Raw genomic sequence first — 288,358 nt, 5'->3', positions numbered from 1 at the left:
CAGAACTAAACAATGAGAACTTCAATCCGAAATAACATTATCTTTACTGTTCTAAACCTAAAACACACAGAAATTTAAGAAACTTGACAAATCATGCATTAACTAATGTAAATAAATAAAATAAACCATAAAACAGTAAATAAAAATTATTTTTATGCTGTAGAACGTAAAACAAACATGAATAAACCATGAAAATAAATTAAAAATAGGGAATCAATGGCTGGAATTTGATATCACCTTTAAAACATAGATTTAACCCATTAAAAAGGGTAAATCATATATTTTATTGGTTAATAATGCAAAGAATCATGTTAAAATCAATTCTAATGGATTAAAATCTCTGTAAATCATCCAAAACAGGGTTAGATCACCTTCTTGGATTGTTCTTGCTGATTCTTGATGGTTCTTGAGGTTGAATCCATGGTTTAATCCATGAAGGGGATGACACCAATGGCTAAAATTGATTTAAAACATGAAAAAGTATTAAATAAAACTAAAAAATATTAAAAATATTACCTTGGTGCTTGCAGCTGCAATGGAGGAAGGTGGAGGTGCTGGAGAGGAGAGAGAGGCCACGAAAATTTGAGAGAAAAGAACCCTCCTTTTGGCCCCCCTTAGGTCCCTTTTTATAGTTTTTCAAAAAGTCACTTAATTAGGGTTAATTAAGAGGTTTTTCATTTTTTAGGACTCTTTCTAATAAATCCACTAAAGGCAACGATTTTTTGTGGTTTTCTAACCTAGGTGGGACTCTAATTAATCCTTAATTAGCCCCTAACTAAACCTAGAAAACCCCCAAATGTGATGCCACTTGGCATCTTTCACATTTGGGTTTTTAAAACACCTTTAAAAACATTTAAAAACACTAGTTTTAAAAACTAATTTTCAAAATGGTTTTGACTCTTCTAAACCTCTAACACTAACCAAGACATCAACTAACCCTAGTCTAGCCCTGACTTACTCGAATATGGCGCCACCCCGAGTGGGCCCTACTTGAGTTTTTCAAAAAGTGATTTTAAAACTTGAAATTGAAGGAGTTTTCAAAAGATTTTCAAAAGTAAACTTAAAATTAGGATTTTTGAAATGGCATAAGGTCCTAACTGAGTTAGAATTCCTCTGGATATGGTGCCAACTGAGTGGGCCCACATCGAATTTTGAACATTTTTGAAATAAACACTGAAAATGGCTTTGAAAAGGGGTTAAAATCAGTATTTGAAATTCAAGATCTTTGAAAATAGGGTCTCAAGCGAACTGGAACTCCGGGTTAGAGTCCTAAACTCTTAGGACTCTGAGATTTTAGATTTTAAAAGCCAAATGAAAGAATTTTCAAAAGATTTTATCAAGAAATGATGAAATAAGTCAGAAAACACAGTCAGGGTTAGACTCCTAACTCGACCGAACTCTAAAATAGAGTCCTGAACTAACTGGACTCTGTAAAATGACCTAAATTTTGAAAGCAAACGAAAAAGATTGAAAATGGAAGTAAAACTGACTTAAAAACCAGACTTCTGACCGGATTAGGACTCTGAGACAGAGTCCTGATCGGACTGAAACTTTCAAAAATTTGAGAAATTTGATGAATAGAGGCATTCAAAAGCGACACCATCTAAATGGGTCTCATCTGTGAATTGAAATCGATTAAAGTTTGAATTTGAAAGGAATCCAGATTGTTTTCTGAGAAAATATTTCGAAATACAAAGTCCTGGGGTTGGAAAATGACAGAGTATTGAATAAAAACCCAGGTTTTGAAATTGATTCTGAAATAAAGCTTTAAAATTCAAATCTGGATTGAATGTTTTGAAATAGGAGTGCTGGATCTCGAAAATGAGATGCAATGACATGCAATGCTATGCAATGACATGCAATGCTATGCAGAATGCATGCAATGACATGCAATGATCTGTAATGACTTATGAAATGGACAAACACTGGATGAAGGTAAAAATTTGGGGTGTTTACAGTTTTGCAAAAGGATGGAATTGGGGTCCCTAAAGTTCGAAAAGGGATTTGATTTTGGATGCCTCATTGCTGAAACTAAATAACTTTTGAAATTGCCTTTTGCTGGAATTGGTGGCTTAACCTCAAGCCAAAATTGGACTGTCTATGGTGGGACAGTGGGGACACAGGGAAGTGTGCAAATCTGAGAGCCCGTGCGCTCAGACTATACCAAAGAAGGGAAGGAATCTTGAAAACTTCCGTTATCAAGTCCTAAAAGGGATGGTGTCAGGATGCGCCAAAGATGAACCTCAAGCTCTCGCTTTATGCCAGGATAGCAAGAAAATATTGTCAAAATGTTGAAAATTATTATTGATTCAAAATAATTGAAAGTGATGCATATTGTTTTGAAAATATCTCCTCTTTTCTACCTGAAGTATTACCTCTGACTGGGCTTAACTCCGTAGAATCAAGATTCAAATTCATATTGCTTGCAATTGGATTTCTTCCAAGGAAGCTATCAATTTCCTTGATATGAACAGAAAAGAAAGTATTCTTGATATTGCGAAAATCAATAGTGAAAGAATATTGATAATAGAATTTCATAAAATTAAAGAAGATTCTTGATAGATTCAGCAGTCTGATATTCTGGGATTCTTTTCTCACGATGATCTTTCTGTCTGTACTTTTTTTTTCGACAGAATTGGGTCTTTTGGCTTTTTGGGGAATTCATTACATCATCCTTCATTTTGGAGATGTCCTAGCTTTTTCTCTCTTTTTAGAAGGGTACATCACAAACTCCTTCATCTTAGAGATGTTTTGATCCTTCTTTGCCTCAGAGATTATATTGACGGTTATTGGCTCATGGGCGGAAAATCTCTTGATGATAGCAGAAATTAAATATCCTTTAGGGTTTGTCGGTAGGCTCATCACACTCGCGTTCATCTCGACGGTGATCTGAACTTTCCCTGGAAGGATCCGTCACAAACTCCGTCATCTTGGAGATGATTCAAATCTTCTTTGGCCCCGGGAGTCGACTCGCTTAATTCGCCTTCATCTTGACGACAATTGAGAGATCCCTTTTGCAGATATTTAATTGCAGCTTAGGTGATTGAGGAGATATGGAGATTGAGTGGATTTTTCTGTGTCACCCAGGATATTTTGACTGCTTTATTTTTCAAGAATGATCTTTAAAAATGTGTCATTGACTGCGATCAATATCAATCACTTATGGCTTTGCAACAACATTAAGTATTCTTTGCTGGTCATATCGCGGATTTATCCTTCATCCTTTTGGTTGGCCGATAGAAAGGTTTTGAACTTTGAATCCTTTTTCGCGAAAGCTTTGTCCTTTCGGAAGTAATACTGGAGGTATTTTGAAGTAACAAATTTTTTTTTGTGTAATAAGATTTTTGAAATCAATAAATATTCGACGACAAATTGGCAAAATTTTCTTGAAATTCCTTGCGAAAGCGAGCATTTGAGGCACAACGCAACACATCTATGACAGGAATTCTCTTCTCTTTTCCCCAAATGAGACAATTTAGAAATTGGAATTAGAAATTACTCCTCTCTTCCCTGAAGAGGAGGTGCTTGCAAAACAAACTTTCGAAGAGAAATTAAACTTTCGTCAAAACTTCCTAACATTAGGCTTCTCTTATAGAAAGGGGGCCGGTATTGGTGAGATCGGTGAATTGGTCATGAAGAAGCGAGTTCATCACACTCTCCATGAAAAGAGGGTCTTTCACAATGAAATGGCCTAGTCTGAAATTATGGTCACAAGGAAAGCAAACTTTCGTCGAAGCTCTCCCTGAACTAAGGGTTCCTTGTATGAAATTGGAATTTTGTTTTGCAAATGGTTGACAAAGACACGAGTCCCTTCAAACTCTCCCTGAAAAGGGGCTAAGTGAACAAATTGGATAACATGCGAAAAGAACGAGCTCCCTCGAACTCTCCCTATACAAAGGGTCTCTCGCAAGAGAAATTTATTGGAATTGGTATTGGATGACCAAAAGGTCAAAATTTAGAAGTTGGAATTTTAAATTTTTGAAATTTGAATTTTGATATTTGAAATTAGAAATTGGAAGTTTGGAATTTGGAATTTTTGAAATTCGGAAATTGGGAATTGATTGACCTAAAGGTCGAAATTGGAAATTTGAAATTTGGATTCTGAAATTTGGTATTTGAAATTGGAAGTTGGACATTTGGAAATTGGAAATTTGAAAGTTTGAAATTTGAAATTTGAAATTCAAAATTGGAAATTGATTGACCTAAAGGTCGATATTGGAAATTTGGAATTTGAAGTTTGAAATTTGAAATTGGAAATTGGATGATCTGGAGGTCAAAATTGTGAATTGGTTTACTGGGAACGACATGGGTTCTGTAGGGATTCAACCTAAGAACGACATTGCTTCAGTTGAGAATGACATTGATTCATTGGGAACGACATTAGTTTCGCAGGGGTTTGACCTACGAACTATCAATTCCATAGGGATTTAACCTAAGGATCATAGTTTAAGAAAGAATGGTTCCAACTTGTGAGCTTTGAATGGACCAAGTGCTAAACTGGGTTTTTGAGGGAAGATTTGAATCAGAATTCAACTCTTCGAGGAAAAACTAGATTAATTGGATTTTAAAAGAAAATTTGAGTCGGAACTCAGATCTTCTAGACCAACTCGCACGATAGTTTGAGTAGAAGTTCAAACTTTTAAAGGAAAGCTAGGCGGATTGGATTTGGAAGAAAATTCAAGTCGGAACTCTAATTTTCTAGACCAACTCTAAAGGAAAAGAAAACTCGGGTCGGAACCCGAATCTTCGAAGGAAAACTAAATCCATTATGGAAGGAAAAGAAATTCGAGTCGAAACTCGAATCCTGAAGGAAAGGAGATCAACTAGAAGGAAAGAATATTCGAGTCGGAACTCAAATCCCGAAAGAAAACTAAGCCGGTTAGAAGGAAAGGAAATTCGAGTCGGAACTCGAATCCCGGAGGAAAACTAGATCAACTGAAAGGAAAGAAGATTCGAGTCGGAACTCAAATCTCGGAGGAAGACTAGGTTAACTGGAAGGAAAGAAGATTCGAGTCGGAACTCGAATCACGAAGAAAGACTAGGTTAACTAGAAGGAAAGAAGATTCGAATCAGAACTCGAATCACGAAGGAAAACTAAATCAATGTGGACACTGAATTTTAAAGTGTACCAGTGCAAACACCGGATTTTAAGGATGTACCAATACAAGCATTATGTTTTGAAAAATTACCAGTATGAATACTGGGTTTTGGAAGATTACCAGTACGAGCACTGGATTTTGGAAGATTACCAGTATGAGCACTGGATTTTGGAAGATTACCAGTACAAGCACTGGATTTTGGAAGATTACCAGTACGAGCACTGGATTTTAAAAAGATTGCCAGTACGAGCACTAGATTTTGAAGAAAAATTTACCAGCACGAACACTGGATTTTGGAAAATTACCAGCATAAACACTGGGTTTTGGAGAATTACCAGCACGAACACTGGATTTTGGAAAATTACCAGCATGAACACTGGGTTTTGGAGAATTACCAGCACGAAATCTGGTTTTTGAAAAATTACCAGCATGAACACTGGGTTTTGGAGAATTACCAGCACGAACACTGGTTTTTGAAAAATTACCAGCACGAACACTGGGTTTTGGAGAATTACCAGCACGAACACTGGTTTTTAAAAAATTATCAGCACGAACACTGGATTTTGAAAAATTATCAATTGATTCTGATAGAAGATTTTTGGTCTTCACCCTCACGATGACTTGGACAACTGTCGGGGCCTCAGGGTTTATCCCTTACCCTGAATGGGTAGTTCGATGCAAATGCAAATTGATGCAGATGAATGCAGGTGAATGCGAATGAATGCATGCAAATGAAAATGAATGTAAATGGGTGCACATGCATGCAAAATGAGAGATTTGTTTGATCCTGCCTGCATACAGAAAGTTTTGAAGCCAATTTTCAAAATAATGCCCCAGTATAACTGGGGAGTGAGAGTTTGGGTGAAAGGATAAGTAGTTGATATTTGAAGAATGCTTTCTGACTTTTGATTGATTCAGAGACTCTGAAGAGGATCATTCCTCCTGAAAAAACATTTTGCAGAGAAGGAGAATAAAAGTGGCACCGAGCTTGCGGGAAAAATAGACAACTTTATTGATATATTGAAGGAAAGATATTTCGTGTGAATTAAACCTTTCTTTAACAGTTTGACTAACACACATGGCAATTGAACTCAAAATCAATCCAAATTTGGCATGGATGATTTTATTGACCCTAAAAATAGAATAGAATAATAAAATTAATTTTTTGGCATTATTTCAATATGGAAATTAATAAAAAAAACCTAAAAATGCATGATCTTGCCTACAAGCTTGTACCTAATCTAATGACAGCCTAATTTTGGGTACTAACTTACCATAGAAATTCACCACATTTCACAAGGTGATAGTAGACCGTTAAGCAATAATTTTTGCCTTTTACGAATTTAGGATTCAACCTATGATTGGAGAATTATAACTCTCGCAATATTGATCGTATTCTAGCAAATCAAAAACTAGTGCAAAACAACAGGCTTTTGTCTAAAATTATGGGAAAAATACTAAATGGTGACCAAAATTCATGAAAATTTAGAGGGAAATTGCTGACAAACATAAAATCATGTCCTTTTTTTACAGTTTTGTCATTGGACCACGGTTGTAGAGGACACACTAGATTATCAGACACCTAAATCAAATGATTTTGTATTAATAGGGAATCAGTAGGTAAAATTTTAAAATCTAGGAAAAATAAAAATCTAAATCATAAAATCCTGAAATTCTGAGAAATGACAAAGAACGTCATGAGGACGAATTCCTGTTTTGACAGACTGAACATCCAACTTACAAGTCGGAGATCCACGACCGGTTTAAGTTGATACAGGGCTCTAACAACCTGTAATAGGCTTGATACAATGGTCTGTAAAACCAGATTTTTGAAAGATAGAAATTTTTATCAGAAAAATCCCATAAAATCCAATAAAATACTAGATCTCGCCATGAATCTACTATATTTTACATATTGAGAATTGGATCTCCCATGAGGGAGATCTCAGATTAACAATCTTGCCTCTACGGGATCTAGCGTTTTCACCGGATTGAAAACTTGATCCAGTTTTCCATTGTTGAAATAGAGCTCCAGACCTCAAATCAATACAAGTTTTTGGCAGGAGATCATAGACAAACAAACATGATCATTATAAAATTTTCAAGATTTATAGACGAAAATATTTACATGAAATGATAACTGGATTGTACGTGTGAAATAAAACCTATGAATAATAGACAATCCTTAATGAAACTAATGAAATACCTATAAAACAATAAGGTGAACTAAATGTAATGCCTAGAATATGCAACTTGCATGAGAACAACAATAAAATAAAAGAAAATCAGGGGGGTGAGGTATTCATTTGATATAGCTATTGAAATAAGGGATTCAATCCATCGTCTAGATGAATCCTCTCATTTACGCATGCTTCATCATGAAAAGTAAGAAATAAAATCTATTATTTCCTATCATCTAATACCATAAAGAGGGCTTTACACCACGGTAAGCTTCAATTTTTGACAGTCTTTACATCATTTTCATGAAGGCCACGTTTAAGGGCTTTATTTCAATGGACGGCAAGGATGATATCATGCAAAATAATAAGATAAATGGGGGTTTCTTACCTTGGGATCCTCCCTTGCAGCAGATGGGATGACAGCAACAATGGAGAAGGTGGAGGTTGCTGAAGCTGCTACGGTTTGCTGTGGAGATGGATATCACCAAAGAAGGTAGCTATTGTAGTGGCTGGAGATGGGTTGCGGCAATGGAGAAGGAGCACCTTGATGTTGTTGGGCGTCTGCTGAAGGGATGCTAGGTGGAGCTTGCTACCAAGGTTGAAGGTGGACTGCAATGAAGGTTGGGCATCACCAAGGAGGGAGATGCAACATGATGGAGTCAAAGGGAAAGAGAGGGAGAGAGTTGGAGGGAAGAGAGAGAGAGTCAAAAGAAATAAGAGAGATGGCCCCCCCTCCCCAGCTGTATGGAGCTTGGGTTTTAGTAAGTGGGAAAAGAAGAACGGGGAAAGAAAGAAGGAAAGGAGGGAAAGAAGAAGAAAGAAAGAAAAGAGGGATAGAAGAAAAGGAAAGAGGAAAAAGAGGAGAAAAGGAAGAAAAGAAGAGGAGGGGGTGGCGACAAGGAGGAGGGAAGAAGGGAGAAGGAAGAAAGGAAAGAAAAAGGGAAAGAAGAATGGGAAGAAGGAAAGAAAGGAGAAAGAGAAAAGGAAAGGAAAAAGGGAGGGAAAAGAAGAAGAAAAGAAAGAAGGAGAAGGAAAGAAGAGGAGAAGTGGAGAGAGAGAGGGGGTCGACCCCCTTATGGGGTCCACTCCCTTCTCTAGGCTAATAAATAAATAAAAAAGAATAAATAAATAAAAATAAAATTTCTTTAAAAAGCAAATTTTTGTTCTTTTTGAAAATTTTGAGTGGGGCGCCACCTTGGCATGGGCCCACACACTATTTTAAAAATAAAAAAGTAAATAAATATAAAAAAAAAAGAATATGTGGCGCCACCTTGGGGTGGGACCCACACGTTTTTTTCAGGAAAGCTTTTGCATTTTGGAATAAAATTCAGAATTTAGAGTCCCATCCCCCTTTGCAGAGTGAGTCTAGCTTAAGAATTTGAAAATTGAGTTTGAAAAAAATTCAGATTGTTTTCTCAGGAAAATATTTTGAAATTTAGAGTCCTGGGGGTAAAAATGTTAATTTTAAAAACCCAGGGTTTGAAAGTGATTTTGAAAAGCTTTAAAATTTGAATCTGGATTGGAATTTTCAAAATTGGAGTTCTGGATCTTGAAAATGAGATGAAATATAATGAAATGATATGAAATGATGGAAAATGATAAGAAATGATGAGAAATGATATGGAATGTCATGTGAAATGCAAACCCTGGATGAAGGATTTTAGGTGTTGGACCCTGATTGTCGATTGTACTAGTTTAAAAAGTGATAAATTTGATAAAAATGAACAAAATGGCTCAATAAATGGTTTTTTGTCCCTACATGGCCATGAGTGACACTAAAAACTGGGGTTTTAATTGGAATGGACTAGGTTTTAGAGTTTCAGAACTCAAATGAACTGTCAAGACACTGGCTTATCTAAACTCCTAAACTAAATGACCAAGAAATGATCACTGGAGTGAAGTGAGTTACGAACAAGAATCGGGTTTGAGCTGGAACAAAGATCAGTAATATTGAGATGAACTAAAACTGAAGCTCAAATACTAGCTCAACTGACTGGACTTAGCACAATTTCAGCTAAAATGAGCTGAAATGGGCTAAAACGAACTCCTAGATAATGGGAAATGGATTTAAATTGAAACTGCAGCACTTGAACTCCTGGTGAGCTCAAGCAAGACTTAGAGGAATAGGATTGACTTGGAATGACTGACTTGGAGACAATTGGCTTGGATTCGAGTTGGAAATGATCTCATTTCTGAGGAAATGAACCCATTTTGGCAGGAATAATCAGAAATGAACATGATCTGCTCATCATGAGCTCAGATGAGCTAGAAATGACTGATATTCTAACTGTTCTGAGCTTAGGAATGAGCTTGGTCGACTCTGACTGATAAGAGTCTAGGATGACTTAGGGTTAAAATGGTAATTTTCCTGGTGAAAGGGGTAAAATGGTACCTAAACTAAGACAAACTTGGGGTCAGACTCGTATACTGACCTACCAGGGTTGGCATCTGCAAGAGGGGGGGTGTTTGAGAATGGATGAGGAAAATTTGGGGTGTTTATAGATGCCCCTCTTTGCTACTAAGTCGGTTTAGGCCCGAGCTTAGTGGCAAAGAAAAACACACCAAATTTAGGCTATATAAAAAAATGGCTCAGTTAGAAGAATCCGACTGGGTATGAAGAAATTAGCCCTGATGAAAATGGCAAGTATGAAATGGAGAATAATGAAGAAAGATTCACTCCATAGAAGTGAAGTTCAGGTTTTGCCCTTAACCTGGATGGGACGAAAAATACCTCATGTAGAAACGAGGTCGCAATGAAGGCGATGAACATGGTTTTCCCTAAAAGCTTTGGAAAAGGGAGTGATTTGGGTGTCTCATGACTGAGACTGAATAGCTTTTAAAAAATGGCTTTTTGCGAATGGTTCAGGTTTAACCCTTATCCTAATTGGGAAATGAAATACTTCATCAGAATGGGGCTCAGGTTTAACCCTTAACCTGATCGGAAAATAAAAATGATGGAATTCTCGAAAGAAGAAACCTTGATGAAACCTTCAAATTTTGTACAATAAATCCGATAGGGGTTTTGCAAAAGGATGAAAATGTAGGTCCCTAAAGCTTGGAAATGGGATTGATCTTGGGCGCCTCACTGCTGAGACTAAATAGCTTCTGAAATTGATGACCTTTTGTGAGAAAATGATTGGTGGTTCGACCTCGAACCAAAATTGAACTGTCTATGGCGGGACAATGGAGAACACAGAAAATTGCGCAAATCTGAGAATCCAGGCGCTCAGATTATAAAAAAGAAGGGAATGGATCTTGAAAACTCTCATTATCAAGTCCTAATAAGGGATGACAATGATGTCAGGATGTATCAAAGCGGACACCAAGCTCTCACTTCATGCCAGAATAACTAGAAAATGTTGTCAAAATATTGAAAATTGGTTGTTGATTCAAAATAATTGAAAATGATGCACATTGGTGCAAAAATATTTCTCTCTTCTACCTAAAATATTACCTCCAATTAGGCTTAACTCCGTAGAATCAAGATTCAAATTCAAATTGCTTGCAATTGGCTTTCTTTCAAGGAAGCTATCAATTTCCTTGACATGAACAGGAAAGAAATGATTAACATGGTGAAAGCAATTGGTGAAAGGATATTGATAAAAGAATTTCACAAAATTAAAAAAAGATTCTTGGTAGATTTGGCAGTTTGATATCCTGGGGTTTTTCCATGATGATCTTTTTGCACTCTTTTTTAGGCAGAATTTGAGCTCTCTTGGGGTTTTGCGAGAATTTCATTGCATCAGCCTTCAACTTGGAGATGCTCTTATTTTCTCTAGAAGGACACGTCATAAACTCCTTCAACTTGGAGATGATCCGAGTCTTCATTCGTCCCAAGGATTATATTGATAAACTAATCTCTTTCGATTGAAATCTCTTTTGATGATAGCATTGATCAAATATCTTTTAGGGATTGGCAGGAGGTTCATCGCATCAGCTTTCAACTTGGCAATGATTTGAACTTTTCCTGAAAGGATACGTCACATACTTCTTCAACTTAGAGATGTTCTGAATCTTCTTTGCCCCTGGGGGTCTGACTTGTCCACCGTCTTCAATTTGACGATATTTGAAAGATCCCTTTTGCAGATATATATTTGCAGCTTGATACTTATTGAAGAGATGTTGAAATTGAGTAGTTTTCTTTATTGCCTAGGATATTTTCACTTTCTTATTACCACAAGAATGGTCTTTAAAAATGTGTTATTGACTGCAATCAATATTAATCACTTATGGCTTTGCGACAACATTAAATTTTCTTTGCTGGCCATATCGAGGATTTATTCTTCATCCTTTTGGGTTGGCCCAGGAAAAGATTTTGAATTTTAAATCTCTCTTCGCAAAAGCTTTGCTCTTTTGGAAGGAATGCTGAAGGTATTCTGAGGCAAAGATTTGTGCAATAAAGATTTTGAAATCAACAAGTATTTGATGACAAATTGACAAAATATTTTTGAAATCCTTGGTGAATGAAATTGCTTGAGGTCTAATTGACATATCTGTGGCTAAATTGAACCCTAAAAAGACTCAGTATTTGATAAAAGATTAACTCGAAAGTTGAGTTTTGAAAAAAAAAGTCTGAGTCAGAACTTGGATCTCCGAAGGAAAACTGAAAAGTTCGAGTCGGAACTCGAATCGGTTCAACTAAGAACATCATTGGTTCACTTAAGAACAACATAGGTTCACTTAAGAACAATCATAGGTTTGTTTAAGTAGAACATAGGTTCACTTGGAACAACATTGGTTCAATAGGGGTTCAACCTAAGAACAACATTGATTCAATTAAGAACAGCATTGGTTTACTAGGAACAATCATAGTTTGTTTAAGAACAACATAGGTTCACGTGGAACAACATTGGTTCAATAGGGGTTCAACCTAAGAACAACATTGGTTCAATTAAGAACAACATCGGTTCACTAAGAACAAAATTGGTTCAATAGGGATTCAGCCTAAGAACACTATCAATTCAATTAAGAACAACATCGATTCACTAGGAACAACATTGGTTCAGTAGGCGTTCAACCTAAGAACAATATTGGTTCAATTAAGAACAACATCAGTTCACTGGGAACAACATTAGTTCAATTGAGATTCAGCTTAAGAACAATATCGGTTCACCAGGAACAACATTGGTTCAATAAGGATTCAGCCTAAGAACAACATCAGTTCAATTAAGAACATTGGTTCACTAGGAACAACATTGGTTCAATAGGGATTCAGCCAAAGAACAACATTGGTTCACTGGGAACAACATTGGTTCAATAGGGGTTCAACCTAAGAACAACAATTTTGAAAAAAAGAGATCAGTACAAGGACTGACCTCGAGAACTAGGCTTGATCTAAGATTTTTGAGAAATAACCAGTGCAAGGACTGGGTTTTGCAAATGAACTTGATCTTTGATTGAAAATTTTGAGGAGTGACCAGTGCGAGGACTGTGTTTTGCAAATGATTCAACTTGCAGGCTGAATTTAGAAAATAAAAATTCTTGATGCAGATTTTGAATTTCAATAGACTATCATAATTAACTGTATGTGGCATGCTTTCAGGATTATCCCCTTATCCTGAATGGGGCATTGATAACCTGGAGGTTGAAATTGGATGACCCCTGGATCGAAATTGGCTGACCCGAAGGTCGAAATTGAGAAATTGAGTGACCCGAAGGTCAAAATTAGAAATTGAATGACCCAAAGATTGAAATTGAAAGATTGAATGACCCGAAGGTCGAAAATTAAAATTGAATGACCCGAAGATCGAAATGGAAAGATTGAATGACCCGAAGGTTGAAATTGAAAATTGAATGACTCGAAGGTCAAAATTGAGAAATTGAATGACCCAAAGGTCGAAATTGGAAATTGAATGACTCGAAGGTCAAAATTGAGAAATTGAATGGCCCAAAGGTCAAAATTGGAAATTGAATGACCCGAAGGTTGAAATTGGTATTGGGTGACCTAAAGGTCAAAATTGAAAATTGGGTGACCCGAAGGTCAAAATTGAAAATTGGGTGACCCGAAGGTCAAAGTTGGTATAGAGCTTGAATTTTGATGAAAGGTCAGCACAAAGACTGAACTTAAGAGATCGACTATCGCGACCAATGGGCAATATACTAACACAAATGCTAGATTTTGAAAGAGTACTAGTACAAGCCCCAAATTTTGAAAATGTATCAATATAGACATTGGATTTAGCAAATGTACCAGTTTGAGCACTAAATTTTGGAAACGTACCAGTATGAACACTGGTTTTTTGGAAATGAACCAATGTAAAAGCTGGATTTTGAAAATATACCAGTACGAGCACTGGATTTTGAAAACCGACCAGCACAAGCACTGGATTTTGAAAATGAAACAGTGTAAGAACTATTTTTTTTTAAATAAACCAGTACGAGCACTGGATTTTGAAAAACAAATCAGCATGAGCACTGGATTTTGAAAATAAAACAGTGTAAGAATTGGATTTTTTTTAAAATGAACCAGTACGAGCACTGGATTTTGAAAAACAGACCAGCACGGACACTGGATTTTGAAAATGAACCAGTGTAAGAACTGGTTTTTGAAAATGAACCAGCACGAGCACTGGGTTTTAGAAAATGAACCAGTACGAGCACTGGATTTTGAAAAGGAACCAATGTAAGAACTAGTTTTTGAAAATGAATCAATGTAAGAACTGATTTTTGAAAAATAAACCAGTACGAGCACTGAATTTTAAAAATGTACCAGTACAAGTACTGGATTTTACTTGAGACTCAAATTTCAGAAGGAGACCTATGTTCTAAAGATATTTGGGAATTGTGACAGGAATGATTGTTGGGGTCTCAGGATTAACTCTTATCCTGAATGGGTTTATCAATGCAAATTGATGTAGATCCATGCAAATGAATGCAGATGAATATGAATGTAAAATATATGCAAATGAATGTGAAATTAAGGTTGATGGCTGCATATGCATGCAAAGTGAGAGATTTGTTTGATCCTGCCTACATACAGGATGTTTTGAAAACAATTTAAAAAAAAAATGCCCCACTGTAATGGGGGAAGAAGATTTTGAACAAAAGGATAAATGATTGATGTTTGAACAATGCTCCCTGAAGGTGACAAAGCAACTGACTTTTGATTGATTCAGGAGGGACTCTGAAGAGGGTCATTCCTCATGAAAGGACATTTTGTAGAAAAGGAAAATAAAAGGTGGCATCAAGCTTATGAGGAAAATTGACAATTTTATTTATGCATTGAAGAAAAAATGACAAATCAAGGAAAGATAAACAGGATCACATCATCCCTTTAAAATATTAAAAGTGAGATGAGAAATGGAAAAGCGCTGGCGTTGTCAGCTTCTTGGGAAAACTCTATCAAGACAGCTGACTGGTGTTTTCTTCATCTTCAACAAGGAGATTTTTGTCGATGCAATCTTGGATGATGTTCTTCAAGACAAAACAATGCTCGGTGTCATGCTCTACTGCTCGATGAAATTTGCAGAACTGCACTTTGAATCTGCCCATGATTGCTGGGGGATCAGTGGCTTTAGGCAAATGGATCATATCTCTTGAGAGCATGTACTCTAGAACACTCTCGAGTGTCTGGTCCGGAGAGGTGAACTTTCGATCAGTACTCCAATCCTTGTGCTTTAGTTTTTCTTGATCTTTCTCTTTATGTTGAGGACTAGATTGAAGGGGCTTATCATTATTGAAGAACTTTCCTTTTTGGCCTTTGAATCCCTTTGAATCGTTATCATGATTTTTTTATTACCTTTGTTATCATTTGCAGAAAGAGTGAAATGAGCCTTCTTCTTGGCATCTTGGCTGCTTCTTCCAATGGTAATGCCCTCATAGACCCTATTTTTCATCCCCATCTCGATCCATTCGACTCGTTCTATTAATTCGATAAAGGATCATGCTGGGGGAGGTAGAGATCAGGCCCCTTAGAGGTTGGGAGAAATTGTTTAGGATCACTGACAATGCTTCCCTTTCTGATATCGGATCTCTCATTCGATTACAAGTGGATCTTCATCTGTGAATGAAGTCTTTGGCCTTTTCATCCTCTTTCTGCTTTAAATTGTAGAGATGATTGAGCATTGGTAGTGCTTCAGAATTAAAAAAGAATCGTTTGATGAACAGGTTGACCACCTTATCGAATTCTCGTAGCTCGATTTAATTGATATGCTTGGAGTACCACTTGGCGGTGGTGCCTTCTAGGCTGCGAGGAAAACATCTAAACAAAGCATGATTGTCTCTCTTGAATCGATTACATTCCGCAAAGAACATAGCCAGGTGAGCCTTGGGATCGCCAGTCCCATCAAATTTGACAAATTTATGGGAGAGATCCTCTAGGTTGTCATACCCTTCCAAACCATCATAGAAATCCTCACTCGTGAAGACCTTCTTGCCTTTATCATGAACCTGCAGATCTTTGACTATCTTGACCATTTCTTTCAGTTGTGACTAAACGGGGTCATCCACAGATTGGCCTTTTAGCTTATTGGCTGACCCCTGCTCCTGAGTCAACTTCTGAAAAGCTTGTTGAGCCTCACACTCTTCATCGGTGTTGCCCCCTTGACTCGGCTTCTTCTGAAATATCCTTATGCTGAACTCGTTTCTTTAAAAAATTTGCATGCTTTTTCATAGTATGGCCCCTAGTCTTCTTCTTGCTTGGAATCTTGCGGGAACTGGCCCCTGCTTGCTCTACCACCATCTTACTCATCATCTTCTGAAACATGGCATACATCTAGGGATCGACATCATCATTGGCTTGTTGACTCTGGTTCTTGGTAGATCGTGGCGAATCCATTTCTTGCTCGCTGCTACTGCTAGGGTATTGAGGCGACGTTGTTTTCTTTCCGGATCTAGTCTGAATCATTCCACAACACCAAAATTCTTTGTAGACCAAAGGGATGATCAGAATGATTCTTGAAGGCAATGACTTTGAGAATAGAAGGAAAACAATGGATGAAGATTTGAAGATAGGTTGACAATTTGAAGGATATCCCTTTACCAGGGATTGGGTCATTGCTGGGATCACGACAATTGCGTTGTTATTTTATGAGAAGAAATAAACAACTGAGATATGCCTTGTTACCTAGGCGAGGTTGTCAACCATGAAGAAAAAGACATTTTTAAAGGAAAGGGATGTCTCTTAACGTAAATAATCTATAAAAAGATTTGGAATGAAAAGAGGGCAAAAAGGAAGATGGATATACAGTTTCTACCGCAATAATCAAGGAATGTATGAGGAAAAATAAGGTAAAGAATTTTGCAAATAGATAAAAGGATTGAAAATCTAGGGAAACAACAATTACGCCTTCATCCCAAAACAATTGGGGTTGGCAATATAAACCAAAAAAAAAAAACAATTTGGGTCTTCCACATGAATCCTTCTCCTCCAATCATTTTTATTCAATGCCATGTCCTCGGTGAGGTTCAAAGCATTCATATTCTTTTGCTATCATCTCCATCCAAGTCTTCTTAGGCCTACCCCGACCTCTTTTAACTAATATATTTTCCCATTTCTCCATCCTTCTAACTGGAGCATCATTAGGCCTTCGCCGAATATGTCCAAACCACCGTAAATGATTCTCTCTCATCTTATTTTCAATGGATGCAACGCCTACCTTCTTATGTATCTCCTTATTTTGAATCTTATCTTTTATTGTATTTCCACACATCCCTCTAAGCATACGCATCTCAGCTACACTCATTTTTTGAATATGATGTCTCTTGGCAGCTCAACATTCTGTACCATATAGTAAAGTGGGCCTAATTGTCATCCTATAAAACTTTTCTTTCAACCGCAATGGCATTCTACGGTCGCACAACACTCCAGTTGCACTTTTGCATTTCATCCACCCAACCTTTTTCCTATGATTTACAAATCCAGGGAAAATAGGAGAAAAATATATGATTTTTTATAAAAGAATTGCAGGCATGATCAAAATAAGGCCAGAAATTTGAGGTTCAGAGAAAAGCTAGGAAAAGGGAAGTCACCTGGACCTTTTTGAGGAAAAATAGGAGGTTTTTTAAAATCATTCAAGGTTTTGATAAAACTGTTAAAAAAATAGATGAGATTTGAAAAATAATGTAAAAGGTGAATAAAAGGGAAATGAGAAATAAAAGAGAAGGCATTCAATCACATCCTGCACAAACAATTATGCATATACAGCATTCCCTAAGAAGTTGACTCTAAATGCATTTTTGAAATAGTTGTAGGACCCTAATCCTGACTCTAGGCTTAGATCAGTTGTGTCCAATCATGCTATGTCGATATACATAGCATAAAAATTTATCTTTGTTTCTAAGCTTGTGTTTTTTCAACATCCTTGAGCGTCTGTCGATATACTTTGGACTATGACCCTTGGTACGTGGCAGGGGGCGTCAGCCCAAATAAGTGGCCCAGTTGTGAGGCTTTATCCCGAACTATGGTTCTAGAAGAAAGCCCAGCAATGTGAAGACCGAGTAAAAAATAGGTGGGGTTGTTTTTTAAATATAAGCACATGCAATCAAATCAGAAGGCTCTAAAACCTAAAGAAGTAGAATTTTGAAAACTTTTAAGAAGCAAACAATGTTTACACACAAATCCTATATTGAGGAGAGTTGTATGAGACCTAAGTCTAAATGAGCATGGATAATTTCTCCTCAATTTGGTCATACCTAGTCTATATGCAATCCATGACAGCTGGGTCCGAGTCTAGGCTCCTAGGTTCACATGATATCAAAAAGTAAAAGCTGACATTTTGTAGAACACGATTTTGATAATTGAGCTAAGTCAAGCCACATGATTGATCAGACGAAGACAGGTCCCATCATGGTCGCCAAACCTATTTTTATCACACAAATTTTCCCTCCCTTTACTTGAGAGAGAAACGATTCTGCGAGTCAAACTCGACCAAAGTTTTGAAAATGGCTTTGGACAATTACTCACCTCCGTTTTTGAAATTTGTGGGAAAATTTTGTAGAATGGGACTCACCAGTCAGTATGAGGTTCAACCGTTCGTGGCGCCTTTACCAGGGGTAAATGAACCAAGGATCAATGTGTGCTTAGCTAGGCTCAAATATCTAAATCGTGTTCTACTTCCTAAATGCACAGAGAATCAGGCATGTGCTATGAAGTTTTTAAAGAATGCACATTTGAAAAGATGATGTTTGCTTTTAATGTTTTGGAGAATACTTGAAAAAAATGATGATTCTAGGAAAAATGTGAATTGCATTGAGAAAGCATTTTTGAAGAAAAGAAAGGTCAATTTTTGAAGAAATCATGAGGTTTTGAAAAATTAATTTCTGATAAAATCCCAATGACTTTGAGAAAATTGATTTCTTGAAGCTTTGAACCTTAAAATTGAGGATGTTAGAACATTGAAAAATCATGATTTGAATTGGAAAAATATTTGAAACATCATTGAAAACTCAGAGTTTTGAGAAAATCAATTTCTAAGAAAGACTTGGAAAATTTTGAGAAAATCGATTTCTCTGAAATGAAATTGGAAAGTAAATCAGAAAAAAGGGTGTGTGGCCCTATGAAATGCTTTCATGATGCAAATTAGCCAATATGAATGAATGAATATAACTTCAAAGAATATTTTCTGAGGAATTTGAGAAAATCATTTGAGAAATACAGTGGATTTCAAAATAGCCTAAGAGTGTAGGTTGAATGTGGCTTATACGAAGATGACAAATCTGGGTCTCATTCGTATTCTGACTATGGCCATAAATATGAATTCCACCAAGTTTGTCAACTCTCTAAAAGCTTGTGCATGTGTCATTCGTGTCAACCATAGTGTATTTCGAAAATGTGCAGGAATTGTCATTCATGAGATACAGAAAATTTATGAAAGCAAACTATATGCAATGTACCCTATTTTATGCAGAAATGTAACTCTTATTTGAATATTACATCTGATATTAAATCAATGAAATAAAATAAAATCTTTCTTTTGAATATCCCTACAAAACTAGAAAATGAGTTAGCACAAATATGTAGGTTTTTCCATATTTATCCAACAATATCGAGAAATTATTGGATTTTATCCAGATATAAACCCTGATATAAATATAAGAAATAAATGATTCTAATGCATGAAAAATCGAAATTGAGGTGAAAATGATCAAAATGCTTCTGATGGCAAGACTATGGCCTTGAAATCAGGGTTTTCAGAAAGAATTTTTGTAAAAATGAGAGTTTTGAAATTCAAATGAATGTAAATGAAGATAAAATTAAACACAATATGATATGATATGATTATATGCATGCTAAAACCCTAAAATTACAAAAATATCACTAAAACATCGAATTTCGCTTATATTTTGCGTGAATTAAATCTTTCTTTTGACATTTTGACTAACACACATGACAATTGAACTCAAAATCAAACCAAATTTGGCATGAACTATTGTATTGACCCTAAAAATGGAATAGAAAAATAAAATAATTTTTTTTGGCATTATTTCAATATAGAAATTAATAAAAAACCCCTAAAAATGCATGATCTTGCCTACAAGCTTGTACCTACTCTAATGACAGCCTGATTTTGGGTACTAACCTACCATAGAAATTCACCAAATTTCACAAGGTGATAGTAGACAGTTAGGAAATGATCTTTTCTTTTTATAGATTTAGGATTTGACCTATGGTCGGAGAATTATAACTCCAACAATATTGATCGGATTTTGGCAAATCAAAAACCAGTGGGAAACAATAGGCTTTTATCTAAAATTATGAGAAAAATACTAAATTGTGACCAAAATTCATGAAAATTTAGAAGGAAATTTATGACAAACATAGGATCATGTCCTCTTTTTACAGTTTTGTCATTGGACCTACGGTTGCAGAGGACACACTATATTATCAGACACCTAAATCTAATGAATTTGTATTAACAGGAAATTAGCAGCTAAACTTTTAAAATCTAGAAAAAAAATATAAATCCTAAAATTCTGAAATTCTGAGAAATGACAGAGAACATCATGTGGACCAATTCATCTTTTAATAGACTGAACATCCAGCTTACAGGTCGGAGAGCCATGATCGATTTAAGTCGATCTAGGGCTCTAACAACATGTAACAGGCTTGATACAATGGTCTATAGAACCAGATTTTTAAAAGATAGAAATTTGTATCAGAAAAATCCCATAAAATCCAGTACAATACTAGACCTATCCATGAATCTATTGTATTTTACAAATTGTGAATCGGATCTCCCATGAGGGAGATCTCAGATTAACAATCCTGCCTTTGGGGGATCCAGCGTTTTCACAGAGTTGAAAACTTGATCTAGTTTTCCAGTTTTGAGATAAGTCTGCAAACGTCAAATCAATCCAAGTTTTTGGCAGGAGATCACAGACAAACAAACATGATCATTATAAAAATTTTAGGATTTATAGACAAAAATATTTACATGAAATGATAACTGGATTGTACGTGTGAAATAAAACCTATGAATACTAGACAATCCTTAATGAAACTAATGAAATACCTATAAAAAAATAAGGTGAACTAAATGTAATGCCTAGAATATGCAACATGTGTGGCGCCCCAAACCCAAACTTTGGAAAACTTGGAATTTCAAGGAAAAAAAATTGAAAGGGTTTAAGTGGAAAATCAGCGGAAAGCAGGTGTGGGAAAAACAACAAAGCCGCAAGTCTGAGCAGCCACCACAGATAACTGCAACAAGTGGAAACAGTGTAACCAACGGTGTGTTCAAAAAGTGTAGTTGTGAAGTAAAAAGGGGAAACACCCCAACAGTTTTAAAGTGTTTATAAAATGCAAGTACAAAAAGTACAAAATAGGGAATATGTCCCAACAACAACCAGAAATCCAAAAACCACCAGGTACAGGAACTGCAGGTCAAGTGTGTGTGAGTCCTCAGAGCCTCCACCGTGTATCACCACATCCGCACTACACCTGTTCGTCACCTACATCCCCATAAAACGGGGTCAGTCCTCTTGCGAGGTGGTGAAGAAACAACCACAAGCAGATATATATGTATCATGTACATATGATAAGCAGGAAAGCTAACAAGTGTAAGTGCATGTGTTGGGTAAGAGTAAAGTGACAAGTACTAGTCAACAAGCTATAGCAATAGAGAAAGCAAGTAGCTAAAGCAACTAACTGAGCAACAAGTAACAAAAGAAGCAACAGTAACTGTAAAGCAAGTGTTCAAAGTAGTAACAACTATAACAAGTGTTGAGCAGCAAAGTAACCAAGTAACAGCTGAAGCAAGTAAAGCAACTGGAGTAAAGTCCACAACACAAGTGAAGTAGTAACTATAGTAAGTCAGCTGATTGGTTAGTCTTTAAGTTCTTCTGATTACTCCTTCGGGTATGCGAAGGAAACCCCGCATTCTATAAGACATGCACTCGGCGTCTGTTATTAATTGTCTAGGGTGGTAACCGGAGAAGCTACAGACCGAGTCAACCTCATGCGAGCAGCACACGGCTAGGAGAAAACACTCGCATAGGCAAGGATTGCAATCCATACTACTGCAGTAGTGAGGTCCTAGAAAGGCAACCTCGACCTCCCTGACTCTGAGTGACTGGAGGCCAAAGGACGCTACAGCTCCTGTCAAACACGTGTCGTAGTAACGACAAGTCACTCAAGGTTGTACCATTCACCCTCTCTCAAGGTGAACCATTTTGTGAATGGGGTGAAGCAGGTTTATCTTTCTTAAGGCTCATGTTCTATCATACCTCACAACGAGGAATCTGCCTTGTGGTCCCTGCAGGGTACGCAAAATGAGGACTTGGCCTACCCATCCACGTGCTCAGCCTCACACGGCCAACGGAGCACACTGCTCGTGAAAGCAGCCAAAACACCATATTATTTATTTTCTGTTTAGGGTATATCACACAAGAGGCCACTCCACACAAGGGCCACTGCCTGAAGACTCCAACTGAGCCCACAATGAATCATTTCAACATTCATACCCTATGGTGTTCAATTTCTATCTTTTCATCTCATAAGGTAAGTGCACCTAATGCGCTTACCAATGCCTCAAGCAATGTACCTATTCAGGGTACGTGTTACTCACAACCGTGTCAGGATGTGCCAAGTGCTGTAAAAGTAACACAAGTTCTATCTTTTGCACAAATATAAACACAGAGGCATTGCAAGATATTAAACTGCACTATATTTCATACTTCAAGGTTATGATTGCATTTATCAACATTTTCATACTCAAGGGTTTGAAATCGAATTTAACCAATTATCCTAGCTAATGGGAATAACATTGGTTTCCCCAAGGTGGATCGTTGCTCTTGCAGGAAAGATGCAATTGCGACCCAAAAGACCATTACACGTGGTTCAACACACTTAGGTGTGTGAAGCGAATCTTGGATATTCCGTCTTATGGGAATAACATTAGCTATTTCCACGGTATGGGGTGTCGCACTTGCGGACCCGAAGCAAGAATATTTCAACTACAATTGTAATTCAACGAAGTTTCCAGATATGTGGATTTGCAATGGTGTTCGTCTGTATTCTTTAGCTAGGCCATTGCACGTAAATCAAAGCATAAGGATCTTCCTTACGCAACATGACACACTTACGTGTCGAAGGTGATACTGAAATAATCCATCTAATGGGGATTACATTGGCATTGCCACGGTTCGGGGTGCCACACTCGCGGACCCGAAACAACCATTTGCCAGAACGAACTAAGGACAAAACTATGGGATTCATGCCTAGTTCAGAGTGTGGAATCATCTAGGGAAATATCTGGATGTGACACAAGAGTGTCGCAAGTCCATTCGGTCATACCAAATCGATCATTATGTGTGTTTCGATGTACATATATATATATATATATATATATATATATATATATATATATATATATATATATATATATATATATATATATATATTCACATGTTTCAATTACACTCAATAAGACATGTCCTTATATACATATGTAAATGCACAAGTATGCATATGTATATACATTAGTACCAAAATACATATATACATACACCCATAGACACACACACACACACACACACACACACACACACATATATATATATATATATATATATCGAACTCTTCGAAACCCAAGGCATATATACTTATGTCAAAACCCTAGCCGAAATGCACGGAGGGTGAGGGGCAAGGCAAAGGCTAACTTGGACCTACTACTATTCTATTCTAAGTCGGTGCAGACTGGTTTGATAAGGTAGAGTATTAACAACCACAATAATGGCAAAACGGGGCTGCAAGCGTGCCAAAACGGAGAACCGCACACTTGCTGCCAACAGGCTCTAATAAAATTGATGGTCTGGTCCTACGGACCAGACTATCGTGCACACTAATGAGATCTGGTCCGACACATGGTTCAGACCAAACTATCTCAAGGGTTTGGTTGGGCCGGTTCCAGCCCCTAACAAGGGTAAACTGGTAGGTCTAAGGAAAGGGATGCCAAATTGTAGGTCAATGTAAGACCCGCAATTTTTCAGATAACTCTGAATAAATTCCTGAGGCATTTTTCCAGTGAAAAAAAGTGTTTTTACCGTAAAGCGAATCGAACTGATTCCTGCGATCCAAATATACTTAGGATATTTGTATCTTCACGAATATATGCTCAAACGCTCTGGAGATCATAACTTCCTCCCCGCTCGAAATCAAGAGATTCCTGCGAGCCAACTTTCTTAGTTGCATCAATACGAAGATAATGGCCTACTCAGAATTTTTCGGAAAAAAATGTCGAAAACTCAACTTTTTTGTGGGACCCACGAAAATGTTGGTGGGACCCACAGAAATATTCTTCAGAAAATATCCGGTGGGACCCACAAAAATATCTCATGGAAATATCTCAGATGGATAAGATCAAACAGTCAGATGGATAAAATCAAACACTGAGATGGATAAGATTAAAGGGAATTTCTGAAAAAGCTATGGACTAAAATGGAAATTCTGAAACTTGGGGCTCAAGTTTCAGAATCTATAAATAGAGGAGCCCCCCTCCTTTGAAAAATCGTCTAGCCCTCTCTCTCTCCTCTTTTTCCAAACCTCCCCTACCTAGCCTAGCCCACCTGAGCCCACCTGACCTGGTCTGAGCCTGCCTGACTTAGCCTGAGCCTGCCTGACCTGGTCCTAACCCACCTGACCTAGGTCTCAACCCACCTGACCTAGCTCAAACCCAGTTGACTTGACTTGAACCTAGTTGGGTTGGAAGTCAAAGTCAAAGTCCCTTTTGGTCCAACTTTTGGTTTGGATTTCTGAACCCAGACTTAGCCTACTTGGGTTGAGTTCGAACCTGCTGAACCCAGTTGACTTGGATCGAACCCAGTTTGGTTCAAACCACTTAGGTTGAGTAGCTTGACCTACTCTACCTTTTTCTCAACTAAGTCAGCTTCATCTGACTTAGTCTGACCTCTCAAAGGAAGGCTCAAAGCCAAAGAAGCAACCCGGAGCCGTTTCTTCCACGATTTGAAGTAAGTTCGCTTCATTAAACCATCTCTCTCAAGTATTTGATTGTTTGTATATAGCATATACTTTCTGAAGTAGTATCTTGCTTTAGTTCTTGGTTGAGCCCTCTAGGACGCTTCGGTGTTTACGCGCTCGCCTTGTAACTATCGTCGGATATATATGTTCGAATACGCAGTATGATCATGCATATAATTCAGGGTTTATTAACATTTAAATATGCATGATTTTATAAAATAATGTTTCAAAAACCCAATATTATGTTAGTTTTTGAGTAAAAGTGCTAAAATGATTTAAAATTAGAAAATGAATAAAAAGTAGTTTTATTTTACATTCTTATGCCTATTTTAGTTTTTTTAGTGGTTTTAGTCTTTATTAAAAAGAAAAAATAAAAAAAATTAGAGAAAAATAGTTTTATTCATTTTAAGTATTGTTTTTAGAAAAGAAGAAAAATATAGTAGATTAGTTTTTGAAGTTCTTTTATAAATAGTTGGGTTTTTGAAAAGTTTCATAGTTTTCTTTACTTTTGAAAAGAATAAAAATAAAAATAATAAATAAATAAAAAAATAAGAATACAAACCGGGTGGAACCGGTTTCTATTTCTAAAAAGTAGCAAGTGAAAACCAAACCGGCTGGAACCGGTTTGGAAGTTTTTGAAATAAAACAATGGTTGTTTCAAACCGGTTCCAACCGGTTTGAACCCTTTTAAAAAGAGGCCTAAAGCAGATCGGAGGGGGCTCCAGTTTTGTGCGCCAAAAATTTTCTTTTCCCCCTCTGTTTTTCATCTCTTCCTTCCATTTTTCCTAATTGTCGGATTCCCTCATCTCACGCTACTTCTTCTTCTTCTTCTTCTTCTTCTTCTTCTTTTTCCAGCAGCCGATCATCATAATCCGGTGACAAGGAAATCTCCAATCGATGGCCGCGCCTGAAGTGGAAGCCACCTCTTCCTTCCTTTTCCGGTAAGTTGTTCTTCTTCTGCAGGTTCTTGAACTTCTTCTGCAGGTTCTTGAATGAATTCTGTTTGTAATGCTGTGTAGTAAAAACTGAAAAGAAAAAAAAACAACAAAATAAAACCGAGAAAAAAAATAGATCGAATTAGCTATTAGGCATTTATTTTTCTGTTTCCTGTATTAAGCATCTGCAATTCTGTTCAACCGATTCTATCATTCTGCGTTTGTTTCAGAAAAACAAAAAGAAAAAAAAGACTCGATCATTGTTATTTTCCTGTTTTGATTGTTATTTCTTGATTTTTCTTTAGTTTTCTGTGTGTGTCTGATTTCTTGATTCATTAGTTTTCTTTCACTTCGTAATTCTGATTTTCTGTGTGTCATTCATAATTCTTTAGTTTTAGGTGTGTAATGTGTAATTCTGAATATTTTGATATTTGATTTTCTGATTTTTCTGTTTCACTTCGATTCATTAGTTGTTTTGAGTTGAATTTTTGTTTTTTTTTTCCTGTTTTCATCTTTAGCATAGATCTGATTTTTGATTTTTAATCTCTTGTTTACTTTTATTTTTTAGTTTTTTTCTTCTGTTTTCATTTACGAGTTTTACTGTTTTCAGTTCAGTAATGTTTTGTTTGCTTTCATTTCAAGTATGAATTTTGGTTTCGGTTCTATGTCTTTTACTTACCTGTTAATTGCTTTTATGTTTTGCTTAATTCAATTTGATTTTTAGTTACCTGTGTGTTGATTTTAATTTTCTTGTTTTTAACATTCATTTCATGTTTGTCATTTCCTATTTTTAATACATTCATATAGCTTAGTTTTCATATTCAATTTCTTGTTCTTTTTACATTCTGATGTTCTGCATTTTTTTACATTCTGATGTTCTGAAAGTTACCTAAATTGTAGTTAATTAGTTAGATCTAATTAGAAATCATATTTCGGATCTAGAAGTGTTATCATTTCATATTTTTAGCATCTAGCTAGTTTAGTATAGTCTATTTCTATCTCTGGTACTGCTCGTGTTCATTTTATTTGTGCAGGATCGCACAGGATTGGAGCAGAAGCGATTGCATGACATGGGAAGTGCAAGAATAGAAGATGTTTTTCTCTTATTTTAGAATTTAGGAATTTAATTGGGTTTGTAAATATTGCACTTTACGCCCTCTGCGAAGGGTATTCATTTGTTGTAATAGTTAGTTGTTTTACTCTTCTTGAACATTTTACATTTCAAATAATTCAGCAATAAAGATTAGTTTAGAATTGTGTGTTTGAATACAAAATATTCCCGTTCCCTGAGTTCGACCCAGTCTCATCCACTAGTGAGAACCGGTTTTTATTATTTGATGTCTGGTTTTCACATGTTTTACATTTAAAAATCTTTTCAAAATTACAACGATTTAAAAGAAGACATCAAATTTTTGGCGCCGTTGCCGGGGAACGGCGTAATATTAGTATTCACTTTATTGCCTAGTGTTTGCTTTGCATTTAGGTTTAGAACCACGTATGTGCATATCTTAGAGACGAGCTTACTTTTCTGCACAGCCCACCTATTAGGATCCCCTTAGAGGTGACTGTGTACGATTGGTACCGTACACATAGATTTTATATTTCTCATGCATAATCTCTGTTATGTGTAACTGCGTGGTGTTTGTTTAGTTTTTGTTGTTTTTAGTTTACTCGCTTTGTGGTTTGCGTGGTTTGGCCGCTTAGTGCGTTAGTTAGGTAGAAAACCCAAAGTTAGGACGGGAGCGACACCGGTCTAGTAAGAGGTGTATGCAAGGGCGACGCTCACTTGACCCTGAGCTGGTAGAGCCGATTGAGGACCCCGAGTCCTTTATTAGGAGAGCCCAAAGATCTGCAACCATGGCTGAGAATCAGCAGATTACTTGTCCCCTTAGGGAGTACTTCATGCCTAACACCTATACTCCCGCCTCCTGCATCACAAGACCTGATGTAGGAGCAAATCAGTTTGAGATTAAGGCCAGTGTAATCCAAATGCTACCCTCATTTTATGGCCTTAGCAATGAAGACCCATATCGTCATCTCGACGAATTCTTAGAGATTTGTTCTACAGTGAGAATAAACAACTTTGGAGATGATGCTATGAGGTTGACCTTGTTTCCCTTCTCTCTGAAAGATAAAGCCAAACACTGGCTGAAGGCATTAGATACAGTTAGAATTACCACGTGGGAACATATGCAAAGAAAATTTTTAAAAAAATATTTCCCAATCGGTAAGATGAATCAGTATCGAAAAGCCATCACCAGTTTTACGCAAATAGAGGGGGAACTGTTTCATGAGACTTGGGAGAGGATGAAGGATCTTCTCCGCAAGTGTCCCCACCACCAGGTGCCTCGATGGCAACTGGTGCAATATTTCTATGACGGTCTTACTGAGAAGAATCGTCAAATGGTTGATGCCGCATGTGGGGGCACTTTCATGCTCAAGAGTGAGGATGAAGCGTGGTTGCTCTTTGAGACATTAAGCGAGAGTTCGATGCACCACGCGACAGCTTCACGGTCTGATAGAGTTACACCTGTACAGGATAGTGCTAAGAAGGCAGGTATTTTCGAAATAGGGATGAACCTTGAGTTGAGCAACAAGGTAGACCAACTGTCCCAGAAATTAGATCAATTGTTGTTGGGTCCCTCTCCTGCCATGCAGGTGTGTGCGTTGTGTGCGAGTCCTGCACACCATGTTCTCCAGTGTCCAGCTGCGCCACAGTATCCTGAGTTTGTCCAAGAGCAAGCTCAGATGGCTCAAAACTTCGCTAGGCCCGCACCCAATCCATTTGCCAATACTTACAACCCGGGCTGGCGAAACCATCCAAATTTCTCATGGCGTAACTCACAAGCCCAACCTCCTAACCCTTCCCAGAATCAATCCAGGCAAGGTGGTTATACACCTGGATTTCACAGATCCAATGATCCTTCAGCCCAACCTACGTATAATCAAATCCATTTTCTGGAGCCTTCACATAGTCAGTCCTTCGAGGACAAAATGCTACAAGCAATTTCAGATATTAAGGCAAATTTGAGCTCACATACCCAGTCAATTTCAAAGTTAGAAACTCAAATGGGGAAGCTCGCTGAAGCACTTAGCAGGAGAAGTGAGGGAGCATTGCCTAGTCAGCCTATAGTTAACCCTAGGGGTAAAGAACCTCTGCAGAGTTTGCATATGACAGATACACATCAAGAGCAAGCTCAGGCAGTAGTAACCCTTAGAAGTGGGAAGCAGTACCATTCGAGGGAGGCTGCAGAAGAAAGAGAGAAGATAAGTAAGAAGCAACTTGTCCCTAATGTTGTACCTCAGGAAAGCGAGAAGGTTCTTCCATTTGAGCCTTCCACAACCCATATTCCTAAAGCCCCCTTTCCTGAGGCGTTAGAGAAACCGAGAGCATTAGGTAAGTCGGGAGTAAACATGCAAGAGATGCTTGAGATATTCAAGCACGTCCATATAAACCTTCCCTTACTAGATGCCATCCAGCAAGTCCCTGCATATGCAAAGTTCCTCAAAGAGCTTTTTACGCAGAAAAGGAAGTTGCGGTCCCATGCGCAGAAGAAAATATATTTGACGGAGCAGATCAGTGCAGTATTGCAACACCAGACTCCACCCAAACTTAAGGACCCAGGGACCCCTATCATCTCATGTGTCATAGGAAACATTATTGTTGAGCGTGCTTTGCTTGACCTTGGGGCAAGTGTTAACATTTTGTCGGGTTTCTTCTATGACAAATTTGGATTGAAAGAGATGAAATCCACACCTATGACGCTTCAATTAGCGGATAGATCGATTAAGGTCCCAAGAGGGATACTTGAAGATGTTTTAGTCAAGGTGGAGGATTGTTATTACCCTGTCGACTTCGTGATACTAGATATGGAGAGAGTTGATAGCATCAGACAGACTCCTATTATTCTTGGTCGCCCTTTCCTAGCTACCGCCAATGCGTGCATCAATTGCCGCACTGGTGAGATGGATGTTTCATTTGGAAATAGGAAAATGAGGATGAACATTTTTTGTGCATCAATGGAGTCTGATACTGAAGAAGCTTCTTTTGAGGTTGATATCATTCAGGATATTATAGAAGCTGAACATGATTGGTTGTTGAGTGATCCACCTCAAGAGAAGGTTGATGAATCATTCAAAGAGGATCACCTTGATATGATAGAGAGTGAGGCAGATAATGTCAGTGGGATTTGGCATCCTGAACCACTTTCAGAATTAGCTGAGAAGCCCGCAAAGCCATCAATAGAGAGTCCCCCAGAGTTGGAGTTGAAGCCTTTACCAGCTTCACTCAAGTATGTCTTTTTAGGAAAAGAGCAGACTCTCCCAGTTATTATTTCTGCAAACCTGACAGATTCACAGGAGCATCAGTTGTTACAGGTTTTGCATGAGCACAAGGAAGCTATTGGATGGTCTGTGGCGGATTTAAAGGGGATTGACCCCTCCTTTTGTATGCATCGGATCATTATGGATGAGGGAGCTAAACCCTCGAGAGAATCACAAAGGAGATTAAATCCTCACATGAAAGAAGTAGTGAAGAAGGAAGTAGTTAAATTGTTAGATGCTGGGATTATTTATCCCATCTCCGATAGTCAGTGGGTGAGTCCTACCCAGGTTGTTCCCAAAAAGTCTGGGCTCACTGTGGAGAAGAATGAGAAAGGAGAGAGCATTCCCATGAGGATTACTACGGGATGGCGAGTATGTATTGACTATAGGAAGTTGAACAGTGCAACTAGGAAAGATCATTTCCCGTTACCGTTCATCGACCAAATTTTAGAAAGACTTGCAGGCCAACAATATTATTGCTTTTTAGATGGATATTCTGGATATAACCAGGTGGCAGTTCATCCCGAGGATCAGGATAAGATGACATTTACCTGTCCCTATGGTACATTTGCGTATAGGAGGATGCCGTTTGGGCTTTGTAATGCCCCAGCTACATTTCAGAGATGTATGATGGTGATTTTCTCTGACATGATGGATGATGTCCTTGAGATTTTCATGGACGATTTCTCGGTTTATGGCTCTTCTTTTGATGATTGTCTCCAAAAATTATCTCGTGTACTTCAGCGTTGTAGGGAGACAAATCTAGTGCTTAGTTGGGAAAAGAGTCATTTCATGGTACAGCAGGGGATTGTTCTTGGACATATTGTGTCCGAGAAAGGTATTGAGGTCGATAAGGCCAAAGTGGAGACCATTGTCAAATTAGCTCCACCGACCTCTGTGAGGCAAGTGCGTTCATTTTTAGGGCATGCAGGTTTCTATAGACGGTTCATTAAGGATTTTAGTCAGATTTCTAGACCGTTGTGTAACCTGTTGTCGAAAGACTAGTCATTTGTATTTGATGATGCCTGTCTGAAGGCATTCTTAGCCCTAAAGGGAGCACTGACCACTGCTCCTATTCTCAGATCTCCTGAGTGGTCAGTGCCTTTTGAGATTATGTGTGACGCTTCAGATTATGCGGTTGGAGCAATTTTCGGACAGAAGATTGAGAAACGATCTCATGTTATTCATTATGCTAGTAGGACTCTTTCTGACACACAAATGCATTATACTACCACTGAGAAGGAGTTACTAGCTGTTGTATTTGCACTTGAAAAGTTTCAATCATATCTGTTAGGCTCCAAAGTTATCATTTACTCAGATCATGCCGCATTGAGATATTTGATGAGTAAAAAGGATGCTAAACTGTGTCTCATTCGTTGGATTCTTCTGTTACAAGAATTTGATATTGAGATTCGAGATAAGAGTGGATGTAAGAATCTTGTAGCAGATCATCTGTCTAGACTGACTATAGATTCATCTATTGATCAAGGACAGATTGTTGATTCTTTTCCTGATGATCAGTTATTTCATGTCAAGCGTTTACCCTGGTTCGCAGATATCGTAAATTTTCTGGTTACTAGAGAGTATCCTGCGCACTGGAACCGGAATGAAAAAGATAGATTTTTTGCGCAAGTGAAACATTATTTTTGGGAGGAACCAGAATTATTTAGATCATGCCCGGACCAGATGATTCGGAGATGTGTGCCCGAAGAAGAGTATCATTCCATTTTATCATTTTGTCATTCTTTAGCTTGTGGAGGTCATTTTTCTAGTCGGAAGACCGCTGCAAAGGTCCTTAAGTCTGGATTTTGGTGGCCCACACTTCATAGAGATGCTCACGAATTCTGTAGGAAGTGTTTGCGATGTCAGCAAACAGGTCGCATTACCAAGCGCGACATGATGCCTCTTTTACCTATTCTGATTGTGGAAATTTTTGATGTTTGGGGCATTGATTTCATGGGTCCTTTTTCGCCATCATTTGGATTTACATATATTTTAGTGGCGGTTGATTATGTTTCAAAATGGGTCGAGGTTGTGGCCACCCGGACCAATGATCATAAAGAGGTGCTTCGGTTTATCAAGCACAACATTTTTAGTCGGTTCGGAGTTCCTAGAGCGATCATCAGTGATGGTGGTACGCACTTTCGTAATGTGCAGGTAGCTTCCTTACTTAGGAAATATTCTGTGCATCATCGGATTGCTACACCTTACCACCCACAAACCAGTGGCCAAGTTGAGGTATCTAACAGGGAGATAAAGAGGATTCTTGAAAAGACAGTCAGACCAAACCGCAAGGATTGGTCTCAGCGCCTTGATGATGCCTTGTGGGCTTATAGGACTGCTTTCAAGACCCCGATTGGTATGTCACCATTTCGATTAGTTTTCGGGAAACCTTACCATCTTCCTGTTGAGTTAGAACATAGAGCATATTGGGCTATAAAAAAATTCAATTTCAACATGACCCAAGCTGGAGTCGAGAGAAAATTACAGTTGAGTGAGCTAGAGGAATTGCGTAATGAGGCCTATGAGAGTGGAAAGATTTACAAAGCTCGAACTAAGCATTTTCATGATCGATATATTGTTAGGAAACAGTTCGAGCCTAGGCAAAAGGTATGGCTTTATCATTCACGTCTTCATCTTTTTCCAGGTAAGTTGAAGTCAAGATGAAATGGTCCATTTGTTGTACATAGGGTGTTTCCATATGGAGCGATAGATCTTTTTGACCCTCGTACGGGTGCTATTTTTAAAGTAAATGGGCAACGGCTGAAGCCTTATATCTCAGATACTGTGTCAGGTCAAGACATTGAGGATGTTGATCTTTTAGAAGTTTAGGACTCACACATGTTTGTATATATTTTAAAATTTTGTAAATATTCATAGAAAAACAATTTTTTTTAAGAGTACTTTCATATAATTCATGTGCATAATTCATAAACCATGATCAGGGTAGACATATTTTCACATTTTTTATTTCATTGAGTTTACTTTCTTTCCCTCATTGATTTTATCTCATGTGCATTCACTTAGTTTCACATAAGCATGGGGGAATGCCACTGGGACAGTGTAATTCAAGCATGGGGGAGGGTGTAGTAGCTCACCAGAATATTTTTTGTCTACGTTCTTGCACATGTTTACACATATCTCATGAAAAGTAGATTTTTAAAGAAAGAGTTGAACTTATATGAATGTTATTTCAAATCTGATGTTTTTAGAGGATTTTTAAGCCCCATGAATTTTTTTTCTGACATAGATCTAAAAATTATGGTTGTTTATGTGGATTTCGAGGAAATGATGATAGATACATGTTAGAGTTTATTTTGAATCATAAATATGAATATGTACAGTTCTATTTTTGAAAAACTAAGCAAATGAACAAAAGCATAAAAATGAGCTCAAAAGAAAAAAATATATCATGTGTTAGGTTGTTTGGATAATTCCACAATCCTTAGTAGATGGAAATTAGATGTAAGTTGAAACTTTTAATTCCATTTCGAAAAGGAGAGTGGAAAACTTTGTGATCCTAAGTAACTGAGAACAGATACAAGTTGAAATGTTTGACTCTCATGTTATAAAGGTGAATGAAGGAAGTCACTTTTATGTCTTAGTTGATATCTTTATTGAAAAAGTATAGAAGATATTGACATTGCACAAGCCATAAAAGCAGACCACACGCAAGCTATATGTGAAAAAATAAGTGCGCAAAAAGAAAAAGCGTGAAAAAAAAAAAAGAGCTTAAAAAGAAAGAAAAGTTCAATGCTTAAAAGTGTAATTGAGAAAACCTGTGCAGAAAACATATGAGTGAGGATAAGTAAATAATAATATGTTTTTATTGGATTTTCTAAGAATAAAACATAAATAATTGTGATATTTAGAAAAGTGAAAGAAATTCTTTTTCTGTGGTGGTATATAAAAGACTCTAATTATATTTCGATTGTGAAATAATAGGAAATATTTGTGAAAACAAAGTCTTTAATTACCTACTGCTTATGAGGATGTGTAATATTATGCATACATGACAGAGATGTTTGTGTGTAGCATCACTGCAAACCCTCACGAGACCTTACTCGTCCACTGGGGTAACCCAGGGGTTGAAAGGGCTTGTTGCATGAGCTAAATGCAACCGTGATTCCTACGAAAGTGAGTTAGGTGATAGTTTGATTTCTTGCATTTTTCTAGTTTGCTGGAGGACTAGCAAAACATAAGCATGGGGGTATTTGATCATGCATATAATTCAGGATTTATTAACATTTAAATATGCATGATTTTATAAAATAATGTTTCAAAAACCCAATATTATGTTAGTTTTTGAGTAAAAGTGCTAAAATGATTTAAAATTAGAAAATGAATAAAAAATAGTTTTATTTTACATTCTTATGCCTATTTTAGTTTTTTTAGTGGTTTTAGTCTTTATTAAAAAGAAAAAATAAAAAAAAATTAGAGAAAAATAGTTTTATTCATTTTAAGTATTGTTTTTAGAAAAGAAGAAAAATATAGTAGATTAGTTTTTGAAGTTCTTTTATAAATAGTTGGGTTTTTGAAAAGTTTCACAGTTTTCTTTATTTTTGAAAAGAATAAAAATAAAAATAATAAATAAATAAATAAATAAATAAGAATACAAACCGGTGGAACCGGTTTGTATTTCTAAAAAGTAGCAAGTGAAAACCAAACCGGCTGGAACCAGTTTGGAAGTTTTTGAAATAAAACAATGGTTGTTTCAAACCGGTTCCAACCGGTTTGAACCCTTTTAAAAAGAGGCGTAAAGCAGATCGGAGGGGGCTCCAGTTTTGTGCGCCAAAAAATTTCTTTTCCCCCTCTGTTTTTCATCTCTTCCTTCCGTTTTTCCTAATTGCCGGATTCCCTCATCTCACGCTACTTCTTCTTCTTCTTCTTCTTCTTTTTCCAGCAGCCGATCATCATCATCCGGTGGCAAGGAAATCTCCAATCGATGACGGCGCCTGAAGTGGAAGCCACCTCTTCCTTCCTTTTACGGTAAGTCGTTCTTCTTCTTCTTCTTCTTCTTCTTCTGCAGGTTCTTGAACTTCTTCTGCAGGTTCTTGAATGAATTCTGTTTGTAATGCTGTGTAGTAAAAACTGAAAAGAAAAAAAAACAACAAAATAAAACCGAGAAAAAAAATAGATCGAATTAGCTATTAGGCATTTATTTTTCTGTTTCCTGTATTAAGCATCTGCAATTCTGTTCAACCGATTCTATCATTCTGCGTTTGTTTCAGAAAAACAAAAAGAAAAAAAAGACTCGATCATTGTTAATTTCCTGTTTTGATTGTTATTTCTTGATTTTTCTTTAGTTTTCTGTGTGTGTCTGATTTCTTGATTCATTAGTTTTCTTTCACTTCGTAATTCTGATTTTCTGTGTGTCATTCATAATTCTTTAGTTTTAGGTGTGTAATGTGTAATTCTGAATATTTTGATATTTGATTTTCTGATTTTTCTGTTTCACTTCGATTCATTAGTTGTTTTGAGTTGAATTTTTGTTTTTTGTTTTTTTTTTCCTGTTTTCATCTTTAGCATAGATCTGATTTTTGATTTTTAATCTCTTGTTTACTTTTATTTTTTAGTTTTTTTCTTCTGTTTTCATTTACGAGTTTTACTGTTTTCAGTTCAGTAATGTTTTGTTTGCTTTCATTTCAAGTATGAATTTTGGTTTCGGTTCTATGTCTTTTACTTACCTGTTAATTGCTTTTATGTTTTGCTTAATTCAATTTGATTTTTAGTTACCTGTGTGTTGATCTTAATTTTCTTGTTTTTAACATTCATTTCATGTTTGTCATTTCCTATTTTTAATACATTCATATAGCTTAGTTTTCATATTCAATTTCTTGTTCTTTTTACATTCTGATGTTCTGCAATTTTTTACATTCTGATGTTCTGAAAGTTACCTAAACTGTAGTTAATTAGTTAGATCTAATTAGAAATCATATTTCGGATCTAGAAGTGTTATCATTTCATATTTTTAGCATCTAGCTAGTTTAGTATAGTCTATTTCTATCTCTGGTACTGCTCGTGTTCATTTTATTTGTGCAGGATCGCACAGGATTGGAGCAGAAGCGATTGCATGACATGGGAAGTGCAAGAATAGAAGATGTTTTTCTCTTATTTTAGAATTTAGGAATTTAATTGGGTTTGTAAATATTGCACTTTACGCCCTCTGCGAAGGGTATTCATTTGTTGTAATAGTTAGTTGTTTTACTCTTCTTGAACATTTTACATTTCAAATAATTCAGCAATAAAGATTAGTTTAGACTTGTGTGTTTGAATACAAAATATTCTCGTTCCCTGAGTTCGACCCGGTCTCATCCACTAGTGAGAACCGGTTTTTATTATTTGATGTCTGGTTTTCACATGTTTTACATTTAAAAATCTTTTCAAAATTACAACGATTTAAAAGAAGACATCACAGTATATGCGTTCTTCAAAATAGTATCTCACCCTAGTTCTTGGTTGAGCCCTCTAGGACATTTCGGTGTTCACGCGTTCGCCTCGTAACTATCGTTGGATACAGATCTAGGTGTATATCTGCTGATTCTGCCGACGCGTCTTATATCGCACAGGCTATGTAATTTACCTTTGCCGTCGCGTCGTATGATGCCAAGGCTCCCTGCTTTCTGTACTTCCGATTAAAGCACTTCCGATTATGCATTTACTTATGCCGTCGCGTCGAACGATGCCAAGGCTCCTACTTTCTGCAATGTATTTACTTACGCCGTCGCGTCGAACGATGCCAAGGCTCCTGTTTTGTTATATATGTAGAATATTTCGTTCAGTTACACACCCTGAACAATAGTATATGCATTTCCTTTACGCCGCCGCTGTATAAAGCACAGGCTTCTGCTTATATTACATATATGGCACGTAAGTGAGCGTTCAGATGGAGATCAACTCCAAAATTGCCATGCGATTCCCTTACCGCTCCTCGTACAAGATTCTGCTTGACGAATGAAGCCCCTATTGGAAAGGCTTCGCCTTTTGGCAAAATGCTCTTTACGTAAAGACTAAATCAATTACATATGGCCTGGCTATGGCCCAAGGTTCCTGCAACCTTGATGGATGCAAAGTATGCACAACGGTGCGCATCCATTTCCCGAGTTAAGCGTAGCGATTTCCCACCAAAGAGGGGAGATGCCGCTAAAATGGATAAAAGAAAACGCACGCTTTCTCCATTAAAGAGAGGAAGTGTTGCTGAAATTCCTGAAGGAGCTTAGAATGGCTCAGAAAGAACGTAGCAGAAGTGCTACCCAGTTATGGAACGCCTTCTACGATGTAGAAAGGTTTGTCGCACCACTGCCGGTAGAGCAGAGAAGGTGTTGACAGAATGGTTGGCAGAAGAGCTGTCAGAACCAGTTAAGTGGCACAATGATGTCCTTTGTTGGAACGATGTCAGAAGGACTCGTCTCCCTGGCACCTGCAAGGGCACCATACTTGTAAGAGCCGTTGCGCCAAAGTAGTGGTAGTGCCTTGACAAGGTCCTGAACTCGTTGCGTAAAAATACGCCGAGTAGCCGATCCGTAGAGATCGAGTCATGTGCATGCTCATTGAGAATTATCAGACAACCAGACTCGTAAGGGCCGTTGAGCCGGAGTGTGTTGTTTTCACCGAAAGAGGTGAAGTGCTCGTCAAGGCCGAAGTGCCGAGAGCAGAGTTAAGCATGCATATGAATAAAACCTTTGTTCAAAGGTGAAAACCGTGTGGTTGATTGGGGTCGGGTACATACTTCTCAAAGGTTGCCCTATAGGCATGCAATGTTCGTCAAGTAATTGTAAGACCGGCAGGCCCCTTTCAGAATTTCTCACCGAGGAAGACGATGATGGCGCAGCCTTGAGTGACATATATTTCACCCGAACCTGATAGAGTTCATTGATGGCCTTCGTCACTCAGAGGTATGGAGGTCGTGGTTATCCTTAAATATCTAAGGATTGAACCCAACTACTGCAGTAGCAGAATGCATTCGGATACCTAGTAAGGATCTCTTCTGGTATGCTGTACCGTCCTACTAGGGGGATGGGGTCAACAGGCCTCTGTGGTATCTAAAATACATAGAATAATCAACCCCCAGATCGTCGCGTTGTCGCCCAGATATGAGTCCCCTAAGCCCAGGGGGAGGTGCAATTATCGAAACAAAGCATTAGCTTAGGTACAGCGTTACTTTGAATGTATAAGTGGATGACGTTGTTGAGTCAGTCCTGCATAACCTTTGTGAAGGTGTCATGGTCGGTATACTACTGTACCGATTGAGAAAGAACCCCATTGATATCCGTACGACTAAGTGAAGCTCGGAGAGCTGTCCTTAGATTCGTCGGATACGGATGTGCCAAGCATAAAGGCTTGAGCTAGACATCCATTCGTGACTTTGAGGAAGTCAAGGCTAAGTCGTAGAGACTTAAGCGGTTATTTTAACTCACAGCCCTGAAAAGGCTGATGCGAAGTCATGAAGACTTGCGTGGATATTCAACTCATAGCCATGATGAGGCTTTTGCGATATACGCTAAGTCATGGAGGCTTGAGCGTCGTATTACGAACTGCGACCCTGAGTGGTCTATGCATTTACTTGAGTTGAATAGATAGGTGTTTGCCTACTTACCAGACCATCAGTGGTTCTGACCCCGTTTAATGGGGATTTCAGGTGTTGAACCTGCGTGGCGATATGCGGAGCAAGGCGGCATCGAGTTCCAGGGTTTCTCTAGACAGAGTTGTACTGCTTCCTTTTTATTGAACCTTCACTGCTTTTCTAAGCAGTAGTGTTGTAATAAACATGTGCTTTCGATAAAATGGAACACTTTAGTGGTCAATGAGTTGCTTGGCCACATACCTGCAACGTGCTCGGAGTTTTCTAAAACCGACGACTCATTATCGTCTTATTCCGCTGCTAAAAGCTTTTCTAAGTTCTACTGAAAAAAAAAAAAAAAATCATGAAAATTTTAACTTAGCTTTGTTTTGGAAATCCGGGGCGTTACAGAATTGGTATCAAAGCATGTGTCTGAGAAACCTGGTTCAAGATCCGTCGTGTTTGCGGTATCGCACTGTAAGTATAAATCTTATACTTTCTCTAATTTGGGTGTATTTGCATGAATAGATAAATGGCTCCTAAGGCGAGGAGAACCATGTCGAGCGAGGAGTCCCATACACAGGGCTTCCTGTTGGAGACGCTCAACAGGCTTGTGTCTGCCATTCGTGAATCAAGGCAAGCACCCTCCCCGCCTCGCAATGAGCACTTTGGAGGAATAACTTATGAAAAGTTCCTCAAACTAGACCCACCAGTCTTTGTTGGCAGAGCCGATCCAGAGCTCGCAGAAAGCTGGATCGAGGAAACAGAGCGTGCATTCCTAGTATTGAGAGTACCAGAGGATAGAAAGACTAACTTTGGCACATACAGGCTGAAGGATAATGCATGAAAGTGGTGGGATACCACTAGGATTATCCATTTCTCACATCACGAAGTCATCCCTTGGAATGATTTTCGGAGAGCATTTTTGGATAACTACTTCCCGTTGCACTCCAGAAATAAGAAAAAGATGGAGTTTCTGGAACTAGAGCAGGGTGGTCTGAGTCTTATCGACTATACCACTAAATTTCAAAACCTTGAACGATATTGCTCCACGTTATTCGATACTGAGCAAGAAAGGGCCGATAAATATATAAATGGATTGCAAGGAGGGTTGCGATCTCGTGTGATAACAAGTATGCCCTCGACTTTTCAAGCTGTTGTGGCAGCATCTTCAAAGATTAGCGAGGATTGGGCGTGATCTAAGGTGATTATAGCAAAGAGGCCCATAGTTGATGGTCGGAACAATAAGAGTACGTTTCCCGATGGCCAGGAATCACGACCAGCTTTTTATAAGAGGGATTTTCGGGAGAACAACTTTACTCCACCGACCGAGCAGCCATTACAGATGGTAGAAGCTAATCAGCCCTACCAACAACCTAATTTTCGATGCCCGAGGTGTAGCTCAGATCATCCCGGAGGGGTTTGTCCTCGCGATACGGGAGGTTGCCTGTATTGCGGCAAACCAGGGCATCGTGTGAGAGAATGTCGCAAGAAGGCCTCAGATCTTCAACAGAGAAATATGGAATCTGGAGGACCCTCTCAACAAATACAACAACAACAACTGCCACTACCCAGGATAGAGCAAAAACCTGTGGCAGGTCGTGTCTATGCGATGACAGCCGAACAACTCATGAATGATGACCATATCAAGGAATCTGGATACCTTGATAGATAGAGTTGTAATGGGTAAAGAGCGATTAAAAGACAAGATCCAATGAATGCTTGAGACAAGTGGCTTATGACCTTGTGTACGGTCATCTGGATCAATATGTATCCTTGCTCTCTAAAGTAATGTTGGATTTGTTAAATTAAATGTTTAAGTGCTTATGCCCAAAATTTATGGCTATAGACCCCATGATTAAGAAATTAAGTTTGCGTAATTAGAACGTTAAAAGTTACTTAATAAAATAAACCATCGAGGAATTGTTCCCAAGAAGAGAGTCCTGTGAGGTTTTACATATTCAAGATCAGATCGTCTAGCCAGAGCGAGCCTGTGAGGGTATACAGCTCCGTGCGAGTGTATATGTTCCAAAACCAGTAGCTTGGCTAGTATGATTCTGTGAGGGTGTACTGATCCAATATCAGGTAAGTCTGACGAGGGCGAACCTGTGAGGAGGTACGTTTCCAATACCAGGTAGTCTGACAGGGGACTTATTCCAATATGGTTAATCTCTAGAAGAATGATCTGTGTGTATGGAATAGTTACACAAGATGGTTATGTTGATAGCCGGTTGGAAGAACATTGATTCAATAAAACTATCGTGGTTGTAGCATAATTTAAACTCAGATATGAGAAGCATACCTCATCGATCATGAATTATGATATGAGGTTATGATTGAAATAAATACCATGTTGAACTAAGTGAATAAAATTATGAATCTAACATATGGGAGAAATATCCTGACTTACGTACTTAGTACTCTTAACTGAATTTCGCGGGCGAAATTCCTTTAAGGGGGTAATGATGTAAGACCCGCAATTTTTCAAATAACTCTAAATAAATTCCTGAGGCATTTTTCCAGTGAAAAATAGCGTTTTTACCGTAAAGCGAATCGAACTGCTTCCTGCGATCCAAATATACTTAGGATATTCGTATCTTCATGAATATATGCTCAAACGCTCTGGAGATCATAACTTCCTCCCCGCTCGAAATCAAGAGATTCCTACGAGCCAACTTTCTTAGTTGCATCAATACGAAGATAATGGCCTACTCAGAATTTTTCGGAAAAAAATGCCGAAAACTCAACTTTTTTGTGGGACCCACGAAAATGTTGGTGGGACCCACATAAATATTCTTAGAAAATATCCGGTGGGACCCACAAAAATATCTCATGGAAATATCTCAGATGGATAAGATCAAATAGTCAGATAGATAAGATCAAACAGTCAGATTGATAAGATCAAAGAGAATTTCTGAAAAAGCTATGGACTAAAATGGAAATTCTGAAACTTGGGGCTCAAGTTTCAGAATCTATAAATAGAGGAGCCCCCCTCCTTTGAAAAATCGTCTAGCCCTCTCTCTCTCTCCTCCTTTTCCAAACCTCCCCTACCTAGCCTAGCCCACCTGAGCCCACCTGACCTGGTCTGAGCCTGCCTGACTTAGCCTGAGCCTGCCTGACCTGGTCCTAACCCACCTGACCTAGCTCAAACCCAGTTGACTTGACTTGAACCTAGTTGGGTTGGAAGTCAAAGTCAAATGCCCTTTTGGTCCAACTTTTGGTTTGGATTTCTGAACCCAGACTTAGCCTACTTGGGTTGAGTTCGAACCTGCTGAACCCAGTTGACTTGGATCGAACCCAGTTTGGTTCAAACCACTTAGGTTGAGTAGCTTGACCTACTCTACCTTTTTCTCAACTAAGTCAGCTTCATCTGACTTAGTCTGACCTCTCGAAGGAAGGCTCAAAGCCGAAGAAGCAACCCGGAGCCATTTCTTCCACGATTTGAAGTAAGTTCGCTTCATTAAACCATCTCTCTCAAGTTATTGATTGTTTGTATATAGCATATACTTTCTGAAGTAGTATCTTGCTTTAGTTCTTGGTTGAGCCCTCTAGGACGCTTCGGTGTTCACGCGCTCGCCTCGTAACTATTGTCGGATATATATGTTCGAATACGCAGTATATGCGTTCTTCAAAATAGTATCTCACCCTAGTTCTTGGTTGAGCCCTCTAGGACATTTCGGTGTTCATGCGTTCGCCTCGTAACTATCGTTGGATATAGATCTAGGTGTATATCTGCTGATTCTGCCGACGCGTCTTATATCGCACAGGCTATGTAATTTACCTTTGCCGTCGCATCGTATGATGCCAAGGCTCCCTGCTTTATGTACTTCCGATTAAAGCACTTCTGATTATGCATTTACTTACGCCGTCGCGTCGAACGATGCCAAGGCTCCTACTTTCTGCAATGTATTTACTTACGCCGTCGCGTGGAACGATGCCAAGGCTCCTGTTTTGTTATATATGTAGAATATTTCGTTCAGTTACACACCCTGAACAATAGTATATGCATTTCCTTTACGCCGCCGCTGTATAAAGCACAGGCTTCTGCTTATATTACATATATGGCGCGTAAGTGAGCGTTCAGATGGAGATCAACTCCAAAATCGCCCATGCGATTCCCTTACCGCTCCTCGTACAAGATTCTGCTTGACGAATGAAGCCCCTATTGGAAAGGCTTCGCCTTTTGGCAAAATGCTCTTTACGTAAAGACTAAATCAATTACGTATGGCCTGGCTATGGCCCAAGGTTCCTGCAACCTTGATGGATGCAAAGTATGCACAACGGTGCGCATCCATTTCCCGAGTTAAGCGTAGCGATTTCCCACCAAAGAGGGAAGATGCCGCTAAAATGGATAAAAGAAAACGCATGCTTTCTCCGTTAAAGAGAGGAAGTGCTGCTGAAATTCCTGAAGGAGCTAAGAATGGATCAGAAAGAACGTAGCAGAAGTGCTACCCAGTTATGGAACACCTTCTACGATGTAGAAAGGTTTGTCGCACCACTGCCGGTAGAGAAGAGAAGGTGTTGACAGAATGGTTGGCAGAAGAGCTGTCAGAACCAGTTAAGTGGCACAATGATGTCCTTTGTTGGAACGATGTCAGAAGGACTCGTCTCTCTGGCACCTGCAAGGGCACCATACTTGTAAGAGCCGTTGCGCCAAAGTAGAGGTAGCGCCTTGACAAGGTTCTGAACTCGTTGCGTAAAAATACGCCGAGTAGCCGATCCGTAGAGATTGAGTCATGTGCATGCTCATTGAGAATTATCAGACAACCAGACTCGTAAGGGCCGCTGAGCCGAAGTGTGTTGTTTTCACCGAAAGAGGTGAAGTGCTCGTCAAGGCCGAAGTGCCGAGAGTAGAGTTAAGCATGCATATAAATAAAACCTTTGTTCCATGGTGAAAACCGTGTGGTTGATTGGGGTCGGGTACATACTTCTCAAAGGCTGCCTTATAGGCATGCAATGTTCGTCAAGTAATTGTAAGACCGGCAGGCCCCTTTCAGAATTTCTCACCGAGGAAGACGGTGATGGCGCAGCCTTGAGTGACATATATTTCACCCGAACCTGATAGAGTTCATTGATGGCCTTCGTCACTCAGAGGTATGGAGGTCGTGGTTATCCTTAAATATCTAAGGATTGAACCCAACTACTGCAGTAGCAGAATGCATTCGGATACCTAGTAAGGATCTCTTCCGGTATGCTGTACCGTCCTACTAAGGGGATGGGGTCAACAGGCCTCCGGGGTATCTAAAATACATAGAATAATCAACCCCCAGATCGTCGCGTTGTCGCCCAGATATGAGTCCCCTAAGCCCAGGGGGAGGTGCAATTATCGAAACAAAGCATTAGCTTAGGTACAGCGTTACTTTGAATGTATAAGTGGATGACGTTGTTGAGTCAGTCCTGCATAACCTTTGTGAAGGTGTCATGGTCGGTATACTACTGTACCGATTGAGAAAGAACCCCATTGATATCCGTACGACTAAGTGAAGCTCGGAGAGCTGTCCTTAGATTCGTCGGATACGGATGTGCCAAGCATAAAGGCTTGAGCTAGACATCCATTCGTGACTTTGAGGAAGTCAAGGCTAAGTCGTAGAGACTTAAGCGGTTATTTTAACTCACAGCCCTGAAAAGGCTTATGCGAAGTCATGAAGACTTGCGTGGATGTTCAACTCATAGCCCTGATGAGGCTTTTGCGATATACGCTAAGTCATGGAGGCTTGAGCGTCGTATTACGAACTGCGACCCTGAGTGGTCTATGCATTTACTTGAGTTGAATAGATAGGTGTTTGCCTACTTACCAGACTATCAGTGGTTTTGACCCCGTTTAATGGGGATTTCAGGTGTTGAACCTGCGTGGCGATATGCGGAGCAAGGCGGCATCGAGTTCCAGGGTTTCTCTAGACAGAGTTGTACTGCTTCCTTTTTATTGAACCTTGTAAACACCCCAAATTTTCACTCACCTCCCCAACATTTCCACCAAGCATCAACATACAGCCTCTGAAATCGCTGGAGGGCAAAATGGTCATTTTCTGAGCCCGGACCTTGCAAAAGTCTAAATTTCATCTGAAACTCTCAAAATTTCTCTAATTTTAACTCAGATGTTCAAAAATTTATTCCTGACAGGAGACAGACAGCTCCAAGTCTTGGTTCAAGATTCTATTGCATAAGACTTGACATTGCATATCATTACATGAGCATTTCAAATCACTGCACTGCACAGCATGTCATTTCGAGGTCCAGAACTCTTGATTTTAAAATTTTCAATCCAGATTAGAATTTTAACTCTTTTCAAAATTGATTTCAAAACCCTGGGTCTTCAAAATTATCAATTCTTCCCATTTCACCCCCAGGACTCTGAATTTCAAAATATTTTCTCAGGAAAACGATCTGGATAGTTTTTAATGTGGATTTCAGTCACTTCACCTCAGATTTTGCCCTTTTTGACAATTTCAAATATCTTTCTTTTACAAAATCGCCCTACAAGGGTCAACTCTTTCCAAAATTCCTGTTTTACCAATTAGTCCAGATTTTATGAAAATTCCAAAAAGAAGTTGTGGTTTTATCCTTATTTCAATAAAGAAGCAATGTGGGACCCACACTGAGGTGGTGTCACACAAGCTTTTCTTTTGAAAATTTGAATTTTGAAAAACCCAAAAATATAGGAGCCTTGTCCCCTGGATTGGTGCCACTTGTCCTTTCTCTCTCCTCTCATCCACATGCCAAGTGTCAGTGTGGGGCTACTTTCAGACGCCGCCACATGTCATCCCAATTATCTGCCATGTGTCACCCTATCCATCCTGCGCCATGTGTCATTCCCAAGATTACCAGGAGATGCCAAGTGTCATAGGTTGTCCTGTCTAGAAAAAGTGGAGTTTGTCTCCTCTGAGGTGGCGCCACTTGAAGTGTGTCTCCTGCAGGGGACATGTGTCAACCCCTCCTTCCTTCTAGAAAAGTAGCCTGACACATGTCCTCTTCCTACTTTTCTCAGAAAAGTAGGAGACATGTGTCACTCCTAAATTCCTACAGAAAAAGTAGGCTTGTCTCCTCTGAGGTGGCGCCATCTGGAGTGTCTCCTGCAGAGGACACATGGCAAGCTTCCATTTCCTCAGAAAAGCAAATGCCATGTGTCGTTTTCTGCTTTCTTCAGAAAAGCTAGAATTCAAATATTCAAAAATCCCCATAGGTGGCGAAAATCAAAGAACTCCTACCTTTTTCATCCTGTCTGAGATGGCGCCACATGGCTTGGCCCACCTTCTCTCCCCTCTGCCACGTGTCATTCTCTGCTTCTTTCAGAAAAAGTAGAGGACACATGTCTTCTCCCTACCTCTTTCAGAAAAGTAGGAGACACATGTCACTCCTGGCCTTCTTCAGAAAAAGCAAACCATTTAAAATTCAAACAAGGCACTAGGTGGCGAAAATCCGGAGCTCTGATTTTTCCAGATGGCCTATGAGGGCGCCACATGTCCACCCTCCATTCCTCCAGGGCCAACCTCCATTTGAATTTCAAACTCCCCCCTGAGGTGGCGCCATTTGAGAAAGCCTCTCCAGACAGCTGACACTTGTCCACCACATGTCCAGACCTCCCTGCACCAGAAAAAGTAGAAAAAAACCCCCCATGAGGTGGCGCATTTTGCTTCCTCCCTTCATGTTCTCCTGCCACATGGCATCGTAGGAGCCACTCTGAGGAAATGCCACATGTCAGCCCCTCCTTTCCTGCAGAAAAACAAAATTTCAAACATTTGAACTCCCAGAGGTGGCGCCACATGGCATGCCCCTACTGTTCCAACTTTACACCTCAGAACACCTTTTGAGGTGGCACCATTCCAGGACTCCACTTGGCTCCATTTTCATTTTTTTATTTTATTTTTAATAAAGGTAGCCCACCATGAGGTGGCGCCACCTGAGGACTCCCTACAAAAGGTGAGTTTGAATTTCAAATTCCAAGAGAGCACCCTCTGAGGTGGCGCCTTCTGGGAGCTCCCTGCAGAGAGAATCAAGCAAACTTTTGAAAAATTCCAAATTCCCCCTGCTGAGGTGTCTCACCCACAAAATTTCCATTTTTTATTTTTCTCAAAAAATCAAAATAGCCTTTTGAGGTGGCGCCATCTGAGGGCTCCCTGCAGAAGACAAATTCGAATTTCAAACCCCTCAGATGGCACCCCCTGAGATGGCGCCACATGGAGGGCTCAGATCGATCCTGTTTGAATTTCAAAAATTTTTCAGAAAATTTATAAAAACAAGGGTTCACGCCCAGCCTGAGGGGGATCATTTTTTTTTAGCTCTTGTGAACTTGGAAAATCCGACCTAGCCTTCCTAAAATCCGATTTTGAACTTTGGAAATCGTGCCCCTTTTGGCTCATTGAAGAAGGTGGAGTAGAGCTCGTGCTGTGGCCAATTCAATTCCAACAGAGGTCGATTTTTGTGAACCATCTGAAGCCCGGAGCGAAGAACGAAGGAAGCTCGTGATAGCTGCTTCTTTCAAGAAATCCTACGCTGCGTAACGAAACAAGGTGCACTTCTTTTCTATTGATTTGATTCTATAATTCGAATCGGGAGTCGTTTGAAGAAAGAGCTCATCCGAGGGATGGATTGAGCTATTCTCATAAAACGACATATATCAAATGTTTCATTATGCTTCCTTGATGATTTTAATATACATGTAGTTAGCTAGATTTAATTTGCATTTTATTTCATTCATTTAGCATATTTCATGAATTAATTAGGATTAATTTAGCCTTTATTTCAATTCTGCTTATTTTCAGTAGGTCTCTGTTTTTGTCAGTCAGTCCACACGTAATTTCATGCATTTGTTTTTTATTAAAAATCCCAAAAAAATCACGGAATTTGCCCTTAGGTGTCCCTAAAATTTTGCCAAAAATTCGGAGCCATTTGAATTTGTTTACTGCGGTAAATATTCAAAATGGCAAGTCGGGTTTTGTTACCCGAGATACGTTTTGAAAATCCTTTGCCGACTTGTAAAATCGAGATATCCCTCATGAGAGATCCGATTTTCGATCCGAAAAATGTTCTGAAATCGGGAGAATGTCTAGTTTTTAATATGATTTTGAAGATTTTTCTGATTTTTTTTATGTCTGACAAAAATCCGAGAGTTCGGGACACGTGTCAGAGCCTAATTTGGGCCTCTGGGATCTTGGATCGACTTAGGGCTATGGTTTCTCTTTGTGTGTTGCTCCAAATCTGAAAGTGGTGTCCGAGATGTCCTCTGTTTGAATCTGAAAGCCTGTAATTTTTAGAACAGTGTTGACCCCTGCTTAGGATTTTTCTTGTCAGTCCCCTGTTTTGCTACATTTGTCTGTTCTGTTAGTTTAGGCAGGAATAGTTATATTTTTATCTGTGTTTACGTTGATCAAATGCCGAAGTCATAAACATGAAAATTGTTCATGTAGGTGTCGTGCATATCTCTGATTAATTTCATAAATTTCCATGGCTGTTTTGTGTTTTTTTGGCATTTTACATCAGATTAGGGTGATTTTTACCTCTGTCAGAACTAAATCTCTGTTATTGAACTCACCATGGCTCAAATCCCGAGACTATAAAAACCAAAAATGTTACATTTCGGGTCTTTTAGCAGTCTGCAAAATATCAGAAGTTTCCATGGTGTAAATCTTGCATTATCATATTAGGCATTGCATTTGGTTCGGATCCATAGGCAAAATCCACCATTTTAAGACTTTCTTTGAGTTTTGGCATTTAAATCATATCATTTCATGATTTTTAGCATTCTAGGCTGTTTATCAGAGTAGGTAGATGCTTCATACCGAATTTGGTGCAATTTGGAATCCATTTGAGGTTCGGATCATTCATAATACCAAAACAGGGTCCCGCAGGACCCAGATCCAAGCGAAAAACAAGCGAAATTCGTTATTTTGGATAAATTGCAAAATGCCAAACTCTGATTTTACAGTCCCAATGCGTTTAGCAGCATGTCATCATGTCCCTTACTGCATCTCATCATCATTTGAGTCAATTCGAATTTCGAAATCTCAATTTTACCAAGTTTTCCTTCAAAAAACCCTGATTTTAAAGGTATAACTTTAATTTTAGGGGTATTTTGGTCATTTTGACCCCAATTCCGAATTTCAAACTGTTTTCCACTGAATTCCCTGCATTTACATCATTTCAAATATCAAGGAAGCATGATCATAGGGTTTATATCCAATTAAATCCAATAATTTCATAATATTATTGGAAAACCTTGGAAAAACCCACATATTTGAGCTAACTTTATTTCAAGCTTGGCAGGGACATTCAAAAGAAGGAGTTGAAGTCTGCAATTTTCTTTTATTTCATTTATTTAGTGATGTAATAATGTAAATTTTGGAATAAGAGATTTAATTTCCTGCTTAGACTAGGATGCATATCATATAGTTTGAATTTATGCAATATCCTGTTTCTATGATTCATACATCTTATTTCAAAAGCACTATGGATGTTCACGAATGGCACGTGCACCAACTCTTAGGGAGTTGACGGACTCGGTGGGATCCATATTTACGGCCCTAGTCGGAATATGGACGAGACCCAGATCCATCATCTTTCTATTAGTCACATTGAGCCTACACTCTTAGGCTATCTTAAAATGCACATCATATTTCCAAAGTTTTCAAAATCCTGTGCATCAAATCAACTAAGTTCTGAACATATTCATGGCCACAGTCAGAATATGTGAAGGATTTATTTGGACTTAATGCACATTTTCCAACCAATTCCTCAGAAAATCTTTTCAAAGTGCATTCATTTACTCATGTCATTTGCATCATGAAATCATTGATTTTCTCAAGATTTTCTCAAGAAAACTTCATTCTCAAGAAATCGATTTCTCAAGAAATCGATTTCTCAAGAAACTCTAAGGATTTTTCAAAATCGGTTTTCCAAAGACAAGTTTTTCCACAGTTTTCCCTGGAAAATGATATTTTCTTAAGAGATTCAAAAGAGTTTTCCAATCTTTCTCCAAGATCAAAATCGATTTCCAAGTATTTCAAGGGTAAAAATTCCTAGGATTTCAATTTCCCAAGTTTTGAATTTCCTTCCCCAATGAGTTTTCCTATAAATTTTCCATTATTTCTCTAAGAAAACTCTCAAAGTCCAAGTTTTCCTAAGAAGTATTTCCCTTTTCAAAAGGTTCATCTTTTCTCAAGAATCACTTCCATTTTCCCAGGATTTTCAACCATTCATGATTTTCCCACAAGTTCATGAAATTTTCCGTGATTTCAAAAACCCTTTTTTATCTGAGTTTCCTGAGAAATTGACCTTTTTCCTGAGAGATTCTTTCCAACTCCAAATGTTTTTCTAAGCATACATCATGTTTTCCAACTGGCATTTTCCAAAATCTCATAGCACATGCCTGAATTCTCTGTGCATTTAGGATAGAACACAACTTTGATAATTTCGCTAAGTCAAGCATAGTTTTGGTCCTTGGTTCGATTACCCCTGTTAAAGGCGGCAGGAACGGTCGAACCTCGTACCGACAGGTCGAGCCCCATCCCATGGATTTTCCCGCAATTTTCAAAAACGGAGGCGAGTATTTCAAAACAATTTCCAAAATCCGGTCAAAGTTTGAAGCACGAAAGCGTTTCTCCTCTTTCTCTCTTCCGCAAGGAAGGGAAGACGGGGGAAAATTTTCGCGACGATAACAGGTTTGGCGACCGTGATGGGACCTGTCCTTGTCTGACCTAAATTATGCTTGACTTAGTTCAATTATTGAAATTATGTTCACAAAATGTCAGCTCTTTTACTTTTTGCTATCATGTGAACCTAGGAGCCTAGATTCTGACCCAGCTGACATTGAATGCATATAGCTTAGGCATGGTTTGGTAGGACCATATTGAGGAGAAATTTTCATGCTCATATAGACTTAGGTCTAAATACAACTCTCCTCAATTTAGGATCTGAATGCAAACAATGTATGCTTCTTCAAAGATTTTCAAAAGTCCATCTCTCTAGGACTTAGAGCCCTCTATTTCTTGCATGTGATCATTTTTCAAAACCTCCATTACCTATCATTACCCGGTCTTCACGTTGCTGGGCTCTCTTCCAGAACCATAGTTCGGGACGGAGCCCCACAACTGGGCCAACTATTTGGGTTAACACCCCCCTACCACGTACCGCGGGCCACAGTCCGAAGTATATCGGTAGGCCCTCAAGGATGTTGGAAAACCTTACCTTAGAACCGGAGTTGAAATTCTATGCCACGTACCTCGGATTTCGATTCGGGTATATCGGCATAACTGGATTGGACAAAGATGATCTGAACCTAGAATTAGGATTAGGGTCCTACAGTTGTTTTCAAATTGATGCATCTAGAGTCAGCCTTTTAGGGAGTGCTGAATGTGCATAAATGTTTGTGCAGGATGAGATTGTATGTATGATTTCCTCAATTCTTTATGTTTCCCAATGTTTTTCAACTCATTAGGTCTTTTTCCAAATATCCTTATTTTCCACGAGATCTTTTCTCAAACCCTGGATGATTTTCTCAAATATCCCATTTCTTTCAAAACTCCAGGTGATTTTACATTCTACCTTTCTACTGGATCTCGAATTTCTAGCTGCATTTTTATCCTGCCTGCAAAATTTTTCAAAATTTCTTACATTTTCCTAAGTCTCATTCTGAGTCTTTCTCTGTTTTCAGTTCGATGGCATCCAGTCAAGTCGATCCTATCTTTCCTGAAGGTCACATCTCCTTCGAGGTGCGACAAGGTCGTCCTGAACATCGAACCCTTAACACCAGAACTTTCATTCCCCGATGGTACTATTCCTGGCTAAAGAGCTTTTCCCGAATGTTCCCGGACCATTTGAGCGAGTGCGGATTGGAGCTGGCATCAGCAGTCGGAAAGCAGACCATCAATGGCAACCTGATCCATGCAATGGCAGAGCGATGGAATCCTCGAACGTGTACCTTCTGGTTCCCGTGGGGAGAGATGACTGTTTTAATGGATGAATTTTCAGAAATCATGGGGTTGCCAGAACCAGCTGGTCGACCAAGCGACCCATTAGAGCATCAATTCCTTATCAATGTCAAGGGTTTGGACCCCCGAGACTCCTTAGCTCGTATGACAGGCCGCCGATCTTGGCCCCTGATCCAGTTAGAAGGAAATGAATATGTTGACCTACTTGAGTTGTACCGCCAGTACGGGACCTTCGTCGAAGTCAGCTCGCTTTCAAGAACAGCCAAAGAAAGGATTCAGAATGCAATGGTTTTATGCACTGTAGGACTGTCCCTTTTCCCAGATGGACAGAACTACATGGACATCAGGATAATCCAACTTATGAGAAGATGGGGAAGTCGGCAAACCAATCGCCTCTCTATAGCCATGGCAGCGCTCGCCTTCCTTTATCGAGGTCTGACTCGATTCTCACTGGGAGAGTCCATTTTAGTTGAAGGATGCATCTACGCACTTCAGTTCTGGTTTTTCCAGCATGTTCCAGCCCGAGCAAGCTCTTTCAGATACAATGGTCAAGAACTCCTTCCAGTGGCGCAGTACCGATCTATGATCAACAACATTCAAGAGGATGACGTAGTCTGAGACTATTTTGATCGGCAAATATCTCCTCCCAGATATACCTACGTTTATGGCAAGCGGTTCAAGTTGCTGGGACCATTCTTCTGCACTTACTACCAACCAGAGAGATGTGTTCGGCAGTTCTCCCAGAGGCAGCAGTATGTCGAAGCCCGACTGTTATCAGGAGTTATGGCAGAGTTCGATCTCACCTCCGCACAATGGTCTGGGGCATATCATTCTGCCCGCTACGGCTGGGATTTCTTTGTCTCTCTTAAAATCTTTCCAGGTCCTAGAGTGTCTGTCGACTATCGTGAATGGTGGCAAATTGTTTGTCCCCCCCCCCTCTTTGTCAGGATCAATAAAATCTTATTTTTCTCATTTTAATAAAATTCTCTTTCCTTCCATTGTGGTTTGACGACCTCGTCTAGGTAACAAGGCATATTTTCGTTGTTTATTTCTTTTGCAGAAGGAATGACAACACAATTGTCGTGATTCCCACGATGACTCAGTCCCTAGTAATGGGACATCTTTTCCAAATTGTCTATCATATTTTCAGCAAATATTTCTTCCAAGAGCTCAATTCCTTCATAATCTAATCAGGTCTTTGCCCTGCAGAGAGCATCCATACCATTTGATGGTTGAGACAAGATCAGGCAAAAGAACCACAGCATCCCAGTACTCGTCAGCCTCGGAAGAAGAGATGAGTTCCCCTCGATCTGAGAAGAGTCGAAAAGAAGACGATGGCATAGACCCTCAAATGTATGCCATGTTCAGAAAAATGATGAATAAGATGATGGATGAGCAGCCCGGGACCAGCTCAGAAAGGAATCCATTCAGAGAAAGGTTCCATGGTCGCAGGAGTAAGAAGGCTCCCAAGAAGCAGATCCAGCCAGAAGAGATTTCAGATGAATCAGATTCCACTGAAAACACAGATGAAGAATATGAGGTGCCTCCGGCATTTCAGAAGCGTGGCCAAAGTAAAAGTCGCAGGTCACAAAGCAGAGATAAAGAAGAGCCTTTGCAAGCGCAGTTTAAAGAAATGGCTCGAGTTGTCAAAGATCTGCAAGCCCGCGACAAGGGCAAGAAAGTCTTCACCAGTGAGGACTTCTATGACGGCTTAGAAAGGGATGATGATCTGGAGAATCTCCCCCGTAAATTCATCAAATTCGATGGTTCTGGCGACCCAAAAGCTCATCTCGCCACTTTCTTTGCTAAATGCTCGAGGTTCAGAAGGGATAACCAAGCATTGTTTCTATGCTTCCCCCGCAGCTTGGAAGGAGTTGCAGCTAAGTGGTATGCTGAGCATATCAACCCCATCGAGCTCAAGGAGTTCGATAAAGTTGTAAATCTCTTTATTGAACGTTTCTTGTTCAACACAGAAGCGCTGCCTACACTGAGTCATCTCTGCAATTTAAGGCAGAATGAGAATGAAAAAGCACGGGACTTCATTCACAGATGGAGATCAGCCTGTAATAAGATGAGAGATCCTATCTCGGAAAGGCATGCATTGTCCTTAATCCTCAACAATTTCTCGCAGCCGTTAAGAGGATTAATCTCCACAGCGCCGTCCAGGACCTTCATCGAGTTGACTGAACTAGCTGAATGGCTCGAGCTAAGTGTGGAAAATGGAGTCTATGAAGGCTTCACCTTTTCCAAGAACAACTCCCAAGGTGAGCAGAAGAAGAAAGCTCACTTCACTTATTCTGCCAGCAACAGCAACAAAGGCCGTAATCAGCACAAAGGGCAGAAGAAAGATTACTGCTACAGCTCAGGTAGTTCGAACCACAAAGATCAGAAAGCAAAGCCTGCTCCTCAGTTCAGCAAGCCTCCTCAGCAGGATCAAGGACCGAAGCTGCGCGAGAAAGCCAAACATGAAGGATGGAGTTACGACAGAAAGTTTACTCCTCTTGACCAATCACTCGAGGATGTGCTCGAGTACATGCTATCGAAAGAGATGGTCAAATTGCCCAGATTGGCCGATCCCCCTGTGCCCATGGGGAAATGAAAAGATCAGTTCTGCAAGTTCCACAGGACAGTGGGGCACAACACCGAGAACTGCTTTTTTCTCAAAAATATCATACAAGATCTCATTGAAAAGAATCTATTGGTAGAAGGAGAAGAAGAAGAGAAAATGGACATTCTCAACCACCCCTTCCCTTCGCACACCACAGCAGTAGTGTCTGCACAACCCCTTCCTACCGCATGAACATATCAAGCCATGTTCTGCGCAAGATCTCCAAGTTCAGCATCAGGTGACGGTGCTACGACAAGCAGCTCCAGATTCCAAGAAGATGGACTTAATTTCAGCATTCGGTAAAATGAAAGTTGCAGAAGCACCTATGAAGTCAGTTCCCAAATCAAAGGGAACTCCTGACTTCTTCAAGCAAATCGTTAGACCAAGGCCAGAGAATTCAAGTTAGAAGCCTCTGACTGCTTTATCCAATGTCTCCATCCTTGACTTGGCCAAGAATTCTAACAAGCACCGACAAGTACTGGATGATCTGCTCAGGAAAATCAAAGTTAAGCCCAGTACCACTCCAGAAGACATGGCACAGATCGTGAACTCCGCCATGACCAATGCACCAATCACCTTCTCAGATGAGGACCTTCCAAAGCCTCATTCCTTTCATAATAATGCCTTGTATATTGTCGTTCGAGTCAGAGGAATGACGGTACCGCATGTGCTGGTCGATGGAGGCAGTAGCCTCAACATATGTCCTGAAATGACCGCAAAGGCATTAGGGATCAAAGATGAAGAATATATTCCAGATCCCATCACTATCTATGGGTTTGACAATCATGGTCAAACGGCCAAGGGCAAGATATTCCTGGAAGTGTTTATCAACTATTCAGTGCATTCAGTGCTTTTCCATGTGGTTAATGTACCACCAACCTACAACTTGCTGCTCGGTAGGACGTGGATTCACAATGCTAATGCAGTGCCTTCTACCCTCCATCAATGTGTGAAGTGGTCCAAAGGTGGAATGATTACCACAATACTGGGAGAAGACCCAGAAGAAAGGCTCCCGCAGCCCATGATTCCTCGGCCATCATTCAATGCAGATATTCCCAGCATCATGGAAAGTGAAGAGATCAATCTCGGGGAGAATCGAGAAATACTTCAGGCACCATCAGAGCCATCTTTGCACACAGTAGTCACGACACGATGGAAAGGTCCTCAATTTTTCAAGGTTGGAGGTCGAATCGACTACAACACCATTAAGGATCATCCCTTGTTTCCTCAATTCATGAAGTCAAGAAAGGGATTTGATTTACTCCTGAAGCATGGCTATCAACCCTTCAAGGGACTCGGCAGAAACGAAGATGGCCGCATCGAGCCAATGATTCAGAAACATCGTCCCCACAGAGCAGGACTAGGGTTTGTCGGTGGAATATCATCAAAGAAGACTGTTTTTGTCAAAGGGGCACAATGAAGACCATTTGTTATTTCCTCTCTATTCTTTTCCAAATAAATATCTCATTTTACCAATGTCATTGATCAATTCAATCAATAAAATTTCAAGTTTCTTTGTCTATCCGGATGCCATCTACTCCCTTTTTGTATGTCTCATCATTTTATAATTCAATGCCATTTTATGTATGGTTCTCTTCAAATGATTGCTTGTCTTACTATAGGCCGATTTGTCTGAACCAGATTTCTTCTCCAAAATTTCAGAATGACTTCTCGGACAATGAAGAAGCTCGTTCTCAATCCCAAGGCCTTTCAGAAGTCGACAGCAATTCACAGAATCAAAGCAAGCACCGGAAATGACAAGAGTGCAAAGCAGTCTGATGATTGTGCTGAATACGATCAGTCCCTTCAGGAATTACCGGAGTTCGCCGCAGTTCAGAAGCAGGACGAACCATCTCCTCTAGTACAAGATCCAACTGAAGGTGTCAATATCGGTTCAGAGGAAGATCCAAAAATTCTCCAGATCGGAACCAGTCTGAGTCCAGAAGAAAAGAAAAGGCTTATAGATTTTCTCAAGCGGCATGAAGAAGTGTTCGCATGGACGTATGAAGACATGCCGGGCTTAGACCCCAAATTGGTCGAGCACCGTCTTGTCTTAAAGCCGGATGCTAAGCCAGTCAAGCAGAAGCTGAGAAAAATGGATCCCAGAATAGAACAGCAAGTCAAGGAAGGACTTGAAGATCTGCTCAAAGCAGGATTTATCCGAGCTATTGACTACCCGGATTGGTTAGCCAATATCGTCGTCGTCCCAAAGAAAAGCGGCAAAGTGAGGATCTGCATAGACTTCAGAGACCTCAACAAGGCAACTCCGAAGGATGACTATCCACTTCCAAGCATCGATCTTCTAGTCGATAGCACGGCAAGACATGCCATGTTCTCTTTCATGGACGGATATTCCGGCTACAATCAGATTAAGTTGGCCGCCCGCGACCAATCAAAAACTTCTTTTACTACGCCTTGGGGCACTTTCTGCTACACAGTTATGCCTTTTGGGCTCAAGAATGCTGGAGCAACATATCAACGAGCAATGGCTGTTATCTTTCACGATCAAATGCGCAAAATCATGGATGCGTATGTTGATGATATTCTCGTGAAATCTAAAGAGGAGGAAGATCACCTCGAAGCACTTGATCAAGTCTTTAAAAGACTTATTCTTTACAAGTTAAGGCTTAACCCGCAAAAGTGTGTTTTTGGAGTCGAATCAGGCAAACTGTTGGGTTTTCTGGTCAGTAAAAAGGGAATTGAAGTCGACCCGGCCAAAGCAAAGGCTATCATTGATATGCCTCCCCCAAAGAATCTCAAAGAATTACGTAGCCTTCAAGGACGTATGCAGTCAATCCGGCGATTCATTTCCAATTTGGCAATGAGATGTGAACCCTTCAACCACTTGCTCAGAAAAGGAGTTAAGTTCGAATGGGGACCAGAGTGCCAGCAATCGTTCGATCGAATCAAGAAGTATCTTCTTAATCCTCCCATCCTGAAGCCGCCAGAATTGGGAAAACCTCTTTTATTATACATCTCAGTTAATCAAGTCGCATGTGGCGGATTCTTGGCACAATACAAAGAAGGCAGCCTGATAGAGCATGCTATCTATTATGTGAGCAAGACTTTCATAGATTATGAAAAGAGATACTCTCAAATAGAGAAGACCTGCCTAGCTCTAGTATGGATGTGTCAGAAGCTAAGACACTACCTGCTAGCATCAGAAGTCAAAATTTTGTCTAAACTCAATCCCCTCAAGTATATCTTAGAGCAACCTTTTCTCAGCGGACGAGTCGCAAAATGGCAAGTCTTACTGATGCAGTATGACTTAGAATATGTCTCGCAGCAATCAATCAAAGGCCAAGCAATTGCAGATCAATTGGCGGATTTTCCTCTGGCCGAAGAAGTGAAAGCCGAAGATGACTTCCCTGATGAGCAAATTTGTAATACCCAGCAATCTCCAGTCTGGAATTTATTTTTTGATGGTTCTAAGAATATGGCGGGAATAGGCATTGGAATCCTATTAATCACTCCTGAGAAGGAGATGATTCCATTTTCTCTCAAGTTAGACTTTCAATGTACTCACAATATGGCTGAATATGAAGCCCTGATTCAAGGTCTAAGGATTCTATTAGACTTTAATGTCAAGAGAGTACATGCCTACGGTGACTCATTACTTGTTGTCAATCAAGTTCGAGCCGAATGGCAAGTCAAAGATCAGAAGTTATTTCCCTATCAGAAAATTATTTCAGCTCTCGTCAGCAAGTTCGAAGAATTTCAGTTATTTCACATCAAGAGAGATTTTAATCAAGTGGCCGATAGCCTAGCCAGTTTAGGCTCCATTATGGCATTCAAGAATGGAGAATCTTGTCGCTCTTTTGAAATTGGCAGACTTGACCAACCTGCTTTCATTCCAGCGGAACAGGTAAACCAGGCTGAGCAAAAGAAGAAGCCTTGGTATTACAATATCAAAACTTTCATAGAAACTGGCGAGTTTCCTCCAGAACTCTCAAAGAAAGAGCAGCGAGCAGTCCAGCGTATGTCTACTCGATACTTCATTTTGGCCAATGTCCTCTATCGTCGTGGATTCAGTTTAGAGTATTCCAGATGTTTAGATGAAGACGAAGCCAAAGAAGTCGTGCGAGAAGCACATGAAGGCATTTGTGGCGGCCACGTTGGCTACCAAACCCTTGTCAAGCAAATCATAAGAGCAGGGTACTACTGGAAGACTATGCAACAAGACTGTTATCATTATGTGAAAAAGTGTGTACAATGTCAAATACACGCACCTTCTATCCATGCGCCAACAACATATTTACAATCTGTTGTTTCTCCATGGCCATTCTCCATGTGGGCCTTCGATGTCGTAGGTCCCATCACTCCTTCAGCTTCAAATGGCCACAAATACTTCCTTGCCGCAACAGAATATTTCACCAAGTGGGTAGAAGCCATCAGTCTCTGCACAGTAGAAGGCCGACACGTGGTCTCTTTTATTCACAAGAACATTCTTTGACGTTTCGGCATCCCGCATGACATTGTGTCAGACAACGACAGTCATTTCAAGAATGAAAAGATGAAGACATTCTGCTCAAAATTCAAGATCTATCACCATTTTTCCGCTCCATATTATCCTCAAGGGAATGGTCAGGCAGAGGCCACCAACAAGATTTTAATTCGTATCTTAGAGCGAACTGTGGAAACAGGCCGTGACTGGCATAAAAAGATCCATGATGCACTATGGGCCTATCGGACCACCATTCGTACACCAACGAATGCTACTCCATCAGAACTGGTCTATGGAACAGAAGTAGTATTGCCGCTACATGTTCAGAAGCCCGCTTTGAAATTTGCTTCACTTCTGCAATTACCTCTTGATCAATACCAGCAACAACGACTAGTGCAGCTAGACTTACTCGACGAGAGAAGGCTAAAAGCGGCAGAGCATGCTCAATCCTATCGCCAGAGAGTAGCCAGGCAATATGCGAAGTCTATCATCGAAAGAAGATTCAAAGTCAATGATTTAGTACTTCGATCCACAGCTTACCTCAAGCATCGTCCCGGCGGCAAATGGTCGCCAAATTGGGAAGGTCCCTACGTTGTCAAAGAAGCATTACCCCGCAACTCATATCGGCTCATCAATGCTGATGGGGTAGAATTGCCAGATCCTATTAATGCTCGACACTTGAAAAAGTTTTATACTTGAAACATTTATCCTTCTTTTGTAATCCTTCCTGTTTCCTTCAAATAATGATCCAACTTTCTTTCCCAGTTACACTGGGGCATTTTAAAATTTTGTTCTACATGCAGGCAGGATAAACAAATTCCTCATTTTATGCACTTGTGCATTCATATGCATCAACTCATATTCATTTGCATTCAATTGCATTAATAACAATCTGGTCGGTATTGGGATTTCAACAAATAGTCCCATCACAATTCCTAATGATCCAAAGATCATCGCCAATACTGAACCAAAACCCAGCACTCAAACTGGTATTATTTCAAAATCCAGTATTCAAGCTGGTACATTTTCAACTTTTTGGAAACCGAGTTCCGACTCGGGTTTTTATTCAAATCATTTTCCTTTGTTGATCCGGATTCCGACTCGTGATCTCTCTACTTTACTCGAGCCTTGACTCGAACAAATCATTTTCCTTTGATTCGAGCCTTGACTCGAACAAATCATTTTCCTTTGTTGATCCGGGTTCCGAATCGAGATCTCTTCGAGCTTGTCATTCTCTTTTGTTGATCCGGGTTCCGACTCGTGATCTCATTACCTTACTCGAACCCTGAATCGAGTTCTTCATTTTCTTTTGTTGATCCGGGTTCCGACTCGAGATCTCTTTATCTTATCCAAGCTCTAATTCGAGTCCTTCATTTTCCTTTGTTGATCCGGGTTCCGACTCGTGATCTCATTATCTTATTTGAGCTCTGATTCGAGCCTTCCATTTTCCTCTGTTGATTCGGGTTCCGACTCGTGATCTCTATATTTTATTCGAGCTCTGACTCGAACTCATCATTCTCTTTTATTGATCCAAGTCATTTCAATCATCAGGGTCTGTCAATTGCTCAAATTTGATATTTTTCTCTCCAAATTCACATTTAAATCTTCAAATCAGGCAATTCTCCAATTTCGACCTCTGAGTCATCCAATTTCCAATTCTCAATTTCAATTTCCAATTTCCAATTTTCGACCTTCGGGTCAATCAATTTCCAAATTTCGACCTTTAGGTCAACCAATTCTCAATTTCGACCCTTTTGGTCAAATCAATTCTCAATTTCGACCGCCAGGTCATCCAAATTTGTGACCTTCGGGTCATTCAATTTTCAGCAACCAATTTTCCAATTTCCAATTTTCGACCTTCGGGTCAATCAATTCTCAATTTCGACCCTTTTGGTCAAATCAATTCTCAATTTCGACCGCCAGGTCATCCAAATTTGTGACCTTCGGGTCATTCAATTTTCAGCAACCAATTTTCCAATTTCCAATTTCGACCTTCGGGTCAATCAATCTCAATGTCCAATTTCAATCATTTTCTCTTGCGAAAGACCCTTTTTAGGGAGAGTTCGAGGGAGCTCGTTCTTTTCGCATGCTATCCAATTCGTTCACTTAGCCCCTTTTCAGGGAGAGTTTGAAGGGACTCACGTCTTTGTGAACCGTTTGCAAAACAATTTCCAATTTCACACAAGAAACCCTTTTTAAGGGAGAGGCTCGACGGAGACTCGCTTTTCTTGTGACCCCCCAATTTCATACTAGGCCATCTTCGTCATGAAAGACCCTCTTTGCAGGGAGAGTGTGATGGACTCGTTCCTTTCATGGCCCAATTTTCAGACCTCACTATTATCGGCCCCTTTTCCATAAGAGAAGCCTAACATTAGGGAGCTTTGACGAAAGCTCAATTTCTCTTCGAAAGTTCGTTTTGCAAACACCTCCTCTTTAGGGAAGAGAGGAGTATTTCCCATTTTCCATTCAGGTAAGGGCTAAGCCTGAGTCTCTCTTTTGGGGAAAAAGAGAGGAGAATTTTCGTCACGGATGTGTTGAGCCGGATTTCAAATACTCACTTTCACCAAGGATTTCAAGAAAATTTTGTCAAATTTGTCAATCAATTGTTGATTTCAGAATCTTTTATTGCACTAATCTCTATCTCAATTTACCTTCAGCATCACTTCCAAAAGAGTGAAGCTTTTGCGAAAAGGGATTCAAACTCAAATTCTTTCTATTGGCCAACCAAAAGGATGAAGGATAAATCCTCGATATGGCCAGAAAAGAAGATTCAATGTTATTGAAAAGCCGTAGATGATCGATATTGATCGCAGTCGATGGCACATCTTTAAAGGCTATTCTTGCAAAGATGAGGCAGTGGAAATATCCTGAGTGCTAGAAAAGAGAGAATTCACCCAAACCCTGTCTCTTCAAAATCACCTAAGCTGCAATTGAGTATCCGCAAAAGGGATCTCTCACCTGTCGTCAAGATGAAGGCGAATTAGGCAAGTAGACCCCCGGGGCCAAAGAAGATTCGAAACATCTCCAAGATGACGGAGTTTGTGACGGGTCCTTCCAGGGAACGTCCAAAGCACTGTCGAGATGAAGGCAGATGCGATGGACCTCTCGACAATCCCTAAAAGATATTTAATTTCAGCTATCGCCCAAAGATCTCCAAACCCATCATCCAAGAAGGATAGAAACATCTCCAAGTTGAAGGAGTTTGTGACGTACCCTTTTCCCAAAAGAGAGAAAGAGAGGAAAAAGAAAGAGAGAAAAAGTCAGAACATCTCCAAAATGAAGGAGAATGTAGCAAAAACCCAGAGAGCCAAAAGAGTGCAGAAAGACTATCATGAGAGAAGCTCTCAGGATATCAAACTGCCAAATCTATCAAGAATCCTCTTTAATCTTGTGAAATTCTATTATCAATATTCTTTCATCAATTGCTTTCATAATATCAAATTTTCTTTCCTACTCATATCAAGGAAATTGATAGCTTCCTTGAAGAAGGTCAATCGCAAACAATTTGGGTTTCCAATTTCGATTCTACGAAGTGAACCTTGTTTGGAGGTAATGCTTTGGGTAGAAAAGAAAGAATATCTTTGCAGCCATGTGCAACATTTTCAAAAACTTGGAATCAAAAACAAAATTCTCAATATTTTGACAATATTTTCTAGCTATCCTGACGTGAAGAGCTTGATATCCGTCTTTGATACATCCTGACACCAATTTTAAATCCCTCTTAAGGACTTGATTCCTTCCCTTCTTTGAGAGCATGAACTCTCAGAATTGCACACTTCCCTGTGTCCCCACTGTCCCACCATAGACAGTCCCATTTCGGTTCGAGGTCGAACCACCAATCATTTTCTCGCAAAAGGCAATTTCAAAAGCTGATTTTAGTCTCGGCAATGAGACGCCCAAAAACCAATCCCTTTTTAAGCTTTAGGGACCCCATTCTCCTTCCTTTTGCGAAAAACCCTATCGGATTTATTGTACAAGATCCGAAGGTTCCATCATGGTCTCTTCCTTCGAGGATTCCATTTCATTTTTTTCGCCCGATCAGGATAAGGGTACAAACCTGAGCCTCAATCAAAGAGGTATTTCATTTTCCATCACCCGATCAGGTCAAGGGTACAAACCTGAGCCTCAATCAAAGAGGTATTTCATTTTCCACCCGATCAGGTCAAGGGTACAAACCTGAGCCTCATTCAAAGAGGTACTTCATTTTTCCGCCCGATCAGGATAAGGGTACAAACCTGAGCCTCAATCAAAGAGGTATTTCATTTTTCCGCCCAATCAGGTCAAGGGTACAAACCTGAGCCTCAATCAAAGAGGTATTTCATTTTTCTACCCGATCAGGATAAGGGTACAAACCTGAGCCTCGACCAAGGAGGTATTTCATTTTCCGCCCGATCAGGATAAGGGTACAAACCTGAGCCTCAATCAAAGAGGTATTTCATCTTCCGCCCAATCAGGTTAAGGGTACAAACCTGAGTCTCATTTCGATGAGATATTCCATTCCCCAATCAGGTCAAGGGTCAAAACCTGAGCTTCGTTCCATGCGAGGTATTTTTGTCCCATCCAGGTCAAGGGCATAAACCTGAACTTCGCTCTCATAGAGCAAATCTTTCCTCTTTATTCTTCGCTTCATATCTACCATCTTCCTCGGGCTAATTTCTTTACACCCAGTCAGATCCTTCTAACTGGGGCATTTTTTTCGTATAGCCCAAATTTGGTGTGTTTTCTTTGCCACTAAGCTCGGCCATGAGCCGGCTTAGTAGCAAAGAGGGGCATCTGTAAACACCCCAAATTTTCACTCACCTCCCCAACATTTCCACCAAGCATCAACATCCAGCCTCTGAAATTGCTGGAGGGCAAAATGGTCATTTTCTGAGCCCGGACCTTGCAAAAGTTTAAATTTCATCTGAAACTCTCAAAATTTCTCTAATTTTAACTCAGATGTTCAAAAATTTATTCCTGAGAGGAGACAGACAGCTCCAAGTCTTGGTTCAAGATTCTATTGCATAAGACATGACATTGCATATCATTACATGAGCATTTCAAATCACTGCACTGCACAGCATGTCATTTCGAGGTCCAGAACTCTTGATTTTAAAATTTTCAATCCAGATTAGAATTTCAACTCTTTTCAAAATTGATTTCAAAACCCTGGGTCTTCAAAATTATCAATTCTTCCCATTTCACCCCCAGGACTGAATTTCAAAATATTTTCTCAGGAAAACGATCTGGATAGTTTTTAATGTGGATTTCAGTCACTTCACCTCAGATTTTGCCCTTTTTGACAATTTCAAATATCTTTCTTTTACAAAATCGCCCTACAAGGGTCAACTCTTTCCAAAATTCCTGTTTTACCAATTAGTCCAGATTTTATGAAAATTCCAAAAAGAAGTTGTGGTTTTATCCTTATTTCAATAAAGAAGCAATCTGGGACCCACACTGAGGTGGTGTCACACAAGCTTTTCTTTTAAAAATTTGAATTTTGAAAAACCCAAAAATATAGGAGCCTTGTCCCCTGGATTGGTGCCACTTGTCCTTTCTCTCTCCTCTCATCCACATGCCAAGTGTCAGTGTGGGGCTACTTTCAGACGCCGCCACATGTCATCCCAATTATCTGCCATGTGTCACCCTATCCATCCTGCGCCATGTGTCATTCCCAAGATTACCAGGAGATGCCAAGTGTCATAGGTTGTCCTGTCTAGAAAAAGTGGAGTTTGTCTCCTCTGAGGTGGCGCCACTTGAAGTGTGTCTCCTGCAGGGGACATGTGTCAACCCCTCCTTCCTTCTAGAAAAGTAGCCTGACACATGTCCTCTTCCTACTTTTCTCAGAAAAGTAGGAGACATGTGTCACTCCTAAATTCCTACAGAAAAAGTAGGCTTGTCTCCTCTGAGGTGGCGCCATCTGGAGTGTCTCCTGCAGAGGACACATGGCAAGCTTCCATTTCCTCAGAAAAGCAAATGCCATGTGTCGTTTTCTGCTTTCTTCAGAAAAGCTAGAATTCAAATATTCAAAAATCCCCATAGGTGGCGAAAATCAAAGAACTCCTACCTTTTTCATCCTGTCTGAGATGGCGCCACATGGCTTGGCCCACCTTCTCTCCCCTCTGCCACGTGTCATTCTCTGCTTCTTTCAGAAAAAGTAGAGGACACATGTCTTCTCCCTACCTCTTTCAGAAAAGTAGGAGACACATGTCACTCCTGGCCTTCTTCAGAAAAAGCAAACCATTTAAAATTCAAACAAGGCACTAGGTGGCGAAAATCCGGAGCTCTGATTTTTCCAGATGGCCTATGAGGGCGCCACATGTCCACCCTCCATTCCTCCAGGGCCAACCTCCATTTGAATTTCAAACTCCCCCCTGAGGTGGCGCCATTTGAGAAAGCCTCTCCAGACAGCTGACACTTGTCCGCCACATGTCCAGACCTCCCTGCACCAGAAAAAGTAGAAAAAACCCCCCCATGAGGTGGCGCATTTTGCTTCCTCCCTTCATGTTCTCCTGCCACATGGCATCGTAGGAGCCACTCTGAGGAAATGCCACATGTCAGCCCCTCCTTTCCTGCAGAAAAACAAAATTTCAAACATTTGAACTCCCCAGAGGTGGCGCCACATGGCATGCCCCTACTGTTCCAACTTTACACCTCAGAACACCTTTTGAGGTGGCACCATTCCAGGACTCCACTTGGCTCCATTTTCATTTTTTTATTTTATTTTTAATAAAGGTAGCCCACCATGAGGTGGCGCCACCTGAGGACTCCCTACAAAAGGTGAGTTTGAATTTCAAATTCCAAGAGAGCACCCTCTGAGGTGGCGCCTTCTGGGAGCTCCCTGCAAAGAGAATCAAGCAAACTTTTGAAAAATTCCAAATTCCCCCTGCTGAGGTGTCTCACCCAGAAAATTTCCATTTTTTATTTTTCTCAAAAAATCAAAATAGCCTTTTGAGGTGGCGCCATCTGAGGGCTCCCTGCAGAAGACAAATTCGAATTTCAAACCCCTCAGATGGCACCCCCTGAGATGGCGCCACATGGAGGGCTCAGATCGATCCTGTTTGAATTTCAAAAATTTTTCAGAAAATTTATAAAAACAAGGGTTCACGCCCAGCCTGAGGGGGATCATTTTTTTTTAGCTCTTTTGAACTTGGAAAATCCGACCTAGCCTTCCTAAAATCCGATTTTGAACTTTGGAAATCGTGCCCCTTTTGGCTCATTGAAGAAGGTGGAGTAGAGCTCGTGCTGTGGCCAATTCAATTCCAACAGAGGTCGATTTTTGTGAACCATCTGAAGCCCGGAGCGAAGAACGAAGGAAGCTCGTGATAGCTGCTTCTTTCAAGAAATCCTACGCTGTGTAACGAAACAAGGTGCACTTCTTTTCTATTGATTTGATTCTATAATTCGAATCGGGAGTCGTTTGAAGAAAAAGCTCATCCGAGGGATGGATTGAGCTATTCTCATAAAATGACATATATCAAATGTTTCATTATGCTTCCTTGATGATTTTAATATACATGTAGTTAGCTAGATTTAATTTGCATTTTATTTCATTCATTTAGCATATTTCATGAATTAATTAGGATTAATTTAGCCTTTATTTCAATTCTGCTTATTTTCAGTAGGTCTCTGTTTTTGTCAGTCAGTCCACACATAATTTCATGCATTTGTTTTTTATTAAAAATCCCAAAAAAATCACGGAATTTGCCCTTAGGTGTCCCTAAAATTTTGCCAAAAATTCGGAGCCATTTGAATTTTTTTACTGCGGTAAATATTCAAAATGGCAAGTCGGGTTTTGTTACCCGAGATACGTTTTGAAAATCATTTGCCGACTTGTAAAATCGAGATATCCCTCATGGGAGATTCGATTTTCGATCCGAAAGATGTTCTGAAATCGGGAGAATGTCTAGTTTTTAATATGATTTTTGAAGATTTTTCTGATTTTGTTTATGTCTGACAAAAATCCGAGAGTTCGGGACACGTGTCAGAGCCTAATTTGGGCCTCTGGGATCTTGGATCGACTTAGGGCTATGGTTTCTCTTTGTGTGTTGCTCCAAATCCGAAGCTGTAAAACGTGAAAGTGGTTTTCGAGATGTCCTCTGTTTGAATCTGAAAGCCTGTAATTTTTAGAACAGTGTTGATCCCTGCTTAGGATTTTTCTTGTCAGCCCCCTGTTTTGCTACATTTGTCTGTTCTGTTAGTTTAGGCAGGAATAGTTATATTTTTATCTGTGTTTAAGTTGATCAAATGTCGAAGTCATAAACATGAAAATTGTTCATGTAGGTGTCGTGCATATCTCTGATTAATTTCATAAATTTTCATGGCTGTTTTGTGTTTTTTTGGCATTTTACATCAGATTAGGGTGATTTTTACCTCTGTCAGAACTAAATCTCTTTTATTGAACTCACCATGGCTCAAATCCCGAGGCTATAAAAACCAAAAATGTTACATTTCGGGTCTTTTAGCAGTCTGCAAAATATCAGAAGTTTCCATGGTGTAAATCTTGCATTATCATATTAGGCATTGCATTTGGTTCGGATCCATAGGCAAAATCCACCATTTTAGGACTTTCTTTGAATTTTGGCATTTAAATCATATCATTTCATGATTTTTAGCATTCTAGGCTGTTTATCAGAGTAGGTAGATGCTTCATACCGAATTTGGTGCAATTTGGAATCCATTTGAGGTTCGGATCATTCATAATACCAAAACAGGGTCCCGCAGGACCCAGATCCAAGCGAAAAACAAGCGAAATTCGTTATTTTGGATAAATTGCAAAATGCCAAACTCTGATTTTACAGTCCCAATGCGTTTAGCAGCATGTCATCATGTCCCTTACTGCATCTCATCATCATTTGAGTCAATTCGAATTTCGAAATCTCAATTTTACCAAGTTTTCCTTCAAAAAACCTTGATTTTAAAGGTATAACTTTAATTTTAGGGGTATTTTGGTCATTTTGACCCCAATTCCGAATTTCAAACTGTTTTCCACTGAATTCCCTGCATTTACATCATTTCAAATATCAAGGAAGCATGATCATAGGGTTTATATCCAATTAAATCCAATAATTTCATAATATTATTGGAAAACCTTGGAAAAACCCACATATTTGAGCTAACTTTATTTCAAGCTTGGCAGGGACATTCAAAAGAAGGAGTTGAAGTCTGCAATTTTCTTTTATTTAATTTATTTAGTGATGTAATAATGTAAATTTTGGAATAAGAGATTTAATTTCCTGCTTAGACTAGGATGCATATCATATAGTTTGAATTTATGCAATATCATGTTTCTATGATTCATACATCTTATTTCAAAAGCACTATGGATGTTCACGAATGGCACGTGCACCAACTCTTAGGGAGTTGACGGACTCGGTGGGATCCATATTTACGGCCCTAGTCGGAATATGGACGAGACCCAGATCCATCATCTTTCTATTAGTCACATTGAGCCTACACTCTTAGGCTATCTTAAAATGCACATCATATTTCCAAAGTTTTCAAAATCCTGTGCATCAAATCAACTAAGTTCTGAACATATTCATGGCCACAGTCAGAATATGTGAAGGATTTATTTGGACTTAATGCACATTTTCCAACCAATTCCTCAGAAAATCTTTTCAAAGTGCATTCATTTACTCATGTCATTTGCATCATGAAATCATTGATTTTCTCAAGATTTTCTCAAGATTTTCTCAAGAAAACTTCATTCTCAAGAAATCGATTTCTCAAGAAACTCTAAGGATTTTTCAAAATTGGTTTTCCAAAGACAAGTTTTTCCACAGTTTTCCCTAGAAAATGATATTTTCTTAAGAGATTCAAAAGAGTTTTCCAATCTTTCTCCAAGATCAAAATCGATTTCCAAGTATTTCAAGGGTAAAAATTCCTAGGATTTCAATTTCCCAAGTTTTGAATTTCCTTCCCCAATGAGTTTTCCTATAAATTTTCCATTATTTCCCTAAGAAAACTCTCAAAGTCCAAGTTTTCCTAAGAAGTATTTCCCTTTTCAAAAGGTTCATCTTTTCTCAAGAATCACTTCCATTTTCCCAGGATTTTCAACCATTCATGATTTTCCCACAAGTTCATGAAATTTCCCGTGATTTCAAAAACCCTTTTTTATCTGAGTTTCCTGAGAAATTGACCTTTTTTCTGAGAGATTCTTTCCAACTCCAAATGTTTTTCTAAGCATACATCATGTTTTCCAACTGGCATTTTTCAAAATCTCATAGCACATGCCTGAATTCTCTATGCATTTAGGATAGAACACAACTTTGATAATTTCGCTAAGTCAAGCATAGTTTTGGTCCTTGGTTCGATTACCCCTGTTAAAGGCGGCAGGAACGGTCGAACCTCGTACCGACAGGTCGAGCCTCATCCCATGGATTTTCCCGCAATTTTCAAAAACGGAGGCGAGTATTTCAAAACAATTTCCAAAATCCGGTCAAAGTTTGAAGCGCGAAAGCGTTTCTCCTCTTTCTCTCTTCCGCAAGGAAGGGAAGACGGGGGAAAATTTTCGCGACGATAACAAACCTTCACTGCTTTTCTAAGCAGTATTGTTGTAATAAACATGTGCTTTCGATAAAATGGAACACTTTGGTGGTCAATGAGTTGCTTGGCCACATACCTGCAACGTGCTCGGAGTTTTCTAAAACCGACGACTCATTATCGTCTTATTTCGCTGCTAAAAGCTTTTCTAAGTTCTGCTGCAAAAAAAAAAAAAGAAATTCATGAAAATTTTAACTTAGCTTTGTTTTGGAAATCCGGGGCGTTACAGTCAAAGTGTCTGGTCTCTTGGACCAGACAGCAGCTAGACCATGCCAAGGTCTGAGCCTTTCAGTTCAGACCTGGCCCTACAAGGCTCAACCGAAAGGGAAAAGGCCCAGGGTGTCCAGCAACCCATGGCCGGCACCCAGCTCCAACATGGTGGAGCCGCGACTAGCACTAGGTGCTAGCTGGGCTGCCAATGGGTTCAGGTCTGAACCACGGTTCAGACCTGCACCCACAAGCAAAAAAAAAAACTAAGGGTGCACAACACCTATGCAGTGTGCACCCAGCTCCAGCCAAGGGGAACGACTGGACTAGTTCACGTCGCACAACAGGTCCGGACCAGGCTATGGTGGTGGTCTGAACCCCCAGTTCAGACCGGCACCTAGCCCAACCGAACTCCACCCAAAAAAGAAATAAAATGCCTTTAAATAAGTAAACCAAAAACATAATGCATACAACGTAGGCTGGGCTCACGGGCCAACCGAAAAGCGCCAGCCCCTTACTCGGTTCAGCGTGAATGGCTGATGGGTCTGGTCCATGGGACCAGACCGTGCCAACACCAGAAGCGAAGGCATAAGCCTAAACTTGCACCCAAACAGAAGGAAAGAGTTGGGCGCCTGCCATGGGCTGGCCCCAACTCACAAACATGACCCGGTTGGACATGCGCCAACCAAGAAATCACACAAAAACCAAAAAGGAAAATGAAACGGAACAACATAGTGATAAGTAAAAAATATTCTTTTCTTTTCTTTTTTTGAAAGTCACGACTCTCCTACAACAATGGGGCTGGGTCACGCTGTGACCCAACCGTCGCTTATGGCTGGAGCACCAGTCCCCTCGATTTGGGATTGGGCTGAGCCCATAGCGCCTAAGAAGAAATCTCTAGGGTGTGGGGAAATGGCTGCAATGCACGGGTGCGCCTGCATGCAAACCTAGCAAGCTACGAAGAAGCTGGGTGCGGGCTAGATGTGCCCAGCTCGGTCCTGCTCACCCAACCTCGACAGCAATGTCCACGAATAAGCCAAACTGAGAGAAGAAGGAAAGAAAAGCATTCATTACAGCATACAAAATAGAAATTACATGCTTTGGCAAAGAAAGACTTAAAACGCATTTAGAGGAAACCTAGATGATATATAATCCAAACATGCAGCCATGAAAAGAATTAAAAATCAAGATTAATAAATAAAAAGAGTTGCCTTCAAGAAACTAATCCACCTTTGGGCTTGCATGCAAAGATGCCAAGCACCGTAGGTTTCATGTTATACCGAACCGTGAATGGATAAGGTGAATCTTCACCTTAGCTAGCTGGAGATGAAGTAGGTGCTGCAGCTATACGCACCAAGCTTGGAGCTCCCACCGATGGAAGATGAAGGCAAGTGAGAGGGAAAGAGAGGGAGTTAGAGAGAGAGAAAATGAGAGAAAAATGAAGAGGGAAAAATCGCCCAAAACCAAAGGAGGGCCCATTTTTTTGTAAGGGTTTTATAGGTGTTGCTTTAGGGATGGACGGTTGGGATTTAATCCCTCCAAGATGAAGGGTTGGGGAGCTCCACGCCCCCCAACAACCAATGCATGTCAAGCCTTCCAAAAGGCTTTGCAAAATTTTCAAAAACGCCATCATTTAAAAGCCATTAAAAGTTTGAAATTTACAAGGGGGCGCCCTTGGCTGCCACCCATCGTGCCCAATGGATTCAAGGTATTCAAAAATTTTTGTAAGTATTACAAACCTGCCATGGGACGCCAGCCCCATGGCTCCCTTTTGAAAATGGCGCCCCTCATGATGGAGCCTAGGCTTCATCATGAGGGTGTTGGAATGATGCATGGCCAATGAAGGCCGAACTTAAAATCCATGCAAGATTTGTTTCAAAAATGCCATCCATCTGGTCAGCCCTTGACCAACTAGTCAACCATGGCCATGGACGTCCACTATAGGGGTCGTCCATGGGTCTTGGATCCACTAGGTGCCCTGGATTCAAAAACCAAAACCCGTCAATTATGTATATCATAAGAAAAATGCTTATTTAATGAAATAAAATAATAATTTAATTCCAACAAATTATTTAGTTCTCCTTATAACCCTAATTAACATAGAATGGTTGATGCCTCTTGAAGAAATCATCTTTTGTTCGTTAAAATTAAGTGTTCTAAGATTCAGGCTCAAAATTAGGTCAAAACTCGTAATTCACATGCACTGACGAGGTTTTTTCGTCGTTCGGATCTCAAATTTGGGGTGTATCACTACAGCCCTATTTCAAACTTACCCTAAAAGTTTTAGAGGTTGATTCATTCTAGATTTCCCGAAATTGCTCTATTTACATAAAATTACGCGATTTAACCCAGTCTCAAAATAAGCAAATCATCATAAGTTGCCAAAACATAAGAATTTATCGGTTTCTATATAATTACACATTATACATCAAAATTAGAAATTGTGGATCTTACAACATGCATGAGAACAACACTAAAATAAAAGAAAATCATGGGGGTGAGGTATTCATTTGATATAGCTATTGAAATGAGGGTTCAATCCATCATCTGGATGAATCCTCTAATCTACGCATGTTTTATCATGAAAAGTAAGAAATAAAATCTATTATTTCCTATCATCTAATACCATAAAGAGGGCCTTACACCACCGTAAGCTTCAATTTTTGACAGTCTTTACATCATTTTCATGAAGGCCATGTTTAAGGGCTTTATTTCAATGGACGGCAAGGATGATATCATGCAAAATAATAAGATAAATGGGGGTTTCTTACCTTGGGATCCTCCCTTGCAGCGGATGGGTTGATGGCAATAATGGAGAAGGTGGAGGTTGTTGAAGTTGCTACGGTTTTCTATGGAGATGGCTTTCACCAAAGAAGGTAGTTGTTGTAGTGGCTGGGGATGGGTTGCGGCAATGGAGAAGGAGCACCTTGATGTTGTTGGGTGTCGGCTAAAGGGATGCTAGGTGGAGCTTGCTACCAAGGTTGAAGGTGGACTGCAATGAAGGTTGGGCGTCACCAAGGAGGGAGAGGCAACCTCCTGGAGTCAAAGGGAGAGAGAGGGAGAGAGTTGGAGGGAAGAGAGAGAGAGAGAGAGTAAAAAAATGATAGAGATCCCTCCCCCCCCAACCGTATGGAGCTTGGGTTTTATTAAGAGGGAAAAAAGAAAGGAGAAAGAAAGAAGGAAAGAAGAAGAAGGAAAGAGAAAAACGAGGAGAAAAGGAAGAAAAGAAGAGGGGGGTGGCGACAAGGAGGAGGGAAGAAGGGAGAAGGAAAGAAAAAGGGAAAGAAGAAAGGGAAGAAGGAAAGAAAGGAGAAAGAGAAAAGGAAAGGAAAAAGGGAGGGAAAAGTAGAAGAAAGGAAAGAAAGAGGAGAAGAAAGAAAAAGAAGGAAAGAAGAGAAGTGGAGAGAGAGAGGGGGTCGACCCCCTTGTGGGGTCCCCTCCCTTCTCTAGGTTAATAAATAAATAAAAAAAGAATAAATAAATAAAAAGAAAATTTCTTTAAAAAGCGATTTTTTGTTCCTTTTGAAATTTTTGAGTGGGGCGCCACCTTGGCATGGGCCCATACACTATTTTGAAAATAATAAAGTAAATAAATATAAAAAAGAATGTGTGGCACCACCTTGGGGTGGGACCCACACAGTTTTTTCAGGAAAGCTTTTGCATTTTGGAATAAAATTCAGAATTTGGAGTTCCATCCCTCTTTGCAGAGTGAGTCTAGCTTAAGAATTTGAAAATTGAGTTTGAAAGAAATCTAGATTGTTTTCTCAGAAAAATATTTTGAAATTTAAATTCCTGGGGGTAAAAATGTCAATTTTGAAAACACATGGTTTGAAATTGATTTTGAAAAGCTTTAAAATTCGAATCTGGATTGGAATTTTCAAAATTGGAGTTCTGGATCTCGAAAATGAGATGAAATGTAATGAAATGATGGAAAATGATAAGAAATGATGAGAAATAATATGGAATGTCATGTGAAATACAAACCCTGAATGAAGGATTTTAGGTGCTGGACCCTGATTGTCGATTGTACTAGTTTAAAAAGTGATAAATTTGATAAAAATGAACAAAATGGCTTAAGAAATAGTTTTTTGTTCCTACAGGGCCAGAAGTGACACTGAAAATTGGGGTTTCAACTGGAATGAACTGGGCTCTAGAGTTTAAGAACTCAAATGAACTGTCAAGACACTGACTCAACTAAACTCCTAAACTAAATGATCGAGAAATGATATCATTTCTTAGAGAAATGGTGAGAAATGATGACTGGAGTGAAGTGAGTTACGAACAAGAACTGGGTTTGAGCTGAAATAAAGATCAATAATAATGAGATGAACTAAAATTGAAGCTCAAACACTAGCTCAACTGACTGGACTTAGCACAATTTCAGCTAAAAAGAGCTCAAATGGGCTAAAATGAACTCCTAGACAATGGGAAATGGATTTAAATTGAAACTGCAGCACTTGAACTCCTGGTGAGCTCAAGCAAGACTTAGAGGAATAGGATTGACTAGGAATGACTGACTCAGAGACAATTGGCTGGGATTCGAGTTGGAAATGAGCTCATTTCTGAGGAAATGAACCCATTTTGGCAGGAATGATAAAAAATGAACATGATTTGCTCATCATGAGCTCAGATGAGCTAGAAATGACTGACATTCTAATTGTTCTAAGCTTAGGAATGAGCTTGGTCGACTCTGACTGATAGAGGTCTAGGATGACCTAGGGGTAAAATGGTATTTTTCTTGGTAAAAGGGGTTAAATGGCACCTAAACTAAGACAACCTTGGGGTCGGACTCCTATACTGACCTACCAAGGTTGGCATCTGCAAGAGAGGGGGTGTCTGAGAATGGAAGAGGAAAATTTGGGGTGTTTACAAATATGCAAAAATATTTTCTGGAGAATTTTTTGAAAATCTTTGATAAAAAAGATTTTTGTGCCTTATAGAACTTAGATGAAATAAATTCACCACATATTCCTGACTATGGCCACGAATACATATTAAATATATCTCATTTGATTCTAAAAGGAGAAAATAATTGAAAAAACTTTCAAAATATGCAATGATTTCTGAAAATGCCTGAGTGTAGGTTATTTGTGGCTTAAAAGAATATGATAAATCTGGATATTGTTTGTATTCTGACTATGGCCACAAATATGAACTCAATCGATTTTATTAACTCCTTAGAAGTGGGTGCACGTGTCATTCGTGTAGACCATTGTGAAATTGAAATATGCATGAATCATCATTCATCACACAAATCATATTATTAAAAATAAACTATATATAATGCAACCCTAATCTAAGCGGAAAATTAAACTTTTATTCCAAATTTACAATTACAATTTACATCAAAAGGGAAAAGGAAATAAAAGAAAATACCCTCTTAAATATCTCTGCAAAATTAGCAAACTTGTTAGTGGAGATATGTTGGCTTTTCGGGATTTATCCAGCAATATCTGGAAATTGCTGGATTTATCCAGATATAAGCCTGTTTCCATGTTTTCCTGAAATAAACATAATAAAAAATGATGCAAAATTAAATAAATAATAAAAATAAATAACATTGAAATTCAGAATTTTGGGAAAATAACAAAAATGTCCCTAAAAACAAGACTATGGCCTTGAAATCAGGGTTTTCAAAAAAGTTTTTTGTAAAACTTTTAATTATAGATCAAACAGATTAAAATCAACACCAAATAGGTTGGGGAGAACCCTATCATGATTATGAACATGATCAAACTCTAAAAATATAAATTTTGTTATGAAAAGTTCAAAATATTAGAAGAAAATCAAATTTTGCCCGTGTTTCAGTTTAATCGGGACTCTGCGGGCATCCTGTTTTCATGATTTAACTAAATAATGCATCAAATGAATTCCAAAATTCAAAAAATCAACATGGACACTTATAATAACCCTAAAAATAGAATATAATCAAAAATTTTATTTTTTGGATTATTTTGAATATGAAAATTAAATAAATACATGAAAAATACACGATTTTACCTATGATCACGAACCTGTCACAGTGTCAGACCTGAATCGGGTATCAAATCACTATAGAAATATTTAAAAATTTATAGAGAAAAATTAGACAGATGAACAAAAATATTTTTTTTTGCAGATCAGAAAAATCAGCTTTGGTTACAGAGATATTATTCCAGCAATATAGGCTTAATTTTGGCAAACGCGTAACGGTTAAAAAACAGACAGTTCTAATTTCGGTTCAATTAAATATAGCAAATAGAGTTAAAAAATCACACTAATAAAACTAGACATGTTGTTAAATTCATATTTTTTTATGGATTGTTAATCGAATCTCTGGTTAGGAAAATACGATTCACACAAGTTGGCCTAGAGTACGAATAATGCATAAAGGCCTGACAGAAATAGATTCTGATTTATGACAAAGAACAAATAGCAAACCTCCATATAAAAATCTTAAAATTTCATAGAATATAGTGTACATCCAAATGAACACACTGTTGTTTACAGATCATCGATCGAATCTTCGATGAGAGAGATATTGCATCGACAAGCCGTCCCCAATTCTATGTAGTGTTTTCACGGTACAAGAATTAGAGTTCGATTTATGATTTTTTAGCAGGGTTATAGAACTCAAAATAATCCAATTTTTTTATGAAAAGTCACTAATACATGCATGGTTTATCCCTAAAAAAATCAAACTTTATTGACAAAAATCACACACATGAAATAATGTTGTTCCCGCGTGCCCGGAATCAAGAACGTATATTATCTAAAAAGCACATGAATAAAACTAATTTAAGCATGTAAAAACCATTAAAAAATGCAAATAATGTAACCAATCATGATTTGATGCTTGAACACATAAAATAAATATTAACATGATAAAATAAACAAAAAATATCAGAAAAAACATGGTTGAAATTTGATTTAGTCATTAAAAGAGAGATTTGATCCATTGAACAATCAAATCTCAATCTTTTTCAAGTGTTTAACATAATAAATGAAAAATAAATATTATTAATGGATCAAAAATGTGTAAGGGACCATAAAACATCAGCTAATCATCATCTTGAGGCCCTCACATGATGTTTTTGAAATAAAAACAAGGGAAAAGCATACTAGAAGAGGCGACAATGGTGATTTTAATGAAAAATAAATAAAAATTAAAAAAATGGAAGAAGACCTTACCTTGGAGCTTGAAGGAGAGAGAGATACAAATTTGAGAGAGAGATAGGGTGAGAGAACATGTGGAGGTTGACCCCTATGGCCTCTATTTATAGGCATTAATTAGGGTGGGGTTTTGAGAATTTGGTTTTCTCAAAACTCTTCCTAATTAGCTTAATTAAGGGGAGACGATTTTGGTGGAGTTTTAGCCTAACCAAACTCTAAACAACTAACCCTAATTAAGACTCCTAATTAGCTTTAAGAAATATCGAATGTGGCACCCCCCTTGTGAGCCCACATTTGATTTTTAAAAGTTCTAATTATAAGTTTTAAAAACAAGGTTTTAAAAAGTGAAAATAAAGGTTAGATTTTAAAATTAATTTTGATCTTTTTGAAATTATAATTCAATTAGGACACTAACCAAACTTGAACTAACCTAAAAACATTTTCAAATATGGCGCCACTTGTTGTAGGCCCCCACTTGTTTTTCAGAAAATGATTTAAAAACCTGAAAATAAAGGGGTTAAAAACAAAATTTTCAAAGAAGGTTGTTATCATCGCAAAATTTTACTTTTGAAAGTCAAACTGACCTTTGAAAAAGATTTTGAACATAACTCGCCTCCGTTTTAAAATGCAGGATAATTCCGAAGAATGGGACTCACCTGTCGGTACGAGGTTCAACCGTTCCTGGCGCCTTCACCAAGGGTAATCGAACCAAGGATCAAAAGTGTGCTTAGCTTTGCTCAACTTGTCTAAATCGTGTTCTATTTCCTAAATGCACAAAGAATCAGGCATGTGCTATGAATTTCTGAAAATGCAGATTTGAAAATATGATGTTTGCTTCAAAGATTTAAAATAATTGGAAAATTCTTGGAAAAGATGTCACTTGAAAAATTGGGAATCATGGTGAAAGTATTTCTGAGGAAAATGAAAATTGATTTCTGAAGAATCTAGAGGTTTTGTGAAAATCGATTTCTAAGGAATTTCAAATAACTTTGGAAAAACTTGATTTTTCTGAATTTAAACTTTGAAATTGAACATATAACTTAGAAAATCATGATTTGAACTTGATAAATACTTGAAATACCATTTGAAAGCTCAGAGTTTTGAGAAAATCAATTTCTGAGAAAGACTTGAGAAATTTTGAGAAAATTGATTTCTCTCGATTGGAATTGGAATTTGCAAATTAAATGAAATGAATGGATATGGATTTGAAAGCTATTTCTTTGAGAAATTGAGAAAATCTTTTTGTATTTTGAGAAATATGGTGAATTTTGAAGTTAGCATAAGAGTGTAGGTTGAATGTGGCTAATACGAAGATCACAATTCTGGGCCTCATTCGTATTTTGACTATAGCTGTAAATACAAATTCCACCGAGTTTTTCAACTTCCTAAGAGCTTGTGCACGTGCCATCGTGTAGACCATGGTGAATTTATAAAAAATATGCATGAATGATGCATTCATCAGATATTAAAATTTGCAGAATTAAACTATATGCAATGCAAATCATAATCTAAGCAGAAATTGAAATTCTTATTCCAAAGTTTACATTTAATTTACATCACTAATTGAATTTAAATACAGGAAAATAAAGTCTTCAATATCCCTGCAAAACTAGAAAACTTGTTAGTGAAGATATGTTGGCTTTTCTAGATTTATCCAGTAATATCTAAAAATTATTGGATTTTGCTAGATATAAGCTTTTTTCAATGATTCCCTTAAATAAACATAATGAAATAAGAAATAAAATTGAAGAAATATGAAAATGGTATTTGAAAATTCAAAATTGGAGGTCAAAATGAGCGAAATAATCCTGATAGAAAAACTATGGCCTTGAAATAAGGGTTTTCAGAAAGATAATTTGTAAAATACAACTTTTGAAATTCAAATGAAAATAAATCAAACATAAGATGATATGACGTGATCAAAAATAAAAAAATCTAGGTTAGGAATTTCGAAATTGAGGTCAAATGACCAAAATGCCCCTGATAGCAAGACTATGGCCTTGAAATAAGGGTTTTCAAAAAATATTTTGGTAAAAACTTTGGGTTTAGGATTTAAATGAAGTCAAATAAATACAAAATTGATTATGAAGCATCCTAATATTATTATAACCATGAAAAAACCCTAAAAACATGAACTTATGCAAGAAAATCAAGAAATATCATGAAAATCATGATTTTGGCAGTGTTTCGGGATCCTGCGGGCACCCTGTTTTGCAATTTAATTCATTCAAGCATCAAATGGATTCTAAAATTGATAAAAATCGGCACCTACACTTGTTATCACCCTAAAATCATATTGTAATCATAAAAATATATTTTTGACATTATTCCAATTCAAAAATTGCATTAAAACCCTAAAATATGCTATTTTTACCCACGGTCACATACCAGTTTCAGTGTTAGAACCAAATCAGGGGTCAATTTACCATATAAATTTTTGAAATTTTAAAGAGACAAATTAGACATAAAAACACAAAATCTTCTTTTTACATATTGGAAAAATCATATCCGGTTAGGGAGATATCATTCCGACAATCTGGACTTAAATTTAACAAATATAAAATTAATTAAAACAGGTACTTCCAGTTGAAAATACAGAAACAAAAAGCAGACTTTATCAAAAATTTATAAAATTTTAGAAGTGGATAGTAGACAAAAAAATAATGACTTTTCTTTTTTACAGATCATGAATCGAATTTATGGTTAAAGATCTATGATCAGTACATGTCAGATTAGGGTTTTAATAAATCATAACAAGTTTTAAAACATGGATCCGAATTTCTGACAGAGGAAAAATACCAACAGAAACAAAAAATTATGAAAATTTTACAGTAAATATCCTATATTAACATAAAGCCACTGCACTTTATGGATCTTGAATCGGATATTGGATGAAAGAAATAACGCATCTGCAAGTTATGCTTGAATTTAAACAATGATTTTAATCAACAGAAATCCCAATTTGACTTTATATTTTATTAACAGAGTTTCCGAATCACAAAACATCTGATTTTTTTAAAGAAACTTAATAACATATTCTTGTATCACATATAAAAAAATTAGTAATTTTCAACAAATATTTCAATATGAACTAACATGCTTTCTACAGATTTGAAATTCAAATATACAAAAATCTAAAAAACACTAAAAAAATATGATTTAACCATGAAAAACCATAAAAAAATTATCTAAACAGCAAAACAAAATTGATTATGATGATGAAACACATGTAATAAACATTAATATGCTAAAAAAACAAATAACACATAGGGAATCCATGGCTGGAATTATTTTTACCTTTGAAAACATGGATTTAATCCATTTAACGGATAAATCTCATGTTTCTTTGGTTAAGAACATGAAAAACAATAATGTAAATTATTATAATGGATTAGAATCTCAAAATACAGCACTAAAATAGGTTAGATCATCTTCTTGGATCAAACTTGAGGTTCTTGGATGGATTCCATGGTTAAATCCATGAAAGAGATGATGCCAATGGTTAAATCCATGTTTAAAACATGGAAAAATATTAAATAAAGTAAAAAAATTATGAAAAACCTTACCTTGAGGTTGCAGCTGCAATGAAGGAGGAAAGACTGGAGAGGAGAGAGAGGCCACGAAATTGGGAGAGAAAAAGAGCCTTCTTTTGACCTCTTAAAGTCCCCCTTTTATAGGTTTTCAAAAAGTCACTTAATTAGGGTTAATTAAGAGGTTTTTCTTTTTTTCAAGACTCTTTCTAATAAATCCACTAAGGGCAACGATTTTCCTAGAGTTTTCTTACCTAAATGAACTCTAACTAAACCCTAATTAACACCTAATTAAATACTAGAAAGTCCAAATGTTGCACCACCTAGTATGGGCCCACATTTGGTTTTTAAAACTTGAATTTAAAACCTTTAAAAACCAATGGTTTAAATCTTAAATAAAATGGATTTTCAAAATTGCTTTTGACTCTTCTAAACCCCTAACTTAATTAGGACATTGACTAACTCTAGTCTAACCTTGACTTCTTCAAATGTGGCGCCACCCCGAGTGGGCCCCACTTGAATTTTCAAAAACGATTTTAAAACTTGAAAATGAGAGGTTTTTCAAAAGAGATTCAAAAGTAGACTTTGAGATTAAAAGTTTTGAAATGGTACAAAGTCTTGACTGAGTCAGAACTCATCTGGATATGGCACCAACTGAGGGGGGGGGGGCATTGAAGTTTTGAAAATTTTGAAATAAATACTAAAAATGGCTTTAAAAAAAGGGTTAAAATCAATAGTTGAAATTCAAAGTTTTGAAAATAGAGTTCTAAGCGAACTGGAACTCTGGGCTAGAGTCCTAAAATTTTAGGACTCTGAGATTTTATATTTTAAAAGCCAATTGAAGGAGTTTTTAAAAGATTTTATTAGAACTGGTAAAAAAATAAGACAGAAAACACAGTCAGGGTTAGAGTCGTAACTCAACCGAAACTTCGAAATAGAGTCCTGAATTAACTAGACTCTGCGAAATGACCTAATTTTTGAAAAACAAATGGAAATAAATGAAAATGGAAGTAAAAACAGACTTCAAAACAGACTTCTGACTGGATTAGGACTCTGGAACAGAGTCCTGAAAGGACTAAAACTCTAGATTTTTTTTGTATTTTCTGAAAAATAGATAAAAGAACTTGTAAAAATAGTGAAAATAATGACAAATATTGAAATCAAAATAGAGTCTTGATCCAACTAGGACTCTGAAGACAGAGTCCTGATTGAACTAGGACTCTCAAAATTTTGGATTTTCTGAGAAAACAAATAAGAGAATTTTGAAAAACAAGTAAAAACAAGATAGAATTGAAGTTCGGTTCAGAGTCATGATCTGATTAGGACTCTAAAGAAGAGTTTTAATTTGACTAGGACTGTGAAACTTTTTGGTTTTTTGAGAAACAAATGATGAGATTTAAACAAAGCTTTTGAAAACCAGTGAAAATGAAGTGAGAAAACAAACTTTACATAGAGTCCTGATTCGATCAGAAATCTGGGATAGAGTCCTGATTCGATCAGGACTCTGGGATAAAACCTCAGAATTTAGAAATTTCATGATAAAGGTATAACAATTTTGATTCCTAAAAGGATAAATAAAAGGATTTTTGAAAGATTCTCTCAAAATTGGAATCAAGGTCAGTGTTCTGATCCAACTGGAACTCTTCAAACAGAGTCCTGGTTCAACCAAAACTCTGAGTTTTTTACTTCTCTTTGAAAGATTTGATTAAAAACAGGTAAGAATAACGATGAAAGATAAATTCCTGATTCGATTAGGACTCTGAGAAAGAGTCCTAATTCGACTGGGACTCTATAATTTTGGCCAAAAACAAAGGATTTTGATAGGTTTTCTCAAAAATAGGTGAAAAGGGTAGTAAAAAATAGAGTTCTGATCCGACTAGAACTCTGGAAAAAGAGTCTTGATCCAACTAGGATTCTGGAAAAAGAGTCCTGATTGGACTGGGATTCTGAAACTTTGGCCAAAAATGATGAGAATGAGCAAGAATATGACCACAACTGGTTTAAAATGAAAATAGAGTTTTAAAAAGATTCAAAAAGATAAAAATACAGAGTCCTGATTTGATTAGGACTCTAAAATTTTTGAGATTTTTGATAAATAAATGAATCCAGAAGTGACACCACCTAAATGGGTCTCATCTGAGAATTAAAATCAATTGAAATTGAGTTTAAAATGAATCCAAATTGTTTTCTGAGGAAAACATTTCAAAATATAAGGTTCTCGGAGTTGGCAAATGACAGAATGTTGATTAAAAACCCAGGTTTTAAAATTGATTTTGAAAGAAAAGTTTTAAAACTCGAATCTGAATTAAATATTTTGAAAACAGGAGTGCTGGATCTCGAAAATGAGATGTAATGATATGCAATGCTATGCAATGCAATGAAATGGTATGATGAATGCATGCAATGACACATGAAATATATAAACACTGGATGAGGGTAAAATTTTGGGGTGTTTACAGATGCCCCTCTTTGCTACTAAGCCGGTTGATGGCCGAGCTTAGTGGCAAAGAAGAACACACCAAATTTGAACTATAAAATACCCCAGTTAGGAGAACCTGACCGGTATGAAAGAATAGGCTTAGATGATGGAAAATGGTAGATAAGGGATGGAGAATAAAGAAGAAGATTCACCTCACTGAAATGAGGCTCAGGCTTGGCCCTTAATCTGGATGGGACGATACCTCGTGGAAAAATGAGGTTCAGGCTTAACCCTTAACCTGAAAGGGGATGATACCTCATGGAAAAATGAGGTTCAGGCTTAACCCTTAACCTGAAAGGGGACGATACCTCGTGAAAAAACGAGGCTCAGGCTTAACCCTTAACCTAAAAGGGGACGATACCTCATGGAAAAACGAGGTTCAGGCTTCACCCTTAACCTGAAAGGGGATGATACCTCATGGAAAAATGAGGTTCAGGCTTAACCCTTAACCTGAAAGGGGACGATACCTCATAGAAAAACAAGGTTCAGGCTTAACCCTTAACCTGAAAGGGGACGATAAACGAAATCCTAAAATAAAGAAACCATGATGGGACCTTCGAATTTTGCACAATAAATTCGAGAGTGGTTTGTAAAAGGAATAAAGGGGGTTCCCTAAAGCTTTGAAAAGGGATTAATCTTGGACGTCTCATTACTGGGACTAGATGGCTTTTAAAACAGATGACCTTTTGCAGAAAGATTTCAGGTTTAACCCTTAACCTGAATGGAAATGTCTATGGTGGGACAGTGGGGAGCACAGGGAAGTGTGCGAATCTGAGAGCCCAGACGCTCAGATCAAAACAAGAAGGGAAGGATCTTGAACAACTCCCGTCATCCAATCCTAAAAGGGATAACAACAACGCCTGGATACATCAAAATAGACATCAAGCTCTCACTTTATGTCAGGATAACTTGAAAAGATTGCCAATAAGATAAAAATTGTAGTTGATTGAAAAATGATTGAAATATAAGTATATTTATATAAAAAAAATTCCCTCTTTTCTACCTGAAGTATTACCTCCAACTGGACTTAACTTCGTAGAATCAAGATTCGAATTCAAATTGCTTGCAATTGACTTTCTTTCAAGGAGGCTATAAATTTCCTTGATATGAACAGAAAAGAGAGTATTCTTGATATTGTGAAAGCAATTGGTGAAAAGATATTGATAGAAGAATTTCACAAAATTTAAAGAAGATTATTGGTAGATTCGGCAGTTTGATATCCTGGGATTCTCTTCTTAGAATGGTATTTCTGCCTGTACTCTTTTTTTTTGAAAGAATTGAGGCTTTTTGGGTTTCTCGAGAATTTATTACATCATCCTTCATTTTGGAGATGTTATGGCTTTTCTCTCTCTCTCTCTCTTTCTCTCTCTCTCTCTCTCTTTTGGAAGGGTACATCACAAACCTCTTCATCTTGGAGATGTTCCGATCCTTCTTTGTCTCAGGGATTATGTTGACAATATTGGCTCATTGGCTGGTGGTCTCTTAATGATAGCTAAAATTAAATATCTTTTAGGGTTTGTCGGGAGGCTCATCGCAGTCGTCTTCATCTTGACGGTGCTATGAACTTTCTCTGGAAGTATCCGTCACAAACTCCTTTATCTCAGAGATGATCCAAATCTTCTTTGGCCTCGGGGGTCTAACTCGCATAATTCGTCTTCATCTTGACGACAATTGAGATATCCTTTTTGTAGATATTTAATTGCAGCTTGGGTGATTGAGGAGAGATGGAAATTGAGTGGATTTTTCTGTATCACCCAAGATATTTTGACTGCCTTGTCTTTACAAGAATGATCTTTAAAAATGTGCCATAGCTTCGATCAATATCAATCACTTATGGCTTTGCGACAACATTGAATTTTCTTCGCTGGCCATATCGAGGAATTATTCTTCGTCCCTTTGGTTGGTCAATAGAAAGAATGTGGATTTTGAATCCTTCTTCACAAAAGCTTCACTCTTTTGGAAGTAATACTGAAGGTAACTTGAGATTATTTTTTTGTGTAATAAAAGATTTTTGGAATCAACAACTATTTTTCATGATAAATTGGTAAAATATTCTTGGAATCCTTGGTGAAAGAAATCACTTGAGATCTAAATGACACATCCGTGGCTAGATTCTCCTCTCCTTTTCCCAAAGGAGAGACTCAGGCTTGACCCTTACCTGAACGGGTAATAAAAAGATACTTCTCTCTTCCCTGAAGAGGAGGTGTTTGCAAAACAAACTTTCGAAGAGAAATAAAGTTTTCGTCAAAACTCCCTATTTTTAGGCTTCTCTTATGGAAAGGGGGCCGCTAACAAAGGTTGAAAGGATATCATAGAGGAGCGAGTCCATCACACTCTCCCTGGAAAAAGGGTCCTCGATGACGGGGGTGGCCTAACAAAAGACATTTTAGGGTTACAAGGAGAACGAGCTTCTCTCGAAACTCTCCCTGGAAAAAGGGTTCCTTGTATGACAATAAAGATTGTTTTGCAAATTGTTCGTGAAGCACGAGTACCTTCAAACTCTCCCTAGAAAAAGGGGTTCAACGAACAAACAATAAAGACATGCAAAAAGAATAAGCTCCCTCGAACTCTCCCTGAAAAAAGGGTCTCTCATAAGAGAAATGATTGATAATTGATTTTGAGCTAGTTGGTGGATGAATTCGACACAAAGGTTGAATCTTGAAAGACTATAATTGCTGGATACGACTCAAAGGTCTGACATATATGATTGACTTTGATAGAATCTGTTAACCCACAGGTTTTGCTTGCTAAAAATTGATGACCGGAGGTCTGACTAACAAACTAAATGACCCGAAGGTATGCTTGATAGACTGGAGTGACCCAAGGGTCTAACAAAGATTGTTTGGTTCACAGATCTGAAGATTAACATTGAGTCGGAACCCCAATGTGAGATTTGTGCTGCAACCAGTATGAAGACCGAACTTTGACAAAGTACCAGTACGAGCACTAGAATTCAAGAGATCACCAGTATGAGCACTGGATTTTAGAAGATTACCAGTACGAGCACTGGATTTTGAAAGATTATCAGTACGAGTACTGGATTTTGAAAGATTACCAGTACGAGCACTGAATTTTTAAAAGATTACCAATACAAGCATAGGATTTTAAAAGATTACCAGTACGAACACTGGATTTTGAAAGATCGCCCACTACGAATATTGAGTTTTAAAAGGATACCAGTATGAGCACCGAATTTTAAAAGAGTACCAGTACAAGCACCAGATTTTAAAAGGTTACCAGTACGAGCACTGGATTTTAAAAGATTACCAATACGAGCACTGGATTTTAAAAGATTACCAATATGAGCACTGGATTTTTGAAAGATTATCAATAAATACAAGATCTAGTAAAGCAACCAAGGCGAGGTTGGATTTCATAAAAGGACCAATTTGAAAATTGGATTTAATAGGACTAGTGTAAAACTAGGTTCGGTCAGAAGCTTTGAATCGGAATTCAAATTTTTAAGGAAAGACTAGATGAATTGGATTTTGAAAGAGAATTCGGGTCGGAACTCGGATCTTCTAGACCAATTGCTAAATTTACAGGAAAGTTTGAGTAGAAGTTCAAACTTTTAAGGGAAAGCTAAGTAAATTGGATTTGGAAGAAAATTCAAGTTGGAACTCTTATTTTTTCTATACCAATTCTGAATTGGATTTGGAAGAAAATTCGAGTCAGAACTCTGATTTTTCTAGACCAATTCTGAATTGGATTTGGAAGAAAATTCGAGTCGGAACTCGAATCATCTAGACCAATTCTAGAATTTGGAGGAAAGAAAATTAGATGAATTGAATTTGAAAGAAAATTTGAGTCAGAACTCAAATTTTCTAGACCAATTCTGAATTGGATTTGGAAGAAAATTCGAGTCGGAACTCGGATCTTCTAGACCAATTCATGACATTTGAAGGAAAGCAAATTAGATGAATTGGATTTGGAAGAAAATTTGAGTCATAACTCGGATATTCTAGACCATTTCTGAATTAGATTTGGAAGAAAATTTGAGTCGGAACTCAGATCTTCTAGACCAATTCAAGACATTTGAAGAAAAGAAAATTAGACCAATATAATTTGGGTTTGGAAACATTGACTAGGAAGAAAACAAAATCAGATTTAAGAGTTTTAACCAATAAAATAGGATTTAGAAATATACCAGCACGAGCACCGGATTTTGGAAGAGTACCAGTACGAGTACTGGATTTTAAAAAGTACCAGCACAAACACTAGGTTTTAAAAAAGTCTGACCAGTGAATACCGAATTTAGAGACCAGTAAGAAATGGATTCAGAGAGTTCGTCCAGTAAAAACCGGATTTAGGAAGTTCGACCAGTAAAAACCGGATTTAAGAAGTTCGACCAGTAAAAACCGGATTTAGGAAGTTCGACCAGTGAAAATTGGATACAAGAAGTTCGACCAGTAAAACCGGATTTAGAAAGTTCGACCAGTGAAAACTGGATTCAGGAAGTTCGACTAGTAAAAACCGAATTTAGCAAGTTCGACCGGTGAAAACTTGATTCAAGAAGTAGGCTTCACCCGAAGGTTGACCGATAAAAATGGTTTTGATAAAAGACTCAACCCGAAGGTCGAATTTGAAAAAGATTGGTGTTAGAAAGCGCTTGATGATTGTGATGTGAGATTTTCAATCTTCACCCTCACGATGACCTAGACAAATGTCACGGGTCTCAGGATTTATCCCTTATCCTGAATGGGTATTGGATTGATAGAAATTGATGTATGCAAATGCAAATGCAAATGAATGCATGCAAATGAATGCAAAATGAAGTAAATGGGTGCATATGTATGCAAAATGTGAGATTTGTTTGATCTTGCCTGCATACAGAAAGTTTTGAAGACAATTTTCAAAGTAATGCCCCAGTGTAATAGGGGAAAAATATTTTGAACAAAAGGATAAATGATTGATGTTCAAAGAACGTTCTCTGAAGGTGATAAGGCAACTGACTTTTGATTGATTCAGGAGAGACTCTGAAGAGGTCATTCCTCATGAAACAACATTTTACAAAGAAGGAGAATAAAAGGTGGCATCGAGCTTGCGGGGAAAATAGACAACTTTATTGATGTATTGAAGGAAAAGTAACAAATCAAGGAAAGACAAACGGGATTGCATCATCCCATAAAAACAAGACAGGAAATTGGAAAAGCACTAGTGTTATCAATTTGAGGAAAAGCATGGTCAGGATGGTTGGTCCTCATTTTCATCTTCAGCAGGAAGATTCTTGTTGATGCAGTCCTAAACGATGTTCTTGAAGCCAAAACAGTGCTCGGTGTCATGATCCATTGTCCGATGGAATTTGCATAACTGATCTTTAAACCTTCCCATGGTCACAGAAGGATCCACCATCTTGGGAAGTTTGACAATCCCTTTGGTCACCATATATTCCAGAATTTGCTCGAGCGGTTGTTCTAGGGGAGTAAAATTGCGGTCATATCTCCAACTGTCATGCTTCGGTCTTCCTTGGAGCTTTAATTCTAATTGGACGCTTGAGAGAGAGTTGTCATTTCGCTTGTCCATTTTATCCTTTCGACTTGCGAGGTCATTTCTCTCTGGGTTTGCTGAGCCTCCAGTATGATTTTTTTTACCTCCTCTTTTGTTGTGGCCATTGTTATTTCTAGTGGGATTGGTAGAAAATGTGGAGTGAGCCTTCAGAGATCTTACTGTATCTTTTGCGAGCATGTATTTCAAAAAACTCTCAAGTATTTAATCCAACGGGGCCATCTTGCGGTCCTGATTCTGATCATCACGTTGTATCTCTTGCCGAGTGCTTGATTTCTGCTAAGACTTGGCAAAGACAGTTGACTGGTTTTCTTTCTCACCCTCAACAAAGAAATTCATGTCGATATAGTCTTGGACAATATTTTTAAAGACAAAACAATATTCAATATCATGCCACATTGTTTGGTGGAATTTACAAAATCGGTCTTTTCATTTGCCATTTGTGATAGGAGGATTAACAATTTTTGAGAGTTTAATCATTTCTTTGACCACCATGTATTTGAGGATCTTTTCGAGGGGTTGATCTAGAGGAGTAAATTCGCGATTGCAACTCCAACCGTCATGCTTTTTCTTCTCTTTCTGTTGACTCAAATTTTCACTCCGCTTCAAAGACTTTTCTTTCTTACTTGTATGATCTCCCTTGTTATCTTTGCAATCGCTGCGGTTGGCATCGACGAAGAAGGTGGAATTTGTCTTCTTTTCTGAATCTTGATTATTCCTGACGGAAGTGATGCCATCATAGAAGTCTTTGCTCCTGAAGACCTTCTTGCCCTTGTCATGGGCTTGCAAATCTTTAATCATCTTGGCCATTTCCTTCAGCTGTATTTGGACTGGATCATCCATTGTTTGATTTTTCAATTTATAGGTTGTCCCTTGTCTATGAGGGGATCTTTGAAATGCTTGCTGGACTTCATACTCTCCATCAGTGTCACCTACCGATTCTGATTCATCAGATATATCCTCATGTTGGATATGTTTCTTGGATATCATCAGTTGTTTTTTCAGTGTTTGGCCCTTAGTCTTCTTCTTGCTAGATATCTTACCAAAATTGGCCTCTGCTTGCTCTGTCATCATCTTACTCATCATCTTTTGAAACATGACATACATCTGGGAATCAACATCATCATTGCCCTGCTGATTTTTGTTTCTGATAGATCTTGAAGAGGCCATTTCCTGTTGTGAGGCTGACGAGTAACTGATACACTGAACAAGTGTAATTTTTTTGTCGGACCTTTTCTGAACCATATAAGGGTGCAAATACTCTCTGCAAGGCAAAACTGAGGATTAGCTGCTGAAAATAGTTTTGAATAGGAAATATTTGTTGGATATTTCGATTGATAATTAGAAGGATATCCCATTACTAGGGACTGAGTCGTCGCTGGAGTCATGACAGTTACGCTACTATTCTTTGTAAAATAAACAACTGAAAATATGCCTTGTTACCTAGGTGAGGTCTTCAAACCAAGATGAAAATTAAAGGAATTGTATTGAAGGAAAAATATGATTTTATTAATAATAAACTTGACAAAGAGGAGGGGGACAAACAATTTTCCACCACTCCTGATAATCAAAGGACACTCGAGGACCAGGAAAATAGTGAGAGTAACAAAAGAATCCTAGCCATGTCTGGCAGAATGGTATGCTCTGGACCACTAATCTGATGTGAGATCGAACTCTGGCAAGATCCCTGATAGTAGACGAATTTCTATGCGCTTTTGTCTCTGAGAGAACTGTCTGACACAATGCTCTGGATGATAGTATGCGCAAAAGAACGGGCCAAGTAGCCTGAACCGCTTGCCATATGCATAGGTATATCTGGGAGGTGATTCCTGACGATCAAAGTAGTCCCACACGACTTCTTCCTCCTGAAGGTTGTCGATCAAGAACAGGTATCGTGCAATTGGAGGAAGCTTTTCACCATTGTATCTGAATGAACCGGCTCTGGCTGGCACATGCCGGAGGAACCAAGACTGCAGAGCATAGGTACATCCTTCGACTAGAATTGATTCTCTGAGTGTGAAACAAGTCAACCCTTGGTATAGAAAAGCGAGTGCGGCCATGGCTATGGAGAGGCGGCTCGTTTGTCGACTTCCCCACCTTCGTAAGAGCTAAACTATCCTGATATTCATATAATTTCATCCATCTAGAAAGAAGGTCAATCCCACCGTGCATAGGACCATCGCATGCTGGACTCTCTCTCTCGAGCTTTTCGAGATAGGAAACTGACTTCCACAAATGCTTCATACTGTCTGTAGATTTCGAGCAGATTTACATATTCATTTCAATTATCCTCGATCAATGGCCAAGACTTGCGTCCTGTCATGCGAGCTAAAGCGTCTCGGAGATTCAGACTCTTGACATTGATTAATAATTGTTTCTCCAATGGATCTCCTGGATGACCGGCTGGCTCGGGTAATCCTATAATTTCTGAGAATTCATTCATCAACAAAGTCACTTCCTCCCATGAGAACCAGAAGGTACTAGTACTCGAGTTTCACCGCTCTGCCAGTGCGTGGATCAAATTGTCATTGACAGTCTGTTTTCCCACTGCAGATATCAGTTTTAACCCACAATCGCTCAAATGGTCCGAAAACATACGAGAAAAGTTCTTGAGCCATGAATAGTACCATCGGAGAATGAAGGATTTGGTGTTGAGAGTTCGATGTTCTGGAAGACCTTGTCACACCTCATAGGAGATGTGACCCTCAGGGAAGACCGAATCAAGTTGGTCGGATGCCATCAGACTGGAAACCATGAAAAATTGGAATAAGACTTAGGAAAATACAAGGATTTTGAAAAAGATGCAGGCAGGATAAAATGAAGCAGAAAATTCGAGATCCAGAAGGAAGGATGAAAAATCACCTGGACTTTTGAGAAAAATAGAAGAGAATTTGAAAAATCGTCCAGGGTTTAAATAAAACATGAATTTTAGACAGTATATGGAAACAAATGGAAAAATTAGAGATTTTTGAAAATCGTCCAGTATTTTAGAAAAGTTGTGAAAAATGTAATAAAAGAAACCAGCATTCAATCACATCTTGTACAAATAAGTATGCACATACAACATCCTCTAAAAGCTGACTCTAGATGCACAAGTTTTGAAATAGCTGTAGGACCTTAATCTTAACTCTAAGGCTCTGATCATATGTGTCCAATCATGTTATGCCTATATAGTCGAGCCAAGGCCCGATGTACGTGGCATAAAATCAATTTCTCGGGTTCTAGGTTTAAGTTTTCCAACATCCTTGAGCGTCTGCCGATATACGTTGGACTATGGCCCTTGGTACGTGGCAAGGGGCATTAAACCAAATAGGTGGCCCAGTTGTGAGGCTTTGTCCCGAACTATGGTTCTGAAAGAAAGCCCAGCAACGTGAAGATCGAGTAAAGATAGGTGGGGTGGTTTTTGAAAACATGATTACATGCAAGCAAACAGATAGCTCTAAGTCCTGAAGAGATAAAATTTTGAAATATTTGAAGAAGCAAGCATTGTTTTCATACAATTCCTAGATTGAGGAGTGTTGTATTAGACCTAAGTCTATGTGAGCATGAATAATTCTCCTCAATATGGTCCTATCAAACCATGCCTAGTCTACATGCACTTCATGTCAGCTAGGTTCAAGTCTAGGCTACTAGGTTCACATCATAACAAAAAGTAAAAGCTGACATTCCATGAAACACGATTTTGACAATTTGAACTAAGTAAAGCACATAATTGATCAGGCTAAGACAGGTCCCATCACGGTCACCAAACCTGTTATCATCGCAAATTTTTACTTTTGAAAGTCAAACTGACCTTTGAAAAAGATTTTGAAAAGAACTCGCCTCCGTTTTAAAATGCAAGGTAATTTTGAAGAATGGGACTCACCTGTCGGTACGAGGTTCAACTGTTTCTGGCGCCTTTACCAGGGGTAATCAAACCAAGGATCAAAAGTGTGCTTAGCTTTGCTCAACTTGTCTAAATCGTGTTATATTTCATAAATGCATAAAGAATCAGGCATGTGCTATGAATTTCTGAAAATGCAGATTTGAAAATATGTTGTTTGCTTCAAAGATTTGAATTAATTGGAAAATTCTTGGAAAAGATGTCACTTGGAAATTTGTGAATCATGGTGAAAGTATTTATGAGGAAAATGAAAATCAATTTCTGAAGAATCTAGAGGTTTTGTGAAAAATGATTTCTAAGGAATTTCAAATAACTTTGGAAAAACTTAATTTTTCTGAATTTAAACTTTGAAATTGAATATATAACTTAGAAAATCATGATTTAAACTTGATAATACTTGAAATACCATTTGAAAGCTTAGAGTTTTAAGAAAATCAATTTCTGAGAAAGACTTGAGAAATTTTGAGAAAATTGATTTCTCTGGATTGGAACTGGAATTTGCAAATTGAATGAAATGAATGGATATGGATTTGAAAGATATTTCTTTGAGAAATTGAAAAAATCTTTTTGTATTTTGAGAAAAACGGTGCATTTTGAAGTTAGCCTAAGAGTGTAGGCTGAATGTGGCTAATACGAAGATCACAAATCTGGGTCTTATTCCTATTCTGACTATGGCCATAAATACGAATTTCACCGAGTTTGTCAACTCCCTAAGAGCTTGTGCACGTGCCATTCATGTAGACCATGGTGGATTTGTAAAAAATATGCATGAATGATGCATTCATCAAATATTAAAATTTGCAGAATTAAACTATATGCAATGCAAATCCTAATCTAAGCAGAAATTCAAATTCTTATTCCAAAGTTTACATTTAATTTACATCACTAATTGAATTTAAATACAGGAAAATAAAGTCTTCAATATCCCTGCAAAACTAGAAAACTTATTAGTGAAGATATGTTGGCTTTTCTAGATTTATCCAGTAATATCTAGAAATTACTGAATTTTGCTAGATATAAGCCTTTTTCAATAATTCACTTAGATAAGCATAATGAAATAAGAAATAAAATTGAAGAAATATGAAAATGGGATTTGAAAATTTGAAATTGGGGGTCAAAATGACCAAAATACTCCTAATAGCAAGACTATGGCCTTGAAATCAGGGTTTTCAGAAAGATATTTTGTAAAATACAACTTTTGACATTCAAATAAAAATAAATCAAACATAAGATGATATGACGTGATCAAAAATAAGAAAATCTAGGTTAGGGATTTCGAAATTGAGGTCAAATGACCAAAAATCCCCTGATAGCAAGACTATGGCCTTAAAGTCAGGGTTTTCAGAAAATATTTTGGTAAAAACTTTGGGTTTAGGATTTAAATGAAGTCAAATAAATACAAAATTGATTATGAAGCATCCTAATATGATTATAACCATGAAAAAACCCTAAAAACATGAACTTATGCAAGAAAATAAAGAAATATCATGAAAATCATGATTTTGGCAGTGTTTCGGGATCCTGCGGGCACCCTGTTTTGCAATTTAATCCATTCAAGCATCAAATGGATTCCAAAATTGATAAAAATCGGCACCTACACTTGTTATCACCCTAAAATCATAAAAATATATTTTGACATTATTCTAATTCAAAAATTGCATTAAAACCCTAAAATATGCTATTTTTACCCACGGTCACATACCAGTTTCAATGTTAGAACCGAATCAGAGGTCAATTTACCATATAAATTTCTGAAATTTTAAAAAGACAAATTAGACATAAAAACACAGAATCTCTCTTTTACATATTGGAAAAATCATATCCGGTTAGGGAGATATCATTCCGGCAATCTGGACTTAAATTTAACAAATATAAAATTAATTAAAACAGGTACTTCCAGTTGAAAATACAGAAGCAAGTAGCAAAATTTATCAAAAAAAATTGAAATTTCATAAGTGGACAGTAGACAGAAAAATAATGACTTTTCTTTTTTACAGATCATAAATTGGATCTACGGTTGAAGATCTATGATCAGTACAAGTAAGATTAGGGTTTTAATAAATCATAACGAGATTAGGGTTTTAATAAATTAAAATATACAGAAATATAAAAAACACTAAAAAAATATGATTTAACTATGAAAAACCATAAAAAATTTATCTAAACAGCAAAACAAAATTGATTATGATGATGAAACACATGTAATAAACATTAATATGCTAAAAAAAAAATAACACATAGGGAATCCATGGCTGGAATTATTTTTACCTTTGAAAACATGGATTTAATCCATTTAACGGATAAATCTCGTGTTTCTTTGGTTAAGAACATGAAAAACAATAATGTAAATTATTCTAATGGATTAGAATCTCAAAATACAACACTAAACAAGGTTAGATCATCTTCTTGGATCAAACTTGAGGTTCTTGGATGGATCCCATGGTTAAATCCATGAAAGAGATGATGCCAATGGTTAAATCCATGTTAAAAACATGGAAAAATATTAAATAAAGTAAAACAATTATGAAAAACCTTACCTTGAGGTTGCAGCTGCAATGAAGGAGGAAGGAAGGGCTGGAGAGGAGAGAGAGGCCACGAAATTGGGAGAGAAAAAGAGTCTTCTTTTGACCTCTTGAAGTCCCCCTTTTATAGGTTTTCAAAAAGTCACTTAATTAGGGTTAATTAAGAGGTTTTTCTTTTTTTCAAGACTCTTTCTAATAAATCCACTAAGAGAAACAATTTTTCTAGAGTTTTCTAACCTAAATGAACTCTAACTAAACCTTAATTAACACTTAATTAAACCCTAGAAAGTCCAAATGTGGCACCACCTAGTATAGGCTCACATTTGGTTTTTAAAACTTGAATTTAAAACCTTTAAAAACCAATGGTTTAAAACTTAAATAAAATGGATTTTCAAAATTGCTTTTGAATCTTCTAAACCCCTAACCTAATTAGGACATTGACTAACCCTAGTCTAACCTTGACTTCTTCAAATGTGGCGCCACCCCGAGTGGGCCCCACTTGAATTTTCAAAAACGATTTTAAAACTTGAAAATGAGAGGTTTTTCAAAATAGATTTAAAAGTAGACTTTGAGATTAAAAGTTTTGAAATGGTACAGAGTCTTGACTAAGTTAGAACTCATCTGGATATGGCGCCAACTAAGGGGGGGGGCCATCGAAGTTTTGAAAATTTTGAAATAAATACTAAAAATGGCTTTAAAAAAAAGGTTAAAATCAATAGTTGAAATTCAAAGTTTTGAAAATAGAGTTCTAAGCGAACTGGAACTCTGGGCTAGAGTCCTGAAATTTTAGGACTCTGAGATTTTAGATTTTAAAACCCAATTGAAGGAGTTTTTGAAAGATTTTATTAGAACTGGTAAAAAAATAAGTCAGAAAACACAGTCAGGGTTAGAGTCCTAACTCAACTGAAACTTCGAAATAGAGTCCTGAATTAACTAGACTCTGCAAAATGGCCTAATTTTTGAAAAACAAATGGAAATAAATGAAAATAGAAGTAAAAATAGACTTTAAAACAGACTCCTGACTGGACTCTTATAAAAATTCCTGATCGAATTATGGACTCTATCTAAAGTTGAACTCTATTTAAAACAGATTGTAAAAATAGACTTTAAAACAGACTCAGAATTTTGAAATTCCATGATAAAGGTATAACAATTTTGATTCCTGAAAGGATAAATAAAAGGATTTTTGAAAGATTCTCTCAAAATTGAAATTAGAATCAGAGTCCTGATCCAACTAGAACTCTTTAAACAGAGTCCTGGTTCAACCAAAACTCTGAGTTTTTTACTTCTCTTTGAAAGATTTTGAAAGATTTGATTAAAAACAGGTAAGAATAACGATGAAAGATAGAGTCCTGATTTGATTAGGACTCTGAGAAAGAGTCCTAATTCGATTGGGACTCTATAATTTTGGCAAAAAACAAAGGATTTTGATAGGTTTTCTCAAAAAAAGGTGAAAAGGGTAGTAAAAAATAGAGTTCTGATCCGACTAGGACTATGGAAAAAGAGTCCTGATCCAACTAGGATTCTGGAAAAAGAGTCCTGATTGGACTGAGATTCTAAAATTTTGGCAAAAAATGACGAGAATGAGCAAGGATATGAGCACAACTGGTTTAAAATCAAAATAGAGTTTTAAAAAAATTCAAAAAGATGAGAATACAGAGTTCTGATCCGATTAGGACTCTAAATTTTTTGAGATTTTTGATAAATAAATGAATCCAAAAGTGACACCACCTAAATGGACCTCATCTGATAATTGAAATTGAGTTTAAAATGAATCCAGATTGTTTTTTGAAGAAAACATTTCAAAATATAAGGTCCTGGGGGTTGGCAAATGACAGAATGTTGATTAAAAACCCAGGTTTTAAAAGTGATTTTGAAAGAAAAGTTTTAAAACTCGAATCTGGATTAAATATTTTGAAAACAGGAGTGTTGGATCTCGAAAATGAGATATAATGACATGCAATGCTATGCAATGAAATGAAATGGTATGCCAAATGCATGCAATGATATGCAATGACACATGAAATATATAAACACTAGATGAGGGTAAAAATTTGGGGTGTTTACAAAGGTTTAAAACAAAAGGTAAAAAACAAAATTCTAAATCAACTAGAGTCCTAGATGAATTGAAAATCTCTCGAACGTGGGGTCAAGTATGCGGGCCCCGCTTTATAGTTTTTGAACAAGTTAAAATAAAGATGAAAAGGAGTTTTTAAAACAAATGAGAATGAAAGCAAAAAACAAATTCAAGAAAATTAGAGTCCTAAACCAACTGAACCTCCTGACTAGAGTCCTAAAATTTTGAAACTCTTAAATTTTGGTTTTTGAAAGACAAACGAAGAGATTTTGAAAGATCTTCTTAGAGACTAGCAAAAATGAACAAAACAACGAAATCAAGGTTAGAGTCCTAAAGTTTTGAAACTCTAAAATAGAGTCCTAAATCACTTGGAACTCTGAGAATTGGATATGTTTTCGCAAAACAAGTCAAATAAGAGTAAAGAAATGAAATCAGAGTAGAGTTCTGAACTGACTGAAACTCTGGGACAGAGTCCTAAAATTTTGAAATTCTATAAAAGGTCCTAAAATCTTGAAATTTGATTTTTAAAAGATAAATGAAGAAGTTTTGAAAGATTTTCTCAAAAATGAAGTGAGGGTTAGAGTCCTAATCCAACTGAAACTCTAAAAAAGAGTCCTGATTCGACTGAAACTCTAGATTTTGACTTCTCTCATAAGGTTTTGAAAGATTTTCTTGAAAATGGGTAAAAATAGAGATGACAGGTAGAGTCCTAATCTGACTGAAACTCCGAGGTAAAGTCCTAGAATTTTAAAACTCTAAGATTATGGCCTTTTTGAAAGTCAAATGAGAAGGCTTTTGAAAATGAGTGAAAAAACAGGAATAAAGGATGAAATCAGGATAGAGTCTTAATCTATCTAAAACTCTGGGATAGAGTCCTAGTCCGACTGAGACTCTAAGATTTTGGCCCAAAATGAAAGAAATGGACAAGGGGTAAGGCTACTTTTGGTTTAAAATCAAAATAGAATTTTGAAAATGGTTAAAAAGGTAAAAAGACAGAGTCCTGGTTCAACTAAAACTCTGAAATTTGAAATTTTTGAATAAAGGAAGTGATCCAGAAGCGACACCACCTAGATGGGTCTCATCTGAGAGTTGAGATCAGTTAAAAATTGAGTTTAAAATGAATCTAGATCGCTTTTCTAAGAAAATTATTTTGAAATAAAGAAATATAAGATTTTGGGGGTTGACAAATGGCAAATATCGATTCAAAACCCAGATTTTTGAAATTGTTTTCGAAAGAAAGGTTTTAAAACTCGAATTTGGATTGAAGATTTTGAAAAACCAGAATACTGGATCTCTAGAGTGAGATGAAATGTCATGAAGTGATAGAAAATGACACAAAATGATAGGAAATGACAAGAAAGGGTATGAAATGATATGCCATGACATGTAAAATACAAACCCTGGGTGAAAGATTAGAAATCTCAGACCCCTGGCAGAGACAAGAAATTGAGAATTCCCATCCGAGGAGAAAAATTGATAACTGGAATGGAGATTGAATTTTGAAATATTTGGATTTGGGGCAAAATTCGGGCTCTGAATAGCCCTGGCTCAGGTGTCGACCAACTGGTTTCCTGAAGGATTTAGAGAATGGGCCCCAGTGGCAAGAGGCAGATGTTTTGTGAATGAGGTAAAAATTTGGGGTGTTTACACCATGCCAGTATTAGAATGGTCCCATATGAAGCTCTATATGGTAGACTATACAGATCCCTGGTGTGCTGGGATGAGGTTGGAGTGCAAGCAGTGGAGTCTCCGGAGGCTATCAAGTACTACTCAGACCAGGTGCGGTTGATTTGATAGTATTTGATTACAGTACAGAGCAGGCAAAAGCGCTACCTCGATCAACAATCTAGGAAGCTTAGTTTTGTCATGGGTGATCACGTGTTTATCCGAATATTGCCTACGAAGAGTGTGTTTAGGTTTGTGAAGAAAGGAAAAGTTGAGCCTGTAATACGTTGGACCTTTTGAGATCCTCGAGCATGTTGATGAATCAACTTACTATGTGGCGCTTCTTCCTCAGTTTTCTCAGATCCATAACGTCTTTCATGTCTCGATGTTAAGGAAGTATGTGCCTGATCCTTCATGCATGATTCACTATGAGGCGGTCAAGGTACAACTTTACTAGGCGACGGAAGAGAGACCGATGGAGATTGTGGATGGTCAGAAGTGGACACTTCGTAGCAGGATGATCTCGTTTGTGAAGGTGCGTTGGCAACATCTTAGAGTGGACGAGTGCACTTGGGAGTCTGAGGCTGATATGAGTGATCACTACCCATATTTATTTGGTACGTTTTAATTTCGTGGATGAAATTCTTTTAAGAGAGTAGGGATGTAATATCGTGTGTTTTTCCATGATTTTTAAAATAAAAAAAATATAAATTTTAAATTATATATTATGTCTAAATTAATAAAATTATAAGAAAATATATTAAAACATAGGTGATGTCAACAGGGTTTGGGCAAGTCCCAGTGCTCACTGACATAAGCTATCTGAGTTAGTTATAATTTGAGAAATTTTTCGTTTTTAACCTTTAAATTCAAGCAAAACTCGAGCAAAATTCAAGTTAAATTCAAAAGAAATTTGGAAGCAAAAATCAGGTATGACCACCGTTAGATCTGCCTCAGAATGTAAATCGCGTTGGTGACCTATTTTTCCAAAATTGGATTACGGTTGGCCCAAAAAATGCATTTTTAAAAAATGATTGACCTCTCTTTTTTATATTTTTCTGGATTGGATCGGACTGGATCTGCTCTGTTTGATCCAAGTTAGTATGAATTTGGACCCAGTCTAGGATCCATATTGACTAGGACCTAGTCTAGGTTAGATCCATATGGTTTGGATCTTGGATCCAGATATGGATCTGAAATCCATCCATGGCTATTTTAAAACTTTAAAATCAACTTTTAAATTAAAGATAGGATGAGGTAGAGTTCTACCTTGGGTAGAACTTTACCCCAAAAAGAGTCTTCCAGAGGGGGTGTCACCCTCTAGAATATTCTTTAGAATATTAATTAAAATAAATAATAAAAGAATAAATTAAAAAAAGAAAAGATCTAGAAGATAGAGTAGAGTTCTATAAGAAGTAGAACTCTACCCATAGGGGACGTCACCTCCATTCTCGACTCATTCAATTAACATAAAAAGAAAGACTTAGAACCTCTCTCTAGAAATCGAGTTCTAGAGAGAGAAAGAGGTAGAAAGTGTGTGGTAGTGTGAGACAGAAAAAAGTGAGAAAACAAGAAAAAGGAAAATCCTGTAGAGAGAGAGAAAGAAAAAAAAGAAAGAAAAGAAAAGTATTTTTTTCAAAGCATCCATCGATTTCTCAATCCTTTTTACACTACGAATCAAGGTATAGGTTTCTCTCTAATTTCTCGTGGGAAGGAATTTGTATAATTTGATTAGGCATAGGTTTAGAGGAGAAAATATGAATCTAAAGGTGATATATATATAAAGAAATATATTATCGATTATATATGTATAATATTCTTTTATGATTAACGATTTTCCCTTGTGTATCCAAACCTGAAAATTTGCATGTCGATACATATATGTTGATTTTCTTGGCCCTACATCTAAAGATATGTATATAGTTCTAGGCCTGTCAATTTAATATTCATGCATCCGATTATGTAATGGTTGTTTTCAGATTTGTCGATTTCTAAAGACTCATAAATCTGAAATTATATTCTTGATTTTTCTTATGTTCTTGCATATCCGAATATATATATATATATATATTCAGGTTTGTCGACCTTTTTGTTCTTTGCATATTAAACGTGTTTGGTTTGATTCAGGTTGTCAGGTTTCATATGTATATAGCTGAATATATTTTACTGTATCAAACTTAACAAGTTTGGCTCATGCATTTGAATCTTTTGATTCAGATTTGTTGCATTATGTATATAACCATGCATCTTAATCTTTTTTATTTAGATTTGTTGAGTTATGCACATAACCATGCATTTAAATAATATTTCTTTGATTCAGATTGGCCAAGTAGCATAACCGTTCATCTGAAAATATATTCTTTCAGATTTGTTGATTTTCATATATGTGCATCTTAAAATATATTCTTGATTAAGATTTATTGATTTGCATATACATGCATCTGAAGATATATTCTTGATTCAGATTTGCCGAGTTTCATATACCTGCATCTGAATACATTTTTTTATTTAGATTTGCCGAGTTGCATATATATTCATCTGAATATCTATTTCTTTGATTCAGATCTACCGAGTACATGTTTATTTTTTTTTTGTTCAGATCTGCTAAGTACATGTACATGTAGTTTTGGTTCAGATCTTCCAAGTTACATGTGTAATTGTTTTGGTTCAGATATGTCAGGTTCCATGCTTATGCATCAAAACATATTATTGTGATTCAGATCTGTCCAGTTACATGCTCATGCATCGAAATGCATTGTTTTGATTCATATTAGTCTAATTACAAGCTCATGCATCTGCATATAATTATATGTTTCAGTTTTATTGAATTTATACTCATGTATATATGCCGCCAGCATGTGACACAGGATGTTATATGCATATTTTTGGGTTTGGTTGACCCTTGTACATGATTTTAATCATGTATATGGATCAGACAACATATTGTACATGTTGGCAAAGGTCTAGCTGACCCATATACATGAGTATGATCATGTACATGAATCAGCTGTGGTGTTGTTCAAGTGTGTACAGGTCTGGCTGACCCATATACATGATTGAGAACATGTACATGGATTAGCCAGTATGCTGCATACATGTGTGTTTTGGTATGGCCGACCCATGTACATGTTCGTGAATATATACACAGATCAGCCAGCAGGGCTGGTACATGTTGGATTGTGGTCTGGCCGACCCATGTACATAATTATGATCATGTACATAGATCAGCCACATGTTGATAATATATAATTTTCAGCTTGACCGACCCATGTACATTATCATAATCATGTACATGGATCAACCCCAACTATTGGCTTGATTATCGGATCAGCTGTGTATGGTTTTGCGATAGCAGATGATTGTGATTAGATCATGCATTTTCTGAATTAATACATAAACTTGATCTTGATTTGTGCATATCATACATGTGAATGTGAAATTTATTTGTTGTTTGCATGAGTGTGATCATATGCATGTTTGGTTGTTATGTATGGAATTGATCATGAAGTGTGTGTTCTACAAGCATTGTATTCACATATATATGTGCTTGGCTTAATGTACTTTCATTTTTTGTGTTTTGAATGTGCATTGTGAACATATTTGAAAACAATGTGTGTGTTGCATGTTCACTAAAATTTTACAAGTAGCATAAATTATTTTTGAGATGTGTTGGTGGTCAGATGCGAACCACTTTTGGCTGTGTAGGCCAGGAGCATGTGTTGTTGCAACTGTTGTTGATTTTATTTTTGCATTACAAATTTTTTTTATGGAAATTATTAGTTTTTCAAATTTAATTACATTGTTAAATTGTGAGGGTTAGTACTCGAAATTTGTTGGTTTTGCATGTTGATTTGCAAAATGGTTATTGTGTAAAGAACTTAAAAAATTATTTGAAATAGTAAAAGAGACTAAACAGTGTAATTAATTTTTTCCTTGATGTCCCTTCTACAGTGTGAGAATCTTGGATTGTGATTATGGAGGACCATGAGGATACTAAAACTCTATATGTGATTGTGCCTCTTCACCTGGTATGGTGGTTCACCTTCCGAACACAGTTTTAGGGAGATTCAACAACTTTACCTGATGATGGTGTTGTTGGCTCAACTGTAGTTTTGGTATACCAAGAAAGTGGCATCAGTGGATGTTGATTTCCCTGATGTCCTACATTAGATGTTGATTTCTAATATTCTAATGTATGGTGTTGATTCTTGATATCAGTCGAGGAACAAATGTGGAACACAGTAATAAAATACAAATTATGTATTAAGCTACAACTGATAACCTAATTTAAACTTCAAGAATTTGTTCTCATTTTAAGTATCTGCGGGTTTAAGGAAAAGTGAAAATTAAACTTGTGTGCATTTAATAGGGACATGTATGCAAAACAACTCTGATAAATAATTTAATAAGTTATTAATGCATGTGCATTGAATTATGCATATTTTACTGTTCAATATTAGTTCATGCATTTATGCATATTTGGCTTTGCATAATATTTGTGGTTCTACATGATATTTGGTTAAATATTTTAATAGTAAAGTAGTTGTGGTAAGTTGTTGCTTATGATATTTCTCTAAAATTTATGCATGAATTTATTTATGCTATTTCCTTTACTTTTTGAATTTTTATAGGAATTTGTACGAGAACTTCGGTTCTTACCTATTTTCTTAAAATTGTTTTACAGGCACGGATGCTCAGTGATGTCTCAAAATGACTAGCTGGAGGGTCAGTTGGGGTCGTTACGACAATAGATTTCTAATTAGTGTAATCAGCCATACGATAGTGTACTTTAGCCATTTCAGACACTATCATTGAATGCCTACAACAACCATACTAATGTACTTTAGCCCTTACAATGCTTGTGCACAGTGAACCTACTAAAGGACGAGCAAACAATCATAAATTATCTACAACAAAAACAAATATATATATATATATATATATATATATATATATATATATATATTTCTATAAAAAAATGTAAACATAGTAAACCCTAAACGGTAAATTCAGTGGCTAGGAAGTCGATGACAACACAAGAAAACATAAAAAAAAACATTCATAACATCAACTGAATAAAAATATGCATGGAGATATGAAATAATCACGAGTTGGATCTATTTGCACCCCTGATTGTAGTTTACCATATTAAATAGAGATATGCATGGGGATACACTTGTATATATTGTATGAAACTCACCTTTCGAACCTTTAGATGAGAAAGTCGATCACAAGGATGATACCACAACCTCCTCGGGATGTAGAACCAAATTACTAGAGAATCACTGCAAGGGTTCTACAGGAAAGTTCTTTGCAGACACAAACAAAAAGAAAAAACCTTCAAATAAAAAATGAGTATATATATGATTCAAGAACTCTGCAAATATTAAAAAAATCATATATAATAATAAATTTATAAATATTTAAGTATCACATTTGTGATTTTGTTGTTTCCCTTTAAGTTGAGTTTCACACATATATTTATGAGAATTCGTGAAGTATATGGAAAAAATAGGATATTTGTGATTGGAGTTTCACAAATATATTTATGCAAAATATTGACATATATGCAAAAATATAAGATATTTGCGATTTTGGTGGTTTCATATTTACTGAAAAATTATGCGAGTTTGTAAGGTCTGCATAAAAAAATGTACAATTTTGGATTTAAGTATGTGTTTGCACTAGTTGACGGATGATATGATTTTTGACGGATATGATTCTATTGCAATAAGACAGCAATTCGCAGTTGTTCAGGGTAAAGGGGTCCTAATAATGTTTGGATATTTGTGAGTTTGGACATCGGGAGAATATAAAAAATTGTAAGGTTATTAAGGAATCATGTCAAATTATCTATAGAGTCGGTAATTTTCCGAAAATCAAATGAATCCTAAATTTTCAAAAACACAAAAAGAGAATTAAAGTTAGTAGAATAAGCAAAAAAGATGATTTTTTCTTTTGAGGTTGCGCTGATATAAACTAAACTATACATCACGATAAAAGCATGACATGTTCAATTAAACGTTTAAAACTATGAGTATTGTGATTTTTTTCCATATTTTAACTTTTACCAAGATTATTTCTTTTTTTTCTCCAATGTGTATATATATAGTGATATTTTGACTTTTGGTAGACTTAGAGGGGTATATTGGGTTAAGATTTGGATATTGCATAATTGATTACAGAGTCCAATTCGGATTTGGAGGAAAATAGCTGATAGTAAATTTAGATTTTTTTTTTTCTTTTATAAAGAAGCTGATCAAATGTTTTTATATTTTTGTTTTTATTATCGGTGTCAAAACCTCATGTTCCCCTTGCCCACCAGGAGTACACTCAGCTTTGTCCTCGCGGCAAGGGATGTGCAACCAGGGTTTCGAACTCATGTCGTTCTTTCAGCCTTGTGACATTCACAAATCGCCCCTACAATATAAGCCGAACCCTCGTGGGCAATCAAATGTAACCAAACTCATTTTCTGTTTATCGTATGTAATTACTTATCCATCGGATTCAAATTCGAATTTAAATTTGGATGTGTAACTCGATATCAAATCTGATTTGATTATTTAATGTAGTGCACAATTTCTTAATCAGATTTCTCAATCGCGCATGTGTGTGTATTTAACTTGGATCTCTTGTAGCCAGGGTTGAAATTGAATAAGATTGAGTATTAGGATCTCTAGTTATCAATGTTTAAGTAATTTGATTGGGTGTTGTTCATGGTGGTGAAGATCGGAGGGACATCCTCACCTAGTTCAAACTTTTAAGCTAAATTTTATCAACCTTGACCATTCAATGGGTAATGACCATATCAAGATCCTGACAAAGCAAGTCTATGTGCTGGACCTAGTGAGTTAGATGACAACTGGTTCCAGGTCTACGAGACGACAGTGATTGGTGAAACGGTGAATTCCGGGAAGCTAGTTGGCAATGATTCCCCGCATGGATAAATTGGGTGGTCCCCACTTGCATGCTGATGCCGGGGCTTCATTCGTGTGCTGTCAGCTAGTCGTCAATTTTGACCATCAGTTATCAATCATTTCGTGGCACCGGGCGTGGCTGAACCATCTACGATGGGGACCAGTATCTGTTTTATAGCCCTCTCCCCCCCTCCTATAGACTAAGGCCAACCCTCTTCTCCTTTTGGAGTACGAGGGTTCCGCTCAGCTTAAGACTAGGAGAGGGAGATGTTATCAAGTAGGATTGGACTTATCAAATCCAATCTAGACCAGCCCAAACCCAAAGAGTTTGCACAATGGTTTAGAAATATCATAAATAAATGATTTCCATTATGCATTTATGGGTGTGGAAATTTGAGAGCAGCTATAGAAAAGTAACTCAGCATTATAACAAACAACTTCAAATTATCTGAAGTCATTTCACTTCACATATGCTTGCATTCAAGCACAGTTGCATAACCAACTTTACTTTTGTAAAGACTCAAGACCAAGCTCCTCATCCTCCATGCCCTGATTTCCTATTACTAGACACCATTCATGAATTTGATTTCCACGCCACACGCCTTAATTTTCAAAATTCCCTCTATTATTTAGAGTTCTCAGCAATAATTCTATCATGGGCTACCTTCAGGTCTTCCTCTTTCAGTTCAACTGTCGCATCACTATCAGAGCCTTCATCATCGTCTGTCATAACTTCTGTTTTCTCATCGTCATCCTCCTCCTCATGGCCATCAGCGGGGACATGCTTCCTCAGTTTCTTGCTTACAGGTTCGTTCTTCTCTACATTTTTGAATTCCTTCTCGTATATGTGCTTACAGTTGACAGATTGTTCATAAAGTTCTTGCCTTAACAGTGCACTGGTACTAACTTTCTCTTTCTGGAGTTTTACTAGCTCCTTTACCACCCAAGGAACAAATTTCCAATCACCAACAACACGATCAACATCCTAGAAAAAAAAATCAGTCAATCATCGGGATCATGAAAAACACAAGAGAAGCTTGACAGCAAACAAAAATCCATTCTAAAAGATAATAATGTTGCATATATCACATTGACAAACTAGTTTGAAAGGTGAAACTTTTAGAATGCAATGACAGACTCTCTAACGATGACTAGCTGAATGATATGGCTTTGTTGTATGCTATAATTCCAACAGTAATTCTATCAAATGACCACAAAAATTTTAATGCTTTGGAAATGTATATGAAATACTAGAAGAGGATCTCATCAAGGGAGAAAAGGTTACATCTCACCAGATAATAATATTCCTTCAAATCTCACACCAAAAGCAATATTTTTCATGTAAAGGGAGAAAATTCATACCTGGTTTTCCTTGAGAGCATCTATAACATCCTGCAAACAAGTAATAATTCCCCCTGCTGCAATTTTCTTTATTTCACTGGGCTCCGGCTGCAATTAGTAAAAGGGTAAGGAAGAACGAAAAAATTAATCCACATAAAAATCACAACACTACTACATATTGTTCAGTAACAAAAGCTAAAGTCAAAGTGCATTGGCAGGGACAAACTTAGCATCAGAAAGAAGCAAGGAATCCTCTTTCAACTCGAACATTTCCTATAAATATATTAAAATACCCTTGATGGTGCCAAGCAATGCACATCACCATGATGTTATTTTGCAGTTAGGGGTGAAAAACTTGATGAGTTAACATCCACAAAAAGTGAAGGACATCAATACAACACAAACAAGGTGCCAACTAATGCAAAGCACCATAGGTCCAAAATGATGTCATAAACTGTAATCATTAGAGGTAAAACTTGATGAGCTTGTTAACATCTACCAAAAGCAGAGGATGTTATTGTCAGACACCGCACACACACACTTGGCAGCTAAACCTGGAAGAAATTTCTTCTCAAGTAGAATGCAGTAAATCAGTGACAAATTCCTACATGCAAACACAATAGTTGATGTTTAAAATCATATCTGCTATGCTTGAGCCACAAATTTGGTAAGCAAAGATCACTAATTTCTACTCTTTGCAAAGGGAGGACAATTCAGAATATGCTTGAACACTGGAACTGAATGTAACAAATATAAATATGACGAGATCCAAATTATGAAGCCAACAAGTTCAGAACCAAGTATAACTTATCAATAGTTGCCAATAAAATGCTTCTCAAAATATATACTGATGTTTCCTGAAGGGAAACAAAGTTCAATATACAGGATGAGCCCAAAGATTATGAGAAAAATGCCACTTCCAAAATTTCTTATTAACTAAAGAGGCAAATGATTGTCAAGATTTAGATAGTGATTGACTTGCAGAAAATCCAAAGAGAAACAACAAGACATAGCTGAGCAGTGTTAAAGTATATATATATATATAAAGTGTAACCCATTAAGGGCATTTTGGTCATTATACATATGTAATTAGTGGTGTTCCTAAAGGGCACTTAAGAGTTTTCCTTTTTAATGTATTTTATTCTTTTCTTCAAGGGCATTATAGTCCTTATAATGCCCTTGGAATAGAGCTATTGGGAGTGCTCCCAACAACTATATTTTGAGTTGTTGGCAAGTACTTCCAACAACTATATTTCTAGCTGTTGGGAGCACTTCACAATGGTTCTTCTTTGCTTCCTTTTGTGTATAAATAGGGGGTGTAACCTCCCTGGTATGTTAAGCTTGTTCACAAGCATTCTTTTAATAATATTTATATATTTTTTACTTGTATTTAGCCCCTAAGTGGCTTGTGTGGTTGTGATCTTTTATTGACCCGTAAGTGGTTTTGATTGTGTATGTTCTTGTGTTCTTGTATGCCCATAAGAGGCACTCACTTGTACTCTTTTTGTATTTTCATTACATGGTATCAGAGCATTGGTGTTCTTGGATTGTATCTCATACATGACAATCAAGAGGAAGATCATGAAGAGCGGTGAAGTTTTGGTTCGTTGGTTCGTTACCTCGGAAAGTATGCCATCAAACTTCTTCAACACATTTCTTGTTTTCCACTTCTCTTCTTTTCTCTCTATCTTTTATCTTCCACTACTCTTTCTTTTCTTGGTACAATGACTGAAAAAGAAATAGTCACAGTTGTGACCATCAAATTTGATAGAAAAAACTATAATATGTACTGCTATGAAAAGAATCTTAGTTGGCAAAGACTTGTGGGACTATGTTGATGGCTCCACATCAGAAGCTCAATCTATTCTCATAAAATCTATTTATGGGGAAGATGGTGAAATCAAAGAAGAAACTCTTAAAGACAAGGAGGGAGAAAAAACTCTCTTAGACTATAAAAAACTATTAAATCATGGGTTGTTGGTCATGCCAATGTTCTATCCCTATTTATGGGAAGTATTGAAATTCCACTAGAGGGGGGGTGAATAGTGAAATACGATGCAGATCGATAAAAATAAAAAATAAGGCAGTAAGGCACAACACAATAAACACATGATTTATACTAGTTCGGCCGAGTTACTAACCTACATCCAGTCCCCAAGTAAAATACTTGAGCCTTTCACTATAAAATCTATGTTACGGGATAAATAGTACAACACCCTCTTTCACAGAGATCTACTTCTCTCAATAGAGAAGGGAAACACCCTCTTCCTCAGAGGTCTACTTCTCTCAACAGAGAATGAAAACACCCTCTTTCACAGAGGTCTACTTCTCTCAACAGAGAAGGGAAACACCCTCTTTCACAGAGGTCTACTTCTCTCAATAGAGAAGGGATACAGCAGTAAACAGAAAGTTACAATACTTTCCTATAAAACCTTCAGAAAGATATGCCAAGAATGAATGCACGTATGAAGATTCTCAGAATGTTCTCTTTTGAAAATAGGTAGAATAATCTCTCAGGAGAACAGAATGTTCTTTTTTTTTTCAAACACTTGATTCTTTTGTCAGAGAGTTTTTCTTGTCTTTTTCTCTTTCTTTTTCTAAGTTCTTTTTCAATGTGTCGAGTAAGAATATTTCTCTTTGAAAGCTCACATGTGTTTGAAATGTTATTTTGTTTGTATATATATAGGTCTTAAAAAATAATCGTTGCTTTTGAAATAATTGTCCTTTTGTGATGTGAGGTGTCAGGTCATCTCAAAACAACTTTCTATGAGAAAATGTGTGAAATGATATGTTGCTTTTTCAAAAAGTCGTCATTCCATAAATTAAAGAATTGTTAAGTAATAAATGTTTGGTGTATTAAATAATGATACTTTCTTCAAGTCATCATTTCTAAATTTAAATATCTAAGGTACACTATACGTTGGTGTATTATAAATAAGTTTTAGTTTGTAGTGTGTCTTTTCTTAAATTAATGTTTTTGTAGTACATTAGACGTTGAGTTTATTTTTATTACAAAATGTCACTTCTTTGTTTAAATGCATGTAAGTATAATAAATACTTGTTTAGTGCTTTATTTTATAAATGGTCATTTCTTGAGTAAATGCTTTTGAAGTACCATTTAATGCTTACTAAAAGAATGATGACTTTAAATATAAGTCGTCACTTTTTGAGTGAGTGTTTCGTGAATTTTAGTACTTATATTATAAATAGTCATTTCTCAAATAAATGATTGTGTATTGTGAATCGATACATCTTTTCAGCATTTGTCTTTTCTTATATGTTTATATATTATGAATCAAAATTTCTTACGTAAATGTTTGTATATTATGAACCAATGTATTTTGTCTTTTCTTACATAAATGCTTTTCAAATCATGAGCTTTTATATCTTTTCAAATTGTCTTTTTCATAAATACTTGTAGGAAGTACAATTAATGCTTTTGAAATCATGAGCTATTATATCTTGTCAAAAATGTCTTTTCCATAAATGCTTGTAGGAAGTACAATGATTTGTTTCAAAAAAGTGTTTTTGAAATACTATAATATACATAACGTATCTTTTTATGAAAGCTTTACTTTTTGTAAATGAATGGCTTGTATGATTTCAAAGCATATAGTCTAATATGAAATATGCATGCTTCTGAAGGTTCTGTTACATATGACTCTAAAGAAGAAAAGAATCTTCATCTTGAAGTAGCCGATCTTCTTGGATAATCTTTAATGCATCTCTTTGAATCATCAAGCTTTTTCTTCAGAGTAGTATGATTGCATCAAATAGTTGCACTTGATCAAGTTGTCTTCACTCTTCTTAAGTGAAATAACCTTGCATCAAATACTTGTTAAATACATAGCACATCATATCCAGTCATAATATAACATATTCAGTTTCATATATGAAAGCATATCATATTTATCATATATCATGAAAGCATATCATATATTTATCATGTATCATATATATGCATCATGAAAGCATATCATATTTAACATGTATCATCAAAATATAGTTTCTCAACATTCTCCCCCTTTTTTATGATGACAATATATGCTCCCCCTGTCAATAAGTCATATCTATAATGATAATTTAAATATGATATCATACATGAAAAATGCATAAAAAAATAGTATTGAAAAAATATAATTAATAAAAAGTTTAAGTTCAGGAAATCATTTTTCTCCTATATAAGAGAGGTAGGTTTTTCTCTCCCCCTTTGCCATTGACAAAAAGGAGGGATCAGAGTAGGTAAGTTAAATATTACAGACGAATGAATAAAAATTCAGTATGAAGAGGACGAAGAGCGTAGTTTCTTGAGGAGGACTCTTTGTTCAGTCTTGAAGGACTAAAAGGTTGCCTGTAATGATGCTTGATTCTCCAAGAGAAGATCCTGTGTTGTTTGGACATCTGTGAGCGCAGAGAAGATATCAGTTTGGGATGTCTGAGTTGGATCGACATCATCGTATTCTTCATCTTGAGGTTGTTGCAGCAGTAATCCTTCTTGCAAGAAAACAAACTCGTTAAAGACGATGGTAGAATAGGATATGATTTCGTTTTGAAGGGGTACATTAAAGTGTTGAAGAATTAAGGTGATGAAACAGCCAAAAGGAAGGAGACGAAAGACTCGAAAGTTTATCATATTTTGGAAGATAATGGATGACCAGTTGATGGGAAAGGATGAAGAAATGGCATATAGTAGGAGGGATATCTCATTTGGTATGAATCTTTTGGAGGGTTGCGTAGGAAAGACATTATGAGATAGGATTTGAGTGAGAAGTTTGGCATGTGGTTTTAGATTACAGGTGTGCCATGGGAAGTGAGTAGACCTTGTCTTGTGAAGGATTTTCTTAAACACAGTACGATCAATGGGTACTATGTTGTGTAGGTCAATGCCATAAGAAGGGAGATTCAGAATGCGTCCTAAGGAGTGGATGTCAAAGGAGATAATTTTTCCACGAACCATGGTGGTGATAGTTGTTTGATCATGGTTCACCGATAGGTTGGTATAAAATAGTTTAATGCGAGTGGGATAATATGAAGCATTGTTTGACGATCTTGAAATATGAACAAAGTCTTGTAGAGAGGTTTCGAGATCAAAGGAGGAAAACTCTTCAAATGAGATTAACCTTCTGGATTGAATTGGGAGAGAACTTATGAAGTTGTAATGTTGGATGAGATCCGGATATCGTAGTTCGGAAGAATCAATCATGTCAGAGTCAACAGAGAAGGATTTAGAAGAGGTCATGGAGAGTAACTAAGAAGATAGTGAATAAACTTGGAGAGGATATAAGAAACTTTTGAGTGTGTGATGGATAAGTGATGAATGCACGAGTTCATTAAATAGAAGGATGATGTATATTTTAATAACAACTTGATGTTTTGTGAATGATGATGAGATTTGAAATTTAGTTTGGTTCATTATTTGTGAATGTCTATTCATGAAGAGTGAATTGTATATTTTTAAGAGACTCGTGAATGTATGATCAAGTCACTCTTTGGAGGAGAGTGTGGATATGGACATAAGGATGAGTCATGTTAGAGATGAGACATGGAGAGTGGATTGAATTCTTGTGTGTAAATATAAAAAACATTGTTTCGAACATGGTTTGAGAATAGGAGTGATACAAAAATTTTTGAAAAAGGACAAAAAAATGGCGTGAAAAAGTGTTTTGAATTAAAGATTATTTGAATGTATGAAATATGTAGAGTGAGTGACATGGGTGATGTGAAGAAATGTTCAATAATGGCCTAATAAAACAAACAACAAGTTGGTATATAATTCATGGGTTAAAATATTTTATTTACTTAAAGGAGATAGGCTCTATTTTCGTAAGTAAAGTTTTGAGAAAAAGACAAGAGAGAGTTATGAGATGAATGACATGATGGAATGTCATGATAGCTTATTTAATGTATAAATGGTTTTTATGGATAGGCGTGAAAGGGGATAGGAAAAGAGGTAATCATGTGATGTGTACTTGAAAGATGTCATTTTTGAAAGATATGAATGACATAAAGAATGTCATGATGGATGTGTTTTTATTTTTATAACTTATATGAGTATACGAAAATTAGAAAGAGACAATGTACTTGACATTATGTCATTGAATAATGTGAGGAGAAGGAGTTGAAAAGAATGGTGTAAAAAAAAATGATGAGACATAAAGTAAAGTATTTGAGAGAGAGAGAGAAAGAGAATACCAAAAGTGGCGAGAAAAGCAAAAGAAATAATTGTTTTTAAACACAATGCATGAATCAACCAACGTGAGTGACATAAAGTGTTTTGATATGCTTATGTGTCAAACTTCAATAATTATTTACTAGAAACATAAAAGAAATTTCGTAAAGGGAGGTTTATAGTAAAATTATAGTTTAATATTTGAAAAAGTAAACTTGTGCAGAGTGATTTTATTATATCCCAATTAGTCATATGTTAGATTAGGTGATTTTTAATTAAGTTAGTGATACTTTATAAATCACTTAATTTACAGATTCCTAATTCTCTTCTAATTTGTATGAAGTCTTCATGTTTTAAAGGTTTAGTAAAAATATCTACTAATTGTTGATTAGTGGGTATGAATTCAAGTTTAATTATATTGTTTAAAACTTGTTCTCTTAAAAAATGATGTCGAATTTGTATGTGCTTTGTACGTGAATGAAGAATAGGATTTTTAGATAAATTAATTGCACTTGTATTATCACAAAAAATAGTTGTATTTTCAAATTTTAAACCAAAATCTTTTAATGTTTGTTTCATCCAGATGACTTGTGTACATGCTAGGCTTGCAGCAGTATATTCAGCTTCAGTAGTTGATAATGATACACAATTTTGTTTCTTACTGAACCATGAAATTAGTAAGTGCTCTAGCATATGGCATGTTTCACTTGTGCTTTTTCTATCAGATTTACTACCAGATGTGATTCTTTTGGATCACTGTATGAGATTAAATCAAATATAGATGATTTTGAATAAAATGACTCAAAATCAACGGTTTCTTTTAGATATCTCATTATTCTTTTTACAGCTTTAAGATGTGATTCTTTTGGATTTGATTGAAATCTAGCACACAAGCAAACACTGAACATGATATCTGGACAGCTAGCAGTTAAATATAGTAGTGCTCCTATCATACCTCTGAATAATTTTGTATCAACAGTCTTACCATCTTCATCGTTGTCCAATGCAGTAGTTGTGCTCATAAGTGTATTCTTTGAAGCAATTGAGTTCATGTTGAACCTCTTCAGAAGTTCATGAGCATATTTTGACTGATTGATGAAGACTTCATCATTGGTTTGCTTAATATGCAGTCCAAGAAAGTAGGTGAGTTCTCCCATCATACTCATTTCAAATTCTTTCTGCATAGACTTAGAAAAATCTTGACAAAGACCATTGTTAGTAGATCCAAAAATGATATCGTCCACATATATTTGGACGATTAAGGTATGATCATTCACTATTTTCATAAATAAAGTTGAGTCTGCTTTGCCTACAGAAAATTCGGTTTTTAATAAAAAAAGTTTTAAGTCTTTCATACCACGCGTGAGGTGCTTGTTTTAATCCATATAAAGCACGTTTTAGTTTAAAAATATGATCAGGAAATTGTTCATTTTCAAAACCTGGAGGTTGTTTTACATATACTTCTTCATTTATAAAACTATTTAAAAAAGCACTTTTAACATCCATTTAATATAGTTTAAAATCCATATAGCTTGCATAAGCCAAAAACATTCTTATGGATTCAAGTCTAGCAACAGGAGCAAATGTTTCATCAAAGTCAATACCTTCCTCCTGATTGTATCCTTGAGCCACTAGCCTTGCCTTGTTTCTTATGACATTACCTGATTCATCCAGCTTGTTTCTGAATATCCATCTTGTCCCAATGATTTGATGATCTTTTGGTTTTGGTACAAGATCCCACACATCATTTCTTTGGAACTGGTTAAGTTCTTCAGTCATTGCTAGCATCCAGAACTCATCTATGATGGTTTCATCAATCTTTTTAGGTTCAAGTTGAGAGATGAAAGTCATATTTGCAATACGTTCCAACTGAGCTCTTATTTGAACCCCTTTGGTCAGGTCTCCCAAAATATGCTTTTGAGGATGATCTCTGATTTCAGCAAATGTTCTTTAATGATCATCTTCATTTAATACAGTTGTATTATCTATAGGAAAATCTGTACTTTCAAGATCATCATCATTAGAATTATTTTGTACAGTTTGACCAATAGATTCATCAAATCTAACATGCATAGATTCTTCAATATTATTGGAATTCTTATTGAATACTCTGTATGCTTTACTATGACTTGAATATCCTAAGAAAATGCCTTCAGCAGATTTAGCATCAAATTTATCAAGACTATCTTTAGTATTTAGGATGAAGCATTTACAACCAAAAACTTTAAAGTAGTCTATTCTTGGAGTTCTGCCATAGAATAATTCATAGGGAGTTTTATTTAATAAAGGCCTGATAAGAACTCTATTTGAGATATAGCATGCAGTATTTACAGCTTCAGCCTAGAAATATTTTGCAATCTTATAATGATGGAGCATTGTTCTGGCAGATTCTTGAAGAGTTCGGTTCTTTCTTTCTACTACACCATTTTGGGGTGCAGCTCTAGGAAAGGCAAAGTTATGTGAAATACCATGCAAGTTACAAAAAGATCATTATCAAATTCTCCTCCATGGTCACTACGAATTTTAACAATTGTAGAAGATTTTTCATTTTGTAATTTTTTACATAAAATTTCAAATTTACAAAACGTATCACTTTTGTTTTTCAAAAATATTACCCAAGTGAATCTTGAGTAATCATCAACAATGACAAAAGCATATTTATTATGATTAAGACTAGCTAACCTAGAAGGACCAAAAAGATCCAGGTGGAGAAGCTCTAAAGGTCTTTAACTTGACACAATATTCTTTGATTTGAAAAATGATTTTGACAATTTTCCTAATTGACAAGCATCACAAAAATAGTCTTTTTTAAATGATATTTTAGGTAACCCACGTACCAAGTTATTTTTAGCCAGTTTAGAAATATATTTAGAATTAACATGTCCCATTCTCATATGCCATAAATTTTGAGTCATTATTTGCTATAAGGCAATGCTCAGAGATATTTTCTAGGTATAATTCATAAACATTATTTTTCCTTATACCTTTCAAAATAATATTTTCGTTTGTGTCTACTATGAGGCATGCATCATGTTTGAAACCAGAGTTACCGAAAGCGCCTAGGCAAAAGGGGAAGCGCGCTTCGGAAGCGCGAAACGTCGCGCTTCGAAAGCGCGAAACGTCGCGCTTCGGAAGCGCGAAACGTCGCGCTTCCAAAGCGTGAGGGGAAGCGTCCCCCTTTTTTGGGAAGCGTGCTTCCCTTTTATGGGAAGCGCGTCCCCCTTTTATGGGAAACGCGCTTCCCATAAATGGGAAGCACGCTTCCCCCCTCGCTTCCCCATTTTTTCGCTTCCCCCTCGCATCTGGTTCGCTTCCTAGGTTGCTTCCGGTTCGCTTTCTAGGTCGCTTCCGAGACGGTTCGGAAGTTTCTTCTAAGTGGTCCCACGCTTCCTAAATTTTTGAAAGTGCCTCGCTTCCCGCTCCCGCTTCCTCGACTGGTAACTCTGTTTGAAACTAACGTTATATCCTATGTCACACATTTGACTGATACTTAAGAGGTTATGTTTTAAACCTTTAACAAGGAGAACGTCTTTAATAAGGGGTTTATCGATATTACCAATATTGTCAATCCCAATTATTAAACCTTTGTTGTTATCTCCAAAGGTGACAGTTCATCCTTTATGATGAAGAACAAAAAGATCTGGATGTCCTGTCATATGTTTTGAACATCCATTGTCTAGTATCCATCTGTTCTTCTTTTTCAGTGCCTGCAATAGATCAAGTAAAAATTATTTTTGGTACGCGATCGGGCCCCTTTTTGTTAGACTTTGGAACCCATATCCATTTTGATTTGGGTTTATTTATAATCTTAGAGGAATACATGGAATTAAAATTGAAGTTATAATACTCCTGTTTAGGTTCAGAAGAACCTTTGACAAAAGTGGTCGTTTGATTCGTACAAGAAGGTTTATTATAATGAGAGTAATCAATACCATTTTTGTAAAAAGAGAAATTTTGAAAGGATAGGAGTTTGTCCAGGTTCTCTTTTCCTTTGGTAAACTTGAAAACCGTTTTCATAAGGTTTTCAGTTTTATTTTTTAATTCTGAAATTTCTACTTGAAGATTTTTAGTCTTTGAGCTAATAGAAGAAATTTCAGAAGTAAGCATAAAATTTTTCTTTTTCAACTCAGAATTTTCAATACTGAGTTTTTCATTTTTCTGAGAAAGCTCTAGATTATCGGATTTTAAAACTTTGTTTTTGAGAATCATTTTTCTAGATTCTTCAAAAAGTTCTTGAAATGCATTAAGAAGTTCTTCAAAAGAAAAGTCAGAGGTTTCACTTACAGAGCTTTCTTCTGCCATGAAGCACATATTTGCAGTTTCGGCTTCATCATCACTTGACTCTTCACTGGTGGATGGATCTAAATCATCCCATTGAGCATGTAGAGCCTTTTTCTTGAAGAACCTTTTCTTTGGTTCCTCGATTTTGGATTTTCTTTTTAGGAGAGGACAGTCACGTCTTACGTGACCTGGCTTATTGCATTGATAGCACATGGTATCTTCTTTAGAATCTTTCTTTTCTTTGTGCTTATTTGATAGCCTGTTCTTTCTCATGAAGCGCTGAAATTTCCGAGTAAGTAACGCAATTTCAGATTCTTTTTCTGAGTCCTCATTCTCAGAAATGGCTGGGAAGGCTAGATTTTTCTTTGGAGGTTGTTCTTCTTCCCTTCTTTCTTTCATATGGACTTCATAGGCCATAAGATTGCCTATTAAGTCGTCTAGAGTGAGCTTGGAAAGATCTTGAGCTTCTTCAATAGCTGTGGTCTTTCTCTCCCAGTCAGTTGTGAGGGATCTCAAGACATTTTTCACCTTATCGGTCTGGGAATAGGTTTCTCGCAGGGATTTGAGATCATTGGTGATATTGGTGAATCTGGTAAACATCTCTGTGATGGATTCATCTTTATTCATTTTGAATAGCTCGTATTTCTGAAGTAGAGATGAGATCTTTGCTTCTTTTACTCAGTTAGTGTAACGACCCCAATCCGTACCCTTTAAAAATGCGGAATATTTTTTTTTTTTAAGAGTTGCGGAAAACTTCCCAGAGACCTGGGGTCCCTACAGTTCCAATTTCAGTTGGATAACCACACACCACAAAGTAACTTACATTTATCAATCATAACCAATCCAATGAACTCTTTTATTAATGAATCAATAAGAGTAATATGTTCAATGTCAAAAGTGAAATATCAAATTGCAGGAAATCCGAAGAACTAAAAGAAAACACAAGTAGAGTCACTCTGTCCGTAAGTGAAGCCGTCTGAAACAAATGTGACCCTCGTATCCCTCAGAAGCGAGTCGACTTCACTGATCACCTGTGCCTGGGAAAAACCAATAAAATGAGAGGGTCAGAAATCCGAGGAACTCTGCGTACAGGTTTCCCTAATGAATCAAATAAGAAAAAGAGCATAAATAAGATCCATGTAATATTTTAGAAGGATACAATTATAACCAATTTATAGGACAATTAACCAGTTATGTAACAATAAAATAAACATTAAGCATGAGGGAACACTAAGTGAGTAACAGTGATTATAATTTAATCAATAAAGGCATTTAAATGTAGAAGAGCTCAACATCATACAATGATCAACATAAACAACCAAGTAAACAGGTAAACATGCATGAACTAATGCATGATTTATGTGCAATGCATGAACCATTTATTATCTTCCATTTAAGTTTCCTCTTTCCATATGCATGTCCTATTAAATGCACACAATCCTTAAGTTCCTCTTTTTAATTTATCATTGCCCGCGGATACACCAAACGGGTACAATCCCCGAGGTCAAGTAGGGTTCCCGGGGTAGCTTCACACACAATTTGTATTTTATTACCGGGTTCCAAACTTAGCCCTCGACCGATATCAGGAAACAGCACCATCCATCGGAACCTTGGAAAACAGCATCCAAAGTCGGGGACACCATGGAAAACAGCATCCACTGGCGCCACTTTCTTGGTATACCAAAACAAACTCACAGTTGTGACTAACACACCACTCCCGGGTAAAGTGGCGGATTCTCCCTAAAACCGTGGCCAGGAGAAGAACCTCAATATTGGGTTCAGGGGCAACAAAACGCACACGGAGTTTTTGTATCTTCACGATTTCCCCTAAACCGCAATATCCAAGATTCCCACGCTAAAGCAGGGACATCAAGGAGAAAGTGAATTACACTGTTCTTTATTTTCTTTTATCTGGTTATTAATTCATTTCTTTTACATTTGCGAATTTACATGCAGAATTAATAACATAAGCTTGCACATCAGCATGCTAAGCTTTTCACGGGACCACAACCCGTGACAACATAGAACAGTGCGGTAAAACATCAATCTCACAATTGATTTGTTGTAATGCATCAAAATAACTAAAACAGAGAACGACTGGTTCTCGAGGCTCACCTATCCCCTTATGATCCAATTGACCATCAATGCCTTCATAAGCAAAAATCATCAAGAGTATTGGTGTCAGTTTTATGAAAACCCTTTTTAAAACAATATTTTTAATCAAAATCCAGTGAAAGCCAGACACCAAAAATATAAAAACCGGCTCACACAAGTGGTGGAGTCCGGGTCGATCTCAGGGAACGAGAAATATTTCGTATTCAAACACACAATCTACACTATTCTTTATTGCCAAATTAAAAGAATTAATTAAATAATTAACTAACTACGAGAGTACAGCCCTACGCAGAGAGCTTAAACAAAATAAATAAATGGTTTTATTACAGACCCAATTAATAAAATAAAATAAAACCCTAATCTAAAAAGAAAGAAAAAGGCTTCAGTGCTTCGAGTCTTCTTGTCCCTTCTTGAGGTAATGTATGTTTTCTTGAACTTTTGCTCTTCTAAGGGCTCTTTGAGGACCTTTCTGAGGGTCTGAGGGTCCCTTGAGGGGACCTTTTAGGGCACAAAAAGGACTCTACCGCATGTCTCCAAACACTTTCCTACAAAAACAAAAACAAAACACACAGCAGACACAAGCAATCTACGAGAAAACTACTAGTAAATATGATGAAAAATCACAAAAACATAAAATGAATAACATGAAAGAGCTATGAACAACTACACTACACGACTAATGAACAAACCAAATAACAATTAAGAATGTTAATATCTATTGCAACACCAAATAAATACAGCAAATAACAATTCCAGAACTAGCATCTATTACTAATGAATTAAATAATGTGACTAATAACTATGCAAATCAAATAACTAAATAATGCACCTAACCACTAACACAATGACCGAATGACTTCAATATGGCTAACCGAAAAAAAATTGTGAATTCTAAATTTATTTGATGACCTAAAAGAAGGGGAAAACTCTACTCTAACTAAAATGCTATGTCACGATCTAGACCACACTATAAGATAAAGCAACCACTCTAATTTATTGGCTTCAAGAACACTGCTAATCTATATTAACATCCTTACCAAGTAACAAAGGAGCATAATTTAACTAGATAACGTTACCTACAGAACATTACCATATAACATGTATTGCACATGGAATTTATCACACAACCTAACAAATGAAATCAGTGACACTAATGAATTAATATAATGAATGCAATGATAACTAATGCAACAATAAACAAATCATAGCTAACACAACTAACGGCAATGCAATGAAATAACCAATGAAGCTAATGTATGAAAGATGATTAATACTAAGAAACAAAAGACGCTAACACATGATGCAAAACGACTAACAAATACATTGACAGACGTTGTATACAAAACTTAATAAAATGTGCTGAACAAAACATGCTACCTTTCTAAAATATTTTTTTTTCAATAACAGCGTTGCTGAAACAATAAACTAATAAAGATGCTGAACCAACTCAATAAAATAAAGAAGACCCTAAATCTAAATATTATACTATGCTGAAACTAAATATTAGAAAACGGTGATAAACATATCAACTGAATACGCTATATGCAGAAACAAACACCCGAAAACAAATGTAACTGAACACTAGTAAATGCTAAAAACAAAACTGGAACAAGTTGTGATCAAAAGAACAAATTAACTTTAGAAATAACACTAATTCTATTGCCTAGATTCAAAGAACCGGAATCAAACTATCTAACTATGACCCATACGTTAACCCTAAAACAAAAATTGCAGAATTTAGGATATATATTTTTCTTTTCAGCAAAAACAAAAGACTAACACGTAAAGAGAAAAGGGAATAAGATGAAGGGCACTCACAAGTGCTTTCGACAGACTGGTTAAGAAAAGATATGGCTTTTCCTTTTGTGTGACACCTCTCGACAAAAGAGAAGACACCGGTGAAGAGAGAGGCAAGAAGAAGAAGAAGAAGAAGAAAAAGAGAAGATGAAGATGGAAAACCGGTGGAAAGAAGAGAGAGAGAGAGAGAGAGAGAGAGGAATAGGGGCGTCAACTCCCAAAAGAAAAAACGTCTCCTCTTTGCTGAGTTATGCTATTTATAATACAATATTAGGTTAAAATAAAATTTTCAAAACAAGTCCCAAGAGTTTAGCAATTTTCAAAAGAGGCTTTGCTTGAAAAAAAATAATTTTCCTAAAAATGCCTATTCCTAAATTGATTAACTTAGCTATTTAGAACCTAATATAATCAAAGTATAACTAAAAGAAACTTCCTAAACTACTAAAACACTAAAAACGCAGGGAAAGCTTTGAAGAATATGATTTTATGATAAAATTCAATTCAATGCGGTTTCTCAAAACTAACGATAAAAATGGGTTTTTTATAGTAATTTTAACATGGATCATGCATAAATAATGATTATTAAAATGCAAATATTATGCATGATCAAGTATGTCACTTATGCATTCTTATCACACACTTTTCAATGCACATTCTTCTGCGACCAAAATCAATAATATTTTAATACATGAGCATGAGTTTCCACACCAACAATGCATACTTTCATTCATTACACAATTCCTGCCAAATGCATGATTTCATTAATGAATTATTTCAGTTAAAACGTATGAACACTCATGCTATTTTGATCTTGCAAAAGCACCTAAATTTCGTATATGTACCTGCACAAGTAAGCCTGCTTGCAACAACAATTTTAAATAAGTATCACACAACAAGTTCATTCACATAAGGAAAAACACCCCTTTTGTATGCATATGATTAAGCCCAATACACTTAACATAATCTGAAATATTTGCAGGCATAGCCTAACCAATTCATTTTTCATAAACAGAGAATTTGGGTCTGTCCAATACCAAACTGCATATATATTTTATATATATATATATACATATATGTATATATATGTGTTTTTAAAAGGGAGACTGCTCCAGCACCCAGCTGACAAACAGTCGGCTGGGACTCGGCTCCAGCCCAGCTGACTCGGTCGGCTGAGCTTGGCAGTCACCATACACGCCCAGCTGGGCCAGTGAGCACCCTGCTAAGGCCTGGCAGAATGCTGCCCAGCTTGCACCAGTCCAACCGGGCTGGACTAGGCCTGACAGGGCCTGGCATGCCCCAACCGACCCACTCGGCTGGGCTGCCAGGTGTCCAACTGGTACTAAGATGGGTCTGGTTCAGCCTGACCAGCATCCATCCTATGATGTTCAAGGAAGGGATTTAAGTTAACAACGAATAAGTATGAACCATACAGAAAAAAAATGCTATATGTCTAGAGAAATAATGCAACTTAGCCTTTGATATTAATGTACAAAACAAGTTCAAGAAACAAAATTAGAAAACATGAGACAACCAAATAAAACAGGAAATAACCATGCCAATCGAATAAAATAAACATGTAGAGATAAATTCCTGACTCAAACAAAATAAAAGATTGTGAATAACATAAACTGGGAAAATGCACTATAAAACCGATGGAAAATAAGTATCAGTGCCAGGTCAGTCCTGCATAATAGATCAACCCATTTGTTTCCAAAACTGCTACTTTTTAATATGTGATCTAAAACGAGGTGCTCCAATGACATTCACCATGACCAATCATGCACACCTGACACGAAACCATGACAACTATTGTGGGTACACTTCATAGCCCCACAGGCTTGCATAGGCCTTTGAATCCAAACTTTTTCTACAAGTACTCCAAGGAGAAAATAAACATTCCACTTAATACAAATGTTCTCAATTATAAAACACAGACAAGATTTCTGGTTTACCCAGGAAATAGCTTACACTGATATGGTTTTACCCACACGCATAAATCAGAACACACAGGTTTTCTTCTTATTATGTATCTATACAAGTAATCAAAAATCTGGAATACATTTCATGAATCTCTAAGCTAATAACCCATGCTCCTGTATGCATCTTAGCAAGTATGCATGCTAATGCTCATTCTTGCATCATACACCCACGATCTTACATATTCTAAAACTGGACCTTAGCAAGTATGCATGCTAATGCTCATTCTTGCATCATACACCCACGATCTTACATATTCTAAAACTGGACCTGATTTGCGTATAAAAAAAAATGTGAATCTATCCTGATTTAGGGATCCACGAACAAGATCCTCAAAAGTACATATTTTTCCCAAAATATAGTTCAAAAGATAGGGCTATCAAAACTCTTATAGGAGTAAGTACTCAACTTACTTCTCTCTTGAAATCTTTTTTTTCTAAAATATTGCACAGAATACAAATATGTGCTCCTCACCCTATTCGAAATAAAAGGAGAACCCGTACCTTTTTCGCTGGTTTTCCGGCGATTTTTCCGGCGATCGGAAGTTGTAGTCGCGTCCCTTGCGGCTGCTGTGACAGGGGTACCCACCGTGGCTGCGGTGGGTGCTGTTTTCCGGCGACCTCCTCCCCAAAGCTCGCCCACACGAGAGAGAGAAAAAAACGAGGGAAGAGAGATAGAGAGAGAGAGAGAGATGGGGGACTGAGTGGAGAGAGATACACGAGGGAGACGAGGGAAGAGACACCCTCGCCACACCCTTTTATCGTTTGATCCCCCCCTTCCACCGAGATGGGTGGGGATCGGTTACGCCAGCCGAGCCCCCCCTTCCTTTCTGGAAATAGCAGGAATCGTGCCCTAGGCACGATTCTTGCTCCTTCCTCCTTTTAAAACAAGAGCAGCCCGATGTAGGGTTTAAAAAAAACCTATCGGGTTATGGATCCGGGTCAGGTTCGATCTGGGTACAAGAGCTTCTTGCCTTTTAAACTTAAAATTTTAATTTTTTTTTTCTTTTCGTAACCTACCTGCTACAGGGGACATGACTCGGGTCCGAACCCGGGACCCGGTGCATGTTCACCTGATTACTAGGGTCCACAAGTTTGGACCCGCAACCCATTGCAAAGTAGATCCATAGGCTGGGTCCAAATGGATCCAGCTATGGATCCCTTGCATATTCTTATAAATCTTTTTATTGATTTATTAAATTACACACACACACACACACACACACATATATATATATATATATATATATATATATATATATATATATATATATATATATATATTTCAAATATGATATAATTTACATATGGATCCTTTATGGATCTTGGATTCGAAACTGGATCTAGGCCCAATTTGCATAATTTAACTTATTTTAAAATAAAAATTTCGGGTTTTACAGTTAGTTCCTTCATAGATAACCTCCAGAGAGTGTCATATATCATATACAAATTCACAGACTGATATTCTGTTAAACTCATTTTGATCAATGGCGCAGTATAATGCATTCATAGCCTTTGCATTTAGGTTTTCAATATTCTTTTCTTTATCAGACCATAAAGTATAGTCTCAAGTTGGAGATGTGTATGGACATTCTAAAATTTTCCATACAGCAAAGTCTATAGACTTTAGGAATATGGTCATCCTGCATTAACAATATCCATAGTTCGTGCCATTGAAGAAAGGAGGGCGAGATGAGTGTTGATGTAACACCCCAAAATTTCAAACTTGCAAACCTTTCAGAAAAACGGACAAGAGACTAAAAAGGAATCTCTTCATCTCAGAGATGTTTTACGAAATCAGTGGAAGACTATACTTTTGCTATGTTCAGAAAGGCAAGTTGACAACTTTGGGCGCGTTAGCTAAAAGAACCAAAACGCACAACCCATGCTACTTGCAAACACTTGGAAAAGCCACTTTCATTTAAGAAGTTCTCCAAATAGTACAAAATTCGGATATCCCAAGGAAAATCCGTTACAAAACCCCAAACAACAGGACGCGAGCTAAGAGCAGGAAGAAGAGCGTCTTGAAGTCATCTTGCCATCGCACCATCGCCTGTGGTGTACCTAATCATCACCTGTACCGATAGAATGGGTTAGTTTCGCGAAAAACTAGTAGGTACACAAGAGAGACTACAAGGAACTGAATTATGTAGATTTAATTCAGTAGGTTACACAGTTTAAAGCAGATATGCAGTTAAACAGGTAAGCAATGCACACAGGTAACTAGTGCAAACGCATAAGTAGTGCAAGCGAACAAGTAGTGCAAGCGAGTCAGTAGTGCAAGCGAGTCAGTAGTGCAAGCGAATCAGTAGTGCAAGCGAGTCAAACGACCCTACGACCAGTGTAGACAGACCTTATGTTTCGATAATTACTAACCGGCGGGTACGCGCAGGCAAAATATAGAAACAACTGAAACTAGTTCGGGCGTCTGTTATTCTATGTATTTTCAATAACCCGAATAGCTAGTTGAGTCCGCTCCAAAGGGACGGCTTTAGCCGAGAGAGGATTCCCCAAAGGAGGCAGTGCCACGGATGCATCCAACTTCTGCAGAAGTGTTGAGCTAACTATTGTAGCCCCTTTCCCCTAACTCCAATGACTGGGGAAGCCGTATCGTTGCCCGTAGGGTGGTTGTTAACAACCTGTCCATTGGAGTTTGTACCGCTCTGTCCTCTCCCTTGACAGACACATAGAAGCGAATAGGTACGTTAGGGGTTGCTTAACTAACAACCCATTCTATGTTGTGGTCTTTAAACCACTCGAGCATCTTGCCTGTGAAGGCGAATGTGAGGCCATTTATGTAATTACAGCATTGTGCATTTAGCACTGATCGAGGTCGCACGACCGTCTCATCCGATCATCACAGTACTAGACGTGTCGTGCACGACTACAAGTACTCTAGGATGAAGGGGGGTATAGTTCCTCAACAGAAGCTTCAACAGGAATGTTTCACAAAGATGTAAAGTTTATCTACTTTACTTTATCCTTTGAAACAGCAGTACCTTGTGCCAACATTATGCATGTGATTATCTCGAATCACATCCACTATCGGGGTATCTACATGTCTCGCATGACTCGATACCGGCCTCGATAGACGGGATACGGGTTTCTCAACAGAACACCCGCTAAGAAGTTCGCTCGCTCCCGACAAAACTCTTGTCGCAAGAGGGAGAGTGGTAAATGCCCCTTGCATCCTCCACGAGGATGCCTTTAAGGCATCCGCAAAGAGCAAGAACCTGCACGTCATCTGCAATAGCAAGAGTCTAGGCACAAAGCGCGACGACAAGTAAAAGTTGTAAGCAGGAGTGCAACGCGAAACCTCGATGCGATGCGCGACAGCAAGTAAAGACTGACAGGAGGTAAAGGGCAAGGATCGCAAAACAGCGTCCTTGAGTTAAATGCGTACTAGTATAAATATATATATTTCTATATATATATATTTATTTAATGGTCCTTTTTTAGTTAATTGAACTTAATTCAATTGTCCAAGTCTTCTGTGCAATCTTCCCCTACCTTGGAGGGTTACGAGCTTGCTGACGTCTGCAGACGTACACGATTGACGGCTCGGGTCGCGGAGCGCGAGTGGGATCCGTCGTAGCTGCAAATATGCGATATTAACATGCAAACCCAGACAAAAGAAAAAGCAAGGCAAAGACTCGACTTCTCCGATACATAGGGTTGGGGCTAACCGTCCCAAATGACACGAAAAAAAGGATAAAGCAGGGCCAAATGAGCCTTGCCGCCTAAAGGGGGATGTATTTAATGCGAGCAGATGACTCACGTTTACTAGAAATTCCTCGTTGGAGACCAACAATTGTAATGATCTGTCCCCATCACGATGTAGCTTCCAAAGATTTCCCAGGCCTGTTGGCCAAGGGTATAGGCCCGCGCGCAAAGGGTAGGGGGCCATCGGCCCCTGCTGGCAAACAAAAAGGCAGGGGCCATCGACCCCTGCTGGCACAACAGAAAGGTAGGGGCCATCGGCCCCTGCTGGCACATCAAAAAGGCAGGGGCCATCGGCCCCTGCTAGCACAACTAAAAAGGCAGGGGCCATCGGCCCCTGCTGGCATATCAAAAAGGCAGGGGCCATCGGCCCCTGCTGGCATATCAAGAAGGGGGCAGGGAGGAGGGGCTCGACCCCTCCCCTGCCGTAGCAGAGAACAGGGAGGAGGGGCTCGACCCCTCCCCTACCGTAACAGACGCAAAGAGGGGGGTGTCATGCTCCACCCCTGCTAAAAGGGGGCACAGGGAGGGGGTTTGTCCCCTCCCGTGGCCACACAGAGAAGTGAGGGAGAGAGAGAGAAGAAACTGAGAGGGAAAAGAGGAAGCAGTGGCGTACCAGGTGGTTTTCGGGGGAAGCTCGTCGGAGATAAAGGAGGGGTCGCCAACGTCGGTGGCGGCGGCTGTCGAGAGTCGCCGGCGTCGCTGGCGGTGGATGAGCGAGAGAGGGAGTCGGGAAGAGACGAGAGGGCGAGAGGCAGTGAGGGGGTTTTGTAACCCTCCTCCCGCCTGCCTCGCTGTCTTAAAAGACAGCGAGAGGCGGTGGTCTGGGTCGGGTCCGGATCCGGCCCGAACCAAAACAATTTTTTTTTTTTTTACAGTTGACCTTCAATGTAACGAGCATAAGAAGTTGATGCCATTGTGCTGGAAGACTTGTTATGTCGAAACTAGCAGAACCATCTTTGATACCAAATGAAATTTCACTAGAAAGGGGGTGAATAGTGAAATGCGATGCAGATCGATAAAAATAAAAAATAAGGCAATAAGGCACAACACAATAAATATAGGATTTATGCTGGTTCGACCGAGTTACTGACCTACATCCAGTTCCCAAGTAAAACACTTGAGCCTTTCACTATAAAATCCGTGTCACGAGATAAATAGTACAACCCCCTCTTCCTCAGAGGTCTACTTCTCTTAACAGAGAAGGGAAACACCTTCTTTCACAGAGGTCTACTTCTCTCAACAGAAAAGAGAAACACCCTCTTCCTCAGAGGTCTACTACTCTCAACAGAGAAGGGAAACACCCTCTTTCACAGAGGTCTACTTCTCTCAACAGAGAAGGGATACAACAGTAAACAGAAAGTTACAATACTTTCCTATAGAACCTTCAGAAATATATGCCAAGAATGAATGCATGTATGAAGATTCTCAGGATGTTCTCTCTTTTGAAAATAGGTAGAATAATCTCTCAGGAGAACAGAATGTTCTTTTTCTTTTTTTTCTTCACACACTTGAATCTTTTGTCAGAGAGTTTTTCTTGTCTTTTTCTCTTTCTTTTTCTCTTTCTTTTTCTAAGCTCTTTTTCAATGTGTCGAGTAAGAATATTTCTCTCTGAAAGCTCACATGTGTTTGAAATGTTATTTTGTTTGTATATATATAGGTCTTAAAAAATAATCGTTGCTTTTTGAAATAATTGTCCTTTTGTGATGTGAGGTGTCAGGTCATCTCAAAACAACTTTCTATGAGAAAAGGTGTGAAATGATGTTGCTTTTTCAAAAAGTCGTCATTCCATAAATTACAGAATTGTTAAGTAATAAATGTTTGGTGTATTAAATAATGATACTTTCTCCAAGTCATCATTTCTAAATTTAAATATCTGAGGTACACTATACGTTGGTGTATTAAAAATAAGTTTTAGTTTGTAGTGTGTCTTTTCTTAAATTAATGTTTTTGTAGTACATTAAACGTTGAGTGTATTTTTATTACAAAATGTCACTTCTTTGTTTAAATGCATGTAAGTACAATAAATACTTGTTTAGTGCTTTATTTTATAAATGGTCATTTCTTGAGTAAATGCTTTTGAAGTACCATTTAATGCTTACTAAAAGAACAATGCTTTAAATATAAGTCGTCACTTTTTGAGTGAGTGTTTCGTGAATTTTAGTACTTAATAAATAAATGGTTATTTCTTAAATTGATTGTTTTCAACAATAAATATTTATGTATAAAATAATATTTATTTTCTCAATTCATCATTTCTAAAATGAATGATTTGAAGTTCAATACATACTAGAGTAATACTTATATTATAAAGTCATTTCTCAAATAAATGATTGTGTATTGTGAATCGATACATCTTTTCAGCATTTGTCTTTTCTTATATGTTTATATATTATGAATCAAAATTTTTTACGTAAATGTTTGTGTATTATGAACCAATGTATTTTGTCTTTTCTTACATAAATACTTTTCAAATCATGAGCTTTTATATCTTTTCAAATTGTCTTTTTCATAAATACTTGTAGGAAGTACAATTAATGCTTTTGAAATCATGAGCTATTATATCTTGTCAAAAATGTCTTTTCCATAAATGCTTGTAGGAAGTACAATGATTTGTTTCAAAATGGTGTTTTTGAAATACTATAATATACATAACATATCTTTTTATGAAAGCTTTACTTTTTGTAAATGAATGGCTTGTATGATTTCAAAGCATATAGTCTAATATGAAATATGCATGTTTCTGAAGGTTCTATTACATATGACTCTAAAGAAGAAAAGAATCTTCATCTTGAAGTAGCCGATCTTCTTGGATAATCTTTAATGCATCTCTTTGGCTCATCAAGCTTTTTCTTCAGAGTAGTATGATTGCATCAAATAGTTGCACTTGATCAAGTTGTTTTCACTCTTCTTAAGTGAAATAACCTTGCATCAAATACTCGTTAAATACATGGCACATCATATCCAGTCATAGTATAACATATTCAGTTTCATATACGAAAGCATATCATATTTATCATATATCATGAAAGCATATCATATATTTATCATGTATCATATATATGCATCATGAAAGCATATCATATTTATCATGTATCATCAAAACATAGTTTCTCAACAAGTATGTATGAAGAACCTAGTGAAAATATATTGAAATTTGAGAGGGCCAATAAAGCGTGAGTTTATATCAAACAAACCTACACCCAACATGATGATGCCCATAAATGAGACTTGAGAGATAAGATTCACAATTACAAGCAAGGTGAAAAAAGTGTTAGAGAGTGCTATGATACTCCTAAAAGACTTTGAGACCAAATGGCCAAAATGGAGCCAATTTGATATACCATTTCACCGTAGAAAAAATCAAATCCTTGGTAAGCAATTTTTTTAATTTATAAGAGGGCTTAGTGTAACGCCCCAAAATCGTAGATTTGAAACCTTTTATGAGAAAGGTTGAAAGCTTTGAAATCGATCATTTATCAGAGTTTGAAACAGAAGTTCAGCGGAAGATCAGGTTTAAACTAGCAAATCCCTAGACCTTGGGTGCATTACAACACAAATGCAGACTTTCCCTTACAAACCGATTTGCAGTTCAAATATATATATTTTATTGAAATGAAATGAAGAACCAAGTTTTGGTAATACAGTTTTAGAAATCCAGAGTTTAAATCAGAAGAGATGCTTTCAAAAAAACTTTATACCACATCTATCAAAAGTGTCCCCAGGAGCGCAATGTCAGGAAAGGGTCTTGCCTTGAATGCATCACGTCATCGTGCCATCGCAAGCTGTATAACCTGATCACCACCTGCCCATGAGATGGGTCAGTCTCACAACAGACTAGTAGGGGTGCAAAAGACAAGAAAAAACAAAGGCTGCAATAAGCAAGATAAACGCTAGCTCAAGCAGGAAAAGCAAAACTATCCATCGGAGTCTTTGCCCGAGATTGCCATTAATGACTGTCCATCGGAGTTTTGTACCATCCATCCTCTCTCTTGATGAACCGTCCCGAATGAGCACGACGGGGGGTTTCTTAACCGCCGTCCTATTCTACATGCTCTGGTCTTTCAACTCAATCGAGCATCTTGCCTGTGAAGGCGCATGATTATCATTTATGTGAATTATACACGCCATTGCGCGTTCGAGGTAACATACACCTCTCATCCTACTCACCGCAGTACGCAACATACTTGTTCAAAAGTAAAACCACGATGAGAGGGGTCAACTCATAGCGAGGTTAGAAACATCACTCTTCTTATCTCGAACACATGCCATTGCATGTTCGAGGTAGACATAGGCCTCTCATCTTACTCATCGTAGTACGCAACGTACCTGTTCAAAAGTACAACCACGATGAGAGGGGCATGGATCTCTCGCAGAAAATCTCAACACATCTGCTTTACAGAAATCCACAGTGAACTCATTCGAGTTCCAACTTATCGTGCTTGAGTCCTTTAGACAATCGCAAACATTCTACCTATCAGGCGAAATCAACATAACAGGATTAGCTTAATGTGTCACTACACACTTAGAGGTTACTACAGACCTTTCGTCCTGCTCTTCGTAGCTGAAACATATCGTACATGACTAAGAGTGCAACTACAAGAGGAGGTACATGGATTCCTCGTAAGAAATCCAACAATACCTTCACGAAGGAAGGAAGGCGCTACTATCTTCGTTGAACCAGAAAGCCTAGAAACTAGGTCTCGCATCAAAAGTGATGTAACGCCGATCTAGCAATGGCATAAGTACCTCGCTAGGATTCTCGCCCTACTCGTGCACAAACTCCTAAACAAGGTTATCTGAGTTGTATCGGATAGGCGAACTGAGGTTGTAACACACCTTTCCTAAGTACATCGGTTTGAGAAATCCAGCTACTATCTCTGCTTTACAAAGCTATACATCCTTGAAAATAGGGTTGCACCTAAGACCATTATCTTTGGAGAACTGAAGTGCATAAGTGTGTGTCATAGCTTTTAAGACAAGTGAAACGATATACACTATACACTCAAAACTGCACAAGGAGTGCAAGCTGACAAAGGGCAAACCCGTGCACATACTAATGCAATGGTAAATCGAGGGGCAAGACTCGATGAGCAAAGCTGCACCGCGAGGGTAGAACGCTAGAGCTACACACGAGGTAAGAAATCATACCTCGATCATCGAAACACACAAGCAACTCACGAGGTATGAGATCCTATACTGACTAAGCAAGTGTAAAAGACGACTCACGAGGTATGGGATTGCACCTCAATTAAACGATAAGCGTAAGCAAGTGAAGAAGCATACAACATAGATAAGACTACATGCATGAGCAAAGCATATACATGAAGTGCGACAGCAAGGTAAAAACGCATACATACAAAAGTAAATGCGACAGCCAGCATCATAGCAATAGGAAAGGAAAGTACAAAGAGCAAAACAAGTAGCAAGGCCATGGCGCATAAAGCGCGGGGCAACAAATGCAAGAACGTAAAGGAGGACCAGGATGTCCTGGAGTATAAAGGCAGACATATACAAGTGAATGTCATGGCGCAAAGCGCGGGGCATCAGGAAAGTAAAGTGCGAGAAAGTAGAGAGGACAAGGATCGCGAAACCGCATCCTTGAGTTAAAAGACATGAAATGTAAAGACAGGAATGAAAAGCCTAGGCACATATAGCGCGGCGGCAACAGAAAGGAAAGTGCGAGAAAGTAAAGAGGACAAGGATCACGAAACCGCGTCCTTGAAGGTAAAGACATACGTATATATATTATACGTATACATATATCATCCTCTTTTAGTTATCTTCCTTATTTTAGCATTTATTCGGTTATTGTCCTTTCACGCAAAAATCCCCTACCTTAAGGGGTTACGGGTCCTCATACGCCAGCGGCGTAGGCAAGCGCAAGCTCGAGCCACGAAGGCGAGCTGGATCGACCGTTCAACATGGAGAGCTTAGAACATTAGTATATGTCGTAATATAAACGAGAAGCGGGTCCGGTAAGACCTGAAGTGGTAGCGGACCCCAAACACGAGAGTAGGCAGGGAGCTTAACTCCCTGCGGAGAAGCAACAAATGCAGCAAGGACTCTCGCAGGCTGGAGTGCCAGAGGCAATGGCCTCAGCCCTGCTGGCAACAACAGCAGATGCAGTGAGTAGGAGCTCCCAGTCTGCCAGCACAAAGAAAAGCAGGGGAGGGAGTAGAGACTCCCTGCCACGCCTGCCGCAACAAGGCAGGGGGGAACACCCCTTGTCAGAACACGAGACAGGGGCGCAGCCCCCTGCTGGGAACGAAACAGGCAGGGGCTCAGCAGCAAGAACAAGGCAAGGGGCAAAGCCCCTTGCCGGAGAACAAATGAAATGCAGGGGGCAAGCCCCTGCTCGAAAACAGGAAAGCAGGGGGGGCTTCGCCACCTGCCGGCAAAACACAGGAGGCAGGGGAATAGAACCCCCTGCCGAGGAGCAACAGAGGGCAAGGGGAGCTTCTCCCCCTACCAGGAAACAACAAGAGGGCAGAGGAGGCTCGCCCCTTGCCGAAGATAATCGCAAAGGCAGGGAGACCCCGCCCCTACCGAAAAACACGAGGCACAGAATGGGGTAGGGGGCAGAGCCCCCTAATAGATGACCACAAGAGGCAGGGGGAGCAGAACCCCCTGCCAAAAACAACAGAAGGCAGGGGGCTTTGTCCCCTGCCGAAAAAACGGAAAGAGGCAAGGGCGAAGACCCTGCCGAAAAACCTGCTAGAGGCAAGGGAGCGAGCCCCCCTGCCAGAAAGCTAAGCCGACACAGGGAGCGAATCTCCCTGCCGATGATAGGAAAGAAAAAGGAGAAGGGGAGAAGGGGTTTTACCTCTGAAGATCGTAGCAACGGGACCGTCGGAGGGGTTGTTCACATGGGGCTGCTCCGATGCTGGGTGGTGCCAGCCCAACACAAGAGAAAGGCAGTGACAAAGGGGGGCTCACTGGAGTGCTGACCAAAGAAGCGGCCTGGCAGAGGCGCTTCCAGACAGAGGTGGTTGTTGGCCACCGACGAGAGCAGATGGTGGCTGACGGTGAGTCGCCGACGCCAGCTCGGAAGGTGAGATGGCTGGCGACGGTGGTGGTGGCACTGTCGCTTGGCAGCATCGCTCACCGATGACAGCGAATCGAGGGAGAGGAGAGGCCGACAACTCCGATGTCGGGGTTCTGGCTCAGCCGATCGCCAGTCAGGAGGTCGCCGCTGATGTCGCAGGTGGCCGCTGGGAGGTCTGCCAAACTCAGAGAGGGGGAGGCGAAGAGGCTCGGAGGTCGGCAACGATGAGAGACACAGACGGCAAATGTTGAAAGCTTTCGACGTCGGGGGCTCTGGCGCAGTCGACAGCAGACAGGTCGGTGGCGAGTCGTTAGCGTCGGGGCTCTGGCGCAGTCGACAGCAGACAGGTCGGTGGCGAGTCGTCAGCGTCGGGGTTCTGGCTCAGCCGACAGCCAGTCGAGAGGTGGAGATGGTCGCCTGAGCTCAAAGGCTGCCATCGGCTGTGGCAGAAGGGAAGCCAAGGATAGATGTCGCCGGAGCTTAGAGGTCGTCGGTGGCTGAGGTTGCCGGCTGTCGAAGGTCGCCGACGGCTACCGTCGATACCTGCAGCAGCCGAGACAAGGGTGGTGGCCGGCGGCGAGTCGCCGGCGTCGATTGCCGCAGGGAGGAACGGAGACGGGAGAGGTAGAGGAGAGAGAGTGGCGAGGGGGTTTGAACCCTCGCCCGAGACGCCTACGTCTTTTAAAAGACGCAGGTTCTCGAGGCTTCGAGAACCCGGGTCCGGGTTAAGCTCGGGTCCGGTTCGGACCCGAATCCGGGCCCGACACAGCGGTCCAGACCCCGACACGTGTCTGACACGTGCAGGGCACGTGTCTGACACGAGTCGGACGCGATTTGTTTTTTACACGGGTGTTACACTTAGGCCCGAGTTTGAACATGTTCGAGTATCTATCATCCACTGGAACAAAAATCAAGAGGAACTTCCACCTTTACATGTGATTTTAGCCCAAGTTTGCATGGAAGAAACAATGCTAAAATCCATGACCGAATCTATGGAGTCCAAGGATAATGTATTGGTGGTTTCTAGACTTAGTGTCAACACTCTTCCTTATAGGCCTCCTCATTTAAATAAAAATAATTGGAAGCCAAGGAACAATGATGGGAGATATGATTGAAAAAATGATAATAGAAAATGAGAAAATCTTTTGTCATAATTGTGGAGAACCGGGGCACATCAAACCTTTTTACCCATAATTCAAAAAGGATGAGAAAAAAGTAGCTACCTTAGAAGCTCCTCAAGAAAACAAATATACCAACAACTCCGGTTACAAAAACATGTCTTTGTCTCAACTCGCAAAAGCTCTACAACCACTCTTCAAAGGCTCATCCTCCTTAACCAGGGTTGTGGTCTCCTCTTTCTCACATCCTTGTAAGATCTCTTGGATCCTAGATTTCAATGCTTCATTTTATATGACACCTAATGAAATTATACTCTCCGACTATAATATTAATTCAAGTAGATCTAGTGTTTTATTGCGGATGGATCCTCTCTTAAAATTAAAAGAATTGAAAATTTTATAAATTCTTCAAAATTTTCTATTTCAAAAGTCAGAATTATGACAAAACTTAATTTAAATCTTCTTTCAGTTTCCCAAATTATTAATCATGGTTGTAGTACCTCCTTCACTTCTGACAGATGTTTTATATAGGATCTCCAGTCCCGCAAGCAGATTAGGGAAGATCATAGAGAAGAAGACCTCTACTACATGGACCAGTTGATTATTACAAAAGATATTTTTTGTTTAAATATATAAAAAATGGATATGTTTTTATGATAGCACGGACTAGGTCAACCTAGAATCTCTAAATTACCAATATATCTTATTTGAGAAAAATTTGTAATGAAAAAAACCAATGTACGGATTGTATTCTTGGAAAAATGATTTTTTTTTTCTAAACCACTTGAATTAATACATTCAGATGTTTGGGGTCCTGCACCTATTGCCTCTAAAAGAGGATTTACTTAATATGTAATTTTTGTGGATGATTATTTTTTATTCACGCGAATTTATTTTCTTAGGTACAAATATGAAGTTTTTGAAACTTTCAAAACCTTTCATAACCTTGTTAAAAATTTGTTTAAAACCACTATTTCTATATTTCGTTCTGATTCACGGGGAGAATATATGTCAAATGACTTTAAAGATTATTTGAAAAATCAGGGCATCTTTCATCAACGATCTTGTGCAAACATGCCTCAACAAAATGGTTTGGCCGAAAGGAAACACAGGCATATAATAGAAACCACTAGAACATTGCTTATTTCCAAACATGTTCCAAAACATTTTTTGGTTGAAGTTGCAGTTACTTCGGTATACATTATAAATAGACTTCTATCATCTAAATTTAAAAATATTTCTCCTTATGAAAAACTTTATAAAACTAGCCCCGACTATTTCATACTAAGAACTTTTGGATGTAAATGTTTTATTTTTATCAAAAATGACAAACTTTCTCCAAGAGCCATTCATTGTGTCTTTCTTGGTTATGGGGAAAGTCAAAAAAGATTTAGATGTTATGATTTTAAGCATGATAAGCTTTATACATCAAAGAATGTTACCTTTATAAAAAAAAGTTTCTTTGATTTAAATATGCCTATTAAAGAAAAAAATTATTACTCATTTTTTAAATTATCTCCTAAATGTAATGATGAAGTGTTAAACAACAATGATGTTTTTAGTGATGAACCTCAATATGACATCTAGTATGGTGAGTCCTATGATATTAATGATGGACCGTTAGTTATTCGATACAGAAGAAGAATTGATGATAGACATCCCACTGCCTTAATTCTAGCATAAAAAATCCTGAATAAAACACTCTTAGGAAATCAGAAATAATACATAGGCCTCCAGATATGTTTGTATCCTACTAAAACTTTACTTCTCAATATAGAGATTGTCTAGCCAAAATTTTCTCTTACTTTGAATCCTGCTCATACAAACACACCAAGAATTATCCTAAATGGATGAATTCTATGAATGATGAAATACTAGCCTTAGAGAAGTCCATAACTTGCGATATAAAAGATCTTCCTTATGGAAAGAAGACGATAGGCTGCAGATGGGTATTTAAAATTAAAACCAAAAGTAATGGAACTTTAGAGAGGCATAAGGCTAGATTAGTAGTCAAGGGTTACTCTTAGGAGTGTGGCACTGTTATGGTTAAACTTGACTTTACTTCCTGTTATAATGACATTGCTATGTTCATTAAGAAATCTGATGCAAATATTGTTATCCTCCTCCTCTATGTTGATAACATGATCATCACTGGTGGAGACAAACAAGGAGTTTGATTAAAAATGTTTTGAAACAAAGCTTTGAAATGACTAATTTAGGCTTTCTTAGATATTTTTTAGGTATTGAGGTTGCATATTCTGTTCGTAGCTATTTTTTAACTCGATCCAAGTTTGTTTCTAACATCATAGACAGGTTTGGCATTACAGATGAGAAAAGGATAGACACCCCTGAAGTAATAAATGCAAAAAATGAAGATAGATGATGGCACACCGCTGGATGATTCTACTCCTTATCGCCAAATGATTGGGGCCCTCACATACTTAACCATTACCAGACCTGATATCTCACATAAAGTCCATATTGCTAGTCAATTCCAGCATTCCCCTACAACTATACACATGAGTGGCGTCTCATTAGATATTTACAAAATTTTGTTTCTAAGGAGATTGTTTTGTCTTTCTCCTTCCTACTCGAATTAATTGCTTATATTGACTTTGATTGGAGAGGCGATCCTAATGATAGATGCTCAACTACAGGTTTCTCTGTGTTTGCAGGTGACTCATTGGTGTTTTGGAAATTCAATAAGCAACAGAAGATGTCGTTGTCATGCAATGAAGCTGAGTATCGTGCCATGGATACCACAACATCTGAAATCGTGTGGTCGAGAAGATTATTGGAAGACATGAGGGTGCATATGCTCTCACCTTATGATTATGTTGTGATAATAAAAGTGCCATCTAAATAACCGGCAATCACACATTTCATGAGCGCACCAAACATATTGAAATGGACTGCCACTATGTTCGTGAAGATATATGAAGAAGACCATCATCCTGCCTTATATAGCATTGGAATTTCAGTTGGCCGACTTCTTTACGAAAGCTCACCTTCCTGATTTCATTTTTTGCTTGACAAACTTTCGGTGATTGCACCGCAAGTTTGAGGAAGAGTGTTAAAGTATATATATATATATTATGTAATAAGTAAAACTCATTAGGGGTATTTTAGTCATTACGTATTATGTAATTAGTGGTGTTTTTAAAGGGCACTTTAGTGTTTTCTTTTTTAATGTATTTTTTTTAAGGGCATTATAGTCCTTATAATACCCTTGGAATAGAGTTGTTGGGAGTGCTCCCAAGAGCCAACTATATTTCTAGCTGTTGGAAGCACTTCCCAATGGCTCTTTTTTGCTTCCTTTCGTGTATAAATAGGGGGTATAACCCTTACTGTATGTTAAGCTTGTTCACAAGCATTCTCTTAATAATATTCCTATATTGTGTTTTAGCCCCTAAGTGGCTTGTGTGGTTGTGCTCTTGTACTCTTGTACTGATCCATAAGTGGTCTGGATTGTGTATGTTCTTGTGTTCTTGTATGCCCATAAGAGGCACCCACTTGTACTCTTTTTGTAATTTCATTACAAGCAGCACACTACTAACTGGCTCTAAAATTATGCTCCGCAACTCACTGTCTCTTCTTGGTTTTGCAGCCATGATATAGTATCGTTCAGATCTTGAGAAGCCAATTCCTTTACTTTTGAGGAAGCAAGGTAGTTTTTGACAGCAATTTTACCCTGCACAATTTCCACACAATAACATTAAGAAGAAAAGCAAAGGAAGAAAAAGAAGAAAGCAATGAATTTGATTACAATAATGGCATATTTATGTTGAGAAGGGCAAACATACATAAAAAGCAATACAAAACGGGTGGTGTGTGTGTAATGCATTTGGTTTTTAAAAATTTAGGGTGCATAACATTAGCAAAGTATAAATATAAATAGATTACGATTATTGTGCCTGCATATGTCTTCACAGTATAATTCTGCTTGCTGATTGTAATGTTTTTGCTACAAGTCTTACATTGAACGTTTCCATGCTTCCATCTGACTTGCATTTAATCTTAACTACCCACTTACAGCCAATCTAAATCTTACGTAACCACATGTCAACTCTTTAAGGCCTTATGTTATGTTTTGATTTATCATTGTTAATAATGAAACCCATTTTCATCTTAACAAGTGGGAGAAACACAGGAAAGTAATCTAGATGGAAAAGAAACACAAGTACAAGAAATTTACCAAAAAATTGGACACTGATATCAAACGAATGTCATGATTACAGATATAACAGTAAAATTTTTAAATGTATTGATTTTGGTAACTGATAATATAATGAAGATCACGGTTGTTCCGAAGCAGATAAGAAAATCATGGTTGGAGGGAAGTTGTTATCTCACTTCCACAGTAATGTAACAAAATAAATTATATTAAGAGTTTCATGAATAATCGACCTAATGTTGTTAGAATATGTATCACAAAGTGGCTACAAAAGTTGCCTCAAGATTCAATAAACTCTAAAGCAAGCAAGGTCAACTTGGTTAGTCAAAGTAGCTCTTCATACTCAATGAATTCTATTAAAATTTTCATCACTCACAAGTTCCAAAGTCCTAGAAAACTTGCTTGACTCCTTCATGACTGATGCATGTAATGAAACCAAATGTCCACAAATACAATGTCACTAATTGTTAAAATATGGTTCACGATTTTATCCCAGGTCTACCGCATAACAAGAAAGGTGAGAAGAAGATGGTGGACAAAAATACTCTGAAAATGTTCCTCTCAACTTGAGGAAAACGTCTGGCTGATCCTTTTATAATAACAGCAATTGATATTTTACAGTATTGCCGTGCAACCTTTATCTCTAATATGATACAAACAAAGGGCAAAAAGGGAACCTATAAAATAATATAAGGATTACAATATAAAGACCCATTTTGGACGTGATTTTGGTCTAGAACTCCAACTGGATCCACATCTCAATCTTCAGGTCTTCACGTTCCAATAGCCTCCCTTAAGTTGTACATGGTATTCACCATGGACAACTTGTTCTTGAAGTACCAAAATCTCTGAACTGTCAGGCCCTATGTAAATATATCTGCAATTTGATCTTCAGTTCCAACGAAACTAGTCTCTAACTCCTTTTCTTCAATCTTCTGTCTAATGAAATGTTGGTCAATCTCCATATGTTTGGTTCTACTGTGCTGGACTGGATTTATCGATATTTGGATTGCACTTTGATTATCGCAAAATAGAACAGATTTGGAGATTTTTTCTCCCAATTCTATCAGGAGAAATCTGATCCACGTCAACTCTAAGGTAACTGCAGCCATAGCTCTATATTCAGCTTCGATGCTTGATCTGGCAACTGCCTTCTATTTTTGACTACTCCGTAATATCACATTACTGCCAATAAACATAAAATAACCTTCTTTCATCTGGATCTCCAGCCCAATCAACATCAGATAATGCTAATTGTAAGATCTCGTGTTTTCAGACCTTAGTCACTTCATGAAAAACTTTGAAATTTGGCTAAGTCTGGTAAGAAAATCGTTTGAGGCTCGAGTTTAGACCAAGGTCTTAGAGTTTGGGTTTGACCCAAGTCTCATCATCAGGGTCTAGACAAGCCAATCGATGTGTGGCAAAGAGTTTTAAATTCAACCTTTAAATTCAAGCGAAATTCAAGCAAAGTTCGGGTTATTTTCGGGCGAAATTCGAAATTTGATATTCATGTAATATATCGTTGGATGCGTCTCGAAATTCTGAGTGCAATGGTATTTTACTTTTTCAAATCCGAGTTCCGGTTGGCCCAGAAATCACGTTTTTCTAAAATTTTAGCAGTTTGTTGGGACGGATCCGAAATTGGATCGGATTGAATCCAAGGTATAGGATCCAAATTTTTATGGATTTGGGTCCTAGTTAGGTCCTACAAAAATCTGGAATGGATATAAGTCTTAATTCAAATCTTGTATGAGTATGGGTTTGGATCTTGGATCCGGATCCGATCCAAAATCCAAGCTTAACATTTTTATGACTTTAAATTCAGCTGGGAGCTTTAAATTGGGGTTATTATTATATAAAAAGTCTCCAGGGTCAACATGACCAATTTTGGGAACTTTTGAGTACCTATTAATAAGTAAATTCAAAAAAATGTATTTATTAAATTAATGATTTTTATTAATTTCGGGAATAGAGTTAAGAGGGTTTAGGGTTAGCCCTCTTCCCTAATTAAAAAAGGGTATTGAGGATTCCATACCTTTTAGGATTAGGAGGTCAAATAGTCAACCAAATGTACATTAGGGAAGGAGTCTAGAATTTGGAAACTCCCTAATGTGGGAGACCCAAATCTGGAAACTCACTAATGAGTTTCCAGCATTAAATAGGAGAAGGAAGGGGGGGCGGCAGCCCTTTTCCTTTCTTTTGGCTGGAGAGAAAAAAAAAACAGGAGAGAGAGAGAGAAAGAGAGAGAGAGAAGAGAGAGAGAGAGAGAGAGAAAGAGGAGAAAGCAAAGAGGAGTGAAGGAGGTAGAAGAGGAGGTTGGAAGCATTGGAGCTCAGCCACACGCCCCCATAGCCTCTATTCTTTTCTTTTTCCAAAAAGGTACGGGTACTTCTTGAAATAAATGAGAAATAGGGTAAAGATTGGATTTTCCATGCTTCTTTTGGTGGAAATCCATAGAGGAACAGTGGACCCTCGATTTCCACCGTGATTCCATTCGTGTAGGCTGTATTTTTGTTGTTTCATAAAAATATATATAGATATATATATATATATATGATATACTAGGTGGCAGATTTTCAAAAGAGGTGTTTTGTTGTTCTTTTTTACAGCATGCACAGGTCCAATCTGGACCTGTGTACATGTCTTGGACCCAGCCGACAGGGTCGGCTGGGCTGGGTATCCTTTTCAAAAAAAAAATAAAAAGAGAAGATTGCAGTTTTGCAAAGTAAGTGGTGCTGCTGTTGTTGACAGCATACACAGGTCCAAACTGGACCTGTGTACATGCTGTTGGACCCAGCCGACAGGGTCGGCTGGGGCAGGTATGTGTTCTCACAAAAAAAATATATATATATATATATATATATATATATATATATCCAGTTTTTGTGGGGTGGGTTTTGCTGTCACCTTTGACAGCCTACACAGGTCCAAACTGGACCTGTGTGTATGCTTCTGGACACAGCCGACAGGGTCGGCTGGGCTGGGTGTTCTTCCCCTTTTCAAAAAAAAATATATATACATGATATTTTTAACAGGTAGTGTGCGTAAATAAAACTTCTTTTATGTTGTTCTTGTAGACAGCATACACAGGCCCACACTGGGCCTGTGTATATGCTGTTAAGCCCAGCCAACAAGGTCGGCTGGGCAGGCTTGCAACAAAAACATTTATAAAAAAAAAAAAAATATCAGTTTTCTTGTGGCAGGTAGGCTGTTCTTTTTGACAGCATACACAGGCCCAAACTGGGCCTGTGCACATGCTGGTGGACCCAGCCGACAGGGTCGGCTGGGCTGGGCATTGTTCTAAAAAAAAACTGTGAAATCTGTTTTTAGTGATGTTTCGGCTGTTGGTTTGGCTGGCTGGCAGCCAGCAGAGTGGCTCTCAGCTGACTGTCAGCTGCTGGCCGAACCGACAGGCCCAGCCAAGTGCTTGGCTGGGTGTGTGTGGATGGTTTTGGCGGGGCTGGGGCAGGCCCAGTCAACCCAGTCAGTGGGTGCTGGCCTGGGCCCTGGCCTTGAGAAAACTTTTGGGTATACTTTATACAGAAAATTTTTCTGTATAGGAGGGGCTTCCTGGCTGCTTACACAGGCCAAAAAGGGGCCTGTGAATACCATGTCAGACCCAGCCGACCGGGTCGGCTGGGCTGCGCTGTTAGATACAAAATTTTTCTCATGTGGGTATTGTAGCATGCTAATGATATAAGTGTGTTAAATTATAAAAACAGGGCTGGCTGAAATTAGTAAAGTTAGGCTTTTAAATCTCTTAGGGCATGTTAAACCTTGGGAATAAGTCATGTACCTGAAATTTTAATTTTTCACATATGTTAGGCGTTGATGTCGTTCATATGTGTGTTTGAGCATGCTTACACTTTATTCCATGACAAAGTTGTTTGAGTGCTTACTTATTTATGGACTTAACAGGTGTGGTTGCATATACATAAACGCATGAATGCTCTTTTATTCGTCTCATTACAATTCATGATTAGAACCATATGTGGTGATAATTGCATAAAGAGGCATGCATGCGCATACCATGCGTATGCACAGAAAAATGGGGTATAACATGGGTTGTGTAAATTGCATATGGGAATGTCATATTTCATGTTTATTGTCAATGGGTTAATTTGGTACGTATATGCCTATCCCTTGCAGGCATGTTAATACCACTGCATACTTATGATTATGATTCTTGCATCAGTGCTTCGGTGATCATGATGAATCATCGAGGGTTTGGTAAACCCGAGTTGTGAAATTGTTTTCCCTCATTCATTTCAATGCATTGCAAAGATCATGCCTTATTAATATTTCAGTTTTATTGCACTGTTCTATATGTTTCCACAGGCCGGAGTCCTGTGATGGCTCTCGCGAGGTAGATGCGAGCTTTTATCTTTCTTTTTGCATATGATATTGTAAAACTTAAGAAATTAAATTTTAAATAAAAGAAATAATAAAGCACAGTGTAATATACCTTCTGGGATCACCCATCTGGAGAATGGGGATCTTAGAAATCCGGTCTTGGGGAGACTGTGAGGATACAAAACTCCGTGTGCTTAATTTTGGTCCCCTGAACCCGATATTGAGGTTCCTTCTCCTGGCCACGGTTTTAGGGAGAGTCCGCCACTTTACCCGGGAGTGGTGTGTTTGACACAGCTGTTGTTTTTTTTGTACCAAGGAAGTGGCACTTGTGGGCGTGGGGTGTCCCTTGTGTCCCCGACATTAGATGTGGAGGTCTAATGTTCCGAAGGTGATTCGGTCGAGGGCTAAGTTAGAACCCAGTAATAAAATATAAATTGTGTGCTAAGCTACCCTGGGAACCTAACTTAACCTAGGGGTTTGTACCCGTTTGGTGTATCCGCGGACAACGGTAATTAAAAAGAGAAACTTAAAGTTGTATGCATTTAATAGGGCATGCATAAGGAAACAAAAGACTTAAATGGAAGATAATAAAATGATTCATGCATTGCATAAAAGACATCATTTTTCCTGTTATGCATTAGATCATGCATACTTTAATGGTTTCCTTACTCAGTACATGAGGGTAGATGTTGAATGTTTAATTCTTGTTGCATGCTGAAATTTTAGTAGATGCTACTGCTTTACTGTCTGTGCATGCTTAGCAATTAGGATTGTTGCATGAATAGATTCTCAATTGCTATAAACTGTCTTGTATGTATTTTCATTAATTGTTGCATGATATCTCATCTTGACTCTTTATCTCACTTGTTTCATTAAGAAGTAGCTGTGCTCAGGATTTCGATTCTGACACCCTACTTCATTGGTTTTTCGCAGAAACAGGTGATCAGTGAAGTCGACAGCTACTGCGAGGGCGCGAGAGTCACAACGAGTTTTGACAGTCTTCTTTGTGGACAGAGTGGCTCTTTGTTTTGGTTTTTCAGTCTAGTGTTCTTGTTATTTGCTTATTGTCATCAGTAGTTACTTGAGTCAGACACTTTATTGTTGAGATTAGTTTTTATTTCATGAATAAAGGTAATGGTTAGTTATAGATGTTAGTTGCAAGTTCCTTTGTGGTTTGTGGCTATCTAGTTGGAATTGGAACTGTGAGGACCCCGGGTCTCTAGGAAGTTTTCCGCACTGTTTTAGAAAAAAAAAATCCGCATTTTCAAAGGGGATGAGTTGGGGTCGTTACAGGTTTGGTATCAGAGCACCACAAATACTTGCAATTTTATCGTCTTTTAATGTTTAATTCTCATAATTGGTATGTGAGCCTTGTCCTGAAGCGTCAACAAGTTGTGACTCGTCCTCCAGAGCAGTCTTCTTCACTGGTATGTTGCTTAATACTTTTGCTTACTTTATATAAGTCCTGTGTGATTATGTTACTTAAAATTTAATGTTCTTTGGTGTGAATTAAAAGTCTGATGTGATTCGGGAACGAATACTGTTCATGATCAATCCTAAAGGGGTAGTGTCAATAATAGTCTAATTTGAAAAAGGTGGTGCATTGTAGATGTCGCACTATACCCGTAGAGGCGCTTCGTCTTCTACTGCTGCTCCCACGAACTGGCAGGAGGAAAGAGATTTCATGATGGAGACCATCCATACCCTAACAGAGACTATGGCAGCACAAGCTGCACAAACGGCCCAAGCAGCACAGGCTGCACAGGCAGCCGTGCAGGCAGCGACTCGTGACCCTCCGGTCAACATCGTTCCCAACGCGGGTGGCGTTTCGTTCGAGAGGTTTCTGAAGTTGGACCCGCCTTCCTTTTCAGGAAAGGCAGACCCGGAGGCTGCCGAGAGATGGGTCGAGGAGATTGAGCGGGTGTTTGACGTCTTACTTGTCCCTGAGGAGAGAAAGACACCCTTTGGCACGTACCGCTTAAAGGGCGATGCCATGAACTGGTGGGACACCCTGCGAAGGGTGAAATTTGCTGATTGGGATGAGATTCCTTGGGAGTCGTTCAGGGAGGAGTTTCTGGACGCCTACTTTCCCCCTTACGCCGAGGAGCAGATGCAACAAAGGTTCCTCGATCTGACTCAGGGGACCATGAGTCTAGTGGAATACACTACTAAGTTCCAGAGTCTTGAGAAGTATAGCCCAAACCTCTTCAAGAATGAGAAGGCAAGGGCGGCTAGATTCGTGCGTTGACTGAAGGACGGGTTACGGACTCGTGTGCTCGGGGGTCGTCCTTCTACCCTGGCCGAGGCGATCGAGTCGGCCACCGTACTGACCGAGGATTGGGAACGATCCAAAGGTGGTTTTCAGAAGAAGAGTGGCAGCGGAGGAGGTTCTTCAGGCGGGACTAAGAAGAATCCTCCAACAGGAGGGGGAGTGCAGAACGGGAAGAAGCAGCGGACCTGGGACGGGCGACAGCAGGGCGCGTAACAGGGCCGACCTCAGCCGCGAAGACAACAGGGGAAGACCCAACCGGCATGCCGCAGATGTGGCAAGAATCATCCATTAGGTTTTTACCCATCGTTTAAGGGGGTATGCTACCAGTGCCAACAGCTAGGGCACATTGCCCCCTTCTGTCCGAACAAGCCTGCGGTTCCGGGTGGACAGCCGCAACAACCACAGCAGCAGAGGCCTCAACAGCAGCAGGGTCAGCGCAAGACCAAAGGACGGGTCTACGCAGCGACAGCAACCTCCCAGGATGATCAGGCTGATCTTATCAAAGGTATATTCTTAGTCGCCGAACACTTTGCACGTGTTATGTTTGATTCAGGTGCAACACACAGCTTTATTTCCTCTTCGTTTGCAAAGTTGCTTGATTTGGTTCCATCTAGCCTCGAAAGGGCTCTTGATGTGATGTCACCTATGGGTGCATCCTCTTCCTACGGGAAGTATTTTTCGTCTGTATGCATGGTGATAGAAGGCCATGAGTTGTCGGCCGATTTGGTCATTTTAGATATGACATTCTATGATGTCATCTTGGGCATGGACTGGTTGTCCAAGCATAATGCGACCCTCCAGTGTCGAGGCAGGAAGGTAATCTTGGAGCACCCCAAGTTATCGGCATTGTTGTGCCATTCGACGAGACCAACCGATGGGGTGAAGATCGTGTCAGCTTTGAAGGTCTCCAAGTACCACAAGAAGGGTTGCATGGTATTCTTGGTCAGTGTTTCTGCTCAAGACAGTCAGGCGCCGTCCTTGGAGCAGTTAGACGTTGTCCGCGAATTCCCGGATGTTTTTCCCGAGAATTTGCCGGGTTTGCCTCCGCATCGAGAAATTGAGTTCTCGATCGAGCTAGTGCCTGGTACAGCACCAGTTTCACGCGCTCCGTATCACATGGCACCTGCTGAGTTAGGGAAACTGAAAAAGCAGTTGCAGGAGCTTCTTGACAAAATATTTATTAGACCGAGTGTATCCCCTTGGGGCGCCCCGGTCCTCTTTGTTAAGAAGAAGGATGGTTCAATGCGACTTTGTATTGACTACCACATGTTGAATCAAGTGACGGTGAAGAACAAATACCCTTTGCCTAGGATCGATGATTTGTTTGATCAGTTGAGAAGGGCCAAGGTGTTCTCGAAAATCGATCTTCGTTCAGGATATCATCAGCTGAGGATTAAAACCGAAGATATTCCTAAGACAGCGTTCAGGTCCAGATATGGGCATTATGAATTTCTAGTGATGTCATTTGGACTTACAAATGCCCCTGCGGCATTTATGGATCTGATGAACCGGGTTTTCAAGTTGTGGCTGGATTCTTTTGTCATCGTGTTCATAGATGACATTCTGATATATTCGGAGTGTGGAAGATCACCGAGAGCATTTGCGACTCGTGCTGCAGACACTGAGAGAACATCGGCTTTATGCTAAATTCTCAAAGTGTGAGTTTTGGATCGATAGGGTGATGTTTCTTGGTCACGTGATATCCGAGAGAGGGGTAGAGGTTGATCCAGCCAAGGTGGAAGCCGTTTTGTCATGGGAACAACCGAAGACGGTGACAGACATTAGGAGTTTCTTGGGATTGGCGGGTTATTATCGTCGATTCATTCAAGATTTCTCGTGTATAGCTGCTCCGATGACTCGGTTGTTGCAGAAAGGAGTGAAGTTCGAATGGTCCTCTCGCTACGAAGACAGTTTCCAAGAGTTAAAAAAGAGGTTGACCACAGCGCCGGTGTTGACATTGCCTTCCGGGGCGGGTGGTTTTGTGGTATATAGTGATGCGTCAGGGACTGGACTGGGTTGTGTTCTTATGCAACATGGAAATGTCATAGCATACGCTTCCCGACAGCTAAAGGTGCATGAGAAGAATTATCCCACACACGACTTGGAGTTAGCGGCAGTAGTGTACGCGCTGAAGATTTGGTGCCACTACCTTTATGGAGAAACGTTTGAGGTCATGTCTGACCACAAGAGCCTCAAATATATCTTCACCCAGAGGGACCTGAATTTGAGGCAACGTAGGTGGTTGGAATTCCTAAAGGATTACGACTTCTCCATCGCTTACCATCCGGGTAAGGCGAATGTGGTGGCTGATGCGCTTAGTAGAAAGGCGTCAATCACAGCAGCTAGCTTAATTGGACGCAGTTGGAATCTGGTCGAGGAGTTCGTACAATGGCAACCTTTTTCTAATGACTCCGAGCGCATCCTTTGTGCCGGGATGCAGGCCCGACCAGAGATCATAGATCGAATTGAGGAACTCCAATCAGAAGATCCGGACTTTGAAAAGTTGTGCGAAAGTGCTCAGAAGCCAGAAGCGCAGTTTCGCCGGGAGGAGGGCGGAACCATTATGTTCGGGGACCGATGGTGGGTTCCAAAAGCGTTACGGGAAGAGCTGATGAGTGAAGCTCACAGGTCGAAGTATTCCGTTCACCCTGGTTCCACCAAGATGTTCAAAGATCTTCAGAGGACGTACTGGTGGAATGGGATGAAACGAGACATCGCGGAGTTCGTATCTCGGTGTCTTACTTGCCAGCAAGTGAAGATTGAACACCAGAGACCGGGTGGACTTTTGCAGCCTCTTGAGATTCCAGAATGGAAGTGGGATGATATCTCAATGGACTTCATCGTAGGGCTGCCTAAGACCCGACGACAACGAGATGCCATATGGGTGATTGTGGATCGGTTGACAAAGAGTGCTCATTTTCTTCCGATCAGGATTAGTCAAAGCTTGGAGAGTTTGGCCGATCTCTACGTAGAAGAGATTGTTAGGCTTCACGGAGTGCCTCGTTCGATAGTGTCAGATCGGGATCCGAGGTTCACATCTCGATTTTGGCGCCAGCTTCAGAAAGCCCTTGGCACTACCTTGAAGTTTAGTACTGCTTTCCATCCGCAGACAGACGGGCAGTCAGAGCGAACGATTCAGACGCTCGAGGACATGTTGAGAGCGTGCACTTTGGATTGGGCCGGTGATTGGGACAAACATGTGAAGCTTGCAGAGTTTTCTTATAACAATAGCTTTCATGCTAGTATTGGTATGCCCCGTATGAAGCACTGTATGGCCGACCGTGTAGATCACCGGTTTGTTGGGATGAGGTTGGAGTGAGAGCAGTAGAGTCTCAGAAATCGTCCAGCACTATGCGGACCAGGTACGTTTAATTCGACAAAGGTTGATTACAGCTCAAAGTAGGCAAAAGAGTTATGCCGATCGGCGGCGCAGAGAGCTCAGTTTTGAGGTAGGCGTTCATGTGTTTGTTCGAATCTCGCCTACGAAAAGTATCTTCCGGTTTGGGAAGAAAGGCAAGTTGAGTCCTAGGTATGTGGGACCCTTCGAAGTCCTTGGACGTGTCGGAGAGACTGCGTATCGAGTAGCCCTTCCTCCTCAGTTTTCGCAGATTCACGATGTTTTTCACGTCTCGATGTTGAGAAAGTATGTACCTGACCCCTCACACGTAATTCACTATGAGGCGATCGAGGTACAACCTGACTTAACAACGGACGAGAAGCCGATAGAGATTGTGGAACGCCAGGAAAGGTGCGCAGTAGGACGATTCCATTTGTAAAGGTGCGTTGGCAGCATCACGGGCTAGATGAATACACTTGGGAGCCTGAGGCGGATATGCGTCAACACTATCCTCTTTTATTTGGTACGTTCTAATTTCGAGGACGAAATTCTTTTAAGGGGGTAGGGATGTAAGATCTCGTGTTTTCAGACCTTAGTCACTTCATGAAAAACTTTGAAATTTGGCTAAGTCTGGTAAGAAAATTGTTTGAGGCTCGAGTTTAGACCAAGGTCTTAGAGTTTGGGTTTGACCCAAGTCTCATCATCAGGGTCTAGACAAGCCAATCGATGTGTGGCAAAGAGTTTTAAATTCAACCTTTAAATTCAAGCAAAATTCAAGCAAAGTTCGGGTTATTTTCGGGCGAAATTCGGAATTTGATATTCATGTAATATATCGTTGGATGCGTCTCGAAATTCTGAGTGCAATGGTATTTTACTTTTTCAAATCCGAGTTCCGGTTGGCCCAGAAATCACGTTTTTCTAAAATTTTAGCAGTTTGTTGGGACGGATCCGAAATTGGATCGGATTGAATCCAAGGTATAGGATCCAAATTTTTATGGATTTGGGTCCTAGTTAGGTCCTACAAAAATCTGGAATGGATATAAGTCTTAATCCAAATCTTGTATGAGTATGGGTTAGGATCTTGGATCCGGATCCGATCCAAAATCCAAGCTTAACATTTTTATGACTTTAAATTCAGCTGGGAGCTTTAAATTGGGGTTATTATTATATAAAAAGTCTCCAGGGTCAACATGACCAATTTTAGGAACTTTTGAGTACCTATTAATAAGTAAATTCAAAAAAATGTATTTATTAAATTAATGATTTTTATTAATTTCGGGAATAGAGTTAAGAGGTTTAGGGTTAGCCCTCTTCCCTAATTAAAAAAGGGTATTGAGGATTCCATACCTTTTAGGATTAGGAGGTCAAATAGTCAACCAAATGTACATTAGGGAAGGAGTCTAGAATTTGAAAACTCCCTAATGTGGGAGACCCAAATCTGGAAACTCACTAATGAGTTTCCAGCATTAAATAGGAGAAGGAAGGGTGGGGCGACAGCCCTTTTCCTTTCTTTTGGCTGGAGAGAAAAAAAAAACAGGAGAGAGAGAAAGAGAGAGAGAGAAGAGAGAGAGAGAGAAAGAGGAGAAAGCAAAGAGGAGTGAAGGAGGTAGAAGAGGAGGTTGGAAGCATTGGAGCTCAGCCACACGCCCCCATAGCCTCTATTCTTTTCTTTTTCCAAAAAGGTACGGGTACTTCTTGAAATAAATGAGAAATAGGGTAAAGATTGGATTTTCCATGCTTCTTTTGGTGGAAATCCATAGAGGAACAGTGGACCCTCGATTTCCACCGTGATTCCATTCGTGTAGGCTGTATTTTTGTTGTTTCATAAAAATATATATATAGATATATATATATATATATGATATACTAGGTGGCAGATTTTCAAAAGAGGTGTTTTGTTGTTCTTTTTTACAGCATGCACAGGTCCAATCTGGACCTGTGTACATGTCTTGGACCCAGCCGACAGGGTCGGCTGGGCTGGGTATCCTTTTCAAAAAAAAAAATAAAAAGAGAAGATTGCAGTTTTGCAAAGTAAGTGGTGCTGCTGTTGTTGACAGCATACACAGGTCCAAACTGGACCTGTGTACATGCTGTTGGACCCAGCCGACAGGGTCGGCTGGGGCAGGTATGTGTTCTCACAAAAAAAAAATATATCCAGTTTTTGTGGGGTGGGTTTTGCTGTCACCTTTGACAGCCTACACAGGTCCAAACTGGACCTGTACAGGTCCAAACTGGACCTGTGTGTATGCTTCTGGGGTGTTCTTCCCCTTTTCAAAAAAAAATATATATATACATGATATTTTTAACAGGTAGTGTGCGTAAATAAAACTTCTTTTATGCTGTTCTTGTAGACAGCATACACAGGCCCACACTGGGCCTGTGTATATGCTGTTAAGCCCAGCCAACAAGGTCGGTTGGGCAGGCTTGCAACAAAAACATTTATAAAAAAAAAAAAATATCAGTTTTCTTGTGGCAGGTAGGCTGTTCTTTTTGACAGCATACACGGGCCCAAACTGGGCCTGTGCACATGCTGGTGGACCCAGCCGACAGGGTCGGCTGGGCTGGGCATTGTTCTAAAAAAAAACTGTGAAATCTGTTTTTAGTGAGGTTTCGGCTGTTGGTTTGGCTGGCTGGCAGCCAGCAGAGTGGCTCTCGGCTGACTGTCAGCTGCTGGCCGAACCGACAGGCCCAGCCAAGTGCTTGGATGGGTGTGTGTGGATGGTTTTGGCGGGGCTGGGGCAGGCCCAGTCAACCCAGTCAGTGGGTGCTGGCCTGGGCCCTGGCCTTGAGAAAACTTTTGGGTATACTTTATACAGAAAAATTTTTTATATAGGAGGGGCTTCCTGGCTGCTTACACAGGCCAAAAAGGGGCCTGTGAATACCCTGTCAGACCCAGCCGACCGGGTCGGCTGGGCTGCGCTGTTAGATACAAAATTTTTCTCATGTGGGTATTGTAGCATGCTAATGATATAAGTGTGTTAAATTATAAAAACAGGGCTGGCTGAAATTAGTAAAGTTAGGCTTTTAAATCTCTTACGGCATGTTAAACCTTGGGAATAAGTCATGTACCTGAAATTTTAATTTTTCACATATGTTAGGCGTTGATGTGGTTCATATGTGTGTTTGAGCATGCTTACACTTTATTCCATGACAAAGTTGTTTGAGTGCTTACTTATTTATGGACTTAACAGGTGTGGTTGCATATACATAAACGCATGAATGCTCTTTTATTCGTCTCATTACAATTCATGATTAGAACCATATGTGGTGATAATTGCATAAAGAGGCATGCATGCGCATACCATGCGTATGCACAGAAAAATGGGGTATAACATGGGTTGTGTAAATTGCATATGGGAATGTCATATTTCATGTTTATTGTCAATGGGTTAATTTGGTACGTATATGCCTATCCCTTGCAGGCATGTTAATACCACTGCATACTTATGATTATGATTCTTGCATCAGTGCTTCGGTGATCATGATGAATCATCGAGGGTTTGGTAAACCCGAGTTGTGAAATTGTTTTCCCTCATTCATTTCAATGCATTGCAAAGATCATGCCTTATTAATATTTCAGTTTTATTGCACTGTTCTATATGTTTCCACAGGCCGGAGTCCTGTGATGGCTCTCGCGAGGTAGATGCGAGCTTTTATCTTTCTTTTTGCATATGATATTGTAAAACTTAAGAAATTAAATTTTAAATAAAAGAAATAATAAAGCACAGTGTAATATACCTTCTGGGATCACCCATCTGGAGAATGGGGATCTTAGAAATCCGGTCTTGGGGAGACTGTGAGGATACAAAACTCCGTGTGCTTAATTTTGGTCCCCTGAACCCGATATTGAGGTTCCTTCTCCTGGCCACGGTTTTAGGGAGAGTCCGCCACTTTACCCGGGAGTGGTGTGTTTGACACAGCTGTTGTTTTTTTTGTACCAAGGAAGTGGCACTTGTGGGCGTGGGGTGTCCCTTGTGTCCCCGACATTAGATGTGGAGGTCTAATGTTCCGAAGGTGATTCGGTCGAGGGCTAAGTTAGAACCCAGTAATAAAATATAAATTGTGTGCTAAGCTACCCTGGGAACCTAACTTAACCTAGGGGTTTGTACCCGTTTGGTGTATCCGCGGACAACGGTAATTAAAAAGAGAAACTTAAAGTTGTATGCATTTAATAGGGCATGCATAAGGAAACAAAAGACTTAAATGGAAGATAATAAAATGATTCATGCATTGCATAAAAGACATGCATTTTTCCTGTTATGCATTAGATCATGCATACTTTAATGGTTTCCTTACTCAGTACATGAGGGTAGATGTTGAATGTTTAATTCTTGTTGCATGCTGAAATTTTAGTAGATGCTACTGCTTTACTGTCTGTGCATGCTTAGCAATTAGGATTGTTGCATGAATAGATTCTCAATTGCTATAAACTGTCTTGTATGTATTTTCATTAATTGTTGCATGATATCTCATCTTGACTCTTTATCTCACTTGTTTCATTAAGAAGTAGCTGTGCTCAGGATTTCGATTCTGACACCCTACTTCATTGGTTTTTCGCAGGAACAGGTGATCAGTGAAGTCGACAGCTACTGCGAAGGCGCGAGGGTCACAACGAGTTTTGACAGTCTTCTTTGTGGACAGAGTGGCTCTTTGTTTTGGTTTTTCAGTCTAGTGTTCTTGTTATTTGCTTATTGTCATCAGTAGTTAGTTGAGTCCGACACTTTATTGTTGAGATTAGTTTTTATTTCATGAATAAAGGTAATGGTTAGTTATAGATGTTAGTTGCAAGTTCCTTTGTGGTTTGTGGCTATCCAGTTGGAATTGGAACTGTGAGGACCCCGGGTCTCTGGGAAGTTTTCCGCACTGTTTTAGAAAAAAAAAAAAAATTCCGCATTTTCAAAGGGGATGAGTTGGGGTCGTTACACTAATAGTGACAACATATTTTCTCCTTACAATCTTCTTTTATACACCAAGCCATCTCCCATTGTATCTTTTAAATACCTTAATATGCATTTTACTACCTCCATATGAGTAACCTTTGGTTCATGCAGGAATTGAGACACTTGATTGACTGTAAAAACCGTAAGTTTTTGCCATTAATTCTTGTTTATATTATAAAATATTTTGAAATATGCAAATTGGGCCTAAGATCCACATTTCGGATCTAGGACCCATAAAGGGGTATTTATGTATAAATAATAACATTTATGTTATACTAAAATTGTAGAAGAAGATGCAATGCACAGCCACCTGTGTGTAGAGAGAGAGAGGGAGAGAGAGAGAGAGACGGCTGCACAATAGAAAACTCGTTAACTCTTAGATTAGGGCTTCTCTCTATATTAAATAGAGAGAGGCTAAAAAGAAAAATTACATCTAAGTCCTTATGAGAACAAAATTTCAAAAGACCTCTAATATAAAAGAACTTAAACAAAAAACCACCTATTCTCAACACTCTCCCTCAAGCTGGAGCATAGATATCAATCATGCTCAGCTTGTCACAACATTTTGAGAAATTTGGCCTAGCAAGAGGCTTTGTAAACATATCTGCAACTTGGTCTTCCGACTTTAGGTATTTGGTAGTGATATGACCAGCTTGAATCATATCTCTTACATAGTGGCAATCAACCTCAATGTGCTTTGTTCTCTCATGAAAGACAGGATTGTTTGCTTTATATGTTGCCGCTTTGTTATCGCACATCATGGTCATTGGAGAGGAAACCTTCACCTGAACATCATGAAGAACAGTGCGAACCCACATCAATTCAGCAGTTGTTTGGGCCATAGCCCGATATTCTGATTCTGCACTCGACCTGGAAACCACATTTTGTTTTTTACTTCTCCATGAAATCAAGTTGTCTCCCAAAAACACACAGAATCCTGTGGTAGATTTTCTATCTACTACAGATCCAGCATAGTCAGCATCAGAATAGGCTACTATCTCCAGAGTTCCACCTTTCCTGAACAATAACCCTTTTCCAAGAGAAGATTTTAGATATCTGAGAATCATTATGGCTGCATTCCAGTGTACCTCAGTTGGTTTGTCCATAAACTGGCTAACTTTGCTTACTGCTAAAGCAATATCCGGCCTGGTCACAGTTACATATAATAGCTTCCCTACTAGGGAGCGATAGCTTTTGCTATCAACTGGTTTTGACCCTTCTTCAAACAACTGAACTTTATGGTCCATGGGAATATTTGCTGGTTTAGCTCCCAACATGCCCGTTTCCTTTAATAAGTCAAGAACATACTTCCGTTGAGACAAAACCATCCCTTCACGGCTCCTAGCAACTTCTATACCGAGAAAATACATGAGTGAACCAAGGTATTTTGTAACAAAGTGTTTTTGAAGATGAGCCTTTGTGGCTTCAATAGCTTTCACATCATCTCCTGTAAGAATGATGTCATCCACATATACCACCATAACAACTATGCCAGAGCTAGTTTTCTTTATAAATAGTGTATGATCTGCTGCTGATCTATTAAAGCCAAAGCTTGACATCACTTCAAACAACTTTTGAAACCATGCACGAGGACTTTGTTTCAAGTCATAAATCGCCTTTCTCAATCTACACACCTTCTGACACTCCCCCTCAACCTCGAATCCTGGAGGTTGTTGCATATAAACGGTCTCAGATAGATCCCCATATAGAAATGCATTTTTCATATCTAATTGGCACAAGCTCCAACCATGCTGAACAACTACTGAGAGAACAAGACGGATGGTACCCATCCGTGCAACAGGAGAAAAAGTTTCAAATAAGTCAATAACATATGTCTGAGTATACCCTTTCGCTACTAATCTGGCCTTGTACCTTTCAATAGAACCATCAAATTTGTACTTTATTGTATATACCCATTTACATCCAACAATGTCAGCATCTGCTGGGGAATCAACTAGATCCCAGGTATGCTGAGATACTAAAGCATTCATTTCTTCTTGCATAGCCAGCTTCCAGCGATTATCAAGTTCTGCATGTTGATAGTTCATAGGAATAGTTTCAGCAGATAAGGCTGAAATAAAAGACTTCATCTGATGTCCAATTCTGGCATAGGAGACAAAATGAGATATGGGATATAAGGTACATTGTCGTGTCCCCTTTCGTAGAGCAATAGGCATGTTATCATCATCCTAAAGATCACTATTGTCAGTAGAACTTACCTCAGGAGAAGAAGAAGATGAAGGCTCTTGCGGAGGTGGAGCTCTACGCACATATACCAATGGAGGATTATTAAATCTAGAAGAGGATGAAGTTTGGTTCGGTAATGAGGGCACAGATTCCAAAGGAAAATGAGGTATAGGTAATGGAAAAGACTCAGCTGGATCAACCTGCAGCGGGGAACCGGAAATAGAGTAATATGGAGAGGATTCCAAAAAAGATACATCCGCACTGATATACTCTCGACGAGAAATAGGATCATAACATCGATAGCCCTTTTGATTTTTTGGATAACCTATAAATATGCATTTTGTAGCTTGAGCGGCTAATTTATCACGGTCAGGACCAAGTTTGTGTACAAAACAAACACATCCAAATATTTTTGGTGAGAAAGAAAAAAGTGGGGCATTAGGTTTTAGGATATGTAATGGAATTTGATCACCCACAGAAGACGAAGGCATGCGGTTGATCAGATAGCAAGCAGTGGTAATCGCATCACCCCAGTATAAAGCATGAACATTGGATTGAATCATAATGGTCCTGGCAACATCAAGCAGGTGCCGATGTTTGCGCTCAGCCACCCCATTTTGTTGAGATGAATAGGCACAAGAAGTTTGTGATTGGATGTCATGATCTTGGTTTGTAACAGACCTTTTGATTTAAACTCGAGAGCATTATCAGTGCGAACAATCTTGACAATAGATTCAAACTGAGTTTTTATTTCAAGAATTAGGGATTTGGTAATACTTTGAACTTCAGATCGTTCTTTTATTAAAAATACCCATGACAACTTAGAGAAATCATCAACAATAACAAGATAATAACGACACTGAGTCCTAGTAGGAATCTTACTAGGACCCCATACATTTGCATGAAGAAGTTCAAAAACTTTATTACTAGACTGACTCTGACTCGAAGGGAACGAACTTCGATGATGCTTTCCCAACTGACATGCTTCACACTAAAATGATGTGGTAGAAGGAATTTGAGGAAAGACCGAACGAAGCTTTGACAAAGAAGGATGACCAAGACGACGATACCACTGAACAGGACTGAATGAGTATTCCACTGCAGCATGAACATTACTCATTGGATGATGTAGATAGTAGACTCCATTTTCTTCATAGCCTCCACCAATCTTCTTCCCCGTCAGCAAATCCTGAAAACGACAACCCATCAGATCAAATATTACTCTACAGTTTTGCTCTCTTATAAGGCAACTAACAGAAAGTAAACTTTGAGGAAAGTTTGGAGCATGAAGAACATTTTGCAACTGTAATGAGGATATAGAAATATTTTCCTGACCAACGACCGGGGAGGAACTCCCATCGGCTAATGAGACTCCTCGATGAGCATTAATATCCTTTATATATGAGAAAACAAGTGAATTTCCACACAAATGTCTGGATGCACCAGAGTCAATAATCCACTTACTGTCAGTCGGATGAAGATGATTTCCGGTTGAATAGGCACCACCAGCTGCAGGAGGGGTGGAACTCAAAGAACGAAGAGCTATTAACTCATCATATTCAGCACGACTGAGGGTGATACTATTGTCACTTGCAGAGATATTGTCATGTACATTTGCTGCATCGATAGTAGTAACATTTGCTTTAGGAGCATATGACTTTGATGAAGAAGAGGTTGGACGACCATGCTTATCCCAAAAACGATCTTCTAAATGTCCAGATTTTCTACAGAATGTACATCAAAGCTTTCCTCTGCCTCTCGTACCACGTCCACGACCTCGTCCTCTGATATTCTGAATATTTTCACGCCCATAACCAGATGAGACAACAAGAGCAGATGACTGAGTCACAGACTGAGATTGTGGAAGAGAAATCGCAAGTCTACTCAGACGATTGTATGCATCAGCAAGAGTAGGAACATCTGATCCAGTCAACATTTGAACTTTTGCAACGGAAAATTCTGAAGAGAGACCTGTAAGAAAGCGAGCAACCATGGTTTGTTCTTGATGATCCTTTTGCTTCGAGCAACAAAGAGGCCTGTGAGCATTAAGTCTTTCAAACGCAGCTTTGACAGAGGCATAGTACTGGGCTTGTAACGCCCCAAAATTTCTAACTTGCAAACCTTTCAGAAGAACAGACAAGAGACTAAAAAGAGATCTCTTTATCTCAGATATCGTTTATGAAATCAGCGGAAGACTATTCTTTTATTAATTTCAGAAAGGCAAGTTGGCAACTTTGGGCGTGCTAGCTAAAAGGACCAAAACGCACAACCCATGCTACTTGTAAACATTTGGAAAAGCCATTTTCATTTAAGAAGTTCTCCAAATAGTACAAAATTCGGATATCCCAAGGAAAATCCGTTACAAAACACCCAAACATCAGGACGCGAGCTAAGAGCAGGAAGAAGAACGTCTTGGAGTCATCTTGTCATCGCGCCATCGCCTGTGCTGTACCTAATCATCACTTGTACCCATAGAATGGGTTAGTTTCGCGAAAATCTAGTAGGTGAACAAGAGAGATTGGGAAAACTGAATTATGTACATTTAATTCAGCAGGTTACGCAGTTTAAAGCGAATATGCAGTCAACAAGTAAGCAATGCACGAGGTAAAATAATGCAAGCGCGTAAGTAGTGCATGCGAATCAGTAGTGCAAGCGAGTCAGTAGTGCAAGCGAATCAGTAGTGCATGCGAATCAGTAGTGCAAGCGAGTCAGTAGTGCAAGCGAATCAGTAGTGCATGCGAATCAGTAGTTCAAGCGAATCAGTAGTTCAAGCGAGTCAGTAGTGCAAGCAAATCAGTAGTGCATGCGAATCAGTAGTGCAAACGAGTCAGTAATGCATGCGAATCAGTAGTGCAAGCGAGTCTCACGACTCCACGACCAGTGTGAACAGACCTTATGTTTTGATAATTACGAACCTGCGGGTACGCGCAGGCAAAACGTAGAACCAACTTTGACAAGTTCGGGCGTCTGTTATTCTATGTATTTTCAATAACCCGAATAGCTAGTTGAGTTCGCTCCAAAGGGACAGCTTTAGCCTTGAGAGGATTCCCCAAAGGAGGCTGTGCCACAGACGCATCCAACTTCTGCAGAAGTGTTGAGCTAACTAATGTAGCCCCTTTCCCCTAACTCCAATGACTGGGGAGGTCGGATCGTTGCCCGTAGGGTGGTTGTTAACAACCTGTCCATTGGAGTTTGTACCGCTCTGTCCTCTCCCTTGACATACACAAAGAAGCGAATAGGTACGTTAGGAGTTGCTTAACTAACGACCCATTCTATGTTGTGGTCTTTAAACCACTCGAGCATCTTGCCTGTGAAGGCGAATGTGAGGTCATTTATGTGATTACAGCATTGTGCGTTTAGCACTGTTCGAGGTCGCACGACCGTCTCATCCGATCATCGTAGTACTAGACGTGTCGTGCACGACTACAAGTACTCTAGTATGAAGGGGGTATAACTCCTCAATGAAAGCCTCAACAGGAGTGTTTCACCAAGATATAAAGTTTATCAACTTTACTTTATCCTTTAAAACAACAGTACCTTGTGCCAACATTATGCAAAAGCAAGAGCTTGGGCGCAGAGTGCGACGTAAGGTAAAGGCGGTAAGCAGAAGTGCAACGCTAAACCTCGACGTGATGCGTGACAGCAAGTAACCTGATAGAAGGTAAAGGGCAAGGATTTCGGAACCGCATCCTTGAGTGAAGTGCATACACGTATAAATATATATATTTGTATATATATATATTCATTTAATGATTCCTTTTAGTTTAATTGAACTTAATTCAATTATCCAAGTCTTCCGTGCAATATTCCCCTACCTTGGAGAGTTACGACCTCGCTGGCGTCTGCGGATGTACACGATTGACGGCTCGAGTCGCGGAGCGCGAGTGGGATCCGTCGTAGCTGCAATTATGCGATATTAACATGCAACCCAAACAAAAGCAGAAGCAAGGAGAAAACTCGATTTCTCTGATTGATAGGGCTGGGCCAAATGACCCTTGTTGCTAAAGAACAGGTGCAGGGGCCATCGGCCCCCGCAGGTTATTTTTAAAGAGACAGGGGCCTTCGGCCCCTGCTGGTAAAGTACAAAGGCAGGGGCCGATGGCCCCTGCTGAAAAAGTACAAAGGCAGGGGCCGATGGCCCCTGCTGAAAATGTACAAAGGCAGGGGCCGATGGCCCCTGCTGAAAATGCACAAAGGCAGGGGCCGATGGCCCCTGCTGGAAAAGCACAAAGGCAGGGGCCGATGGCCCCTACTGAAAAAGCACAAAGGCAGGGGCCGATGGCCCCTGCTGAAACAACAAAAAGGGCAGGCAGGGGGGCCTAAACTCCCTGCCGAAACCCTCCTCACAGGCGGCAGGTGGGGTTAAAACCCCTGTCGCACGGCCCTTCCCCATCGTAAACAACCGACGGGAAGGTCTTTGCCCCATGTCGATGACAGGGAGAAGAGGAGAAACGAGGGAGGAGAGGCGGCGAAACAAAAGAGAAATGGGACAGCAAGGCGTACCTGGTGGTCGCCGGAGGGAACTCGCCGGCAGGAAGAGGGTTAATGATGTCGGTGGCGACGGGCTATCGAGAGCTACCGGCATTGGTGGATGAGCAAGAGAGAGAGAGAGAGTGTCGGAGACACCGAGGGAGACAAGAGGGTCGGTGAGGGAGAGAGTCGGGGACGAGAGGGTAAGAGAGAGAGAACAGAGAGTGAGAGGCGGTGAGGGGGGGTTTTGTAACCCTCCTCCCGCCTGCCTTGCTGTCTTTAAAAGACAGCGAGAGGCGATGATCCGGGTCGGGTCCGGATCCGGCCCAAATCAAACATTTTTTTTTGCTGTTACATCCTACCCTCAAAATAATTTCGTCCACGAAATTTCTATTGCATATATTGGTCAAAATACAAGTCAGGGTATTTTTCCCTGATATCAGACTCAGGCTCCCATGTACATTCATTTATTCCATGGTGTTGCCAACACACTTTTACAAGAGAAATCGTCTTCGATCTGAGCACTTGGTCTCGACGATCAACGATTGCCACCAGTCTTTCCTCGAACGTCAAGTCTTTTTGGATATCCACATCATCATAATGAATTATGTATGATGGGTCGTGAACGTATCTTCTCAGCATAGATACGTGGAAGACGTCGTGGATCTGAGCGTACTGAGGAGGCAGCGCAACACGGTAAGCCGCCTCACCGATCCGATCCAGGATCTCAAAAGGTCCGACGAATCGGGGACTCAGCTTTCCCTTCTTCCCGAAACGGAAAACGCTCTTTGTAGAAGATACCTTAACAAAAACCATATCTCCTGTTGAGAACGCGAGCTCTCTACGTCGACGATCGGCGTAACACTTTAGCCGACTCTGCGCAGTACGCAGACGTTCCCTGATCATCTGCACTTACTGAGTATAGTGCTGTAGCACTATAGGTGAATCTAGCATCCGTTCACCAACCTCATCCCAGTAAACAGGTGACCGACAAGGCTTCCCATACAAGGCTTCGTACGGGGCCATACCGATACTCGCATGATAACTATTATTGTACGCGAATTCTGCCAACCCGGTATGAGAATCCCATTCTCCGTTCCAGTCTAACATGCACGCTCGCAGCATGTCCTCCAAAGTCTGAATCGTGCGTTCAGATTGCCCGTCGGTCTGAGGGTGGAAGGTAGTGTTGAATTTTAGCTTTGTGCCCAAGGCCAACTGCAGTTGCCCCCAAAACCTGGAGGTGAACCTCGGGTCACGATCGGAGATGATTGACACAGGAACACCATGCAATCTCACAATCTCCCTGACATAGAGGTCTGCCAAGTTGTCCAGTGACTGACTGAGCCGCATAGGGAGGAAATGTGCCGATTTAGTGAGTCGATCCACGTTCACCCAAATCGCATCGTGTTTCCTCCGCGTCCTTGGCAAACCGACGATGAAATCCATCGTGATGTCCTCCCACTTCCATTGTGGAATCTCCATCTACTGCATCACTCCGCCTGGTCGCTGGTGCTCGATCTTAACCTATTAGCAAGTCAAGCACTTCGAAATGTACTCGGCAACGTCCCGCTTCATTCCACTCCACCAATATCTGCGTTGCAAATCCTTGAATATCTTTGTGCCACCCGGGTGAATCGTGTACTTGGACTTGTGGGCCTCAGCGAGAATCTCATCTCTCAAAATAGGATCTTCTGGCACCCAGAGACGATCCTTACGCCATACACCTCCTTCCTCACTCAGTCGGAAAGGGGTATCGGCCCGCTGCGCTAGAGCCTTCAGCTTTTCGTACTGCGCATCGATCTTCTGACTGACAAAGATCTGTGACAATAGCTCCGGTTGAGCTACCATGCTGGAAAGACTGATCGAAACTGGAGTGACCACAAACGGTTCCCACGATATCAAATCTTTGATCAGCTTCCACCCCGCAAATAACAAATTAACGAAAACGCTGGGAGACTTGCAGCTCAGAGCGTCGGCCACAATGTTCGCCTTTCCTGGGTGGTAGGACAAGGTAAAGTCGTAATCCTTGAGGAATTCCAGCCAACGTCGCTGCCTCATATTCAGCTCCTTCTGCGAGAACAAATATTTTAGGCTCTTATGATCTGTAAAAGCCTCGAACCGCTCTCCATATAAATAGTGTCGCCATATCTTCAATGCGAAGACCACCGCTGCTAACTCAAAATCATGAGTCGAATAATTCTTCTCATGTATTTTAAGTTGGCGCGATGCATAGGCGATCGATCACTCTATCGTTCTGCAATAAGACACAACCTAAGCCTGTCCCAGAAGCATCGGTGTAAATCACAAAGCCGCCTTTACCCGACGGTAAGGCCAAAATAGGAGCAGTCGTAAGACGTTCCTTCAACATCTGAAAACTGCTTTCGCACATGTCGTCCCACACAAACCTAGCTTCTTTCTTCAGGAGCTGCGTCAAGGGTAGAGAGATCTTAGAAAAGTCCTAGATAAATCTTCGGTAATACCCAGCTAATCCAAGAAAACTCCGAATGTCACGAACATTCCTCGGTTGCTGCCAACTGAGTACAGCCTCGACTTTCGCTGGATCCACGGACACACCTTCCTTGGAGATGACATGTCCCAAAAACATGATCTCCTCGAGCCAAAACTCGCACTTGGAGTACTTAGCGAACAAACGCTCCTTTCGCAAGGTTTCGAGAATAACTCTCAAGTGCTCACGATGTTGCTCCCAGCTATCTGAATACACCAAGATGTCGTCAAAGAACACGATCACGAAGGTGTCCAAGAAAGGTTTGAACACCCTATTCATGAGATCCATGAACGCTGCAGAAGCGTTAGTGAGTCCGAAGGGCATGACCGTAAATTCGTAATGTCCATACCTGGTCTGGAAGGCCGTCTTGGAGATATCATCTCCCTTAATTCTGAGTTTATGGTACCCAGATCTAAGGTAGATCTTTGAGAAGATCTTGGCCCTCTGCAACTGATCGAACAGATCCTCGATGCGTGGCAACGGGTACTTATTCTTTATTGTCGTCTGGTTAAGCATCTGAGAATCGATGCACAACCGCAATGATCCGTCCTTCTTTTTCACGAACAAGACGGGAGCTCCCCAGGGCGAGACACTGGGGCGAATGAATCCCTAATCCATCAACTCCTGCAACTGCTTCTTGAGCTCTTCGAGCTCGACTGGCGCCATTCGATATAGAGCCTTAGAAATTGGCGCAGTACCCGGCAACAACTCAATGCTGAACTGCACCTCGCGAGGTGGAGGAAGACCTGGCAGTTCCTCCGGGAAGACGTCTGGAAAATCTCGAACAATCTCCAAGTCTCCCATCGGGACTCGCGTCGGCTCAGACTGGATGACACTGACCAAAAAGACAGTGCATCCCTTCCTCAGGTAGCTCTGCGCCTTCAGCGACGAAATCAACTTGCTCACCCGAACGGGTTTCACGATCTTGAATTCCATCTTGGGCATTCCTGGTGGAGATAAGACAACCCTGCTATCTCGGCAGAAAATCTTGGCATGATACTTGTGCAGCCAACCATGCCCAGGATGACGTCAAATTCCGTTATCACTAGCAGGATAGCACAAGCCGGTAGATGCCGATCTGCCAAGACTATCTCCAACTCTGGTACGTAGGCCGCACAAGTGGTGTTTTTCCCAATAGGGTTATACACTTCCAGGGTATTATGCAAGGGTTTTACAGGTATGTGCAACAACTCGGCAAAATTTACCTAAATAAAAGAGTGTGTGGCACCACAATCAAAAAGTACAAAAGCCGCTTGGTTAGCGACAAGAAGGGTACCTTGCACTAGGTCGCCCTTGGTCAACTGCTCGACCTTGGCTGAGTAGAGGCGTCGCGGCACCCTCCTCCCGCCTGCCTACGGTTGTGGCGTCTAATACTGTTGTTGCGGCTATGGTGGCCGAGGGAGCAAAGGTGCTCTGCTGGTCTGCCTGGAATCGTCAGCCGCCTTTTTGCGGCAATCACGTGCATAGTGGCACATCTTGCCACAATACAGGCATCCGCCTGTGTCAAACAAGCACGCCTGCCCAATGTGAGATTGCTGGCATCTGGGGCATACGTTGTCAGCCTGCTGCCTGGCTGGAGGGTTGCCCTGAGGCCGCTGACGCTTTGAAGGAGGATATTGTTTCCTTCCTCCTTCGGTCTTTACAGGAAAGAACGGTCGTTTGCCTGGGTCGCCGGAAGGTGTCTTCGGCTCACCACCCGTAGCGGGTGACCTCCTGCTCTGAGTACTTTTGTTGCGCTCCCAGGTTTCACTCAGGAGGGTGGCGGCAGCAACTGCCGCAGAGAAGGTCGAGGGCATGCTCGTTAGGACCCGATACATGTGTAATGACCCCAACTCATCCCCTTTGAAAATGCGGATTTTTTTTTTTTTAAAACAGTGCAGAAAACTTCTCAGAGACACGGGGTCCTCACAGTTCCAATTCCAACTGGATAGCCATAAACCACAAAAGAACTTGCAATTAACATCCATAATCTAACCAATACCTTTATTCATGAATTAAGAACTAGTCTTAAAACAAAATGTTTGACTCAACAGAACGTAACGTAACCACTGATGAAAATAAACAAATGTCCAGAATACTAGACTGAAAAACCAAAATAAAGAGCCACTCTGTCCACAAAGAAGACTGTCAAAACTCATTGTGACTCTTGCGCCCTCACAGTAGCTGTCGACTTCACTGATCACCTGTTCCTGCGAAAAACCAATGAAGTAGGGTGTCAGAATCGAAATCCTGAGCACAGCTACTTCTTAATGAAACAAGTGAGATAGAGTTAAGATGAGATATCATGCAACAACTGAGGGAAATACATACAAGACAGTTTATAGCATTTGAGAATTTATTCATGCAACAATCATAAATGCTAAACATGCAAGGACAGTAAAGCAGTAGCATGTACTAAAACTTCAGCATGCAACAAGAAATAAACATTCAACACTTACCATCATGTAATGATTAAGGTAATCATTAAAGTATGCATGATCTAATTCATAACAGGAAAATGCATGACTTTTGTGCAATGCATGAATCATTTTATTATCTTTCATTTAAGTTTTGTGTTTCCTTATGCATGCCATATTAAATGCATACAACTTTAAGTTTCTCTTTTTAATTACCGTTGCCCGCGGATACACCAAACGGGTACAAACCCCGAGGTCAAGTTAGGTTCCCAGGGTAGCTTAGCACACAATTTGTATTTTATTACTGAGTTCCAACTTAGCCCTCGACCGAATCACCTTCGGAACATTAGAACTCCACATCTAATGTCGGGGACACAAGGGACACACAACGCCCACAAGTGCCACTTCCTTGGTACAAAAAACTACAGCTGTGTCAAAACGCACCACCCCCAAGTAAAGTGGCGGACTTTCCGTAAAACCGTGGCCAAGAGAAGGAACCTCAATATCGGGTTCATGGGACCAAAATTAAGCACACAGAGTTTTGTATCCTCGCAGTCTCCTCAAGACCGGATTTCTAAGATCCCCATTCTCCAGATGGGTGATCCCAAAAGGTATATTACACTGTCCTTTATTATTACTTTTTATTAAAAATTAATTTCTTAAATTTTGCAATATCATATGCAAAAAGAAAGATAAAAGCTCGCATCTATCTCGCGAGAGCCATCACAGAACTCCGGCCTGTGGAAACATATAGAACAATGCAATAAGGCTGAAATATTAATAAAACATGATCTTTGCAATGCATTGAAATGAGTAAGGGAAAACATTTCCATAGCTCGGGTTTACCAAACCCTCGATGATTCAGTCTGATCACCGAATACACTAATGCAAGAATCAGAATCATATGTAATGTATGCAGTGGTCTTAACATGCCTGCAAGGTATAGTAATATATGTATCAAATTAATCCATTGATAATGAACATGAAATATGACATTCCCATATGCAAATTAAACTGCCCACGTTATACCCCTTTTCCCGTGCATATGTATGGTATGTGCATGCATGCATCTTTATGCAATCATTACCACATATGCTTCTAACCATGAATCGTATTGAGATGGACAAAGGAGCATTCATGTATTTATGTATATGCGACAACACACGTCAAGTTCATCAATGTGTAAGCATGTTCCAACAGACATGTAAACCGCCTCAACTCCTAACATAAAGAGAAATAAAAATGTAGGTACATAATTCATGCTCAAAATTTATCATGCATCAAGAGATTAGAATTTCAACTTTACTAATCACACAACCAGGCCTTGTTTTCATATGCTAACACTCTTATGTTACTCACATGATACAATGTCCACATGAGAAAAATTCTGTATTTAGCAGCCCAGCCCAGCCGACCCTGTCGGCTGGGTCTGACAGCATATACGCAGGCCCAAAACAGGGACTGCGTATGCTGCCCGGAAACATATCACAAAAGGGGAGCCATATGTTAACCTCCCTGTTCATATATACATATATATATATATATGTGAAAAGATCAAGCCCAGCCGACCCTGTCGGTTGGGTCTGACAGAATATTCACAGGCCCAGTTTAGGCCTGTGTATGCTGTCAGGAAATCCCACCTATACAGAAAATTTTTTGTATATGGTATAAACAAATTTTTTCTCAAAGCCAAGGCCCAGGCCAGCACCCACTGACTGGGTCGACTGGGCCTGCCCCAACCCTGCCAAAACCAACCACACACCCAGCCAAGCACTTGGCTGGGCCTGTCGGTTCGGCCAGCAGCTGGCAGTCAGCCGAGTGCCACTCGGCTGGCTGCCAGCCAGCCAATCCAACAGTCGAACCCTAAACAAAACAAAAATTAGATTTCAAAATTTTATATTTTTTTTTGTTACAGCCATGCCCAGTCTAGCCGACCTTGCTGGCTGGGCTCAACAGTGTATACACAGGTCCAGTTTGGACCTGTGTATGCTGTCAAAAATGACAGCATGACGGATTACGCCCAAACTGATATTTAATTAAATCAGACATATTTTTTTTTTAAGGACAATGCCCAGTGCAGCCGACCCTGTCGGCTGGGTCCAACAGCATGTACACAGGTCCAGTTTGGACCTGTGTATGCTGTCAAAAACAACAGCATAACAGACTACGAAAAAAAAACTGATTTTTTTAATTAATACATATACTTTTTTTTTTGAAAGGAAAATACCCAGCCCAACCGACCCTGTCGGCTGGGTCTAACAGCGTGTACACAGGTCCAGTTTGGACCTGTGTATGCCGTCAAAAACAGCAGCATACAGGTTGCGAAAAAAATTGTGTAATGGATCTATCCTCTACTTTTTTTTTTTTTAAACAATAAAAATACAGCATCTATGAATGGTTAACAGTGGAAATCGAGGGTCCACTGTTCCTCTATGAATTTCCATCAAAAGATGCATGGAAGATCCAATCTTGACCCTATTTCTCATTCGTTTCAAGGAGTACCCGTACCTTGACCACGATTGTGCTAATGGAGGCTGCCAAAAGCTTGGGCTGAAGATCAATGGCCTCCTCTCCTTCCCTGTTTCTCTCTTCCATTTTTCCTGTTTCTTCTCTCTTTTTTTTTTTCTACAGCCAAATGAGAGAGAAAGGGTTGCCCCCCCCCCCTTCCTTCTCTTATTAATAGCTGAAAACTCTTTAGAGAGTTTCCAGATTTGGGTCTCTCACTTTAGGATGTTTCCAGATTTTTGGACTCCTTTACTTATTAACATTTGTTTGACTTTTTGACCTTCTTATCCTAAAAGGTATGGAAACCTCTATACCCTTTTTAATTTAGGAAAGAGGGTTAACCCTAAACCCTCTTAACCCAAATCCCGAAATTAATAAAAATCATTAAATTAATAAATTTATTTTTTTGAATTTACTTATTCTAAAATATTCAAAGGTTCCCAAAATTGGTCATGTTGACCATGGAGACTTTTTATAAGCTAATAACCTCAATTTAAAGCTCCCAACTGAATTTAAATACATAAAAATGTTGAGCTTGGATTTGGATCAGATTCGGATCCAAGATCCAAGATCTAAACCCATACACATACATAAATTTGGATTAAGACTTGTATCAACTCCAGATTTTTGTAGGACCTAACTAGGACCCAAATCCATAAAAATTTGGATCTTACGCCTTAGATGCAATCCGATCCAATTTCGGATCTGTTTCAACAAACTGCTAAAATTTTAGAAAAACGTGATTTCTGGGCCAACCGGAACTCGGATTTGAAAAAGTAAAATATCATTGCGCTCAGAATTTCGAGGCGCATCCAATGATATATTACATGAATATCAAGTTCCGTATTTCGCCCGAAAATAACCCGAATGTTGCTTGAATTTCGCTCGAATTTAAAAGTTGAAATTAAAACTCTTTGCCACACTTCGATTGGCTTGTCTAGACCCTGATGATGAGACTTGGGTCAAACCCAAACTCTAAGATCTTGGTCTAAAACTCGAGCCTCAAACGATCTTCTTACCAGACTTAGACAAATTTCAAAATTTTCATGAATTGACTAAGATCCGAAAACACGAGATCTTACATCCCTACTCCCTTAAAAGAATTTCGTCCTCGAAATTAGAACGTACCAAATAAAAGAAGGTAGTGTTGACGCATATCTGCCTCAGGCTCCCAAGTGCATTCATCTAGCCCATGATGCTGCCAACGCACCTTTACGAACGGAATCGTCCTACTGCGTAGTACCCTTTCCTGGCGTTCCACAATCTCAATCGGCTTCTCGTCCGTAGTTAAGTCAGGTTGTACCTCGATCGCTTCATAGTGAATTACGTGTGAGGGGTCAGGTACGTACTTTCTCAACATCGAGACATGAAAAACATCGTGAACCTGTGAAAACTGAGGAGGAAGTGCTACCCGATATGCAGTCTCTCCGACACGTCCAAGGACTTCGAAAAGTCCAACATACCTAGGACTCAACTTTCCTTTCTTTCCAAACCGGAAGATACTTTTCGTAGGCGAGATTCGAACAAACACGTGATCGCCTACCTCAAAACTGAGCTCTCTACGCCACTGATCGGCATAACTCTTTTGCCTGCTTTGAGTTGCAATCAACCTTTGCCGAATTAAACGCACCTGATCCGCATAGTGCTGGACGATTTCTGGAGACTCTACTACTCTCATTCCAACCTCATCCCAACAAACCGGAGATCTACACGGTCCGCCATACAGTGCTTCATACGGGGCCATACCAATACTAGCATGAAAGCTATTGTTATAAAAAAACTCTGCAAGCTTCACATGTTTGTCCCAATCACCTGCCCAATCCAAAGCGCACGCTCTCAACATATCCTCGAGCGTTTGAATCGTTCGTTCTGACTGCCCATCTGTCTGCGGATGGAAAACAGTACTAAACTTCAAGGTAGTGCCAAGGGCTTTCTGAAGCTGGCGCCAAAATCGAGATGTGAACCTCGGATCCCGATCTGACACTATCGAACGAGGCACTCCGTGAAGTCTAACAATCTCCTCTACGTAGAGATCGACCAAGCTTTCGAAGCTTTGACTAATCCTGATCGGAAGAAAATGAGCACTCTTTGTCAAACGATCCACAATCACCCATATGGCATCTCGTTGTCGTCGGGTCTTAGGCAGCCCTACGATGAAGTCCATTGAGATATCATCCCACTTCCACTCTGGAATCTCAGGAGGCTGCAAAAGTCCACCTGGTCTCTGGTGTTCAATCTTCACTTGCTGGCAAGTAAGACACCGAGATACGAACTCTGCGATGTCCCGTTTCATCCCATTCCACCAATAAGTCCTCTGAAGATCTTTAAACATCTTGGTGGAACCAGGGTGAACGGAATACTTCGACCTGTGAGCTTCACTCATCAGCTCTTCCCGTAACGCTTTTGGAACCCACCATCGGTCCCCGAACATAATGGTTCCGCCCTCCTCCCGGCGAAACTGCGCTTCTGGCTTCTGAGCACTTTCGCACAACTTTTCAAAGTCCGGATCTTCTGATTGGAGTTCCTCAATTCGATCTATGATCTCTGGTCGGGCCTGCATCCCGGCACAAAGGATGCGCTCGGAGTCATTAGAAAAAGGTTGCCATTGTACGAACTCCTCGACCAGATTCCAACTGCGTCCAATTAAGCTAGCTGCTGTGATAGACGCCTTTCTACTAAGCGCATCAGCCACCACATTCGCCTTACCCGGATGGTAAGCGATGGAGAAATCGTAATCCTTTAAGAATTCCAACCACCTACGTTGCCTCAAATTCAAGTCCCTCTGGGTGAAGATATATTTGAGTCTCTTGTGGCCGGACATGACCTCAAACGTTTCCCCATAAAGGTAGTGGCGCCAAATCTTCAGCGCGTAAACTACTGCCGCTAACTCCAAGTCATGTGTGTCATAATTCTTCTCATACACCTTTAGCTGTCGGAAAGCGTATGCTATGACCTTTCCATCCTGCATAAGAACGCAACCCAGTCCAGTCCAGTCCCTGACGCATCACTGTATACCACAAAACCACCCGTACCGGAAGGCAATGACAAAACCGGCGTTGTGGTCAACCTCTTCTTTAACTCTTGAAAACTGTCTTCGCAACGAGAGGACCACTCGAGCTTCACTCCTTTCTGCAACAACCGAGTCATCGGAGCAGCTATACGCGAAAAATCCTGAATGAATCGACGATAATAACCCGCCAATCCCAAGAAACTTCGAATGTCTGTCATCGTCTTCGGTTGTTCCCATGACAAAACGGCTTCCACCTTGGCTGGATCAACCTCTACACCTCTCTCGGATATCACGTGACCAAGAAACATCACCCTATCGATCCAAAACTCACACTTGGAGAATTTAGCGTAAAGCTGATGTTCTCTCAGCGTCTGCAGCACGAGTCGCAAATGCTCTCGGTGATCTTCCACACTCTCCGAATATATCAGGATGTCATCTATGAACACGATGAAAAAAGAATCCAGCCACAACCTGAAAACCCGGTTCATCAGATCCATAAATGTCGCAGGGGCATTTGTAAGTCCAAAGGACATCACTAGAAATTCATAATGCCCATATCTGGAGCTGAACGCTGTCTTAGGAATATCTTCAGTTTTAATCCTCAGCTGATGATATCCTGAATGAACATCGATTTTCGAGAACACCTTGGCCCTTCTCAACTGATCAAACAAATCATTGATCCTAGGCAAAGGGTACTTGTTCTTCACCGTTACTTGATTCAGCATGCGGTAGTCAATACAAAGTCGCATTGAACCATCCTTCTTCTTAACAAAGAGGATCGGGGCACCCAAGGGGATACACTCGGTCTAATAAATCCTTTGTCAAGAAGCTCCTGCAACTGCTTTTTCAGTTCCCCAAACTCGGCAGGTGCCATGCGATACGGAGCGCGAAAAACTGGTGCCATACCAGGCACTAGCTCGATCGAGAACTCAATTTCTCGATGCGGAGGCAAACCCGGCAAATCCTCGGGAAAAATATCCGGGAATTCGCGGACAACATCTAACTGATCCAAGGGCGTCGCCTGACTGTCTTGAGCAAAAACACTGGCCAAGAATACCATGTAACCCTTCTTATGGTACTTGGAGACCTTCAAAGCTGACACGATCCTCACCCCATCGGTCGGTCTCGTCGAATGACACAGCAATGCAGACAATTTGGGGTGCTCCAAGATTACCTTCTTGCCCCTACACTGGAGGGTCGCATTATGCTTGGACAACCAGTCCATACCCAGTATGACATCATAAAATGTCATATCCAAAATGACCAAATCGACGGACAACTCATGACCTTCTATCACCACGCATACCGCTGGGAAATACTTCCCGCAGGAAGAGGATGCACCCATAGGTGACATCACATCAAGAGCCCTCTCGAGGCTAGATGGAACTAAATCAAGCAACTTTGCAAACGAAGAAGAAATAAAGCTGTGTGTTGCACCCGAATCAAACATAACACGTGTAAAGTGTTCGGCAACTAAGAATATATCTTCGATCAGATCAGCCTGATCATCCTGGGAGGTTGCTGTCGCTGCGTAGACCCGCCCATTGGTCTTGCGCTGACCCTGTTGCTGTTGAGGCCTCTGCTGCTGCGGTTGTTGCTGCTGTCCACCCGGAACCGCAGGCTTGTTCGGACAGAAGGGGGCAATGTGCCCTGGCTGCTGGCACTGATAGCAGACCCTCTTGAACGATGGGCAAAAACCTAGCGGATGATTCTTGCCGCATCTGCAACATGCCGGCTGGGCCTTCCCCTGTTGTCTCCGCGGCTGAGGTCGGCCCTGTTGCACGCCCTACTGTCGCCCGTCACGGGTCCGCTGCTTCTTCCCGTTCTGCACCCCCCCCTCCTGCTGGTGGGTTCTTCCTGGTCGCGCCTGAAGAACCCCCTCTGTTACCACCTCTCTTCTGAAAGCCACCTTTGGATCGTTCTCAGTCCTCGGTCAGTACGGTGGCTGACTCGATCGCCTTGGCCAGGGTAGAAGGACGACCCCCGAGCACACGAGTCCGCAACCCATCCTTCAGTCCACGCACGAATCTAGCCTTCTCATTCTTGAAGAGGTTTGGGCTATACTTCTCAAGGCTCTGGAACCTGGTAGTGTATTCCACGAGACTCATGGTCCCCTGAGTCAAATCGAGGAACCTTTGTTGCATCTGCTCCTCGGCGTAAGGGGGAAAGTATGCGTCTAGAAACTCCTCTTTGAACGTCTCCCATGGAATCTCATCCCAATCGGTGAACTTCACTCTTCGCAGGGTGTCTCACCAATTCTTGGCATCGTCCTTCAAGCGGTACGTGCCAAAAGGTGTCTTTCTCTCCTCAGGGACAAGTAAGACGTCAAACACCCTCTCAATCTCCTCGACCCAGCTCTCGGCAGCCTCTGGGTCTGCCTTTCCTGAAAAGGAAGGCAGATCCAACTTCAGAAACCTTTCGAAAGAAACGCCGCCTGCGTTTGGAACAATATTGACCGGAGGGTCACGAGTCGCTACCTGCGCGGCCTGTACCACTTGGGCTTTTTGTGCAACCTGTGCCGCCTGGACGTTCTGGGCCGCTTGCAGCGCCTGCGCTGTTTGTGTAGCCTGAGCCGTCATGGTCTCCGTGAGGGTATGAATGGCCTCCATCATGAAATCTCTTTACTCCTGCCAGTTCGTGGGAGCAGCAGTAGAAGACGAAGCGCCTCTAAGTAGAAGACTGTCAAAACTCATTGTGACTCCTGCGCCCTCACAGTAGCTGTCGACTTCACTGATCACCTGTTCCTGCGAAAAACCAATGAAGTAGGGTGTCAGAATCGAAATCCTGAGCACAGCTACTTCTTAATGAAACAAGTGAGATAAAGAGTTAAGATGAGATATCATGCAACAACTGAGGGAAATACATACAAGACAGTTTATAGCATTTGGGAATTTATTCATGCAACAATCATAAATGCTAAACATGCAAGGACAGTAAAGCAGTAGTATGTACTAAAACTTCAGCATGCAACAAGAAATAAACATTCAACACTTACCATCATGTAATTATTAAGGGAATCATTAAAGTATGCATGATCTAATGCATAACAGGAAAATGCATGACTTTTGTGCAATGCATGAATCATTTTATTATCTTTCATTTAAGTCTTGTGTTTCCATATGCATGCCATATTAAATGCATACAGCTTTAAGTTTCTCTTTTTAATTACCGTTGCCCGCGGATACACCAAACGGTAAAAACCCCGAGGTCAAGTTAGGTTCCCAGGGTAGCTTAACACACAATTTGTATTTTATTACTGAGTTCCAACTTAGCCCTCGACCGAATCACCTTCGGAACATTAGACCTCCACATCTAATGTCGGGGACACAAGGGACACCCAACGCCCACAAGTGTCACGTCCTTAGTACCAAAAACAACAGTTATGTCAAAACGCACCATCCCTAGGTAAAGTGGCGGACTCTCCCTAAAACCGTGGCCAAGAGAAGGAACCTCAATATCGGGTTCATGGACCAAAATTAAGCACACGGAGTTTTGTATCCTCGCAGTCTCCTCAAGACCGGATTTCTAAGATCCCCATTCTCCAGATGGGTGATCCCAAAAGGTATATTACACTGACCTTTATTATTACTTTTTATTAAAAATTATATTTTTAAATTTTGCAATATCATATGCAAAAAGAAGGATAAAAGCTCGCATCTATCTCGCGAGAGCCATCACAGAACTCCGGCCTGTGGAAACATATAGAACAGTGCATATAAGGCTGAAATATTAATAAAACATGATCTTTGCAATGCATTGAAATGAGTAAGGGAAAACATTTCCACAGCTCGGGTTTACCAAACCCTCGATGATTCATTCTGATCACCGAATACACTAATGCAAGAATCAGAATCATATGTAATGTATGCAGTGGTCTTAACATGCCTGCAAGGTATAGTAATATATGTATCAAATTAATCCATTGATAATGAACATGAAATATGACATTCCCATATGCAAATTAAACTGCCCACGTTATACCCCTTTTCTCGTGCATATGTATGGTATGCGCATACATGCATCTTTATGCAATCATTACCACATATGCTTCTAACCATGAATCGTATTGAGATAGACAAAGGAGCATTCATGTATTTATGTATATGCGACAACACACGTCAAGTTCATCAATGTGTAAGCATGTTCCAACAGACATGTAAACCGCCTCAACTCCTAACATAAAGAGAAATAAAAATGTAGGTACATAATTCATGCTCAAAATTTATCATGCATCAAGAGATTAGAATTTCAACTTTACTAATCACACAACCAGGCCCTGTTTTCATATGCTAACACTCTTATGTTACTCACATGATACAATGTCCACATGAGAAAAATTCTGTATTTAACAGCCCAGCCCAACCGACCCTGTCGGCTGGGTCTGACAGCATATACGCAGGCCCAAAACAGGGACTGCGTATGCTGCCCGGAAACATATCACAAAAGGGGAGCCATATGTTAACCTCCCTGTTCATATATACATACATATATATATATATATATATATATATATATATGTGAAAAGATCATGCCCAGCCGACAGGGTCGGCTGGGTCTGACAGAATATTCACAGGCCCAGTTTGGGCTTGTGTATGCTGTCAGGAAGTCTCACCTATACAGAAAATTTTATGTATATGGTATAAACAAAATTTTTCTCAAAGCCAACGCCCAGGCCAGCACCCACTGAGTGGGTCGACTGGGCCTGCCCCAACCCTGCCAAAACCAACCACACACCCAGCCAAGCACTTGGCTGGGCCTGTCGGTTCGGCCAGCAGTTGGCAGTCAGCCGAGTGCCACTCGGCTGGCTGTCAGCCAGCCAATCCAACAGCCGAACCCTAAACAAAACAAAAATTAGATTTCAAAATTTTATATTTTTTTTTTGTTACAGCCATGCCCAGTCCAGCCGACCTTGCTCGCTGGGCTCAACAGCGTATACACAGGTCCAGTTTGGACCTGTGTATGCTGTCAAAAATGACAGCATGATGGATTACGCCCAAACTGATATTTAATTAAATCAGACATATTTTTTTTAAAGGACAATGCCCAGCCCAGCCGACCCTGTCGGCTGGGTCCAACAGCATGTACACAGGTCCAGTTTGGACCTGTGTATGCTGTCAAAAACAACAACATAACAGACTACGAAAAAAAAACTATTTTTTTTTAATTAATACATATACTTTTTTTTTGAAAGGAAAATACCCAGCCCAGCCGGCCCTATCGGCTGGGTCCAACAGCGTGTACACAGGTCCAGTTTGGACCTGTGTATGTCGTCAAAAACAGCAGCATACAGGTTGCGAAAAAAACTGTGTAATCGATCTATCCTCTATTTTTTTTTTTAAACAATAAAAATACAACATCTATGAATGGTTAACAGTGGAAATCGAGGGTCCACTGTTCCTCTATGAATTTCCATCAAAAGATGCATGGAAGATCCAATCTTGACCCTATTTCTCATTCGTTTCAAGGAGTACCCGTACCTTGACCACGATTGTGCTAATGGAGGCTGCCAAAAGCTTGGGCTGAAGATCAATGGCCTCCTCTCCTTCCCTGTTTCTCTCTTCCATTTTTCCTGTTTCTTCTCTCTTTTTTTTTTTCTACAGCCAAATGAGAGAGAAAGGGTTGCCCCCCCCCCTTCCTTCTCTTATTAATAGCTGAAAACTCTTTAGAGAGTTTCCAGATTTGGGTCTCTCACTTTAGGATGTTTCCAGATTTTTGGACTCCTTTACTTATTAACATTTGTTTGACTTTTTGACCTTCTTATCCTAAAAGGTATGGAAACCTCTATACCCTTTTTAATTTAGGGAAGAGGGTTAACCCTAAACCCTCTTAACCCAAATCTCGAAATTAATAAAAATCATTAAATTAATAAATTTATTTTTTTGAATTTACTTATTCTAAAATATTCAAAGGTTCCCAAAATTGGTCATGTTGACCATGGAGACTTTTTATAAGCTAATAACCCCAATTTAAAGCTCCCAACTAAATTTAAAGCCATAAAAATGTTGAGCTTGGATTTTTATCAGATTCGGATCCAAGATCCAAGATCCAAACCCATACTCATACACAAATTTGGATGAAGACTTGTATCAACTCCAGATTTTTATAGGATCTAACTAGGACCCAAATCCATAAAAATTTGGATCTTACGCCTTAGATGCAATCCGATCCAATTTCGGATCTGTTTCAACAAACTGCTAAAATTTTAGAAAAACGTGATTTCTGGGCCAACCGGAACTCGGATTTGAAAAAGTAAAATACCATTGCGCTCAGAATTTCGAGGCGCATCCAATGATATATTACATGAATATCAAGTTCCGTATTTCGCCCGAAAATAACTCGAATGTTGCTTGAATTTCGCTCGAATTTAAAAGTTGAAATTAAAACTCTTTGCCACACTTCGATTGGCTTGTCTAGACCCTGATGATGAGACTTGGGTCAAACCCAAACTCTAAGATCTTGGTCTAAAACTCGAGCCTCAAACGATCTTCTTACCAGACTTAGCCAAATTTCAAAATTTTCATGAATTGACTAAGATCCGAAAACACGAGATCTTACAACATGAGTCCCTCCTTCAACCCCCGAACAAACTTTCCTGCTCGCTCGCGATCATCCACGAACAGGTTGGGGCAGTAGGGTTCCAAACTCTGGAATTTGGCGATGTAATCCGTCAAACTCGAATTGCCCTGGCAGAGCTCCAAAAACTCCACCTTCTTCTTCTCCCTCGCGTGAGGCGGGAAGTCGTTCTCCAAGAAAGCCTTTCTGAAGGCTTCCCAAGGAATGGGCGAAATTCCAGAAAACTGCACACCCCGGTCCATGTCCCACCAACTGCGGGCATTCCCCTTCAGCCTGAAGGTCCCGAATAGCGTCTTCTTGTCATCGGGCACTGACAAGACCTCGAAAACTCGTTCCACCTCCTTCACCCAGTTATCAGCCATGTCTGGGTCGGGCTTGCCATCGAAGGTCGGGGGGTCAAGCTTCAGGAATTTCTCATACGTCACTGCGGTATGCAGGATCGGCTCAGGAATGGGCGCTGGTTCCCTTTGGGAACGAATCTGGTCTCGCATAGCCGCTGCCAGGAAACTTAGGGAATCCATCACGAATCCCTACTGATCTGACCATTCGTCAGCAGACCCTTCGTTCGAGTTTCTTGCCATCCTTGGAGTAAACAAGGAAATATCAATAATTAGAAACCTTAGGAAGCTCGAGATAGGCCAAAACATACGTACCATTCATGTTTAACATGAGTAGTTTATGAAAATCCAGCAATGCTGGTACATAAGCAGAACGTGTCAAGCCACTTAGCCTAACAATGCAAAATATACCTACTAAGCAAGAGCAAAGGTATACTCACAGCGCGATGCGGATGCTTAATGGTCAAGAGTCCTTGCTTCCCTTAGCTCTGATACCAAGATGTAACGCTCCAAAATTTCTAACTTGCAATCCTTTCAGAAGAACAGACAAGAGACTAAAAAGAGATCTCTTTATCTCAGATATCGTTTATGAAATCAGCGGAAGACTATTCTTTTATTAATTTCAGAAAGGCAAGCTGGCAACTTTGGGAGTGCTAGCTAAAAGGACCAAAACGCACAACCCATGCTACTTGTAAACATTTGAAAAAGCCATTTTCATTTAAGAAGTTCTCCAAATAGTACAAAATTCGGATATCCCAAGGAAAATGCGTTACAAAACACCGAAACATCAGGACGCGAGCTAAGAGCAGGAAGAAGAACGTCTTGGAGTCATCTTGCCATCGCGCCATCGCCTGTGGTATACCTAATCATCACTTGTACCCATAGAATGGGTTAGTTTCGCGAAAATCTAGTAGGTGAACAAGAGAGACTGCAGAAAACTGAATTATGTACATTTAATTCAGCAGGTTACGCAGTTTAAAGCGAATATGCAGTCAACAAGTAATCAATGCACGAGGTAAAATAATGCAAGAGCGTAAGTAGTGCATGCGAATCAGTAGTGCAAGCGAGTCAGTAGTGCAACCGAGTCAGTAGTGCATGCGAATCAGTAGTGCAAGCGAGTCAGTAATGCAAGCGAGTCAGTAATGCAAGCGAATCAATAGTGCATGTGAATCAGTAGTGCAAGTGAGTCAGTAGTGCATGTGAAGCAGTAGTGAAAGCGAGTCTCACGACTCCACGACCAGTGTGAACAGACCTTATGTTTCGATAATTACGAACATGCGGGTACGCGCAGACAAAACGTAGAACCAATTGAGACTAGTTCGGGCGTCTGTTATTCTATGTATTTTCAATAACCCGAATAGCTAGTTGAGTTCGCTCCAAAGGGACGACTTTAGCCGAGAGAGGATTCCCCAAAGGAGGTTGTGCCACAGACGCATCCAACTTCTGCAGAAGTGTTGAGCTAACTAATGTAGCCCCTTTCCCTTAACTCCAATGACTGGGGAGGCCGGATCATTGCTCGTAGGGTGGTTGTTAACAACCTGTCCATTGGAGTTTGTACCGCTCTGTCCTCTCCCTTGACAGACACAAAGAAGCGAATAGGTACATTAGGGGTTGCTTAACTAACGACCCATTCTATGCTGTGGTCTTTAAACCACTCGAGTATCTTGCCTGTGAAGGCGAATGTGAGGCCATTTATGTGATTACAGCATTGTGCGTTTAGCACTGTTCGAGGTCGCACGACCATCTCATCCGATCATCGCAGTACTAGACGTGTCGTGCACGACTACAAGTACTCTAGTATGAAGGGGGTATAGCTCCTCAATGGAAGCCTCAACATGAGTGTTTCACCAAGATATAAAGTTTATCAACATTACTTTATCCTTTGAAACAGCAGTACCTTGTGCCAACATTATGTAAAAGCAAGAGCTTGGGCGCAGAGTGCGACGTAAGGTAAAGGCGGTAAGCAGAAGTGCAACGCTAAACCTCGACGCGATGTGTGACGGAAAGTAACCTGATAGAAGGTAAAGGGCAAGGATTTCGGAACCGCATCCTTGAGTGAAGCGCATACCTGTATAAATATATATATTTGTATATATATATATATTCATTTAATGATTCCTTTTAGTTTAATTGAACTTAATTCAATTATCCAAGTCTTCCGTGCAATATTCTCCTACCTTGGAGAGTTACGAGCTCGCTGGCGTCTGCAGATGTACACGATTGACGGCTCGAGTCACGGAGCGCGAGTGGGATCCGTCGTAGCTGCAATTATGCGATATTAACATGCAACCCAAACAAAAGCAGAAGCAAGGAGAAGACTCGACTTCTCCGATAGATAGGGCTGGGCCAAATGACCCTTGCTGCTAAAGAACAGGTGCAAGGGCCATCGGCCCCCGCAGGTTATTTTTAAAGAGACAGGGGCCTTCGGCCCCTGTTGGAAATCTTAAAAGAAAAGAGAAAGAAAAGCAGGGGACCATCGACCCCTGCTGGTAAAGTACAAAGGCAGGGGCCGATGGCCCCTGCTGAAAATGTACAAAGGCAGCGGCCGATGGCCCTTGCTGAAACAACAAAGGCAGGGGTCGATGGCCCCTGCTGGAAAAGCACAAAGGCAGGGGCCGATGGCCCCTGCTGAAAATGTACAAAGGCAGGGGGCGATGGCCCCTGTTGAAAATGCACAAATGCAGGGGCCGATGGCCCCTGCTGAAACAACAAAAAGGGCAGGCAGGGCCCCTAAACCCCCTGCCAAAACCCTCCTCACAGGCGGCAGGTGGGTTTAAAACCCCTGTCGCACGGCCCTTCCCCGTCGTAAACAACCGACGGGAAGGGCTTTTCCCCCTGTCGATGACAGGGAGAAGAGGAGAAACGAGGGAGGAGAGGCGGCGAAACGAAAGAGAAAAGGGAGAGCTAGGCGTACCTGGTGGTCGTCGGAGGGAACTCGCCGGCAGGAAGAGGGTTGATGATGTCGGTGGTGACGGGCTGTCGAGAGCTGCCAGCGTCGGTGGATGAGCGAGAGAGAGAGAGAGAGTCGGAGACACCGAGGGAGACAAGAGGGTCGGTGAGGGAGAGAGTCGGGGACGAGAGGGTAAGAGAGAGAAAACAGAGAGCGAGAGGCGGTGAGGGGGGGTTTTGTAACCCTCCTCCCGCCTGCCTCGTTGTCTTTAAAAGACAGTGAGAGGCGGTGATCCGGGTCGGGTCCGGATCCGGCCCGAATCAAACATTTTTTTTTTTGCTGTTACAAGGCCAAGGTCTGATCTCCCTGTTACAAATTATATATCTCCTGTTCGACTTGCAGGATACGACTCACATTCGTTTCTTGTGAGTATGTATCACGAAGATTGTCCCACATCAGTTTGGCTATATTATAGTAGATCAATCCATCTGCAATATGAGGTTCGACACTATTAATGATCCATGACATAACTATGTCATTATCTTCATCCCAAGTAACATATTTTCCCAATTTCTCAGTGGGTTCCAACAAAATATGTTTTCGACGATGTCCAGATACCGACATCATAAAAGTTCTGGACCACCTGGCATAGTTGGTTTCATTCAACCTTACGGAAGAGCCATACGAGAAGGGGTTGGCAAAAGCCTTATACTCCCCAATATGTTCCATTTTGGAATCACATTTCGAAGTTTCAGCCATACTGAAGATGTGATTCAATTAAAAATCAGATTACCTCACTTGAACAGCAAGTGTTCAAGAGGAATTTTCAGCCTGCTGTTTCCACAAAAACAGCAGCCCACAAACAGAAAAAAAATTCAACACAATAGGAAATCACACCTGTTGTTTTCCACAACAGAAGGATAACTTAAACTAACATGCTTCTTTCCAAAAAAAACTCGACATAGCAGGGAATCATGACTGTTGAAATCCATATTTTGAAATAAACCAGCCAACTAAAAAACAAACTAAAGTTCAGGAATCACGAACATTGTTGCGCCCAAACACATCACGACCAATGATAATATGCAGTCGCGACACTTGTTGTTCTCCAAACATATAAGGCACGACATCCAATAAGTCTTCAGGGCACAATTAAACAGATCAATTATATTTCGATCACAAGCAATCAACACAGAAAAGAAATCTGTAATCACGGCAGAATTATGATCACACGCAATCAGCACAGGAAAGAACTCAGCAATCACGGCAACACAGGAAATGAAGATTTCTGTTGCTCCCAAATAGTAGGAACACAACTCGATAACTCACGAACACAGGAAAGATCTCACGTCACGGCAGGAACAGGACTCGGCAACAAAAGGTCACGGCAGGAGAAGAAGATGAGGAGCTCAAGGGTTACGGCTCCACATCTTCTCCTTGGATCTGACGACAGATCTGGGTAACATCCCAGATCTGTTATCAGATCTTCCACAATCAAACAACACCAAACCTGATTTTAAGAAGTCGTGGGGTTATTATTCTTCGTTGGTGAAGATCAGTCCCTGTTGATCACGCTCCCGAGATCGAGGGCTTTGATACCATGTAGAAGAAGATGCGATGCACAACCACCTGTGTGTGTAGAGAGAGAGAGAGAGAGAGACGGCTGCACAATAGAAAACTCGTTAACTCTTATATTAGGGCTTCTCTCTATATTAAATAGAGAGAGGCTAAAAAGAAAAATTATATCTAAGTCCTTATGAGAACAAAATTTCAAAAGACCTCTAATATAAAAGAACTTAAACAAAAAACCACCTATTCTCAACAAAAATAATAATAATAATATCAATAATAAATAGTTAAAACAAAAATATAAATCTAACCCGAGGATCCACAGTTGGATCCAACTTGTGGATCTATATCGATTAGGTAAGACGCACCCAACTCGGGTTTGGTTCCCAGGTCTCGGGTCTGAACCCGGGTTGCGTCTTGTGTAAAAAAAAAAAACTTACATAGAAGGGGCAGGGGTCGCCCGATAAAAAGAAAGAAACAGGTTGTTGCTAGGGTTCCGAAGGAACCCTAACACGATGGAAGAAAAGGGAGGTGCTTGGAGCGCAGCCGCCGGAGGGAAGGTCGACTCCTATTTTGCTGGGCTTTTCCCCTTCAAAAGAGGGTCCCGAGTTGGTCTCTCTCTCTCTCTCTCTCTCTCTCTCTCTCTCTCTCTCTCTCTCTCTCTCTCTCTCTCTCTCTCTCTCTCTCTCTCTTGTTGGCGAGAAAGTTGCCGCCGGTCTCATCTTCGGCGCTCGGAAGGTAGGAGGGCCTGATCGTGCCCACGTCCCTCATGGTGAGCAATCGGGGTCATCGGGATCAACCTCACGCGGTTGCAGCAGCCACCTAGCGCCGGACAGAGGTACGGGTCCCCTCTTGTGAAAATGAATGAGAAATCGAACCCTGGTTCGATTTTGTGCTCTTTTCTTTGGATGGAAACCCTGAAAAAAAAAGAAGAAAGAGATGAGGTCATTTGCTTCAGTTGATGGTGGTAGGCGACAGGCCCAGCCGACCCAGTCGGCTGGGTGCTGTGTTAGCTTTGGCAGGGCCCCTGTAAAGCCCATGAAAAAAAATTGTGTCCGACTCGTGTCAGACACGTGCCCTGCACGTGTCGGACACGTGTCGGGGTCTGGGCTTGTCGGGCCCGGATTCGGCCCGGACCCGAGCTCAACCCGGACCCGGGTTCTCGAACTCTCGAGAACCTGCGTCTTTTAAAAAGACGCAGGCGTCTCGGGCGAGGGTTCAAAACCCTCGCCCCTTCTCTCTCTCCTCTGCTCTGATCTCCCCCCTCACGCTGCCGCCGGCGATCAGAGACGTCGGCGAGCGTTTCCGTCCGGCAGCCTCCCCGGCGACTGACGATCTTCGCTGCCAACCCTCCACCCTCGCTGTTGTTGGCGATCGAAGTCCTCGACCACCCTTTAGCCACCAGCGACCTCGAGCACCGACGACTCGCCGTCAGCCACGGCCGCCGTCCTAGGTGCTGCAGCCGCCGGTGATCGTCGCCTCCCCCTTGTTCTGTTTTGCAGCCGGCATCCTCAGCCGACGACGACCTGCGTTCCTCCCTGCAGTCGCCCAGCGCCGGCGTTGCGCCACTCGTCTCCCCCTCAGTCGCCGGCAACTCGCAGCCTGCTTCCTCAGCCACCAGCGACCCGAGCAGCTCAACCGGCAGTAGCCTTCTTCGCCTCCCCCTTCGCTGTCTCCTATGTCGCCGACGTCGGCAACTCGCCGCCGACCTCTTCCCCTTTCTGCCCCTCCCTGCGTCTGGCAGACGCTCCGGCAGCCCTTGAGCCTCGGCAGCGCCCCTTCCACTTGGCTCCTCCCCCGTCGCTGCGGTCTCCGGAGGTGAACCCTCCCCTCTTCGTTGCTTCTTTTCGTCTGTGTGCAGGGTGGATCGACAGGGGGGTTGAGCCCCCTGTCATCACCGCATGTTGGCAGGGGGCTAAACCCCCCCTGCCTCCCTTTGTTCTTGGTCGACAGGGGGCTGAGCCCCCTGTCCTTAGCTCTTCTTGGCAGAGGGTTCCGCCCCCTGTCACTCTTTTCTTTTTGCTGTTGGACGACAGGGGGGCTGAGCCCCCTGTCGCCTCTTGTTTTGGCAAGGGGTTACCCCCCTACCTTTTTGCTCTTGGTCGACAGGGGGGCTGAGCCCCCCTGTCGCCTCTTGTCGGCAGGGGGTTACCCCCCTGCCTTTTTGCAGTGGGTCAGCAGGGGGACTGAGCCCCCCTGCTCTTCTGTTTGGTTCTCGGTAGGGGGGGAGGGGTCCCCCTGCCTTGATGTTGCTTCTTGGCAGGGGGCTTCGCCCCCTGTCTTCTTTTGTTTGCCGGCAGGGGGCTAGGCCCCCCTGCCTTCGATTGTTTCCCCTGCAGGGGGCGGAGCCCCCCTGCACCATTATGTTGCTCCTCGGTAGGGGGCTTTGTCCCCCTGCCTCTTGCATTGTGCCGGCAGGGGGCGAGGCCCCCCTGCCTCCTGCGTTGTGCCAGCAGGGGGCGAAGCCCCCCCTGCTTTCTTGTTTTCGAGCAGGGGCTTGCCCCCTGCATCTCTGCTGTTCTCTGGCAAGGGGCTCTGCCCCCTTGCCTTGTTCTTGCTACCGGCAGGGGGCTGCGCCCCTGTCTCGTGTTCTGACAGGGGGTGCTTGTAACGCCCCAAAAATCCAGGACTTGTAACTTTTTAGAATAGTTTAGGAAGCTTTGAAATCATACAATAATCAGAGTTTAAATAATACTTCAGCGTAAAATGATATTTTTAAAACCACAAGTCAATGGACCTTGAGCGCATTACAGCGTAAACTTTCCTTTTGTCAAATCCCGCACAACCATTGAAATCAAATGGTTTAGAAACGGAGTTTCAATAATTGAGAATTCGTTTGTTGAAACCAAAAAGAAGCTTACTAAAACAGTTTTATTAACTCACGGTTTAATAAAAGAGAAATTTTGAAACACTTTATACCAAATTTACCAACATGTCCTCAGGAGCGAAACGTCAGGGAAAGAGCTCTATCTTGACCTCATCACGCCATCGTGCCATCGCAAAGTGTATCACCTATACATCACCTGCCCATAAAACGGGTCAGTTTCACTAAAAACTGTTAGGTGCACAGACAGGACAATATAGAACATAATTAAGCAAAATAATTTAATATGTCAAGTAGACAGGCAATTAAATAGCAATTTAATTTCAGCAGAGTCATAGAGCAAACTATCATGAGCATAATGCTAAAATTATTACTAGCATTTTACTGGCACAAGTAAGCTAACTATTACAAGCAAAGCACTGCACAAGAAAGTTAACTAGCAAAATACAATGCTTCATCAACCACACACACACTTCAATAAGTATTGAACATATTGTACCCTATAACTTTCATATGTGCATAACTGAACACATTGTGTAATCGGATTTAAATTATGTTTCGATATTAACTGGTCAAGCGGGTACGCACAAGGCACGACTCTAGAAACAGCCTAAACTGATCCGGGAGTTTATTATGCTATCTATTTTATGATAACCCGGATAGCTGACTGAGTCCGCACCTAAGGGTACGGTCGGTGACCAAGAGAGAAATCCCCAAAGCAGCATAAACAATGGATGCATCCCAAACATGGAGAGCTACCACCTAGGATAATTATGGTAGTCTCATTCCCCTAACTCCGATGACTGGGAAAGCCGAGTCTTTTGCTCGTAACTGCCATTAATGGCCTGTCCATCGAAGTTTTGTACCTTCCTGTCCTCTCTCCTGACAGGAGTCAGCGATTCGAATGAGTACATCAGGGGTAGTTAACTGAAGACTCATTCTACATACTCTGGTCTTTCGACCCACTCGAGTATCTTGCCGGTGAAGGCGAAAACATCACTTATTTAGGTGATCACAACATTTTGTTATTTGCGTTCATCGAGGTTGCCACAACCTACTCATCCAATCATCGCAACGTAAGAAGACGTACTTGTCAAAAAGTACGGTCGTACATGTCATAAGTACGACTACGATGAAAGGGATATGGTTCCACAAAAGAAACCCCAACAAATGTTATCTGCAAAAGAATTAATACAACACAGCCTGGCAAGATAAATCTTGAATTCACTTCAACAACATTTTTCATATTTCATGATGCAAGGTCATCTCGGATCTCTCGTCCGATCAACAAAGTACTTAACATGTTGTGCATTGTCTAAAAGTACGCTATACTGAACCAGGGAGGTCTGTGGGCTTCTCAAAAGGAATACCCAACACACAACTTCATAACAATTCAAAGAATATAGGAGTGCTCATTTGGCATGATTCATCCTTAAAAGCCATAATGCCACATTAAGTCATTCACACAAGACACAACACTATCAATCTTACATCCAAAATTTATCTTAGTATCGACATGTTACACTAGATTGATACATAAAGAATGGGTCCTTCAACAGAACCCCACTCATTCATATGCTCATGCCCCTGATCGGGGTTATTCAAAATGAGCCGCAACTTGAGTCAAGGTTATAAAACATTTCTCCCAAGTGTGTGGACTTGGGAGGGGCCAAATGTGACTTCGCAATCCTGCAAGACTTAATCATACTTTGCAAAAGTTGTGCATTTTGAAGAGCCCTGGGTTTGCAGAAGGAAATCCTCTTTAAAAGAACTATAGTGCACAAGTGCAACTTCTAGTGTTTTGAAAACAGGTGATAACAGGATAGGCACAAGACTACATTTACGTAAGTACATATTTACCATGAGTGTGAGCATATGCAGGTTATAACATGTCAACAAACAACTCTCGACTTGCGATGCCGCACATCGAGGGAAAAGCACATAAGTAATACATGAGGTACCAAAACCATACATTGACCACTTAGACAGGCAAACACATAAGGTCATAAGTAATACACGAGACACAAGGTCGTACCTCACTCAAAGGAAACGTGCAGGCGAAAATGGATGCAAGCAAACAAGGGCATATGTATTTCAAGAAATACGAAACCACACCTCAAATTCATAAACACTACGCAAAATAATAATTGAATAATGAAATTGTACATCCACCCATAGAAAGGTACAGGCAAGTATACATGCAAGCAATTTAGGGCATAAGTATTGCAAAAAGTGCGAAACCACCTTCAACACGTAAGCAAATACACAAATTAATACTCGAAGAGTAAAACCGTACCTCGACTCATAAACATGGAGACAAGAATAATAAGTCACGCAACAGCAGTATAAATCTAAGTACAACTAGCATAGACATTTTAATTATTTCAACTTAATTAGATCTTATTGCCCCTTGTGCGACTTTACCCTACCTTGGGATGTCGTGCAGCTGCGTACGCCTACGCGAGAGGATAATACGAGGGTTGAGCCATGGAGCACGATCGGGACCTGTTGCGTAAATAGGCAAGAGTGTTAAATATTCAATTATGTTAATATAATTAATGGTGCAACGGGGCAAGGGTAGAATTAGGCAATGGCGGCACCGACGACAACGGAGCGACAGGGAATGAGCCACTGTCAAAAACAGCGAGGCGGCAGGGGGTCAGCCCCTGCAGACAACACTGAAGTGGCAGGGGTCGCACCCTTGCCGACAGCAGCGAAGTGGTAGGGGCTAGCCACTGCCGACAACAACGAATCGGCAGGGGGCTAGCCCCTACCGACCATACTAAAGCGGCAAGGGTCGCACCCCTGCCGACGGCAGCGAAGCGGCAGGGGGCAAGCCCCTGCCGACAGCAACGAATCGGCAGGGGTCGCTCCCCTGCCGACCACACTGAAACGGCAGGGGGTCGCACCCCTGCCGACGACAACGAATCGGCAGAGGGCTAGCCCCTGCCGACAGCAACGAATCGGCAGAGGTGGCTCCACTGCCGACAACACTGAAACGGCAGGGGGTCGCACCCCTGCCGACGACAGCAAATCGGCAGGGGGCTAGCCCCTGCCGACAGCAACGAATCGGCAGGGGTCGCTCCCCTGCCGACCACACTGAAACGGCAGGGGGTCGCACCCCTGCCGACGACTGCGAATCGGTAGGGGGCTTGCCCCTGCTGACAGAAATGAATCGGCAGGGGTCGCTCCCCTGCCGACCACACTGAAACGGCAGAGGGTCGCACCCCTGCCGACGACTGCGAATCGGCAGGGGGCTAGCCCCTGCCGACAGCCACGAATCAGCAGGGGTCGCTCCCCTGCCGACAACACAGAGACTGTAGGGGGTCGCACCCCTGCCGACGACAGCGAATCGGCAGGGGCCGAGCCCCTGCCGTCCGACGAAAGGACAATGGCAGGGGAACAAACCCCTGTCGAAGAGAGAGAGAGAGAGAGATCGGGGCGAAGGGGTGTTGCAGGGGCCCTTGGCCCCCTGCCGGCACTCCGACGAACCCCCAAAAGAGGGAAGGGGACGACAGGGGCCCTGTAGGCCCCCTGTCGGGTCTCCAAAGGCAAGGAGGAAGGTGGGAGGGCGCGGCAGGGGCCGTGCGCCGCCTGCCAGCATCCCGACGAGGTGTCAGAGAGGGAGATGGGAGGGGGAGAAGAGGGAGGAGGAGACTGAGATAGAGGGCGTACCTAGGAGGCGAGGTGGCTGGCGATCGACGGCGTGCGCAGGGAAGGAGGAGACGCACAGGGGGGGCGAAGGGCTGTGTGCCTTCCCCCGCCCCCTGCAGTGCTTTTAAAAGCCTCAGGGGGGCGACGAATGGGGAAACCCCGATGGGTTTCCCTAATCTTCCGAAAACGAAGGTGGAAGGGGGGCGGCGCTCGGGAAGAGGATTTAAAATCCTCTTCCTGAGTCGGGTTATTAAAACCCTATCGCAGGCGGGCCCGGGTCGGGTCCGGACCCGACCCGGCCCGGGTCCGATAAAATAAATTTTTTTTTTTTTGAAAAACGTGGGTTTTACAGTGCTTCCCCCCTGCCTTGTTGTGGCAGGTGTGGCAGGGAGCTTCCCCTCCCCTGCCTTTCTTTGTACCTGGCAGACAGGGAGCTCCTGCTCCCTGCCTCTGCTGCTGTTGCCAAGCAGGGCTGAGGCCCCTGCCTCTGGCACCCCTGTCTGCAGGATGCAGAGTTTCTGCATCTGCCTCCTGCAGGCAAGGAGGCCTTGCTGCCTTGTTGCTTATGTATATTTTGCAGCATATACTAACGTTCTAAGCTCTCCAGGTTGAACGGTGGATCCAGCTCGCCCTTTGTGGCTCGAGCTCTTGTTTGCCTACGCTGCATGCGTACGAGGACCCACAACCCCTTAAGGTAGGGGATTCTTGCGTGAAAGGACAATGAACTGATAAATGCTAAAATAAGAAAGATAATTAAAAGAGGACGATATATGTATACGTATAATATATATACGTATGTCTTTACCTTCAAGGACGCGGTTTCGCGATCCTTGTCCTCTTTACTTTCCTGCACTTTCCTTTCTGTCGCCCCGCGCTTTGCGCCCTGGCATTTACTTATGTTTGCCTTACTCTCCAGGATGTTTGGTCCTCCTTTATGTTCATGCACTTTACCTTCTTGCATTTACTTGTTGCCCCGCGCTTTATGCGCCATGGCCTTTGCTTCTCGCTTTACTTTCTTGTACTGTTGTGCTTGCTCTTGCACTTGCTTTTTTCTTGTGTTCGTCCTTACCTTGTTGTTGTCTTGCTCATGCATGTATTCTTATCTCTGTCGTATGCTTTTTTTCTTGCTTACGCTTATCGATCTATCGAGGTTCAACTCTATGCCTCGTGAGTCGTCCTTTACACTTGCGTAGACAGTATAGGATGTCCTATCTCACGAGTCGCTTGCGTAGTTGCCTGCTCGTGCATTACGATGATCGAGGTATGATCTCATACCTCGTGTGGAGCTTTAGCGTTCTACCCTCGCGGTGCGGCTTCGCCCACCGAGTCTTGTCCCTCGTTGTACCTTTGTATTAGTATGTGCATGAGTTTGCCTCTTGGCAGCTTGCACTCCCTGAGTGCAGCTTCGAGTGTATAGTGCATATCATTTTGCTTGTCTTAAAGGTCTCGACACACACTTCGGTTCTCCAAAGACGATGGTCTTAGGTGCGATCCTATTTTCAGGAATGTATGGCTTGTAAAGCAGTGATAGCGGCCAGATCTCCCAAATCGATGTATTTGAGATAGATGTGTTACAACCTTAGTTCGTCTATCCGATACAACTCAGATTGAGCCTGCGCATGTGCAGGGCAGGGACCCTAGCGAGGTACATGCGCCATCGCTAGATCGGCGTTACCGTGCCTCTGATACGAGACCTAGTTTCTAGGCTTTCTGGTTCAACCATGTTTGCAGCGCCTTCCTTCTTTCGTGAAGGTATTGTTGGATCTACTACAAGGGATCCATGTTCCTCCTCTTGTAGTTCTACCCTTAGTCATGTACGATATGTTTAGACTACGAAGAGCAGGACGAGAGGTCTATAAGAACCTCTAAACGTGTATTGACACATTGAGCTAATCCTGTTATGTTGATTTCGCCTAATAGACAGTTTGCTCGCGATTGTCTATAGGATCCGAGCACGATCAGTTGGAACTGGAATGAGTTCACTGTGGGCTTCTATAAAGTAGAAGCATTGGGATTTCCTGCGAGAGATCCACACCCCTCTCATCGTGGTTGTACTTTTAAACAAGTACGTTGCGTACTACGATGAGTAGGATGAGAGGTCTATGTCTGCCTCGAACATGCAATGGCATGTGTTTGAGATCACAAGAGTGATGTTTCTACCCTCACTGGGGATTGACCCCCTTTCATCGTGATTATACATTTTGAATAGGTACGATGCGTACTGCGGTGAGTAGGATGTGAATTGTGTGCTTGCCTCGAACGCGCAATGGCCCGTATAACTCACCTAAATAATAATCATGCGCCTTCACAGGCAAGATGCTCGATTGGGTTGAAAGACCAAAGCATGAGAATGGGACGGCGGTTAAGAAACCCTCCGTCGTGCTCATTCGGGACGGTTCATCAAGAGAGAGGATGGATGGTACAAAACTCCGATGGACAGTCATATATGGCAATCTTGGGCAAAGATCCGACCTTCCCCAGTCATCGGAGGTTAGGGGAAATCCTTTGGGCCACTTCTGCAGAAGTACGGATGCGCATCCATTGGGCCTTTGTTTGCCGTTGGGGATTTACTCTCTTGGTCACAGACCGTCCCCTTAGGAAGCGGACTCAGTCAGTCATTCGGGGTATAATAAAATACATAGCATAATGGACCCCCGAATCGAACTCGGTTGTTTCTACGTTTTGCCTTGTGCGTACCCACAACGGCCTGCTCAGTAATGAGACAAGATATAACTTATACACATGATCATGTTATATGTGTGTTGTGTCGTGCGTTGCTTGCTTGTTAGCTCGGTAGTTCGGTATGCTACTCGTTGAGCTAGGTACGCCTGTCGAGGCGTTACCTTTGTTGGTTGAACTGCTTACGCAGTTCCTTGCTTGGTAATAACTAGCTTCTCATACTAGTTGATTGTTTATCCTGTGTAGCTTATGAATTGCTTGTGATACAATAGCTTGTGCCTCACGATGAATGTAATCATTTGTCGATGGATTGAGCCATCCTATGGTACTTGTATGTATTACGAGTGTTATGAATACCTGTTTTATGCAATTGCTTTGCTTGGCTGGTGAATAGAGTTAGTTACTCTTCACCTATTATATATGTGGGATTGCTATAGTTGTTTAGCACTTTGATCATTCCTGCTCTTGTGTGTAGTTGTTTGCTTTACTAGAGCCTTGCTTACTCTCTAGCATGTTTTGCTAGTCTTGTTTGTTCCTGCTTGAGCTAGCGTTTATCTTGCTTATTGTAGCCTTTGTTCTTTCTTGTCCTTTGCACCCCTACTAGTCTGTTGTGAGACTGACCCATTTTCATGGGCAGGTGGTGAACAGGTTGAGACAGCTTGCGATGGCACGATGACGCGATGCACTCAAGGCAATGCTCTTTCCTGACGTTGCGCTCCTGGGAACTCTTTTGACGGATGTGGTATAAGGTTTCTTTGAAAGCATCTCTTTTTATTATAACTCTGCATTTCTAAAACTGTATTACCAAAATGTGGTTCTTCTTTTAATTTCAATAAAATATCTATTTGAACTGCAAATCGGTTTGTAAGGGGGAATCTGCTTTTGGTTGTAATGTGCCCAAGGTCTAGGGACTTGTTGTTTTGAACCTGATCTTCCGCTGAACTTCTGTTTTAAACTCTGATAAATGATTGATTTCAAAGCTTTCAACCTTTTTCATAAAAGGTTTCAAGTCCACGATTTTGGGGCGTTACAGCTTTTGGTATCAGAGCAACTGGGAAAGTGGTAATCCTTGATCATCCGGCATCTACATCGCACTGTGAGTATTATTTTTCTCTTAATTATTTTAATTAAAGAATGTGTTTTGCTTAGATGTCGTTCAATAAACTGATCAAATCTATAGACGCATTAATCGGAGCAGTTGAGCAACTCCAAGCGATGGTCCAGAACCTGGATCATAAGCTTGATAGGTTGGTTTGCACGAGCACCAATCTAGAGCGAGGTGTCAGCCCTCATGTTTTGTCCGGTCCTATGTGCCTTTGGGACCTCGATAGTTGTTATTTTTGCGGAAAGGTGGGTCATTTTGCTGAAGTTTGTCACTTTAAGCAACGTCGCGACAGAAAGTCTGCCGAAGATAGTGCTGACAACAAGCGTCGACCTGCTAAAAGACAGAAACTAAGTGAAGAAAACGAGCCTCAACGATCGTTAAACCCAAAGTGTCTGAGATGCGATCGTGTTCACCGTGGACAGGCATGTCCTCGAGCCTCTGGTGGCTGCTTTTATTGTGACAAGATGGGCCACTTTATCCATGATTGTCGCATAAAGAAGGTCGATGACCTCCAGCGAGTGGGTAGTACACCCCAACCTCCTCAGCAATAGCAACAGAACACATAGAAAACGTCGAATAGACACCTTTGTTAGTCTTAGTTTAAGACTTTTTGTGTATTTTGTTGCGTATTTGTAACGACCCCAACTCCTACCTTTGAAAATTGCGGAATATTTTTTTTTTCTAAGAGTCGCAGAAAACTTCCCAGAGACCTGGGGTCCCTACAGTTCCAATTTCAGTTGGATAACCACACACCACAAAGCAACTTACATTTATCAATCATAACCAATCCACTGAATTCTTCTATTAATGAATCAATAAGAGTAATATGTTCCATGTCAAAAGTGAAATATCAAATTTGCAGGAAATCAGAAGAACTAAAAGAAAATAACAGTAGAGTCACCCTGTCCATAAGTGAAGCCGTCTGAAACAAATGTGACCCTCGTATCCCTCAGAAGCGAGTCGACTTCACTGATCACCTGTGCCTGGGAAAAACCAATAAAATAAGAGGGTCAGAAATCTGAAGAATTCTACGTACAGGTTTCCCTAATGAATCAAATAAGAAAAAGAGCATAAATAAGATCCATGTAATATTTTGAGGAATACGATTATACTCAATTCCTAAGTCAATTAATCATTCATGCATAATTAAACATTTAACAAGAGGGAACACGAAATATGTAACATTGATCACAACTTAATCAATAAAGCAATTAAATGTAAAAGAGCTCAACATCATACAATGATCAACATAAACAACCAAGTGAACAGGTAAACATGCATGAACTAATGCAGAGCAAGAATATGCATGATTTATGTGCAATGAATGAACCATTTATTATCTTCCATTTAAGTTTTCCTCTTTCCATATGCATGTCCTATTAAATGCACACAATCCTTAAGTTCCTCTTTTTAATTTATCATTGCCCGCGGATAAACCAAACGGGTACAATCCCCGAGGTTAAGTAGAGTTCCCGGGGTAGCTTCACACACAATTTGTATTTTATTACCGGGTTCCAAACTTAGCCCTCGACCGATATCAGGAAACAGCACCATCCATCGGAACCTTGAAAAACAGCATCCAAAGTCGGGGACACCATGGAAAACAGCATCTACTGGCGCCACTTTCTTGGTATACCAAAACAAACTCACAGCTGTGACTAACACACCACTCCCGGGTAAAGTGGCGGATTCTCCCTAAAACCGTGGCCAGGAGAAGAACCTCAATATCGGGTTCAGGGGCAACAAAACGCACACGGAGTTTTTGTATCCTCACGGTTTCCCCTAAACCGCAATATCCAAGATTCTCATGCTAACGCAGGGACATCAAGGAGAAAGTGAATTACACTGTTCTTTATTTTCTTTTATCTGGTTATTAATTCATTTCTTTTACGTTTGCAAATTTACATGCCGAATTAATAACATAAGCTTGCACATCAGCCTGCTAAGCTTTTCATGGGACCACCGCCCATGACAACATAGAACAGTGTGGTAAAACAACAAATCTCACATTTGATTTGTTGAAATGCATCAAAAATAATTAAAACGGAGAACAACTAGTTCTCGAGGCTCACCCAGCCCCTGATGGTCCAATTTGATCATCACAGTATTCATAAGCCTAAATCCTCAATCACATGCCACTATGCATTCTTTTCACATGCTTTCCAATGCGCATTCATGTATGCAAGTTGTGCATGAATCAATAATTTCATAAGCATAAGCATAAATTCACACCCCCACATTAAATGCATGTTTTCATGACATGCACATACTCATGTCAAATGCAATAGTTCATTCATGAATCAATCCAATTTAAAACATACGAACAACCATGCAGTTTTGATCTAAATTCCATATGTGTATATGCACAAGTACACTCACTTACAACAATAATTTCGATAAGGATTATTCATCAAGTTTAAGCACCTAAGGAAACATCACCCTGAATAAGCATAACATAACCAATAGGCATATGGAACATACATAAAAACTTAATTCTATATAAGGCAGGATTTGAACTCATAACTACACATGTACATGACAAACATGTTACCTACTTAGCTAAACGCACACTCTATGAGTCAATTTGTGGATTTAAAATAACATCTAGTTTATATAAGGTTTTTCTTGAAATTGGCTATTCAAGCTTGGCCGACTTAATTGACTAGGGTTCAGCCTCACTCCAACCGAAACCCAACCGGCAATCCCCCCCCCTTGTCAGACAAGTCTTTCTTTGAATCTGTAAACCCTTGTTTCACAATTTATATTTCATACTAACAACAACACCTTTTTCCTTTGCGGAACTTACATAAAGTTACAGGCATCTGGCCCATCTTCATATGAATCTAAGGAGTTATAAGATATGCTCTGGAGGCCAAAGGAGAGTCCAAAATAATGTGCCTAAAACTACATAAAGTATCTCTCAATCATGCATTTAAGTGTCTTGAGGAGACCCAAACACAGCCATGACATCCATGCACTATATGAACAAGAGCTTAGTAGCTAAAGAGAGTAATTTATATAAGGACAATTCAAACATTATGAAAGATATTAAATATATGTTGATAATCCCATCCAAATTTTGCACTGAGCACAGAAATTTTCCATCAAATATACACAGCCGGTTTAAGCCTCTTGAGAGTTAAAGGCTACTGAAAATAGCATAAAGTATATCTACTATTATGAAGCATGCCATCAGATTAAATGGTCTTCAATAGTACTCGAGCAATATTTGCATAACACACTTGAAATCTCAAAAAAATAATTGCGTGTGAGGTTTAATTGCCATCATAGCCACAAACTTAGTTATTGGGATTTTCAGCAAAAGAAAAACTGGAGAATAAATAAAATCTATCGTTTCCATAAAATCTTGAAAACAGAAGTATCGCATATCTAGTTGCACAGTAGATTAACTAAACAGAAACATAGGGAAAAACACATAGTTAAGGAAAATCTGGAATTTAGGAAACACACTACATCTAAAAAAAATCGAACCAGTAGCCCAGTCCAAACTGGGTCTAGCACACAGCCAGACCCACCCAGCCGACCAAGTGGGTTGGGTCAGGTACGTCAGGTACTCAGCCCAGCCGACTGAGTACCTGGGCCCTAAGCATGGAAAAATTTCTGTTAACTCTGTTTTCTTTTTTTTTCTTTTTTCAAAAGATTACATTTATATCTAATTCATTACACAGCAACCTTCAAGAGTATGGAAATACATGGATTTCTTCCATGGATTTTAGAGTAAATGTCTAGATTTACTCATCCCTAGGCTTTTACACCAAAATATTTACATGGAAATCGAACCCATGTTCGTTTTCCTCACTTAACCCAAAGGAAAAACCCGTACCTATTTAAGAAATTTCCGGCGATCGGAGGCTGGAGGCACGGTCGGCTGGGCTGCTCCTTGTTGCTGCCGTGACAGGGGTACCCACCGTGGCTGCGGTGGCTGTTGTTTTCCGGCGACCTCCACCTCCCCAAACGTGCCCACACAGACCGAAAGAGAGAGGGACGAGGGAAGAGAGAAACGAGGGAGACGAGGGAGAGACCCCCTCTCCCTTCCCTTTTATCGGCTGATCCCCCCCCCCTTCCATGCCGAGATGGGTGGGGATCAGTTACGCCAGCCGAGCCCCCCCTTCCTTTTTGGATACTGCAGGAATCGTGCCCTAGGCACGATTCTTGATCTATCCCCCTAAAAAAAAATAAGAGCAGCCCGATAGAGGGATTAAAAACCCTATCGGGTTATGGATCCGGGTCGGGTTCGACCCGGGTCCAAAAGCTTTCCTGCTTTTAATTTACATTTTAAACCTTTTTTTCTTTTAACGAGGAGGCTGGGTCCGGGTCTGCGACCTGCGGCTCAGGATCCAAACCCGACCGGACCCTTGCCTCCCACTTGGTATGGATCCACGGATTGGATCCAAATGGATCCAATCGTGGATCCCCTAAAAATACTCATATAATATATATTTTTATATATATTTAATTAGGGTATACGAATCTAAAGGGTATTTTACCTGTATCCATATGGATCCTATCTGGGTATTGGATCCGAAATGTGGATCCCACGCCCATACATACATTATATACGTAGTTATCTCTTAAATAATTCGCCAAATTGAAAATTTTTGCACTTATGTAATTACATATATGTTTTACGAGATAAATACATATATAAAGACCCCTTTATGGATCCCGGATCCGCGACTTGGATCCCGGGCCCAAATCACATTGTTAAGAAATATATATCATAATATATTTAAATAAAAACCTAAAAATTAAGGTTATTACATCCCTACCCCCTTAAAAGAATTTCGTCCGCGAAATTAGAACATACTAACGGTGAGTAGTACCAAAATTAAATATATCATAGGCCTAAAGGTCGATAACCAAGAGGATACCTTCGATCAAAACAGTCTCATCCTCCTGCGTAGAGGTTGTAACAGCATAAACTCTCCCGTTGGTCTTTCTTTGGCCTTGTTGCTGAGGTCTCTGTTGTTGTTGTTGTAGCTGCTGCTGTCCTCCCTGAGCTGCTGGCGGGTTGGGACAGTAGGGAGCGATGTGCCCTGGCTGCTGGCACCGGTAGCAAACTCCCTTGAACATTGGACAAAAACCCTGAGGATGACTTTCATTACATCTACGACACATTGATTGGGCTTTCCCTTGTTGTTGCCTCTGCTGAGGTTGTCCCTGATGCGCACCCTGCTGACGTCCTTCCTGGGTTCGCTGCCTCTTGCCAACCTGAGTCTTTTCGCCTATCGGCGGGTCCTTCCTCATTCCGCCCGAAGCATTCCCTCCATTCGTGCCTCCCTTTTGTGATACATTCCGAGACCTCTCCCAGTCCTTGGTCAGAACCGTGGCTGACTCGATCGCATCGGCCAAGGTAGGAGGCCGACCTGACAGTACACGAGCTCGTAATCCATCCTTTAGTCCGTGCACGAACTTCGACGCTCTTGCCTTCTCATTTCTGAAGAGGTTCGGACAGTACCTCTCGAGGTTCCGGAACTTGGTAGTGTAATCTACCAGACTCATGGTTCCCTGAGTCAGATCAAGGAACTCTCGTTGCATCTGTTCCTCGGCGTATGCGGGGAAATACGTGTCCAGAAACTCTTCCCTGAACATCTCCCAGGGGATTTCATCCCAATCGGCGAACTTCACCCTTCGCAGGGTGTCCCACCACTTCTTGGCATCGCCCTTCAGACGGTACGTGCCAAAAGATGTCTTTCTGTCCTCAGGAACAGACAAGACGTCGAACACCCGCTCCAACTCCTCAACCCAGTTCTCCGCTGCCTCTGGGTTTGCCTCTCCTGAAAAAGTTGGCGGATCCAACTTCAGGAACTTTTCAAAGGAAACTCCACCCATGTTTGGAATAATATTGACAGGAGGGTCTCGAGCTGCTGCTTGTGCGGCTGCCTGTGCAGCTTGTGCCGCTTGCGCCGTCTGCATAGCCTGTGCCGCCTGGAGGTTCTGGGCCGCTTGCAGCGCCTGTGCTATTTTTGAGTTGCCTGAGCCGTCATGGTCTCGGTCAGAGTGTGAATGGCCTCCATCATAAAATCCCTTTGCTCCTGCCAGTCCGTGGGAGCAGCAGTAGAGGACGAAGCACCTCTGCGGGTATAATACGACATCTACAACGTACATCCCTTCTACAAATTAGACTCCTACTGATCCTACCCCCTTAGGGTTGATCACGAACAATAATAGTTCACGTAATCATACCAAGACTCATTAAATTCACTAAAAAGAATATTAAAGTATAATTTCAATCAGTCACACAAAATTCACATACTTAAAATAAAAGTATTAAATAGTCATACCAGTGAAGAAGACTGCTCTGGAGGACGAGTCACACTTGTCGACGCTTCAAGACAGGGCTCATATACCAAAATTTAGAAATTTAACACAAGAAAGATGATAAAAGTGTAAGTCCTTGTGGTGGCTCTGATACCAAACCTGTAACGACCCCAACTCCTACCTTTGAAAATTGCTGAATATTTTTTTTTTTCTAAGAGTCGCGGAAAACTTCCCAAAGACCTGGGGTCCCTACAGTTCCAATTTCAGTTGGATAACCACACACCACAAAGCAACTTACATTTATCAATCATAACCAATCCACTGAATTCTTCTATTAATGAATCAATAAGAGTAATATGTTCCATGTCAAAAGTGAAATATCAAATTTGCAGGAAATCAGAAGAACTAAAAGAAAATAACAGTAGAGCCACCCTGTCCATAAGTGAAGCCGTCTGAAACAAATGTGAACCTCGTATCCCTCAGAAGCGAGTCGACTTCACTGATCACCTGTGCCTGGGAAAAACCAATAAAATAAGAGGGTCAGAAATCCGAAGAATTCTACGTACAGGTTTCCCTAATGAATCAAATAAGAAAAAGAGCATAAATAAGATCCATGTAATATTTTGAGGAATACGATTATATTCAATTCCTAAGTCAATTAATCATTCATGCATAATTAAACATTTAACAAGAGGGAACACGAAATATGTAACATTGATCACAACTTAATCAATAAAGCAATTAAATGTAAAAGAGCTCAACATCATACAATGATCAACATAAACAACCAAGTGAACTGGTAAACATGCATGAACTAATGCAGAGCAAGAATATGCATGATTTATGTGCAATGAATGAACCATTTATTATCTTCCATTTAAGTTTTCCTCTTTCCATATGCATGTCCTATTAAATGCACACAATCCTTAAGTTCCTCTTTTTAATTTATCATTGCCCGCGGATAAACCAAACGGGTACAATCCCCGAGGTTAAGTAGGGTTCCCGGGGTAGCTTCACACACAATTTGTATTTTATTACCGGGTTCCAAACTTAGCCCTCGACCGATATCAGGAAACAGCACCATCCATCGGAACCTTGGAAAACAGCATCCAAAGTCGGGGACACCATGGAAAACAGCATCCACTGGCGCCACTTTCTTGGTATACCAAAACAAACTCACAGTTGTGACTAACACACCACTCCCGGGTAAAGTGGCGGATTCTCCCTAAAACCGTGGCCAGGAGAAGAACCTCAATATCGGGTTCAGGGGCAACAAAACGCACACGGAGTTTTTGTATCCTCACGGTTTCCCCTAAACCGCAATATCCAAGATTCTCATGCTAACGCAGGGACATCAAGGAGAAAGTGAATTACACTGTTCTTTATTTTCTTTTATCTGGTTATTAATTCATTTCTTTTACGTTTGCAAATTTACATGCCGAATTAATAACATAAGCTTGCACATCAGCCTGCTAAGCTTTTCATGGGACCACCGCCCATGACAACATAGAACAGTGTGGTAAAACAACAAATCTCACATTTGATTTGTTGAAATGCATCAAAAATAATTAAAACGGAGAACAACTAGTTCTCGAGGCTCACCCAGCCCCTGATGGTCCAATTTGATCATCACAGTATTCATAAGCCTAAATCCTCAATCACATGCCACTATGCATTCTTTTCACATGCTTTCCAATGCGCATTCATGTATGCAAGTTGTGCATGAATCAATAATTTCATAAGCATAAGCATAAATTCACACCCCCACATTAAATGCATGTTTTCATGACATGCACATACTCATGTCAAATGCAATAGTTCATTCATGAATCAATCCAATTTAAAACATACGAACAACCATGCAGTTTTGATCTAAATTCCATATGTGTATATGCACAAGTACACTCACTTACAACAATAATTTCGACAAGGATTATTCATCAAGTTTAAGCACCTAAGGAAACATCACCCTGAATAAGCATAACATAACCAATAGGCATATGGAACATACATAAAAACTTAATTCTATATAAGGCAGGATTTGAACTCATAACTACACATGTACATGACAAACATGTTACCTACTTAGCTAAACGCACACTCTATGAGTCAATTTGTGGATTTAAAATAACATCTAGTTTATATAAGGTTTTTCTTGAAATTGGCTATTCAAGCTTGGCCGACTTAATTGACTAGGGTTCAGCCTCACTCCAACCGAAACCCAACCGGCAATCCCCCCCCCCTTGTCAGACAAGTCTTTCTTTGAATCTGTAAACCCTTGTTTCACAATTTATATTTCATACTAACAACACCTTTTTCCTTTGCAGAACTTACATAAAGTTACAGGCATCTGGCCCATCTTCATATGAATCTAAGGAGTTATAAGATATGCTCTGGAGGCCAAAGGAGAGTCCAAAATAATGTGCCTAAAACTACATAAAGTATCTCTCAATCATGCATTTAAGTGTCTTGAGGAGACCCAAACACAGCCATGACATCCATGCACTATATGAACAAGAGCTTAGTAGCTAAAGATAGTAATTTATATAAGGACAATTCAAACATTATGAAAGATATTAAATATATGTTGATAATCCCATCCAAATTTTGCACTGAGCACAGAAATTTTCCATCAAATATACACAGCCGGTTTAAGCCTCTTGAGAGTTAAAGGCTACTGAAAATAGCATAAAGTATATCTACTATTATGAAGCATGCCATCAGATTAAATGGTCTTCAATAGTACTCGAGCAATATTTGCATAACACACTTGAAATCTCAAAAAAATAATTGCGTGTGAGGTTTAATTGCCATCATAGCCACAAACTTAGTTATTGGGATTTTCAGCAAAAGAAAAACTGGAGAATAAATAAAATCTATCGTTTCCATAAAATCTTGAAAACAGAAGTATCGCATATCTAGTTGCACAGTAGATTAACTAAACAGAAACATAGGGAAAAACACATAGTTAAGGAAAATCTGGAATTTAGGAAACACACTACATCTAAAAAAAAATCGAACCAGTAGCCCAGTCCAAACTGGGTCTAGCACACAGCCAGACCCACCCAGCCGACCCAGTGGGTTGGGTCAGGTACTCAGCCCAGCCGACTGAGTACCTGGGCCCTAAGCATGGAAAAATTTATGTTAACTCTGTTTTCTTTTTTATTTCTTTTTCAAAAGATTACATTTATATCTAATTCATTACACAGCAACCTTCAAGAGTATGGAAATACATGGATTTCTTCCATGGATTTTAGAGTAAATGTCTAGATTTACTCATCCCTAGGCTTTTACACCAAAATATTTACATGGAAATCGAACCCATGTTCGTTTTCCTCACTTAACCCAAAGGAAAAACCCGTACCTATTTAAGAAATTTCCGGCGATCGGAGGCTGGAGGCACGGTCGGCTGGGCTGCTCCTTGTTGCTGCCGTGACAGGGGTACCCACCGTGGTTGCGGTGGCTGTTGTTTTCCGGCGACCTCCACCTCCCCAAACGTGCCCACACAGACCGAAAGAGAGAGGGACGAGGGAAGAGAGAAACGAGGGAGAGACCCCCTCTCCCTTCCCTTTTATCGGTTGATCCCCCCCCTTCCATGCCGAGATGGGTGGGGGGATCAGTTACGCCAGCCGAGCCCCCCCTTCCTTTTTGGATATTGCAGGAATCGTGCCCTAGGCACGATTCTTGATCTATCCCCCTAAAAAAAAATAAGAGCAGCCCGATAGAGGGATTAAAAACCCTATCGGGTTATGGATCCGGGTCGGGTTCGACCCGGGTCCAAAAGCTTTCCTGCTTTTAATTTACATTTTAAACCTTTTTTTCTTTTAACGAGGAGGCTGGGTCCGGGTCTGCGACCTGCGGCTCAGGATCCAAACCCGACCGGACCCTTGCCTCCCACTTGGTATGGATCCACGGATTGGATCCAAATGGATCCAATCGTGGATCCCCTAAAAATACTCATATAATATATATTTTTATATATATTTAATTAGGGTATACGAATCTAAAGGGTATTTTACCTGTATCCATATGGATCCTATCTGGGTATTGGATCCGAAATGTGGATCCCACGCCCATACATACATTATATACGTAGTTATCTCTTAAATAATTCGCCAAATTGAAAATTTTTGCACTTATGTAATTACATATATGTTTTACGAGATAAATACATATATAAAGACCCCTTTATGGATCCCGGATCCGCGACTTGGATCCCGGGCCCAAATCACATTGTTAAGAAATATATATCATAATATATTTAAATAAAAACCTAAAAATTAAGGTTATTACAGTATTTTTGTCTAGTCAAAGCTTATCAATGGAATTTCGTGACTTTGATGTCTTTGTGATCTTAATGATTGTGATGCTTATTAGGTGAATGATGTGTCATGCCTACAACTGATTAGTTTTTGGGTAGTTGACTTGTACGCCTACAAATCATTAGTTTAGATCATTTAGATGTATGACACCTCACGACTACAAATGATTAGTTTTTTATGATACATCAAGCCTATATAAAGTTGTTCGAAACGCGAGGGCTAAGGTATATAAGGAGGTTTATGACAAGTTGGATACCAAAGAAGGCGAGAAGGATATTTATTGGCTTGCAAAGATGAGAGATAGGAAATCGAAGGATTTGGGTATGGTTAGATGTATCAAAGATGAAACACAAAGGGTTTTAGTCAAAGATGAGGAGATTAAGGAGAGATGGAAAGATTATTTTGATAAGCTTTTTAATGATAGTCATGCTCAAGATCTTGGAGACTTCTCCATTCCTTTTCATGAGATAAATCGTGACTTCATGCGCAAGATTCAAAAGAAAGAAATTGCAGAAGCTTTGAAGAAAATGAAATCAAGAAGGGCAGTTGGCCCAGATGGTATACCTATCGAGGCTTGGAAATGCTTGGGAGAGAAAGGTTTAGAATGGTTGACAAATCTTTTTAACTTGATTTGGCGAACTAATAAGATGCCTAATGAGTGGAGGAAGAGTACTTTGGTGCCTTTATATAAGAATAAGGGTGATATACAAGATTGCACAAACTATCGTGGTATAAAACTCATGAGTCATACTATGAAACTTTGGGAGAGGGTGATTGAGTCTAGGTTGAGGAAGGTTGTCATGATATCGGAGAATCAGTTTGGTTTTATGCCTGGAAGATCAACTATGGAAGCTATACATCTTCTTAGACAACTTATTGAAAGATATAGAGAGAGGAACAAAGATTTGCATATGGTTTTTATTGATTTAGAGAAGGCTTACGATAGAGTACCTAGGGACGTTCTCTGGTGGACAATGATGAAGAAAGGTGTTTCTCTCAAGTACATTAGTATAATTAAAGATATGTATGAAGGAGTAGTAACCAATGTCCGCACTTGTGGAGGGGTGACAACCAATTTTCCGATAACGGTTGGGTTACATCAAGGATCTGCTTTAAGCCCTTTCCTATTTGCGATAGTGATGGATGAGCTTACGAGATCAATTCAAGAAAATGTACCGTGGTGTATGTTGTTTGCTGATGATATTGTTTTGATTGATGAGTCTAGAGCTGGGGTTAATGCTAAGTTAGAATTATGGAGACAGACATTGGAAGCTAGAGGTTTTAAGTTGAGTAAGAGTAAGACTGAATATATGGAATGTCGGTTTAGTAAGCAACGAAGTAGTGATGGGAGTGTAGTGAAGCTTGGTGAGCAAGAAATACCGGTGAATGATTATTTCAAATATTTGGGATCCATCATTCAAAAGTATGGAGAAATTGATGGAGATGTAAATCATAGGATAAAGGTTGGGTGGATGAAATGGAAAAGTGCAACTGGAGTGCTGTGCGATCGTAGAATGCCATTGCGGTTGAAGGGAAAGTTTTATAGGACGACTATTAGACCCGCTTTACTATATGGTACGGAATGTTGGGCTGCCAAGAGACATCATATTCAAAAAATGAGTGTAGCTGAGATGCGGATGCTTAGATGGATGTGCGGAAATACAATAAAAGATAAGATTCGGAACGAGGAGATACGTAAGAAGGTAGGTGTTGCACCCATTGAAAATAAGATGCGAGAGAATCGTTTACGGTGGTTTGGACATATTCAGCGAAGGCCTAATGATGCTCCAGTTAGAAGGTTGGAGAAATGGGAAAATATATTAGTTAAAAGAGGTCGGGGTAGGCCTAGGAAGACTTGGATGGAGATGATAGGAAAGGATATGAATGCTTTGAACCTCACCGAGGACATGGCATTGGATAGAAATGATTGGAGGAAAAGGATTCATGTGGAAGACCCAAAATGAATTTCTTTTTTGGTTCATATTGCTGACCCCAATTGTTTTGGGATGAAGGCGTAGTTGTTGTTGTTGTTGTTGTTGTTGTTGTTGTTGTTGTATCAAGCCTATATAACTGTGTTGCAGGGTTTCGCATTATGATTGATTGTGTGATTACATCATCTTTGTATAGCATGATTGATGAATATCATGAGTATTGGACTAAGGTGTCTTGTAGATATGTGCGTGTGTTTTACGCTGAAGTGGTCGAATGCGATGTGCTTCGAGGTAAGAATTGTGGATGCTTATGATGGTGCAATGATCAAAATGATTGCACATATAACTTAAATCCTGTGAACTTATTGAATTACGTAGGAGCTACGTAAGTTGAAGTTAAGTTGATTCATAAGATATTATCTGCGTGTTTCTGTGTATAGAATTCATGTTTTGATTGTGCATGCTTTGAGGTCCTATTTGAGGATATAATGTTTCTTGTGGCATTGATGAGTTGCGTAGTTTAAATCTTCTATGTGATTTGATTGATATGCCACGTGATAAGAATTGTTGGAAGAATGTGTGATTTTGTGATTTGTTATGCCATGAGAAGTGATACGATGCATATTGTTGGTATATATGCTTATGCCCATATTGGGGGTTGTTGACCCCGAGTGCGGTCAATTGTTTTATATGATCTCAACACCTAGCCGACCCAGTCAGCTGGGGTCCAGATAAGTGGTTTGGTCAGACAGTCAGCCCCAAGGAGAGTTGTTTTAAAAAAAAACTTTAAATTTCTTTTTTTGTAACAGTCCCTGCCCAGCCAGGCCTGTCAGCCTGCTGGCCGGGTCTGGCCAGCTTGGCTAGCCGAGCTGAGCTCGACTGGTCTGTTGTCCAGACCGTTGGCCCAAAAAAAGAAAACAGGTTATAAAAAAAAAATTGTAACCACCTGCTGCTGCCCAGCCGAGCCCACTCGACTGGGCCCTGTAGCACCAAGTCAGGCCTGACGATGCTAGGCAATCCGGCCAGGTCTGGCCAGCCGAGCCGAGCTCAGCTGGTCTGTCGGTCAGATCATAAAGCCCCCAAACCTTCCAAATAAATTGTTTTTTTCCTTTTCTTCTTGCAAACATATTCAGGCTTAGAAATCTGTGTATGCTTTTATTTGCATGGATGCCTTCAAGCATAAGTATATACATGTTCCAAAACTAATATGTAAGCATGGGCATCAAAACAAATATTAAGATTCATTAACTACAAACCTCGATACACAAACTTTAATGAAGAATGCATGCATACCAAAAAAATTTATCACATATTAACATGCATCTAACAGTCCATAACATGGATCATCCATGGAAATCGATATGCATCAAGAGCAAACTCTAAATAAGCACTTCTATTATAAATAAAAATTCTGTTTTACCATAGAGGGAAGCATATACAGAAATTTATTTTTGAAAAGATGAATAGAATAAAAAACACATCCATGGAAGATGATCCATGAATCTTCATCCAAGTATTTTAGAGTAAACATACAGATTTCCTCTTTTCTCATGGATTTCCACCAAAATTTTGCACAAAAATCTAATCTATATTCATTTTCTCACTTAAATCAAGAGAGGAAACCCATACCTTAACCATGAATCGAAAAGAGAACTAGAACAATGGTGGAAAAACACCGGACGATCGGAGAAGAAGACTCCTTCTTCCTCTACCTCTAACTCTACCTCTCTCTTTCTCCCTTTCTCTTTTTCTTTCCTCTTTTTTTTTTATCTTTATATAGAGAAGTAGGGGGTGATGCCCCCCCTTCTCCAGCCCTTTCTAGATGGGCTGGAGATAGAAAGTTTCCCTTTGGGGGACTCTCACACCCTTATTTCCAAAAAAATTGAAATTCTTTTATTTGTTGACTTTTCATAGTTCCATTTTAATATACTTTCCAAAACCTTCTTAAGTCTTTCTAAGCCTATATAAGGACTCTATTAAAAAGTCCTAAACAACCAAATAAATAAAATTTGGAAATAATTGAAATTAATTAATTAATTATTAAATAATAAATAAATTTCCAAAAGCTTCCAAAAGTTTTCATAATAACTTGAGAGATTTCTTAACATTAACTAACTCCAATTTAAAGATATCTAATAAATTTAAAGTTGAAAAAATCGTTGGACATGGATTTGGATCTAGATCCGGATCCAAGATCCAAATCTATCTCCAAAAATCCAAATGGGTCTTGGGCTAGATCAAATCCAAATTAATATGGGTGTAAAACCCGCTTTTTTTTTAAAAAGAAAAAAAAAATCAGACCCGGGCTGGGTCGGGTCCGGACCCGACCCGAGCCCATCGTCATTAGGGTTTCATAACCCGACACAGGAGGTCTTTTCTCCTGTGCGCCGCACCCCCCCCCCCACCGCGCCTTCAACCCGATAAGGGAAACCCATCGGGGTTTCCCTTTTTGTCACCCCTCCCCGAGCTCTTTAAGAGCGTTGCGGGAGGGGAGGATCGATGCCCCGCCCCGCCCCCCCCCCCCCCCCCCCTTCTCGTTCCCTGCAGGCGACAGCCTCGCCGGCAACCCCGACCGACGCCTCTCCTCCTTCCCTGCGCATGCCGCCGCCGTCGTCGGTCTCCTCCCATGTACGTCGTCTCCTCCTCCTTCTCCTCCTCCCTCTTCTCCTCCTCACCCCCTCTCTGTCACCTCGCCGGGAGGCCGACAGGCGACGCACGGCCCCCCCTGCCGCATCCTCCCGCCTCTCTTGTACTCATCGGAGGCCCGACAGGTGGCCTATGAGGCCCCTGTCGTCCCCTCTTCCCTCTGAGGGTGCGCCGGAGTGCCGGCAGGGGACCAATGGCCCCTGCGACACCCCCTCGCCCTGATCTCTCTCTCTCTCTCTCTCTCTCTCTCTCTCTCTCTCTCTCTCTCTCTCTCTCTCTCTCTCTCTCTCTCCCTCTCCGGCAGGGGTTTGTCCCCCTGCCATCGTCCTTTCGTCGGACGGCAGGGGCTCGACCCCTGCCGATTCGCTGTCGTCGGCAGAGGTGCGACCCCTGCCGTTTCAGTGCTGTCGGCAGGGGCGCGACCCCTGCCGTTTCAGTGTTGTCGGTAGGGGCTAGCCCCCTGCCGATTCGTTGCTGTCGGCAGGGGCTAGCCCCCTGCCGCTTCGTTGCTGTCGGCAGGGGTGCGACCCCTCCCGCTTCAGTGCTGTCGGCAGGGGCGCGACCCCTGCCGCCTCAGTGCTGTTGGCAGGGGTGCGACCCCTGCCGCTTCGCTGCTGTCGGCAGGGGTGCGACCCCTGCCGCTTCAGTGCTGTCGGCAGGGGCTAGCCCCTACCGTTTCTCTGTCGTCGGCAGGGGTACGACCCCTGCCGCTTCAGTGCTGTCGGCAGGGGTGCGACCCCTGCCGCTTCAGTGTCGTCGGCAGGGGTGCGACCCCTACCGCTTCAGTGCCGTCGGCAGGGGTGCGACCCCTGCCGCTTTAGTACTGTCTGCAGGGGCTCGCCCCTGCCGCCTCGCTATGTTTGACAATGGCTCATTCTCTACCGCCCTGTTGCCGTCGGCAGTCGGGGGATCACTCCAGGCCGCCTAATCCTACCCTTGCCCCCGTCTCACCATTAATTATATTAGCATAATTGAATATTTCACACTCTTGCAGATTTTTGCAATAGGTCCCGTTCGTGTTCTGTGGCCCGACTCTCGTATTATCCTCACGCATATGCGTACGCGGTTGCATAACATTCTGAGATAGGGTAAAGTCGCACAAAGGGCAATTGATGAACGTATTTAAGTTGAAATGATTAAGATGCCATGCTAGATATGCTTAGAGTTATATTGCTTCTGCATTGCGTATTATCATGTTTTGTATGCTCATGGGTCGAGGTACAATTCCATTCTTCGATCGTTATTTTGCATAGTTGCTTATGAGTTTGAGGTGTGGTTTCGTACTTCGTGCAATACCTATGCTCTCATTTGCTTGCATATATTTTTGCCTGCACGTTTCCTTTGAGTGAGGTACGACTTCGTGTCTCATGTATTACTTATGACCTTATGTGTTTGCCTATCTAAGTGGTCAATGTATGGTTTTGGTACCTCGTGTATTACTTATGTGCTTTTCCCTCGATGTGCGGCATCGCAAGTCGAGAGTTGCTTGTTGACATGTTATAACCTGCATATGCTCACACTCATGGTAAATATGTACTTACATAAATGTAGTCTTGTGCCTATCCTGTTATCACTTGTTTTCAAAACACTAGAAGTTGCACTTGTGCACTATAGTTCTTTTAAAGAGGATTTCCAGCTGCAAACCCAGGGCTTTTCAAAATGCATAACTTTTGCAAAGTATGATTAAGTCTTGCAGGATTGCGAAGTCACATTTGGCCCCTCCCAAGTCCACACACTTGGGAGAAATGTTTTATAACCTTGATTCGAGTTGCGACCCAATTCGAATAACCCCGATTGAGGGCAGGAGCCTATGATCGAGTGAGGTTTTGTTGAAGGACCCATTCTTCATTTATTAAACCTAGTGTCGCGTGTCGTGCGAATCATGCTGATATTAAGATAAATTTTGGATGCAAGATTGATAGTGATGTGCCTTGTGTGAATTACTCAACGTGACATTATGGCTTTTAAGGATGAATCGTGCCAAATGAGCACTCCTATATTCTTTGAATTATTATGAAGTTGTGTGTTGGGTATTCCTTTTGAGAAGCCCACACACCTCCCTTGTTCAATATAGCGTACTTTTAGACATGCACAACATGTTAAGTACTTTGTTGATCGGACGAGAGATCCGAGATGACCTTGCATCATGAAATATGAAAAATGTTGTTGAAGTGAATTCAAGACTTATCTTGCCAGGCTGTGTTGTATTAATTCTTTTGCAGATAATATCTGTTGGGGTTTCTTTTGTGGAACCATATCCCTTTCATCGTAGTCGTACTTATGACATGTACGACCGTACTTTTTGACAAGTATGTCTTCTTACGTTGCGATGATTGGATGAGTAGGTTGTGGCAACCTCGATGGGTGCAAATAACAAAATATTGTGATCACCTAAATAAGTGATGTTTTCGCCTTCACCGACAAGATACTCGAGTTGGTCGAAAGACCAGAGTATGTAGAATGAGTCTTCAGTTAACTACCCCTGATGTACTGATTCGAACCGCTGACTCCTGTCAGGAGAGAGGACAGAAAGGTACAAAACTTTGATGGACAGGCCATTAATGGCAGTTACGAGCAAAAGACTCGGCTTCCCCAGTCATCGGAGTTAGGGGAATGGGACTACCATAATTATCCTAGGTGGTAGCTCTCCATGTTTGGGATGCATCCATTGTTTATGCTGCTTTGGGGATTTCTCTCTTGGTCACCGACCGTCCCATTAGGTGCGGACTCAGTCAGCTATCCGGGTTATCATAAAATACATAGCATAATAAACCCCCGGATCAGTCTAGGTTGTTTCTAGAGTCGTGCCTTGTGCGTACCCGCTTGGCCAGTTAATATCGAAACATAATTTAAATCCGATCGCAATGTGTTCAGTTATGCACGTATGAAAGTTATAGGGTACAACAGGTTCAATACTTATGGAATTGTGTGTGTGGTTGATGAAGCATTGTATTTTGCTAGTTAACTTTCTTGTGCAGTGCTTTGCTTGTAATAGTTAGCCTACTTGTGCCAGTAAAATGGTTGTAATAATTTTAGCATTGTGCTAATGATAGTTGCTCTGTGAATCTGTTGAAATTAAATTGCTATATAATTGTCTGTCTACCTGACATATTAAATTATTATGCTTAATTATGTTCAATATTGTCATGTCTGTGCACCTATCAGCTTTTAGTGAAACTGACCCATTTTATGGGCAGGTTTTGGATAGGTAATACAGTCTGCGATGGCACGATGGCGTGATGAGGTCAAGATAGAGCTCTTTCCCTGACGTTTCGCTCCTGAGGACATGTTGGTAAATTTGGTATAAAGTGTGTTTCAAAATTTCTCTTTTATTAAACCGTGAGTTAATAAAACTGTTTTAGTAAGCTTCTGCTTGGTTTCAACAAACGGATTCTCAATTATTGAAACTTCGTTTCTAAACCATTTGATTTCAATGGTTGTGCGGGATTTGACAAAAGGAAAGTTTACGCTGTAATGCGCTCAAGGTCCATTGACTTGTGGTTTTAAAAATATCATTTTCCGCTGAACTATTATTTAAACTCTGATTATTGTATGATTTCAAAGCTTTCTAAACTATTCTAAAAAAGATACAAGTCCTGGATTTTTGGGGCGTTACAATGGGTCTTGGATAGAGTCCAGATCCATATTAATTTGGATCAAATCCATTGGATCCAGTCTGATCCAAGTCCGGATCCGAACCGACAAACTGCTCCTTTTTCAAAAAAAATGTGATTTTCGGGCCGACCGTAGCCCAAATCCAAAAAAGTAAAATACTGTTACGCTTAGAATTTTAAGACGCATCCAATGATATATAACTTGAATTTCGCCTCTGAAATTCGTCTGAAAATAACCCAAATTTCGCTTGAATTTAAAGGTTAAAAATAAAACATTTTCTCACCTTTCGATTGGCTCATCTCGACCTTGTTGATAAGACCTAAGCCAAGCCCAGACTCAAGGGCATTATCCGGAAATCGAGAATCTACCATTTTTTTTCTTCTATACTTAACCAAATTTTCGAAAATCTCAAATTTAACCAAGTGTGAAAATATGCGATATTACACCTTGATTTGTAGATCTTACCTTTTCTTGTAAGAAAAATTGCATAGCAAGGTCTTTTTGTATGTATATACCTTTCATAAAAATTCAAGCTTCATTGGCTTTCCTAAACTTTGCAAGATTGGCATAAATTTTGAGTTCAATATTGCTCATAAACTATGCCAATATCTTAGCATGTTCACTTTTTAAATCCTCTATTTTAAATTGGTATTCTTGGATAGCCTTCTCTTTTTCCTCTTCATTTAGAGCTCTCTTTTGACCTGTTTTCTTCTTGGTGAGCTTCAATTATGGCTCGGGAATCATGCCACAAACATAGCCCCAACAATTTTTTTTCTTTGAGGTGGTTCTCCACAACAACTGCCTACATTATATAGTTGGTTTCATTCAATTTGAATGAAAGATCGATCTTTGAATCTTTATTGGTCATGATGAGGAAGAGAGAAAAGAGAGGTGAAGAATAAAAATATGATTAAAGAGCACAATCTCCATGAGCACTTGGTCACACGAGCACCACAATCAATAAGGCCCAAGGGTGAAATCACCTAGGGGCTCTAATACCATGTAATGAAACCAAATGTGCACAAATACAATGTCATTAATGGGCTATAAAGAGTGCACAAACATAAAAATCTCTAATAAGCTAAATACAATAAACCACAAAGGCTAACATAAACAACTCACAAGAGTAAAAGAGTAAGAGAACACCAAAAATATATAAAATAAATTGTATTGATAATGTTTGCGACAAGAATACAAGAGAGAGAGAAAATGACACTTTATATAGGCCACGAAGAGGCTCTTAGAGCTGTTGGGGAGCTCCCAACGCCATTGGGAAGTCCCCAATGGCTCTAATAACCTTTACAAAAAAGCCCTTTCACAAATGTGAAAGGGACAAAAGTAAAAAATACAATGCTGCCCTTAATGGGCAGCTCCTATTATACAGAAGGGAAAAGACAAAAATGCCCCTAGAGGGCATTACAAATTACAAAACATAGAAGCATAATATATATACATATAAATGTATATATATATATATATACATAAACAAGTATTATACATATATAAATATGTATATATTTTAACAATGCACCCATGAACTCTAAATATAATCCCTATCAACTTAAATGACTTATGCTAAACTAACGTGGACAAGTCCCCTAAGTCTTTAAATATCATATGAGCCTTCAGCAAGTACAACAAGAATGAGTTTCATTTGCAATAATCCCAGTTAGATGTCATAATCATCATCATCATCATCTTAATCCTAATCAAGCCATGCCCTGTCTATATAAAGGTTAGTTTTACTTGTCCTGTTTCTCTTATGTCTAGTGCTGAAAAAGTAAGTCATTCTTTGTTCCTTCTCAATGCCTCCTAGCAAAGAGTTTATTGTCTTAGATCCACACTAGATCCTTGACAACTAAAGATAACCAATCCATTCCCTTCATTTCATGTATCAAAAAGACGTATAAATTATCTCAAATGGCATTCCTTGATACTATCTGTAATGAAAAGAGCGGAAATATAAGAGACAACCCAATAAGGGTAAACAATAAACAAAAGAGTGCACAAGCACTTAGTCCACCAAGGGACAATACAACCAAGTGAAACACAATCAAAAGAACACAACAAAAGCCATTATGAGCAAGCACAAGACATAAAAAAATATGTTCTTTTCACTTAGAAATGCTTTAGAAAAAGCATGAATAAGATACAAGGAGAGTGCCTCTAAATAGGCACTTGAGGACACAAAAGGGCTGGTCCATCTAGTTGTTGGGCCAGCCCAACAGCCATAATAAAAAAGGAAAAGAAAAAAAAGAAAAAAGAAAAATACAGGAAAGAAAAGACAGGTCAGTCCCTAAAGGACTGACACCTATTACAAGGAAAATGACTGAAATACCCCTAACAAGTATTTCAGTTTACAGAAAACAATATATATATAAGGACTAGATAAACTTACGGTGTGATCACCGAAAGTTTGCCAAGAAGAGACAAAAACAAGGTGAAGCCAAAGCCTTAGTAAAGAAATCCGAAGCCAAAAATGCTCAAATTCTCTCTTGGTTCCTAAATAACATGAAACTCAAGATTGCCGCAAATATAGTTAAATTCAAAAAGGAATGTGAGACTTGGATTTTTCTTAAGAAAATATTGTTGTGCCCAATATTTTTGCACAAACATATTCTTGAGAAAAATCCAAGTCTCACATGCCTTTTTGAATTTAACTATATTTGCGGCAATCTTGAGTTTCATGCTATTTACGAACCAAAAGAGAATTTGAGCATTTTCAGCTTCCCAATCTTCCACATTAGTATTGAAATCTTTAAGTGTTTTATCTCTTTCCTCATCACTAAGAGCTTTGATTTGATCTTCATCCTTTTTGGTGAGTATGAGTTGAGGTTCACATATGGTACCACTCACGTACCCCCATAGTTTTTTGCCTTTGATATGATGCTCCATGGCGGCAGCCCACATTAAGTAGTTGGAGTCATTTAGCTTGAACGTGATCACCATCATGGATTCTTCTTTGTCCGTCTTGATTGAGAGAAACAAGGCTTGTGAAAGATTCTTCTTATTGCAACCACGATCTTTGGAGAAGTTTTACACAATCCCAAGATCCTATACCATGTAATGAAAAGAGCGGAAGTACAATATACAACCCAATAAGGGTAAACAATAAACAAAAGAGTGCAGAAGCACTTAGTCCACCAAGGGACAATACAACCAAGTGAAACACAATCAAAAGAACATAACAAAAGCCACTATAGGCAAGCACAAGACATAAAAACATATGTTCTTTTCACTTAAAAATGCTTTAGAAAAAGCATGAATAAGATACAAGGAGGGTAACTTTAAATAGGCACATGAGGACACAAAGAGGCTGGTCCATCTAGTCATTGGACCAGCCCCAACAGCTATATTTATAGCCGTTAGGACTGGTCCAATGACTAGTTGGACCAGCCCAACAACTATAATAAAAAAGGAAAATACAAAAGAAAAAATACAAGAAAGAAAAGATAGGTCAGTCCCTAAAGGACTGACACCTATTACAAGAAAAATGACTGAAATACCCCTGACAGGTATTTCAGTTTACGAAAAACAGAATATATATATATATATATAAAGGAGACACATTTATAATTTAACATTTTCTCCCTCTTGACCAGGCCAACCTTAGAGCTCCTTTAGTGTATTCTTTTTTTTTTTTTGAAGAATCCTTCAATGTATTCAATTTAACACATGTATCTTTTGTGCTCATACGTGCATGTGTGTCAATATGTGAGAGAGAGAGCTTCCATATGACAGTTGATGGTGTTCCACAAACATGTAAAAGAGATTTAGTACCCAGTTAGTTCACTCTCTTCCATCATGTGAGGCCATATAAGTCACAGCATTTAGTTGTGGTCTTTATATTAAGATTTATTCTACCTTTCTTACTTTTTTCTGCTTAGCATGTGCCCTCTCTAGTTTCTAAATTATTTTCTAAAATTACAATAAATGGTTTAATGGCCCTTTCTTTTTCATAATAAAAATAATCTAATTCACCAACAGATCCAATTCTGACCTAACAAGACTTGGTGTATACCCCTCAGTCTACCCTTGGTTGACTCACCTAGACAATCAAAAACCAGACTCAGTGAATGAAAGACTCACCCAAGCCCCTTTTTCTAAATATTCATGATTAAAGTTGATGTGGACTTGACTTTGGATGTGCGCTGAAGAGTGCACCTTTATTACCATACTGGAAATATGGCCACTTGTTTTGATAAAGCTGCTCTTACATCCATTCCACTGATAGGTTCCACATTGTTTATGTGCATACACAGATCCTCATAGTATCTTCAACAAGCTTTTGGCAAAAGGCTGCCTTTTAACTAGCAAACACAGTACTATGATGATCAGTTCCAGTCTAGTCACCAATCCTTCACAAAAGTTCCTTGTTATGAACACTAGACAAAGTAAAGCCACATTCCCTGATTACGTTACTGCTGGAACCAAGGATTTTAGTTTATGAAGTCTCTTACATAATTAACAGCTGGAGAAACTAGATTGACCAAATGAAATAAGTTGACAAGAATCTGAAGTCACATTAGTAGTCTGAGTTACAAGCCTACTTTGGACTGTGTAGAATCTGCATTTTTTGCTGTTGGCAAACTTTGCACAGCTTTAGATGCAATATGAGATGAATTTTCCAAACCTGTAAAAAGCTTTTTAGTCAGTGTCAAAGCAGTAGAACAAAATAATCAGTAAAGTTTTAACATGCAACTCATATCACATATGTATTACAAGGAAATGGCAAATGTGATCATCATTATAAGGAACTAACAAATGCAACCATCAAATATTTGTAATGTGAGGCAGGATTTAGTAACCAGATTTTTATGAACCATATTGAGAATATTGAAGATTGCCACTGAATATCTTCCAACAAGAAGTCCAGTTAAACTCTACTGAAAAAGAGAAAAAAAACCTAATATATCGTAGTTCATGCATCTGACTAAAGATATTACAAATGCTGCAATTCAGTATTCTTTCTTAACCACCTGTCAACAGAACACAAGGAAATAGGATATCCATCCCATGTTAGCAAATGCACACTTATTTGCATTCTGGAGATTGAAAAGTCTGTCAATACTCCCTCAGTTTTATATGGTACAACTTTGTTCAAAAACAGCTTCAATAGTGTCAGCGTGTAGCATAGTCCTTACACACTGTTATTCAATTTTCTAGACCATAGTTAATCCATCATCTACATTTTAGTTACAACCAGGATCCATATATTTCAAATGATTCAATCCAGAGAAGACCTAGTTGAGCTAATTATAATTTGAGAAATTTTTTGTTTTTAACCTTTAAATTCAAGCAAAAATCAAGCGAAATTCAGGCAAAATTCGGAGGCGAAAATCGAGAATATACACCGTTAGATGCACCTCGGAATACTGATCACATTGGTGGCTTATTTTTCTGAATTCGGATGTAACGCCCCAAAATCCTGAACTTGTAAACTTTTTGGGAAAAATTTAAATAGCTCTGCACTTAATCCTTTTTAAGAGTTTAAAATGGTAGTTTAACGGAAAATGGTGTTTGAAATGCCAAGTGAGCGAACCTTGGGCGCATTACTAGCGAACTTTTCTTTACATAATAGATTTGTATCTCCATGTAAGCATTGAAACCATATAGATTAAAAAACAAGGTTTTTGATAATTAAAGTGTATACAAAAGAAAATTTTCAAAAGAAATCCTTATGCAAAATTTCAAAACGTGTTCAGGAACGAAACACCAAAGAAAGAGTGGGATCTTGATATCATCACGTCATCGCACTATTGTCTGCCGTACCGACCTAATCATCACCTTTACTCCATAAAACGGGTCAAACTTATAAAAATTTGGTAGGTGCATAGATATCAAAATTCAGAACAAGACTAACGTATGCGTTGTTCGTTTCGTGATGTGCAGTTCAAAATAAGTAAAATGAGCATAATAATCTTGTTTTAATAATTAATTATCCTGAGGATACGCAAAGGAAAAACGTAGAAACAACTAAGACTGCCCGGTGGTTTGTTATTCTATATATTTTGATACCTCAGACAACTAGCTGAGTCCGCTCCTAAGGAGACGGCCAATGACCGAAAGGGAATTCTCTAAAGGCCACTTGTTCAAAGGGATACATCTGAACTTCTGCAGAAGTCATTAGGATCTACCACAAAGGATAATTTTTGGTAGCCCAGCCCCCTAACTTCGATGATCGGGGACATAGAGTCATTGCTACTCGAAGAGCGTAGTTGTTAACAACTTGTCCATCAGTGTAATACCTGTGATTTTTATCAGATAAATAAACTTGAGATTTAGATCCTTAAGCTGGTACAAGGATATTTTTAGCGTCGTATTTGTTTATTTGTATTTGGATCTCGGGTATCCTGTTTGGATCTTCAATATAGGATCCTTATTGTCTAGTGTGATTCTTCAATATTGCACCCCGAACATCTTAATTTAATATAGATGTCGGTCAATGGATCAGATCTCTGATATTGAAAATTTAATAATAAACTTTGAACAAATGGATTAGATCTTTGGGATTGGAACCTCAATATCATGGTCAAATTTGATATTGGATCCAGGTCAAATTCAGTGGATCCGTGAAGTTTAAATCCAATGTTAATGAGAAAAATTTTATATTGGGCCTATAACACTTTAGAGGGATCCAAAATAGCATAGGCGATGGTTGGATCCACATTTGGATCCTGGACATCAGAGAGGTAAATAGGGTAGGATCCAATCAAAAATTTATGTGTTGTTCCATACTAGCTTTGTTTGGATCCATGTATCTTAATTCAGATCCATAGTGTGAAGAAACTTCAGATCCTTAGATCTGGATTTTTTAAAGGGTTTCATGAGCAAGATGGATCTTGGATCCATAGTAAATTATGGGGGATCCATAACAAGGTCATTGGACCCAAATAAAATTTTAATTGGGGTTACATTAAAAAAAAAATTAATACTTTAAAATCTAAGAGGAGATCCGGATCCACGAATGGATCCGGATAGGCACAAGCATGGACCCAATGAAAGGTGGGCCGCGGGTCACGGGTTCGGTCGAACCAAACCCGCACCCATTCATGCGTTAAAATGAAAGAACGAAAGAAAAAAAAATACAAAGCGCTAAGGCTGTGCTGGCCCGATAAAAGGGGTGTTAGGGTTCTGAATGAACCCTAACACAAGTCGATGAGAGAGGGGGGCACTGCGCAGCCGCCGGGGAGGGTTCCTCCCTTTTCGGGCACCCTCCTACAAGAAGGGGTCCCCGAATCCCCTGCCTCCCACGCTTCTCCTGTTCCCTCTCTCTCCCTATAGATTCCTCTGCACGGCAGAGGATCGGACGTGGCCGGCGGACCTTCCCACTCTTTCTTTGTCTCCTCTCCCTCTCGAAGCTCTTGCCCGGCAGCAGATCAACCGAAGTTGGCATACCTCTACTCTCACGACAGCAACCTCCAGATCACCGAAAAAGGTAGGATTGTTGTGACTTTTCTTGTTGGGTGTGTCGCGTGATTAAGCCTGTGAGATGGGTTACGGTAAAGCCCTATTGCGAAAGGGGGGAGGAAGGGGTTTCAGCTGCTATTAATATATATATATATATATATATATATATACACGGAGGTTTTGGTTTGTCGTGAATCCCCAATTTTTTGCATTGTTGAAACTCGGGCTGGTAACCACGATGCTTGGCGCATGCGCATAATCCCCATGGTGCCTATTGAATTTATGCAAAAAACCCCAAATCTTTGATTTGGAGATTTCAGTTTCAGGTTAACAGGTAAGGGAATGTAGAGGCTTTTTGGTTTTTAGATCTATGTTAAAAAGGGGGGTGGTTTTATGGTTGCCGGAAACCCCAGATCGACTGATTGGGAATTTTGACTGCCATAGAACCCAAATTAGGTTTCGGATTTCTATATTGAAAAGGGGATTCTTCTGGTTTCAGATTCCTGACAGGGGGTTCGATTGACTTAACACCTGCCAGGTTGAACAACCTGTTTATGTTAATAAGATGCTAGATTAAAAAGTATGTTAAATCGATGTTGAGTTAGATGTATCGCAGGTTCCATTCTGTTTTACATTCAAAATTTGCATGTTAGAATGGTTATTAATCTCTGCGTACATTCAATAAGCAAAAGTAGTCTCTGAGTATGCATTAATTATGTAACGCCCCAAATTTCAAACTTGCGAACCTTTTCAGAAAAACAGGCAAGTGACTAGAAATATCTCTTTCCTTTAGAGTTTGTTTATGAAATCAGCGGAAGATTTTCTTTTGATAAATCATAAGGCAAGCTGAACACTTTGGGCACGTTAGCTAAAAGAACCAAAATTCAAAGATTCGGATATCCTAAGGGAAATCCGATACAAACGCAAGCGTCCAGGACGCGAGCTAAGAGTAGGAAGAAGAAGTCTTGAAGCCACCTTGCAATCGCGCCATCGCCCGTAGTGTACCTAATCATCACCTGTACCCATAGAATGGGTTAGTTTCGCGAAAAACTAGTAGGTGCACAAGAGAGGCTAACAGGAAACTGAATTAAGTACATTTAATTCAGTATTTTACACAGTTTAAAGCAGATATGCAATTAAACAGGTAAGCAATGCGAGCAGGTGAATAGTACAAACACGTAAGTAATACAAGCGAGTCAGCAGTGCAAGCGAGTAAGGAGTGCAAGCGCGTAAGAAGGGCAAACAATAAGCAGTTCAAAGCAAGTAAGCAGTTCAACTGACAAACGCAGCATACGATTCAATTGATCGTAGACTGTGAACCACCATACAACTAGCTTGTTCCCGTTCTTAGAACGAGGTCTCTGCACTAAAACAGTATCAGGACATCGTTGGTCGCTCTCACGACTTCTAACAAACGCTTTGTCCTGAAAAACCTTAATCTATTCCCATCTCTCAAGGCCTTACGCGGCCAACAGTCACCGGTTATGACGCACAAAGGCGTCATACTTCTTCAGAAAAGCTCACCCTTCCGTAGAAGGTCTAAAACATAATCACTAACTCAAATCGCTAACTCAAATCGCTAACGATCTGATTCTCACATATGAGTCCTACATGTAATCATGCTGAAACAGAAAGCCGAAACTATGAATTCATAGTTGGCTATCACAAACAATCGCAGAAGATCGTCACAACTCACCATAACTTTCTGTGGTAAGCAAAAACACAAGATCCACATCGGATCGCTCGGTCCGGGAGATATACCACCTGACAAGGAATTACCGCCCTAGAGGGTATACTCGGTCTTGGACCATACACTTCCTCACAGGAGTTCACCGTCTTTGCGGCTACCCGTTCGTGGACAGTGTACATCCTCACAAAGATTTTACCGCTCTAGCCGGGTCACCTGATCTTGATCATACATACCCCCACAGCGAACCCTTTGGGAAACAGGTCCCCAACAAATGCCATATCTAATGAAATTCATTGAGATAGACGCATCAACACAAATGACCGCTCTCAGGGTCGATAGCCACTAATACAAACAAAAATATCAATGTCGGATCACCTGGTCTGGGAAATGTATAACCTCACAAGGAATTCCGCCCTAGATGGTATACCTGGTCTTGGACCATACACTTCCTCACAGGAGTTCACCGTCTTCACGGCTACCCGTTCGTGGACAGTGTACATCCTCACAGAGAATCTACCAATCTAGCCGGGTACCTGGTCTTGATCATACACGCCCTCGCAGATAATCCTTTAGAGATCAGGTGCTCGACAAACACCCTACTCGGTGATACACGCATCTATACAATGGACTGCTCCGAACAGTTGACTGCTCTCGATGTCAGTAGCCACAATATGGGCACAAGCATGTATATCAGCAATATGCTTCGTATCACTCCACGCAGAAGCATATAATCCTACACATCGTATGATTGCCACAAGGAATATTGCAATCCTCAAATAGGCCCTCAAAGCATGTGTAAACGACACATGGGAACGCGCAGGTATGGCAATTCAGTTGATTCTATGGGCGAAGGGTAACTAACTCTACCCGTCAGCCAAACAAAACAACTGAATAAGACAAACACTCATAACAATGCTCGTAAAACATATAATTACCATAAAATGACCCAGTCCATCGACAAGTAATTAAATTGATTGTAAGGCATAAACCATTACATCAAAAGCCATTCATAAGCAATCATACGACAACAGTTATATCACAATATGTAAGCAGCTTATAAGACAAGCGGACACATCAATCCTAGTTGCCACCAGTTTGTAGATTACGAGCTGTATGCAATCACATCAATCATAAGAGATGCAAGCCAACAAGTGCTACGCTACAATAAGCACCAAAACAGTTCGACCAAGGGATAAAGCAAGTCACATGCTAATATGTAGCAACTGGTATAATGCTATTATTATAAGCATTTAACTAGTATGAGAAACTCCTTATTACTCCGCAAAGCACTGCGTAAGCAGTTTAACCAACTAGAGTAACGCCTTGACAGGCGTGCACAGTTCAACGAGTAGCATACTGAGCTATCAAGCAAGCAAGCGAATTAGTAGTGCAAGAGAAGCAGTAGTGCAAGTGAAGCAGTAGTGCAAGCGAATCAGTAGTGCAAGCGAAACCATAGTGCAAGTGAATCTCACGACCCACGACCAGTGTGAACAGACCTTATGTTTCGATAATTACCGCTGGACGGCATTAGCCGAGAGAGGATTCCCCAGAGGCTGAAAAGCAGTTCCACGGATGCATCCAACTTCTGCAGAAGTGTTGAGCTAACTTGTGTAGCCCCTATCCCCTAACTCCAATGATTGGGGAGGCCGGATCTTTGCCCGTGGGGTGGTTGTTAACAACCTGTCCATTGGAGTTTTTGTACCGATCTGTCCTCTCCCTTGACAGACAACCAGAAGCGAACGGGTGCGTTAGGGGTTGCTTAACTAACGACCCATTCTATGTTGTGGTCTTTAAACCACTCGAGCATCTTGCCTGTGAAGGCGAATGTGAGGCCATTTATGTGATTACAACGTTTTGCATTTATCGTTGTTCGAGGTCGCACGACCGTCTAATCCGATCATCGCAGTACTAGACGTGTCGTGCACGACTATAAGTACTCTAGGATGAAGGGGGTATAGCTCGTCAATAGAAGCCTCAACAGGAGTGTTTCACAAAGATATAAAGTTTATCAACTTTAATCTATCTTTTGAAACAGCAGTACCTTGTGCCAACATTATGCATGTGATTTTCTCGAATCGCATCCGCTATCGGGGTATCTACATGCCTCGCATGACTCGACACCGGCCTCGATAGACGGGATACGGGTTTCTCAACAGGACACCCGCTAAGAAGTTCGCTCGAACCCCCAATTCGGGATCACCCGAGATATGCCAAAAAGGGCGAGCAGAACCGGCCAGTCACATCCTTCCAAATGCTTCGATTTGGAGCAGTCTTTGATGCCTTTGCGCAGCTCCCTAAAATCTCAAGTCGACTCTGCAGGACTGCGCACACGAAGAGTCGGGATCCTTGCGAGGTATCCCTCTCCTTAAACGGAGGTGTATCTGTAACGACACCAATCCATACACTTTAAAAATGCGGAATAATTTTTTTTTTTTTCAATGCGGAAACCTTTCCAGAGATCTGAGGTCCTCATAGTTCCAATTTCCATTGGATAGCCCAACCACTACAAACGAAGTTACAATCATCATCCATAAAAACCAACTACAACTATTTTATTAATGAACCCATAAGAGTCTCATACACAACTCGAAAGTGAAGTAATCAACTGCAGAAAGTAAAAAGAAGTAAAACTAGAGCCACTCTGTCTCCTGCTGAAACTGACAAACACAAGTATAACTGTCATCCATCGCCAGTAGCCAGTCCAGCCTCACTGTTCACCATGTCCTGTGAAAAACCAACAAAGTAGGGTGTCAGAACCGAAATTCTGAGCATAGCTACTTCTAAAGAAACGAGGTGAGATAAAGAACATGGATAAGATTTCATGCAATGATTTGAGTGAGTGCAGATGTAAAATTTACAGCATTAAAATATCCATACCTACCAACAATTACATATGCTCACCAATCAAGAACAGTAAATCAGTACCATATATCAAGAACTAAATTTCCAAATCTTGCAGCATGATTTCAATAAGTAAATCCTATGCTACCACCAACTTATGTCATGATATAGATAATGATTCAAACATGCATGATCTAATGCATAACAGAAAAATGCATGATTATGTGCAATGCATGATTTCTTCTGTTATCTTTCATTTAAGTTTCATCTTTCCATATGCATGCCCTATTAGATGCACACAACCTTAAGTTCCTCTTTTTAATTACTGTTGTCCGCGGATACACCAAACGAGTACAATCCCCGATGTCAAGTAGGTTCCCAGGATAGCTTAACACACAATTTGTATTTTGTTACTGGGTTCCAACTTAGCCCTCGACCGATATCAGAAAACAGCACCATCCATCGGAACATTAGACCTTCACATCTAATGTCGGGGATACAAGGAACACCACGCCCACAAGTGTCACTTCCTTGGTACCATAACAACAGCTGTGTCAAACACACCACTCCCGGGTAAAGTGGCGGACTCTCCCTAAAACCGTGGCCAGGAGAAAGAACCTCAATATCGGGTTCAGGGCACCAAATTGCAGCACACGGAGTTTTTGTATCCTCACAGTATCTACAAGACCGGATATCCAAGATTCTCATACTCCAGATGAGATATCCCAGAATGTATATTACACTGTTCTTGTTCTTTTTATTAAAGTTAATTCTTTAAGTTTGCAACACCATATGCAAAAGTAAAGTAAAAACCTGCATCCTCCTTTGCGGGGGACCCATTCTGGACTCCAGCCCGTATAAACCACTAGAACAGTGTAGTAACGTGCCAAACCATCTTATGTGGTTTAAGTGATGCAATTAAAAACATATGTGAAAGGCCACGGCTCTCCAGGCCGATAATGGTCCATTTAGGCCATCGGTGCATCACATAATAAAACCAAGTAGTGTTTACCCATAACACTATGCCAATAATGTCAAAAGCATGTACACTCATGCAATCATAACCCAATCATATGCATGTCAATTATCAATCATATGCATTTCCACTATATGTGTGTTACTTACATCACATACGGGTATCAACCAACCCATGTCTTCTTTTGAGTGAGTGTTCATGTACCATTTCACATAATGAATCAAGCATTCATGCCCAAGAAGAATTATCAATAACCAAGTCATGCTCACATTCCAGATTTCACAACTAGTATGATGAAAAGCAAAACAACATTTACATAATTATTGGGCAAAAGCGTAAGCTTTGCCATATGCTAGGAAAGTTAGTCGGGCTTACCAATCCCAGACCCGCCAACCTCCTAGCTAGAAATATAGTCAATTCATTTCACTCAGTCCATTCAGTTCATTCAACTGAGCCAGTCAACCAGCCCAGCCAACTGGATCAGCTGAAGTTGGTTGTCCAGCAAGCACCGTCGATTATGCTAATAAACAACCTAAAGCAAAACATTAGGTAACACATGCAAGATTCTATCGGACCTTAATAATTCATGTACCTAGCAGAAGTGTATCACACTATTCATGAATTAACTATTTAGGATTGTGTATATCCATTTATGAAAATAGGAAATCAGATTTACATCATTCAGCTGACTACGAAAATGTATGGAAATCAATAGTAACCAAAACATATATATATATGTATATATATATATATATACATACATAGTCAGTTGGAACACATACTGATTTTAAGTCTAATTCAAAACATTGTATGGTGCTGCATCATCAAACACATCTAGCCCCTGTTTCGGTATACACAACAGTGTTCCATTTGAGGATAGCCAGATTTCAAAAATAAAGGAAATCAATTAACAAGAAATTTCCTATATGCAGATCATCGCACAGTCCCTTTTTAATCCCCTTTCAAATTACAGGCATAGACATCCCCTTTGATATCACAATAACCAAATGCAAACCGAAAATGACTTCAAATTCTGGAAATACAACATTCTTATCAGGTATACACCTGAACCAAAGCAAAAACCAACTATTTCCCATGTTACAAATTCTACAACAAAAACCCTGATGCCCTAGTGCCTTTAAACCCGTCAAGCACACAACCATTAAGTTTAAATTTATCTTTAGATTTATCTTTAGATTTATCTTTAGATTTATCTTTAGATTTATCTTTCAATGTACATCAATTATCAGCTCCAAATACCCACCTGGGGTATCTAATCCATCTTGTCCATTCGGCCAGGCATGTGTCTAAATTTCTCACAAGCAATTAAAGAATTACAGCCCATTAATTCCTTAGAGAGCATGGTTATATACCCCTTCCACAATGGAAATCCGAAACCCCCAAATCATAGATTTGGGCTTTCGGATTAGGGTCGATGGAAACCCCCAAAACAAAATTTTATTCACGAAGTAACCAAGGAAACAAAAAAATTCGGCCATAAAAAAGGGTCCCCATGGACCCTCGCCTCAAAAGATTACACGGGATCGAACCCATGTTCGATCCCTCACCTAGAATCGAGAGGAGCACCGTACCTTATCCGGCGATCCTTCCGGTGATCGGAGGCTGGGGACGCGAAACAGGACCGACTGGAGTCGCTTCTTGCTGCTGCCGTGACTGGGGAGCTCGTCGTGGCCTGTGGGTTGCTGCAGTTCACCGACGACTTCCAAATCCACCGGCGCGCGCACACAGACAGAGAGAGAGAGGGAGAGATGAGGGACGAGAGAGAGACCCGAGTGAAGAGGGCCCCCTCTCCACTCCCTTTTATCGGCCAAGACCCCCCTCCTCTGCCGAGAGGCGCGGGGTTGTTACGCTCTGCGTAACCCCCCTGCCCCCCTTTTTATTTTCAGATCTAGCTTTATCGGGCAACCCTTATCGGGTTGCCCTTTATCTTTTAAAAAGGCTGCTACAGGGCGCGGATTGGGTCCGGACCCGAGACCCGTAACCCGGCCCCAACCAATATGGATCCACAAGTTGGATCCAAATGGATCCAACTGTGGATCCTCGGATTAATTTTAAAAACTTAAAATTTTATTTATTTATTGTTATTATTATTATTAAATCGAGATTTAAATCAATTAATCCTAATTACCCCGTTTATGGGTCCTAGATCCGAAATGTGGATCTAGGCCCAATTTGCATAATTTGAAATATTTTATAATATAAACAAAAATTTTGGTAGCAAAAATTTTCGGGTTTTACACCTCATTTCAAGAACCAAGGTCAAGGAGGAAATGATCGGTATGGCAAAAGAAACTATAGCAAATTGAATTGCTACTATTGTAAAGAACCCGGACATATCAAACCTATGTGTCCTAAATGGAAGAAATTGATTGCAACGGCTATGGCATCCCAAGCGGAAGAACGACCTTCTTCATCAAGTGAGTCTCTTTCCCTTCAACAAATCGTAGAGGCACTACAACCTCTTCTCAAGGGAGGCACTTCCGGAGCCGCTATGTCATCCTCTTCCCCCGGTAAGACATCTTGGCTTTTAGATTTCGGGCATCATTTCACATGACCCCTAGCTCTTGCTCTCTTTCAAATTTTTCTAAAAATTCTTTTCCATCCTTTGTCTCAACCGCGGATGGAAAATCTCTTGAGATTAAAGGAATTGGTAATTATGAAAGAGAAGACTTCTTTGTTCCAAAAATTTGTTTTATCCCAAACCTTAATTTAAATCTTCTTTCTATCTCCCAACTCTTGGACCATGGTTGCGATATAAAATTCTCTTCTAATAAATGTTGGATACAGGATCGTCAATCCGGGAGATTGATTGGGGAAGGCTCTAGAAGAGGAGACCTCTACTACGTAGATTTTCTTCAAGTTCCCAAGAGTCAATTTTGCAACGTCGTCCAAAACAAAGATATTCATGTATGGCATAAGAGATTGGGTCATCCCAATATTGTTAAAATCTCCTATTTGTATTTTGTTAAACATCTTTGTAAAAGTGATTTTTTATGTAATGAATGTATTCTTGGGAAAATGAAATGTTTGCCTTTTCCTCAAAGATCCATGTTTACGACAAAACCATTTGAGATTGTCCATTCCGATGTATGGGGACCGGCTCCTGTAATGTCAAAAGGAGGATTTTCATATTATGTGATTTTTGTGGATGACTACACTAGGTTTTGTTGGATTTATTTTCTTAAACATAAACATGAAGTTTTCTCAACTTTTAAAAGTTTTCACATGATGATTTCAAATCAATTTAATGGATGCTTAAAAATCTTTAGGTCTGACTCTGAAGGAGAATACCTCTCAAATGAATTTAAAAGTTATCTTGAAAATTTTGGTATTCTTCACCAAAAATCTTGTCCGAAAACCCCTCGACAAAATGGGTTAGCCGAACGAAAGCACAGGCACATCATTGAAACAACTAGGACTTTACTCATTTCTCAAAACATTCCAAAGAATCTCTGGGCTGAGGCAGCCCTTACTTATGTCTATCTCATAAACAGACTCCCATCGAAAAATTTAAACAAAATTTCTCCCTTTGAAAAACTGTACGATAAGGAACCTGATTATAGCAGGTTAAGGGTCTTTGGGTGTAAATGTTTTGTTCTTACTGATAAGAATGACAAACTTTCTCCTAAAGCCATTCCTTGTGCCTTTCTTGGCTATTCTGAAACCCAAAAGGGGTTTCGTTGTTATGATATCAAAAGTGATAAATTGTATGTTTCCAGAAATGTGAGTTTTTTGGAAAATCTTAGTGGATTCGAACGTTGTGACCCTCATAATGAAAATGTGGATTATTCCTTTTTATTTGATTTACTGAATAAAGACGATGATACTAGTGATAATGAGTCAGATCAAAGTAACCCAAATGAATTTGAAACTGAGGAAAACATCTCCTTGCTTCCTTCGTCACATCAACATATTGATGAAGAATTACCTAGAGACCCTATGTAAAACCCGCATTTAAAAAAAAATAAAATTGTTTTGGACCCGGGCCGGGTCGGGTCCGGACCCGACCCGGGACCCTCTTTTTTTTTTAGGGTTTTAATAACCCGACACAGGAGAAAGGGTTTTGTTAAAACCCTTTCCCCTGTGCGCCGCACCCTCCACCCCGCCTGTGACCCGATAAGGGAAACCCATCGGGGTTTCCCCATTTATCGTCCCCCTAGCTCTTTAAGAGCATCGTAGGAGGGCGAGGGGAGGCACGCCTCCCCTCTCGAGCTTCCTCCCCCGCGCCGGTCTCCTTCCCTGCTGCGCCTGCCGCCGACGCCGGGAACCACCCCCCCCCCCGGTACGCCGTTCTTCTCTTCTCCTCCCTCTTTTCTTCCTCACCCCCCTCCTTGTCACCTCGCCGGGAGGCCGGGAGGCCGGCAGGCTCACACCCGCTGCCGCAGGCCTCCCACTGCCTCCCTGTACCATCGGGGCCCCGATAGGTGGCTTACGCAGCCCCTGTCGTCCCCTTCTCTCGCTGGGGATCGCCGGAGTGCCGGCAGGGGACCTGAGGCCCCTGCGACCCCCCTCCCTGTCACCTCGCCGAGAGGCCGGCAGGTGGTTCACAGCCACTGCCGCGGCCTCCCACCGCCTCTCTGTGTCGCCAGGGCCCCGACAGGTGGCCTACGCGGCCCCTGTCGTCCCCGTCTCCCTCTACGATTCGCCGGAGTGCCGGCAGGGGACCGGTGGCCCCTGCGGCACCCCTTTTTGCTGCCACTTCGTGCTGTCGGCAGGGGTTGGCCCCTGCCGACCTGTGCTTTCGGCAGGGGCTGGGCTCCCTGCCGTCTAGTGCTGTCGGCAGGGGTGGTCCTTGCCGACCTGTGTTGTCGGCAGGGGTTGGCCCCTGCCGACCTGTGCTTTCGGCAGGGACTGGGCCCCCTGCCGTCTGGTGCTGTCGGCAGGGGTGGCCCTTGCCGACCTGTGTTGTCGGCAGGGGCTCAGCCCCTGCCACTTCGTACTGACGGCAGGGGTTGGCCCCTGCCGACCTGTGCTTTCGGCACGGGGCTGGCCCCCTGCCATCCTTGTGCTTCTGGCAGGGGTTGGCCCCCTGCCATCCTTATGCTTCCGGCAGGGGCTGGCCCCCTGCCATCCTTATGCTTCCGGCAGGGGCTGGCCCCCTGCCATCCATTGTTTCCGGCAGGGGCTGGCCCCCTGCCATCCATTGCTGTCGGCAGGGGCTCAGCCCTTGCCACTGTGCGCCGTTGGCAGGGGCTCAGCCCCTGCCACTTGGTGGCTGTCGGCAGGGGTTGGCCCCTGCCGCTACGCTATGTTTAGGCAGGGGCTTGTTCCCCCGCCGCTTGTCTGTTTTCGGCCAGCAGGGGCACACCTCTGCTGTCTCTCTTTTCCTATAGGTAGGTTTGTCTTTCTTTTGCTCCGCATGATAATTAACGTAGCACTGTTGCAGACTTCGTATCGGACCCCCGCTCTGGCTCCGTGGCCCGAGCCTCGTATCATCTACACGCGTAGACGCACGCAGCTGCACGACATCCCGAGGTAGGGGAAAGTCGCACGAAGGGTTTGTGTGAATGAAATAAATTATAAGGATTCTGTGATAGAATAATTTATTTGACATGCATTCTTACTCGTAGAATTTCTTAACTGGTGATTGTTTGTATGGTGTTCCCGCTCCCGTATTTGTTTTGAAATTACATGCTTATTGTGAGCTCTACGAGTAGACTCCTTGCTAGAAAGATCTTATTATTGTATTTCCGCCTTGCTCACTGTTATAAGTTACTATAGATGCATTATTGGTTATTGTCTGATGAATCTTGTATGAGACTTCTTGTTTCTTAGTATTCGAGCATGCCAAGTATAATACAGATTTTTACAAAACTTTGTGATGGGTTATCTATCGAGAAACCCACAAATTACTATCATTAGAACTGAAGACAGGTATGATACAAATAGTATTGGGGGTCATTGAGTACCACGAAGTGATCAAGCAACTCTTTATTGATATCAATGAGATAATACCAGCCTCCACAGGCCCATTTGCTCACAAGGCAATACATGCATGAACCAAAAGTATCATAGAACATTTTATGTTGCCCTCTCATCGTAGTCGTATCTCTAGGGAGGTACAACCGTACTTTTGGACAAGTACGTCCCATGTGGGTTACGATGGTTGGGGGATGAGGTTGTAGCAACCTCGATGCGTGCAATTGGCACAATGCTGAGATCACATAAATGGTGACCTTTCGCCTTCACAGGCAAGATGCTCGAGTGGGTCTAATAGACCAGAGCATGTAGGATGGGGCGGCGGTTAAGAAAACCCCGTCGTACCCATTCGATCTTCACGGTTCATCAAGGGAGAGGATGGATGGTACAAAGACTCCGATGGACAGGTTGTTAACAACCACCCCACGGGCAAAAGACTCGGTTTCCCCAGTCATCGGAGTTAGGGGAATTGGGATTACCATAAATTATCCTAGGTGGTAACTCCCAGGCACTTCTGCAGAAGTTGGATGCATCCATGGGCCACGAATGCCTTTGGGGATTTACTCTCTTGGTCACTGACCGTCCCCTTAGGAGCGGACTCAGTCAGCCATCCGGGTTAATGAAAACACCTGACATAATAAACCCCCGGATCGGTCTCGGCTGTTTCTACGTTTCGCGTCTGTGCGTACCCACAGGCCAGTTAATATCAGAACTTAAAGAATATATTCAGGAATAGATATAGATGACTGAGACTTACACTGCTTCTCTTTGCACTTATTACATTTGCTAGAATAGACTACAACTGCTTTAATTGCTTAAATATCATAACTGCTTATCTCATGAATGTCCTGTTTTATTCTCATTCTACTTATCTATTCGTGCACCTACTAGTTTCTTATGAAACTGACCCATTTCATGGGCAGGTGAGGAGTAGGACTTCACTGGCGGCCGATGGCGTGGTGCAACGTGGATCAAGATTCATTTTCTTTCTGCTGGCGGCTTGGCTCTGGGACTTTTTGGAGTTTTCTTAGATTTATTGAACTTTGGAATAAAAGACCCATTTTGTAATAAACTGCAGATTTTAATCGATTGCCTTATTTCCTAAATTCTTTTAAGATGTTGTACATGTGAATGATGGTTTTTCAGCTAACGTACCCAGGATTGTTGAAAAACCTTGTGTCCCTTTTTAAATGTCTTCCGCTGTTGTTTTTAAATATTAAACTTTAAATCTTTGAAAGGTTTTTCGATAAGGTTTTCGAAATCACAAGTCGAAATTTTGGGGCGTTACACCCTATCACCTATACTCATAGAGATCGAAACAACTTTAGGAGTGCTCTTGACAGATATAATGATGCCAGTCCCAGTGCCTCTCAGAATGAAGTAATCCCTCGTAGAACCGAAAAAAGTAGAAGGCCTCCTTCTAGGTTTATTTCTTATTGACTCTTTTTCACCAAGATATAGAGTCTGCCTTAGTGCCATCCACTCTTATATAGAACCTAAAAATTTTGAAGAAGCACGTAAGTGCCCTGAATAGATTAATGCAATGGACAATGAACTTGAGGCTCTAAGAAGAGCCAAAACTTGGGAGTTTCAAAATCTTCCTAAAAGCAAGAAAACAATAGGGTGCAGATGGGTTTTCAAAGTAAAAACTAAAAGTGATGGATCCCTTGAAAGGTATAAAGCTCGCTTGGTTGCAAAAGAATATAGTCAAGAATATGGTATTGACTATGAAAAAACTTTTGCTCCTGTAGCTCGTATGGACACTGTCCGATGCCTTATAATCGTTGCCTCTATCAACAAATGGATGTTAAAAATGTATTTTTAAATGGTGATTTAAGCGAAGAAGTTTATATGGATGCTCCTCCTGGAATGGAGACTCCTAAGGGAAAGGTGCTTCGTCTTCGAAAAGCACTCTATGGTCTAAAACAAGCCCCCAAGGCTTGGTATGATAGATTTAACTCTGTGATATTGTATGTTGATGACATGCTCATCACCGGAAGTGACTCTAACGGGGTTAAGAGTATAAAATCTATCTTAAAAGATAAATTTGAAATGTCTGACTTGGGTTTTCTAACTTATTTTTCGGGAATTGAAGTAGCATACTCTCTTAGAGGATATTTCTTATCTCAAACTAAGCTTGCTTCTGAGATCATTGACAGGTCAGGTATTACAGATGAGAAGCTTTGTGAAACTCCTGCGGTAGTAGGGGCAAAGATGAAAATTGATAATGGGGTTCCCCTTTTGGATCCTACACCCTACAGACAGCTTGTAGGATCTTTGATGTATCTGAGTATTACCAGACCAGATATATCCCATGCAGTCCATACTGCAAGTCAGTTTCAGCATGCGCCTACATCCGTTCACATGAGTGTCATCATACGAGTCGTAAGATACATAAAGGGTACTCTAAATAAGGGAGTTTTTCTGTCCTCTTCTTCCGACTTAAAATTGATTGCTTATACTGACTCTGATTGGGGAGGTGACCCAAATAACCGTCACTCCACCACTGGTTTTTGTGTATTCTTAGGAGACTCTCTGATATCGTGGAGATGCAAGAAGCAACAAAAGGTGTCGCTCTCCTCCACAGAAGCTGAATATCGTGCCATGGCAACTACTACCATGGAGATTATTTGGATTCATCAATTGCAAGAAGACATGGGGATTACAATAGAAGGGCCCACTAAGCTTTGTTGTGACAACAAGAGTGCAATCTACATTGCGAAAAATCACACATTTCATGAGCGGACTAAACACATCGAAATGGACTGTCACTATGTTCGTGAAGCATATCTCAGAGGAGTCATTGATCTTCCTTATGTCACATCTGAATATCAGTTGGCAGACTTTTTTACCAAAGCCTTGTGCGCTCCGCGGTTCAACTTCCTTCTTGGCAAACTATCAGTCATCTTGCCCTAAGTTTGAGGGGGGGTGTTAAAATATGTAAAACAATCTTGTATTTTCGTATATATATTTTATATATATAAGGTGATACATATACATATATTATATATGTATATGTATCTACCTATTATATATATAAAATATATATATATTGCTAAGGGTAGTTTAGGCATTTTACACATATTCATTTTCATGAATATGGTTTGTATTTTTCCTTTTTTTTCGTTCTTATTTTTGCTTTTATTTAATTAATGCATTGTACTTGCATTGGGAGGGGCCCAACCCACTAGTCGTTGGACCCCTCCAACGGTCACATTTGTGGCCGTTGGAGAGGCTCCAACGACTATGTGGAGCCCCTCCCAAGGCCTCCTAAATGCCCTATAAATATAGGCAGCTCCTCTTGTATTTTCTTAAGGGTTTTGGGATTATAGCCCAACCTTTTAGTTGTTTATGAATCTTATGAGTGCATTTGCACATTTGTGATTCCGTGTGTTGTGCTTGTTGTGCACAAGTGTTTCAAGTGTTCTTGGTGTGTGTATGTTCACACATTTATTCTCAAAGTTATTGCGTTATCAATTAAAGTATCTTGTTGAATATACTTTTACAACTTTCATGTCCACAGTATAAGTTTTATTTTCAATTTTGTTTATTTTTCCTCTATTCTGCAGGTTAAACCAACAATCAGCTTTCATATGTCCTCTTTTGTTACATAAGAAACAAGTGGGCACTCTCCTCTGATTCCCTTCATTAGAGACACCCAAAATATTAGGTGTAGGTAAGATACCACGTCCTCCCTGTCCAAAGCGACCTCGGCCTCTGCCCCCTTGATGCCTTGCATTCCCTCGTCCAAAACCTACAGAAGTCCCCACAGCCAAAACTGAATGAGAATGAGCTGATTCATTTCCTTCTGCCCTTTGTTTCATAATCATCTCATGTTGGAGAAGTTTCGCTCGAAGATCGTCAAAATTGGGCAAGTGAGGAAGACATGTCAAAGTTGTGGTAAACATGTCAAAATCAGGGCCCAACCCATTAAGGAGTTGTTGTACTTTGTCTTTATCTGAAATAGCACTCCCAATAACAGCCAATTGGTCAGTAATACTCTTCAAGCGGCTTATGTATTCCATAACTGTGATGGAGCCTTTCTTTAAACTTTGAAACTCATTCTTTAAATACATAACTCAGGCTTCTGATATCTGAGAGTATGTCTGAGAGAGCTTACTCCATAAATCTGCCGCAGTGCAATCATCTGAAAGAGTAGCCAACACTTCTTGAGAGAGTGTTGACGTAATATACGCAACCAAAGATTGATCCCGTTTTCTCCAAGTGGTATACTCCGGATTCTTAATAGATTTCGTAAATGCATCACCCCTTTCATCCTTAGTTTCCTGCAAAATAAGTCATGGTGGTACAGGAATGGAACCATCCAGATGTTCATCGAGATCCTAACTGCGTATAAACGGAAGTATTTGTCTCTTCCATGTTAAGAAATTAGAATGAGTAAGTTTTTCTGTAACAAGCTGATTTAAGAAACTTGCAGAGGGACTGGATGACGAGTATGAATCCATATCAATGGCAACAATGAATAGGCGAACAAAAAGGATTGAAGAAAGCAAACTAAGTTGGGATCACTTGATCAATCAGCAATGTTGCAGTAAGAATACGTACTTGTGCAACCAATACCTTGAAAAGGGAATTCCCCCTTCTTCTTTTTTTTGGAGAACGAGTGTAATAACCAAAAAAAAAATTAAGTTTGGATTCGGGTCGGATTCGGACCCGGACCCGACCCGGACACGAATGGAGGCACCGCCTCCCGTGTTTTTAAGACAGGGAGGCAGGGGTTTCAAAGAGAACCCCCGCCCCCCTTCTTCCTCTCTCGGTCTCTCTCCCCCTCAGCGCCTCTCGCCCTCTCATCTCCGTTCCTTCCTGTGGACGCCGACGACTCGCCGCCGGCCACCACCCTTGTCTCGGGTACTGCAGGCATCGACGGCAGCCGAGAGCCTCCGATGTCGACGCTGTCGCCGCCGGCGACTTCCAGGTATGCGCCTCCCCGTCTTTCGTTCGTCTCTCTCTCTCTCTCTCTCTCTCTCTCTCTCTCTCTCTCTCTCTCGATCCCTCGTTTCTCCGTTACGCAGGGAGGGGAGGGTCGAACCACCTCCCTGCTCCTGTTACGGCAGATGGGGCAGAGGAGGGGCTCGCTTCCCCTCCTCTCTGTGCCCTCTGTCAAGGCAGGGGAGGGGCCGAGCCCTCCTCCTTGCCTTTTGTTACGGCAGAGGAGGGGCTCGCCCCCCCTCCTCTCTGCTCCTTTTGTTAGGCAGGGGAGGGGCTGAGCTCCCAGGGGAGGGGCTGAGCCCCCTCCCTGCCCTTTTGTTCGACAGGGGAGGGGCTGAGCCCCCTCCCTGCTACTTGTTACGGCAGGGGAGGGGGCCGAGCCTCTCCCTGCTCCCTCTTCTCGGGTCTCAGGCAGAGGCTTTGCCCCCTGCTTGTTTGCATGTTCGACCGGCAGGGGCCAAGCCCCTGCCTCTTTGTGAATTCGGCAGGCAGAGGCAAAGCCTCCTGCCTCCTCCTTTGTGCTAACGGGTGGGGGGCTTGACCCCCTGTCTCTTTGCTCTTCTAGCAAGCAGGGCGACGCTTCGGCCTCCCTCGTTGCCTTCGTAAGGCAGGGGCGCAACCCTGCCTCCCCGTTGTTTGCTGACAGCATGTCAGCAGGGGCTCGTGGCCCTGCCTCTGCTTCTTGCGCTTATAGCAGGTGCGCATGTGCACGATGCCCCTGCCTTTGATTTTCTGTACGTCAGGACGGCGATAGTGCCCCTGACTTTCTATTTTGGTATTAGCTTGCTAAGATCGTTACTTTTGCAGCTCGTACGACAGATCCTGCTCGCGCTCCGTGACCCGAGTCGCCAATCGCGTACATCCGCAGACGACAGCAAGCTTGCAACTCTCAAAGGTAGGGGAAGATTACACAGAAGACTTGGACAATTGAATTAAGTTCAGTTAACTAAAAAGGACAATTAAATAAATATATATGTATATATATATATCATATATATTTATACGAGTACGCATTTAACTCCAGGACGCGGTTTCGCGATCCTTGTCCCTTTACTTTGCCGTTGCGCATCGTGCAAAGGTTCTGCGTTGCACTCCTGCTTACAGTTTTTACTTGCCATTGTGCATTGTGCGAGGGTTTGTGTTGCACTTCTGCTTATCGCCTTTACTTTGTCGTCGCGCTTTGTGCCTAGGCTCTTGCCTTAGCATATGTGTTGGTATTGCCTTGCTATTGCAGATGACGTGCAGGTTCTTGCTCTTTGCGTATGCCTTAAAGGCATCCTAGTGGAGGATGCAAGGGGCATTTACCCCTCTCCCTCTTGCGACAAGAGTTCAGTCGGGAGCGAGCGGCACATCCTCGTCTAAGGAGAAGGATACCTCGCAAGGATCCTGGCTTTTCGTGTGTGATGTCCGACAGAGTCGACTTGAGGTTTCAGGGAGCTGCGAAAAAACATCAAAGACTGCTCCAAATCGAAGCATTTGGAAGGATGTGACTGGCTGGTTCTGCTAGCCTTTTTGGCATATCTTGGGTAATCCCGATTTGGGGGTTCGAGCGAACTTCTTAGCGGGTGTCCTGTTGAGAAACCTGTATCCCGTCTATCGAGGCCGGTGTCGAGTCATGCGAGGCATGTAGATACCCCGATAGCGGATGTGATTCGAGATAATCACATGCATAATGTTGGCACAAGGTACTGTTGTTTCAAAAGATAAAGTAAAGTTGATAAACTTTACATCTTTGTGAAACACTCCTGTTGAGGCTTCTATTGAGGAGCTATACCCCTTTCATCTTAGAGTACTTGTAGTCGTGCACGACACGTCTAGTATTGCGATGATCAGATGAGACGGTCGTGCGACCTCGAACAACGCTAAATGCAAAATATTGTAATCACATAAATGGCCTCACATTCGCCTTCACAGGCAAGATGCTCGAGTGGTTTAAACACCACAGCATAGAATGGGTCGTTAGTTAAGCAACCCCTAACGTACCTATTCGCTTCTTTGTGTCTGTCAAGGGAGATGACAGAGTGGTACAAACTCCAATGGACAGGCTGTTAACAACCACCCTACGGGCAACGATCCGGCCTCCCTAGTCATTGGAGTTAGGGAAAAGGGGCTACATTAGTTAGCTCAACACTTCTGCAGAAGTTGGATGCGTCCGTGGCACAGCCTCCTTTGGGGAATCCTCTCTCGGCTAATGTCGTCCCCTTTGGAGCGGACTCAACTAGCTATTCGGGTTATTGAAAATACATAAAATAACAGATGCCCGAGCTAGTTTCAGTTGGTTCTACGTTTTTCCTGCGCGTACCTGCAGGTTCGTAATTATCGAAACATAAGGTCTGTTCACACTGGTCATTGAGTCGTGAGATTCGCTTGCACTACTGCTTCGCTTGCACTACTGCTTCTCTTACACTACTGATTCGCTTGCACTACTGCTTCGCTTACACTACTAATTCGCTTGCTTGCTCGATAGTTCAGTATGCTACTCGTTGAGCTGTGCACGTCTGTCAAGGCGTTACTCTAGTTGGTTAAACTGCTTACGCAGTTCTTTGCGGAGTAATAAGGAGCTTCTCATATTGGTCAAATACTTGTAATAATAGTATTATGCCAGTTGCTACATATTAGCATGTGACTTGCTTTATCCCTTGGTCGAACTGTTTGGTGCTTATTGTAGCGTAGCACTTGTTGGCTTGCATCTCTTATGATTGATGTGATTGCATACAGCTCGTAATCTACAAACTGGTGGCAACTAGGATTGATGTGGCCGCTTGTCTTATAAGCTTCTTACATATTGTGATATAACTGTTGCCGTATGATTGCTTATGAATGGCTTGTGATGTAATGGTTTATGCCTTACGATTAATTTAATTACTTGTTGATGGACTGAGCCATTTTATGGTAATTATATGTTTTACGAGCATTATTATGAGTGTTTGTCTTATTCAGTTGTTTTGTTTGGCTGACGGGTAGAGTTAGTTACCCTTCGCCCATAGAACCAACTGAATTGCCATATTTGCGCGTTCTCATGTGTCATTTACACATGCTTTGAGGGCCTATTTGAGGATTGTAATATTCCTTGTGGCAATAACACGATGCGTAGGATTATATGCTTCTATGTGAAGTGATATGATGCATGTATCACTAAGTGGGGTGTCTGTCAAGCACCTGATCTCCAAAGGATTATCTGCGAGGGCGTGTATGATCAAGACCAGGTACCCGGCTAGAGTGGTAGATTCTCTGTGAGGATGTACACTGTCCACGAACGGGTAGCCGCAAAGACGGTGAACTCCTGTGTGGAAGTGTATGGTCCAAGACCAGGTATACCATCTAGGGCGGAATTCCTTGTGAGGTTATACATGTCCCAGACCAGGTGATCCGGGCGTTGATCTTGTTGTTTGTATTAGTGGCTATCGACCCTGAGAGCGATCATTTGTGTGGATGCGTGTATCGCAATGATTTTCATTGGATATGGCATTTATTAGGGACTGATCTCCCAAAGGTTTCGTTGTGAGGATGTACACTGTCCACGAACGGGTAGCCGCAAAGACGGTGAACTCCTGTGAGGAAGTGTAGGGTACAAGATCAGGTATACCCTCTAGTGCGGTAATTCCTTGTCCGGTCGTATATCTCTCAGACCGAACGATCCGACGTGGATCTTGTGTTTTTGCTTACCATAAAAAGTTATGGTGAGCTGTGACGATCTTCTGAGATTGTTTGTGATAGTCAACTATGAATTCATAGTTTCGGCTTTCTGTTTTAGCATGATTACATGCTTAACTCAGGTGTGAGAATCAAATCGTTAGCGATTTGAGTTAGTGATCATGTTTTGGACCTTCTACGGAAGGGTGAGCTTTTCTGAGAAGGTATGACGTCTTAGTGCGTCATAACCGGTGACGGTTAGCCGCGTAAGACTTTGAAATATGAGAATAGGTTAAGGTTGTTCGGGACAACGCGTTTGTTAGAAGTAGTGAGCGACAAACGATGTCCTGATGGTGATTAGATGTTGTGACCTCGTTCTAGGAACGAGAACAAGCTAGTTGCATAGTAGTTCACAGCTTACGATCAAATGGATCGTATGCTGCGTTGGTCAGTTGCACTGCTTACTTGCGTTTAACTGCTTACTGTTTACACTACTTACGCATTTGCACTGCTTACTCGCTTGCACTACTTACTCGCTCGCACGCCTTATTCGCTTGTATTGCTTACGTGTTTGCACTATTCACCTGCTTACATTGCTTGCCTGTTTAACTGCATATCTGCTTTAAACTGCGTAACCTACTGAATTAAATGTACTTAATTCAGTTTCTTGTAGTCTCTCTTGTGCACCTACTAGTTTTTCGCGAAACTAACCCATTCTATGGGTACAGGTGATGATTAGGTACACTTTGGGCACGATGGGGCGATTGCAAGATGACTTCAAGACTTCTTCTTCCTGCTCTTAGCTCACGTCGTGGACGCTTGGGTTTGTATCGGACTTCAAGACTTCTTCTTCCTGCTCTTATCTGAATCTTGTGACTTTTGGTTCTTTTAACTAACGTGCCCAAAGTTGTCAGCTTGCCTTATGATTTATCAAAGAAAAATCTTCCGCTGATTTCATAAACAAACTCTGAAGGAAAGAGATATATCTAGTCTCTTGCCTGTTTTTCTGAAATGGTTCGCAAGTTTGAAATTTGGGGCGTTACAACGAGAATGTAATCTGTTACAGTATGCCTATAGGCGTTGCACAGAAAACTCTGATTTCACTACTGATTAAAAAGGATGGAAAACATTAAGACAAGAAAATATGATACGATGTTGAATGCTAAACTATGGCAATGAGAAATAAACAGAAAAAAGTATGAATCAAGGAGTATTCACAGCATAGACTTAGGAAAATATTAACGTACGTTAAATAGAACACAGTAAGTGCAGTTGGGGATAAAAGAATTGATATGGAAGAAGGAGATACAGTCAGATGATGACGTTGAAGATTTTAGAAGAAGTCGATGCCAGCATACACTTAGGAAAATATTAACGCACGTTATATAGAACACAGTAAGTGCAGTTGGGGATAAATGAAGTGATATTAAAGAAGGAGATACGGTCAGATGATGATATTGAAGAAGAAGAAGGAGATGCAGTTGACGTTGAAGAAGACTTGACAGACGATGTTGAAGAAGAAAGAACAGGATGACTTCACGGTTGAAGGAGTCTTCACGAGTCTTAAGAAAGAGGGAAGAGACGCAACGAGTCTTCTTCACGGCTGAAGGAGTCTTCACGCAGCCGAAGAACAGGATCTCATTGAATGGGTGGCTGGTAGGGTTCCACAGCTACTGCTCTGATACCATATAAGAATATGAGTGAGGTAGGTTTCTTCATGCATCACCTGCACAGGAAACAGAAAGAAAGACAGAGAGAAGCAAAAAGGCTGGGGCGACAGAAGAATACACGACCACCAAGCCCTAATTCATATACAAACATAAGTAATATGATATTACAATATTGCCATTAATGAAACATTATTCTGCGTGTTTGGTATAACGTGCGCATGGATCTGGATCCAGATCCATACACATACTATATTCTAACACTACCACCTAGGACACATAGGTAGTCCGGATCCTGTTATCGTCGCAAAATTTTGCCCGTCTTCCCTTCCTTGCGGAAGAGAGAGGGAAACGCTTTCGCGATTCAAACTTGACCGGATTTTGGAAATTATTTTGAAATACTCGCCTCCGTTTTGAAAATTGCGGGCAAATCCATGGGATGGGGCTCGACCTGTCGGTATGAGGTTCGACCGTTCCTGCCGCCTTTAACAGGGGTAATCGAACCAAGGACCAAAATTGTGCTTGACTTAGTTAAATCATCAAAATCGTGTTCTATCCTAAATGCACAGAGAATTCAGGCATGTGCTATGAGATTTTGGAAAATGCAGCTTGGGAAAACATGATGTATGCTTGGAAAATATTTGGAGTTGAAAAGAATCTCTCAGGAAAAAGATGAAAGTCAATTTCTCAGGAAACTCAGATAAAAAAGGTTTTTGAAATCACAAGAAAGTTCATAAAGATGTAGGAAAATCAAGAATGGTTGAAAATCCTGGGAAATAGAAGTGATTCTTGAGAAAAAGGTGAGCATTTGAAAAGGGAAACACTTCTCAGGAAAACTCGAACTTTGGGAATTTTCTTAGGAAAATGGTGAAAAATTTATAGGAAAACCCATTGGAGAAGGAAATTCAAAACTTGGGGAATTGAAATCCTGGGAATTTTACCCTTGAAATACTTGGAAATCGATTTTGATCTTGGAGAAAGATTGGAAAACTCTTTATGATCTCTTAAGAAAATAACATTTTCCAGGGAAAATCGAGGGAAAGCTTTGATTTTGGAAATCCAACTTAGAAGTTTCTTGAGAGACTGGTTTCCATGGAAAACTGTGAACACTTGACTTGGGAAAACCGATTTTGGAAAATACTCAGGGTTTCTTGAGAAATCGATTTCTTGAGAATGCAACTTTCTTAAGAAAATCATGAGAAAACCAATGATTTCATGATGCAGATGATATGAATGAATGAATGCACTTTGAAAGATTTTTTGAGAAATTTGTTGGAAAAATGTGTATTAAGTCAAAATAAATCCTTCACATATTCTGACTGTGGCCATGAACATGTTCAGAGTTTAATTGATTTAATGCACAATACTTTGAAAATATTAGAAATATGATGTGCATTTTAAGATAGCCTAAGAGTGTAGGCTCAATGTGACTAGTAGAAAGATGATGAATCTGGATCTCATCCATATTCCGACTGGTGTCGTAAATATGGATTCCACCGAGTTCATCAACTCCCTAAGAGTTGGTGCACGTGCCATTCGTGAACATCCATAGTGCTTTTGAAATAAAATGCATGAATCATAGAAACAGGATATTGCATAAATTTAAACTATATGATATGCATCCTAGTCTAAGCAGGAAATTAAATCTCTTATTCCAAAATTTACATTATTACATCACTAAATAAATGAAATAAAAGAAATTTGCAGACTTCAGCTCCTTCTTTTGAATGTCCCTGCCAAACTTGAAATGGGGTTAGCTCAAATATGTGGGTTTTTCCAAGATTTTCCAATAATATTATGAAATTATTGGACTTAATTGGATATAAACCCTATTTTCATGCTTCCTTGATATTTGAAATGATGAAAATGCAAGAAATTTAGTAGAAATAGTTAAAATTCGAAATGGTGGTCAAAATGACCAAAATACCCCTAATATTAAAGTTATACCTTTAAAATCAGGGTTTTTTGAAGGAAAACTTGGTAAAATTGAGATTTTGAAATTCAAATTGAATCAAATGATGATGAAATGCATGATTAGGCATGATGACATGCTGCTAAACACATTAGGACTGTAAAATCAGAATTTGACATTTTGAAATTTATCCAAAATAACGAATTTCGCTTGTTTTTCGCTTGGATCAGGGTCCCGCGGGGCCCTGTTTGATGATATGGCTAAACCGAGCCTCAAATGAATTCCAAATTACACTAAATTCGGTATGAAGCATCTACCTACTCTGATAAACAGCCTAGAATGCTAAAAATCACGAAATGATATGATTTGAATGCTAAAATTTAAAGAAAGTCCTAAAAAGGGTGGATTTTGCCTATGGACCCGAACCAAATGCAATGCTTAATATGATAATGCAAGATTTACACCATGAAAACTTCTGATATTTTGCAGACTGCTAAAGGACCCGAAATAGAACATTTTTTGTTTTTACATCCTCGGGATTTGAGCCATGGTGAGTTCGGTAACAGGGAGTTGGTTCTGACAGAGGTAAAATCAACCTAATCTAATGTAAAATGCTAAAAAAATAGAAAGCAGTCATGTAAATTTCTGACATTTAACAGAGCTACTCACGACACCTACAGGAACAACTTTCATGTTCATGACTTCGGCATTTGATCAACAGAAACATAGATAAAAATATAACTTTTCACGCTTAAAATAACAGAACAGACAAATGTGACAAAACAGAGGACTGACAAGAAAAATCCGAAACAGATACCACAACTATTCTAAAAATCACAGGCTTTCAGATGCAAACAGAGGACATCTCGGACATAACATTCACTTTTTACAGATTTGGATTTGGATCAATACCCAAAGAGAACCCATCGACCTAAGTCGATCCAAAGTCTTATAGGCCCAAATTAGGCTCTGACACGTGTCCCGCACTCTCGGATTTTTGTCAGACATCAAACAAAATCAGAAAAATATGAGCAAATCAGGTTAAAAACTAGACATCCTCCCGAGTTCAAAACATCTTTTGGATCGTAAATCGGATCTCCCATAAGGGAGATCTCGATTTTACAAGTCGGAAGAGACATTTTAAAACGCATCCCGGGTAAAAAAAACCGACTCACCTTTTTGAACGTTTTCCATAGTAAACGAATTCAAATGCTTCCGAATTTTTGGCACATTTCTAGGGACACCTAAGGGCGCATTCCATGATTTTTTTAGAATTTTTAACAAAAATAAAATGCATGAAATGACGTGTGGACTGACTGACAAAAACAGAGAACTACTGAAACTGAGCAGAATTGAAATAAATGCTAAATTAATCCTAATTAACTCATGAAACATGCTAAATTAACAAAATAAAATGCAAATTAAATCTAGCTAAATGCATGAATGCTAAAAATCATCAAGGAAGCATAATTATATTTTTTTGATATATGTCATTTTATGAGAATAGCTCAATCCATCCCTCGGATGAGCTCTTTCTTCAAACGACAACATGAATCAAACCAAAGGAATTATCATGGTGAAATCAATAGGAATGGAGGCTTACCTTGTGTTCTCCAGCGGTTTTGGAACTCCCAAAATGAGCGGCTACCTTGATAATGGGCTCCAGAGGGGCGTGAATCCAGAGTACACCAAGAAAGAAAAAGATGGAATTATGAAGTTCAATTCTCAAACAGAGCTCTCCCTGAGCTGGGCATGGGCTAAGGTATTTGTAGAAATTTTGGAGATTTTCAAAATTCAAACACAGTGAATCTGGACCGTCCATGTGGCGCCATCTCAAAGCATGGCATTTTGATTTTTTGAGAAAATAAAAATGAGAATTTTGTGAGTGAGACACCTCAGCAGGGGAATTTGGAATTTTTCAAAAAGCTTGCTTGATTTTCTCTGCAGGAGTCTCCCAAATGGCGCCACCTCAGAGGATGTCCTCTTGGAGTTTGAAATTCAAAGGTTGGTTTTCCTGGAAGAAGGAGAGATTACCATGTGGTGCCACCTCACAGTGGCTCCACACTGCCATGTGTCAGAAGGTAGGAGCAGAGGAAGCAGAAGATGCCACCTCAGAGGGGTTTGAATTCTACTTTTTCTGATGAAAGGAGAGACTAACATGTGGCGCCACCTCAGAGCATCTACATTGACATGTGTCAGAAGGAAATGCAGAGGATTCAAATGGTGCCACCTCAGAGAGAGTTTGAAATTTAAATTTCTGCTTTTTCTAGAGGAAATGAGAGACTGACATGTGGCGACATCTCAGGGTGGCTCCTACAATGACATGTGGCAAGAGGGAGGAAAATGAGGGAAAGGGACACATGGCACCATCTCAGACAAAATAGAAAAGGTGAAGTTCAGGATTTGCGCCACCTCAGCCTAGAGTTTGAATATTTGAATTGTTGCTTTTTCTGAAGAAGGCCAAGAGTGACATGTGTCCTCTACTTTTTCTGAAGGAAGCTAGAAATGACATGTGTCACCTACTTTTCTAAGAAAAGTAGGGGAAGACATGTGTCATCCTGCTTTTTCTGAAAGAAGCATAGGATGACACGTGTCACTTGCTTTTTCTGAGAAGAGCAGGGAGTGACATGTGTCACTTGCTTTTTCTGAGAAGAGCAGAGAATGACACATGGCATTTGCTTTTTCTGGGAAGAGCAGAGAATGACACGTGTCCTCTGCATGAGACACACTTCCATTGGCGCCACCTCAAGGGAGGCAAACTTTACTTTTTCTGAACAGGACAACATATGACACTTGGCATCTCATGGATGATCTTTGGAATGACACATGGCGCAGGGTGAAGATGGTGGATGCTGACACATGGCAGATAAATGGGATGACATGTGGCGGCCTCTTAAGGTAGCCCCACACTGACACTTGGCATAGAAATGGGAGAAGAGAGAAAAGACATGTGGCACCAATCTAGGGGACAAGGCTCCTATATTTTTGGGTTTTTTCGAAATTCAGATTTTTCAAAAGCCTATGTGGCACCACCTTAATGTGGGTCCCACATTGCTTTTTTATAAAGACAAGACAACAAAACCTCTTTTTGGAATTTTCATAACACCTGGACTAATTGGCAAAACAGAAATTTTGAAAAGAGTTAGCCCCTGTAGGGAAATTTTGTAAAAGGAAGATATTTGAAATAGCTGACAAAAGGAAAAATCTGAGTTGAACTTTATTGAAAATTATCCAGATTGTTTTCCTGAGAAAATATTTTGAAATTCAGAGCCCTGGGGGTAAAATGGGAAGAATTGATAATTTTGAATACCCAGGGTTTTGAAATTGATTTTAAAAAGTTTAGAAATCAAATCTGGATTGAAAATTTTGAAATCAAGAGTTCTGGACCTCGAAATGACATGCTTTGCAGTGCAGTGATATGAGATGCTCATGCAATGATATGCAATGCCATGTCTTATGCAATATAATCTTCAACCAAGACTTGGAGATTCCTGTTTTCTGTCAGGAATAAAATTTTGAACATCTGAGCTAAAAAATAGAGAAATTTTGAGAGTTGCAGATGAAATTTAAACTTTTGCAAGGTCTGGGCTCAGAAAATGACCATTTTGCCCTCCGGCGATTTCAAAGGCTGAATGATGATGTTTGGTGAAAATGTCGTGGAGGTGAGTGAAAATTTGGGGTGTTTACAGATGCCCCTCTTTGCTACTAAGCCGGCTTGTGGCCGAGCTTTGTGGCAAAGAAAACACACCAAATTTGGGCTATAAAAAAAATGCCCCAGTTAGAAGGATCTGACTGGGTGTGAAGAAATTAACCTGGGGAAGATGGTAGATATGAACTGGAAAATGAAGAGGAAAGATTCACTCTGTGAGAGTGAAATTCAGGTTTTTATGCCCTTAACCTGGATGGGACAGAAATACCTCGTATGGAACGAAGCTCGGGTTTGACCCTTAACCTGATTGGGGAATAAAATATCTCATAGAAATGAGACTCAGGTTTGTACCCTTAACCTGATCGGGCGGAAGATGAAATACCTCTTTGATTGAGGCTCAGGTTTGTACTCTTATCCTGATCGGGCGGAAAATGAAATACCTCTTTGATTGAGGCTCAGGTTTGTACCCTTATCCTGATCGGGCGGAAAATGAAATACCTCTTTGATTGAGGCTCAGGTTTGTACCCTTATCCTGATCGGGCGGAAAATGAAATACCTCTTCGACGGAGGCTCAGGTTTGTACCCTTATCTTGATCGGGCGAAAAATGAAATACATCTTTGATTGAGGCTAAGGTTTGTACCCTTATCCTGATCGGGCGGAAAATGGAATACCTCTTCGACGGAGGCTCAGGTTTGTACCCTTATCCTGATCGGGCGGAAAATGAAATACTTCTTTGATTGAGGCTCAGGTTTGTACCCTTATCCTGATCGGGCGGAAAATGGATGGAATCCTCAAAGAAGAGACCATGATGGAACCTTCGGATTTTGCACAATAAATCCGACAGGGGTTTTTGCAAAAGGAAGGAAAATGGGGTCCCTAAAGCTTGAAAAGGGATTGATTTTGGGTGCCTCATTGCTGAGACTAAATAGCTTTTGAAATTGCCTTTTGCGGGAAATGATTGGTGGTTCGACCTCGAACCGAAATGGGACTGTCTATGGTGGGACAGTGGGGACACAGGGAAGTGTGCAATCTGAGAGTTCATGATCTCAAAGAAGGGAAGGAATCAAGTCCTTAAGAGGGATTTAAAATTGGTGTCCGGATGCATTGAAAACGAACATCAAGCTCTCACTTCACGTCAGGATAGCTAGAAAATATTGTCAAAATGTTCGAAATTTTGAAAATTTTGCTGTTGATTCAAAATTTTTTAAAATGTTGCACATGGTTGCAAAGATATTCTTTTTTTTTTCTACCCAAAGCATTACCTCCAAACAAGGTTCACTTCATAGAATCGAGATTGGAAACCCAAATTACTTGCAATTGTCCTTCTTCAAGGAAGCTATCAATTTCCTTGATATGAGCAGGAAAGAGAATTTGATATTATGAAAGCAATTGATGAAAGAGTATTGATAATAGAATTTCACAAATTTAAAGAGAATTCTTGATAGATCTGGCAGTTTGATATCCTGAGAGCTTCTCTCATAATAATCTTTTTGCACTCTTTTGGCTCTCTGGTGTTTTGGCTACATTTTCCTTCATTTTTGAGATGTTCTGACTTTTTCTCTCTTTCTTTTTCCTCTCTTGCTCTCTTTTGGGAAGGGTACGCCACAAACTCCTTCATCTTGGAGATGTTTCGATCCTTCTTGGATAATGTTGGCTCATGGGTTTAGAGATTTTTGGATGATAGCTGAAATTAAATATCTTTTAGGGATTGTCGAGAGGTTCATTGCATCTGCCTTCGACAGTGCTTTGGACTTTCCCTAGAAGGATCCGTCACAAACTCCGTCATCTTGGAGATGTTTCGAATCTTCTTTGGCCCCGGGGGTCTACTCGCCTAATTCGCCTTCATCTTGACGACAGGTGAGAGATCCCTTTTGCGGATATTTAATTGCAGCTTAGGGGATTTTGAGGAGACGGGGCTTGGGTAAATGCTCTCTTTTCTGGCACTCAGGATATTTCCACTGCCTCATTTTATCAAGAATAGTCTTTAAAAATGTGCCATTGACTGCGATTAATATCAATCATCCATGGCTTTTCACTAACATTGAATCTTCTTTTTTGGCCATATCGAGGATTTATCCTTCATCCTTTTGGTTGGCCAATAGAAAAAATTTGAATTTTGAATCTTTTTTTCTCAAAAGCTTCGCTCTTTTGGAAGTAATGCTAAAGGCAAACTGAAATAAAGATTTGTGCGGTAAAGATTCTGAAATCAACAAATAATTGATTTGACAAATTGACAAAATTTTCTTGAAATCCTTGGTGAAAGTGAGTATTTGAAATCCGGCTCAATACATCCGTGACGAAAATTCTCCTCTTTTTTCCCCAAAGGAGGCGACTATCAGTTCTCTGGGAACAATATCAGTTCAATTAAGAACGACCATCGGTGGGAATAATATCAGTTCAATTAAGAACGACTATCAGTTCTTTGGAACACTATCAGTTCGATGAAGAACGACTATCAGTTCGATGAAGAACGACTATCAGTTCGATGAAGAACGACTATCAGTTCAATGAAGAACAACTATCAGTTCGCTTGGAACACTATCAGTTCAATGAAGAACAACTATCAGTTCGCTTGGAACACTATCAGTTCAATGAAGAACGACTATCAGTTCACTTGGAACACTATCAGTTCAATGAAGAACGACTATCAGTTCACTTGGAACACTATCAGTTCAATGAAGAACGACTATCAGTTCGCTTGGAACACTATCAGTTCAATTAAGAACGACTATCAGTTCGCTTGGAACACTATCAGTTTAATGAAGAACGATTATCAGTTCACTTGGAACACTATCAGTTCAATGAAGAACGACTATCAGTTCACTTGGAACACTATCAGTTCAATGAAGAACGACTATCAGTTCGCTTGGAACACTATCAGTTCAATGAAGAACGACTATCAGTTCGCTGGGAACAATATCAGTTCAATGAAGAACGAGGACCATTATAGAGAGTTGGATCGCTTCTATGAATGGTTTCAGGATTATCCCCTTATCCTGAACGGGGAATAGAAATCGGATGACCTAGCGGTCGAAATTGAGAATTGAGTGACCCAAAGGTCGAAAATTGGAAATTGAGTGACCTAGTGGTCAAAATTGAGAATTTGGTAATTGGATTTGAGAATTGGAATTTGAAGTTGGAAATTGGGTGACCCTGGGGTCAAAATTGGGAATTGACTGATCCAAAGATTTGAATTGGTGGGCGAAATATCAAATTTGAGCAATTGACAAACCCTGAGGATTGAAATGACTTGGATTAACAAAGGAGAATGATGAGTTTGAGTCAGAGCTCGAATAAAATACAGAGATCACGAGTTGGAACCCGGATCAACAGAAGAAAATGAAGAGCTCGAATCAGAGCTTGAATGATGTAGAGATCACGAGTCGGAACCCGGATCAACAAAAGAAAATGAAGAGCTCGAATCAGAGCTTGAACGAATACAGAGATCTCGAGTCGGAACCCGGATCAACAAAAGAAAAATGAAGAGCTCGAGTTAGAGCTCGAATAAGGTAAAGAGATCACGAGTCAGAACTCGGATCAACAGAGAAAATGAAGAGCTCGAATCAGAGCTCAAATGAATAGAGAGATCTCGAGTCGGAACCCAGATCAACAAAAGAAAATGAAGAGTTCGAATCTGAGCTCGAATGAATAAAGAGATCTCGAGTCGGAACTTGGATCAACAAAAGAAAAATATGGACCATCTTGAAAGTTGGAGTTTGAAGGAAAAGGAGCTTGGATCGGAATTCAGATCTTCAGAGAAGAACCCAGTTAGGGGATCAAAATTTTGTAAATTGTCAGTGCGGGGACTGGATTGAAAGTTTTGAGAATGGCCAGTTCGAGGACTGGATTATTTGACTTGCAATGGAAAAGACCATTATATTTAGATGTATGTGGTCTGATTTTCAAGATTAACCCCTTATCCTGAACGAGGAATGGAATTGGGTGCATAGTTAATGCAAATGCAATGCACATGCAAATGAAGTGCAAATGAGTGCAAAATTAATGCAAATGAGTGCATATATATGTAATATGAGAGAATGGTTTATCCTGCCTGCATACAGGATGTTTTGAGGTAAAGATAAATTTTCAAAAAAAAAAAAATGCCCCAGTGTAACTAGGGAGGAAAATTTTGAATAAAAGAAGGATAATTGATGAATAAGGCGACAAGCTTCTTGACCGATAGACATTTTCAAGATCATTCCTCACAATAGACATTGTAAAAAGGAAGGAGAAACAAATAATATGGCGCCAAACTAATGGAAAATTTGATGATTTTACTGATATTTTGAAATCAAGGAAAGAGAATGGGATTACATCATTCTTTTTAAAAAAGCAAGATGGGGAATAGGAAAGTGTTGGCATTGAAATCAAGGTTACTTGCTAACTCAATCTAAGTTTGCATTAGATATTGTTGCCCGGTCAGGTATTTCAAATGAAAGACATGTTGATACTCCTGAGATTGTGAATGTCAAAATGAAGATTGATGATGGAGAGTCACTCGAGAATCTGACTCCGTATAGGCAACTTGTTGGGGCTCTATCGTATCTATCTATCACAAGACCTGACATTACACATGCGGTCCATACAGCCAGTAAATTCAACATGCTCCAACTTCTGTTCATATGGGAGCAGTTTTGCGTATTATTAGATATATCAAAAATTCTATTTCTCGAGGATTATTTTTATCTGCTTCCTCTAACTTAGAATTGCTTGCATATACTGATGCAGATTGGGGTGGTGATCCAAATGACCGCCACTCAACTACAGGTTTTTGTGTCTTTTTGAGAGAATCCTTGGTGTCTTGGCGATGTAAGAAGCAACAAAAGGTCTCTCTCTCATCAACTGAAGCTGAATATAGGGCAATGGCTACAACTACTATAGAATTAGTCTGGCTTCGACGTCTACTTTCCGATATGAGAGTTGAAAGTCCAAAAGCATCAAATCTGTGTTGTGACAACAAGAGCTCTATCTATATTGCAAGCAATCAGACATTTCATGAACGCACCAAGCATATAGAAATGGATTGCCATTATGTTCGAGAGGAATTTTTGCGTGGCACCATCAATTTTCCCTATGTTGCTTCAGAATATCAGCTGGTTGATTTCTTCACCAAGCCTCTCCCTGCTCCTAGGTTTCACTTTCTCTTAGGCAAACTTTCGGTTATCCAACCGTAAGTTTGAGGGGGAGTGTTAAAATATGTAATCTCATATAATATCTCATATGTAATCTCATAGACATGTAATGTTTTATCTCCTTTCTAGTTAGGATTTTTTGTTTAATTAATTCTAGTTAAAATACAACTAGAATTAGCCGAACCAGTCCATCATTGGACTGATTTGGCCTTTACCTTTTTGACCAAGTCAAAAAGGTAAATCCAAAAAGAGTTGTTGGACTCCCCAACAACTCTATTAGAGTCGTTGGAGAGTCCAACAGCTCTCTTAAGGCTTCGCTCTACCTCTCTATAAATATGGGGCTATTCCCTTTGTAAAGACTTACTCTTGTTTGGGTTTTTTATCTCAAATCAATAAAATTGTTTATTTTTCATTTTTATACCCGTTTCGGGTTGTGTGTATTCTTAAGTTCTCTTTGTGAACCTTTGTGGTTCTTATGGTGTATTTGTGAGAACTTGTTGAGAGACATTTGTTGTAGCGTATTTTTCACTTTCTTACAGGTGGTACATTGACCACATGAAAAAGCACTGAGTGTACTGAATAGTTGATGAACACTTCCAGAAATATCTTGTCTTTAGCCGTTTGACCGTGGTTGTCAAATCCATATATGGTGATTGGATCTGAAATGTATTCTTCTTCCTTAATCCCTAGTGCTTTTGTTGTCATCTCGGGACATATATTGAGGTTGCTGCCTCCATCAACTAGTACATGGGGTACTGTCATTCCTCTTACTCGAACGACAATGTACAAGGCATTATTGTGAAAGGAGTGAGGATTTGGAAGGTCCTCATCCGAGAAGGTGATCGGCGCATTAGTCATGGCGGAAGTCACAATTTGTGCCATGTCTTCAGGCGTGGTATTGTGTTTGACTTTAATCATTCTAAGCAAATCATCCAGTACTTGTTTATGCTTGCGAGAACTCTTAGCTAAGTCCAAAATTGAAACATTAGACAGAGCAGTCAGAGGCTTTTGATTTGAAGTTTCTCCCTTTTCTGGGATGGATTTGAGAAAATGTTTTAGGAACCCTGGAATTTGACTGGCTGCTGTAGGAAATATTTTGGCTGGCTCCGCTGACACTTTTAGCTTATCAAAAGCTGAAATTATGTCCACCTTCTTGGTGGCTGGTGTTGCCTATCGCAGTACTAAAACCTGATGCTGCACTTGGAGATCTTGAACGGAACATGGTTTGATGTGCTCCTGAGGCTGGAATGGCCGTTCAGATATTATTGCTATAGTATGTGGCGGAAATGGCTGGTTGAGAATATCCATTTTTTCTTCTTCATCTCCCTCCACTAAAAGATTTTTGTCAATGAGATCTCCTGTTTGTTGCTGAAGTAATTGTGGCTATTGTAAGCGGGGGCAAATAAGGACCAGTCGCTGTCCCAAATAAAGGTTATATGGCCAAACAGTGGTGGTAGCTTCATCTGCATTTCAAGCTGATGCATCAATTCTCAAAAAATTCATTTGATGCTCCAAAAGAAAAAAAAAAAAACTCTTTATTCATTTGTTGCCAACTCGCTCAGGTCTGAATCTCATGCCCGTCTTATCTAACTTAAAGGATATTTTCATTGAACGAGCTTCCTGCATATGTGGTAAGTGGTGTTGTTTGCTTTGTCAATAAAGAGATAAATATAGCAGATCATGAACGAGCTCCTTTGCTTTTTTTGCCTTTTCATGTGCATAGATATGGTGTTTAATATTTCCGTTTTCCATTTTCCCATCTGTTGGATAATTCAGAATATGTTCTTTGTAAATTTCTACTCATCAAGCATGATTCATATAACATATCATTTAGGGTGTTTATACTGTCAAATTTTGGGTGATACTTACCTACGAATATTGCATTCATCTATTGAGATCATTTCCACCCTTGCATCTTCCAGTCACTGTTTTTTACCTCATTTTATCTGAGTATATCACATTGTCATCCGTACACCACAACATTTGTACACATTGATATATCAACAGTCTGTGCATTTTGCATCGAGCACCACCTGTGTTTCACTGCATATCAGCACTAGTGTGCCATGGATTTGCATTTTCCACGGCATTGTTTGTATTGATATGGCCTTTGTTCCCCATCCCTCATACTTACCAGCACAGCATTCTAGCATAATTACTAGTTCAATACATAATTGGTAACACTCACCACATTTCCCAGTCTGTAATGATGATTTTTGTTTTAGTAACATCCAGGTGAACTTATTGAAGCATCCTAATCCTGTTAAATAACAACTAGGGTCATGGATTGACAAGTCAGTTCGCTTGAAGCAGTTTTGCTGCTGCATCCACATAGCAGAATGTTTCAGATGCTTGGCATAAAAATCGAATGCTGAAATAAGGTGATCATCCATCCTGATCATTTAATCCATCATCTGCTAAAACAGGTGAGTTTTTCTATGCTCTTAAAATCAATACTATTTTACAATGTCAAATGGATGCCACTTATATTCAAGAATTATTTGCTTCATTTTATATAAATATATATATATATATGTATGTATATATAACAACATTTCATCGTTGCATTTATCTCTCTCTGATTAAATGGTCACTCAGGAGGTGCCTCAATAGGCTTGTCATGTGGGTTAGTAATTATCTTTTATGACATATAAAGATGTTAGATCTGAAAAAAAAAAAAATTTATTGTATGGAGGAAGAAATCTGTTTGTTTGCATTGAAAAATTCATATTCAGCAACAGTTTCGGCTTAATCATGTTCCTGTGAGAATCTGAAGATCTTTTCGTTCGAAAGATGAATTTGCTGGAAAACTTGCATCATATGAAAGGGGTAAAATGCTCTTTAGTTCGTGCGTGTGACTTGAGGATGACACTGAATTGAGAGGAAATGAAATTTCCTACAAGTTTAGAAGTTGTTGCCTTGAGTAAAGAACTCTTCCTGATGACTAATGAATTCTGTCAGGTATGATTCTGTTTTATTCAAATGATTCCTATAATTGAATTTATTGAGTGAATTAGACATTTTGTATTACAGGTGGACTCGCAACAGAGGCATCTGTTTAACTATCATTGGGTATAGAAGCCCAACAATTCTCTTAAACCGTGGCATCAAGCTCTTCCTGTTTTATACCTAGTCATAATGGAGTTATTACAAATGATGCATCCTCAGTGAAAGATAATGCCTTAGAAGAGGTTGTTCAGCTTGCAGAAGCCACTCGACCATCAAGGAGGTTCTATGTAGAAAACATACCAGCATGAGATGGCCTTTCATGATATTTTGAATAAAATGGAGCCACAGAGAAGGAACTTTAGCAGCAAGAGCAATCCCTTTCGTAAATTCAGAAGTGATATCGTTCATCCTAACATAGGCATACTCCAGCTGCAATACCGAGAAAGGTAAGAAACAACCTCTTTAGAGCTTCTTTTGTCATCCGTCATATGGGTCCATTCCAGATAATTGTTATTTTCGTCAAGAAAAGTTCTCTAAAGTGTGTTTGTTATCTCTGTACAAAGTGCTTAGGCGAGTAGTGTAACATACTCAACTACTTACACTGTATTATATACATCTGCCAGGTCATGGTCATATTCACTTAGATAAAATATCTCTTTCATACCTCCACTGTCATGTTGGACACAATTAGATCCCCTGTAAAGTGTACTATTTACCGTTGCTCACTGCATCACATTCATCACGGCCACATCTCACCTATCATCAGTCGCTCACCTCCAGCAAATGTCAAATACTTCTATAGCAGCTGAAGCATGATTTGCAAAGAAAAGAATTTCTGCATACTATCTCCTGCAACAGGTCCACTGCACTGTAGGTATACATTTTCACCAGCTGCTCTATTGTATCTACTATAGTCAAGGCATCACATACCCCCAACAGCACCTTGCTGTCATCATCTTCCTGCAAAATTACTGTCATCACCCTACACTTACCTGTACATCTTTTTAGCCCAGCATATGGCACCTTCCTATCATTTTTCATCTCCAAAACATTATCATCACCTGTACACTGCCACTTCCTCTCTACATCCCAGCATGATACCATTAACACTACCACACAGCTTCACTTGTTATTTTTATCCCCTCTCACTTGTATATCAATTCAATATATATGACTGCATTACATTAAAATAATATATAGATATATGTGTTGTGTGTTGTTTAGGTATATACATTCCATCATGCCGTCTTAAGCTTCCATTAGGATATCTCTTGTGATGTATTGTCTCTTGTCTAGGCTAACTCTTGTTTTTGCAGGATTTCTTCTTTGATTTAGAAAGCCTTGATATTTTCAGATTCAGTTCAAATAATGTAATAGTTAGATATTAATGAGAATTCTATATTTCCTATCTTAGATAGAATGAATGAGCATTGTGAATATCATGAATTACTTGTTTTCATGCATTTTTGCCTTTATTTCTCAAATTCTCACAAATAGCAATATGAATGGCACGTGCACCATTTCGTAAGAGGTAATTGATCCTAAGTTGATGATCCACATCAATGGCCATAGTCAGGATGTGGACAAAACTTAGTATTTTTATCTTTTACAAAAAGGACACTGGATCCACACTGGATTCTTTTCAAAAATCATCATATTTTCTTTAAATATTTTCTTCTTTTATCAGAATCTAATTTAAAATTAATTCAATATATATACCAAATGGTCGTAGTCAGGGTATATTGAGAGTTAATTTCATTTTAAATTCTATAGAAGCACCAAAAATGTATTTTATTCTTCTTTTGAATTTAAATATAGATTATTATATAATACATTCAATGACCATAGTCAAGGATGTATTATATTTTCAATATTATTTTAATTCATTTAAAGAATGAAATAAGGTTTTCAAAATCCAATCTCAAAATTCTTTAAATACATTCATCATTTAGGATAGAACTGCATCATATTTTCGAAATTCTTTTCAAAAAAATCCAAGTGATCTTAAATATCCTTCTTCAATCTCTATTTCAATTCATTCTTCTACCTTATTTCAAATATTTAGATTTCAAAGTCCAATTTGACTTTGAGATTTCAAAATTCAATTTTATATTCAAAAATTCCAATTCAAATCAGATTTCAAAGTTCAATTTGACTTTGAAATTCCAAAATTTTATATTCAAAACTCCAATCAAAATTCAAAGTTCAGTTTAAAATTTCTGATTCATCTTCCAATTCTCAAATTCAAACTTCAAAGTCCCATTTGACTTTGAAATCCATTTGTATATTCAAAATTCAATTCTCAAATCAATTTTAAAATTCCAAATCTAAAGGCAGATCTTAAATCCCAACTTGGATCCAGATTTCCAAGTACAATCTCCACTTTTTTGGATCTCAGATTTCAAATCTAACCCCACTTTAGGATCCAGAATCCAGTTCCACTTTAGATCTCAAACTTCAGATCCAAAATCCATCTTAAGATCCAGAATCCAACTTCACCTTGGATCTCAGACTTCAGATCCAAAACCATTTTTAGGATCCAGAGCCCAATTCTACATTGGATCTCAGACTTCAAGATCCAAGTCCATCTTAGGGTCCAGAATCCAATTCTATCTTGGATCTCAGACCTTAGATCCAAAACCCATTTTAGGATCCAGAGTCCAACTCCACATTGGATCTCAGACTCCAGATCCAAAATCCATTTTAGGATCTAGAATCCAAATCTCTACCTTGGATCTTAGATTTCGGATCCAAATCCATGTCGGTGGCGGCGGCTGTCGAGGGTCGTCGGCGTCGGTGACAGTGGACGAGCGAGAGAGAGAAATGGAGAGACAGAGGGCGAGAGGCGGTGAGGGGGTTTCGTAACCCTCCACTTGCCTACCTTGTTGTCTTTTAATAACAGCGAGGGGCGGTGGCCTCGGGTCGGGTTCGGATCCGACCCATATCAATAAATTTTTTTTTTAAGTTCTTACATGTTGTGCATTGACTTTAGAAATTAAGTTTTGACGTTGTATGTTTTAGTTAAGTAACGTTGGTTGTCGTGTAGCTTAGGTTAGTATAATATATCATTTATTTGCTAGGTTAGACATTATATTAGGTTAGCTATTATTCTTGTTTCATTTTGTCTATACCGTCCAGCTGACTTAGTATAGGTTATTTGTTAATCGATAATCTTGTAGTTAGTCTCTTCTTATTTGTTAATAGATAGTTTAGTTAATTATTGTTATTTGGTTAGTCTAAATTACTTAAATGGTTCTTGATTGTTTAGATTAGATTAGTTTTTTTGTTTTAAAATTCATATAGCATCTTGCATTATGTGTCATTCGGCTGTAGTTAATTTTCCTTCTCGCATTTAGTTTAATATTAGTTTTAATTGATTTAAGCTAGCCGATTAGCATAGGACATCATTAGCCGATTTTTTTAGTTTGTGTCCATGTGATTTACTTATTAATATTAGTGTTATCAATTAGTTATCATGTTCAGCTGATTATATTCTTGATTGCTTTAGTTCTCTTTTGTTTCTTGAATTCTTGATTTCTTGAATTAGTTAAGTTTAGTTTGTTACATTTGCTTTGTTGAAGTCTTGTAGTTAGGTAGTTTTGCTATTTTGTCTTTTAATGTAAATTGTTATTAGTTACTCTATAGTTTAGTTCATGTTTAGCTTAGTTTAGTTAATTCAAATTGTGTTTTAGCTGAATTCTTTTTATCATTAGTTAGTAAATTCTTGTTAGTTTTCCTTCGACTGCTTTGTTTTGTGTTTTGTGTCTTGCAGGGAAGCGTTGGAACGTGCGGTAGAGCCCTTTTCGTACCCCGAAAGAGCCCTCTGAGGTCCCCTCAGGCCCTCAGAAGTGTCCCTCAGGGAGCCCTCAGGGCAAAACTCTCCCTCTGATTTATCAAACCAAACATAAAGGGAAGGATAAAGGGAACACAAAGGGGACAAGAAAACTCAAGCACTGAAAACATTTTCTCTTTTTTTTAGAATTAGGTTTTTATTTTTATTTCAGTTATTTGGGTTTGTAATAAGGCCATTAATTATTGTTTAAAGTCATCCGCGAGGGCTACACTCTCCCTTATTTACTCAATTAATTGATTTTTTCATTTTGGCAATAAAGAGTAGTTAGATTGTGTGTTGAATACAAAGTATTTCCCATTCTCTGAGATCGACCCGGACTCTACCACTCGTGCGAGCCGGTTTTTATATTTTTGGTGTCTGGCTTTCACTGGATTTTGATTAAAAATATTGTTTTAAAAAGCATTTTCCAAAACTCACACCAGTAATATTGATGACTATGAAATTAATTGCTACAAACCACCACGATTTCACAATTAAAAAGATCAGTAATTTTGCTCTTTTCCAAAGTTTCTACCAATAAATGAAGCATGTTAAACACATCCAAGGGATCTGACTGATTGACCAGATAAACCTATCACCTATTATTTTATGTTAGATAGTATTGCACTAGCAAGTAGTAGATAGAAAAAAGAAAGAACAATATTGCCACAAAATGGAACTAATGTGCAACTTACAAGATTTCCTCCAAGGTTTTCCAGCATGCATCAGGTAACTATCAATCTCAACAAGCTTTTTCTGATTGTAGCAATCTACAATCCAATCCTAATACAGAAATTAAAGGGAGAAAAAAACATATTAAACTGTTGTACTAGATTACTCAAAAAAACATCTATTATTCTTATCATATTAAAAATTTCCCGAAACTGTAGAACTTGTAAATTCTGAGGTGGCACCAATTTAACAGGAAAGTTGAAGAATTTCCGGATATGTACACGGTTTCACTTGATTTAAAAAAATAGATATCTAAATCACGTGTACCATTCCCCAGATTTGCAATAAATTAGTCTCTTTGGCTAACTTCATTTCTTGCATTCGACACAGTTAGAAGATGGCATAGTTATAAGATCAAATAGATTGACCATGCATGAATTGTGCAAAGGAACTCGCATCCACAATATAAAAGATCAGTAAGCTGCATGGTATAAGACTAATCCAACCCTCAATCGACCAATGCATTATTATTTGTGGAAAAAAAATTTAGCACCAGGACTGATACTGCATTCTAGTCGACAAATAAACCACATAAATAGAAGGAACTTAGAACTGTATCTTATCCCTAGTTGTAGCAAGCCAAATGGAACATCTCACTATGCAAGTGAAATGAATCACACATTAGTATCCTAGAAACTATCCTAACAAAACCTAATTGTGATGCCAATACAAAATAACCAAAGAAAAATATTTCTTAATCATGTAAGAAATAAGCTATACGAAAAGCCACAAGATAAACACCTTTGAGACAATTGTTCCACAATCATCTGCCACTTGTCTAAACTTTGGAGTGTTTGGAAATGCACAAACAAGAAGTGTGCATGCAGAATCCCAGTCAGGTCGATATTCTGCACCCATCACCAGTGCTTGGGAGCGCAACACACTGCGCTCAGGATTAACAAACCCAGACAGCACAAAGATCACTCCTTCCTGAAAATTGGTAATAAAATCTCCTGCTGAATTAAAGAAATTTCCATCCAAGGGAAAAAGGTAAAACCAAACAAAGAAGGGATGCAAATAAACAGAAAAAAGAAAAAAACTCAGTCCTTTGATTACCAGAAGCTTGGAAAAGCATGAGGTATTGAAGCTAGACGAGGTTTCACCTTGAGCAGCAGAGTTCTTATTGACCTTTGACATATTGGAAGATGCCCTACCACCCTTCGTTGATAAATTGTTGGTTACCTCATCCTGAGCAGATTCTACAAAATGAACATCATTAGTCCCTTTGGATAAACATGTTCAACCTCATGTTTTGCACATCTTCCAGTGATAATTTTATCAATATGCTTTTTTCTAGTGGACTTACCACTTTTATCTTTTAAACCCATCCATGAAGGAAGGTTTCCCTTTTTATTTTTCTCACCCGCATTCTTACGACCTTGTTTCTCATTAGCCATGTTGAGCACAACAGCCACACTGTGCAACAGGCTTATCTGTAACATGAGAGCATGTGATATTAGATTCATTTGGTGGTTTCTAGACCTCCACATATGGTGCCAACAGCCAAGCAATACTAGAAATGCATGATAAGTATGTGACTCCTGTTAAAATATATACATATTTATATATGTATATACTTGTTTATGTATATATATATATATATTATAATGTAATTAGTAATGTCCTCTAGGGGCATTTTAGTCTTTTCATTTTACGTAATAGTAACAGCCCATTATGGGCAGCATTGTAATTCATCTTTTTTTTTGTCCTTTCACTAAAGTGAAAGGCACTTTTGTAAAAGGCTCATAGAGCCGTTGGGGACATCCTAATGGCTATATTTATAGCTGTTGAGAGCTCCCCAAGGCTCTATGAGACCTCTTGTGGCCTATTTAAAGGGGCTTATTGCCTCTCTCTTGTATGCTTGTCTCAAGCATTCTTAATAGACATTATTTTTATATTTTGTGTATTCTCTCTCTATCCTATACTCTTTGTGAGTTGGTTGTGTTAGCTTTTGTGGCTTATTGTATTTTGCCCATTAGAGGCTTTTGTGTTTGTGCACTCTTTGTAGCTCTTAGTGGCATTTATTCGTACATGTAGAAGGAAGATGCGATGCACAGCCACCTGTAGAGAGAGAGAGAGAGTCGGTTGCACAATAGAAAACTCGTTAACCCTTGTTATTAAGGCTTCTCTCTATGTTAAATAGAGAGAGGCTAAAAAGAATAAATTACATCTAAGCCCATTATTAAAACAAAATTTCAAATAACCTCTAATATAAAAAGACTTAAACTTAAAACCACCTATTCTCAACACTCCCCCTCAAGCTGGAGCATAGATATCAATCATGCTCAGCTTGTCACAACATTTTGAGAAATTTGGTCTAGCAAGAGGCTTTGTAAACATATCTGCAACTTGGTCTTCCGACTTTAGATATTTGGTAGTGATATGACCAGCTTAAACCATCTCTTACATAGTGGCAATCAACCTCAATGTGCTTTGTTCTCTCATTAAAGACAAGATTGTTCACTATATATGTTGCAGCCTTGTTATCACACATCATGGTCATAGGAGAGGAAACCTTCACCTGAAGATCATGAAGAACGGTACGAACCCACATCAATTCAGCAGTTGTTTGGGCCATAGCCCGATATTCTGATTCAGCACTCGACCTAGAAACCACATTTTGTTTCTTATTTCTCCAAGAAATCAAGTTGTCTCCCAGAAATACACAGAATCCTGTGGTAGATTTTCTATCCACTACCGATCCTGCATAGTCAGCATCAGAATAGGCCACTATCTCCAGAGTTTCACCTTTCCTGAACAATAACCCCTTTCCAGGAGAAGATTTTAGATATCTGAGAATCATTATAGCTGCATTCCAGTGTATCTCAGTTGGTTTGTCCATAAACTGGCTAACTTTGCTTACTGCTAAAGCAATATCCGGCCTGGTCACAGTTACATACAGTAGCTTCCCTACTAGGGAGCAATAGCTTTTGCTATCAATAGGTTTTGACCCTTCTTCAAACAACTGAACTTTATGGTCCATGAGAATATTAGTTGGTTTAGCTCCCAACATTCTCGTTTCCTTTAATAAGTCAAGAACATACTTTCGTTGAGACAAAACGATCCCTTCACGGCTCCTGGCAACTTCTATACCCAAAAAATATCCAAGTGAACCAAGGTCTTTTGTAACAAAGTGTTTTTTAAGATGAGCCTTTGTGGCTTCAATAGCTTTTACATCATCTCCTGTAAGAATGATGCCATCCACATATACCACCATAACAACTATGCCAGAGTTGGTTTTCTTGATAAATAGGGTATGATCTGTTGCTGACCTATTAAAGTCAAAGCGTGACATCACTTCAAAAAACTTTTGAAACCATGCACGAGGACTTTGTTTCAAGCCATAAATCGCCTTTCTCAATTTACACACCTTCTGACACTCCCCCTCGACCTCGAATCCTGGAGGTTGTTGCATGTAAACGGTCTCAGATAGATCCCCATATAGAAATGTATTTTTCACATCTAATTGGTACAAGCTCCAACCATGTTGAACAACTACTGAGAGAACAAGACGAATGGTACCCATCCGTGCAACATGAGAAAAGGTTTCAAAGAAATCAATATCATATGTCTGAGTATACCCTTTTGCTACTAATCTGGCCTTATACCTTTCAATAGAGCCATCAGATTTGTACTTTATTGTATATACCCATTTACATCCAACAATGTCAGCATCTGCAGGGGAATCAACTAGATCCCATGTATGCTGAGATACTAAAGCATCCATTTCTTCTTGCATGGCCAGCTTTCAGCGGTTATCACGCTCTGCCTGTTGATAGTTCAGAGTTCAGAGGAATAGTTTCAGCAGATAAGGCTGAAATAAAAGTTTTCATCTGATTTCCAATTCTGGCATCGGAGACAAAATGAGATATGGGATATAAGGTACATTGTTGTGTCCCCTTGCGTAGAGCAATAGGCATGTTATCATCATCATGAAGATCACTATTGTCAGTAGAACTTACCTCAGAGGAAGAAGAAGATGAAGGCACTTGTGGAGGTGGAGCTCTAAGCACATATATCAATGGAGGATTATTGAATCTGGAAAAGGATGAAGTTTGGTTCGGTAATGAGGGCACAGATTCCAAAGGAAAATGAGGTATAGGTAATGGAAAAGACTCAGCTGGATCAACCTATAGTGGGGAACCGGTACTAGAGTAATATGGAGTGGATTCCAAGAAAGATACATCCACACTGACATACTCTCGGCGAGAAATAGGATCATAACATCGATATCCCTTTTGATTTTTGGGATAACCTATAAACATGCATTTTATAGCTTGAGCAGCTAATTTATCACGGTCAGGGCCGAGTTTGTGTACAAAACAAACACATCCAAATATTTTTGGTGAGAAAGAAAAAAGTGGGGCATTAGGTTTTAGGATATGTAATGGAATTTGATCACCCACAGAAGACGAAGGCATGCGGTTGATCAGATAGCAAGCAGTGGTAATCGCATCACCCCAGTATAACGCAGTAACATTGGATTGAATCATAATGGTCCGGGCAACATCAAGCAGGTGCCGATGTTTTCGCTCAGCCACCCCATTTTGTTGAGAAGAATAGGCACAGGAAGTTTGGGGTTGGATGCCATGATCTTGGTAAAATTGTAATAGAACTTTTTATTTAAACTCAAGAGCATTATCAGTGCGAACAATCTTGACAATAGATTCAACTGAGTTTTTATTTCAAGAATTAAGGATTTGATAATACTTGGAACTTCAAATCGTTCTCTTATTAAAAACACCCATGACAACTTAGAGAAATCATCAACAATAACAAGATAATATCGACACTGAGTCCTAGTAGGAATCTTACTAGGACCCCATACATCTGCATGAAGAAGTTCAAAACTTTATTACTAGACTGACTCTGACTCGAAGGGAACAAACTTCGATGATGCTTGCCCAGCTGACATGCTTCACACTGAAAGAATGTAGTGGAAGGAATTTGAGGAAAGACAGACCGAAGCTTTGACAATGAAGGATGACCAAGACGACGATGCCACTGAACAGGACTGAATGAGTGTTCCACTGCAGCATGAACATTGCCCACTAGATGATGTAGGTAGTAAACTCCATTTTCTTCATAGCCTCCACCAATCTTCTTCCCCATCAGCAAATCCTGAAAATGACAACCCATCGAATCAAATATTACTCTACAATTTTGTTTTTTTAAGGCAACTAACAGATAGTAAACTTTGAGGAAAGTTTGGAGCATGAAGAACATTTTTCAACTCTAAGGAGGAGGATATAGAAATATTTCCCTGACCAACAACTGGAGAGGAACTCCCATCGGCTAATGAGACTCCTCGATGAACAGTAATATCTTTTAGATCTGAAAAAATAAGTGAATTTCCACACAAGTGTCTGGATGCACCAGAGTCAATAATCCACTTACTGTCAGTCAGATGAAGATGATTTCCTGTTGAGTAGTCAACACCAGCTACAGGAGGAGTGAAACTCAAAGAACGAAGAGCTATCAACTCATCATATTCAGCACGACTGAGGGTGATACTACGGTCACTGGCAGAGATATTATCCTATACATTTGTTGCCTCGATAGTAGTAACATTTGCTTTAGGAGCATATGACTTTGATGAAGAAGAGGTTGGTCGACCATGTTTATCCCAGTAACGATGTTCTAAATGTCCATATTTTCCACAGAATGTACATTGAAGCTTTCCTCTGCCTCCCATACCACGTCCACGACCTCGTCCTCTGATATTCTGAATATTTTCACGCCCATAACCAGATGAGACAACAAGAGCAAATGACTGAGTCACAGGCTGAGATTGTGGAAGAGAGATCGCAAGTCTACTCAAACGATTGTATGCATGAGCAAGAGTAGAAACATATGATCCAATCAACATTTGAACTTTTGCAACAGAAAATTCTGAAGAGAGACCTGTAAGAAAGCGAGCAACCATGGTTTGTTCTTGATGAACCTTTTGCTTCGAGCAACAAAGAGGCCTGTGAGCATTAAGTCTTTCAAACGCAGCTTTGACAGAGGCATAGTACTGGGCCAAGGTTTGATCTCCCTGTTGCAAATTATATATTTACTGTTCGACTTGCAGGATACGACTCACATTAGTTTCTTGTGAGTATGCATCACGAAGATTGTCCCACATCAGTTTGGTTGTATTATAGTAGATCAATCCATCTGCAATATGGTGTTCGACACTATTCATGATCCATGACATAACTATGGCATTATCTTCATCCCAAGTAACATATTTTCCCAATTTTTCAGTGGGTTCGTCTTGCAACAAAACATGTTTTCGACGATGTCCAGATACCGACATCATAAAAATTCAGGACCACCTGGCATAGTTGGTTTCACTCAACAGAAAGTAACATAACCACTGATAAAAAATAAGTAAATGACAAGAACACTAGACTGAAAAACCAAAATAAAGAGCCACGCTGTCCACAAAGGAAACTGTCAAAACCTATGTCACATGGGTGCGGGTGCGGGTGCGGGGATTCGGCACTTCCAAAAAACCCGGGTGCGGGGGTGCGGCAGGGGCAAAAATGTAAATATATATATATAAGGGGTCGGGGGGGCGGGTTTTTTCAAATTTTACACGATAGCACAAGCAAGGCTACCACCATCATTGAAAAGTCAGGAGCTGACAGCAGCTGTCAGCAGATTTTTTTTTGTATATACAGCTGCACGATAGCACAAGCAAAGCTACCACCATCATTGAAAAGTCAGCAGCTGCCACAGCTGCTGTCAGTTTTTTTTTATATACAGCTGCACGATAGCACAAGCAAGGCTACCACCATCATTGAAAAGTCAGAAGCTGTCAGCTCCTGACAGCAGCAGATTTTTTTTTATATACAGCTGCACGATAGCACAAGCAAGGCTACCACCATCATTGAAAAGTTAGGAGCTGACAGCAGCAGATTTTTTTTTTATATACAGCTGCACGATAGCACAAGCAAGGCTACCACCATCATTGAAAAGTCAGGAGCTGACAGCAGCTGACAACTGCTGTCAGCAGATTTTTTTTAAAAAAAAATTCGCAGGGGCAATTTTAAAAAAAAAATCCAAAAAAAAAGGACATAAATGATCCTGGGTGCGGTCAACGCACCCAGGATCGGGTTGACCGCACCCGGTGTCGCACCCGCACTCGCGTCGACGCGGGTGCGGCACCCTGCTAGCCGAATCCCTGTGACATAGGTCAAAACTCATTGTGACTCCCGCGCCCTCACAGTAGCTGTCGACTTCACTGATCATTCAACACTTACCATCATGTATTGATTAAGGTAACCATTAAAGTATGCATGATCTAATGCATAACCGACAAATGCATGACTTCTGTGCAATGCATGAATCATTTTATTATGTTCCATTTAAGTCTTTTGTTTCCTTATGCATGCCCTATTAAATGCATACAACTTTAAGTTTCTCTTTTTAATTACCATTGTCCGCGGATACACCAAACGGGTACAAGCCCCGAGGTCAAGTTAGGTTCCGATGGTAGCTTAGCACACAATTTTGTATTTTATTACTGGGTTCCAACTTAGCCCTCGACCGAATCACCTTCGGAACATTAGACCTCCACATCTAATGTTGGGGACACCAGGGACACCCCACGCCCACAAGTGTCACTTCTTTGGTACCAAAAACAACAGCTGTGTCAAAACACACCACCCCCAGGTAAAGTGGCGGACTCTCCCTAAAACCGTGGTCAGGAGAAGGAACCTCAATATCGGGTTCAGGGGACCAAATTAAGCACACAGAGTTTTGTATCCTCACAGTCTCCCCAAGACCGGATTTCCAAGATCCCCATTCTCCAGATGGGTGATCCCGACCGGATTTCCAAGATCCTCATTCTCCAGATGGGTGATCCCAAAAGGTATATTACACTGTGCTTTATTATTACTTTTTATTAAAATTTAATTTCTTAAGTTTTGCAATATCATATGCAAAAAGAAAGATAAAAGCTCGCCTCTATCTCGCGAGAGCCATCACAGGACTCCGGCCTGTGGAAACATATAGAACAGTGCAATAAAACTGAAATATTAATAAAACATGATCTTTGCGATGCATTGAAATGAATAGGGGAAAACAATTCCACAGCTCGGGTTTACCAAATCCTCGATGATTCATTATGATCACTAAAGCACTAATGCAAGAATCATAACCATATGCAATGTATGCAGTGGTATCACATGCCTCTAAGGTACAGTCATATATATACTGATTTAATCCATTGACAATGAACATGAAATATAACATTCCCATATGCAAATTGAACAACCCACGTTATGCCCCTTTTCCTGTGCGTATGCATGGTATGCGCATGCATGCATCTTTATGCAATCATTGTCACATATGCTTCTAACCATGAATCGTATTGAGATAAACAAAGGAGCATTCATGTATTTATGTATATGCAACAACACACGTCAAGTCCATCAATATGTAAGCACTCAAACAAACTTTATCATGGAATAATGTGTAAGCATGTTCCAACAGACATATGAACCACTTCAACTCCTAACATATATGAAAATCAAAATTTCAGGTACATAACTCATTCTCAAAGTTTATCATGCATCAAGAGATTAAAATTCTAAACTTTACTAATCACACAACCAGGCCCTGCTTTCATAAACTAACAACATTAGGTTTCTAACATGATACGATTTCCAACATGAGAAAATTTTGTAAGTGGACTAATACAAAGGCGGGTATGCTGTCACTGGGTTTATCAAAAATAAAACAGGGTATTGAACATAGAAATAAAAATCCCCCTAACATTTTTTTCTATTAACAACCCAGCCCAGCCGACCCTGTCGGCTGGGTCTGACAGTATATACACAGGCCGAAAACAGGTGTAACGCCCCAAAATTTCGACTTGTGATTTCGAAAACCTTATCAAAAAACCTTTTAAGATTTAAAGTTTTGATTTTTAAAAACGACAGCGGAAGACATTTAGAAAGGAACACAAGTCAACAATCCTGGGTACGTTAGCTGAAAAACCATCATTCACATGTACAACAAATTAAAGGAATTTAAGTAATAAGGCAATAGATTAAAATTCTGCAGTTTATTACAAAATGAGCATTTTATTCCAAAGTTCAATAAATCTAAGAAAAACTCCAAAAAGACCGAGAGTCAAGCCGCCAGCAGAAAGAAAATGAATCTTGATCCATGTTGCACCACGCCATCGGCCGCCAGTGAAGTCCTACTCCTCACCTGCCCATGAAATGGGTCAGTTTCATAACAAACCAGTAGGTGCACGAACAGATCAGTAGAATTTAAATAAAACAGGACATTCATGAGATAAGCAGTTATGATAATTAAGCAATTGTAGTTTATTCTAACAAATGTAATAAGTGCAAAGAGCTGTTAGTTGAAGCAATGTAAGTCTCAGTCATCTACAACTATTCATGAATATATTCTTTAAGTTCTGATATTAACTGGCCTGTGGGTACGCACAGACGCGAAACGTAGAAACAGCCGAGACCGATCCGGGGGTTTATTATGTCAGGTGTTTTCATTAACCCAGATGGCTGACTGAGTCCGCTCCTAAGGGGACAGTCAGTGACCAAGAGAGTAAATCCCCAAAGGCATTCGTGGCCCATGGATGCATCCAACTTCTGCAGAAGTGCCTGGGAGTTACTACCTAGGATAATTTATGGTAATCCCAATTCCCCTAACTCCGATGACTGGGGAAAACCGAGTCTTTTGCCCGTGGAGTGGTTGTTAACAACCTGTCCATCAGAGTCTTTGTACCATCCATCCTCTCCCTTGATGAATCGTGAAGATCGGATGGGTACGACGGGGGTTTCTTAACCGCCGCCCCATCCTACATGCTCTGGTCCATTAGACCCACTCGAGCATCTTGCCTGTGAAGGCGAAAAGTCACCATTTATGTGATCTCAGCATTGTGCTAATTGCACTCATCGAGGTTGCTACAACCTCATCATCCCACCATCGTAACCCACATGGGACGTACTTGTCCAAAAGTACGATCGTACCTTCCTAAAGGTACAACTACGATGAGAGGGCAACGTAATGTTTTATGATTCTTTTGGTTCCTACATGACATGTTTTGCTTTTCTGAGCAATTGGCCTGTGGAGCCGATATTATCACATCAAAATCAATAAAGTGTAGATTGCACACTTCAATATACTCCATGATCTTACACAGAATTCATACCGTACCTGCCTTAAGGTTCGGTTACAATAACAATTGCAGTGGTTTTGAGTCTATTCATAAAGTCTGTCTTAAGTATGCAGTTTCAAAGGAATAAGCATGCATAATAGACAATTATGAGTTAAGCAATCCTACACGTAAACAAGCATGCCAAGTAAACTACTTGATTCTTTCTAGAATGAGTCTACCCAAAGAATTTACATTATGCAATTTCAAAAGAATCACAAAGAGTAAAACTTTGACCAACCAATACTTCTTCAGATACGCAAGTATGCAAAATAACTATTATATCTCAGAAGTCTTATTTTATTTTGTTCATACATACTATTCGTGCGACTTTCCCCTACCTCGGGATGTCGTGCAGCTGCGTGCGTCTACGCGTGTAGATGATACGAGGCTCGGGCCGCGGAGCCAGAGCGGGGGGTCCGATGCGAGGTCTGCAACAGTGCTACGTTAATTATTATGCGGAGAAAATAGAAGAAAACAAGCCTGCCTACAGGAAAAGAGAGAGGCAGCAGGGGTGTGCCCCTGCTGGCCGAAATCAGAAAAACGACAAGAGCGAGCCCTTGCCTGCAGACAGCCGTGGGGTGACAGGGCTGAGCCCTCTGTCAAAAACACCAAGGCGGCAGTGGGGGTCAGCCCCTGCCAATCGCAAAGAAGCGGCAGGGGCTGAGCCTCTGCCAGAACAATCAAGTGGCAGGGTCACGACCCCCTGCACAGCGAATAAGAAATGGCAGGGGTCACGACCCCCTGCACAGCGAATAAGAAATGGCAGGGGTCTCGGCCCCTGCCTGCCACAAAAAGAATGGTAAGGGCCTTGGCCCTTACCTGACGAGAATGGGGAAATGGCAGGGGCCCCAGCCCCTGCCTGTCGAAAAAGTGGGGAATGGCAGGGGCCCAGCCCCTCCCTGAAGAATTAAGGGACGGCAGGGGCCTCGGCCTCTGCCAGAAACACCTACGGATGGCAGGGGTCTCGACCCCTGCCTAGCAAAAAGTCATGGAGCCGCAGGGGTGTCCGACCCCCTGCGTGCCGAGGGTCAAGAGCAGTAAGGGGGGGGGGGGGGGGGTATTCCCTACCCTCCAAGAGGCCAAGAGGCGGCAGGGGAAAGCCCCTGCCTGCCGGAGAATAGAAAACGGCAGGGGCATTGCCCCTGCCTACCGGAGATCAAGAGGCGGCAGGGGCTAACCCCTGCCAGAGAGAGAGAGTTTGGGGGTGACAGGGGGCAGCCGACCTCCTGTCGGATTCCCTATCACCCCCGGAGGTGGGGGAGTGTCGCAAGGCCATTGGTGCCCTGCCGGCACTCCGGCGCACCCCCAGAGGGAAGAGGGGACGACAGGGGCCTTGCAGGCCACCTGTCGGACCTCCGATGATTACCGAAGAGGCGGGAGGGCACGGCAGGGGCTGTGCGCCGCCTGCCGGCCTCCCGGCGAGGTGACAGAGAGGGGAGTGAGGAAGAGAAGAGGGAGGATGGCATACCTGGGAGCGGTGGTCGGCGTCGGCGACGTGCGCAGCAGGGAGGAGACCGGCGCGGAGGGGGGGGCGAGGGCTGCGAGAGGGAGGCGTGACTCCCCTCGCCCTCCAACCTCTCTCTTAAAGGCGCAGGGGGGAAATCGAAAGAGGAAACCCCTGGTGGGTTTCCCAAACCTGCCCGCACGCGAAGGGGGAGAAGGGGGGGGTTGCGGCGCCCGAAAGCTCAGGTGAGCTCGGGTTATGTAAAACCCTAATAAAAAAAGGGGCCCGGGTCGGGTCGGGTCGGGTCGGGTCCGGACCCGGCCCGGGTCCAAATGTTTTTTTTTTTAATTAAATGGGGTTTTACAACAGGGACTGTGTATGTTGTCCGGAAGCATACCACGAACGGGGAGCCATGTGCTCTTATTATTATATATATATATATATATATATATATATATATATATATATATATTTTTTTTTTTTTTTAAAACATGACCTACCACGCATGTCAGTACCCAGCCGATTGAATCAGCTGGGCCTGCCACGACCCTGCCATTGGCTCACTTAATTCCCAGCCAACTGGGTACTGAGCCGGCGCACCCTACCAGCATGCAGGCAGCCAGCCGAGTGCTACTCGACTGGGTGCCAGCCTGCCAACATTAACCAAAAAAACTGTTGGTTCTACATATATATATATATATATTCGAAAAGAACAAACCCAGCCCAGCCGACCCTGTCGGCTGGGTCTGACAGCACATTCACAGGCCCAGTTTGGGCCTGTGTATGCTGTCAGGAAACGCAACAATCCGTTCGTCAAAACTCCTCCGGACAAGGGAGAAACGACCATTTTACTGAACGGAGGTCAAGTGGAAAACCTGGAATTCCGAGATTTTGCATCTGGGTGAATCAAACCGAGTCACCCTAATCCCAAGAAAAATTAAAAGAAATAGGGAATACGCATGAAATAAAATTCTGAAAATTCTAAAATATTCATAGTAGATGGAACACTTCATAATCTATCAATCCAAACTAATATTTGCATAAAATCATGGAATAAATCAAATACAAATATATTTTACGAATCTATTTCTAAGAAACCGATTTTTATGATAAACCCAATTTCAAAAATGGTTTTTTTTAAGGGAAAACGTGTTTTTGCCATGGATCATTAGATCTGAGTCAAACCCACGGTTAGGAGGGTTTGACCATGATCTAAACTCATGAAAAAGCATCAAAATTCATGCCAAGAACTCAGTTCTTGCAAGAAAAGCATAGAAACCCTACCTTTTGTTGAAAAAAATGTATTTCTTGATGGATGAACGACCCTTTTTGCTCGATCCACCGATCAGCTCCTCCTTCCAGCAAGGTGAAGACCTTAGATATCCTCACCACACCCCTTGAGGTCTGGATCTTGCACTCAAGGACCAAAAGAAACTCTAAAAAGAAGAGAGTAGGGAAAGGGGAAAGAGAGGAGAGAGAGAGAGAGTTTTTGGGGGAGAGAGAAGCTCTTCTTTTTTTTTCCATCCCAAATGAGGGGGGCGTGGGATATGAGAGGGTTTTATAACCCTCTTAAGCTAGGTTATGGGCTGGAATTAATTCCAGCCCTTGATCACTTTAATGAAACTCCATTTGGAGCCCTTGATCTCCTCCTTGATTTTCAAGTTTTAAATAAACTTAAAATTCACTAGACTTTTAAATTTCAAAATAAATTTAAAGTAAGATGCCACATAGGATGGGACGGCCCACCTATTGACTCCTACTAAACTAATAAAATGGGTTTAATTTATAACAAAAATCTATTTTATTAAACTATAATTAACAAAAACATAGAATTCCAACAAAAATCGTTTTTGTTTTATACAACCACAAATCATATAAAATGTAAAGACATTAATTATCCACTAATTACAACTTATTAAGCATATTAATATGTATATGTTCACAACCTACTTTTGTTAATTCATATTATTTAATTATCTTTACTTAAAGAAAATTCAACATTTTCTTTTTAAGAGAGACATTTTCAATTAGGCATCACTTAGGATTTTCTCAATTATTCAAACCGTGTAGGGTTTATATTTACTACAATTCAACCTTATTAAACCCTCTAAGCCTTACAAATATACTCGAGCATTAATTTTTAAAGAAATTAGGGTTCTATATTGGCACGAAATTCAAGACATTTCACAATGCTATAGAAAAGAACTTAGAAATTTTCGGATATTACAATAAATCTATTTGGAATAAAGTGAATGTTATAGCTTCGATTACTCCTGTAATGTGCCTGAATGCTTAATCCAATGAAATGATTGTTTTCGTTGTCATGAAAAAAAAGATCTCAAAATTTGGGTTAAAATTTTGAGGCGTTACAATTAAAGTGCAGATTTGTTGGGTACGCAGATCATCATAAAGGGTACAGGTGTTACGATCCTGCCAGCAAGTGAATCAAGATATCTAGAAATGTGGTCCTTGATAAAAATGATTTTGGAGATTGAGAACGTGTTTATTTGTCCTTTTATTTCTAGCTAAGGGCATTTGGGATATTAGCCCTAAGAGTCGTTGGGAACTCCCCAATGACTATATTTATAGCCATTGGGATGCTCCCAATAGCTCTTTGAGCCCCCTCGTCTATATAAAGGGGATTACTCTCTTTCTTGTAATATGATTGTCTCAAGCATTTTGAGAGCAATATATTTTTTATTTTTGTGTTGTCTTTGCCCATTTATGGCTTTATGTGTTTGATTCTTGTATTGACCCATAAGTCGTCCTTTGTTTGTGCACATTATTGTATGTTTGTAAGCCCATAAGAGGCATTCATTTGTGCATTTATCATTTTATTACAGATGACATGATCACAACTGGTGAAGACAAACAGGGAATTAGTTATATTAAAAATGTTCTTAAAAATAGTTTTGAAATGATTGATCTTGGGTTTCTTACAAACTTTCTTGGAATTAACGTTGCATATACGCCTTGTAATAACCGTATTTTTGTTAGCTATTTGAATATTTTTTTTCTATAAATAAGGCATAATTCGTGTGATTCGGGCATGGATCCAAGTTACGGATCCAGGATCCATATATGATCGTTATATATATAAGTATAATACCATATATATTTACTTATAAAAATAAAATAAAATAAAATAAATAACATAAATTTAAAATATGTATATATGTATATCAAGGGATCCACGATTGGATCCATTCGGATCCAACTCGTCGATCGATATCGCGTGGGTGGTGCGAATCCAAAACCGCGGCTAGACCCGGGTCTTGGACCCGGCCCCAACCCGCATGCTTATAAAAAAAAAAGAGGGGTTTTATGTTAAGGGGCATATGAAGGCCCGATAAAATGAAGGGGTTAGGGTGAACCCTAACCCCTGCAAAGGGATATCGCAAAGGAGGAAGAGGGCTGGAGCGCGCCGCTGGGAGGGCAGTGTGCCCCTGCCTCTTCGAATGGGGGTCTCGCCCCTCTTCCTCCCCACCTCTGCTCTCTTCTTTCTTCCTCTCTCTCTCGTCTTCGCTGGAACCTCTCTCGCCGACACCCTTGCTACGTGTGACTGGATCGACGTCGCCGGCCCTGCCGAGCCCTTCTCTCCCTCTCGATCTTCACCTCCTCTCGTTGTAGCAGCAACCACCTCGCCAGAAAAAGGTAGGGGTTACTGTTTCTTTTCTTGTTTTGGTGTGTCCGGTGTCCAAGCATTGATGGGGTTACTGTTTCTTTTCTTGTTTTGGTGTGTCCGGTGTCCAAGCATTGATGGGGTTACGGTGAGGCTCTAAATCGATTGAAAGAAAAGGGGGTTTTCGAATAATGAAAGGGGGATTTGGGGTTTATTAAATCTAAATGGGTTCGGGGTTTTCAGATTTATGCTACGGGGTGGAGTTTAATGGCTATCGGGAAACCCACATTGGCAGAATGGGGATTTCGGCTACTGTGAAAACCCAAATGATATTGGGGTTTTCGAAAAACGACAAGAGGTTCCGATTCATGAGTTTTCAGATTTATGCTAATAGGGTTGTACTCCTCTTAACCCCAAATACCCGAGTTGGGGGTTTCTGATTTTCGGACAGTGGTGTTAGGAACAAACCACATTGGGGGTTTGTGTTGCCGTGAATCCCCAAACCAAAATTTAGGGGTATCGGCTGCTATGAACCCAAATAAAGAAAAAAAAATGTCTATAGGGTTTTCAGTAGACTGTTTATATAATACGTCCAATGAAAAACAAAAATTTATATTAGTTTCTGTGTACATCAGTTTCAATTGAAAAAAAAAAATGACACTTGGTCTCTGCATGTTATTTTCACTTTTTACTTCCTGTGCGAGTCACAAAATAGAAATTTGTGTTGTTGGGGTTCACATTGGCAAATTCTTTCGCAAGTAGATACTAAGACAAAAATCATGGACTGAGTGTTTGAGCAGAATACACTTCGGTGAAGTCCACGAGCAAGGCTTACGTTTTTGAATTTTACCTTAACTCTGAACATGTTTGTATTTGGCATCCATGTATCAGTGGTTCTATATCTCAAATCCATACCTGCCTGAGAGTGTATTTCTTTTCCTATTTAATCCATCATTGAAACGGTCTACAACACTTGAATATGATAAATGATAGATTCTGTTTTTTTTATTGCTATGATCTATGGAATCAAAATCTGCATATTCTGATGAGTCTGTCCTAGAGTTTTCTTTTCATAAAGACATGCCTTAGCAGACAGGTTTTGTTTCTTCTTTCATATTATATCTGCTATGCGGACTCACTACACCCGATATGCTCAAAGACCATAATCTCTAACTGATAGTAGGATTTTGGTGATTTTTGGTAAGGGATAGAAATAAATGGGTACTTCATAAGTTAGTCATGATTTGGAAAATTTCATTTTTGTGTTGACTGTGTGGGGATTATGATTGACAATTTTTTTCTATGACATAAACATTCTAGAATTTTGATTGAACCACTACAACCGTGAATGGCGTAAGATATACAATGTCAGATGCCTAACTAGAATTAAAAGATTTAATGCAAATGACAGAATTGCATGTGTAATGAAAATCAGCAAATTACTATGCTTGTTTTACAAAAAAAAATTACTATGGTACCTTAAATGGTAAATGAGCAAGTTAATCACTGCTATTCCCTCCCGCTGAGTGGGTGTCTAGGAAATCTTGCCTAATGGGCAATATTCATTGAATACCCGATGCGGGTACTTGGGTCGTTAACTTGGGTGCAAGGAAAATAAAGCTATTGAGAAGCTTTCGGTTTTTGGCACAGGTCAGTGTCTAAGCATGTATAGGACATACATAAGTTAATTCAATGTTAACAAATTTATGTTGATAACTCTATCAGTTATTATATACATACATTGAGCTTGTGAATATTTAATGGCACATGTTAGCATGCTTTATAGTTTGTAACATGTGAGGTATTTGGTGCCTGTTAACATATTATTGCAAAGTTGGTTTTGGAAAGTGCATACATGAAATCAATGCGTGTTTAGCATGTAAAATCATGCATAAATGTTCTCATGTACTTATGAATTATGAACGAATGCATGTGTGTTAAGTGGTTACATGAAAGCACTTGCACATGGATGGTGAACACTTGCATATGACTGTGGAAGCTCACGCACATTGTTAAAATGGTATGGATGAATGTGCATTTGGAATCATGTTGGTATTATTGCATACGTTGCAAGTTGTTATGATTTTTGCATATGATGCATCGATGATCTAAATGAATCATCGTTGGGCCTGGAGAGCCTTGGGTTTTGGGTTGCTCTTTCTTCAATTGTTTAAATGCATCGCAAAAATCACATTTTATCTTTATTGCACTGTTCTATGTGTTTCCACGAGCGGGAGTCCTGTGATGGTTTTCGCAGGGGTGGATGTGAGCCTTTTTACTTTACTTTTGCATATGGTGTTGCAAACTTAAAGAAATTAACTTAAATAAAAATATAATGAATAAGAACAGTGTAATATACATTCTGGGATATCTCATCTGGAGTATGAGAATCTTAGATATCCGGTCTTGGGGAGACTGTGAGGATACAAAAACTCCGTGTGCTGTAATTTTGTCCCCTGAACCCGATATTGAGGTTCTTTCTCCTGGCCACGGTTTTAGGGAGAGTCCGTCACTTTACCCGGGAGTGGTGTGTTTGACACAACTGTTGTTTATGGTACCAAGAAAGTGGCACATGTGGGCGTGGGGTGTCTCTTGTGTCCCCGACATTAGATGTGGAGGTCTAATGTTCCGATGGATGGTGCTGTTTCCTGATATCGGTCGAGGGCTAAGTTGGGACCCAGTAATAAAATACAAATTGTGTGTTAAGCTACCCTGGGAACCTACTTGACCTTGGGGATTGTACCCGTTTGGTGTATCTGCGGGCAACGATAATTAAAAAGAGGAACTTAAATTGTATGCATTTAATAAGGCATGCATATGGAAAGATGGAACTTAAATGAAAGATAACAAAAGAAATCATGCATTTCACATAATCATGCATTTTCCTATTATACATTAGAACATGTATATGTTATCCGTTTCCTTAATTGTTACGTGTTTGGTGGATGCATGATGTTTAACTGTCAATGCATGTTAAATGTCTTGTTGTACTAAAATGATGCATCATGGTATGGTTTAATGTTTCTTTATGCATAATGGATGTACCTTGTGGTATGAATGCGTACCTGAATTATGAATTGTCATAATTGCATTTATTTGAATCATTATATAAATTCGTATCTATGGTTATGGGATATTTAAATGATTATTTTTTTTTTATACTTGTCAGATTGTTTCTCATAAATTGTTGACTGTTGTAGCGTAGTTCTTTACTTATTCTTATATGGGTTGAAAATCACATTTGGCACCCACACCATATACTTGACACATGATATACCTGCAAAGAAAATTACAGTAATTCCTACTTAGACAGTTGTAGTCTAATTCCTATAAATTTTCAGGTGAAGAGTTGGATTTAGGAACGACTGTGGGATGAGGCTTCGATCGGGATTTTTGGATTTACTGTTCCAAGGATAGTGTGAGAACTCTGATCTTAATTTTCATTGATATTGGAATGAAAAGAATGTTTTGGTCTTGCTCCATCTGTAATGTTCTGGAATGCTTATCCCTACGGTATGACTTGTTTCCGCTGTATAAAAAAAAAATCTCAAAATTTGGGTTAAGATTTTGGGGCGTTACACGCCTCGTAGGTATTTGTTGACCCAAACTAAATTTGGAACCAAGATTATTGACAAGTCTGGAATTGCTGATGAGAAGAGAGTTAACACTCTAAAAGTGATTAATGTAAAAATGAAGATTAATGATGGAACGCCTCTAAAGAATGTTACTCTGTATCACCAAATGATTAGAAATCTAACATATTTATCTATCACTCAACCTGATATCTCTTATGTAGTTCAAACGGAGAGTTAATTTTAGCATTTGTCTACTATATTGCATGAGCATTGTCATGAAGATAATTAGATATATTCAAAAAATTGCTTCAAAAGGGCTTTTATTGTCGTCTTCTTATTCCCTAGAACTAACTGCTTATTTATTCTGAATGGGGAGGAGACCCTAATGATCATCGCTCAACCACTGATTTTTGTATTTTCTTAGGTAACTCACTTGTATCATAGAAGTGCAAGAAGCAGCAAAAAGTGTCTCTTTCTTCAACAGAAGATGAATACGAGCGATGGCTACCATCACATCAAAGATTGTATGGTTGAGATGCTTAATTGAAGACATTGGGGTGCATTTAATGTCATCTTCAAAGTTGTGCAGTGATAACAAGAGCATCATCTACATAGTTGGCAATCACATGTTTGACAAGAAAATCAAATATATTGAGATGGATTGTCATTATGTTCGATAGGAGTATTTGAAGAAGACCATATAGTTACCATACGTGACTTCAGAGTATCAATTGACAAACTTCTTCACCAAATCACTCCCTTCTCCTCAATTTCATTTTCTCCTTGACAAACTTTTGGTGATCTTACTGTAAGTTTGAGAGAAAGTTTTAAAATATGTATATTTTTGTATTTTTTTCTTTTTCATCTTAGATTGTACGCTAGGGATCTCTTGCGTAGGTTTTTTCTTTTCTTTTTTTATTTTTCTGGTCATAAGCTATATACACTTTAGTGCATAGCTTATATCCTTGTGTCATGAGCTATGTATGCTTCGGCTCCTACTGCCATGAATACACACTTTGGCTCCTACTGCCATGAATGCACTTTAAGTATACATAGCTCCTATTTCTATGAGCTATGTCAAAAGTTCAGCTTTTGTCCTTGTGTCATGAGCTATATATGTCATAAGTTCAGTTTATGTCTTTGTGTCATAAGCTATATATGTCATAAGTTCAGCCATTATGACAGTTGTGCACACTTTGTAGTGTACATAGCTTTTGAAGTCATAAGCTATGTACACTTCAAAGTGTACCAGCGAAAGTGAACTAGTAACTAGGAATATCTAACTGCTAGTTGAACCAAACTAGCCGTTAGCTTTCCCTAGTGGCTAGCATCCTTTATGTTTTATATATATGGGCCATTTGGCCTCTTTGTAATATAATGTATGTTTTGTGCACTTCAAGTGATTAATAAAATATTTATTTAACATTTTGAGTGTGTGCTCGTATTACCTTTGTGAGTGCCCCTTTGTGGGTTGAGAGTGGACTCTTGCCCTAGTAGGCATTATTTTTTAATTCTTGAAGAACCATTACAAACCCATCATGTAGCAACCCTTTGGAAGACCATTTTTAACACACCTATGCCTATAGGCAGTAAACCCATCAGAATTCTAACCACCAATTCCATCATACTTCTTAAACAACTTTCAAGGACAAACAACGGCCAGAATATATTTTCATTACACTAAGATGTCAACAGGAATCGTATGAATGAATAAAACTATAAGACAACATTAACCCAACAGCAGATGCCACCAGTTATATGTAAATCATTTAGAAACAGATGCACATCTACAACAAAAATACATTACCCATTCAACAAATGTCTCAATTGAAGACTTCAATGTACAAGTCACAGGATCATGCAAGATATTCTTTTCTCATAAGAAGTTGGAGCCTTTTTTTATTTGGATCAGATATCAACAAAAATTTTAACAGAAACCATAATTTTGGCATATTTATCTGTCTGATGCACAGCATGTGCCACCACTAATTTGCAGTTAATCAATCCGCTAAATCCCATTAGCGCCCATTTTTGGAACCTCATGTGAGAAGCAAAGAACCAGCTGAATGTGAAATATCTGTGTTTTTTAGCCATGATGCCATAAGTTGAATTGCAGAATTAAGAAATCACAACTTCAGGAAAAGAGAAAAAATAACACAGAAATGCTAACAATTCGTTAACCAAATCTCCAACAAGAAAGAAAGAAAAGAACAGGAGAAAATAGGAGCATTTATACAAATAAACAAAAGAGGAACAATGCAATCTTAACCGAAATAATGAACAAAGAGGGCTACCCACCACCCAAAATCATGGTCTTAGTTGAAAAATGATGGAAACAAAAGCTGGGGGGTTGCATTATATACCTTTTAAGTGCATTACCACAAGTTATTCTTGCTTTTAGATTAGAATAATCCCACTTTTTAAGCATACCCATGTGGGTATTTTGCACAAAGGAATCCATTTTCTCAAGGGGAAGAAAGAGTCGACCAGCAGATCAATATAAACAAGAGAAAGGGAACGCATAAATATTACCAGAATTTCAGGATTCTCGCGTGCTGTTTCAGCAACGTTGAAGCCCTTCTCAGCGTCATGGAAATTGGGTCTTTTAACTCTTGGAATTAGGCCTTTCAATGGGTCGGACCTGATCCGGTTGGATCCGATACTGGGTTGAGGACCTTGAGGTGCTGCTTAGGGTGCAAACGGTTCAGATTCGGATTGGATGTGGCTCATACGATATCCAACTAATGGGTGTTGGCTAAACGGTTTCGAATTTGGATTCGGATATCTGTCAAACTCGGATATTTGTTTGATTCAGTAGCAAAAAATTAAAACCATATCCGCACCCGATTATAATCTGATATGGTTTTGATTTACCAAATGCAACTAAATGAAGTTATATTTGGTTGAATATGTGATAAAATATGATCCAGTGACATCCTTAGGTGCTGCCGGGTATGTATCCGTCTTGACATAACATATGCAGAATCAGATTTGGTCCAAACATGGATAGTGTATGTCATAATCAACTGCAGTAAAATATTTATGTTTATATTTTTATAAATCTTAATTGCAACTCGGGTTGAACCCGGGATGGTTTAAAATTTCATAAACTCAATCAGGTTAATATAATACTCGGATACTCGAACCAATCTGATTTGTTTAAACTGGGGCCAACTTGATATGGGTTTGGGTCCAATTGGGTCAAAACCAGACTTTTTGGTCTACTAGGAATTAGGGATGTAAATAGTGGAGGTTCGGGTCAAGTGTAGCCAATACCAGATCTGACTAATCAGATATATTGACTAAACAGATTTACATTCAGAAGGAGAAAAGCCCATACCATATATGATCTTTTACGTCTATTCGGATTCTTTTATCCATCAAAGTCGGATATCTATATGTTGTGTGGTGTCTTGAATTCTGGACTCAGTTCCAAACCATGACCTGACCATACAATAGGATTTACAATGAGTTTGTGGTGATAGTGGAGGGACTAGGCTATTAGGGTATGGACTGTCCAATTTTGTAATTTTTTCCTTTTGTACTACTCAGGTTTTATGCCCTTCATTTTATTTATATTCGTTTCCTTTTGAGAGTTGGGTACCAGAGTTTGGGGTTTTTTGAAGATTATGTTGTTAAAATTTAATTGAGGAGAAAAAGTTTTTCATCCATTTCAGTAAAAAAAAAAATATAAATAAAGAGGATATAGCCCTCTATACATTTACAGCCTCTCGAGGAAATGTTGTTACCACAATTCGTGGAAGCCATGTAATGCCCCAAGTTTTGGAAACTAAAAAATTTATAGAATTTTTTTTTAAAATCTCTTTTTCACGTTTTTTAAGAAAATAATGGAAACTCTTTTTAAATATGGTCCAAGCCTTGGGCAAGTAACAATTTACAACTCACACATATAATATTAGAATAATTGAATCAAACCATCAATTGAATTACAATATGTCAAATACTAGTCTTCCAAATATCAAAGTTTACAGAACTAATGAAAAATAATAAAATAAATAAAATGTTTTAGTACAACCAAAAACTTAAAAGATTGTGACCCTCGTTGTAACGCCCCAAAATTTTGAACCTTATAATTTCCTTGAAATAGTTGAAAAATTCATTTTCTTTATAGAGTTTATTTCTAAAATCAGCGAAAACGATTTCTTTTAAAAGAAAAATGTCAGGTTTGACAACCTTGGGCACGTTAGCGAGAAAACAAAGATTTACCATGGACGATCTGCAATAATATTTAGGAAACCATTTCTTCTATTTAAAAAGAGTATCAAGTTTGTACAAAATTTAGGTTTCCTCAAGGGAAAACCGTATCAAAAACCAAAATGTCCAGGAGAAGAACTACGAGCAGAAACATTGGATCCTTAAATCATCTCGCAGTCGCGCCATCGCCTGATGCACTTAATCGTCACCTGTACCCATGAAATGGGTTAGTTTTGCGAAAAACTAGCAGGAGAGTACAAAGACAGAAAGAACTAAATTAGGCATAGATAATTTATGCAGCAGGTAGTAACGAGCAAACCAAGCAAATAGACTGGAGGAATAAGCTAAGTACAACAAACTGAAAAGGGTGTGCATGCTCAATTTAGTTATTACTTGATAACCGGCCATGCGGGTACATACATGGCACGTGAGTCGAAACAGTCGAGTCCAAGCCGAGTGTTTATTATGTTAAGTATTTTAATATACCTCGGTTGTCTGACTGAATCCTATTCCTATGGAGACGACCGATGGTCGAGAGAGTAAGTCCCCAAGGCCTGATAGAGATGCATCCAACTTCTGCAGAAGTGTTAGGCTAACTTATGTAGCCCCTATCCCTCCCCCTAACCTCCGATGACTGGGGAAAAATGTCTTTTGCCCTTTTAAAAAACCATAAATGGTCTGTCCATCGGAGTTGGTACCCTTCGTCCTCTCTCTTGACGAAGCCAAGTTGAATTGAGCGCGACGGGGTTTCTTAGCCGTTGCCTCATTCTTCATGCTTTGGTCCATTAGACCGATGCGAGCATCTTGCCTATGAAGGCGATCCCATTTTTTTATGTGTTTTCAACAACGTGCACTAAGCATTAATCGAGGTCATAAGACTCTCTCATCCAATCATCGTAGTACTAACATGCCTCGCATATTCAAGAAGTACACTTACGAGGAAAGGGATACAGGTCCTTAATAGGAGCCTCAGAAGTGTGTTTCGCAAAGATATAATGTTTTTTAAAAAGTTATTTTAACATTTCAAATCTTTCGAAACGACACACAACTTGCCAACATATGGCATGTGATTTTCTCGAATCTGACAACTGATGACGCAGAGTCTAGGTGCTATGCAAGTCATGACACTGGTTTTGGTAAATGGGCTTCACAAATGAACCCATCACCCAACAACTTGATCTTGCCCCAGATCGAGGGTTCTCCCAAAACATATTGGGTAAAAAGAGGAAAAGGTATTCCTTCTGAATACGCTGAGTCAAAGGCAAGGCAAAAACGAAAGACAATAATGCGAAAAGGAAGTGCCTGGGCGCGAAGCGCGATGGCAAACAAGAACTGTGAAAGCAAGGGACAAGGATCACGAAACCGCGTCCTTGAATTAAAAGACAGTAAGTAGTAAATACAAAAGCAAAAGCCTGGGCGCAAAGCGCGACGGCAACAGAAACAGGAAGTGCGCAAGCAAAGGACAAGGACCGCGAAACCGCGTCCTTGAATTAAAAGACAGTTAGCAGTAAATACGAAAGTAAAAGCCTGGGCGCAAAGCGCGACGACAAACTGAAATAGGAAATGCGAAAGCAAAGGACAAGGATCGTAAAACCGCATCCTTGATTTAAAAGTGTACTTATATACTTATAAGTATATAAATATATCATTAAGTCATTTCGATCATTAATTATTTAAGCTTGATTTAATTATTTAAGTCCTTGTGCAACTTCTCCTACCTTGGGGTATTGCGAGAATGAAGTCGTCTACAAACGTAGGTGATCGTCGGTTTAGTTCGCGGGGCGTGAACGGGCTCCGTTGCGTAAACTGCAAAAAATGTGATTTTAGAAGGCATAAACGAGCAAAGGTAGAGAGGAGACTCGACTTCTCCAACCTCGAAAGGAAGGGGGGCTTTCCACCCCCTTCTGTTGGCCTGTCGGAAGGCAAAAAGAGAGAGAGACGGGGTCGCAGGGGCCAAATGCATACCTGCGGCCCTCGGAAGATGAGGCAGGGGCCAAATGGCCCCTGCCGAGCTTTGCTTGAAAGGAAAAGGGGCAGGGGCCAGAGGCCCCTGTCGGGTCTCAAAAAAAAGAAAAGGGCAAGGGCCTTAGGAGGCCCTTGCTGGAATTTTTTAAAAGAAAATGGAGGGGCTGGAGCCTTCGGCTCCTGCCAGGTTTTTAAAAGAGAAAGTGGCAGGGGCCGATGGCCCCTGCCAATGGAACGAGTAGGGAGGAGGGAGCGCAGAGGCCAAAGGCCCCCTGCGGCTTAATAGGAGAGGAGGCAAGGGAGTGCAGGGGCCAAAGGCCCCTGCCGAGCCCTTGCTCGACAGAAAAAGAGACAGGGGCCTCTGACCCCTGTCGGTTAAAAGAGGGGCAGGGGCCAAATGGCCCCTACTTGGTTTCCGAGGGGTGAGGTAGGAGCCTTTGGCTCCTACCTCCTCTCTTAAGGAGAAGGGTAGGGGCCATCGGCCCCTACGTGGAAAGGGAAGGGCAGGGGCCATGGCCCCTGCCAGAATGTTAAAAAGGGCAGGGGGCTCCGCCCCCTGCCTGCTAAGAAGAGGAAAGCAAGGGGGGCGGAGCCCCCTTGCTTGTCGAAAAAAGAGGAAGGCAAGGGGACGGAGCCCCTTGCCTGTCGAGAAAAGAGGAAGGCAAGGGGGCGGAGCCCCTTGCCTGTCGAGAAGAGGAGGAGGAAGGCTCGGCAGGGGCCGCCAGCCTTCCAGCAAATCTACGGAAGAAAAGAGGGAGGGGGGGTGTTTACCTGGGCTGCTGAGGGGAATGAGGTCGCCGGGATGGGAGCTCGTCGGGAGGGGGGTGAGGGATAGAGTCGGAGGGTCGGGGGAGAGAGCAGAGAGTGAGGGGAGAGATGAGAGATGAGAGAGAGAGTCGGGGGGGGTCGGGGGAGCTTCGTAAGCCCTCCCCTCTCCCCTCTTATCTTTTAATAGGGAGGGGGCGCACACAGGGCCCACCCCCTGTGTCGCCAGAGAAGCCCTGTCGTGGGCTGCCAGCTATTATCGTCGCAAATTTTTTTTCCCGTCTTCCCTTCCTTGCGGATGAGAGGGGGAAATGCTTTCGCGATTCAAACTTGATCGGATTTTGGAAAATGTTTTAAAATACTCGCCTCTATTTTTGAAAATTGCGGGAAAATCCATGGGATGGGGCTCAACCTGTCGGTACGAGGTTCGACCGTTCCTGCCGACTTTAACTTGGGTAATCGAACCAAGGACCAAAATTGTGCTTGACTTAGTGAAATCATCAAAATCGTGTTCTATCCTAAATGCACAGAGAATTCAGGCATGTGCTATGAGATTTTGGAAAATGGAAGTAGGAAAAACATGATATATACTTGGAAAATATTTGGAGTTGAAAGATATTTCTCAGGGAAAGTCAATTTCTTAGGAAACTTAGATGAAGAAGATTTGAAATCTCGGGAAAATTTATAAAGATTTGGAAAAATCATGAATGGTTGAAAATCCTGAGAAAATATAAGTAATTCATGAGAAAAGAGTAAACATTTGAAGGGAAAATGCTTGTCAGGGAAAATCCCAACTTTGAAAAGGTTTCTCACGGAAATGATTGAAATCCATTAGAAAACTCTGAGGGAGAAGGAAAATCCAAACTTAGGAAATTGAAATTCTGAGAATATTGTCCTAGCAATACTTGGAAATCGATTTTTGATTTTGAGAAAGATGAGAAATTCCTTCTGAAATCTTAGGAAAGAATATTCTTCAGGAAAAATCACAGGAAAACTTGACTTGGAAAACCCAACTTTGAAAATTTTCAGAGTTTCTTGAGAAATCGATTTCTTGAGAATGAAATTTTCTTGAGAAAATCATGAGAAAAACAATGATTTCATGATGCAAATGATATGAGTGAATGAATGCACTTTGAAAGATTTTCTAAGAAATTTGTTGGAAAAATGTATATTAAGTCAAAATAAATCCTTCACATATTCTGACTGTGGCCATGAATATGTTCAGAGTTTAATTGATTTAATGCACAATACTTTGAAAATATTGAAAATATGATGTGCATTTTAAGATAGCCTAAGAGTGTAGGCTCAATGTGACTGGTAGAGAGATGATGGATCTGGGTCTCGTCCATATTCCGACTAGGGCCGTAAATATGGATTCCACCGAGTTCATCAACTACTTAAGAGTTGGTGCACGTGCCATTCATGTACATCCATAGTGCTTTTGAAATAAAATGCATGAATCACATAAATAGGATATTGCAAGAATTTAAACTATATGATATGCATCCTAGTCTAAGCAGAAAATTAAATCTCTTATTCCAAAATTTAAATTATTACATCACTAAATAAATGAAAGAAAGGGGAATTGCAGACTTCAACTCCTTCCTTTGAATGTCCCTGCCAAGCTTGAAATGGAGTTAGTTCAAATATGTGGGTTTTTCCAAGATTTTCCAATAATATTATAAAATTATTAGACTTAATTGGATATAAACCCTATTATCATGCTTCCTTGATATTTGAAATGATGTAAATGCAAAAAAATACAGTAAGAAAGAGTTTGAAATTCGAAAATGTGGTCAAAATGACCAAAATACCCCTAATATTAAAGTTATACCTTTAAAATCAGGGTTTTTGAAGGAAATTTTGGTAAAATTGAGATTTTGAAATTCGAATTGAAATAAATGATGGTGAAATGCAGTATGAGGCATGATGACATGCTGCTAAATACATTAAGACTTTAAAATCAGAATTTGACATTTGGCCATTTGTCAAAAATAATAAATTTCGCTTGATTTTCGCTTGGATCGGGTCCCGCGGGGCCCTGTTTTGATATTATGGCTAAATCGAGCCTCAAATGAATTCCAAATGCTGTCAAATTCGGTATGGAGCATCTACCTATCATGACAAACAGCCTAAAATGCAAAACTTATGAAATGACTTGGTTTAAATACTAAAATTTAAAGAAAACCCTAAAATGGACGAATTTCGCCTATGGACCCGAACCAAATACAATGCGTAATATGATAATGCAAAAATTACACCATAAAAACCTCTGATATTTTGCAGACTGATAAAGGACCCTAAATTGAACACTTTTGGTTTTTACAGCCTCGGGATTTGAACTACGGTGAATTCGGTAACGGGCATTTGGTTCTGACTGAGGTAAAATCGACCTAATCTAATATAAAATGATAAAAAAATAAAAAACAGCCATGAAAATTTCTGATATTTAGCAACGTAACTCACGACGTATAAAGGAACAACTTTCATGGTTGTGACTTTGGCATTTGATCAACAGAAACATGGATAAAAATACAAATTTTCATCCCTAAAGCAATAGAACATATGAATACCACAAAACAGAAAACTGACAAGAAAAATCCGAAGCTGATCTTAAAACTGTTCTAAAAATCAGAAGCTTTCAGATGAAAATAGAGAACATCCCGAACATGACATTCACTTTTTACAGATTTGGATTTGGAGCAATACCCAAAGAGAACCCATCTCCTTAAGTCGATCCAAAATCTCAGAGGCTCAAATCAGGCTCTGACACGTGTCCCAAACTCTCTGATTTTTGTCGGACATAAAAAAAAATCAAAAAAATCTGAGAAAATCATGTTAACAACTAGACAATACTCCGAGTTCAGAACATCTTTCGGATCGAAAATCAGATCTCACATGAGGGCGATCTCGATTTTACAAGTCGGAAATGAGTTTTTAAAACGCATCCCGGGTAACAAAACCCGACTTACCATTTTGAATGTTTACCGTAATAAACAAATTCAAATCCTTCCGAATTTTTGACACATTTTTAGGGACACCTAAGGGCGCATTTCATGATTTTTTTAGAATTTTTAACGAAAAATAAATGCATAAAATGATGTGTGGACTGACTGACAAAAACACAGAATTACTGAAACTGAGCAGAATTGAAATAAATACCGAATTAAACTTAATTAACTTATAAAACATGCTAAATTAATGAAATAAAATATAAATTAAATTTAACTAAACGCATAAATACAAGAAATCATCAAGGAAGCATAATTTTACTTTTAATATATGTCTCTTTATGAGAATAGCTCGATCCATCATTCGGATGAGTTCTTTCTTCAAAACGAAAGTGCAAATTAAGACAAAGGCATTATTTTGATAAAACCAATTAGAATAGAGGTGCACCTTGTGTTCTTTTGCTGTTTTGGAACTCCCAAAATGAATGGATATGGATGGCTTCTTTAGTCCTTCGACCCGGGCTTCCGAAGGTTCACAAAAATCGATCCACGCGCCTAGATCGAGTTGGAATTGATGCGAGCAAGCTTGGTACTTCGATGCACCCTCTCAATTGAGCCCAAGGGGGGCATGAATTCAGAACATCAAAATCGTGTAGTAGGGCACTCAGAGTAAAAATGCTAAATCCAAAGGGAGTTCCCCTAGGCTGGGCGTGGGGCCATGTATTTATAGAAATTTTTGGAAAATTTTGAAATTCAAAGAAGCTTAATCTGAGCCCTCCATGTGGCGCCATCTCATAGGGTGTTGTCTTGGAGTTTGAAATTCAAATTCTGCTTTATTCTGAAAGGAGGAGAGACTGCCATGTGGCGCCATCTCAGAGCATCCACATTGACAAGTGTCAGAAGCTGGAGGAGGCTCTCCAGATGGCGCCACCTCAGGAGGCATTTGAATTTTAAATTGGGTTGGCTCTGGAAGAATAGAGGGTGGCCATGTTGCGCCACCTCAGGGTGGCTCCTACAATGACATGTGGCAAGAGGGAGGAAAAGGGACACGTGGCACCATCTCAAAAAAATGAATTTAGGGAGGAGACTTCAGGATTTGCGCCACCTCAGCCTGGAGTTTGAATATTTGAATTGTTGCTTTTTCTGAAGGAGGCAGAAAGAGATACGTGTCCCTTGCTTTTTCTGAGAAGAGCAGAGGGTGACATGTGTCACTTGCTTTTTCTGAGAAAAGCAGA

The 288,358-nt window shown here is 40.0% G+C and overlaps 1 protein-coding gene across 1 annotated transcript; it reads right to left on the bottom strand.

Moving 5' to 3' along the window:
- Positions 1–105,301: 105,301 nt before the first annotated feature.
- ATXRCC1 (BRCT domain-containing DNA repair protein) lies at positions 105,302–279,790 on the bottom strand. Its single transcript, XM_090017649.1, has 9 exons — positions 279,760–279,790; positions 259,713–259,839; positions 259,463–259,605; positions 259,148–259,336; positions 258,370–258,457; positions 215,643–215,725; positions 138,101–138,205; positions 106,312–106,398; positions 105,302–105,934 (listed from the first exon to the last, which is right to left on the bottom strand). Exons 2-9 carry the CDS (start codon positions 259,801–259,803, stop codon positions 105,575–105,577), a joined length of 1,146 nt encoding a protein of 381 aa, XP_089873775.1. The 5' UTR covers positions 259,804–259,839; positions 279,760–279,790; the 3' UTR covers positions 105,302–105,574.
- Positions 279,791–288,358: the final 8,568 nt, after the last annotated feature.

Source organism: Nuphar pumila, chromosome 9, assembly GCF_984573655.1.
Source record: "Nuphar pumila chromosome 9, dmNupPumi1.hap1.1, whole genome shotgun sequence".
Classification (NCBI taxonomy): Eukaryota; Viridiplantae; Streptophyta; class Magnoliopsida; order Nymphaeales; family Nymphaeaceae; genus Nuphar; species Nuphar pumila.
The sequence above is the reverse complement of the archived record's forward strand: the minus strand, read 5'-3'. Positions and strand labels throughout refer to the sequence as shown.

Coding starts and splice junctions, on each gene's coding strand:
- ATXRCC1 (XM_090017649.1), bottom strand. CDS start 259,803: ATGGCTAATGAGAAACAAGGTCGTAAGAATGCGGGTGAGAAAAATAAA. Junction 259,337..259,462: donor CATGCTTTTCCAAGCTTCTG/GTAATCAAAGGA, acceptor ACCAATTTTCAG/GAAGGAGTGATCTTTGTGCT. Junction 258,458..259,147: donor GTGGAACAATTGTCTCAAAG/GTGTTTATCTTG, acceptor TTTCTGTATTAG/GATTGGATTGTAGATTGCTA.